Raw genomic sequence first — 249082 nt, forward strand, 5'->3', positions numbered from 1 at the left:
CCATGCAAAGCCCATAGACTAACTGCAATATACATATCCACAGCTAAAAACGACATTGCCCAAAGGCCTCCACCACTTGATCCCTTCATCTCTAGCAGCAAGATATTGGAGTTTCAAAATCTCAAACCAAAAAAAATTTCAGTAGAGGTTATTATTATGCAGTTAAAGGGCAGCAGTAGTGTGCTATGTAGCCATCACAATCATCAATTACTAGGTATTTTTTTTTCTTTTTTAATGAGCTCAGGTGAAATATTGTCTGTTCAAAAATTGTACAAACAAAAAAACTACAGCAGCACACTGCTAGCGCTAAGATAGATGTGTAATATAACACTTTTAAATTTTTTTAGAGAAAAATAGAGTTTCTTAGCTTACCACTTTGTCAAATAGTGTGTACCATCCCACAACGATAAGGTGACTTCAGTTAGGATGGATGTAGACAAGTGAAAAAACAAGGACCCAGCTCCCGGAGAAAAGTAAATATTAAAACTTAACATTTAATTGTGCACATTAAAAATGGTATACCGCCAGTGACACTCAGTAAAACACAAGGAGCGAAACGCCAACGCGTTTCAAGCCTAAGCTCTTGGTCATGGCAATGATACCATCCACACGGGGGGGGGGGGGGGGGTTTAAATACACACTGAACAAATTCCCAGCCCCCACTGTGGATATGCCTACCCGCCTCAGAGAGAAGGAACTGATGTGAAACCTTCAGGACATGCTGTATATTGCTCAGGTGAGGGATAATCACACCACATCTAAACTGGATTAACCACTTCCTAGGCCGATGGTAATTCAACCTGCAACACTGTGGGGGATATTTATCAAAGGATTTAGACTGGTTTTTCCTGTCTAAATTTGTCGCACAGAAAGTCTCAGTCTAAATATGTGCGACTTTTTTGCGACTTTTGCTCTAGAGGATTTTTAGAACATGATGCATGCTAGTCTATTTTAGATGGAAATGCATTGGAAAATGCATTGGTGCTGAATTTATCAAAAGCGACTTTTCAGCGACAAGTCGCATCGGCTTAAAGTACGCTGAAATGTCAGACCATGTTTGGAGCAGGTCTAAATATAGTCCAAAGCATAGATCACGAAGTCTGTGCACAGAATTTATCAAGAGCTGTGCGCCTTTTGATAAATTAGGTGCACAATAGACCGGACTAACCCTCTGTAGTTTGGTCTATATTGATGCGGGACATAGTCAGCATTGATTAATATCCCCCAGTGTATCCATATCTTCATACCTGTTAATGCCGCTCAATGTGACCGGCGGCTTAGCTTCTCATATATTTGTCATATCGTACAGAAAACACACTCGCGACAAAGCAGGTACCTCAATGTTTCACTTTGAATCGGGCATCTGTTTTCAGACAATAAACTTGCTGAATGCCGCAGAGTGTGAACAGCAGCCTACCATGACTAGTAGCCAAACATAATAGTTTGTGCATGTAGTGCACCAACCACAATTCGTGTGCCGTATCATATAATGATGTAATAAAAGTAGGCTGCATGTGTACACTGACCAATGCAAAATATATATTTCAAGTAAATTTTGTATAAACCATGCTCCCTTAGAAACAAACCATGCAGATTTAAACACAAAATGTATTGACATGATGTTGCAGAATTTCTGAAGCACAGTATATACATTGTGCAGTACAAAAAATCATCAAAAGCATGCAAAAATTTAATTAAAGCCGCATATTGAGAATATCCATAGCATAAACCTAAAGCTGTATATTGTGAATAAGCATGTGAATGTAATTTAAAATAAAATGACAGAAGATTAATGTAGGTAGACACAAAGATGCAGCACTATGGTAGGTAAATAAACAATGCTAGGCAAATAAGAAAACATATCATCTTGAAATGGAGAGCAACAGGTATATTTGCCCATATCATGTTACCATAAAAAACATACACAAGGATTACATCACCATGGCACAGGGCATGTCCTGGTAATGATTAAATCTGCTACATGCTAGGTAGAAGCCGTAATCAAAGAATACTTCATGTGTGGTGATATACAGTCATTCCAATTCTGCACAGTGTGAATGGGGGAATACAACACCTACACAAAAAAAAAACTGCAACCACCAGAAAAACCAAAAAAGTAGCAAATGAGAATTGGCCCGGGTGCAAATCAAAATTTCAGGTGGATTCAAATAAAAAATATAAACAATTAAACAAATGCAGGCAATAGACAGATGGTCATTGCGTGCTGGAATATTGTACATGAATATGAAAGGAATATGGATATATATATATATATATATATATATATATATATATATATATATATATATAAAACTCAACGTGTGTATGTATGTTCCAGCATCATGTCCAAACGGCTAAAGATATTAACATGAAACTTGGTACACATGTTACTAATATGTCAACAACAAACATAGGATATGTGATTTAACCCTTACTCACCCCCATTTGCCAGGGGCGGGGTTTTTGTTTAAAGTCCCATACAAATCTATGGGAAATATATGTTATTGCATAACTACCAAACGGCTGGAGATATTTCGATAATACTTGGTCACATGTTACTTATATGTCCACTTAAAATATAGGATACTTAATTTAACCCTTAACTACCCCCATTTGTGAGGGTCAGGATTTTTGTTTAAAGTTTTATGCAAATCAATGGGAAATGTATGTTCCCACATAACTTCCGTACGGCTGGAGATATTTCAATACCTGGTACACATATTACAGGTCGGATAGGAGGTCGGGATAGGAGGTCGGGATAGGAGGATGGGATATCAGGACGGGATACCAGGATGGGATGGGAGGACGGGATAGGAGGACGGGATAGGAGGTCGTGATAGGAGGTCGTGATAGGAGGTCGAGATAGGAGGACGAGATAGGAGGACGAGATAGGAGGTCGGGATAGGAGGTTGGGATAGGAGGTCGAGATAGGAGGACGGGATAGGAGGATGGGATAGGAGGTCAGGATAGGAGGTCGGGATATGAGGACAAGATAGGAGGTCGGGATAAGAGGTTGAGATAGGAGGTCGGGATAGATGGACGGGATAGGAGGTCGGGATAGGAGGTCGAGATAGTAGGTCGAGATTGGAGGACGGGATAGGAGGTCAAGATAGGAGGTCAGGATATGAGGACGGGATAGGAGGTCGGGATAGGAGGTCGGGATAGGAGGTCGAGATAGGAGGAAGGCATAGGAGGTCACGATAGGAGGTCGGAATAGGAGTTGGTGATAGGAGGTCAAGATAGGAGGACGGGATAGGAGGACGGGATAGGAGGTCGAGATAGGAGGTCGAGATTGGAGGACGGGATAGGAGGTCAGGATAGGAGGTCATGATAGGAGGTCGAGATAGGAGGTCGAGATAGGAGGTTGAGATATGAGGACGGGATAGGAGGTTGGGTTAGGAGGTCGAGATAGGAAGACGGGATAGGAGGTCGGGATAGGAGGACGGCTATGAGGATGGGATAGGAGGTCGGGATGTGAGGACAAGATGTGAGGATGGCATATGAGGTCGAGATATGATGACGGGATAGGAGGTCGGAAGAGGAGGACGGGATATGGGGTTGGGATATGACAACAATATATGAGGACGGGATGTGAAGTCAAAAGCTTCCTCCTTTGTTTATTTTCCTCCCCGACAAGGATTAGGAAGGAAAAACCAGGCAACGCCAGGTATTCAGCTAGTACATATATATATATATATATATATATATATATATATATATATATAAGAAGAATTTGAAGAAAATGAATAAAATAGAAGATAATGGGTAATAAGTAATAAAGACAGTGTGGCTAGTAAAAATACATGAGGTCATTTCTGAAATTAGGACCTGATGGTGCTCTGGTTTCCATTCTGAGGATTCAAAACGCCTCCCTGGTATAGAGGGCATGTGCCCAATTTCCTCCACGTTTGGGAGGGGGAACCTTTTCAATGCCCTGTATATGCAAAGTATGACTATTTCCATCAAGTATTTCTACCAAATGCCTGGTAAGCCCAGACATGGATCCACTGGAGAAATCAGTGTGGGTGCACAGATGTTCATGAATGCGCCTTTTTAGTTTATGACCTGTTCACCCTATGTACTGTAGTTTGCATTCCCAGCAGGTCACACAGTAGACAACATGCTCACTGTCATAGTTTATGAAGTTTTTGATTTTATATCCTATTCCTTTGGCAGTCAATGTGACCTGCTGGGAGGACAACATATATTTGCACATGATGCATCGAGGTCGGCCACATTTATGATTCCCAGTAGTGGGAAGCCATGTGGTCATGGGTCTATCAGCTGGAAAATCACTGGGCGATAGCGTGGTGCCCAGGGATTTGGCTTTTTTAGCCACATACCTCACCCCACCTGACAAAAGCTTTGCCAGGGCATCATCCTGTAGTGACACAGGAATGTGTTTTTTTATGATTGTTTTGATTTGGTCGAAGTTTTGACTGAATGGGGTGGTGAAAGTGGGGTCAAAAAATACTGATTGTTTTTAATCACAGAAGAAGTTTTCAGATAATATTCCCTGGATTTGGCATCTGCAATGGACTTTACCCTATTCAAGGTAGCGTTACTGTATCCTTTGTTTTTTAATCTTGTAGTGATATCATTTGGTATGGGAGATATATAGACAAGCTCTTCCTGGTGTGCTAGGGACTGGAGGAAGACAGAGGATTTCCTTTCATTTTGGAATGACAATAATATGATTCTTCACTTTACCATCCATGTTAAAAAACACCATATTGATTTTTTGGATGTCACCCTTACTGGGGATAGCATGACCCATAAAATCAATACTAAGATGTTCTGCAAGCCTACTGCTGGCAATAGCATTCTCCATGCACTTAGTGGTCATCCCAAACATACCACCAAAAACCTCCCAATAGAAGAATACATCAGGGCCAAAAGAGCATCTTCACGAGAGGCCTATTACCAGCAGGCATACATGGACATCACTACGAGATTAAAAAACAAAGGATACAGTAATGCTACCTTATATATCTCCCCTACCAAATGATGTTATGAAGGTATGGATTGATTTCCACATATGGACGCCCCTCCTCCCAGTTTGCCATGTAAAGATTTGCCATGGATGGGGAGAATCTCGCCCCCATGGGACAACCGGTTGTTTGAAAGAAAAAAAGACCATTGAAAGTGAAAAAATTATATCTTAAAAGAAAATTAAGTACATCTAGGATATATTCTTTTAGGCATGCACAGTAATTTGTAAATTTTTCTAGATGGTATCTAATGGCTACCCCTGCCTATACATGCAGTATACAGCTGTATAAAGATCCCACATCACATGATTCCCATGTATACCCTTTATTCCATTTCATAGATGTGACTGCATCCCTGATATGGCATTGGGTCCTGCATACCAGGGGCTACAGCATGTGGTCAAACCAATTGCTCAAGCAGGGAATCAATTCCCCCAACTATAGGGCAGAGGGGGAATGCATTTTTGTGGGTTTTAGGGAGGGCATGAAAGACCAGTATTTTTGGATGTTTTGGACATAAGAATTCTTGTTGTTTTTTGTGATAATATTGAGAGTATAGCTTTCTTCCAAAAGCCGCTCAAGTTTGTTCTTTACGTCCTTAGTAGGATCAGATGGAACTCTTCTATATGTGAGTTGATCGTTTAGCATCTCAATCACTTGTTTTTCATAGAGCATTTTATCAAGAATAACTATTGACCCCCCCTTTTCTGCTTGTCTTATGTAAATATAGGGATTTTGTGCTCCGTTTTGCTGAAGTTACATGGCAAAGTCTGTGTTTTTTTTTTCCAAATTCTTGAGATCCATTTCCACCCTACGTTGGTATCATCCATGGCATCCGTTCTGGAATTTACTGGATAGTATTTGGGATTGGATGTGGGGAACATGTCTTTGGAGGAGGTTCTGTCCTCTTTTCTTTCTATGGACAGATTATGTAATTCAATGAGAGTAAGACATGTCACATGTTCCTCAAAAGCAGTGTGTAATGGCATGACAGTAAGGCCCAGATCATTAATGACATTTGTGCTGGCATCATTGGATTCTTGAAAAACGTCACCTGCAAAATGCTTTTTTACTGTGAGCGCACGAATGAACTTGTTCACGTCCTTGATGGTCTGATACAGGTCAAACGTGAGAAGTGGCACAGAACTTAACCTTCTTTCTAGAACTGATGTTTGAGTGAGTATACATGCTGATAAATGTATCACTGTGAATTGTGCTGATGTGGAAATAGCATCAGATATGATGGTCTCATCATGTTTAACTGTTAGTTTTTCTTGTTTCTGGTCTGCATGCCATCAGTGTTTGCATCCTGCTCTGGGTTTTCTCGATCTGGTTTTGTGTCTCTATTTCTTTCCGGTTGTAGCCATCTCTTTTTTGGCACCACAGTATGGTTAAAAGACCTTTGAGTAAAAATAACAATATAAGCAAATAATATGATTAAGAATTTGCTATATAGTATGAATAAAAAAAACGATGTATGAGCACTTACCTTGGCTGTGGAGCAGCAAGAAAGAGGAATTTGATTACTGGTCTCTCATATTTATAACATGGGACTTATGCTCTGATTGGACAGTTTGGTTATGTTCATTTGTATTTTATCTACTTATGTGAAAATGTTTTTCTTTAATTCTGTATTTAACTCTTTTGCTGCTGGATGCAAGTAAAGAAAGATGATAAGCATAATATGAGTCTCCTGTTGCCATAAAATTGTGATTTATATGGTAAACACCTCTCTCCTTCAATGCAGCATGTACCATATTAGAATAAAAAAAAAACAAAGGCCATCTACACCAACAAACAGGAAAATGAACTTGTGTACTACATATTACTCCAAACAACATATTAATCTGGAGTAATCTGGAGCATATTGCTTTGAGTAATTAGGCTGAATGCCCTAAGGCATATTAGGCTGAATGCCCTAATGCTAACAACGCCATGCAAAGCCCATAAACTAACTGCAATATACATATCCACAGCTAAAAACGACATTGCCCAAAGGCCTCCACCACTTGATCCCTTCATCTCTAGCAGCAAGATATTGGAGTTTCAAAATCTCAAACAAAAAAAAATTTCAGTAGAGGTTATTATTATGCAGTTAAAGGGCAGCAGTAGTGTGCTATGTAGCCAATCACAATCATCAATTACTAGTTTTTTTTTTCTTTTTTAATGAGCTCAGGTGAAATATTGTCTGTTAAAAAATTGTACAAACAAAAAAACTACAGCAGCACACTGCTAGCGCTAAGATAGATGTGTAATATAACACTTTTTAATTTTTTTTGAGAAAAATAGAGTTTCTTAGTTTGCCACTTGGTCAAATAGTGTGTACCATCCCACCACGATAAGATGACCTCAGTTAGGACGGATGTAGGCAAGTGAAAAAACAAGGACCCATCTCCCGGAGAAAAGTAAATATTAAAACTTAACATTTAATTGTGCACATTAAAAATGGTATACCGCCAGTGACACTCAGTAAAACACAAGGAGCGAAATGCCAACGCATTTCAAGCCTAAGCTCTTCCTCATCCACACGGGGGGTTTAAATACACACTGAACAAATTCCCAGCCCCCACTGTGGATATGCCTACCTGCCTCAGAGAGCAGGAACTGATGTGAAACCTTCAAGACATGCTGTGTGTTGCTCAGGTGAGGGATAATCACACCACAATTAAACTGGATTAACCACTTCCTAGGCCGATGGTAATTCAACCTGCAACACTGTGGGGGATATTTATCAAAGGATTTAGACTGGTTTTTCCTGTCTAAATTTGTCGCACAGAAAGTCTCAGTCTAAATATGTGCGACTTTTTTGCGACTTTTGCTCTAGAGGATTTTTAGAACATGATGCATGCTAGTCTATTTTAGATGGAAATGCATTGGAAAATGCATTGGTGCTGAATTTATCAAAAGCGACTTTTCAGCGACAAGTCGCATCGGCTTAAGGTACGCTGAAATGTCAGACCATGTTTGGAGCAGGTCTAAATATAGTCCAAAGCATAGATCACGAAGTCTTTGCACAGAATTTATCAAGAGCCGTGCGACTTTTGATAAATTAGGTGCACAACAGACCGGCCTAACCCTCTGTAGTTTGGGCTATATTGATGCGGGACATAGTCAGCTTTGATTAATATCCCCCAGTGTATCCATATCTTCATACCTGTTAATGCCGCTCAATGTGACCGGCGGCTTAGCTTCTCATATATCTGTCATATAGTACAGAAAACACACTCGCGACAAAGCAGGTACCTCAATGTTTCACTTTGAATCGGGCATCTGTTTTCAGACAATAAACTTGCTGAATGCTGCAGAGTGTGAATAGCAGCCTACCATGACTAGTAGCCAAACATAATAGTTCGTGCATGTAGTGCACCAGCCACAATTCGTGTGCCGTATCATATAATGATGTAATAAAAGCATGTGTACACTGACCAATGATACATTTCAAGTAAATTTTGTATAAACCATGCTCCCTTAGAAACAAACCTTGCAGATTTAAACACAAAATGTATTGACATGATGTTGTAGAATTTCTGAAGCACAGTATATACTTTGTGCAGTACAAAAAATCATCAAAAGCATGGTAAAATTATAAATATCCATAGCATAAACCTAAAGCTGCAGATTGTGAATAAGCATGTGAATGTAATTTAAAATAAAATGCACAGAAGATTAATGTAGGTAGACACAAAGATGCAGCACTATGGTAGGTAAATAAACAATGCTAGGCAAATAAGCAAACATATCATCTTGAAATGGAGAGCAACAGGTATATTCGCCCATATCATGTTACCATAAAAAACATACACAAGGATTACATCACCATGGCACAGGGCATGTCCTGGTAATGATTAAATCTGCTAGACGCTAGGTAGAAGCCGTAATCAAAGAATACTTCATGTGTGGTGATATACAGTCATTCCAATTCTGCACAGTGGCCCTCATTTACTATTCTAAACCCGTCGTCGGGTTTTTTTGGCGCAGCTTTGTCTGCGCCATGTCGCAGACATCGTGCGCCAGTCTGCGACACGATGCAACATTTTTTCCCGACGGACCCGATGTGGATTCTCCCAAACCCGAAAAAGGGGCGTAACCCGACATTTCTGAGCTTTATTAAGGTTTCCAACTCGAATTTGTTGAATTGTTGTGGATTTTTTCCCGACAGCTCAGAAGGAGTTGGAAACCAAAACCAACAAAACCCACGTGCGACAAACAGGATGCGACATAATAATAAATACCAGGGGAAAAAAGCAGTCGGGTAAGAAAGCAAGATAGACTTACAACCCGATTTTCTTAGTAAATGAGGGCCAGTGTGAATGGGGGAATACAACACCTACACAAAAAAAAAAAAAAAAAACTGCAACCACCAGAAAAACCAAAAAAGTAGCAAATGAGAATTGGCCCGGGTGCAAATCAAAAATTCAGGTGGATTCAAATAGAAAATATAAACAATTAAACAAATGCAGTCAATAGACAGATGGTTATTGCGTGCTGGAATATTGTACATAAATATGAAAGGAATATGGATATATATATATACATATATATATATATATATATATATATATATATATATATAACTCAACGTGTGTGTGTGTGTATGTATGTTCCAGCATCATGTCCAAACGGCTAAAGATATTAAAATGAAACTTGGCACACATGTTACTAATATGTCAACAACAAACATAGGATATGTGATTTAACCCTTACTCACCCCCATTTGCCAGGGGCGGGGTTTTTGTTTAAAGTCCCATACAAATCTATGGGAAATATATGTTACTGCATAACTACCAAACGGCTGGAGATATTTCGATAATACTTGGTCACATGTTACTTATATGTCCACTTAAAATATAGGATAGTTAATTTAACCCTTAACTACCCCCATTTGTGAGGGTCAGGATTTTTGTTTAAAGTCTTATGCAAATCAATGGCAAATGTATGTTCCCAAATAACTTCCATACGGCTGGAGATATTTTAATACTTGGTACACATATTACAGGTCTGATAGGAGGTCGAGATAGGAGGACCAGATAGGAGGACGAGATAGGAGGTCGGGATAGGAGGTTGGGATAGGAGGTCGAGATAGGAGGACGGGATAGGAGGACGGGATAGGAGGTCAGGATAGGAGGTCGAGATAGGAGGACAGGATAGGAGGTCGGAATATGAGGACAAGATAGGAGGTCGGGATAAGAGATTGAGATAGGAGGTCGGGATAGATGGACGGGATAGGAGGTCGAGATAGTAGGTCGAGATAGGAGGACGGGATAGGAGGTCGAGATTTGAGGACGGGATAGGAGGTCGGGATAGGAGGTCGAGATAGGAGGAAGGCATAGGAGGTCACAATAGGAGGTTGGGATAGGAGTTGGTGATAGGAGGTCAAGATAGGAGGACGGGATAGGAGGACAGGATAGGAGGTCGAGATAGGAGGTCGAGATTGGAGGACGGGATAGGAGGTCAGGATAGGAGGTCATGATAGGAGGTCGAGATAGGAGGTCGAGATAGGAGGTTGAGATATGAGGACGGGATAGGAGGTTGGGTTAGGAGGTCGAGATAGGAGGACAGGATAGGAGGTCGGGATAGGAGGACGGGCTATGAGGATGGGATAGGAGGTCGGGATGTGAGGACAAGATGTGAGGATGGCATATGAGGTCGAGATATGATGACAGGATAGGAGGTCGGAAGAGGAGGATGGGATATGAGGACGGGATATGGGGTTGGGATATGACAACAATATATGAGGACGGGATGTGAAGTCAAAAGCTTCCTCCTTTGTTTATTTTCCTCCCCGACAAGGATTAGGAAGGAAAAACCGGGCAACGCCAGGTATTCAGCTAGTACATATATATATATATATATATATATATATATATATATATAAATATATATATACTAGAAGAATTTATAGAAAATGAATAAAATAGAAGATAATGGGTAATAAGTAATAAAGACAGTGTGGCTAGTAAAAATACATGAGGTCATTTCTGAAATTAGGACCTGATGGTGCTCTGGTTTCCATTCTGAGGATTCAAAAAGCCTCCCTGGTATAGAGGGCATGTGCCCAATTTCCTCCACGTTTGAGAGGGGGAACCTTTTCAATGCCCTGTATATGCAAAGTATGTGTTACGCCGAGCGCTCCGGGTCCCCGCTCCTCCCCGGAGCGCTCGCTTCACTCTCGCTACCGCAGCGCTCCGGTCAGCTCCACTGACCCGGTGCGCTGCGATACCGTCTCCAGCCGGGATGCGATTCGCGATGCGGGTGGCGCCCGCTCGCGATGCGCACCCCGGCTCCCGTACCTGACTCGCTCTTCGTCTGTCCTGTCCCGGCGCGCGCGGCCCCGCTCCCTAGGGCGCGCGCGCGCCGGGTCTCTGCGATTTAAAGGGCCACTGCGCCGCTGATTGGCGCAGTGGTTCCAATTAGTGTGTTCACCTGTGCACTCCCTATTTATACCTCACTTCCCCTGCACTCCCTCGCCGGATCTTGTTGCCATTGTGCCAGTGAAAGCGTTCCATTGTGTATTCCTAGCCTGTGTTCCAGACCTCCTGCCGTTGCCCCTGACTACGATCCTTGCTGCCTGCCCCGACCTTCTGCTACGTCCGACCTTGCTTCTGTCTACTCCCTTGTACCGCGCCTATCTTCAGCAGCCAGAGAGGTTGAGCCGTTGCTAGTGGATACGACCTGGTCACTACCGCCGCAGCAAGACCATCCCGCTTTGCGGCGGGCTCTGGTGAAAACCAGTAGTGACTTAGAACCGGTCCACTAGCACGGTCCACGCCAATCCCTCTCTGGCACAGAGGATCCACCTCCTGCCAGCCGGCATCGTGACAGTAGATCCGGCCATGGATCCCGCTGAAGTACCTCTGCCAGATGTCGCTGACCTCACTACGGTGGTCGCCCAGCACTCACAACAGATAGCGCAACAAGGCCACGAGCTGTCTCAACTGACCGTGATGCTACAGCAGCTACTACCACAGCTTCAGCAATCATCTCCTCCGCCAGCTCCTGCACCTCCTCCGCAGCGAGTGGCCGCCTCAGGCCTACGACTATCCTTGCCGGATAAATTTGATGGGGACTCTAAGTGTTGCCGTGGCTTTCTTTCACAATGTTCCCTGCACTTGGAGATGATGTCGGACCAGTTTCCTACTGAAAGGTCTAAGGTGGCTTTCGTAGTCAGCCTTCTGTCTGGAAAAGCTCTGTCATGGGCCACACCGCTCTGGGACCGCAATGACCCTGTCACTGCCTCTGTACACTCCTTCTTCTCGGAATTTCGTAGTGTCTTTGAGGAACCTGCCCGAGCCTCTTCTGCTGAGACTGCCCTGTTGAACCTGGTCCAGGGTAATTCTTCCGTTGGCGAGTACGCCGTACAATTCCGTACTCTTGCTTCAGAACTATCCTGGAATAATGAGGCCCTCTGCGCGACCTTTAAAAAAGGCCTATCCAGCAACATTAAAGATGTTCTGGCCGCACGAGAAATCCCTGCTAATCTACATGAACTCATTCATCTTGCCACTCGCATTGACATGCGTTTTTCCGAAAGGCGTCAGGAGCTCCGCCAGGATATGGACTTTGTTCGCACGAGGCGTTTTTTCTCCCCGGCTCCTCTCTCCTCTGGTCCTCTGCAATCCGTTCCTGGGCCTCCCGCTGTGGAGGCTATGCAAGTTGACCGGTCTCGCCTGACACCACAAGAGAGGACACGACGCCGCATGGAGAATCTCTGCCTGTACTGTGCCAGTACCGAACACTTCCTGAAGGATTGTCCTATCCGTCCTCCCCGCCTGGAAAGACGTACGCTGACTCCGCACAAAGGTGAAACAGTCCTTGAAGTCAACTCCGCTTCTCCACGTCTTACTGTGCCTGTGCGGATATCTGCCTCTACCTTCTCCTTCTCCACTAAGGCCTTCTTGGACTCCGGATCTGCAGGAAACTTTATTTTGGCCTCTCTCATCAACAGGTTCAACATCCCAGTGACCAGTCTCGCCAGACCTCTCTACATCAATTGCGTTAACAATGAAAGATTGGACTGTGCCGTGCGTTACCGCACGGAACCCCTCCTAATGTGCATTGGACCTCACCACGAAAAAATTGAGTTTTTGGTCCTCTCCAATTGCACTTCCGAAATTCTCCTTGGACTACCCTGGCTTCAACACCATTCCCCAACCCTGGATTGGTCCACTGGGGAGATCAAGAGTTGGGGCCCCTCTTGTTCCAAGGACTGCCTTAAACCGGTTCCCAGTACTCCCTGCCGTGACCCTGTGGTTCCCCCTGTAACCGGTCTCCCTAAGGCCTATATGGACTTTGCGGATGTTTTTTGCAAAAAACAAGCTGAGACTTTACCTCCTCACAGGCCTTATGACTGTCCTATTGACCTCCTCCCGGGCACTACTCCACCCCGGGGCAGAATTTATTCTCTCTCTGTCCCAGAGACTCTTGCTATGTCTGAGTATATCCAGGAAAATTTAAAGAAGGGCTTTATCCGCAAATCCTCCTCTCCTGCCGGAGCCGGATTTTTCTTTGTGTCCAAAAAAGATGGCTCCCTACGTCCTTGCATTGACTACCGCGGTCTTAATAAAATCACTGTAAAAAACCGCTACCCCCTACCTCTCATCTCTGAACTCTTTGATCGCCTCCAAGGTGCTCACATCTTTACCAAACTGGACTTAAGAGGTGCCTATAATCTCATCCGCATCAGAGAGGGGGATGAATGGAAAACGGCATTTAACACTAGAGATGGACACTTTGAGTATCTGGTCATGCCCTTTGGCCTGTGCAACGCCCCTGCCGTCTTCCAAGACTTTGTTAATGAAATTTTTCGTGATCTCTTATATTCCTGTGTTCTTGTATATCTGGACGATATCCTGATTTTTTCTGCCAACTTAGAAGAACACCGCCAGCATGTCCGCATGGTTCTTCAGAGACTTCGTGACAATCAACTTTATGCCAAAATGGAGAAATGTCTGTTTGAATGTCAATCTCTTCCTTTCCTAGGATACTTGGTCTCTGGCCAGGGACTACAAATGGATCCAGACAAACTCTCTGCCGTCTTAGATTGGCCACGCCCCTCCGGACTCCGTGCTATCCAACGTTTTTTGGGGTTCGCCAATTATTACAGACAATTTATTCCACGTTTTTCCACCATTGTGGCTCCTATTGTGGCTTTAACCAAAAAGAATGCCAATCCTAAGTCATGGCCTCCTCAAGCGGAAGACGCCTTTAAACAGCTCAAGTCTGCCTTTTCTTCGGCTCCCGTGCTCTCCAGACCTGACCCTTCTAAACTCTTCCTATTGGAGGTTGATGCCTCCTCTGTAGGAGCTGGAGCGGTCCTTCTACAAAAAAATTCTTCCGGGCATGCTGTTACTTGTGGTTTTTTTTCTAGGACCTTCTCTCCTGCTGAGAGGAACTACTCCATCGGGGACCGAGAGCTTCTAGCCATTAAATTAGCACTTGAGGAATGGAGGCATCTGTTGGAGGGATCAAGATTTCCCGTTATTATTTACACCGATCACAAGAACCTCTCCTATCTCCAGTCTGCCCAACGGCTGAATCCTCGCCAGGCCAGGTGGTCTCTGTTCTTTGCCCGATTAAATTTTGAGATTCACTTTCGGCCTGCCGATAAGAACATTAGGGCCGATGCTCTCTCTCGTTCCTCGGATGCCTCGGAAGTAGAGCTCTCTCCGCAACACATCATTCCCCCTGACTGCCTGATCTCCACTTCTCCAGCCTCCATCAGGCAAACTCCTCCAGGGAAGACCTTCGTTTCTCCACGCCAAGCCTCGGAATCCTCAAATGGGGTCACTCCTCCCATCTCGCAGGTCATGCGGGTATCAAGAAATCCGTGCAACTCATCTCTCGTTTCTATTGGTGGCCGACTCTGGAGACGGATGTTGTGGATTTTGTGCGAGCCTGCACTGTCTGTGCCCGGGATAAGACTCCTCGCCAGAAGCCCGCTGGCCTTCTTCATCCTCTGCCTGTCCCCGAACAGCCTTGGTCTCTGATTGGTATGGACTTTATTACTGACTTACCTCCATCCCGTGGCAACACTGTTGTTTGGGTGGTCGTTGATCGATTCTCCAAGATGGCACATTTCATTCCTCTTCCTGGTCGTCTCGGATAGAGGCTTCCAATTCGTGTCAAAATTCTGGAGGGCTCTCTGTAAACAACTCAAGATTAAATTAAACTTTTCCTCTGCATATCACCCTCAATCCAATGGGCAAGTGGAAAGAATTAACCAGGTCCTGGGTGATTATTTACGCCATTTTGTTTCCTCCCGCCAGGATGACTGGGCAGATCTTCTACCATGGGCCGAATTCTCGTATAACTTCAGAGTCTCTGAATCTTCCTCCAAATCCCCATTTTTCGTGGTGTACGGCCGTCACCCTCTTCCCCCCCCTCCCTACTCCCTTGTCCTCTGGTTTGCCCGCTGTAGATGAAGTGACTCGTGATCTTTCCACCATATGGAAAGAGACCCAAAATTCTCTTTTACAGGCTTCATCTCGCATGAAAAAGTTTGCCGATAAGAAAAGAAGAGCTCCCCCCATTTTTGCTCCCGGAGACAAGGTATGGCTCTCCGCTAAATATGTCCGCTTTCGTGTCCCCAGTTACAAACTGGGACCACGCTATCTTGGTCCTTTCAAAGTCTTGTGCCAAATTAATCCTGTCTCTTACAAACTTCTTCTTCCTCCTTCTCTTCGTATTCCTAATGCCTTTCATGTCTCTCTTCTTAAACCACTCATCATCAACCGTTTCTCTCCCAAGTTAGTTTCTCCCACTCCTGTCTCCGGTTCTTCTGACGTCTTCTCAGTGAAAGAGATACTGGCCTCCAAGACGGTCAGAGGAAAAAGGTTCTTTTTGGTGGATTGGGAGGGCTGTGGACCTGAAGAGAGATCCTGGGAACCTGAGGACAACATCCTAGACAAAAGTCTGCTCCTCAGGTTCCCAGGCTCTAAGAAGAGGGGGAGACCCAAGGGGGGGGGTACTGTTACGCCGAGCGCTCCGGGTCCCCGCTCCTCCCCGGAGCGCTCGCTTCACTCTCGCTACCGCAGCGCTCCGGTCAGCTCCACTGACCCGGTGCGCTGCGATACCGTCTCCAGCCGGGATGCGATTCGCGATGCGGGTGGCGCCCGCTCGCGATGCGCACCCCGGCTCCCGTACCTGACTCGCTCTCCGTCTGTCCTGTCCCGGCGCGCGCGGCCCCGCTCCCTAGGGCGCGCGCGCGCCGGGTCTCTGCGATTTAAAGGGCCACTGCGCCGCTGATTGGCGCAGTGGTTCCAATTAGTGTGTTCACCTGTGCACTCCCTATTTATACCTCACTTCCCCTGCACTCCCTCGCCGGATCTTGTTGCCATTGTGCCAGTGAAAGCGTTCCATTGTGTATTCCTAGCCTGTGTTCCAGACCTCCTGCCGTTGCCCCTGACTACGATCCTTGCTGCCTGCCCCGACCTTCTGCTACGTCCGACCTTGCTTCTGTCTGCTCCCTTGTACCGCGCCTATCTTCAGCAGCCAGAGAGGTTGAGCCGTTGCTAGTGGATACGACCTGGTCACTACCGCCGCAGCAAGACCATCCCGCTTTGCGGCGGGCTCTGGTGAAAACCAGTAGTGACTTAGAACCGGTCCACTAGCACGGTCCACGCCAATCCCTCTCTGGCACAGAGGATCCACCTCCTGCCAGCCGGCATCGTGACAGTATGACAATTTCCATCATGACTTTCTACCAAATGCCTGGTAAGCCCAGACATGGATCCACTGGAGAAATCAGTGTGGGTGCACAGATGTTCATGAATGCGCCTTTTTAGTTTATGACCTGTTCACCCTATGTACTGTAGTTTGCATTCCCAGCAGGTCACACAGTAGACAACATGCTCACTGTCATAGTTTATGAAGTTTTTGATTTTATATCCTATTCCTTTGGCAGTCAATGTGACCTGCTGGGAGGACAACATATATTTGCACATGATGCATCGAGGTCGGCCACATTTATGATTCCCAGTAGTGGGAAGCCATGTGGTCATGGGTCTATCAGCTGGAAAATCACTGGGCGATAGCGTGGTGCCCAGGGATTTGGCTTTTTTAGCCACATACCTCACCCCACCTGACAAAAGCTTTGCCAGGGCATCATCCTGTAGTGACACAGGAATGTGTTTTTTTATGATTGTTTTGATTTGGTCGAAGTTTTGACTGAATGGGGTGGTGAAAGTGGGGACAAAAAATACTGATTGTTTTTAATAACAGAAGAAGTTTTCAGATAATATTCCCTGGATTTGGCATCTGCAATGGACTTTACCCTATTCAAGGTAGTGTTACTGTATCCTTTGTTTTTTAATCTTGTAGTGATATCATTTGGTATGGGAGATATATAGACAAGCTCTTCCTGGTGTGCTAGGGACTGGAGGAAGACAGAGGATTTCCTTTCATTTTGGAATGACAATAATATGATTCTTCACTTTACCACCTATGTTGAAAAACACCATATAGATTTTTTGGATGTCACCCTTACTGGGGATAGCATGATTCATAAAATCAATACTAAGATGTTCTGCAAGCCTACTGCTGGCAATAGCATTCTCCATGCACGTAGTGGTCATCCCAAGCATACCACCAAAAACCTCCCAATAGAAGAATACATCAGTGCCTAAAGAGCATCTTCACGAGAGGCCTATTACCAGCAGGCATACACGGACATCACTACGAGATTAAAAAACAAAGGATACAGTAATGCTACCTTATATATCTCCCCTACCAAATGATGTTATGAAGGTATGGATTGATTTCCACATATGGACGCCCCTCCTCCCAGTTTGCCATGTAAAGATTTGCCATGGACTGGGAGAATTTCGCCCCCATGGGACAACCGGTTGTTTGAAAGAAAAAAAAACCATTGAAAGTGAAAAAATTATATCTTAAAAGAAAATTAAGTACTTCTAGGATATATTCTTTTAGGCATGCACAGTAATTTGTACATTTTTCTAGATGGTATCTAATGGCTACCCCTGCCTGTACATGCAGTATACAGCTGTATAAAGATCCCACATGACATGATTCCCATGTATACCCTTTATTCCATTTCATAGATGTGACTGCATCCCTGATATGGCATTGGGTCCTGCATACCAGGGGCTACAGCATGTGGTCAAACCAATTGCCCAAGCACTCAAGCAGGGAATCAATTCCCGCAACTATAGGGCAGAGGGGGGAATGCATTTTTGTGGGTTTTAGGGAGGGCATGAAAGACCAGTATTTTTGGATGTTTTGGACATAAGAATTCTTGTTGTTTTCTGTGATAATATTGAGAGTATAGCTTTCTTCCAAAAGCCGCTCAAGTTTGTTCTTTACGTCCTTAGTAGGATCAGATGGAACTCTTCTATATGTGAGTTGATCGTTTAGCATCTCCATCACTTGTTTTTCATAGAGCATTTTATCAAGAATAACTATTGACCCCCCCTTTTCTGCTTGTCTTATGTAAATATAGGGATTTTGTGCTCCGTTTTGCTGAAGTTACATGGCAAAGTCTGTGTTTCTTTTTCCAAATTCTTGAGATCCATTTCCACCCTACGTTGGTATCATCCATGGCATCCATTCTGGAATTTACTGGATAGAATTTGGGATTGGATGTGGGGAACATGTCTTTGGAGGAGGTTCTGTCCTCTTTTCTTTCTATGGACAGATTATGTAATTCAATGAGAGTAAGACATGTCACATGTTCCTCAAAAGCAGTGTGTAATGGCATGACAGTAAGGCCCAGATCATTAATGACATTTGTGCTGGCATCATTGGATTCTTGAAAAACGTCCCCTGCAAAATGCTTTTTTACTGTGAGTGCACGAATGAACTTGTTCACGTCCTTGATGGTCTGATACAGGTCAAACGTGAGACACTTAACCTTCTTTCTAGAACTGATGTTTGAGTGAGTATACATGCTGATAAATGTATCACTGTGAATTGTGCTGATGTGGAAATAGCATCAGATATGATGGTCTCATCATGTTTAACTGTTAGTTTTTCTTGTTTCTGGTCTGCATGCCATCAGTGTTTGCATCCTGCTCTGGGTTTTCTCGATCTGGTTTTGTGTCTCTATTTCATTCCGGTTGTAGCCATCTCTTTTTTGGCACCACAGTATGGTTAGAAGTGCCATGTGTTTTGTTAGAGGTACCTTTATGTGGGGCATTTCCCCTGTGTCTGTGTCCGTTGTTCCCATTTTCCTCATCAGACCCTCTGTGCAATAGTCTGTTGTGTCGTTATCGGATGATGAAAAACTAACATTTTTCTTAGCAGATGATCCTGGATAATTGTTTTGATGTTGGAAGATAGATCTCGGTCTGTTGTTTCTCCTTTGCCACGTTTTGCCACGTATAGACCGTGTTGGTAGAATAGTCATTAATGTCCCTTGTGAACTTAGTCTTTTTTATAGCAACAATGGTTTCCTCCAGTTTGTTAAGGTGGTCTTCCATTTGCAATTGCAGTGTGGTTAATTCTTGTGAACCTGTGTATTTGTCTTGTGAAAGGGTTATCTGGTTGAGGTTTTCCTCTAGTTTAGACACTTTTTGATGTTCCCATTCCACTAGCAGGTTCATTAGTTCTGCAGAGCATTTATCCAAGGCATGATTCCAATGCATTGTAAATGCATCATCAAATACTGTTGAAGAACATTTGCGAATCCTTAGACTCCTTGGAATCATGTTTTTGCTTAAATACTGGGTTAGGGTGGTGGCGTCCCACCACACCTTTAATTGTTGCATTTTTAGATGTTGTAGGTTTTTCATAAGAGTTTTGACATCTGATGTTGATTCCTGTTCGGAGTTGCCTGAAAAAAATATTATGTGTACATCTGTTAGGATCATTGGACAGAGCAAGACTCTGAGAGCTGGTAAGGCTGGTGGGATCAGTCATGTCATCCATAATAGAAGCAGATATATAATAAAACATTGAGTTGTAGTAATATATAAATCCGAAAAAAATGTCTTTAGAGTGCTCTGTGCATTTGTAGATAAGAAATATATTTCCTTTGAAATACAGAAGCACAATCTATACAGCGGCAAGATAACAAGTAGCAAAAGAAAACGATCATAGATCAGCTCCCTGAATCTTCATGAGCATCAGGCACTGGAGATGAAGTCCGGAAGCACGGATGCTGGAAACCGCTTTTCCCTGATGGATGCAGACAAGTGAAAAAACAAGGATCCAGCTCCCGGATAATATTTTTAAAAAAACCTAACATTTAATAGTACACATTAAAAAATGGTATACCGCCGGAGCGGCAAGTGACATGTCACCTAGTAAAACACAAGGAATGAAACACAGATGCGTTTCGAGCCTAAGATCTTAGTCGTGGCATTGATACCATCCACACGGGGGGTTTAAATACACACTGAAGAAATTGCCAGCCCCCACCGTCGATACGCCTACCCGACTCGGAGAGCCGGAACGGGTGTAAAACCTTCAAGACATGCTGTGTGTTGATCAGGTGAGGGATAATCACTCCACAATTAAACTGGATTAACCACTTCCTAGGCCGATGGTAATTCAACATTCAACACTGTGTATCCATATCTTCATACCTGTTAATGCCGCTCAATGTGACCGGCGGCTTAGCTTCTCATATATCTGTCATATAGTACAGAAAACACACTCGCGACAAAGCAGGTACCTCAATGTTTCACTTTGAATCGGGCATCTGTTTTCAGACAATAAACTTGCTGAATGCCGCAGAGTGTGAACAGCAGCCTACCATGACTAGTAGCCAAACATAATAGTTTGTGCATGTAGTGCACCAACCACAATTCGTGTGCCGTATCATATAATGATGTAATAAAAGTAGGCTGCATGTGTACACTGACCAATGGAAAATGTATATTTCGCATACATTTCGCATAAACCATGCTCCCTTAGAAACAAACCATGCAGATTTAAACACAAAATGTATTGACATGATGTTGTAGAATTTCTCAAGTACAGTATATACTTAGTACAGCACAAAAAAAAAATTATGGTATCAAAAGCATGCGAAAATTATAAATATCCATAGCATAATCTTAAAGCCGCATATTGAGAATATCCATAGCATAAACCTAAAGCTGCATATTGTGAATAAGCATGTGAATGTAATTTAAAATAAAATGCACAGAAGATTAATGTAGGTAGACACAAAGATGCAGCACTATGGTAGGTAAATAAACAATGCTAGGCAAATAAGAAAACATATCATCTTGAAATGGAGAGCAACAGGTATATTTGCCCATATCATGTTACCATAAAAAACATACACAAGGATTACATCACCATGGCACAGGGCATGTCCTGGTAATGATTAAATCTGCTACACGCTAAGTAGAAGCCGTAATCAAAGAATACTTCATGTGTGGTGATATACAGTCATTCCAATTCTGCACAGTGTGAATGGGGGAATACAACACCTACACACAAAAAAATGCAAACACCAGAAAAACCAAAAAAATACCAAATGAGAATCGTCCTGGGTGCATATGAAAAATTCAGATGGATTAAAATAGAAAATATAAACAATTAAACAAATGCAGGCAATTGACAGATGGTAATGCGTGCTGGAATATTGCATATAAATATGTATATATATATATATATATATATATATATATATATATATATGTATATATATAAACAAGAAGCATGTGAAGAAAATTAATAAAATAGAAGATTATGGGTAATATGTTAATAAAGACAGTGTAGTTAAGGCTTGGTTCACACCACTTTTTCAGCCATACGGGACCGCATACGGCTGGGGGGAGCTAAAACCGGGCTCTCCAGTATCCCTGCCGTATGCCGCCCGTATGTAATACATTTCAATGATCCGACCGGAGTGAAACGCTGATTCTGGTGGGCTAATTTTTGCCCTGTATGCGGTTTTCCACCGGACTTAAAACCGTGGTCCAATACTCTCTTGGGCTAGCACTAAGCCTACAATTTCTGGGCATGTAAGATCAAGGTATTGCCTACTTTAAAAAAATCCTTGCACCTGTGTACTTGATACAATAGTTTTGTAGGATGTGCTGACCATTTTTTGCTTTTTATGTTAAATGTGTGGAGGGAGTGGCTGACTCCATCTCGGTTCGTGCACTCCACCCATTCCACTAGGTGTTTTCTAGGATCTTACATGCCCAGAAATTGTAGGCTTAGTGCTAGCCCAAGAGAGGCATATCTATAGTGTAGGGTCCGTCCCAACTGAGGTCACCTTATTTGGGTTGGATGGTTCACACTATTTGGCCAAATGATAAGCAAAGATCACATATATCTTAGTGCTAGCAGTGTGCTGCTGTAATTCTTGCACCTATGTACTTGATATATATAATAGTTGTGTAGGATGTGCTGAACATTTTTTGCTTTTTATGTTAAAAAATTGCATTTAACAAAAAACACATTCATAAAAACAAATGTTCAGATGTAGCGCTCCCCAACATAATTGCAACAGCGCTATATTTCCTAAAAATAGTGGGCTGGGGGCTGTGAGGTTGCATACTGAGTGTATCACCCCCAGAAGGGCTGCATCAATACCATAGTGTGCCACTGATACATTTGGTGGTTGCTGCATCAGTAATCAGCTACATGGCACACAACTAAATATGAGCCCAGACATCCTCATTTTTATAATAGGGGGTCTGAACACTATTCTTCTGGTTGTACTGCTAATTAGAAATATATAGTATTTGAGAATGCATGTTTGTTGTCATAGGGTGAAAGGAATAAACACCTGCCATATAACTCTAGCAGTGCTTATCTCTTTATACAGTGGCTCCTCATGTTATGTTGAAACCATTGTATTTGGAGGGTCCTGTACAGTACGTACAGTGTACTAGAGATCTGTGTGGTGACACAGGGGGTGCAAGATACACTTATGAGGTTGTGACACCAGGGCACCGTTAGCCTATACACAGTCTGAGGTGGAAACAGCTTCTTCTGGGCCAGGCACGGGGGCAATAAGCAAGAAGAGGGCAAAAAGCAGGGTCCTCCAGCTGCTCCAAAGCAATCGTAAATAAAAACATCACTTTAATCGATCATGTTAAAAAAGTGCGATATCCAACAAAAAAATGAAAGTAAAAACAAGAGAAACGCCGACACTTTCTTAGTTGTGGCAGGCTTTTTGCCATATGCCCGGGATATGGCCCGCTATTTGCCTGCCTTGCTCTCCGAGGATTGACTCATCTTTCAGACCATGTGCGCATCGGAGTGGTGAGCTGAATTAACACCTTATGAATTAACACCTTATGAATTAACACCTCATTTTTTTCCTCATCACCTTCTAAAAATTATAACGCTTTAAATTTTGCACATAAAATTCCATATTATGGCTTATTTTTTGCACCACCAATCCTACTTTGCAGTGACATTACTCATTTTACCAAAAAATCCACGGCGAAACGGAAAAAAATTAATTGTGCGACAAAATTTTTGAAAAAATGCCATTTTGTAATTTTTGGGGGCTTCCGTTTCTACTCAGTGCATTTTTCGGTAAAAATTACACTTTATCTTTATTCTGTAGGTCCATATGGTTAAAATGATACCCTACTTATATAGGTTTGATTTTGTCGTACTTCTGAAAAAAATCATAACTACATGCTGGAAAATGTATACGTTACAAATTCCCATTTTCTGACCCCTATAACTTTTTTATTTTTCCGCGGCCAGTATGAGGGCTCATTTTTTGCGCCGTGATCTGAAGTTCTTATCGGTGCCATTTTTGTATTGATCGGACTTTTTGATCGCTTTTTATTCATTTTTTCATTATATAAAAAGTGACCAAAAATACGCTATTTTGGACTTTGGAAATTTTTTGCGTGTACGCCATTGACCGTGCGGTTTAATTAACAATATATTTTTATAATTTGGACATTTCCACACACGGTGATACCACATATGTTTATTTTTATTTACACATATTTTTTTATGGGAAAAGGTTCAAAAGATTCAAACTTTTATTAGGGAAGGGGTTAAATGACGTTTATTAACTTTTTTTCAACACTTTTTTTTTGCAGTGTTATAGCTCCCATAGGGGGCTATAACACTGCACACACTGATCTTTTACACTGATCCCTGCAAAGCCATAGCTTTGCATTGATCAGTGTTATAGGCGGTCGATTGCTCAAGCCTGTATCTCAGGCTTGGAGCAATGAATCGCCGATCGGACGCGAAGGAGATAGGTGAGGGGACCTCCGCTCGCGTGCTAGCTGATCGGGGCATCGCGATTTTATAGCGATGGTCCCGATCAACCCGACTGAGCTGCCGTAAAGCTTTCACTTTCATTTTTGATCGCCGCGTCTAAAGAGTTAATAGCGCGCAGCACAACGATCGGTGCCACACGCTATTAGCCCAGGGTCCCGGCTATCATTAGCTGCCGGGACTGACCCGGTATGACGCGGGGTCACAGCGTGACCCAGTTTTATTTACCGGGAACGGGCGCAGGGCGCCCTGTGTTCTTAAGAGGTTAAACATCTAATAATTGTTATCTTTTTTCTTTGATTCACGGGGGCAATAAACACACCAACACCAGGTTATGGATAACTGTCTTTTACTGAGGCAGTAGCAGATGGTACAACACTCACAGTACAGAGCAGAGTAGAAGTGATGCAGTGTAACCCTTTGGAGCCCTGTTGCCTTGCTGGGACTTAAGGTGCATTTCGTCCACTTGAATTAGATAGACTTGAGACTTGGAGATTAAGAGTTATCCCACGCTGACTAGGGTTCTGCTAAGGTCCAATTACTGACACCGTCAGGGTATGACTCACCAACTCCTGGACAGGGAACACTTACAGAATGGCAGGGTTGATTTCATGAAGAGCTTTTTTTAGGCTTCCCTCAGAATCACCTCACACTTCTTCCAACTCCTTTCTACACTGCAGCTCACGTGGAGCTCTGCACAAAGGGCTGGGGCAACCCCTCACCCCCCTACACTATATACAGGACAATTTGGGGGTTCCCATTGGGTAACAGGGGTCATCTGGCCACTCTGCATCTCCTTTTTAAAGGTACAGTACATATATAATACAAGAATACAGTTAATACGGAAAGTGCACACAGTAAACAATAGAACAGTGGGTCCATTACAGGAGCAGCAGGCATGCCCAAGGAGATCCGCAGCCCACAGGACAGTCTTTGGTGCTGGAACACCACACAGTGCCTCTCATGACAGTGCTGGTCATATGGCTGGGAGCCACACAGTATGGCATCTAGGGCCTGATGTGGCCTCCAGGCCAAAGGATGTGCATTTCTGTGATCATAAATATTAGGAATGAGCTAATCAAATCGGACAAATCCGAATTTGTTAAAAATTTCCTGAAAATTTTGATTCGTAACGAATCAGAATATCGCCGCAATTCGATAAAACAAATCGCTTCATTAAACTTCATTTAGTGCCAAGGGATCTAAAAGGGCAGCTACACATGTGAGGATCAGCAGCCAGCAACCCCTGTGATGTCACAGCCCTATATATTCGTCAGCCATTGCTGCAGGCAGGCATTGCTGGGATTTTTTCCTGAGAGAGCAGACAGTGTCTGTGTGTGTTACTGAGAAAAAAGATCTTTACAGCAGCAAATCAATTCACCTGAAGCCCACATCACTGCAGGCAGGCAGATAGGGACAGTAGAGAAAGAGAGAGAGTACACTTTATGTTGCAACTGTACTGGGGTGTATTACTCTAAAGTTAATAGAGGCCAGTTAGTGTGAACACTAAAAGACCTAGTCACCTGCATTTTTAATGCCTAATTCAGGTGTAACAGTACTGGGGCGTATTTTCCTATCATAAGTGTAATATATACGCACTCAGCTGTTGTATGTCAGGCAGAGAGGTGCCAGAACGTGCACAGAGGAGTGGCAGAGGCCTAAATTTTTCGGGCACATGCAGAGGTTGCAGCAGAGTAGGGGCGCATGGCAGCAGGAATTACAGCGAGAGGTCTGAGCTCCCGGTGTCAGCTAGCGGTCGTGTCTTGACCTGCAACCCAGCAGCCATGATTGATTTGTTCACTTCCTCCCAAGTGACATCCGACACCCCCAGTCAACAGTTGGTGGGTTCTTCAGACTCAACCCTCAGTTGGCATGGCCCTCATGCTGCTGCTGCCACCTCCAGGCTCTGTCATTGTGCCGCCTTATGGTCTCCTCATGCTGATCCTGCCACCTCCAGGCTCTCTCATTTTGCCGCGATATGGTCTCCTCATACTGCTGCCACATCCAGGCTCTATCATAGTGCCACCTTATGGTCTCATCATGCTGCTGCCACCTCCAGGCTCTGTAATTGTGCCGCCATGTGTTCTCCTTGGTATATTTCTTTGGTTGTCATACAGTATTTTTTCAAAGTAAACGCTTCGGGCACCCGGGACACTCAATCGAGCATCTGGGGGCACTGAGAGGCAGGGGCTGGAACAGGCAGTAGCTGGCCTCGCAGCGGACCACCAGCTGGATTTTAAGATACAAATACAAGCTTTTTCAATGCAGCAACTTATACACTGCAGCAATTATACACCATTGGAGCTGGAACTCTTTTTATTATAAAAATACAAAAACGTATACAATACAGAATACAAAACAAAAGAAGTGTTACGCCGAGCGCTCCGGGTCCCCGCTCCTCCCCGGAGCGCTCGCAGCGTTCTCTCATTCGCAGCGCCCCGGTCAGACCTGCTGACCGGGTGCGCTGCGATATTACTCCCTGCCGGGATGCGATTCGCGATGCGGGACGCGCCCGCTCGCGATGCGCATCTCGGCTCCCGTACCTGACCCGTTCCCCGTCTGTGTTGTCCCGGCGCGCGTGGCCCCGCTCCTTAGGGTGCGCGCGCGCCGGGTCTCTGCGATTTAAAGGGCCGCTGCGCCACTGATTGGCGCAGCAGGCCTAATCAGTATTCTCACCTGTGCCCTCCCTACTTATACCTCACTTCCCCTGCACTCCCTCGCCAGATCTTGTTGCCATTGTGCCAGTGAAAGCGTTCCCTTGTGTGTTCCTAGCCTGTGTTCCAGACCTCCTGCCGTTGCCCCTGACTACGATCCTTGCTGCCTGCCCTGACCTTCTGCTACGTCCGACCTTGCTCTTGTCTACTCCCTTGTACCGCGCTTATCTTCAGCAGTCAGAGAGGTTGAGCCGTTGCTGGTGGATACGACCTGGTTGCTACCGCCGCTGCAAGACCATCCCGCTTTGCGGTGGGCTCTGGTGAATACCAGTAGCAACTTAGAACCGGTCCACCAACACGGTCCACGCCAATCCCTCTCTGGCACAGAGGATCCACCTCCAGCCAGCCGAATCGTGACAGTAGATCCGGCCATGGATCCCGCTGAAGTCCCGCTGCCAGTTGTCGCCGACCTCACCACGGTGGTCGCCCAGCAGTCGCAACAGATAGCGCAACAAGGCCACCAGCTGTCCCAACTGACCGTGATGCTACAGCAACTATTACCACAGCTCCAGCAACCTTCTCCTCCGCCAGCTCCTGCACCTCCTCCGCAGCGAGTGGCCGCTTCCAGCCTTCGATTATCCTTGCCAGATAAATTTGATGGGGACTCTAAGTTTTGCCGTGGCTTTCTTTCGCAATGTTCCCTGCACTTGGAGATGATGTCGGACCAGTTTCCTACTGAAAGGTCTAAGGTGGCTTTCGTAGTCAGCCTTCTGTCTGGGAAAGCTCTGTCATGGGCCACACCGCTCTGGGACCGCAATGACCCTGTCACTGCCTCTGTACACTCCTTCTTCACGGAGATTCGAAGTGTCTTTGAGGAACCTGCCCGAGCCTCTTCTGCTGAGACTGCCCTGCTGAACCTGGTCCAGGGTAATTCTTCTGTTGGCGAGTACGCCATCCAATTCCGTACTCTTGCCTCCGAATTATCCTGGAATAACGAGGTCCTCTGCGCGACCTTTAAAAAAGGCCTATCCAGTAACATTAAAGGGGTAGTCCAGTGGTGAAAAACGTATCCCCTATCCTAAGGATAGGGGATAAGTTTGAGATCGCGGGGGTCCGACCGCTGGGGCCCCCTGCGATCTCTCTGTACGGGGCCCCGGCTCTCCGCCGAGATAGCGGGTGTCGACCCCCGCACGAGGCGGCGGCCGACACGCCCCCTCAATACATCTCTATGGCAGAGCCGGAGATTGCCGAACGCAGCGCTTCGGCTCTGCCATAGAGTTGTATTGAGGGGGCGTGTCGGCCGCCGCCTCGTGCGGAGGTCGACACGCCCCCTTCCCGTGGGCTGTCAGGGCTCCGTACAGGAGATCGCAGGGGGCCCCAGCGGTCGGACCCCCCGCGATCTGCAACTTATCCCCTATCCTTAGGATAGGGGATAAGTTGCTCACCACTGAATCACCACTGGACTACTCCTTTAAAGATGTGCTGGCCGCACGAGAAATTCCTGCTAACCTGCATGAACTTATTCATCTTGCCACCCGCATTGACTTGCGTTTTTCCGAAAGGCGTCAGGAGCTCCGCCAGGATATGGACTTTGTTCGCACGAGGCGGTTTTTCTCCCCGGCTCCTCTCTCCTCTGGTCCTCTGCAATCCGTTCCTGTGCCTTCCGCCGTGGAGGCTATGCAAGTTGACCGGTCTCGCTTGACACCTCAAGAGAGGACACGACGCCGCATGGAGAATCTTTGCCTGTACTGTGCCGGTACCGAACATTTCTTGAAGGATTGTCCTATCCGTCCACCCCGCCTGGAAAGACGTATGCTGACTCCGCACAAAGATGAGACAGCCCTTGATGTGAACTCTGCTTCTCCACGCCTTACTGTGCCTGTGCGGATATCTTCTTCTACCTTCTCCTTCTCTGCTATGGCCTTCTTGGATTCCGGATCTGCAGGAAATTTTATTTTGGCCTCTCTCATCAACAGGTTCAACATCCCGGTGACCAGTGTCGCCAGACCCCTCTACATCAATTCTGTTAACAATGAAAGATTGGACTGTACCGTGCGTTACCGCACGGAACCTCTCCTAATGTGCATCGGACCCCATCACGAAAAAATTGAATTTTTGGTCCTCTCCAACTGCACTTCAGAAATTCTTCTTGGATTACTGTGGCTTCAACGCCATTCCCCAACCCTTGATTGGTCCACAGGAGAAATCAAGAACTGGGGTACTTCTTGTCACAAGGACTGTCTTAAACCGGTTCCCAGTACTCACAGTCGTGACCCTGTGGTTCCCCCGGTATCTGGTCTTCCTAAGGCTTTTCTGGACTATGCTGATGTTTTTTGCAAAAAGCAAGCAGAGACTTTACCTCCTCACAGGCCTTATGACTGTCCTATTGACCTCCTCCCGGGTACTACTCCATCCCGGGGCAGAATCTATCCTCTGTCTGCTCCAGAGACCCAAGCCATGTCGGAGTACATCCAGGAGAATTTAAAAAAGGGGTTTATCCGCAAGTCCTCCTCTCCTGCCGGAGCTGGATTTTTTTTTGTGTCCAAAAAAGATGGCTCCCTACGCCCTTGCATTGATTACCGCGGACTTAATAAAATCACGGTAAAAAACCGCTACCCCTTACCTCTTATCTCGGAACTCTTTGATCACCTACAAGGCGCCCACATCTTTACCAAACTGGACTTAAGAGGTGCTTATAATCTCATCCGCATCAGGGAGGGGGACGAATGGAAGACTGCATTTAACACCAGAGATGAACACTTTGAGTATCTGGTCATGCCCTTTGGCCTGTGCAACGCCCCTGCCGTCTTCCAAGACTTTGTTAATGAAATTTTTCGTGATCTCCTATATACCTGTGTTGTGGTTTACCTGGACGATATTCAGATTTTTTCTGCCAACTTAGAAGAACACTGCCAGCATGTCCACATGGTTCTTCAGAGACTTCGGGACAATCAACTTTATGCCAAAATGGAGAAATGTCTGTTTGAATGTCAATCTCTTCCTTTCCTAGGATACTTGGTCTCTGGCCAGGGACTACAAATGGACCCAGATAAACTATCTGCCGTGTTAGATTGGCCACGCCCCTCCGGACTCCATGCTATCCAACGTTTTTTGGGCTTCGCCAATTATTACAGACAATTCATTCCACACTTCTCCACTATTGTGGCCCCTATCGTGGCTTTAACCAAGAAAAATGCCAATCCTAAGTCCTGGTCTCCCCAAGCGGAAGACGCATTTAAACATCTCAAGTCTGCCTTTTCTTCTGCTCCCGTGCTCTCCAGACCTGACCCATCTAAACCCTTTCTATTGGAGGTAGATGCCTCCTCTGTGGGAGCTGGAGCTGTCCTTCTGCAAAAAAATTCTTCCGGGCATGCTGTTACTTGTGGTTTTTTTTCTAGGACCTTCTCTCCGGCGGAGAGAAATTACTCCATTGGTGATCGAGAACTACTGGCCATTAAATAGGCGCTTGAGGAATGGAGGCACCTGCTGGAGGGATCAAAATTTCCAGTTATCATATACACTGATCACAAGAATCTCTCCTATCTCCAGTCTGCCCAACGACTGAACCCTCGCCAGGCTAGGTGGTCGTTGTTCTTTGCCCGTTTTAACTTTGAAATCCATTTTCGCCCTGCTGACAAGAACATTAGGGCCGATGCCCTCTCTCATTCTTCTGATGCCTCTGAAGTAGAGGTCTCTCCGCAACACATCATTCCTCCGGACTGTCTGATCTCCACTTCTCCAGCTTCCATCAGGCAAACTCCTCCAGGGAAGACCTTCGTTTCTCCACGCCAGCGTCTCGGGATTCTCAAATGGGGACACTCCTCCCACCTCGCAGGCCATGCGGGCATCAAAAAATCCTTGCAACTCATCTCTCGATTTTATTGGTGGCCGACTCTGGAGACTGATGTTGTTGATTTCGTGCGGGCCTGTACTGTCTGTGCCCGGGATAAGACTCCTCGCCAGAAGCCTGCTGGTCTCCTTCATCCTCTGCCTGTTCCTGAACAGCCTTGGTCGCAGATTGGTATGGACTTTATTACGGACTTGCCCTCATCCCGTGGCAACACAGTTGTTTGGGTGGTCGTTGATCGATTTTCCAAGATGGCACATTTTATTCCTCTTCCTGGTCTTCCTTCAGCGCCTCAGTTGGCAAAGCAATTTTTTGTACACATTTTTCGCCTTCACGGTTTGCCCACGCATATCGTCTCGGATAGAGGCGTCCAATTCGTGTCTAAATTCTGGAGGGCCCTCTGTAAACAGCTCAAGATCAAATTAAACTTCTCTTCTTCTTATCATCCCCAATCCAATGGGCAAGTAGAAAGAGTTAATCAGGTCCTGGGTGACTATTTACGGCATTTTGTTTCCTCCCGCCAGGATGACTGGGCAGATCTTCTACCATGGGCCGAATTCTCATACAACTTCAGAGTCTCCGAATCTTCTGCTAAATCCCCATTTTTCGTGGTGTACGGCCGTCACCCTCTTCCTCCCCTCCCTACTCCCTTGCCCTCTGGTTTGCCCGCTGTGGATGAAGTGACTCGTGATCTTTCCACCATATGGAAAGAAACCCAAAATTCTCTTTTACAGGCTTCATCCCGGATGAAAAGATTTGCTGATAAAAAAAGAAGAACTCCCCCCATTTTTGCTCCCGGAGACAAGGTATGGCTCTCCGCTAAATATGTCCGCTTTTGTGTCCCCAGTTATAAACTGGGACCACGCTATCTTGGTCCTTTCAAAATCAAGTGCCAGATCAACCCTGTCTCTTACAAACTCCTTCTTCCTCCTTCTCTCCGTATTCCCAATGCCTTCCATGTCTCTCTCCTTAAACCACTCATCCTTAACCGCTTCTCTCCCAAAGTTGTTTCTCCCACTCCAGTTTCCGGATCTTCTGACGTCTTTTCTGTGAAGGAGATTCTAGCATCCAAGACGGTCAGAGGTACAAGATTCTTCTTGGTTGACTGGGAGAATTGCGGCCCAGAGGAGAGATCCTAGGAACCTGAGGACAACATCCTGGACAAAAGTCTTATCCTCAGGTTCTCAGGCTCCAAAAAGAGGGGGAGACCCAAGGGGGGGGGGGGGTACTGTTACGCCGAGCGCTCCGGGTCCCCGCTCCTCCCCGGAGCGCTCGCAGCGTTCTCTCATTCGCAGCGCCCCGGTCAGACCTGCTGACCGGGTGCGCTGCGATATTACTCCCTGCCGGGATGCGATTCGCGATGCGATTCACGATGCGGGACGCGCCCGCTCGCGATGCGCATCTCGGCTCCCGTACCTGACCCGTTCCCCGTCTGTGTTGTCCCGGCGCGCGTGGCCCCGCTCCTTAGGGCGCGCGCGCGCCGGGTCTCTGCGATTTAAAGGGCCGCTGCGCCACTGATTGGCGCAGCAGGCCTAATCACTATTCTCACCTGTGCATTCCCTACTTATACCTCACTTCCCCTGCACTCCCTCGCCGGATCTTGTTGCCATTGTGCCAGTGAAAGCGTTCCCTTGTGTGTTCCTAGCCTGTGTTCCAGACCTCCTGCCGTTGCCCCTGACTACGATCCTTGCTGCCTGCCCTGACCTTCTGCTACGTCCGACCATGCTCTTGTCTACTCCCTTGTACCGCGCTTATCTTCAGCAGTCAGAGAGGTTGAGCCGTTGCTGGTGGATACGACCTGGTTGCTACCGCCGCTGCAAGACCATCCCGCTTTGCGGCGGGCTCTGGTGAATACCAGTAGCAACTTAGAACCGGTCCACCAACACGGTCCACGCCAATCCCTCTCTGGCACAGAGGATCCACCTCCAGCCAGCCGAATCGTGACAAGAAGCTTAACCAGCTATAACATAATTACAAGAACAAAAACCCTGCCTAACTGGCCAGCCCAGCTTTACTAAAATACTAAACTATGCCTACTTTCCTAACCAAATTATCAACTTATTATATCAACACACCCAAACATACTGAAAAAGAACATAAAAATAGCACAACTTGGATTATATAAACATAAAAGTCATTTTTTTACATTTATTATTATAATTTTTTTTTTATGTAACTAAAATAAAATTTTTCACTGCCCAGCTATAACTCAAATCATCCATACTTGGAAAAAGGAAAAGAAATAATTAATAAATAAATAAATATATATATATATATATATATATATATATATATATATATAACAACATAAAAAACCACACACACATATCGAAAGTACATTCAAAAACATAACAGATCCTGGACTAACAAAAGTATAACAGATAATCATAAAAATATTTGTGACACCGCACACACACACATATCAACATAACATCTGTCCCGACTGCCTTATCTACTATAATAATTTAATAATGTATAACATACAAAACATAATATACATATGAAACACAATATAACATATAATATAAATATAATAATAAGTACAGCAGAAAACCTACAAAAACAATAGAAAACCATAGAAAAACCCTACACTAAAACTGTCCCCTCACCCACACCTCCCCTCCTGTACATGGGTCAGAGTCCATAGCGTCCATACAGTTCACATAAGTCCAGTCCTTAACTGACCCATGTCAAGTCCACCAAAGAAGCCACCACCACCCACAAATACACCCACCCCACCTAGCACTTCTCCCAACCAACTTATACACAAACTTATACACACAAAAACACAACCCACTTTAGGCCCAAGTTTGGCCACCTGTAAGCCCTTCATACCATGTCAACCTAAAACAAAACAAAAAGCTGGCGTGTGCATGCACTAGCCCACCACCAGGAAGAAGGATGGCAGACTTGATACATCTAATTTAAACTCTTCCCCTAATTTTCCCCTACAATTCTCCCTAATTATATCCCTCAATTAAAACTAACCCTGCTCATACCCTATCTCTATCCCTACAACACTGCCCCTAACCAAAATAAAGGTACCACAAAGACCTGATCTTCCCAAAGTCACCAGTGATGTTCCTACACACCTCCACCTCGGAGAGGACCTTCTGCTGAGTAGACACTAGACACCGTGCATTCCAGGTGTAGTACCTAACCACTAAACTGACTAGAAACAAAGTGCCCTGATCTCGGCCACCCAGGTTTTTTAATGCCCCATAAGCCCACTCGGAATAAGCAAGGCCGGCAAGTTGACTCCACACGATGGAAGCACCCACCCGGTTGTAAACCCCTATATTAAAGGGACAATGAAGCAGGAAGTGGTCCATGCTTTCCAGTGTGTCTTCACACTCTTCTCGGGGACAATCCCGATCATCAGAGTTCCTGTACTTCAAGTTGTCCCTCACATATAGTTTCCCCTGAAAGCAGCACCAGGCCAAGTCCCAAAACTTATGGGGGATCCTTTTCAGGTTTAAAAGATACAACCCCACCTCTAGATCCTGACCTGGGCAGTCCCTGAGCACCAGAGGCTTCTGGAAGTGGGTCAACAGAACTCATTTGTCAAGGAACTGCCTTGACTGAGTCCTGATCTCCCACACTCCCAGACCCCGCCGACGTATCGCCTTCAGAGTCGGGGTAGCATAAGCTGGAAGATGCCCACGCGGCGTACGGAGGTCCTTCATTCGCCCTGCTGTCACCCTCCTGTCTTCACAGGCCGAAACCATTCCCTGCAGGAGAGTACCCATGGAGAAGCCCTCTCAGACCAGAGGTTCGAGATGTTAGCTTTCAAAAAGGTGTTCGTTAAGAGCACCACAGAGTTCACCATAGAGAAACCCCCTAGTCTTCTTGTGCGGTACGTAACCTCCCTCCCCAACTAGGTTCATTCTTTTCCCCCATAACAGTTGGAAAAACAGGCTGCAAATCCTAGTGTAGTAAGCCTCTGGCAAAATACATACGCTGCCCAGATAGATAAACAAAGGGAGCAGGTATGATTTGATCAGGTGTATCCTTTCCCTGAGGGTCAAAGACCAACCCCTCCACTGGTCCACCCTCTGGGCGGCATCCTTAAGCTTACCATCCCAGTTTTTGGAGAAAAAATCATCCTGGCCAAAAGTGATGCCCAGAATTTTTTCCGAGTCCTGGGACTCTGGAAGGGTGTCTGGGAAACGTGGGATCTCCCCCCCTCCCAGCCAGAGACTTTCACACTTATCCCGGTTGATCTTAGACCCGGAAGCCTCCGAGTAGCGCTCCACCTCCGACATCACCACATGGACATCCTCTCTTGAGGACACAAAAATGGTGGCATCATCAGCCTATGCCACTACTCTCTGGGCGACACCCGGCTCCAGCAAACTCATGCCGACTACCGCCAACGGCTCACAATCCATCCTCCAGACGAAGGTATCAATTGCGAACATGTATAAAAGCGGGCTCAAAGGACAACCCTGACAGACTCCGGACCCAACCTCAAAAGAGCGGCCAGACCACTCATTCACAAGCAGGAAACTCTCTACCCCTGCATATAAAGTCACAAGTCAATTCACAAAGGTACCCGGTAAGTCATATCTCCAGCGGTACTCATGGTTCACCCGATCAAATGCTTTGGCCTGATCCAAGGACAGCATGTACCCTTTCCAAAGGCCCGCCATACCCCGCTCCACTGCTTCCCGGACACAGAGAACAGCACTTAAGATGCTACGGCCTGGAACGGAGCAGTGCTGAGCGCCCGGAAGGAGCCGGGGTGCAAACTTGACCAACCGATTAAACAGTATTTTGGCCAGAAGCTTCCTATCCGTATTGAGCAGAGCTATGGGCCTCCAGTTCTCAATACGGCTCGGATCTTTACCCTTTGACAGAAGAATAAGGGCTGACCTCCTCATATATTTTGGCAGAGTAACCGAGGAAGGACACTTATTAAAGACCTTGGTCAAGAGGGGAGCTAAAGACTCCTAAAAGGTCCTGTACCACTCAGATGTTAAGCCATCCGGACCTGGTGACTTCTTAGGGGCAAGCCCCTTGATCGCCAGTCTCACTTCCTCTTCCCTGATTTACTCGGTCAAAACGCCATGAGAGGGGTCTACCCCTGGCTCAGGAACAGTTTCAACCAGGAAAGCCGACATCCTGTCTCGATCTAGATCCTTCCTTCCCAAGAGGTGTGAGTAGAAGGATCTGACAACCTCCAAGATCCCTGATCTGGACCAATTCAGGGATCCTGTACTATCAACCAGTCCTGGAATGAACTACTCACTGATATCTTGCAGTTTCTGTAAGGGTCAGGCGAGCGGTACCTCCCAAAATCCCTCTCAAAAACCAAAGATGTGTGCCTATCGTACTGACACTTCAGCAAGGATTTCACTCTGGAGATATCCTCTCGGCTACCTTCAGTCGAGACAAGGAGCTCGAGTTTCCTCCTCAGACCTCGATACAGGCGATACCTGTTCAGGGAGCTGAGGCTCGAGAGCTGGCGGAAGAATCCCGCAACCCGCTTCTTGAACATCTCCCACCACTCCAGCTTATTACTACAAAAGCCCAGTAAAGGTACCTGACTCTGAAGAAATTCCTCAAAGGACTGTCTTATCTCTGCTTCCTCCAGGAGAGACGAATTAAGCTTCCAGTAACCTTTGCCAATCCGAGGAGTTTCTGAAACATTCAAAGAAAAATAAACCAAACAGTGGTCGGAAAACTCTACCTCAACCGCGGACTCTGCAGAAGTGACAGCTTCCTCCTTTAAATAAAACCTGTCTAGACTAGACCTACAGCTACCTCAATGATAGGTGAAACCCACGTGGCCTGAGGGGTTCTGGATATGGGCATCCTCTAGGCGAGCTTCCCTAACTATGCTATTGAGGGCTATGCTATCATTAGCCAACCGATCATTGGAGCCTCTCCTCTCTTGGGATCTCGTGACATTATTGAAATCCCCTCCAAAAATCACCTGTCAGCTCGTAAAAAGGAAGGGCTTAAAGGGGTTATCCAGGAAAAAAACTTTTTTTATATATATATATCAACTGGCTCCAGAAAGTTAAACAGATTTGTAAATTACTTCTATTAAAAAAACCTTAATCCTTTCAGTACTTATGAGCTGCTGAAGTTGAGTTGTTCTTTTCTGTCTAAGTGCTCTCTGATGACACGTGTCTTAGGAACCACCCAGTTTAGAAGCAAATCCCCATAGCAAACCTCATCTATTCTGTGCAGTTCCCGAGACAAGCAGAGATGTCAGCAAAGAGAACTGTTGCCAGATAGAAAACAACAACTCAACTTCAGCAGCTGATATTTATTGAAAGGATTAAGATATTTTAATAGAAGTAATTTAGAAATCTTTTAAACTTTCTGGAGCCAGTTGATATATAAAAAAAAGTTTTTTCCTGGAAGAATCTTTCGCCCCCACTTTGTCTGCGGGGCGTAGATGTTAATGAGGCGAAGCTCCTGTCCCTTCATGAGGACATCCAAGATCAGGCACCTCCCTATTTCTAACTCAAAAACCCATCAGCATTCAACAGCTGCAGAAAAAAGGACCGCCACCCCACTAAACGGCTCAGCCGCAAGAGACCAATGGGAGGGCCCGCGCCTCCACTCTCTCCTGGCTTTAACCAGGGAGGCAAGATCTGACAACCTGGTCTCCTGTAAAAAGAAAATGTCAGCTTCAACACGGCCGAGAAAATCAAAGGCTGCAAATCTAGCCGTATCAGGCGCAATTAATGGACGCCAGCATCAGTGGGGTGAGTGCCGCCATCATTGGTGATTGAGTTAGATAGCCTTAACCCCCTCATTTTTGCCTTTTCTTGGCCCCTTCATCCCCAGACGAAGAGGCCTCCTTGTCTTTGGCCCTTTTTTTGGATTCCTTTTGATCCATTATCAGGTCCCCATCTATGCCTGGCTCCAGGTTGGCCCCACCCCCAGGGGAAACCTTTCCCACAGGACAGGGCCCATTTCCCCCCAGAGGCTCCCCCACTACAGGCACCCCATCCCTGCCCCCCCCCCCCTTCAAGGAGGGGAGGAGATTTATTTTTAAGGATGGAGTACCGGTTAGATAGGTCAATCAGAGGGGGGGAGGCAGTAGGCTTCCGCTCAGGACCCGGTCCGCAGCACAGGGCTTTACAGAGGACACCGACCTCTTCTTCCCCTTCTTCCCCTTTTTATTGCCCTTCACTTTTGGCCTTTCCTCCCTCTCCTTATCCACACTTTCATAGTGGGAGGAATCAGAAGGAACGGCACCACCACCTTCCTCATTGGACATTCTCCTCATCTCCTCATCCAGAACGTCATCCTCCAGAGCCTCAGCGATTACAGGACTAACCTCGAGAGCAGGACCAGGAGCCACCTCCAGTTCCCCACCCCTTCTACGGCTATCCTCCCGCCTTGGCTTAGCAGGATCTTTCCTCCTCACTGACCCTGTTGTGCCCTTCCCCGCACTCGTGTCCTCCCCAGCTGGGGGGAGGGGGGAATTGAGGCTCTCCCTGGCCGAGGCGACCGTTGCACGGGAAAAGACAATGTCTGACAACGACTGAGCCGGTGCCCACACAGGTGGCACCTGATCTGCCTACAAGATGCGGCAAGATGACCTACCCCACCACACATAGCACAGACCTGTAGAGTACAGGCCGCACTAAAGGGGGTGGGGCTGCCACACCTGTGAAAGACCTTGGGCTCCCCCTGGTAGAAGACCTGGATCCTGTCTCTCCCAAGAAAAGCAGCCGAAAAGATGTGGGCAACAGTGCTCCACGAACGCTTTAATTTGACGGAAAACGTCCAGGCCCCAGACCAGATACCATACTCATCCAAATTCTTTTTAGGCATGTCTGTCACATCGCCGTATCTCCCGAGCCAGGTCATGATATCATAACAAGAAAGCGACTCGTTACGAGTGAAAACAGTCACTTTCTTGACCAGGTTCTGGCACGAAATCGCCTTTACGGCAAAATCACGCCAGCCGGGCTCACTCTTCACCACCTCATAGTTTGACCAGAAGAGCTCCAGCCCCTCCGGCCAAACGAAGCTGATGTCGAACTCGGAGGTACCATAGGGTTGAATCAGGACAAAGATGTCACTTGCCCTGAATTCCATCTTGAGGAAGAGCTCAATCACCTTACCCCTAGGTGGGAACACTTCTTCGCCCCTCCAAACCAAGCGGACCACATTCCTACGACCACTCTCCGGCCCGGATGTCGGGAGGGACCAGACCACCTCCCCATGCTGCTATCGGAAGGCCCCCAACCCGTGTCTCTCTATCCAGAAAGACAGGTCAACCGAACCCCTCCCCTCTACCTGGATTGACATATCTCCCCTACGCAGAGCCTCTAGGAGGTGCTATTGCAACTGACCGTTCCCAGAGCCAGATGAAGACGGGGACCCCCAGATCCCTCGGCAGCGACGTTGGCATAGCTTCTTGGAAAAGCAGACGCCACCGGGGTGGTAGTCGGACCAGACCCCAAACCTGCAAACACATCAAAAGCCTCGCTAACCATTTTCTTGTCGTTGGCATCACAAACACCCCTCTCATTTACTCCACTAACACTCCTCTCATTCGCTCCACTAGCACCCCTCTCATTCACTTCACTAGCACCCCTCTCATTCACTTCACTAGCACCCCTCTCATTCACACCACTTGCACCCCTCTCATTCACGCCACTTGCACCCCTCTCATTCACTCTTCTAGCACCCCTCTCATTCACTCCACCAGCACCCCTCTCATTCACTCCACCAACACCCCTCTCATTCACTCCACCAGCACCCCTCTCATTTGATCCACTAGCACTCCTCTTATCCATACTGCTGGCACCCATCACTTGCAAACTGCAATCACTCCTCCAACTCCCAGCCTCCATTTTCCCTTTATTAGATTCACTGCTCATATTTACACTTTCACATTTGCTAGGTGGGCCGGCCTCTGTCCTCATCTGTTTAGATGCAGCAGGCTTGTTAGTTCTCTCCGACATCACGGGCTCAGGGACATCTTCTGGCATGGGCACAGGTTGCCCCGCCCCCTTTCTTGACATCGCTGCCATCGACCTGGGTGGGAGCTGCCCTTCCGAGCGCACTCCCGCCCCACCTCCTACACCCAAGTGGGGGACACCCGCGACACCGGATCCGTATGATCCCCTCATGCTGCTGGCACATTTAACTTGTTAATCTGTTCAAAATCGTTAATTTAAATAAAAATAAATCTCTTTAATCTTTTCAATTGTGAGGCCCTATGGTCGTCGTCATATATTAGCTCTGGAATTACCACAAGAATGAAAGGAAACAGGTTAGAGCAATAAAAAAAATAAAAAAACATAACTGATTAAATTACACATTCGCAGTTTCATATTACCAGCCATGTTTACTTACACGTGCATGGCTTAAAGACCTAATAGACGATGCTCACCAGACTTACCCTCCAATGGGTCCTCAAAGAAGGACTTTAAAAAATGTAAATAAATCAAAATTAAATCAAAATTAAATAAAAAAAAATCTCTTTAAATGGGCACTGTCACCAACGTTTTATTTTATATGTTGTAGTACTTATGTATATAGATTAATTTTTTTTTCTTTTTAATTAAAATAGTGTATTTTATATTTGAAAACCGGTAACTAGGGGTTTCCCTGCAGCCTGACGTGACATCACGACTGAATTAGGACTGATGCCGGCCAGGAAATCAGTCCTAATTTAGTCAGCCTGTGCTCGCTCCCTGCCTATCAATCAGACAAGCGGGAGCGAGTGCTGTGAATGCCGGGGCTGCGCTCATTGGCTGCCTGCCCCTGCATGTACAGTCTGGAGGCAGCACAGCACTGAATCTCAGTGCTGCACTGATGCTCCAGGACTGTCCATGTCCTGTACAGGTAAGTGAGGTCTTATTTCACTTACCCGTACTTTGTTTCAGTCCCGGGTCTCGGTGGTAGCACAGCAGGTGTGTGATGCTCCTATACTCCTCCTCCTTGGATAACACTACATTGCTACACAGGGAGGAGGAGACCCCGGAGCAGCCTGCCATGCTATTGGCCATTCATCTATGCATGCTCCCGACAGGAGCGCAGCATAGATGAGATGAGGCGGAAGTCAGCGCTCAGCAGGCGTCATTGACGTCACGCCTACTGGGGAAGTCGGCTTCTGGCAGAGCTAGGGAGACGAGCAGAAGATCAGCTCTTTATAAGGTAGCAAAAAAAATTTTAAAGGCAGGGAGGGGGTTAGGGATAGTTTAGCAATAGGTAGGGACAGAAAAAAAATACAGATGGTAGGAACTACTCTTTAATCTCTTCAATTGTGACACCATATGGCCTCCCGACCCTGCTGCCACATCCAGACGCTGTGCGGCAGTGATTCTAATAGCGATGCCTGTAATCTGCATGTCATACTGAATAACAGTATTATTTCATTACCCCAGCACACTCCATATCCATGTTACGGCAAGGCAAAGTGTTCTACACCCTTACTGAGGCTCTCTGTAGCCCAGAAATAGCTGTTTTTAAATAGAAATTCACTGCAAATAAATTCGGATAGAACCAAATTTTTTCGGAGAATTCAGCAAATCGGCTGAATCAAATTTTCAAAAAATTCGCTCAACTTTCCACAACACACTAAAGCTTTCCACAACACACAAACACATTTTACTGTGGAGTCTTGTACTGACAATGTATCAGTTTCTGCAACAAATCCTTAGCCGGATGTTACTCCAGAAGGTAATAATGAAGGTTGCTTTTAATGTCCAGCTAAGCAGAGTAAACGTGCAGAAAAAGGCTGGATTCAGAGAGAAAACACGGCATGTAAGGCAATATAAGCCAAATAAATTATGAAATACAGGAAAATGGAGTGATTATAGTATAGAGCGGCAGTGTAATATTTCAGCTTATGAGGTGACAAACAAACAGAAAGATGAAGAACGACTCAAGTCACAAAATCAATGATCTATAAAAGAAAACTAATAAAAGATGTTATTTCATATTCAGTAGAAATAATTTATATCTGATTTGGTTTTATATATCAATATACAAAGGATTTTACAATGAGATTCCATACAAAAAAGCAACTAACACAACCGTGCTCGTGGGGCCCATCACAAGGCATAATAGTATAATATTGTGTATATGGTCATATAATATATATGCTAGTGTAAATGGGCTAAAGAACTGGGGCACCTACACATTACCCCTCCTGGAGCCTTAGGACCATCCCATTCTTAATCCATAGGCATTAAAGGGGTTATCTAGGGATCAAAAAATAGAGGTAATTTCTTTCAGAGAGCACTCCCCGTCTGTCTCCAGGTTGGGTGGGGTTCTGCAGCTCAGTTCCATTGAAGTCAATGGAGCCAAGTTGTAATACCACATCCAAAGTGGAGACAGACAGGGCACAGTCTTTGAAAGATATTAGGTCCATTTTTTTTATTCCTGGATAACCCCTTTAATATGGAGTTGGTCCCCCATAATAGCTTCAACTTTTTTTAAAAGATTTTGGAGGTGTCTGCAGAATTTCTTAACCCTGGTAGATGCTTGGCATTGAGCTTATTGAGGTAACAAATTCATGCAGTTGCTTGGCCATGGGAATCCACGCCATAAAGCTTTTGGAGGGGTACAGTTATTGAGTCAGCAGAATGTTGGTTACTTTTATGCCCTGTAACACTTGATGGTCTTGATGATTTAACTTTACATGGTCTCCACTTTGTGGCTTAGTTGCTGTGGTTCCTAAACACTTCTACTCACAACAGATGGTGAAAGATATAGAAAGGAACACATTTCCAGAATTGACATGCTGCATTACAGTGCTGCACTGAAATTTTGTTAGGTTCATAGAACAACCCATTTATTTCTTTGGCAGACTGCATTAAGGGGTGCTGGATTTTAAACACCTATAGTAATAGACATTTTTCTCCATATAGTGAACAATATACTATATTTAATGCTCCCTGTACCTGAGTCATGCTCTTCCAGGAGAAATCTTGAAATGCAGAGGCGAAAGCTTCAGGGGTGCAGGAATACAGGCGCTGACCAAGAAGGGGACCAGTGAAGCCAGGTAGATATCAAACAGCTTTAATCCAATGCGACGCGTTTCACCGCGCTTGCGCGGTTTCATCATGCCTGATGAAACCGCGCAAGCGCGGTGAAACGCGTCGCATTGGATTAAAGCTGTTTGATATCTACCTGGCTTCACTGGTCCCCTTCTTGGTCAGCGCCTGTATTCCTGCACCCCTGAAGCTTTCGCCTCTGCATTTCTGTCGATTCCAGGAAGGCTGCAGACCCACTTCACTATACTACAAACGCAGATTCTTGTTGTGTGGGAATTTGCACAACCTGGCAGGGTGAGCATTCATCTTTACCCTCCCTTCTCACGCACCTGTGATCCCGTTGATTCTCCACAAGGGAGCGCCTGTTCTTCTTTTGTTTTACAGGAGAAATCTTGAAGAAGCCTTAACATCAAACAACACTGTTCAACGCATTTGTTTTATACATTTTTTGTCATTTTTTTTTTTGTCACAGCAATTCCAGGAAATAAAAATATGTATGATCAATGTACACATACTGTGCTAAATTGGTGATGATTATTAGCCCTTATAGATAATATGGAGGCATTAACAACCTTTATTTACAATGAGTTGGATAAGTCAAGTCTTCAAAAATTCAAGTTTTGCTCTAAAGATAATAATCACAAGATCCAAAACGGAGCCGAGTCATGTGCACTTACCCTAACGTACATTTCTTTAAAGAGTACTTTGTCAGAGGACGTCCGTAGGGGTAAGTGCACATTGGCCTTGACTCTGCATTTGGCCTATTATTCCATCTTGCTTGTGATATTTGTATTTCTTTCCCTTTTCTATGCATATTCCGGTATGTCCTGTTTTTACAGTGCTGCCTCTTTTTTTTTATTGTCTATCCAGAAAATGCAGTGATTTCCTCTCCATTGTACTTTTTAACATGAGAAGTCAGTGTTTAGTTGTACCTATGTGCATTTTCGATTGATGTGCATAGTGCCTCTATTTTATGGATACTTTGCATTCCTTTTTTGTATGAAGTAATAGAGATTTATTGTTGTTTTTTCATTCAATTGTTGTTTTGCATTTTCTTTGAAGGGTTAATTGTTCCAATGCATGTAAAATTAAAAAAAAATTAAGCAATTTTGTAAAGAGTTTCCAGAATAGATTCATTCACATAAGTGAAACTTTGATTAGAATACGTCCATAAAGATGTAGCAACTGCAAACAAAAGTGGAGCTACCACGTACAACTACAGCATTCCAACGCACTGAGGCTCTCACATTCTACATGGCAAATATAAAGTGAGCAGCAATGCATAGAGTACTGTATGCATCACTGCTCACTTTTATTTCTGGCCCCAGAATTGGTACTGTGACCGACTATAACCACAGTACTTTGTCCATCACCTGTAACTACATTTACCAGGCTTGGTGCTCTCGCACACAGCCCAGTGAATCTACACATCACAGCTGTTGTGTACCCATCGGAGCAGTACTCCTTTTGATAGAAGCCCCTGCTCCTACACATACAATGCATGGCAGCGTGCCACCAATCATGCCGGCACTGCTACATTCATAGGGCTAGTAAAACATGAAGATTGTGTTACATTCACAGAATTTATCTTTAAAGGGATATTCCAGGAATTTTTTATTTTATTTGACTATGCTGCAGAGGCTGTAAAATTAGTGTATTTCATAATATAGTGTCTGTACCTGTGTGTGACGGTGGTCCCGCAATTCTTCTGAGATTTTCACCCCAATATTTAATTTTAAAAGCAAACAAAACTCAGGTTTTCCCAAGTTGCAGTGTGTCAAGACATGACATCACTAGCCAGGTGTGCAAAAGGAGCCTGTCCTGCTTCAATGGGTGGAGCGACTGCTGGGTGGGAGAGAGATCATTTTTCAGCAGCTGTAGGCACCCTGGTTAGAAAACACTGGTCTTTTGAAGGTATTCAATTAATTTGTGTGTCAATGGTGTGGTGGCTGATGTGTGGGACGAAGGAAAGTGACCTCACACTTACAAAAATGGAACTATGGGATGTGTATTTTAAGAGAACGAACTTCAACAGGAAATACCCACAGCGTTATGTTAATCTTACAACATAGCCATTTAGCGCCAAGACAAGCACAGATCCTGCCTAAGCATGTACATTACTGTCTGGCAGGTAAGTACTAAAATCACCTTATGGTGGATAACCCTTTTAAACTCTAGGAAGTTCTGCATCATGAAAATGGATCTCTGACCATCGATTAGATTAGATTGTGACAGAATTTTAAATGTAAGAGTGGCATTATGATCTTGTGGATATTGCCCAGTGTACTTATTGCTGGAGAGAGGTAATGAAACATAAATCATATGTTGTAAACGCTGCAGACCAGTTAGACAGGGAATTTTCTGGAATGAAAATCTTGGGCTTTTAGAAGGAAAGTTCCAGAGGTTTCTATTGTCTATTGGTTGGCCAAGTATTTTCATAAAGGGGTCAGAAAACATAGCTCCTAATACTACTAAACAAGTGTGGGGCTGATAACATTCTTGGCCCATGTCATAGGGCCCTCATGTATGACCATTATGTATATACTGTCATATAAAATCAATTTGTGTGTAACAGTGTTAAACCTGAGTGAAACCTGAATGAGCCCCGCCCCGACCTTTATTGTCGACCTTTGAGACTGGGTGAGTGTAGGCAGTGCTCCTAGTGAGTCGGCACTCCCATGGCCAAGATTGATTCATCAGCTATCCCTATTTCCAACACCCATGAGATTATGGTGGAAGCATGGCTGTTTTATGCTGTCATAACTACCAGGAATGAAGTGGATGCCATGATCAATAGCGATCAATAGCAATAAGGCCACAGCATCTGAGGTTGGCCATTGGCACCCAGTGATGACTGAGGGTTGTCAATGGGTTACTATGGCAGCAAACAAAGACCCCTAAGTCTGCCATCAGTATCTATCTACTAATCAATTAATGACAGAGTATTACTGTCAGGTACCACTGACTGGCAATAATGCTATGGAATACTAGGTTCATGTTCCCTAGTGGGCCAAAAAAGACGTTTCATTATAAAAATCTCCCTACACCAAAAACACAAATTCACCTCTCAAAAAAAAATAAAAATAAAAATAGAGATATACATACACATGATACTGTATGTAATCAAAAATTGGGCTCGTAAAAAACTGCGACTTGCAAAATATAAAGCCCTCATGCAGATAGATTAATGGGAAAAAAAGGGTATGGCTCTCAGAGGTTATTTTTTTTAATTCAAAATAAAACATGGTTTTTGCAATGGCTGTCTGGGCATGCTGGGAGTTGTAGTTTTGCAACAGCTGTAGGCACCCTGGTTCCGAAATACTGCCTTATAGTAAGGTCTTTTCCAGAATAGCACAAGGTATTAGATGATATTGTGGCCAAACTATCCAAGCTTGCAATCAATACCGAGGGTCCCTGTTGTATTGCTAGCCCCTGGGATCAGAAATCAATTCAAACGTCACCGATAAAGATCACAGCCCCCAATTACCTACGAACACCATGTGCAAAAGAGAACATCTCCAATACTACAAGCTCCATGTCAGCCGGAGCCAGGGCTCTGTACAGTTTACATTCAGATTTGATAACCAAAAGGAACCTTCTAAAGGAATTTAGGTAAATATGATCAATCCTAAAACATCCTCTAAAGAGACACTAAGGTATTAGTTGTCACGGAGCCGGCTGGCAGGAGGTGGATCCTCTGTGCCAGAGAGGGATGGCGAGGACCGTGCTAGTGGACCGGTTCTAAGACACTACTGGTTTTCACCAGAGCCCGCCGCAAAGCGGGATGGTCTTGCTGCGGCGGTAGTGACCAGGTCGTATCCACTAGCAACGGCTCACCTCTCTGGCTGCTGAAGATGCTGAAGATAGGCGCGGTACAATGGAGTAGGCAGAAGCAAGGTCGGACGTAGCAGAAGGTCGGGGGCAGGCGGCAAGGATCGTAGTCAGGGGCAACGGCAGGAGGTCAGGAACACGGACTAGGAACAGACACGGGAATGCTTTCACTAGGCACAAGTGCAACAAGATCCGGCCAGGGAGTGCAAGGGAAGTGAGGTAATATAGGGAGTGCACAGGTGATAACTCTAATTGGAACCACTGCGCCAATCAGCGGCGCAGTGGCCCTTTAAATCGCAGAGACCCGGCGCGCGCGCGCCCTAGGGAGCGGGGCCGCGCGCGCCGGGACAGAACAGACGGGGAGCGAGTCAGGTAGGAGAGCCGGGGTGCGCATCGCGAGCGGGCGCTACCCGCATCGCGAATCGCATCCCGGCTAGCAGCAGGATCGCAGCGCCCCGGGTCAGAGGACGTGACCGGGGCGCTGCAGCGGAGGAGGTGAAGCGAGCGCTCCGGGGAGGAGCGGGGACCCGGAGCGCTCGGCGTAACAGTACCCCCCCCCTTGGGTCTCCCCCTCTTCTTGGGGCCAAAGAACCTGAAGAAAAAAAACTCGATTTTTCCGAGATTAGGTCCAATGCAAATTAGGAGGGGTTCTGTGTGGAAATGTACGAGACAGTCCAATCTTTTATTGAAAAAACAATAGATGTAGAGGGGTCTGGCGAGACTGGTCACAGGAACGTAGAACCTGTTGATGAGAGAGGCCAAAAAAAATTTTCCTGCAGATCCGGAATCCAAGAAGAGCATAGTAGAAAAGGAGAAGGTAGAGGCAGATATCCGCACAGGCACAGTAAGGCGTGGAGAAGCAGAGTTGACATCAAGAACTGTGTCACCTTCGTGCGGAGTCAGCGTGCGTCTTTCCAGGCGGGGAGGACGGATAGGACAATCCTTCAGGAAGTGTTCGGTACCGGCATAGTACAGGCAAAGATTCTCCATGCGGCGTCGTGTCCTCTCTTGAGGTGTCAAGCAAGACCGGTCAACATGCATAGCCTCCGCGGCGGGAAGCACAGGAACAGATTGCAGAGGACCAGAGGAGAGAGGAGCCGGAGAGAAAAAACGCTTCGTGCGAACAAAGTCCATATCCAGGCGGAGCTCCAGACGCCATCCGGAAGAACGCATGTCAATGCGAGTGGCTAGATGAATGAGTTCATGTAGGTCAGCAGGAGTCTCACGTGCGGCCAGAACATCTTTAATGTTGCTGGATAGGCCTTTTTTAAAGGTCGCGCAGAGAGTCTCACTATTCCAGGACAACTCGTAAGCAAGAGCACGGAACTGAATGGCGTACTCGCCAACGGAAGAAACACCCTGGGCCAGGTTCAGCAGGGCAATCTCGGCTGAAGAAGCTCGGGCAGGTTCCTCAAAGACACTTCGAATTTCCGAGAAGAAGGAGTGTACAGAGGCAGTGACGGGGTCATTGCGGTCCCAGAGCGGTGCGGCCCATGACAGGGCTTTTCCAGACAGAAGGCAGAACACGAAAGCCACCTTAGACCTTTCAGTAGGAAACTGGTCCGACATCATCTCCAAGTGCTGGGAACATTGCGAAAGAAAGCCACGGCAATACTTAGAGTCCCCATTAAATTTGTCCGGCAAGGACAGGCGGAGGCTAGGAGTGGCCACTCGCTGCGGAAGGGGTGCAGGAGCTGGCGGAGGAGATGATTGCTGAAGAAGTTGCGAATGTTGGCGCGCCATGGTGGACACTTCCGACAGCTGGTGGGTTAGAAGGGCGACCTGTCGGGCGATATCAGAGGCAACTGGCAGGGGATGTTGGTGCAAAATGGTGGACACTTCCGACAGCTGGTGGGTTAGATGGGCGATCTGTCGGGCGATATCAGAGACAACTGGCAGGGGAACCTCAGCGGGATCCATGGCCGGATCTACTGTCACGGAGCCGGCTGGCAGGAGGTGGATCCTCTGTGCCAGAGAGGGATGGCGAGGACCGTGCTAGTGGACCGGTTCTAAGACACTACTGGTTTTCACCAGAGCCCGCCGCAAAGCGGGATGGTCTTGCTGCGGCGGTAGTGACCAGGTCGTATCCACTAGCAACGGCTCACCTCTCTGGCTGCTGAAGATGCTGAAGATAGGCGCGGTACAATGGAGTAGGCAGAAGCAAGGTCGGACGTAGCAGAAGGTCGGGGGCAGGCGGCAAGGATCGTAGTCAGGGGCAACGGCAGGAGGTCAGGAACACGGACTAGGAACAGACACGGGAATGCTTTCACTAGGCACAAGTGCAACAAGATCCGGCCAGGGAGTGCAAGGGAAGTGAGGTAATATAGGGAGTGCACAGGTGATAACTCTAATTGGAACCACTGCGCCAATCAGCGGCGCAGTGGCCCTTTAAATCGCAGAGACCCGGCGCGCGCGCGCCCTAGGGAGCGGGGCCGCGCGCGCCGGGACAGAACAGACGGGGAGCGAGTCAGGTAGGAGAGCCGGGGTGCGCATCGCGAGCGGGCGCTACCCGCATCGCGAATCGCATCCCGGCTAGCAGCAGGATCGCAGCGCCCCGGGTCAGAGGACGTGACCGGGGCGCTGCAGCGGAGGAGGTGAAGCGAGCGCTCCGGGGAGGAGCGGGGACCCGGAGCGCTCGGCGTAACATTAGTTCTGCCAACTAGATCCACCATAAATGTTGATGAGAAAAGGTATGCCATCCTAAAAACTTCTACCAGGACATTAACTGTTAACGGTAATATATGTATCCCCTAAAACAATGTATTCTCTTCTGCCCTGATTCCCCACAGCCGCTGTCCTGAAGAAAATACCTGTTCAGCCAATCACTCTAGGGGAATTTTCTGGTGGAATTTCTCTTTAAAGGGGTATTCCAGTCCGGGCCACAAATGTATATAGTGCTGGAGCTGTGGTGAAACAAACAAACAAAAAAACTATACTTCCCTACAGCTGGTTCTGCTGCAGCTCCTGTTCATCTGCTTCCAGTGTAATGTAGAAAACTGTGTCCCTGTAGCGGAACGTGACCCTTCGCAGAGTGACACCCTTTTCTGCTTTACAGCCGGCTCCCTCTCACTCCCTAATCCCTAACAATAATCCCAACCCATAATCCTATTTCTAACCCCTAATCCTAATCCATAACCCTAACTCCTAATCCTAAACCTGACCCCTAACCCCAACCCCTAAGCCTAACCCTAAATTTAACCCTAATCCTAGCCTCTAATCTTAGCCTCTAATCCTAGCCTCTAATCCTAACCCCTAATCCTAACCCCTAATCCTAATCCCTAACAGCGATTAGTGCTGAGAAGGTCTGTGAGTGCTGAGTCACATTTGGCTACGGGTCACAGTATTTTTCACTTCACCGGTCATATGGAGCTGCAGCTGGAACAGTATAGGACCAAGAGTAGGCAGGTATAGCTATTTTTTGTTTCACTAAAACCCCAGCACTATATATCAATTTTTGGCCCACGCCAGAATACCCCTTTAGGGTATGTTCACATGTACAAGATTGGCTGCATATTTTGTTGCACAGAATTTGATGCGCAGAATTTGATGCATAGGATTTTATTCTGCAGGTTTCAATGTAAACAAATTAACTGAACACGGCTTCAAATCCTGTGCATCAAATACTGCGCATCAAACATGCACAGGATACTGCACGTGTAAATAGACTCTTAAAGTGAACATCCACTCATAAGCCCTATATCTTCATATCGGCCTTTGATGAGAGAGACATCACAATATCTCATATGGAAGTGAGGTGCACATGACCATAAGGCAGGCCAAATTTATGACCGTCCATCCATTATCCAAGCCCAGTGCTACCCCTTTGGCTGTCAATAATGTCAGGGGTAGCAACATAGTGCCTTTACTAATGCAGAATTTGCTAATAGGCTTGAAATTGGTTTTCTGACCCAACCAAAGCCTGTGAAAAATGTTTTAATAATTAGCATGACAATCTGGGTATGATGGGAGGTGACATTCTGGGTATAATAAGTAGTGACAATCTAGGTATTATGAGAGGTAACAGTCTGGGTACAATGGGAGGTGACAATCTGGGTATGGTGAGAGGTGACAGTCTAGTTATGATGAGAGGTGACAGTCTAGGTATGATGAGAGGTGACAGTCTGGTATGATGAGAGGTGACAGTCTGGTTATGATGAGAGGTAACAGTCTGGGTATGATGAGAGGTGACAGTCTAGTTATGATGAGAGGTTAGAGTCTAGTTATGATGAGAGGTGACAGTCTAGTTATGATGAGAGGTGACAGTCTAGTTATGATGAGAGGTGACAGTCTAGTTATGATGACAGGTGACAGTCTGGATATGATGAGTAGTGACAGTCTGGTATGATTAGAGGTAACAGTCTGGTATGATGAGAGTTAAAAGTCTGGGTATGATTAGTGGTGACAACCTTGGTATGATAGGAGGTGACAGTCTGGGTATGATGAGTAGTGACATTCTGGGTATGATGGGAGGTGACAGTCTGGTTATGATGAGAGGTAACAGTCTGGGTATGATGAGAGGTGACAGTCTAGTTATGATGAGAGGTGACAGTCTAGTTATGATGAGAGGTGACAGTCTAGGTATGATGAGAGGTGACAGTCTAGTTATGATGAGAGGTGACAGTCTAGGTATGATGAGAGGTGACAGTCTAGTTATGATGAGAGGTGACAGTCTAGTTATGATGATACATTACAGTCTAGGTATGATGAGAGATTACAGTCTAGGTATGATGAGAGATTACAGTCTAGGTATGATGAGAGGAAACAGTCTGGGTATGATGAGAGGTGACAGTCTAGGTAGAATGAGAGGTCTGGGTATGATGATAGGTGACAGTCTAAGTATGATGGGAGATGACAGTCTAGGTATGATGGGAGATGACAGTCTAGGTATGATGATAGGTGACAGTCTGGGTACGATGAGAGGTGACAGTCTGGGTATGATGAGAGGTGACAGTCTAGGTATGATGGGAGATGACAGTCTAGGTATGATGGGAGATGACAGTCTAGGTATGATGGGAGATGACAGTCTAGGTATGATGGGAGATGACAGTCTGGGTACGATGAGAGGTGACAGTCTGGGTATGATGAGAGGTGACAGTCTAGGTATGATGGGAGGTAACAGTCTAGGTATGATGGGAGGTAACAGTCTAGGTATGATGGGAGATGACAGTCTAGGTATGATGAGAGATGACAGTCTAGGTATGATGGGAGGTGACAGTCTAGGTATAATGGGAGATGACAGTCTGGGTATAATGAGAGGTGACAGTCTAGGTATGATGGGAGATGAAAGTCTGGGTACGATGAGAGGTGACAGTCTGGATATGATGAGAGGTGACAGTCTAGGTATGATGAGAGATTACAGTCTAGGTATGATGGGAGATGACAGTCTGGGTACGATGAGAGGTGACAGTCTGGATATGATGAGAGGTGACAGTCTAGGTATGATGAGAGATTACAGTCTAGGCATGATGGGAGATGACAGTCTAGGTATGATGAGAGATGATAGTCTAGGTAGAATGAGAGGTCTGGGTATGAGAGGTGATGAGAGGTGACAGTCTAGGTATGATGGGAGATGACAGTCTAGGTATGATGGGAGATGACAGTCTAGGTATGATGGGAGGTGACAGTCTAGGTATGATGGGAGATGACAGTCTGGGTACGATGAGAGGTGACAGTCTGGGTATGATGAGAGGTGACAGTCTAGGTATGATGGGAGATGACAGTCTAGGTATGATGAGAGGTGACAGTCTAGGTATGATGGGAGGTGACAGTCTAGGTATGATGGGAGATGACAGTCTAGGTATGATGGGAGATGACAGTCTGGGTACGATGAGAGGTGACAGTCTGGATATGATGAGAGGTGATAGTCTAGGTATGATGGGAGATGACAGTCTAGGTATGATGGGAAGTGACAGTCTAGGTATGATGGGAGATGACAGTCTAGGTATGATGAGAGGTGACAGTCTAGGTATGATGGGAAGTGACAGTCTAGGTATGATGGGAGATGACAGTGTAGGTATCATGAGAGATTACAGTCTAGGTATGATGAGAGGTGACAGTCTGGATATGATGAGAGGTGACAGTCTAGGTATGATGGGAGATTACAGTCTAGGTATGATGAGAGGTGACAGTCTGGATATGATGAGAGGTGACAGTCTAGGTAGGATGGGAGATGACAGTCTAGGTATGATGAGAGGTGACAGTCTAGGTATGATGGGAGATGACAGTCTAGGTATGATGGGAGATGACAGTCTGGATATGATGGGAGATGACAGCCTAGGTATGATGGGAGATGACAGTCTGGATATGATGAGAGGTGACAGTCTGGATATGATAAGAGGTGACAGTCTAGGTATGATGGGAGATTATAGTCTAGGTATGATGAGAGGTGACAGTCTGGATATGATAAGAGGTGACAGTCTAGGTATGATGATCGGTGACAGTCTAGGTATGATGAGAGGTGACAGTCTAGGTATGATGGGAGGTGACAGTCTAGGTATGATGGGAGATGACAGTCTAGGTATGATGAGAGGTGACAGTCTAGGTATGATGGGAGATGACAGTCTAGGTATGATGAGAGGTGACAGTCTAGGTATGATGGGAGATGACAGTCTAGGTATGATGGGAGATGACAGTCTAGGTATGATGGGAGATGGCAGTCTGGATATGATGAGAGGCGACAGTTTGGATATGATAAGAGGTGACAGTCTAGGTATGATGGGAGATTATAGTCTAGGTATGATGAGAGGTGACAGTCTAGGTATGATGAGAGGTGACAGTCTGGATATGATAAGAGGTGACAGTCTAGGTATGATGATCGGTGACAGTCTAGGTATGATGAGAGGTGACAGTCTAGGTATGATGAGAGGTGACAGTCTAGGTATGATGGGAGATGACAGTCTAGGTATGATGGGAGATGACAGTCTAGGTATGATGGGAGATTATAGTCTAGGTATGATGGGAGATTATAGTCTAGGTATGATGAGAGGTGACAGTCTAGGTATGATGGGAGATGACAGTCTAGGTATGATGGGAGATGACAGTCTAGGTATGATGGGAGATTATAGTCTAGGTATGATGAGAGGTGACAGTCTAGGTATGATGAGAGGTGACAGTCTAGGTATGATGGGAGATGACAGTCTAGGTATGATGGGAGATGACAGTCTAGGTATGATGATAGGTGACAGTCTAGGTATGATGGGAGATGACAGTCTAGGTATGATGGGAGATGACAGTCTAGGTATGATGATAGGTGACAGTCTAGGTATGATGGGAGATGACAGTCTAGGTATGATGGGAGATGACAGTCTAGGTATGATGGGAGATGGCAGTCTGGATATGATGAGAGGTGACAGTCTGGATATGATAAGAGGTGACAGTCTAGGTATGATGATCGGTGACAGTCTAGGTATGATGATCGGTGACAGTCTAGGTATGATGAGAGGTGACAGTCTAGGTATGATGAGAGGTGACAGTCTAGGTATGATGATCGGTGACAGTCTAGGTATGATGAGAGGTGACAGTCTAGGTATGATGAGAGGTGACAATCTAGGTATGATGGGAGATGACAGTCTAGGTATGATGGGAGATGACAGTCTAGGTATGATGGGAGATTATAGTCTAGGTATGATGAGAGGTGACAGTCTAGGTATGATGGGAGATGACAGTCTAGGTATGATGATAGCTGACAGTCTAGGTATGATGGGAGATGACAGTCTAGGTATGATGATAGGTGACAGTCTAGGTATGATGGGAGATGACAGTCTAGGTATGATGGGAGATGACAGTCTAGGTATAATGAGAGGTGACGGTCTAGGTATGATGGGAGATGATAGTCTGGGTTTGATGGGAGATGACAGTCTAGGTATGATGGGAGATGACAGTCTGGGTATAATGAGAGGTGACGGTCTAGGTATGATGGGAGATGACAGTCTGGGTATGATGGGAGATGACAGTCTAGGTATGATGGGAGATGACAGTCTAGGTATGATGAGAGGTGACAGTCTGGGTATAATGAGAGGTGACGGTCTAGGTATGATGATCGGTGACAGTCTAGGTATGATGAGAGGTGACAGTCTGGGTATGATGGGAGATGACAGTCTAGGTATCATGAGAGATTACAGTGCATACATAAAAAATTAATCTAATTGTGTATCTGTGTTCCATGATCTCCAGTTATAATTCAGTATTATTAGGCATTTAGTTGGGGGCTCCCAGCAGCCACCAGCAGGTCTAGGATTCCCCAGCAGTCAGCTGCAGAGGGAGCACAGAGGGATGAGTGTCTGCAGCAGAATGATGCATTATACATAGAATACTGAGATCAATACCAGGCATGAATCCTATGGACAGAAAGCTCCAGAACCAGATATAGGGGGCACAGGGAAGGGTGGTCCATCCCATGAGCTCAGTGTCAGCCTAATAATTACAGCAGGCATACATATATATACATATCTGCACCTGCAAGAACAATGTACAGCCCAGGTGTAGCAGAGCTCACGTTGTCTGTACTGCGGCGCTTTATGTGTTAAACTGCAGGTAAAAGCTGTGGAGCAGTGACAGGTCAGACAGCTCTGCTATCACCACTGGCTCAATATGAGCAAAATAACACAATGCAGGATCCTCCAATAACTGTGATGTCAGAGACATGTCTGCTCCAGTATATTGTCCACCCCCAGGCATCATGTACAATGTATAACTCTCATCATCTCAGAAGGTAAAATGTGTTACTCACATCATCCCAGATTGTATACTGCATAACTTTCATCATTCCAGATTGTATAATGTATAACTCCCATCATCTCACATTGTATTATAACTCCCATCCTCTCACAATGTATAATGTATAACCCCCATCATCTCACATTGTATAATGTATAACCCCCATCATCTCACATTGTATTATAACCCCCATCATCTCACATTGTATAATGTATAACTCCCATCATCTCACATTGTATAATGCATAACCCCCATCATCTCACATTGTATAATGTATAACTCCCATCATCTCACATTGTATAATGTATAACCCCCATCATCTCACATTGTATAATGTATAACCCCCATCATCTCACATTGTATAATGTATAACTCCCATCATCTCACATTGTATAATATATAGCTCCCATCATCTCACATTGTATAATGTATAACCCCCATCATCTCACATTGTATAATGTATAACCCCCATCATCTCACATTGTATAATGTATAACTCCCATCATCTCACATTGTATAATGTACACTCTCATCATCTCACATTGTATAATGTATAACTCCCATCATCTCACATTGTATAATGTATAACTCCCATCATCTCACATTGTATAATGTATAACTCCCATCATCTCACATTGTATAATGTATAACTCCCATCATCTCACATTGTATAATGTATAACCCCCATCATCTCACATTGTATAATGTATAACTCCCATCATCTCACATTGTATAATCTATAGCTCCCATCATCTCACATTGTATAATGTATAACCCCCATCATCTCACATTGTATAATGTATACTCCCATCATCTCACATTGTATAATGTATAACTCCCATCATCTCACATTGTATAATGTATAACCCCCATCATCTCACATTGTATAATGTATAACTCCCATGATCTCACATTGTATAATGTATAACCCCCATCATCTCACATTGTATAATGTATAACCCCCATCATCTCACATTGTATAATGTATAACTCCCATAATCTCACATTGTATAATGTATAACTCCCATCATCTCACATTGTATAATGTATAACTCCCATCATCTCACATTGTATAATGTATAACCCCCATCATCTCACATTGTATAATGTATAACTCCCATCATCTCACATTGTATAATGTATAACTCCCATCATCTCACATTGTATAATGTATAACTCCCATCATCTCACAATGTATAATGTATAACTCCCATCATCTCACATTGTATAATGTATAACCCCCATCATCTCACATTGTATAATGTATAACTCTCATCATCTCACATTGTATAATATATAGCTCCCATCATCTCACATTGTATAATGTATAACCCCCATCATCTCACATTGTATAATGTATAACCCCATCATCTCACATTGTATAATGTATAACTCCCATCATCTCACATTGTATAATATATAGCTCCCATCATCTCACATTGTATAATGTATAACCCCCATCATCTCACATTGTATAATGTATAACTCCCATCATCTCACATTGTATAATGTATAACTCCCATCATCTCACATTGTATAATGTATACTCTCATCATCTCACATTGTATAATGTATAACTCCCATCATCTCACATTGTATAATGTATAACTCCCATCATCTCACATTGTATAATGTATAACCCCCATCATCTCACATTGTATAATGTATAACTCCCATCATCTCACATTGTATAATATATAGCTCCCATCATCTCACATTGTATAATGTATAACCCCCATCATCTCACATTGTATAATGTATAACTCCCATCATCTCACATTGTATAATGTATAACTCCCATCATCTCACATTGTATAATGTATAACTCCCATCATCTCACATTGTATAATGTATAACCCCCATCATCTCACATTGTATAATGTATAACTCCCATCATCTCACATTGTATAATGTATAACTCCCATCATCTCACATTGTATAATGTATAACCCCCATCATCTCACATTGTATAATGTATAACTCCCATCATCTCACATTGTATAATGTATAACTCCCATCATCTCACATTGTATAATGTATAACTCCCATCATCTCACATTGTATAATGTATAACTCCCATCATCTCACATTGTATAATGTATAACTCCCATCATCTCACATTGTATAATGTATAACCCCCATCATCTCACATTGTATAATGTATAACTCCCATCATCTCACATTGTATAATGTATAACTCCCATCATCTCACATTGTATAATGTATAACTCCCATCATCTCACATTGTATAATGTATAACTCCCATCATCTCACATTGTATAATGTATAACTCTCATCATCTCACATTGTATAATATATAGCTCCCATCATCTCACATTGTATAATATATAGCTCCCATCATCTCACATTGTATAATATATAACTCCCATCATCTCACATTGTATAATGTATAACTCTCATCCTCTGCCTATTTTCTGTGAATGGATTTAGCCTTTAGACCCCATGGGGAAGCAGCAATGTCTTGTATATCTTGAGCCCTGCTCTGCCCACGTAGGCTATCCTTATAAGGAGCAGGCAGAGAGGGATATCCCCTCGGACCACCCCTTTGGCGACAAGGAATGAGTGCTGCATTAGCCCAGTCTGGTGTACTGGAGCCTCCCTGCACAATGCCCATCACATCCCAGTGCCCAGCCCTGCCATATCCCATCCTGTCCACCCCTTGTGTATCCTATGGAGCCCATAATGATATAGTGCACCTAGGTGTAAAATGCGATGTATTGCAGCAGACGATGACTCCAACCCCCACCAGTCCCCTCCCAGATCCCCCGCCCCATGATAGATGTCTATTAAAAGCTGCTGACGTCAAGAGTGACGGCCATCTTTGATAAGGGCACAGTTCTTTTTTCCATTGAAGAAGAAGACTCGAGGAGGTCAGGAACGGTGGTTCTTGCCTCCCTGCAGCTCCATCCCCTGTAAGGAGACCCCGTCCTGCGACCACCACCAGCCGGATCCGACTACAAGGTAAGGCAGCGCTGCCCCAGGGTAGGACGTCCTGCCGGCTCTATGGAGGAGACGCGTCCGCTGTCCGGGGAGAAGGAATCTCGGCGCCGCAGACAATGTGATGTGAGGGGCAGAGGCCATAGTGATCTGTGCACTGAGCCCAGCCGGGGGCGACTAGTCGTGATATCGGGATGTGATCGGCGATGTGTCTGCAGTGGTGCTGTCGTGATTGATGGTGAGCGGGAGCTGTCTGAGCCGGAGTGCTGCTGGTGGGCGGATCAGCACCAGGGCACGGCGGACAGCTCCTCTGCAGTCATCTCCGCAATGGAACAATGGAGCCTCAGCAAAGAGCTCAGGGATCTCTAGTGCAACCCCAGACTGATCAGATCGATAGGGATCTATATAGGTCTAGTACTGATCTCCCTCTGTAGGAATCTATATAGGGCTATTACTGATCTCCCTCTGTAGACAACTGTAGGTACAGAAGTGATCACCCTCTATAGACAACTGTAGGTACAGGAGTGATCACCCTCTATAGGAATCTATAGGTACAGGAGTGATCACCCTCTATAGACAACTGTAGGTACAGGAATGATCACCCTCTATAGACAACTGTAGGTACAGGAGTGATCACCCTCTATAGACAACTGTAGGTACAGAAGTGATCACCCTCTATAGACAACTGTAGGTACAGGAGTGATCACCCTCTATAGGAATCTATAGGTACAGGAGTGATCACCCTCTATAGACAACTGTAGGTACAGGAATGATCACCCTCTATAGACAACTGTAGGTACAGGAGTGATCACCCTCTATAGGAATCTATATAGGTCTAGTACTGATCTCCCTCTGTAGACAACTGTAGGTACAGGAGTGATCACCCTCTATAAGAATCTATATAGGTCTAGTACTGATCTCCCTCTATAGACAACTGTAGGTACAGGAGTGATCACCCTCTATAGACAACTGTAGGTACAGGAATGATCACCCTCTATAGACAACTGTAGGTACAGGAATGATCACCCTCTGTAGACAACTGTAGGTACAGGAGTGATCACCCTCTATAGGAATCTATATAGGTCTAGTACTGATCTCCCTCTGTAGACAACTGTAGGTACAGGAGTGATCACCCTCTATAGGAATCTATAGGTACAGGAGTGATCTCCCTCTATAGGAATCTATATAGGTCTAGTACTGATCTCCCTCTGTAGACAACTGTAGGTACAGGAGTGATCACCCTCTATAGGAATCTATAGGTACAGGAGTGATCACCCTCTATAGACAACTGTAGGTACAGGAGTGATCACCCTCTATAAGAATCTAAAAGTACAGGAGTGATCACCCTCTATAGACATCTATAGGTACAGGAGTGATCACCCTCTATAGGAATCTATATATGTCTAGTACTGATCTCCCTCTATAGACAACTGTAGGTACAGGAGTGATCACCCTCTATAGGAATCTATAGGTGCAGTAGTCTTTGCTATTAGTCATTCCATTCTATAGTATCTATAGGCACAGTAGTGATCACCCACAATAGGCATCTATAGGTGCAGGAGTGATCACCCTCTATAGGTACAGTAGTGATCACCCTCAATAGGCATCTATAGGCACAGTAGTGATCACCCTCTATAGGCATCTATTGGTGCAGGAATGAGGACCCCCAATAGGTGCAGTAGTCTTTGCTACTAGTGATTTCATTCTATAGTTATCTATAGGCACAGTAGTGATCACCCTCTATAGGCATCTGTAGGGGCAATAGTCTTTGCTATTAGTGATCACATTTTATAGTCATCTATAAGTACAATAGTAATCACTCTCTTTAGGTATCTCTGGGTTCGGTAGTATTTGCTATAAGTGATCAGACTATATGCATCTATAGGCACAGTAGATGTTGATATCACAAATCATCCTCTGTAGGCATCTATAGGCACAGTAGATGTTGATATCACTAATCATCCTCTGTAGGCATCTATAGGCACAGTAGATGTTGATATCACTAATCATCCTCTGTAGGCATCTATAGGCACAGTAGATGTTGATATCACTAATCATCCTCTGTAGGCATCTATAGGCACAGTAGATGTTGATATCACTAATCATCCTCTGTAGGCATCTATAGGCACAGTAGATGTTGATATCACTAATCATCCTCTGTAGGCATCTGTGGGTGCAGTAGTGATCACCTAACCCCCCTCTTTAGGCATCTGTAGGTCTAATAGACTTTGTTATTAGTGATCACATTCTATAGTCATCTATAGGCACAGGAGTGATCACCCTCTATGGGCATACGTCGTTGCAGTAGACGTTGCTATTAGGGATTAGACTCTATAGGCATCTATAGGTGCGGTCGTCTTTGCTTTAGTGACCAGACTCTATATGCATCTGTAGACGCAGAAGATGTTGCCAAAAGCGATCACCCTCTATAGACATCTATAGGTGCAGTAGACTTTGCTGTTAGTGATCACACTTTATACTGTTGTCAATCTCACTCTATATGTATCTATAGCTGCAGTAGTGATCACCCTCTATATACATGTACGGGTTCAATAGACTTTGATCACCCTCTATATACATGTACGGGTTCAATAGACTTTGATCACCCTCTATATACATCTACGGGTTCAATAGACTTTGATCACCCTCTATATACATCTACGGGTTCAATAGACTTTGATCACCCTCTATATACATCTACGGGTTCAATAGACTTTGATCACCCTCTATATACATCTACGGGTTCAATAGACTTTGATCACCCTCTATATACATCTACGGGTTCAATAGACTTTGATCACCCTCTATATACATCTACGGGTTCAATAGACTTTGATCACCCTCTATATACATCTACGGGTTCAATAGACTTTGATCACCCTCTATATACATCTACGGGTTCAATAGACTTTGATCACCCTCTATATACATCTACGGGTTCAATAGACTTTGATCACCCTCTATATACATCTACGGGTTCAATAGACTTTGATCACCCTCTATATACATCTACGGGTTCAATAGACTTTGGTTGGGAAACACTGCTATAGAGGGTGATCAGAGTGCCTCCAGCTGTTGCAAAACTACAACTCCTAGCATGCCCGGACAGCCTTCGGCTGTCCGGGCATGCTAGGAGTTGCAGTTTTGCAACAGCTGGAGGCACCCTGGTTGGAAAACACTACTCTAAAGACATCTATAGGTGCAGTTGACTTTGCTATTAGTGATTATCCTCTATAGATGCATTAGTCTTTGCTGTTAGTGGTCACGCTCTATTGACTCTGCTATTAGGCATCTATAGGTGTGGTGTATATATATATATGCCTGTGCATAGGTTGGAGGGGGGGGGGGGGTTTCCTTGCACGTCCAGACAGTTTCTGCGTAGTTGCGTCAAAAAAGCCGCCTCTGGAGCTGACAGACCTACGTGCCGGGGCATTAGTAATTACTGCTGGTTTTGTTACCCACTAGTGAGAAAGCCAAGGGGAGGGGATCTGCATTACAGCTCAAGTGGGGAGAAGGGGGGGTGCAAGACTAGAGGGAGTGATGGCTGAAATGCAGATTTGTTTCTAATAAAGATCGCTCCTTCCCATGTGAACGGCAGCGAGAACTGTCTATATAGGCTACGAGAAGGTATCGTGCCTTAGTAAGAACAAGAAAGATTGTGCGTTGCACTGGGGGGAAAAAAAACACGTAAAGATCACACGACAGGGCAATGGTTGGAGCGGCGAAGGCTTCTTGTGGCAGATTAGCGATCGTTGGAGAAAACAAACATTAACCTGTAGGTGCCGTATAAACAGAGCCTTGTAATTATACGGGGGAAGGGAAAAAAAACGCTACAATCCTGGCTGTGGGATTTTCTGGGATGTCTATGGAGGACCCCACCCCATCGGCAGTGGAATAAGCTATGATGTAAATGAGGCAGGTTAGGATTGACGTAGACCAGATGGAGTTTTGGTTGGTATTATACTGTCCGACAATTAAGAAAAATCGAAAAGGATTTAGCCACTATATAGGATTGTAGGATTCAACACAGTATTGGTTGGATTTGCCTGTCGATGAATTGTACAGATGCCCCTTATAGGTATATAGAGGGGAAGATGTTGAATACTTTACTTGGAATTAATGTAAATGGGTGACGATGGATGTGACGTCCCAATAGAGGGCATCATGTAGTAGTCCATGTCGTACATGTATATATATATATATATATATATATATATATATATATAGGTAGGCTCTGTATTTGGAACGTAAACTGTGTCACCCATAAAGGTCAGAGGAGATGTGACGCATCGTGAGCGATCGCTATTGTAAGGGATGATTCGAATGCAAATGATTGATCCGGCATTGGATGGTGCTTCATCAGATGGTGCGGTGATAAGTGGATCTTAGGGGCATTGGCGCACGATCAAACACCTGGCACTCATGTACGTGACAGGGAAAAGGGGAAATATGATTCCTTCTTAGAATGGAGAACACGTTGGAGAATTCCTCTAATGCATCATATGGTGCAACGCTGCAGATGTGCAAAGTGTTAAAGAGGCCAGCACACGAGGAAGGAGGAGGATGGACGGGAAATGTCAGAAATCGCCTTCTTCTTGTTGAGATCAATAAGTCATCACACACGGAATGACCGCCACCGGGATGCTCCATGTATTAACGGTGCTCGATGTCAAGGGGGATTAAACACTTCCAGATCAAATGTGAATGTATATGGATGGATGTGATTATGTGTGAGTGTGTGTATACGTATACATGACTGTGTATGTGTGCAGGTACATGTATGTATATATATATATATATATATATATATATATGTTTGTGTGTGTTCACATGACTGTGTATGTGTGCAGGTACATGTATATATATATATATATATATATATATATATATATATATGTGTGTTCACATGACTGTGTATGTGTGCAGGTACATATATATATATATATATATATGTGTTCACATGATTGTGTATGTGGGCAGGTACATGTATATATATATATGTGTGTTCACATGAGTGTGATATAGGTGTGCGCACAAGTGTGAGTATATGTATGTGTGTGTGTAGTGTAGTACATGTGTGTAGTATATGTGTGTGCATGTACATAAGTGTACTGTTTTACATATGTATGTGTGTATAAGTGTGTATATGTGTGTGTTTATGTGTGGACATTCATTTGTGTTTATGTATTAGGGATCGACCGATGTTGATTTTTTAGGACCGATACCGCTAATCTGTGGAGGTTAGGGCCGATAGCCGATAACTTATACCGATATTCTGCTATAAGTTATAGGCTATTTATCCCCCCCCCCCCCCCCCCCCCCCCCCCCGCGACACCACTGCAGATCATTGATTTAAAGCGGGAGCTTTAAATCAATGAACTTCAGCGGCTTTTGCGGTGCCAGAGACCACCGCCGCCAACCGCTTCTCTCCCCCTGCCAGTCCGGGGGTCCTCCTGAGTCCTATCAGCACCACCGCGACCGCCCCCCCCCCCCCCCACCGCCGCGCTGCACCGCGCCGCACCGCCCCAGCCAGAGACCGCCTCCGCCGATGCCCCATTTCCTTCCCCATCCCCCGTTTTATAATTACCTGTTCCCAGGGCCCGGGGTCCACACTACATCTGGCTCCGGTGGCGTCCTCCTGAGCTGTCACTGTGCGCACTGCAGGTGATGTCACTCGTCATTGCGCAGCGCAACACAGGACGCAGCAGGAGCCAGAAGTAGCGTGGACCCCGGGAATAGGTAATTATAAAACCGGGGATGGGGGAGGCAATGGGGCGGCGGCAGTCTCTGGCCAGGGCGGTGGGGTGCGGCACGGTGCGGTGGGGGCAGCTGATTTACAGCTCCCAGCAGAACTTTCTTATTTTTATATATAAGGATTTGCTTTATCTGTATTAGTTATCTACTTATTTTTCTTTGATCCTCACTTTTTCCTATTTTTGGATGACATTTTGGTGGCTTCAGAACCAATTACCAGGTCTCCAGAGAGTTCTGGTCTCAACATACAATGGTTTCAACATACAATGGTCGTCCTGGAACCAGTTAATATTGTAACTTGAGGGACCACTGTATAATGTGTGTGTGGGTACTATATATATATATATTATGCACGTGTACACATTTGCTATATAGCAGATAGAGACTCAGATGCATTAGGTAAATGTAATCAGAGAATATTGTTGTGTAGTCATCTTACAGACAGCGCTTATTAAATGAAGCCAGATGTATTGGCAGAGTCAGCAGATCAATAAACCCTCAATCAGGTTAAACATTTTACCTTCGTATATGTATTACTTTGGTGTAACGGAAGCCAAGAGCAGCCTGGTATCAGTGTCAGTCAGGAATAGCAGATCCAGTCATTATTGCTGATTTACGCAGTTCCAAAATGTCAGCTCGCAACATCGTACATATTTAATAGCAGAGATGAAGGTCAGGATACAGCTGAAAATGGACGGTGGGAAGTGATGAAAATCTGCACTAGGGTTGACTGTGTCGCTCATTTGGTCTGGGTGTAAATGACACAATGTCACTATATATATATATATATATATATATATAACAGCCATGGCCATAAATGTTGGCATCCCTGAAATTTTTCAAGAAAACAAAGTATTTCTCACAGTAAAGGATTGCAGTAACACATGTTTTGCTATACACATGTTTATTCCCTTTGTGTGTATTGGAACTAAACCAAAAAAGGGAGGAAAAAAAAGCTAATTGGACATAATGTCACACCACACTCCAAAAATGGGCTGGACAAAATTATTGGCACCTTTTCAAAATTGTGGATAAATAAGATTGTTTCAAGCATGTGATGCTCCTTTAAACTCACCTGGGGCAAGTATCAGGTTTGGGAAACATAAAAATCACACCTGAAAGCAGATAAAAAGGAGAGAAGTTCACTTAGTCTTTGCATTGTGTGACTGAGTGTGCCACACTAAGCATGGACAACAGAAAGAGGAGAAGAGAACTGTCTGAGAACTTGGGAACCAAAATTGTGGAAAAATATCAACAATCTCAAGGTTACAAGTCCATCTCCAGAGATTTAGATTTGTCCACAGTACGCAGTATTATCAAGAAGTTTACAACCCATGGCACTGTAGATAATCCCCCTGGGCGTGGACAAAAGAGGAAAATTGATGAAAGGTGTCAATGCAGGATAGTCTGGATGGTGGATAAGCAGCCTCAAACAAGTTCCAAACATATTCAAGCTGTAGTCTCAGGGAGCATCAATGTCAGTGTGAACTATCCATCAACATTTAAATGAAATGAAACGCTATGGCAGGAGACCCAGGAGGACCCCACTGCTGACACAGAGACATAAAAATGCAAGACTACATTTTGCCAAAATGAACTTGAGTAAGCCAAAATCCTTCTGGGAAAACGTCTTGTGGACAGATGAGACCAAGAAAGAGCTTTTTGGTAAAGCACATCATTCTACTGTTTACCAAAAATGGAATGAGGCCTACAAAGAAAAGAACACAGTACCTACAATGAAATAAGGTGGAGGTTCAATTATGTTTTGGGTTTGTTTTGCTGCCTCTGGCACTGGGTGCCTTGAATGTGTACAAGGCATCATGAAATCTGAGGATTACCAATGGATTTTGGGTCGCACTGTACAGCCCAGTGTCAGAAAGCTGGGTTTGTGTCTGAGATCTTGGGTCTTCCAGCAGGACAATGACCCCAAACATACATCAAAAAGCACCCAGAAATGGAGGGCAACAAAGCGCTGGAGAGTTCTGAAGTGGCAGCAATGAGTCCAGATCTAAATCCCATTGAACACTTGTGGTGAAATCTTAAAATTGCTGTTGGGAAAAGGCGCCTTCCAATAACAGAGACCAGGAAGAGTGGTCCAACATTCCGGCTGAGAGGTGTAAGAAGCTTATTGGTGGTTATAGGAAGCGAATGATGTCAGTTATTTTTTCCAAAGGGTGTGCAACCAAATATTTGGTTAAAAGGTGCCAATACTTTTCCAGCTCATTTTTGGAGTTGGTGTGACATTATGTCCAATTTGCTTTTTTTCCCTCCCTTTTCTGGTTTTGTTCCAATACACACAAAGGGAATAAACATGTGTATAGCAAAACATGTGTTACTGCAATCCTTTTCTGTGAGAAATACTTAATTTCTAGAAAAATTTCAGGGGTGCCAACATTTACGGCCATGACTGTAAATATATGCATCAATAGCAAATGCTGACCATAGGCCCAATCTTTCACTATGTATACATTGCTGGTTCTAGAATATATGGAAGATGTAGTTCTATAAGACAGAGACATATTTACTTAAACCCTTATAAAAGAGGGGAATTAAAAGGTAAGGAGGCTGCAGCATAGGAAATGAATCTGGGTGTTACCTAATATATAACCAGACAAAGAAAGGAATCAGCACTCGAGAGTCCCAGTGCGTCTGCAAGTGTCCAACCAGTGTGCCACCGCCTGATCAAGAAAATTCCATCCAAAGTGAAGACACAGCAAACTGCAGTGGGATATGGGTGAATAAAGTGGCTAGAAGTTTATTTGCACCAACAAGTACATTTTGGCCTTTCTCAAGCAATGCTTCTAGCCACTTTATTCACCCATATGCCGCTGCAGTTTGCTGTGTCTTCGCTTTGGATGGAATATATAATCAGTACGCACCCTATGATCACTGCTTTGGTATACACTGGGCCCAACAGTTCTTTAATCAACTACTATAAGATCCATTTTCCTGTAGTGTTACCTTTATGTTCCAAACTGTAAAAAGTCATCTATAATATTCTTATTTGTTGCTTCAAAACTGTTCCATTGAATCACACATAAACTGGGGCCCACCATGGATAATGATAAGACCTCATAGTAAATATTGAATTTGGGCTCTCCTTCTTTATGCCAGTACCTGGAAGGTAGAGGTTCTAGGTCAAAGGCATATTACAAGGGAGGATTTAACATGGTTGTTTTATAGACAATCCCTTTAAAGAGAACCTGTCATCACTTTCAGTCTGCCTGAACCATGCATTAGACTCCAGAGCTGTACTCACTATTCTGCTGGTCACTGTGTACATACATTACATTACTTATCCTGTACTGATCCTGAGTTATATCCTGTATTATATTCCAGAGCTGTACTCACTATTCTGTTGGTGGGGTCACTGTGTACATACATTACATTACTTATCCTGTACCGATCCTGAGTTATATCCTGTATTATACTCCAGAGCTGTACTCACTATTCTGCTGATGGGGTCACTGTGTACATATATTATATTACTTATCCTGTACTGATCCTGAGTTATATCCTGTATTATACCCCAGAGCTGTACTCACTATTCTGCTGGTGGGGTCCTGTATACATATATTACATTACTTATCTTGTACTGGTCCCGAGTTACATCCATGTATTATACATAAAAGCTGCATTCACTATTCTGCTGGTGGGGTACTGTATACATTCACTACATTACATATTATGTACTGATCTTGAGTTACATCCTGAATTATGCTGCAGAGCTTCACTCACAATTCTGCTGGTGGAGTCATGGGCCTTTCCCCGATGGCTGCTCCCCACCCCACCAGCCTTGGTTGACAGTTTTCTCCCTGTTAAGGTATAAGATGAGATCTATCAATCAAGGCTGGTGGGGCAGGCAGAAGCCACCGGGGACCACCCCCATTATTCGTGGTTCAGGCAACAATGAAAGTGATGACAGGTTCCCTATAAGAATACATCAGCAGATTGCAGCAGGTCCAGCTCTATCATCCCCTGAGACCGGGTGTTATTGCTAGAGGAAGCAATTCCATGCCGGACATTCAAATAAATGGATGGTGGGGCAGGACACCTTCTGTACTGTCCATATGCTCTAGAGGTCATAAGGACACAGAATGTCTTCATAAGCATATCCCCCTGTTATCCATCATGCTCCACATCTAGGCAGTACAAGAGGTAAAAAAGAGCTCCATGTTCTCCATGTTGCCAGCAGGTCTTCACCCAATTCAATACAATATTTACTACATATCCAGTACACGTCCATTGTTATGATGAAAAGCAACAATATTTATTATAGCATCTTTAAATTATTATAGCAAAAAACATCCTAGGGATACGCTGACGTGTTTCAGACCACAAGGTGCTTCTTAATCATAGCATCGAATGATTAAGAACCATGTTATAGTCTGGAATGTGTAAGCGTATTTCTGGGATATTTTCTTCAAAAATGGTTTCAAAGATTTTAGTTAAAAAAAATGTATACAACAATTTTGAATACAAATTAAGACAGAAAATTAGCTAATTATTCCGATCATATCCCAGTTTTATAACCCATGCTGCAGGCAGAATAGTACGAGTCGTGTCTTACTAAATCGAAGAGGAATTCTGAAAAACTATAATCCGCTGAGGCTTTACTTGTGTCCATATTTTATGTAGTTAGAGCTTATGCCGCCATTTGTTTCCAAGACTAATACGTGTAACGGTGTAGCCACAAAGCATTGCTGACAATAGAAAGACGAAGGAAAAAGGCGGCATTCACCATGCAGGAAAACTTCTTTATTCACTCAGCGGTGACATCAAGCGGGATACAGGCAGGGGAGCAGGGTGGAGGAGGGGGAGTCGGGAGAAGTGCGCAAGGCGCACAAAACAACTTGTCCCGGCTCACCCTCCTCCACCCTGCTCCCCTGCCTGTATCCTGCTTGATGTCACCGCTGAGTGAATAAAGAAGTTTTCCTACATGGTGAGTGCCGCCTTTTTCCTTCGTCTTTTTGCTGATTCGTTGTTGTCCATCTGGCTGAGCACCAACGTTACAGGATTTCATCATCTGGTTCGGTCACGCTACATATCTTCGTTCCTCTATACGGTCTAGTTCCGTCAGTGCCGGCTGCTTTGCCTTTCTAATTGCATTGCTAGCAATGTTCCGTGTCAACTGTTGTTAAAGGGGTACTCCGGCGCTAAGACATCTTATCCCCTATCCAAAGGATAGAGGATAAGATGCCTGATCGCGGGGGTCCCGCTGCTGGGGACCCCCGTGATCTTCCATGCCGCACCCCGTTAGAATCAGTCCCTGGAGCTTGTTCACTCTTGGTCTGATTACTGGCGATCACTGGGACGGAGCATAGTGACATCATGGCTCTGCCCCCGTGTGACGTTACGCTCCACCCCCTCAATGCAAGCCTATGGGAGGGGGCGTGGCAGCTGTCACGCCCCTCCAATAGACTTGCATTGAGGGGGCGGAGCGTGACATCATACGGGTGCGGAGCCGTGACATCACTATGCTCCATCCTCGTGGTTGAGATGGACTCAGCCTGAGGACCGCCAGCAGTTCCGGAAGCCACTAAAGGTGGGTGCTGCATGGTAGATCCCGGGGGTCCCCAGCGTCGGGATGCCCGCGATCTGACATCTTAACCCCTATCCTTTGGATAGGGGATAAGATGTCTAGGGGCGGAGTACCCCTTTAATGAAGGGCAATGGTGGACTTTGACTATCTAGAACCATGTTTCCTAACCAGTGTACTTCCAGCAGTTGGAGAACTACAACTCCCATGTGCCTCCAGCTGTTGCAAAACTACAACTCCTGGAGGCACACTGATTAGGAAAGACTGATCTAGAACCTATAAAAGCACTAGGTTAGTTTAGGCAATCTCATTCTTCATACCTACTGTACTGTCTTACTTCACATAATTTACAACTACAAATAACGTTAGCAAATAACATCATTATGTTAATTTATTAGGAGAAAAGAACCCAAAAATAGCTAATAACCCCTCAAAGGCTTTTCTTGAGTTCTCAGTTTGCATTTACACCTCAGCATGACTCTCTGTGTATTTAGATACGCGCTGCCTTTCATTTGTCATAGTTGTTGACGCACAGCCATGCTGGACAGAGCAGGTACTGTGTACTGAACACAATGTGAATCCCGCTGCCAAAGGAAAAGCAACTTACTAAAAGAAGCCAGACTTTATAAAAGATGTTCCTTCTAAATAGACTGTGCAGCAATATCAATCAATCATTTTTCCCTTATTAAAGAATGATTTTTTTTTTAGAAGTCACTTAATCGCTCACGTGTATGCAGAGGACATGGCATCAGGTCTCTAGATCCTTAGTTAAAGGTGTCAAAATGTTTAAAGGGGTTATCCACCATAAGGTGATTTTAGTACCTACCTGGCAGACAGTAATGGACATGCTTAGGAAGGATCTGCGCTTGTCTTGGGGCTAAATGGCTATGTTGTGAGATTACCATAATACTGTGGCTAGCTTTTTGATAACTGGTATTCCCTGTTTCATTTTTCTTTTTTTGACTACAAATCCCATAATTCCATTTTCCTCCCTCCCACACCTTTTAAAACATAAATAAGCTGCATCCATTGAAAAGACCTGTGGTTTTCAATCAGGGTGCCTACAGCTGTTGCATTCGTTTCAGATTGATTCCTCTCCCACCAAGCGATCGCTCCACCCATTGAAGCAGACCAGGTCCCTGTCATCAGCTGACTAGTGAGTCAGGTCTCGGCCACATTGCAAACTGGGAAAAATCTGAGACAACAGTCATTTTGTATGCTGGTAAAAATAAATATTGGAGTGAAAATCACAGAAGAATTTTGAAAAAAATGTCACACACTGGTACAGACACTATATTAAGAACTACGCTAACTTTACAGCCCCTGTAGCATAGTCAAATAAAAAAAAAATCCTGGAATACCCCTTTAATAAATCAACTTACTAATATAATGTTATTATCCAAAATGCACAGGTTCTCTATTTCAGCTGGGGTTTCATCCTGTAAGCTGAGACGTCATGTCACAGCCTGAGCAGCAGTTCCATCCCACTTTCCCCTAGTGTCAGCCTGTTCTCACAGTAATGTCAATAACTGCCATCAGACAGGGGAGGCATGGACCTGCACTGCTTATAAAAAAGATGACAGCTAAGAAAAGGCATCCCTGCTGTCTTATCTATTAAGCCATGAAGCTAATGAGCAGTAAAACAAGCCTCCTCTTTTACATAACTGCATCCTATGCTGACAATAGAGGCAGGAGGGATGGAGCAGCTGCTCAGGCTGTGACTTGTAGTCACAGCTTACAGGAAGAAACCACAGCTGAAATGGGTAATCTGTTCACTTTGGGTAATAACATTATATTAGTAAATCGCTTTATTATACATTTGGACACCATACACAGGTTATTAATGTCACCAGACAAGCCCGTTAATATCATGGAATGATAATTGTTTAGAACTGGGTCTAAGAAAAGTTTTATAGACGTATCAGTGGCTTTAACCCATTAAGGGAGGTCTCTTTTATTTTTCCATTCACAAGGGCCATATGAGGACTTGTTTTTTGCAGTACCAATTTTACTTTGCAGTGGCACTTTCATTTTCACTTTATTGCAAAAGTTAAAGGGGTTATCCACCATAAGGTGATTTTAGTACGTACCTGGCAGACAGTAATGGACATGCTAAGGAATCATCTGCGCTTGTCTTGGGGCTAAATGGCTATGTCATTAGATTACCATAACACTGTGGCTAGCTTTTTGTGAACTGGTATTTCCTGTTTGACTTTTCTTTTTTTTACTACAAATCCCACAATTCCATTTTTCTCCCTCCCACACATCAGCCACCCCACCCATTGAAACATAAATGAGCTGCTTCCATTCAAAGACCTGTGGTTTTCAATCAGAGTGCCTACAGCTGTTGCATTAGTTGCAGATTGATCTCTCTCCCAGCAAGCGATCCCTCCACCCATTGAAGCAGACAGGCTCCCTGTCATCAGCTGACTAGTGAGTCAGGTCTCGGCCGCATTGCCAGCTGGGAAAAATCTGAGACAACAGTCATTTTGTATGCTGGTAAAAATAAATATTGGAGTGAAAATCACAGAAGAATTGTGAGAAAACCGTCACACACAGGTACAGACACTATATTATGAACTACACTAACTTTACAGCCCCTGTAGCATAGTCAAATAAAAAAAAATTGATTGAATACCCCTTTAACACAAAGCAGGACAAACAGGGACAATGATGACAGGGGAGTATGAAGGTACAATGGGGCTTCACTTATTGCAGATGTCTTTCCTGGTCCCAGCTGTGAATTCCAGTCCTCAGACTTATAGTAGGGCAGAATAGTATTGTAAGCAGTTAGTCACAAGAAAAACATACAATGCAGGTATCAGTGCTGGCAGGAAACAAAAATAAGAATAGCACATCACCATTGGATGACTGGAACTGGAGATGATGGAATGGATGATGACAAATGATCATAATAGCAGTGAGGAGCATGTCCTGCAGCCGTAATGCGCTAAATTCGTATTGGAGCGCCAAAAAGACCTGATTACAGCTCTCCGGCATCATCTGCGCTCCCATAGAAATGAATGGGAGTGTCAAGGTCCCGTCCTGGTGATCGCTGAAGGCCCTAGTGATTGGATCCCCCACAATGAGCTACTTATGCCCTATCCTGTGGATAGAGGATAAGTTATTTTTCGCAGGAGTACTCCTTTAATGCATGTCCTTTAGTTGTCCTGAAAAATAGTTCTCAGTCACTTCTAAATAAGCTGATATTGTTACTGAGCTTTTCTAAAGGCCTCTAATGCATTAGAAGTAGATTTAGTAGTAATAATAGTATTTCTGAACTGATTGTTTATAAAATGGGAACTGGTAGATATCTGAGTCACCTTTATAGGCAAACATAAAGTAACTAAACTAATAACATACAATCCTGTTCATGTCTAATATTAAGAACAATGAGTAAACACCCACAGTGCAGGGAGAAAAACAAAGTCAACCTTTGCGTTGGTGACTTCTTCTTGGTGATGCTGTGATTGGAAAGGTGATTTAAGTTGAGGAAAAGAGATTGGGAGTCTGGTATAAAAAGTCTGGCTATGTACAGATTTGTTAAATTCAAGAAATATTGGTTAGTGCAAACCATATCTTGAGGAAACAACCTGATTCCAACTAAAACATGGGTCTACATCAGTTTAGAGTTACAAATGGTCTACATAAAAAATCCAAGACTGTTGTTATTCTCCCTCACAGTGGGATCACGTCAAATTCACAACAGGCGGTCCTAAGAGTAACAGCAAAATCCAAAAGGGGTTATCCGACCTCCACCATGTCTGACATAAGGCATGTGGTGCACTAATATATACTCACTGTGCCTAGTATAGACTTTTTAATAGATTTTTATGAAGAATCAGGTCTACAATGCCCCCTTGCTCCAACATCATATTGTCATATCCAACTACCAAAAGGAAAGTCCACCCCATATATGAAGAAGGTATAGCAGAGCTGAATTTTAGAGCACATTTAAAGTTTTTGAAGCGCTACGCTCTATCAATAGACAAATTGGCCTCTGCTACATCTACTTCAGGTATGGGCACCTGGGCTGAATTTTCCTTTTCAATAGGCAAAGAAGGAGAAGTCCAGCGCTAGGTGCAGCAAATTCAGGTATTTATTGTAGGATCAAGGATACAAGCAATGCATCAAGATAAGCACCTGACGCGTTTCGGACCTCTAGGGTCCTTAGTCATAACATGCTATGACTAAGGACCCTACAGGTCCGAAACACTTCAGCTGCTTGTCTTGATGCATTGCTTGTATCCTTGATCCTACAATAAATACCTGAATTTGCTGCACCTGGACTTCTCCTTCTTTGCCTATTGATCCGGTCCGGGGATGCTGCCGGCTTGTCCGTGCACAGGTGCTTGATGCTAGCATGGTAGCGAGCTGTCTGCACACAGTGAATTTTCCTTTTGGTCCTTGCCTGAAATCTATTCCAAGTATTAAAAGAAATGTCTCTCACATGTATACAGAAGTCAGCTTCTAAAATGTCACGCTGGTGTGACATCTTCAAGTATGGCTACAGTACAGTACTGTACATCTGCTCTATGCAGATTTCATAGAGTCCCTGCTCCTTACAAACCACACTTAGGGTGCGTTCACACATACGGGATCCTGCACAGATTTGATGCGCAGGATTGGTAACTGCAGATTAGAAGCTGTGCTCCGTTATTTAGTTTACATTGAGATCTGTAGCAGAAAATCCTGCGCATCAAATCCTGCGCATCAAATCTGCATATGTGTGAACGTACCCTTAGGTTGCATTCACACGACGCTTGCAGCCTACGGCCGAGCAGCCGGACTCGCGCAGCTTGTCATTCACAGATAGGGACTCCAGTCGGCTAATTTTTGCCCCATATCCCGTTTTATGACCAGACCTAAAACCATAGTATACTACGCTTTTAGGTCCGGTCACAAAACTGGATACCGGGCAAAAATGAGCTGGTACAGAGTCACTGTCTGACTTCGGTCAACTCATTAAAGTGAATGGGTTTTGGCGCCAGTCCGGGTGGGACACGGGAGCTCCCGGTTATGAAATTTCCCAGCTGGATCCGGTAGCCGTAGGCTGCAAACGTAGTGTGAATGCAATAGATGTAGCGCACCCACTTTACAGTTGGCGCTGGCTACATTTGTATTAAGCAGATGTAGCAAAACTGAATTTGTCAACACAGATGGAGAACAGTGCTTTAAAAATGACAACGCTGTTTGCATATTCAGCTCTACTTACCCTGCTTCTCCATCCAACTGCACCACAAACGTCTGCTGTCCTCTGTTTTGTCCCTTTTGACCCATGTCCCTTGCTCTGACTGTCCCACCTCCTTTGCTTTGGCCCTATCTCACGGTGTCCACTCTTTTTCCCATCTCCCTTCCTATGATTGTCCCCATCTTCCATGCTTAGACTATTCTTGTCTCTCCTGCTATGTGCCAATTTTACCATGTCCCTTGCTCTGACTGCCCCCTTTTCTCCCAATCTGTTCCCTGGCCAGCACCCCCTGACTTTAGCCAGAACAGCCTCCCTGATTTTGGGTCTTTGGCCTGTGGTGCAGGAAGGCAGATTTAAAGGGGTATTCCAGGAAAAAAAAAAAATGTTTAATATATCAACTGGCTCCGGAAAGTTAAACAGATTTGTAAATTACTTCTATTAATAAATCTTAATCCTTTCAATACTTATGAGCTTCTGAAGTTAAGGTTGTTCTTTTCTGTCTAAGTAATCTCTGATGACATGTGTCTCGGGAAACACCCAGTTTAGAAGAGGTTTGCTATGGGGGTTTGCTTCAAAACTGGGCGTTTCCCGAGACACGTGTCATCAGAGAGCACTTAGACAGAAAAGAACAACCTTAATTTCAGAAGCTCATAAGTACTGAAAGGATTAAGATTTTGTTTATAGAAGTAATTTACAAATCTGTTTAACTTTCTGGAGCCAGTTGATATATAAAAAAAAGTATTTTTTTCCTGGATATCCCCTTTAAACATCTAAATCCCCAATTTGGCCAGGGGTGCAAGGAGGCCAGGTTAAGCAAGACTAAGCAGAAAACTAAATCACAAGGAAACAAACAAGATAAACTGAATTTCACAGCAACAACTTCAAAATACAGATATCAGAACTTCACAAATAATAAACTAGAAAGCCTACAGCAGTGGTCTCCAACCTGCGGACCTCCAGATGTTGCAAAACTACAACTCCCATGCTGGGAGTTGTTGTTTTGCAACATCTGGAGGTCCGCAGGTTGAAGACCACTGGCCTAGAGCACACTGGAAACAAACACAAGGCATTCACTATAATCTGTATCATAATGTGTAAACCAGGGGCTAACTAGTCAGCTGATCCAGAGCAATAGATCAGCTGTGAGACAGTTGCAGATCAACTACCACAAACACACTGGTAGACAAAAGTAGTCAGAGACAGATATAGGGCAAAAGCCTTTGGAGGGGCATATATAATAAGGCACACAAGGTTAGAAGCCTCATAACAAATCTCTTATACCTACCCATCTCAACGATGATGAGCAGGAAATGAGTCAGGAAATTAAGGAGTTAAAAATTTATTTTAAATCAACTGGTGCCAGAAAGTAAAACAGATTTGTAAATCACTTCTATTAAAAATCTTAATCCTTCCAGTATTTATTAGCTGCTGAATACTACAGAGGAAATTCTTTTCTTTTTGGAGCACTGTGTTCTCTGCTGACATCACGAGCACAGTGCTGTCTGCTGACATCTCTGTCCATTTTAGGAACTGTCCAGAGCAGCATATGTTTGCTATGGGGATTTTCTCCTACTCTGGTCAGTTCCTAAAATGGACAGAGATGTCAGCAGTGAGCACTGTGCTTGTGATGTCAGCAGAGAGCTCTGTGTTCCAAAAAGAAAATAATTTCTTCTGTAGTATTCAGCAGCTAATAAATACAGAAGAATTAAGATTTTTTTAATAGAAGTAATTTACACATCTATTTAACTTTCTGGCACCAGTTGATTTAAAAAAAAAAAAAAGTTTTCCACCGGAGTAGGAGAAAATCCCCATTGAAAACATATGCTGCTCTGGACAGTTCCTAAAATGGACAGAGATGTCAGCAGAGAGCACTGTGCTCGTGATTCAGCAGAGAGCTCTGTGTCCCAAAAAGAAAATAATTTCTTCTGTAGTATTCAGCAGCTAATAAGTTCTGGAAGGATTAAGATTTTTTTTATAGAAGTGATTTACAAATCTGTTTAACTTTCTGGCACCAGTTGATTTAAACAAAAAAGAGTTTTCCACCGGAGTACCCATAAGATTATTATAAGCTGTCAGGTTTGCACACTTGTAAGAGAGAGAAAAGTTGAGATTTTTTTCTCTCCATCATTCATGGTAATCCCTAGCTATCCCATATCTTGGGACCTTCTCTACCAGTGGAGATAGTCCCTTTAGATGCCGGGCTCCATAGCAGCCTCTATGCCTACACTTTGTAACTTTTATTGCAAATGAGCCAGAAATAAGGCTTATTCTATAGGGAAAAAAGGTGTAAAACACACAACAAAGAGAGGGACCAGAAAGGGAAATGCCATATTCCATTGGGAGGACAAAGACTGATGTAAGGCACCAGCTGGAGAGCAGGTGTAGACAAGTATAAGACACAACAATAGGAGGGTAGAGAGAGATGTAAAACACATATCACTTGGAGGGCATAGAAAGCTCCAGATACCAGAGAGAGCAGTGGTGGATATAATCCAGGAAAAATAGGAATTACCATCAGGCGCTTCTCCTCCTAGGACATACATAGGCAGCAGTCCATGTAGGGTTAACAGAGTATCTTTATTTGCAACTCAAGTTTGGAGCTCGTGCTGAGCTCTTCGTCAGGCATCATACATAACATTGAAAACACAGTGGTTAATAAGCCCCGGGCTTCTTAACCACTGTGTTTTCAATGTTATGTATTTACCTGACGAAGAGCTCAGCACGAGCTCGAAACTTGAGTTGCAAATAAAGATACTCTGTTAACCCTACATGGACTGCTGCCTAAATATGTCCTAGGAGGAGAAGCGCCCGATGGTAATTCCTATTTTTCCTGGATTATATCCACCACTGCTCATCAATTATCCAGCCGACCGAGAGGGACCTGGAAAGGAAACCATGGCTGCTGACCTCCACTTCATTTGCGATTCTATATGCCTGCAGAGGTGTTGTGCTCCAAGCACAACATTATCCGGTAAGCCTCCCATTTTTTGCGCACATTGAAGCCAAAACGATAAAACTGTCTGCACTAGGAGCGCACCTGTTTTTTTGTCTTTCTATATTCAGATACCAGAGAGAGGAAGTATTCAGACACAACATTTATAGAGAGACATATAGGGGCTCAGTCTCATCACTGTCAATATGGGATGACAACATATGTGTCCACAGACAGGCACAGGTCCTATTAACTTAGAATTAATCATAGTCAGCTAGAGGCTGTTGTCGGCTCATTTTCCGTTCACACCGCCCATTTACACCTTCCGTCTTTGACTTTTGAACTTGTAAACGCATGGAAAAGGACCTGAGTAAAGTCACTAGCTAACAGCAATTGACCATTGAAATGAATAGGGCTTGCGCCTGTCCGTGCACGGATACATCTGCATCCTATTTTGACATGTTGAACAAGCCCTAAGATAAATTCCTGTAGAATAGTCAAATACATCAACTATATGTACCCAGGACCTGCAGTGGACATGAACTGCTGGGCTTTAGAACCAGTTTAGGACTGAAAACCCAACTAGTTGCCATAGCGGGGAACATGTTTAGTAGAGGATCCATTCATCTGCAGAAACTACACACGTTGTACCTCTTCGAAACCTCTTCAAAAGACCTTCTCTTTGAGAAGACTACTTTCTTATCCAGATCAGATTTCCTTTGCTAGAATTTCAGTTCCATTCAATTTAATTTCGAGTGGTCACCAAAATCTGGTTTCACTCTATTTACTGCGGATAAAGGGGAACAGATTCAGCCTGAACAGTCTATCAATTTAAAGGGGTGTTCCAGCTTTATTCATTTTATCCCCTTTCCAAAGGATAGGGGATAAGATGTATGATCACAGGGGACCCCCGCTATCTCGGTGCAGCCCCCAGCATTCTGTGCTGAGCGCTGCCTCTGAGACGTGACGTCACGTCTCGGTGGCAGCGCCCGGCACAGAATACCAGTGGCTGCACCGAGATCGCGGGGGTCCCAGTGGCGGGACCCCTGCGATCATACATCTTATCCCCTATCCTTTGGAAAGGGAATAAAATGTATAAAGCTGGAATACCCCTTTAATAGAATATTCTTCTTGTATAGAAATAGAAAAGCTTCTGAGGCCACACTGCATCTGTAAGATATATTTTTGTCGTAACAGTATACAGGAGACCTTACGAACTGAAGAGGACAATTGACTCGTGACTAATGGATCCTGATCATTTCTGGGGGCATGTTTGCCAGGCTTCTATACGTCAAGCTGCCTCCTAATCCGGTTTCTATCTGTCTCTTCATTATGGAGTTGTCATGACAAAGCTAATGCTTATAATGTAGCTGTGGTTGCTCAAGCGTGCATCATACTCTGACTTAGCGAATGTAATTTAAGTAAGAATTTTATTCCTGAAATTTAAGATTTTCCTTGTTTTAATGACGGAAAATATAGATTTTATAAAGACAGGAGGCGAGTATCAAGTGCATTATCCTTCTTTATTCAAGCTCAATAGCAGAAAGAATGCAATGTAAATGTAATAACAAAGAAAAAATGAGGGTGCAGGTCCCCTTAGCAACCATATACACCCCCTTAGAACTCAGGCCAATCCTGTCCCGACTGGCCCCATATTGACTGAAACTGACTCCACCTCCTCCCCTTTCTTTATGCCGTCCTAACACCGGAACCATCTGCACTCCAGGAGAAGGCCATCCGTCAATGAACCCATCAACACGAATCCAACGGCGAGATCCCACCGAGAACGTAACCTCAGAACGTGATCCAACCCAGAAACGAACTGGAAACAGGAACCCATACACGACCTCCAACCACTAGGGAGATCTGTAACTCGAACCACAGACCAACTCAGGGTGCTGCAATCGCCCAGGAGTCATCTTCAATAACCTAGAAAGAAAAAGAACAACCATAACAGGGTGGGAACCAGGGAGGGTTGATACTCACCTCCTGTGTTTATAAAATCTATATTTTCCGTCATTAAAACTAGGAAAATCTTAAATTTTATGACAGACAGGAGTCTCGTATCAAGTGCATGTTCAAAGTACACAATATCAAACAGTACCTAAAAACTACAACACCGTCATGGAGACATGATTCTCTGGTCTAAAGTAAAACGTGCGGAACGTGTTTTCCGAAGACCAATCCGCCGCCTTCATAATGTCGGACAGGGAGCCACCTGCCTGAGCCACCTTGGTAGCCATGGCACCTCTAGAAGAATGAGCCTTAAATACAGAGACATCGATCCCGGCCAACGTCATCGTCTGTCTAACCCAACGTGACAACGTTGGAGAAGACACTGGAAGGTGCGGAGAACAAAACGATATAAGAAGTTGAGAGAAACTCCCAGTACGTAAAGGCGCCGTCTGGAGCTCATAAGCTTTCAGACAGCGAACTACACACAATTTAGGATGCGTCGAAAAACTCAGATAAAACACCGTTTGTAAATCCGTTTTCGTCCGTCGAAACACGGAGAAGATAATACCCTGAGGAGTAAACTGCCTCCGCGACACTTCTAAGGCCCTAACATCCGACACGCGTTTGATGGATATCAAACGTAATAGCATAGTTAACTTGAACAACAGGAGCCTAAGAGGTAAATCCTCATTGTCCTCCCATGAGGAGAACATACGAAAAATTAAAGACACATCCCAGGTGGACTGATACCTAGGGGCAGGAGGATGGTGAAGCCTAATGCCTCTGAGAAGCCGACCAAAGGATGTCGACCCAGCGACACCCCCTCCACCCGGCCATGACAGGCGGAAATGGCAGACCTATAGATGTTAATGGTCCGATAAGCTTTCCCGTCGTCGAAAGACGCCGATAAAATTTTTTATACTCCGGACACAGGGGCCTGAATGGGATCCATCTGCCGTTGTGAGCACCAATGAACCCATAATCTCCAGGCAGATCGGTAAGCCGATCTGGTACCTGGGGCCAATGCATCTCGCATGAGATCTCTGGCTGATTGTGAAATGTCATCACCGTATTCCGACAACCGGAAATCAGCCAGACTACCAACCGTAATTGACCAGACAAGACCAGCGGATGAAACTCCTCCATCGGATTCTTTAGGAGCGATGGGAAGAGGGGACAGATGCGAGGATAATCTATGGTCATCCCCAGAAGTTGGGGAAACCAAGATTGAGTGGGCCACCTGGGGGTGACCAACACCAAAGTGGATGCCTGAGACCCTGTTTGTCACAATACCCTGGGTATCATGGCAAAAGGAGGAAACGCATATAGTGTTCCCGGAGGCCACCGTTGTAGGAATGCATCCACGGCCGATGCCTCCGGGTCCGGTTTCCAACTGAAAAAATGAGGTAGTTTCCGATTGAGTCGGGACACGAACAAGTCCAGAGTCATAGGACCCCAAAGGTCCCAAATAATCTGGAAGACCGATGGATGTAAGGTCCAATCACTGCTGTCCGTCAGATGTTTGGACTTCCAATCTGCAATGGCATTGGAGATTCCCGGAAGATATTCCGCTACCAGAATGATGTTCTTCTGAAGACAGAAGAGCCAGAAATCCTTCGCAATGTCCGCCAACATTCTGGATCTCGTGCCCCCAAAACGGTTGATGTACCGTACGGCGGAGATGTTGTCCATGCGAAGCAGGATACAACAATCCGACCTGTGGGAAGCGAAACTTTTGACCGCAAAGGAGCCCCCCAGAAGTTCCAGGCAGTTGATGTGCACCTGCGACTCCTCCGGAGACCATTTGCCTCCCATGGAAGACGAGCCACACCAGGCTCCCCAACCATGCAGGCTGGCATCCGACTCCACAATCAGATCCGGTGTGGAGTTGAATATGGTTCTGCCATTCCAATTCTGGACATGGCGGAGCCACCACAACAGTTCATCGCGGGCTTCCCGAGACAGGGGAACCTTGTCCGTATATGTCAGACCTTCGGATAGTCCCTCGGTCTTTAGACGTTGAAGCGCCCTGTAGTGCAGAGGCGCCGGTAGAAAGGCCTGAATGGAGGCCGACAACAGGCCCACTATGCGGGCCACCGCCCGCAATGGAACCATATCCCTCCTTAGCAGGGACCTTATTTCCTTGCGAAGCTGTGTAAGCTTCTTGTCCGGAAGGCTCAATGTCGCCATAGAGGTGTTCACCAGGAAACCCAGAAACTCTATTTCTTGTGTGGGCACGAACACGGACCTTTTGTCGTTTATTAAAAATCCCAGATCTGTGAGAAGGGATCTTGTCCACTCCACGTGTAGCCGGACCTGATGAGGTGATTGAGCCATTATCAAAATATCGTCGAGATATATGATAAGTCTCACACCCCGACTCCTGAGAAGAGCCATCACCGGTCTTAAAATTTTTGTGAAGCACCACGGTGCGGATGACCGTCCGAATGGGAGACACGTGAATTCCCACTTTTTGTCGTCCCACAGGAATTGCAGATATTGCTGGGAAGAAGGGTGAATCGGTACCGTGAGATACGCGTCCTTCAAATCGATCTTCGCCAGCCAGTCCCCTTGAAGCAGAAAATCTCTGAGTAAATGTATGCCCTCCATTTTGAAGTGGCGGTACAATACGTACTCGTTCAGATCTTTTAGATTTATGACGGGCCTGTGGCCTTCGTCTTTATTCACCAAGAAGAGGTTGCTGAGGAAACATGGCTTGTCCAAAGGTACCTCGACAATGACGTGTTTCTCCTGGAGATCTGCGATCTCCTTGCAAATCAACTCCTCGTCCTCGTCTGAAAAACGAATATTTATCGGCCACCGGGATTGTTCCGGAGTGGACATAAAGTCAATCATGTACCCTGCGATCGCCTGTAATATCCAAGGGTCTGTAGAAATCAGGGACCAATTGTGGATAAAATATTTCAGTCTGCCCCCCACCGGGGCTGTACAAACCCCTGTGGTGGACCAACCCACCTGTGCCTCTGCCTCATGCGAGACCTCTGGAACTGCCACGTGCCCTCCAAGGCCGTCCTCGGGTTGGGTAGAATGGACTGGGTGCCACGGGTGCAGGGATCGCCTGCAGTTGAGGTCTGTCCTGCACGTACTGAACAGTGTGTCTAACATAGGGTCGAAAATATGTGCCTCTGCCGGAAGGTCGATCCTTACCCATTCCGGCTCTGCCGAAAACCTTAGAAGTTTTCTTTAAAGATGTCTGTGCCTTATCCAGGCTGGAGAATAACCCCACGAACTTATTAATGTTCTTAATCAGGGAATCCCCAAGTAGGCCCTCAGCCGAGGGGCCAGGTTTTTCAGAGGCTAAGTGCATCAACAGGGGGTCAAGGCGCATTAATATAGAGCGCCAGCACTCAGTGGACATAGCGGAGTTTGCGTTGCCCAATAGACATGTGGCCCTTAGGGCCCAACCCCTGAGCACCTCAGGGTCGACAGACCCACCAGTCGCCACCGCCTGCTCAGCCAAGTTGAGGATCTTGGTAAGAGGCCCCAAAATATCCAATAGTTTGTCCTGAACGGCCATGAAGGACCTATCCAGGCCTTTCTTTGGGTTTTTACCCGATTTGAGTAAATACTTGATAAGTATCCGGTCCAACTCAGGTGTGACCACAACCCTGTTAGCCACTGAAGGGCGAAGACATTACGACCTCGATTTGCTGCGATTGCCCCTATCTAGAGGTTTCCGCAGCCAAGCCTCCACATACTTAGCCACTTGCGGCAGCGGGGCCCATTCTCCCGATCTTGGATGTTTTATGGAATCCGGATCGAAAAACGGAACCCCTAGGGAGTCCAGGATGGCATGCGGATTGTCCACCGCAGCAGCAGACCCCGAAGGATCGCACTCTCCATCTCCACCTACCTCCTCTTCTTTGCTGCCGATAGAAGAGGGTATTGAAAAATCGACCTCCGATTCAGAGTCCCCTTCTGACTCGTCAATGTAGGAATCGGGTTTAGTCCGCTTTGCGGAACGGGCTGCCCGGATAGTAGTGCCTTCCTCCCGGGTGGAGGGTCTAATACCCGATTTCGGGTTGGCGCCCGCTTTTGAGGGGCCGCCTTGGATATTTTGGCTATCTCCCACCGTCTGACGCGGTGTGGGAGAGGTCATACCATCTGAGCAGTGGTGGCGTTTTCTCTCAGACTTACTGGATTTCTGATGTTCAGAAACCGGTGTAGGGAAGGTCGCCACTGTTGACGGACCTGCACGGGCCAGTATAGCCTCCTGGTGCGACTGGGAGACCGCAAGCGAAATTGACTTAGAAATAGTGTCGTTCATGGCGGCCATGGCGGACGTGAGCACAGACTGTACAGACCTGTTCACTAACTGCTGTATCTGGTCAGCGGACATAGGGTCAGAGTCATGGGCGTTAGTGGGGCCATCCCCCACCGCAAGCGAAATTGACTTCGAAATAGTGTCGTTCATGGGGGCCATGGCGGACGTGAGCGCAGACTGTACAGACCTGTTCACTAACTGCTGTATCTGGTCAGCGGACATAGGGTCAGAGTCATGGGCGTTAGTGGGGCCATCCCCCAGGGTCATTTCCAATTTACTATCAGAGATAGTGTTAGACACTTAGTGTACTGTATGAGTGTAAGAAAACAAGCACGGGGCTGTGGAAAGAGAGAGAAGGGATAGCCCAATAAATATACAGTCACTTTAATAAATTATGAAATATATGGTAATACTTCAAGAACACTACAGTATTATAAATCACAGGATCCCCGTTGTGCTGCAGCAGAGTATACACAACAGGGATCACGGCAGGAAGGAGGGGGCAGTACCGCCGTCAGGGCAGGAGACAGCAGTAATCTCATGTGAGGTAAGGAGCGACCTTCTGAGCGATGCCGCACACAGCTGTCCACAGGAAAGCTGTGTGACGGCGATCCGACAGGTTCGCAGCACAAAAAAATGTAAATAAAAGCGCACCGAGGGCTTTTATGAACGTCCCGCAGCGCCGCAAGTCCCTCCGTCACCAGGGGCGCCGACGTCCCTGGTTAGCATTGGCACCACGCGATCTCGCGATACCTGAGCGCTCACGTGACACGCAAGCCCAGCGTGTACGAGAAGCACGCAGGGAGCGAGAATTGGGCGGAGATGGCAGCGGAGAAGAAGTGCCGATGTCACAGGAATGGCGGAGAAGCGCCAAAAGCACTGGTAGGACGAGATTACCCGCCGGACCCCAGAAGGGGACCGGAAGGGGGGGGAAGGGTAGGAAAACAGACAGAAAGATAAGAATTACAAGGACACAAAAGCGGGCAAAAGTGAAACAAGTACAAGGAAAGGACTTAAGGAAAGGGTTGGGGTCCGGTGTCTGAAATATCTACACCGGAGGGAAAAACAGAACAAATACAGGGATATAGAGTGGTGGAAGGAAGAATATGAAACCTTCCAGCCGTAAAATATACCCAAAAGAAGAGCAAGTACTTATCTGATGATGCCTCTGCTACTGAGCAGAAAGAAAGAGGAGGCGGTGGAGTCGGTTTCAGTAAATATGGGGCCAGTCGGGACAGGATTGGCTGGAGTTCTAAGGGGGTGTATATGGTGGCTAAGGTGACCTGCACCCTCATTTTTTCTTTGTTATTACATTTACATTGCATTCTTTCTGCTATTGAGCTTGAATAAAGAAGGATAATGCACTTGATACGAGCCTCCTGTCTGTCATAAAATTACTTTTAGAATGGATTTTCATTAAGAATATATTTATGTCATAATCACGTAGATCCTGTGCAATTGTACAAACAACGTCTGCTGGTTCCATTTAGCAATATCTAATGGAGCCCTCATACATTTCCTTTACGTAGCCCGGTGTTATGTTTTCAGGGCCTCTACTGTCTAATGGTCCTGTATTGTCCCTGCTGGGACTGCGCTACTTTTGTATATTAGAACTTAATTATATTGTAAGCAAAAATGCAGAGCTTAGGAAAGCACCCGTTGTATGGAGACTTGCCTAAGGGAAATTGCTTTCAGAGTTATTGCTGTGGAAGCAACTTACATTGTTAATTTTATACGATTATGGCTCACCAAATGTGTCATATGTAATAGAATTTATCAGACAAATAAGTCTTACGTAGGGTTGTTGTTTTTTGTGTGTTACTTGCACTAATGCATTGCTGATCCTGAGAATAACTATATTTCCATTTTAAAGGTTAAAGTTTAGAAGCAAATACCCATAGCAAACCTCTTCTAAACTGGGCAGTTCCCGAGACACGTGTCATCAGAGAGGACTTAGACAGAAAAGAACAACTCAACTTCAGAAGCTCATTAGTACTGAAAGGATTAAGATTTTTTTTTATAGAAGTAATTTACAAATCTGTTTCACTTTCTGGAGCCAATTGATATATAAAAAAAAGTTTTTTCCTGGATAACCCCTTTAACTAGACCTGTCAGCAATCCTAACAACTCTGGAGCATTCCTACTTTATTCTTCCTGGAAATCGATTAATTAATTAACAACTAAGTGTCACCATTCTGCTCGTCATTAGGCTAAGACACCAACTTACCAAACCCCCTTTACAGAACTACAAATAATTTATAAAATTAGTGGATAAGTAAATACAGTAACTACTCAAAAAAACACCAATAAATGAAAAAAAATGACATTATCTTTATTGTAAAAAATTCACAACATACCGTATATACTCGAGTATAAGCCGAGACCCCTAATTTCAACCCAAAATCCCAGGAAAAGTTATTGACTCGAGTATAAGCCTAGGGTGGGAAATACCTCATCCCCCCCTGTCATCATCCAGACCCGTCATTAACATCCTCATCATCATCCCCTTGTCATCATCCCACACATCCCCCCTTCATCATCCCCTTATCATCCCACACATCCCCCCTTCATCATCCCCTTGTCATCATCCCACACATCCCCCCTTCATCATCCCCTTATCATTCCCTTATCATCCCACACATCCCCCCTTCATCATCCCCTTATCATCCCGCACATCCCCCCTTCATCATCCCCTTATCATCCCACACCCCCCCCTTCATCATCCCCACCCCCCTTCATCATCCCCACACCCCCCCTTCATCATCCTCTTCTCATCATTCGCCCTCAGTGGTCTTCAACCTGCGGACCTCCAGAGGTTTCAAAACTACAACTCCCAGCAAGCCCGGGCAGCCATCGGCTGTCCGGGCTTGCTGGGAGTTGTAGTTTTGAAACCTCCGGAGGTCCGCAGGTTGAAGACCACTGCGGCCTTCAACATCATCCAGCCCCCTCTCACCCCCTTTAGTTCTGAGTACTCACCTCCGCTCGGCGCTGGTCCGGTCCTGCAGGGCTGTCCGGTGAGGAGGTGGTCCGGTGAGGAGGTGGTCCGGGCTGCTATCTTCACCGGGGGCGCCTCTTCTCCGCGCTTCCGGCCCGGAATAGAGGCGTTGCCTTGACAATGACGCAGAAGTACGTTGGCAATGAACGCACCTCTGCGTCGTTGTCACGGCAACGTGACTATTCTGAGGCCGGGCCCGAAGCGCTTAGAAGAGGCCTCCCCGGTGAAGATAGCAGCCCGGAACAACTATCCCACCGGACCACCTCCTCACCGGACAGTCCTGCAGGACCGGACCAGCGCCGAGCGGAGGTGAGTACTCAGAACTAAAGGGGGTGAGAGGGGGCTGGATGATGTTGAAGGCCGCAGTGGTCTTCAACCTGCGGACCTCCGGAGGTTTCAAAACTACAACTCCCAGCAAGCCCGGACAGCCGATGGCTGCCCGGGCTTGCTGGGAGTTGTAGTTTTGAAACCTCTGGAGGTCCGCAGGTTGAAGACCACTGCGGGTGGGGGAGTTCACTCGAGTATAAGCCGAGGGGGGTGTTTTCAGCACGAAAAATCATGCTGAAAAACTCGGCTTATACTCGAGTATATACGGTACATGATATAAAATCACATAAAAATGTATGTCCACAAGAAGGAAACACTGAGCAAAAATTGTACAAACACCTAATAAAAATATGTGAGTAGTAACAGAATAAAAAGGAGTCACATCAATTTAATAGGTTAGTTAAAACTGCTAGTTAAGTAATAAATAGCAGTACTTAAAGTTAAAGGGGTACTTCGGTGGAATTTATTTTTATTTATCTTTTTTAAAATCAACTGGTGCCAGAAAGTAAACAGATTTGTAAATGACTTCTATTAAAAAAAATCTTAATCCTTCCAGCACTTAACAGCTGCTGTATAATACAGAGGAAGTTATTTTCTTTTTGAATTTCTTTTCTGTCTGTCCACAGTGCTCTCTGATGACACCTCTGTCCATATCAGGAACTGTCCAGAGCAGGAGAGGTTTGCTATGGGGAATTGTTCCTGCTCTGGACAGTTCCTGGAACATGGAAAGAGGTGTCAGAAGAGAGCACCTTGGAGAAAAGAAATTCAAAAAGAAAAGAATTTCCTCTGTAGTATACAGCAGCTGATAAGTAGTGGAAGGATTAAGATTTTTAAATAGAAGTTTTATTCCAGATTTTTAAATGGAAGTAATTTACAAATCTGTTTAACTTTTTGGTACCAGTTGATTTAAAAAAAAAAAAATGGTTTCCACCGGAGTACCCCTTTAAGTACTTTTTCAGTTATCATGTGGGTAGAGGCTTTAACAAACTGCATTAATATTGCAGTAAAGCAATTGTTCAACAATTAGTTCAAGGACAATAGCAATACGAACATATGTTATTTATATGGAAGTAAATGTTCTGTAGGGTCCATTAAAGGGGTTATCCAGGAAAAAACTTTTTTTTTATATATATCAACTGGCTCCAGAAATTTAAACAGATTTGTAAATGACTTCTATTAAAAAATCTTAATCCTTTCAGTACTTATGAGCTTCTGAAGTTAAGGTTGTACTTTTCTGTCTAAGTGCTCTCTGATGACATGTGTCTCGGGAACCGCCCAGTTTAGAAGAGCTTTGCTATGGGGATTTGCTTCTAAACTGGGCGGTTCCCGAGACACATGTCATCAGAGAGCACTTAGACAGAAAAGAACAACCTTAACTTCAGAAGCTCATAAGTACTGAAAGGATTAAGATTTTTTAATAGAAGTAATTTACAAATCTGTTTAACTTTCTGGAGCCAGTTGATATATAAAAAGAAGTTTTTCCCTGGATAACCCCTTTAAGCCTATAATCATTAAATTTACCAGAGTTTTGGATCATCGAGGGACAGTTAAAGGGGTACTCTGCTGCTCAGCATTTGGAACAAACTGTTCTGAACACTGGAGCTGGCGACGGAAGCTCGTGACGTCTTGGCTCCACCGCCTCAGGATGTCACGCCCCGCCCCCTCAATGCAAGTCTATGGGAAGGGGACTGGAGTCCAAAAGCAAAGTCTGACCCGCCTGCTCCGTATTTCATCAAGTAGCACAACAAGCATTATATGCGTTTGTGACCATATCAAAGAACAGTAAGACCAATAGTAAGGTATGTATAAGTATAGTTGAGTGAAAGGCATTTTATTCAACCGGAAAAAGCTTGGAGTATAGATGTATCAACGGTTGTATCAACATCCGCATAGACGTTGGGATCTTCTTCGTTGTTCTCTGGGTCATCTTCTTCTTCGTGTATATCTTGAGGAGACGGAGTGTGTGTCAGTCTTTGTGTGGGGAAATGTACCACCCAAGAGTGCCAGTGCCTAGAGACCTTCAGTCCTCCACCCGATTGCCATGCATATTCCTGCTCAAACAAATGATGGGTAGAACCCCTGTCTATGATTTCTGTAATAGATGGTATATTAGAGATCTGGTGGCTACACATATATGGGTAATAGGAGTTCTGTTTTCCCCTTTAATTTTATCAATGCCAATGTTGAGTAGAAGAAGTTCAGGGGTAAGTGTAGTAGAGTTGTTTGAAATAAACTCAATTAAAGTTTTGATACCTTGTAACAGGTAGGAACCGATAAAATCAAACAATCCTTTTGGCAATGTCTACCAGCGTTATGTTTATAGTCGAAATAAAGCCTATGAAGAAATGAGCACCCTATGTCCAGGGGAACATGGCGGAGGATACGTAAGGATGTGGGGCTGCTTCAGGGCTGGAGGCCATGAAATGTTACAAGAACAATAAGATCTGAAGAATATCAGAGTATTGTACAGTGAAATATACAGTGGTCCCTCAACATACGATGGTAATCCGTTCCAAACGGACCATCGTTTGTTGAAACCATCGCATGTTGAGGGATCCGTGCAATGTAAAGTATAGGACAGTGGTCTACAACCTGCGGACCTCCAGATGTTGCAAAACTACAACACCCAGCATGCCCGGACAGCCAACGGCTGTCCGGGCATGCTGGGTGTTGTAGTTTTGCAACATCTGGAGGTCCGCAGATTGTAGACCACTTTTAGAGGAAGTTGTACTCACCTGTCCCTGCCGCTCCGGACCGTCACCGCTGCCCGGGATGTCGCCGTCCATCGCTGTCACTGCGTCCCCGAGGTGTCCCCGATGCTCCGGCAAGGCCTCTGCTTCCCCGGCATCCGCGCTCTCCGTCTCCACCATCACGTCGTTACGCACACTGCTACTATTGGATGACGGGACGGCGTGCGCAGTGACGTGATGACGACGATGGAGAGCGCCGACGATGCAGGGGATCCCGAAGAGGATGCGCAGGAGCCCCGAGGACAGGTAAGTGATGGTCAGCGGACCACATGGGGCACCGTAAACGGCTATATGGTGGCAGCTGAAGCAGTCTGCGCTGCCGGATAGCCGTTTATGCGATGGCCCCGACATACAAAAGCATCGTATGTTGATGCTGCCTTCAACATGCGATGGCCTCTGAGACGCCATTGCATGTTGAAATTATCGTATGTCGGGGCCATCGTAGGTCAGGGGGTCACTGTACTTTCAAGTGTATAAGAACACTGAATAACAGCAGGATGTCCACCCAAAGCACACATCCAAAAGTCCTCAAGAATGGTTAAGAAGAAAAGATGCACTGTTTTATACTGGAAGCACTGAGTTCTTATCTCAGTCCAGATGACAATCTATAGAGAGAACTAAAATCTGTTATTGGGAAAATAAACACCGCAAACATCCAACAGCTTGAGAAAACCTACCATCTAACAGGTGCAAAAAGGTCATGGATAGCTACAAAGACCATTTGATATACTCTAGTATACAAATAGAAGTGTTGGCTCTTAACGTACTTTTTGATCAATAAGTGTCCCCCAACCAATACACAGAGGTGACCTTGGATGGGAACCATACGTGCTCACTCCACTCACCTCTGCTGGGCATATATACCGGAGATCAAAACCTGTCCAGAGGAAAAGTAGCAACCAATCAGATCGCTTCTTTCATTTTTGATAAGGCCTCTGCAAAATGAAAGAAGTGATCTGATTGGTTGCTATGGGCAACTGGGCAACTTTTCCTCTATCTTCTTTTTCTCTTTTCCTCTATTCCTCTATTTATCAAAACCAATCAGGTTTTGATAAATCTCCCCCATAGTCTCTGACTGGGTGACATGCAGGACCCACTATAAGTTTATAAACCTCCTGTGGAAAGTGTGCCATATACTATGTATTCTTGATTTCTTTTCAGACCAACTCCGGGCATGCTGGGAGTTGTAGTTTTGCAACAGCTGGAGGCACCCTGGTTGGGAAACACCGTTTTAGACATTAAAGGAGTTATCCGGTATAAAAAAAAAAAACATCCGTTATCCGCGATCTCCCGCCCGGCGCCCTGGCCCTCTGCATGAATGAACTGTGTCAATCACGACACAAAGCTGTGCCTCTTCCATGCATCTCTATGGGACAGCCGGAGACGCAGCGTTTGGGTATTTCTGGTCTTCTCATAGAGATGCATAGGGAGGACGTGTTGGCAACAGCTTCATGGTTGACACAGTTCATTCATGCAGAGAGCCAGGACACCAGGCGGAAGATTGCAGGGGTCCGAGCGGTCAGACAGGTGGACTTTTTATTATTGAATGTATTTGGACGTGCTCATAAAATATCCCATTGACATTGGCATTTTTGGCAAGGAATGTTGGGATGTTGTTGCAGCATGCGCATACTGTAGATTTCTCCCAGCCTCGTTCAGCTGAACTGGAGGGTCAGAAATATTTCTGCAAAAAAAAATCATTAGTTCCCTGTAAATATATCCTAAAGCCGAATGATGTAAGCTGGAAAAAGGAGAATTCTCATATCAGATCATGTCAGCTAATCCTAAAAATAAAACAAAAGCCTGATACTTACAAAACGCAGTATATTTCTGATATTGTACTTTTAGCAGATTTATGTTGTCTAAAACTTGCTGTGAGGAAAAATTAAGCAGTGTTTGACAATAATGAAATGCAAATCTCATGCAAATTGCTTGTCCTGACAACTCTCCTGCATCTATTTATAGATTTAATTATGACACTAAGTAATGGAAATGCAGGCGGCCCAGAAGGAAATTTGGGGGATTAGAGTTTAAACAATTTATACATAGACTATGTGTTCAAAACAGTCTGTACTGGTGCCGATAGATAGATAGATATATGATTGATAGATAGATATGTGATAGATAGATATGAGATAGATAGATACAGTGGGGATCAAAAGTTTGGGCACCCCAGGTAAAAATTTGTATTAATGTGCATAAAGAAGCCAAGGAAAGATGGAAAAATCTCCAAAAAGGCATCAAATTACAGATTAGACATTCTTATAATATGTCAACAAAAGTTAGATAATATTTCCATCGTTTACACTTTCAAAATAACAGAAAACAAAAAAATGGCGTCTGCAAAAGTTTGGGCACCCTGCAGAGTTAATATCTTGTACTGCCCCCTTTGGCAAGTATCACAGCTTGTAAATGCTTTTTGTAGCCAGCCAAGAGTCTTTCAATTCTTGTTTGAGGTATCTTTGCCCATTCTTCCTTACAAAAGTCTTCCAGTTCTTTAAGATTTGTGGGCTGTCTGTCACGCACTGCTCTTTTAAGGTCAGTATGGTATGTTGAGGTCAGGAGATTGTGAAGGCCATGACAAAACCTTCAGTTTACACCTCTTGATGTAATCCCACGTGGATTTTGAGGTGTGTTTAGGATCACTATCCATTTGTAGAAGCCATCCTCTCTTTAACTTCAGCTTTTTCACAGATGGCATCAAGTTAGCATCCAAAATTAGCTGAAATTTTATTGAATCCATTTTTCCTTCTACTCATGAGATGTTCCCTGTGCCACTGGCTGCAATACAACCCCAAAGCATGATTGATCCACCCCCATGCTTAACAGTTGGACAGAGGTTCTTTTCATTAAATTCTGTTCCCCTTCTTCTCCAAACGTACCTTTGCTCATTTTGGCCAAAAAGTAAAATTTTAACCTCATCGGTCCACAGAACTTGTTTCCAAAATGCATCAGGCTTGTCTATATGTACATTTGCAAAGTTCAAAGGCTGATTTTTGTGGTTAGGACGTAAAAGAGGTTTTCATCTGATGACTCTTCCATAAAGACCATATTTGTACAAGTATCTCTTCATAGTGGAATAAAGAAAACGTTTTGCTATCTTCTTATAGCCTTCTCCAGCTTTGTGAGCTTCAACTATTTTAAGTTTTAGATTTCTAGACAACTGCTTAGAAGAACCCATGGTGCTGATTGTTGGGGCAAGGTCAGATGAGTCTGAGCATTTAAAACCTTTGAGATTGACATCACCTGGTCTTCCCAGATGATGATTGAGAACAATCAATGACACTGGCAGGTCTCAGCTTTGCAAAGGGGGCAGTGCATGTTATAAATTCTGCAGGGTGCCCAAACTTTTGCAGATGCCATTTTTTTTTTGTTTTCTGTTATTTTGAAAGTGTAAATGATGGAAATAAAATCTAACTTTTGTTGACATATTATAAGAATGTCTAATCTGTAATTTGATGTCTTTTGGAGATTTTTCCATCTTTCCTTGCCTTCTTCATGCACATTAATACAATTTTTTACCTGGGGTGCCCAAACTTTTGATCCCCACTGTAAAGGTTTAGTGAAGGCTTTAATGGTAAAAGAAGGATCACAAAGGAAAAATCAGTGGCCACAGGAAGTTGGCCCCAAATTAGGCTGGGTTCACACTACGTTTTTCAACTACGGTTCCCGCATACGTTTTCTATCAAAAACCGTATGGGAAAAAAACAGATGGAACAGTATGGGAAAAAGTAAGCCGTATGCGTTTTTAAACAGTATACTGTTTTTAAAAGTGCATACAGTTCCGTCCGTTTTTATAGAAAAAAAAACCCATACGTTTTTGAAAATGTTGTCCATTTTTAATGGGAGGGGTCTTGGGTGGGGACTTTAGGATTCAAATGCGCATGTGCAAAGTAAAAACGTATACGTTTTTCCCGTATGGAACCGTATACATGTGCGTTTCCCATTGATGTCCATGTTAAAAAAAAACGTATGCGGTTGCAGTACGGTTTTTAAACCGGAGTCAAAACCGTGGTTGACCACAATTTTGTCTCCGGTTTAAAAACCGCACTTCAACCGCATATGTTTTTTTTTAACATGGACGTCAATGGCAAACGCACATGTATACGGTTCCATACGGGAAAAAATATACGTTTTTACTTTGCACATGCGCATTTGAATCCTAAAGTCCCCACCCAAGACCCCTCCCATTAAAAATGGACAAAATTTTCAAAAACGTATGGGTTTTTTTCTATAAAAACTGACGGAACTGTATGCACTTTTAAAAACAGTATACTGTTTAAAAACGCATACGGCTTACTTTTTCCCATACTGTTCCATCCGTTTTTTTGCCATACGGTTTTCTTTAGAAAAACGGATTGAAAACAGTATCGCAAAAACGTAGTGTGAACCCAGCCTTAGTGAAGATTGGGAAGAAGTGTTCAATAACATATGTAAATCTTCGGTAAACGTTAACCATAAAATCTCATTAATAAAAATAATACATAGGCTCCCATATACACCAAAATTTTGGAGATTTTTCCATCTTTCCTTGGCTTCTTTAGGCACATTAATACAAACATTTACCTGGGGGACCCAAAATTTTGATCCCCACTGTAGATGATAGATAGATAAATAGATAGATATGTGATAGATAGACATGTGATAGATAGATAGATAGATAGATATGTGATTGATAGATAGATAGATAGATAGGTAGATATGTGATTGATTGATTGTTAGATAGATAGATATGAGATAGATAGATATGTGATTGATAGATAGATATGTGATTGATAGATATGTGATAGATGATAGATAGATGATAGATAGATAGATATTTCTTGAAGGTGAACCGCACTCCACTCTGATGTTTACAGGTGCAAGCTGGTATAGCTGGTATGGTAGGAAATTCAGCAGCACACTGATTTCGATGAATATTGTCAGGCTTTATTCATCAAGTGCATTAGCAACGTTTCAACCGTCTCACACGGACTCAACATATCTAGTTTTCAGAAATGGGCAGCACTGATGGTGTGTAGGATGGTACTTGTGGCGACAACTTGGTCCAAAAGTCCCATAAATCCAATGCAGAAAAGCTGCAGCACTCAATAAGTCCATGAAAAAAATGGGTGGCTTTATTCACCCAACATCAATACAGCGACGTTTCAGCCATCTCGCACGGCCTTTGTCAAGATAGATAGATATAGATAGATAATAAATTAGAGATGGATATATAGATAGTTAGATGACACATAATAAATAGGAGTTTGATGAAATTGAAAACTCTCTTACCTCCTTACCTTTATTTGTGTTTCATTGACATATTTAAACTTAGTTTACTCCTCAGGACCTATTTATATCTGTGTACATTGCCAGTATAGATATATATATATATATATATATATATATATACGGTATATATATATATATGAATTAATAAATATATCTATCTATATATATTGGAATTCCAGCAAAAAGATGTATACGGTGACATACCCACATCGGTCCCACTGATTTAATGAATATAGCCATGTAGCCTACTAGTGACTACATCTTAGCTTTATTCCCCAACTTTATTATTTTAAAGATAAGTTGAAAGTGAAGGAGATGTGTTTTTTTGTTAGTTATTTTTTTTTTCTTTCCCCAGCCGGTGTAGGGAGGGCAAGAGAAAAGAAAGGGGAAATGTGATTGTGATTGTATAATTTTGTATTGAAAAAATGATTCATAAAGTATAAATGAAAAAAATTAAATTAAATACAAAACATAGCCTTAGCGATCTGTAAGTAAGAGGAAGTATTATCATAACCATTGAACTGAACGGGTTCTTAGAGATCAAAAACCAGTGAAAGTCCATGGCCTACATTCTATATTGCAGCTCAACGCTATTCACTTACATGAGGCTACACTGCAATACCAGACACAGCCATGCACAAAAGTGGCGCTGTTTCTGGGGTTGGGGTGGGGGTGGGGGGCTTGGAGCAGACCAGTAACATTTAAACACAGCATTAAATAGAATGATTATGGCCATACTTCTCTTCATATATGTTTCAATAGCTAAAAATGTAATTGAGTCCAAGTAAATAGAATAATTCATTTTTCTTGTTGACGTGATTGAGCTAGAATTTAGCTTCATTATATACCGGAGAAATTAACTGCGACAATAAGCCTGGTAGATTTCTTTTGCCGGCATACATTATATTAGCCCAGAGATGTCACTGCAGATCAGGTGCATAGAGATCAGCGAATGTCTCTAAGGGGTGAAAAGTTTAAAGCTATATCTAATAGACTCCTCACGTACTTGCAAACCTCAGTAAAAAAATAAATAAAAGGCATTTTATCTATTTTCATCCATCCCTGTTTTTGAACGACAAGAAGTCACACATTTTCCTATGTGGTGTTTTCACTTGGTATTTATGTAGTTTTTTTTAGATTGTACCTGAGTGATGGAAAGTTAATATTATATCGCAAATCAGCTATTCATTTAACCCAGTGTTTCCCAACCAGGGTGCCTCCAGATGTTGCAAAACTACAACTCCCAGAATGCCTGGACAGCCTTTGGCTGTCCAGGCATTCTGGGAGTTGTAGTTTTGCAACACCTGGAGGCACCCTGGTTAGGAAACACTGATTTAACCTATAGCTATAGTACTTTACAAGGTACCTTTCATTAAAAAATAAAAACTTTTGATATATTATAGATTAATGTATGCAGAATAACTTTCCAATTGCATGTTATTAAAAAATATGCTTCTTTCTATTTAATGTTCCACTTTGAAAAAATGACCACTAGGGGTCTCCCTACCAGTCCTGGCCACAAGTCCTTTTTATAGATTTCACACTCATGCCGGAGTCCTAAATCTCAGACTGCAGCTGGGACACAGACAAGCTCAGCACTGCTCCCAGCCTGTCAATCAGACAGGCAGGAGCCAGCACTGTGCTCATAGCACAGCAGGGCATACTCCTGACTCTGCCTTACTGCATGCCCTCATTCATTTTACTATCTGAGCTCCCATCTTTCTTCTCTCTGCACATGCAGTTGTAAACAGAAAGGAGAAGATTCAGAGCTGCCAGCTGCTGTGTTCACAGACTCTATGCTGGGCCACGCCCCCTTCCTCCCTCACACTAGGATGCTGAATGAGCAGCAAAGAAGACTATAAATCAGGTAGAAAGAGGGAGAGAGTTTAGATCATGATAGGTACCTTTAACTCCTTGAATTCCCTTGACTAGACTCCCAATCGTCAGGGTTGGCTAACCCACCAGAGAACCAGATCATCCTTTAGTGCAATATTTGCCAACCAGGGTGCCTCCAGCTGTTGCAAAACTACAACTCCTAGCAAGCCCCGCCATGCTGGGATTTGTAGTTTTGCAACAACTGGAGGCACCCTAGTTGGGAAACACTGCTTTAGTAGTGGGTTCAGGTGGTAACACAATAATGGGCCTCAAAGGTCTAGATAAAGACAATCATTTGGAGTTGACTTTAGAGCTAGTCACTGGCTCTAAGGATCTATTTCTTATCATTTGATTCATAATAAGTAAGTTATACCTTATATATGTTATTTCCTATAAGTGCAATAATAATATCAAAAATGACAATGCAAATATAAGCACATATGCACTATATCCTGCAAATCTTGCCAAGAATCAAACGGTAATAAAAATAACATTCCATAAAAATGTTATCCATCACAAAAATTTGTTCAAATATTCAACAAGTACCCCCCCAAAAAAAAAAAAAAAAAAAAAAAAAAAATATATATATATATATATATATATATATATATATATATATATATATGAAAGAACAAAGTCCGGCACTAGGTTGGTTGCAGGTAAAAACTTCTTATTTCTTTATTTGAAGATTCAGCAGTACAAGGTAAGAAGTCTGACGATTAAGCTTTTTAGCGTCACGCGTCAGACTTCCTACCTTCTACTGCTGAATCTTCAAATAAAGAAATAAGAAGTTTTTACATGCAACCAACCTAGTGCCGGACCTTGTTCTTTCCTTTACAAGTGAGTAGCCGGAGGCGGGTACCGGACGGTCTGCGGCACAGGTGGTGAGGTGGGCGTGCATAGGGTGAGCGACTCACAATCCAGCCTTTTGATATATATATATATATATATATATATATATATATAGAGAGAGAGAGAGAGTAGTTAGGATTAGCCGCATTAGTCCAGTGATGCAAAAAGCAAAATCATCTGTTGTTGCAGTATCTTGTAATACCTTTTTTATTGGACCAACAAAATTTTGTAGAGGCAAGCTTTTGGGATTCCTCCCTTTATCAAGTCATAAGAATTTATGAGCTCTCTCTCGCTCTATATATATATATATATATATATATATATATATATATATATAAAAACACAAAGGGAGCCAGCACTGGATGACCACTGGGGATGTGCCCGTAATCCACCCGAACGCCAAAGACGGGTACACTTCACAATCTCTCCATATATATATATATATACATGCATACATAAAATCCATAAAAAATATTGGTGGGGACACAAGATTTAATGAATATCTACACCATGAGAAGTTACTGTACAAATAGCAATTGCCCACTGCCCATACTGTATATAGAAGTCTAGACAGTTGTGCAGACCAAGAGGACTGTTACAGACTTGGTACATGGTAGTAATACTGCTCCAAAAGTGAAAAAGCGTGTCTCCTCCTAGTGAAAGGAAATGCCATACTAAGAAAAATAAGAAAAATACTCCACAGTATGGATTCTAGGTAAGTTATATACACTGGCCCATAGTAAGTAATATATACACATTTATGTATGTATATATATATATATATATATATATATATATTTATTTACATCCTAGGTGGCAAAGATTACGCCACAGTTATAGCAGAATACATGAGGACCTACTGGATGACAGTACAGCAGGTAAAGATCATAAATAGACCTAGCATGAGCTTGTGCCGTTAATGTCCTTGTGTTCCCCACCTAACCCTCCGAAAACACCCAGGCCTTCCCCTCAAAATGGGAACCTTTGGGTGGTGTTTTGTTGTGGTCCGGTTGTCAGCATTGTCCTGCCAAAATTTGAACTGTTAGAAAGCCTGGGGAGAATTGACTGGAGAACACATTAAAAGGGGTACTCCACTGCTCAGCGTTTGGAACAAACTGTTCCCAACGCTACAGGCAGTAACTCATGACATAATAGCCCCGCCCCTTCATGACATCACGCCCTGCCCCCTCAATGCAAGTCTATGGGAGGGGGCGTGACGCAGTCACGCCCCCTCCCATAGACTTGCATTGAGGGGGCGGGACGGAAGCGGTCTATAGGTCTGTTTGGTTTAGCGTTTTCAGGGGTCTGGTAAAGCTTTAGCCTCTCAGGAGTGTAGAAAGCTGGGTAATACTCTCACACTATTACTTTTGAAAGTAAATGAATCTATAAATAGTATAGTAGATTTAGTAAGCCATTGATACCCTTATCCCAATCCTTAGATAGTATACTGTAGGAAATAAGGAGACAGCATGTTGTGAAGATGTATGGGGCATGTGACCGATTCTATTTTTATGAGCAGTGGCCTAGAAATGACAACGACACAGCTTGATAGCGTATCTGCACATTGTCCCCTCTGTCCCCAGTGAGACAGCTTGTAGTCAATAGCTTAATGGTAAGATTAAGGATGTGACATGGTCCTACATGAAATAGAAAATCTTCTAATATCTTTAGGTGGACGCGGCCAAACAGACTGGAATCAATCATGGCACAGGCATAGCTTTAGATTTGTGGCAAGGATTACGGTCCAATGTTAATAAAAAGGATGAGGTGGATTTGTCATCTGTACAATAGGTAAAGAGAGAACAACAAAGGACCTCGAGATTGATAACATGAACGGGAACAATATACCCATCATACATCATCGCCTCCAGCTGTCCATAGTCATTTTTGGGATACCTAAATCTGGTCGTGTCTCCGGTATGTAGACATGAGTTGAGAGAAATGTATTCATGAATGGTTGATGAGGACAAGGGTGGTGTGGGTGGTGTTTTGTTGTGGTCCGGTTGTCAGCATTGTCCTGCCAAAATTTGGACTGTTAGAAAGCCTGGGGAGAATTGACTGGAGAACACATTAAAAGGGGTACTCTGCTGCTCAGCGTTTGAAACAAACTGTTGTGAACGCTGGAGCCGGTAGCTCGTGATGTCATAGCCCCACCCCCTCAATGCAAGTCCATAGACTTGCATTGAGGGGGCGGCGCGTGATGTCATGAAGTGGCGGGGCTATGACGTCACGAGCTGCTGGCTCCAGCATTCTGAACAGTTTGTTCCAAACGCTGAGCAGCAGAGTACCCCTTTAAGACATATACTGAACATTCCTGACATTTCTACGATAAGCAAAGCAGTTTGGCACTACCTGATTTTGGTTTGAGTTTTACCAAAAATTCGGTTTCGTCTGAATCCAATGACATGGTCACATGATCACCACTGAAAACACTCTGGTGCATCTGCCAATAGCATCGGGCACCATGGAAAGTATTACAGGAGCAGAGACTCTTGTCGGGGGTAGGAAGGAGTCCTTGTTCTTGGACACTGGCCCAGACTCAAGCAGCGATGCTCTATGTATTGCTGCTTACACTTATTAGTACATTTGCTAGGTAGGGCGCTCTGTACCCAACTGAGCCAATGTATGGCTGAATCCAATATGGCCATCATATGCCATTTACTTGGCACTAGCGTCCATTTCTTATGGCTTTGATTTATAAATCATCTACTGGGTCTTATTGGTGATATGTCCCAAGTGGCCAATGATAAGAACATTGTCACATAGATGTGGACAGGTTTTGCATAGCTGGTGGCTGGGCCCTCAGAATCATTTCCTCTGGTAGTCCCAAAAGGACCTCAGCCCACTTCTGGTGAGAGGAGTACAGGTACTGATATTACTTATGTTGTATTGTGCAATATATTGTGGAAGCCATCTAAATATCTATTAAAGGGGTAGTCCAGTGGTGAAAAACGTATCCCCTATCCTAAGGATAGGGGATAAGTTTGAGATCGCGGGGGGTCCGACCGCTGGGGCCCCCTGCGATCTCTCTGTACGGGGGCCAGGCTCTCCGGCCAGATAGCGGGTGTCGACCCCCGCACGAAGCGGCGACCGACACGCCCCCTCAATACATCTCAATGGCAGAGCCGGAGATTGCCGAAGGCAGCGCTTCGGCTCTGCCATAGAGTTGTATTGAGGGGGCGTGTCGGCCGCCGCTTCGTGCGGAGGTCGACACGCCCCCTTCCCGCGGGCTGTCGGTGCTCCGTACAGGAGATCGCAGGGGGCCCCAGCGGTCGGACCCCCCGCGATCTCAAACTTATCCCCTATCCTTAGGATAGGGGATAAGTTGTTCACCACTGGGTCACCACTGGACTACTCCTTTAATGTTCTAACATGTAGGCTATACACTCAAATTGGATCACTATTATATTATTCTGTATTACTCTATTCGTACAGATATATATGGGGGATATTTATCAAAACTTGTGCAGAGGAGGAGTGGTGTAGTTGCCCATAGCAACCAATCAGCTTGCTTCTTTCATTTTCAAAGAGTCCTGTGAAAAATGAAAGAAGCAATCTGATTGGTTGCTATTAGCAACCGCACCACTCTTCCTCTACACAGGTTTTTATAAATCTCCCCCATAGACCATAAAAAATAGGGATTGCTGGTATCCTGTTACTTTGTTTTGCGATTCTTCCACCTCTTTATGTTTTTAGAATGTAAAGCACAGCTAGAACATGCCGCATTGTAACTACATAATAGTAGTAATACCCCTGTGGCGGCTGTGTAGGTTGTGTACATGCGATTTATACTTCGCATTACCATTTTATATTCATTTCCATTTCAGCAACATAAAAATCTGTCATTTCAATGGGAATAATTCCAATACAGTTTGGCTTTTGTTTAAAATGAAGAACAGAGAACACAATATGTGCAGCTAAACATTTCAAATGTAAAGGGGTATTCCAGGAAAAAAATTATTTTTATATATCAACTGGCACCAGAAAGTTAAACAGATTCGCAAATTACTTCTCTTAAAAAAATTCTTAATCCTTCTAATAGTTATCAGCTGCTGAAGTTGAGTTGTTCTTTTCTGTCTGACCACAGTGCTCTCTGCTGACATCTCTGCTTGTCTCGGGAACTGCACAGAGTAGAAGAGGTTTTCTATGGGGATTTGCTTCTTCTCTGGACAGTTCCTGAGACACGTGTCATCAGAGAGCACTTAGACAGAAAAGAACAACTCAACTTCAGCAGGTCATAAGTACTGAAAGGATTACGATTTTTATAAAAGTTGTTTTTCCCGAATAACCCCTTTAAGAAAACATTGGAGATGTCTCTGTAATGGACAGATTCTGAAGGCTGTTTTTGCCAACATCCGATGTTAATAAAACGTAAAGAATAATAAAATATCTCAAGTTCTGCATAGAATTCTAAAATTCGTACAGTATGTTGTTGGCATCTAGTGAATACTTATCCTGGGCTACACATATATGTCAAGGGAATAGAGTCCATTTTATATTCAGTTTTCCATATATAGAATAATTTATGCTGACAGATGACACGTCTGTTAGTATCCTTTAGGGCAGTGGTCTTCAACCTGTGGACCTCCAGATGTTGCAAAACTACAACTCCCAGCATGCCCGGACAGCCGTTGGCTGTCCGAGCATGCTGGGAGTTGTAGTTTTGCAACATCTGGAGGTCCTCAGGTTGAAGACCACTGCTTTAGGGTTTTTGGCTGAATGGGAATCCGCCATTGTGTGCTGATAAAATACAATTGCCTTTTAAATGGGCACTGTCACCAACTTTATTTTTTGATATGTTGTAGTACTTATGTACTACAACATATCTCTAATATACTTTTATTTTTTTTTTTTTCATTAAAAAGGTTTAATTTACATATAAAAACCGGCCACTGAAAAAGGACTGATTTTGGAGTGGCAATCAGTCCTTTTTCAGTTAGGCTGCACTCGCTCCCTGCCTGTCAATCAGACAGGCGGGAGCGATCGCATTGGCTCCCCGGCCACTGGCTGGGAGGCCACTCCTCCCGCACATCGCCGCCTCCGCCTCGTTGCCGCCGCTGTCCCTGCACGCCCGCTGCCGGAACGGGGTATGCGGGGCGGGGGGGAGGAGGGAACGGGCTAGTGCCATAGCGGGGGGGGGGGGGGGGGGGGGAGAACGGGCTAGCAAAAAAAATAAATAGGATGGTGGGAGCTACCCTTTAAGTGACAGCTGAATAATACAAACATAAACATCATACAACAGTCTATGAAGATATATATGTATAATACAGTCCTTACTATAGTCTTAGTTTCTGATGATTTGCAGATGTCTGTTCTATCAGAGCAGTACACACCTTCCCTCTTATTCTCTGTTGTGATGATGATGATGATGATGATGGTGACAGCTATTATAGGAAGTAGACCTAAGAGCAGTGCTTCTCATTTTGTGGCTCTCCAGCTGTTGCAAAGCTTAACAAAGCTACAACTCCCATCATGCTCTTTTAATCCCAAACAGAGCCTAATCCCAAGTAGCATGGATTAAGAGAAGAGTTGAGGGGCTACTACCCCATCCTAGCCATGGCTACCTTAAATTAAGTCCCAACCTTTGTCGTGGGCCTCTTACCAGCCAACTATCACCCTGCTCTGTACTAATAAGACCCCTTTCACACTGCCATTGTGCCCCGTTGGAAAGATCCATTTTTTTTTTGTGCCTTTAATGTCCGTTATCCGGACAGAGCACAATGGCAACAACGGGTCCTGACAGATCCCATTTACTATTATGGGATCCGTCGGGCGCCATTGCTTTTTAATGGGAGTAGCGGGGAAAAAAGACGTTGCATGCTTTTCATGTGCTTCACTATATGGCATGCAAAGCACAATTAGGAGCGGCAATAGTTATACTTTCCATAGTGTTGTGTTCTGCTGTTACATGGAACCCATGGGTAACCTAGCCTCTCACTGATAAGGGATTAAGTAAATATGTTTTTTCCAGGACTAGAGACACTTGTATAAGTGAAGGGAATGGAGCGTCAAAAGTTCAAGACTGAAGCTGTAAACCATTGGAAAAACTGCTGCCATTCAGCTAAGGCTATAAAAACTTGTAAACTCCAATTGTTAGCTTAAACTTTAAACATGACTATGGGATTCTACTAGGGAAATCATGTTTTATAATAAATGCCCCTTCCTGGATCCTCCCATTGCCCTATCTTCAGCAGCAGATCAGCACACATAAAGGAGAAGGCAGCAGCTTCTGCCCAACTACCTCTCTCTGCTAGAAGAGCTTAGAAGGACTTGGTGGAACAGCTTCTTGGATTCAATTGTAAGTGTTTAAAAATACTGCGGAGTCGGAGTCGGAACATTTATCTACCGACTCTACAGCCCTGGTCCCAACGGCAGTGTGAAAGAAGCCTAAGGGGCAAGAACCCTGAAACAGCTGTCTACAGATCAGTAACTCTTTCTTCTGAAGAAGACACTGGCCCAGTTTATAATCCCAGTCATGTTTCAAGGTTATTTAACCCCTAGAGGACACAGAATATACCTGTACTACTGGTTGCCTGGTACTTTACCCACCGAGACGTACATGTATGTCTGGAGAGGCATATTGACTATGAAGCGAGCGCTGGAGAGGGTCCCGGCTACTATCAGCAGTTGGGGACCCATGGCTAATGGCAGACGTCAGCAATCATGCAGATGCCCACCATTTACCTTTAAGATACACCATACTGATCACGACATGTGAAGCATTAGTGAGGCTTACAGAGACTCACTGCACCATCTGCAGCATGATCGCGGGGGTCCAATGAGCCAAGATGATGGCCAGAGCTCTGCTTACCAGCCCCACAGCCGTTCTGGGGATGTGCTTGGATGGTCTGCCTATTAGTCTCCACATGCCAGTTTTAAAGAAGGCTTTGGCCCTAACCTAACAGAGGTTTTATATGAAATGTATGTTTCTTTTGGATTTTCTTATTTTCATACTTAACATAATATTCACACGAATTATGCGTACAGCTAGGATAATTCAATTTTTGCAACCCATTCTTATTGCTAATAAAAACTTGTGCTTCTACAGTCACCATAATGCGCGGTTGTCAGACAACTTTAGGTCTATTTTTGTCATTTAACAACTAAAGCGTGCAATTACGATTTATCACCTCCATTGCACATTTATTATACGGAAAATGCCAGCATCTCCTTACTGTGTTATTTTCTGAGAACGGAACTGCTTCACTTCTTACCGACCCAGAGAAGGTGACATGGCATGATTTTCACTGCCTTGTGTTACCTTAAGAGTACGTTCACACGTACGCAGATTTCATGCGCAGGATTTTCTGCTGCAGATTTCCATGCAAACTAAATGACTGAGCACCGCTTCTAATCGGCAGTTACAAAACCTGAGCATCAAATCTGCGCAGGATCCTGTACGTGTGAACGCACCCTAAAAGGGGATTCCAGGACTTTTTTTTCTTCTTTAGCCTTTGAGCCTATGATTCCATGGTATAATATTGTGTAATATTCTTCTATTACCGCCATGCGCCGCTCTGTACCGTTTTCATGCAAAAAACTCTTACCAGGAAGTGATGTATGATGTAGCGCAAGTCTTTATTATCTTCCTTTCTCAGCATTCCATGTGGCCAGAGACAATGGGGGAGATTTATCAAAATTTGTCTAGAGGAAAATTTGCTGAGTTGCCCATAGCAACCAATCAGATCGCTTCTTTCATTTTTCAGAGGCCTTTTTAAAAATGAAAGAAGCAATCTAATTGGTTACTATAGAAACTGGTCAACTTTTCCTCTGGACAGAAGTAATGTTGTCCAACCACACACTGCAGCAATGCCACGCCTGCTAGAGACCATGTGACCTATGACATATTTCCAGATCGCTATATATGAAGTAGGTAGATAGATATGAGATAGATAGAGATAGATAGATAGATATGAGATAGATAGATATGAGATAGATAAATAGATAGATAGATGATAGCTAGATAGATAGATAGATTTGAGATAGATAGATAGATGATAGATATTATAGATAGATAGATAGATAGATATGAGATAGATAGATAGATAGATAGATATGAGGTAGATAGATAGATATGAGCTTTATGAGATAGATAGGAGATAGATGGATAAATAAATAGATAGATAGATAGATAGATACTGATATGAGATAGATATGAGATAGATAGTTAGATATTATAGATACATAAATAGATAGATATAAGATAGATAGATAGATAGAAATGAGATAGATAGATAAATATGAGATAGATAGATATGAGATAGATAGATAGATATGAGATAGATAGATAGATATGAGATAGATAGATAGATAGATATGAGATAGATAGATAAATAAATATGAGATAGATAGATAGATATGAGTTAGATAGATAGATAGATATGAGATAGATAGATAAACATGAGATAGATAGATAGATAGATAGATAAATATCCAGGGTAGTAATCCGCAGCACTCCGGGAGTAGGTGCAAAAAAATAAAGTGCTTTATTCCATACTAATACAGAGCAACGTTTCAGCTGCCATGCAGCCTTTCTCAAGCATCATAGTAGTGACAAACAGGAAGTATATAAAGGTGTACAAGTGATTAAAACATTACATAAATATAAGTGTACAACATCATAAGATACAAGGTAATAATACCACTGTAATTTAAGAGAAGCAGTGAACGGTGTATTAAAAATGCAGGTCAAAGGCTGCAAAGTATTATAAAAATCGCCAAAGTGCATTAACAATCATAATTAATAAACATGTGCATAATTTAAAATAGCGATCAGGTGGGCGGAACATGCCGGCTGCGCTCACCTCTGTATCCATATAAGGGAAACGCCATGATGGCTAATTCATATCCGGGACGTGTGGCGTGTAGGTAGATGGAAACACCCGGTCACATGACCTGTACCTATCTTTATCCACCATTTTTCTATCTTTACTATATCTTTTCTACATTTTACTCTTTCTACTTATTACCAGGTGTTGCTAAGGGTGATGGCCACACAACGTTTGCTGCACCTATCAACAGAGATGTCCCCCTGATCAGCGTGGCTGAGGGGAATTCAGGACGGGAAGATGCGGACGGAGCGAGGCTGAGTCATGTGATCATCACATGATCGGCCTCGCTTTCGGAACCATCGACCTGCCCGACTCCCTGCATGACAACCAGAATTGTTTACTCTAACACCGGACGTGACGTGTGGTGATGAACCAGGTCATGTGACCGGGTGTTTCCATCTACCTACACGCCACACGTAGCCATCATGGCGTTTCCCTTATATGGATACAGAGGTGAGTGGAGCCGGCATGTTCCGCCCACCTGATCGCTATTTTAAATTTTGCACATGTTTATTAATTATGATTGTTAATGCACTTTGGCGATTTTTATAATACTTTGCAGCCTTTGATCTGCATTTTTAATACACCGTTCACTGCTTCTCTTAAATTACAGTGGTATTATTACCTTGTATCTTATGATGTTGTACACTTATATTTATGTAATGTTTTAATCACCTGTACACCTTTATATACTTCCTGTTTGTCACTACTATGATGCTTGAGAAAGGCTGCATGGCAGCTGAAACGTTGCTCTGTATTAGTATGGAATAAAGCACTTTATTTTTGCACCTACCCCTGGAGTGCTGCGGATTACTACCCTGGATGTGTGACTGCCTGGACCGGGCTATATCGCTGCTGGCACCGCTCTTATTTATATACCCCTTTGGATGTGCTGCTCTGTTGGTATTTTGGGAATATAGATAGATAAATAGATATGAGATAGATAGATAGATAGGAGATAGAAAAAAAAGACAGATATGAAAGAGGGAATTACTAAAACTTTGCACCAGGTTTAGGACCATATGACTGGCACTTGATTTTTTGGGCCAGAATCCTATAACAGGCACTTGGCACCACAGACATTGATGTAGAACTGTACTTTGTACTGGCACAGTATCATTGTATTAGTTGGCATTTTGCACCCTCATTTTTTTTGCTTATTTTGCTTGTTCTTATTAGTGATGGCTTTCTCATTGAAACGAAATGTAACTGTTCCTTGATTTAGGTCATGTGAGTATAAAAACAATAATAATTGTACCCATTCTTATAGCTGGATATTCAGCCATGACTTGGCTCATATCATTTGTTTAACCCTTTCATGTACTGCTCATATACAGTTGATGGTTATTGTGCATAGGTAGAAAGGAGACGCAGCTGCAGGTGTACTACTTCACCTGTTCCCAGCAACGTATTTCCAAAAACCTAAGTCTCTTAGTGGGGATCGGCAACTGAGGGTCCGGGATCTAAAATCTAGAAACAGAAAATCCTGAAGCAGCCCAATGTGGCTTATCATACATTGAACACAGTAAAAGTACTTGGAGGAAATGAAATCCCCTCCTGGTAACAAAGATCACAGCCAACATTCTGTGTAGACCAGTATTTCCCAACCAGGGTGCCTCCAGCTGTTGCAAAACTACAACTCCCAGCATGCCCGGACAGCCGAAGGCTGTCCGGGCATGCTGGGAGTTGTAGTTTTGCAACAGCTGGAGGCACCCTGGTTGGAAAACACTGGTGTAGACAATTGGCAGGATCTATAGAAAAATTGACATGAGACCCAGAATAACATCCGGTAGGTGTATGGTTGTTGTGTCAGTATATAGTTTTGTGTATTGCTCATAATCAAAGTATGTATACTTGTATATACTATTTTTTTTACTTTTGTACTGTGGTAAAATTGACTGTGTAGTGCAGCTGGTCTTTGTCCAGCAGAAGACAACCTTGTATGCAGGAAATAACTTTCCACTAGGGTCTATTTTTAATGGACCGAACCACAAATAATTTTATTTTATTGGTATGTCCTTTATGTACAACAGGGGCGTTGCTACTGGCTCTCTGTCTTAAAGGGAACCTTTCATCAAAAAAAAACTTTTGATATATGATATTAATGTATGCAGAATAACTTTCCAATAGCATGTTATTAAAACATATGCTTCTTTCTATTTAATTTTCCACTTTGAAAAAATGACCACTACCAGTCCTGGCTGCAAGCCTTTTTTTTATTTTTATAGATTTCAGACTCATGCTGGAGTCCTAAATCTCAGACTTCAGCCGGGACACAGACAAGCTCAGCACTGCTCCCTGCCTGTCAATCAGTGCTCATAGCATAGCAGGGCATACTCCTGACTCAGCCTTACTGCATGCCCTCATTCATTTTTCTATCTGAGCTCCCATCTTTCTTCTCTCTGCACATGCAGTTGTAAACAGAGAGGAGAAGATTCAGAGCTGCCAGCTGCTGTGTTCACAGCCTCTATGCTGGGCCACGCCCCCTTCCTCCCTCACACTAGGACGGCTGAATGAGCAGCAAAGAAGACTATAAATCAGGTAGAAAGAGGGGGTTTTGAATGAAAAGAAACACAGGGATAGTGTCGGTGAGAGTCAGGGACAGATTGGGGGGGGGGGGGGGGGGGTGAATTAGGGAGAGTTTAGATCATAAGAGGTACTCTTTAAACTTTCCTAATCTGGACGGCTGTCTAGCCAGGACTTGAAACTGTAAAACAGACACAAAAATTTATCAATTTTATGCTACAAGAAGCCATCCTCCTCCTGCCCATACTGCACTGGGGAGGGATAGGGGGGGATGCACTGGGAAGACGGACCAGCTGCAGGCTGAACTCTGACCTGTCATCACTCATTAGGAAGTGACATGAAGGAGTGAGTAAAGAAGACAGGGAGAGAGGGAGGTGCAATACTTTCTCTTTCTCTCACTGCTGTTTTGTAACATGACAGGTGGGATGTGTATGAGATTAGAGATTCGGGGCATTGATCATTTTGTGAGGGGCACTGATCATTTTATGCGAGGCACAGATCATTTTATGCAGGGCACCGGTTCATACTGAATACTGGTGTGTTTTCTGTTTACGATATAAATTTTTCCATATACCGCAATAATGGCCGGGCCCCATCATCCCCCGAATGAATTATCAGCCGCAGCGCTGCTTCTCCTCCTGTGAGCGCTGCACATCCTCCCCACATCTGGAAATTAGTGATTTGTGAGCCGCGGGCGCAGGAGTTCTGTTCTGTTTGGAAAACGGAAGCTTTCACCTCCCCCTGCAAGCGCTGAAAGCCAGTGAGCCTTCAGCGCTTGCAAGTGCAGGGCTTCGGGCTTCTGTTCTGACCAGAAGGGATGGGGATCAGAAGCTCTGCAGTGCCCGCAGCTCAATGGCTTTCAGCGCTTGCAGGGGGAGGTGACAGCTTCCGTTCTCCAAATCATTAATTTTCCGACGTGGGAAGGATGTGCAGCGCTCACAGGAGGAGAAACAGAGCAACGCCTGCGGGTAACATACGATTAGTTGCCCGACAGGGGGAGCAGAGCAGCGCCCGTGGGTCATGTATGGTTAGTTCCCCGGGGGTTGGTCGTGAGTGGAAAAAAAATACTGTTAAATACTGTGAAACCGCCATAATTTGGAAAAATACCATGATATCCATTTTTGTTCATACCGCCCAGCACTAGGATGAATCATTTCTTGTGGTTGGGCCAAAGGAAATCAGCCCAACTTTGGATAGTTCCAATTGAGGCATGGCAGTACATTTACATGAAATTAAAGAAAAGGGCCATACTTACTTGTTCCCAGTAGGGCAGACATGCCACAATTCCGTATGAGGGAGGTCTATCAGATGCAAGATTCTGATGAACAGTCACTTACATGCCTACTATACATGAGTAGGTTGGCGGTGTAGTATTCCAATTACACACTGGTAAGGCTTCTAAAAAGTGCCAGTTACATGTGTACGTGTAGTGCACGTGCTGCATCAAATGGTCATATACTTCTGATGTGTGCCTGGGGTATAAATGAGAAGAAGAGAGTAATTCGCTGCCAGACACCTCTAAGATGGTGCGAGGGCCGTGACACACTAACATATATGACACAAGATATAGTGCCATAACAATATAGATCGCTACATCTGTACTATCACCTCATGGCCCCCATCATCACAAGGCCTATTGGATATTAGTTAATACTCTGGCTAACAAAATGCAGGCTCAAAACTTTCCCCATGGGTTTTACAAGTATGTCCAGGCTCTTTTTACCTACATTACAGATTTTAGAAAAAAGGAAAAAAATACCGTAATCTATATATATAAAACTCATCGTATGTATGTATGTGTGTGTGTATGTATGTTCCAGCATCACGTCCAAACGGGTAAAGATATTAACATGAAACTTGGCACACATGTTACTTATATGTCAACAACAAATATAGGATATGTGATTTAACCCTTACTCACCCCCATTTGCCAGGGGCGGGGTTTATGTTTAAAGTCCCATACAAGTCAATGGGAAATATATGTTACTGTATAACTTCCAAATGGCTGGAGATATTTCGATAATACTTGGTCACATGTTACTTATATATCCACTTAAAAAATAGGATAGTTAATTTAACCCTTAACTATCCCCATTTGTGAGGGTCTGGGTTTTCTTTAAAGTCCCATGCAAATAAATGGGAAATGTGTGTTCCCACATAACTTCCGTACGGCTGGAGATATTTTAATAATAGCTGATACACATATTACGGGTCGGGATAGGAGGAAGGGATAAGAGGACAGGATAGGAGGACCGGGATAGGAGGTCAGCATAGGAGGTTGAGATAGGAGGACGGGATATGAGGACAGGATAGGAGGACGGGATAGATGGACTGGACACGAGGATGAGATAGGAGGTTGGGGTAGGAGGTCGAGATAGGAGGTCGAGATAGGAGGACGGGATAGGAGGTCGGGATAGGAGGTAGGGATAGGAGGACGGGATAGGAGGTCGGGATAGGAGGACGGGATAGGAGGACGGGATAGGAGGTCGGGATAGGAGGTCGAGATAGGAGGACAAGATCGAGATAGGAGGACGGGATAGGCGGTCGAGATAGGAGGTCGACAAAGGAGGACAGGATAGGAGGTCGTGATAGGAGGTCGAGATAGGAGGTCGAGATAGGAGGTTGGGGTAGGAGGTCGAGATAGAAGGACGGGATAGGAGGTCGGGATAGGAGGTCGAGATGGGAGGTCGGGATAGGAGGTCGTGATTGGAGGTCGAGATACGAGGTCGAGATAGGATGACAAGATCAAGATAGGAGGACGGGCTAGGAGGTCGAGATAGGAGGTTGAGAAAGGAGGACGGGATAGGAGGTCGGGATAGGAGGTTGGGATAGGAGGTCGAGATAGGAAGTCGGGATAGGAGGTCGAGATAGGAGGACGGGATAGGAGGACGAGATAGGAGGTCAGGATAGGAGGTCGAGCTAGGAGGTTGGGATGGGAAGTCAAGATAGGAGGTCGAGATAGGAGATCGAGATAGGAGGACGGGACGGGATAGGAGGTCGGGATAGGAGGACAGGATATGGGGTTGGGATATGACAACAATATATGAGGACTGGATATGAAGTCAAAAGCTTCCTCCTTTGTTTATTTTCCTCCCCAACAAGCATTAGGAAGGAAAAACCCGGCAACACCGGGTACTCCGCTAGTATATATACATATATATAAAACTCAATGTGTGTGTATCTATGTGTATGTATGTTCCATCATCACGTCCACACGGCTAAAGATATTAACATGAAACTTGGCACACATGTTACTTATATGTCAACAACAAACATAGGATATGCGAATTAACCCTTACCCACCCGCATTTGCCATGGTCGGGTTTTTATTTAAAGTCCCATACAAGTCTATGGGAAATATATGTTACTGCCAAACAACTGGAGATATTTTGATAATATTTGGTCACATGTTACTTATATGTCCACTTAAAATATAGGATAGTTAATTTAACCCTTAACTAGTTAACGTCAAGATATGAGGTCGAGAAAAAAGGACGGGATAGGAGGTCGAGACAGGAGGACGGGATAGGAGGTCGAGACAGGAGGACGGGATAGGAGGTCGGGATAGGAGGTTGGGATAGGAGGTCGAGATAGGAAGTCGGGATAGGAGGTCGAGATAGGAGGACAGGATAGGAGGACGAGATAGGAGGTCAGGATAGGAGGTCAGGATAGGAGGTCGAGCTAGGAGGTTGGGATAGGAAGTCAAGATAGGAGGTCGAGATAGGAGATCGAGATAGGAGGACGGGATAGGAGGACGGGACGGGATAGGAGGTCGGGATAGGAGGACAGGATATGGGGTTGGGATATGACAACAATATATGAGGACTGGATATGAAGTCAAAAGCTTCCTCCTTTGTTTATTTTCCTCCCCAACAAGCATTAGGAAGGAAAAACCCGGCAACACCGGGTACTCCGCTAGTATATATACATATATATAAAACTCAATGTGTGTGTATCTATGTGTATGTATGTTCCAGCATCACGTCCACACGGCTAAAGATATTAACATGAAACTTGGCACACATGTTACTTATATGTCAACAACAAACATAGGATAGGCGATTTAACCCTCACCCACCCGCATTTGCCAGGGTTGGGTTTTTATTTAAAGTCCCATACAAGTCTATGGGAAATATATGTTACTGCCAAACAACTGGAGATATTTTGATAATATTTGGTCACATGTTACTTATATGTCCACTCAAAATATAGGATAGTTAATTTAACCCTTAACTAGTTAACGTCAAGATATGAGGTCGAGAAAGAAGGACGGGATAGGAGGTCGAGACAGGAGGACGGGATAGGAGGTCGAGACAGGAGGACGGGATAGGAGGACAGGATAGGAGGTCGGGATAGGAGGTCGAGATAGGAGGACGGGATAGGAGGTCGGGATAGGAGGTCGGGATAGGAGGTAAGGATAGGAGGTCTGGATATAGGGTTGGGATATGACAACAATATATGAGGACAGGATATGAAGTCAAAAGATTCCTCTGTTGATTTTCCTCCCCAACAAGGATTAGGAAGGAAAAACCAGGCAACGCTGGGTTCTCAGCTAGTTAAAAATTAAAAAAAAGGCCATACTTTCTGATCCAAGGCCAGGTTAAAATCAAATTCCATGCAGGATGCAGACAGTCTACAATGCAGTTCATTTATGAGAAATACATTTGTCTGGTTGTCTTCTACTTATATTATTTATACTATAAAGCATTATAGTATATTTTCTTTCATTCATTTATCATAGGCTGCATTGTCTACAGAAATATCATTGATAAAAACCCCTAGAAGGTTAAGGTAATGTGACATGGTCTGCTCCATCTGTCACATCATATGGCAGGTTACTGACTTGAATGACAAGATGTGTGAACGCAGTAGGAATCTTCTGTACATGTGTCAGGCCATTACCCAATACTTATAGATTTAAAGGGGTTCTCTGGTGTAAAACATTTTTTTTTAAATCAACTGATTTACAGATTTCTTCATTACTTCTATTTAGAAATCTTAATCTTTCCAGTACTTATCAGCTGCTGTATGTTTCAGAGGAAGTTCTTTTCTTTTTAAATTTATTTTCTGTCTGACCACAGTGCTCTCTGCTGACACCTCTGTCCATGTCAGGAACTGCCCAGAGTAGGAGCAAATCCCCAAAGCAAATCTATCCTGTTCTGGACAGTTCCTGACATGGACAGAGGTGTCAGCAGAGAGCACTGTGGTCAGACAGAAAATAAATCCAAAAAGAAAAGAAATTCCTCTGTAGTATAAAGCAGCTGATAAGTACTGGAAGGCTTAATATTTTTTAACAGAAGTCATTTACAAATCTGTTTAACTTTCTGGCACCAGTTGATTTAAAAAAAAAAAATGTTTTCCAGCTGAGTACCCCATTAAGGTGTCAGTCAAGGCAAGTCAATATAGAGGTGAAGATCGTAGGATGCTGGCAAAGTCGGTATGGTAGACTGGGGGCGGGGGAGTCAGGAAGAAGTGGAGTCAAGTAAAGCGGGCACAGCTCACAAACAAATTATTCGGATCAGGAATAAAGCACCCCTTTACTGTACACAGAATGAAAAACGTTGCTTATGCACCAAATAGCAAGTAAAACTGTCTTAAATAGGTTAGACTGGGCTTCGATAGGAGGGGACAGGAGGGTGTACATGCACCCAATGGGTCAGACCAGCACCTACAGCAGAGGAGAACGCTGCAGCATGGTGACAGCTAGTAGTGGACCAAGATCTGGCCACAGGGCTATGTGACAGGATGCCAACAGGAGCCGACCACCAGCATTACACATGCAGACAAATAGCATTTTGATCCTTAGAATAGTTAGGTCTTTTAAAAAAAGATTCAACTATTCTAAGTGCTGAAACATTACTTGCCTGTATGTACTGCTCGGAGCAAGAAAGAAAATGAAGAGATGGCAACCACAGGATGGGCCATCAATATCTAACCGGTGGGGTGGCGACACCCAGGACCCCCACTAATCAGCTGTACAGCAGGGCCGTGTCTCCATTGTATACACATTGGCCCTCATTTACTAAGAAAATCGGGTTGTAAGTCTATGTTGCTTTCTTACCCGACTGCTTTTTTCCCTGGTATTTATTATTATGTCGCATCCTGTTTGTCGCACGTGGGTTTTGTTGGTTTTGGTTTCCAACTCCTCTGAGCTGTCGGGAAAAAATCCACAACAATTCAACAAATTCGGGTTGTAAACCTTTATAAATACGTGGGAAAGCTCAGAAATGTCGGGTTACGCCCCTTTTTCGGGTTTGGGAGAATCCACATCGGGTCTGTCGGGAAAAAATGTTGCATCGTGTCGCAGACTGGCGCACGATGTCTGCGACATGGCGCAGACAAAGATGCGACAAAAAAAACCGACAAAAGAGGTCGGGTTTAGAATAGTAAATGAGGGCCAATGGGGGAGATTTATCAAAACCTGTGCAGAGGAAGAGTTTTGCAGTTGCCCATAGCAACCAATCAGATTGCTTCTTTCATTTTCCACAGGCCTCTTTAGAGGCCTGTGGAAAATGAAAGAAGCAATCTGATTGGTTGCTATGGGCAACTGCACCACTCTTCCTCTGCACAGGTTTTGATAAATCTCCCCCAATGGCCCTTATTTACTAAGAGTGTTGTGTAGGTTTCTTTGTGGGTTTTAATTCCCTACAATTTATTTCCCACAGTATTTACTAAGGTTTCCCTACACTTTGCTTTTTTTTTACACATGCTCTTATCTGTCTGGTTTTCCTCAGCTTAAATCCACCACATTTTATGTGGAAACTATAGTAAATATGTTTGGTTTTTTTTGAAAATGTCGGGAACACGCCCCTTTTTTGAGATCATGCCCCCTTTTCCCGGCAGCTACACCCCTTTTTCTGGTTTTCTTAGCAAAATGGAGAGTTAGTCAGGGTTTTTTCAATTCTGGCGCAAAATCTGACGCAGACAGAATTTCTGGCGCAATGCAACAGAATCTGCAGCAATGCGACAGAATCTGGCGCACAAACCGACATAACGCGTCGGGTTTGCAATAGTAAACGAGGGCCAATGAACGTCCGGAAGCACTTGGCTTTGTTCATTGTTTAGTGGTGTGCCTCCATACATACTCCTCTGTTGGGTGTATAAGGGCATATTATATAACACCCTAATATTTCCAAGCATAACACTTGAGTAAAAAACATCATGGACAATGAAGTCTTGTATGTTTTTGCACAACAAGGTTTTTTACGGCTGTAGTGTCAATATTCTCCATAGATCCATCTGTCAAGATATGTCAAATTAAAATCTGCTCCAGGAGAGAGATGTTACATAGTTACATAGTTAGTACGGTCGAAAAAAGACATATGTCCATCAAGTTCAACCAGGGAATTAAGGGGTAGGGGTGTGGCGCGATATTGGGGAAGGGATGGGATTTTATATTTCTTCATAAGCATTAATGTTATTTTGTTCCATAAATGTATCTAATCCTGTTTTAAAGCTGTTAATTGTTCCTACTGTGACCAGTTTCTGAGGTAGACCGTTCCATAAATTCACAGTCCTCACGGTAAAGAAGGCGTGTCGCCCCTTGAGACTAAACTTTTTCTTCTCCAGACGGAGGGAGTGTCCCCTCGTCCTTTGCGGGGGTTTAACCTGGAACAGTTTTTCTCCATATTTTTTGTATGGGCCATTAATATACTTATATACGTTTATCATATCCCCCCTTAAACGTCTCTTCTCAAGACTAAACAATTGTAACTCCTTTAATCGCTCCTCATAGCTAAGATGTTCCATGCCCCATATTAGTTTAGTCGCGCGTCTCTGCACCCTTTCCAACTCCGCAGTGTCCCTTTTATGGACAGGTGCCCAAAACTGAACAGCATATTCCAGGTGAGGCCGTACCAATGCTTTATAAAGGGGGAGTATTATGTCCCTGTCCCTTGAGTCCATGCCTCTTTTTATACATGACAATATCCTGCCGGCTTTGGAAGCAGCAGCCTGACATTGCATGCTATTCTGTAGTCTGTGATCTACAAGTACACCCAGATCCTTCTCTACCAGTGACTCTGCCAGTTTAATCCCCCCTAAGACATACGATGCATGCAGGTTATTAGTACCCAGATGCATAACTTTACATTTATCCACATTGAACCTCATTTGCCAAGTGGATGCCCAGACACTAAGTCTATCCAAGTCATCCTGTAACTTAAGCACATCCTCTATAGACTGTACCGTGCTACAAAGCTTGGTGTCATCTGCAAAGATAGAAACAGAGCTGTTAATACCATCCTCTATATCATTGATAAATAAATTAAACAACAGCGGGCCCAGTACTGAACCTTGGGGTACACCACTAATTACCGGGGACCAATCAGAGTACGAATCATTGACCACCACTCTCTGGGTACGATCTATGAGCCAGTGTTCAATCCAGTTACAAACTAAAGTTTCCAAGCCCAAGGACCTTAACTTACCTGTCAGATGTCTGTGAGGGACAGTATCAAATGCTTTGGCAAAATCCAGAAACACTATATCCACAGCCATTCCTCTGTCAAGGCTTCTACTCACCTCTTCATAAAAGCAAATTAGATTGGTTTGACAACTTGTTTGCTTCATTTTCAATCTGAGCCCTTCAGGCTTCTTGTACCCTAGGCAAAAGTCTGTTCTTTCTCATCCTTATTTTACATCATGATAATATCATTACAGTATACCACAACCTGCTTTCATTTGTAAAATACATCCTTTAAGCATTTTTACGGTTACTGAACAAAACCCTCACAATGTCCCCAATTTATTACCAAATATAAATTCATGAGTTGCGCTGTTGAGCTGTTAATTTAGCCATATTTTATTCATATCTATTTCTGGAATAGTTGTTTGACATTTAGTGCAGCCACCAGTGAACGTCACTCAGCTTTTCCAGAGCCCTAAATAGCAAATCTATCAAGATATGATATCTTCAATTCGTTTCTCCGAAAATAAGACTGGGTCTTATATTAATTTTAGTCACCAAAAACACACTAGGGCTTATTTTCAGGGTAGGGCTTATTTATTTACATGTGATGGGCGTAGCTCTGCCCACCAACATCCCCCCCACCCCCCGCCGTTTTATCAGCCCAGCCCTGCACCCCACATCGGGGGGGCTAATCGTACCGTATGCCACCCACGAGCGCAGCTTCTCTCCCCCCCTGCCAAATAATTATCAGCCGCTGCGCTGTACTTGTAAAGTAGCTTGAGCATGAAGGGGCCACATATACACCTGAATGTTTTTTATGTAGCACACACCTCTATACTTCTAAACACTGGCCAATACCTTTGCGCCAAAAGAGCAGTTAAGTATTCCTGTGCCCGGGCTGCAAATATTAAAAAACAAACTTTAACTTACCTTTGTCCTCCGTTCCCCCCGTTGCTAAGGAACCGGCCTCACTGTCCTCCGCTGTTCTTGCTGCTTCCTGGGGATGGGAACGTCACAGAGCTTCCAGCCTATCACCGGCCGCAGCGATGTCCCACCTCGGCCGATGATAGGCTGAGCCCACTTTCATGTAAGAAGCCGGCCGACTCCTTACATGACAATGCGCTCAGCCTATCATCGGCTGAGGCGGGACATCGCTGCGGCCGGTGATAGGCTGAAGGCTCTGAGACGTCACAACAACAGGAAGCAGCAAGAGCAGCGGAGAACAGTGAGGCCGGTTCCTTAGCAACGGGGGAACGGAGGACTAAGGTAAGTTAAAGTTTGCTTTTTAATATTTGCAGCCCAGTCATTGCCTAGATCAGTGGTCTTCAACCTGCGGACCTCCAGCTGTTGCAAAACTACAACTCCTAGCATGCCTGGACAGCCAACGGCTGGGAGTTGTAGTTTTGCAACAGCTGGAGGTCCGCAGATTGAAGACCACTTGCCTAGGTCTTATTTTCGGGGTAGGGCTTATATTGCAGCCCACTCCGATAATCAAGCTAGGGCTTATTTTTGGGGTAGGGTGTATTTTCGGGGAGATCTGCTTTTCAGAAGTATGGGGAAGGGAGCTGACAAACTTAGAGAACTATTATGGACATTTATCAACGGGTTTAGTCAGGTTTTCTTTACTATAATTGCCGCAAAATTGTCGCAACTGCAACTACGCGATTTTACGTGCGACATTTTGACTGGAAAGCAAGAAAAGCAAGTTTTCCAAAAATTAACAATTAGTAATAATTTTAAAATGGACTACGGGTAGTCAGGAATTTATTAACTGCGGCAGTCGCAACTGTGCAAAAAAAGAGTCGCAACAGGGTTAAAAATTGACTAAATTTACTCCAGCTCAAACATGGAGCAGAAAAAGCTACTACCAAAGTAAAAAAGGAAAAATTGCTTACGTGAAAGAAAATTATCAACAGGATGAAACCAGTTGATAAATAAGTCACACATAAGCAAAAAAAAATAAGGAAAACATTACTAAAAAAAAAAATACATAAGCAAAGATTGATAAATGTCCCTCTGTAAGAGTGAATTTACATGTACACATCCAGCACCTTATAAGATGGTTGGGGTGCAGGAACCAACATGGAGGTAGCCACTCTCCCCATATGTATAACACAAAAAAGGATAAATTGGCCAGCACATACTGATACACAACTATTGCATAGACCCGGCATACAGGTGCACGCTGCTAGGCTAAATATACACAAACAGGAGAATAGAGCAGCACACTGCTAGCACAAAGATACAGATAAAACATGAAATGCTATATTGCTACAATGTATCTTTGTGCACCTGTATGCCGGGTCCATGCAATAGTTGTGTATCAGTATGTGCTGGCCAACTTATCCTTTTTTAGGTAGATAGATATGAGATAGATAGACAAGAGATAGGGGGATACAATTTTAGCATTCATGTAGAAATAGGTTCATTTGCAGCAATAATCCATTGTCACTATCATCACTAAGCACCATGAGCCGGAGCCGCTACTTCCTTCAAAGACTGTCAAGCAGAAAGGATTTCACAGCGTTTGCTCCTAATCTGCATAATCTACAGGTCATGTGACTTCCAGAGCGTAATGCTTCTAATATCACCCAGTGGGTCATGTGCAGGAGTCATTTAGCTGATTGGTCGGTATAAAGTCTGCTTCTATATTAGTGTTTGGATAAATCCTCTGCTTCATTCTGTATAATCTTTGCCATGCTTTATAGTACTCTGAACTACACAGCTAAAATAAGGCATGAATGAAAGCTTATCCCTCTAAATCAACTGGGAATTTACCGCTGCCAGGGTTCTCCTTGTGGAAGAAATCACCATTAGGATAGAAAAAATATGTATGAGATTAAAAGAAGCAGTTTATGCAGAAAGAAACATTATATATATATTTTGCATATTTGCATATGCAGAGTTGCTAATTTTTAGTTTGGAGGAGATTCTGGCTTGGCATATAATCCCCAATCATGTTTTAAGGCTTCTTAAGAGTTAGGCATTGATTGCAAGGGAAGCTACCTCCAGTAGGTGGCACTGTAGAGCAAGTTCTTTTCCTTTTGGATAAAAGCTACTTTGCATATTTGTTTCCCATGGAGTATTGCACTACTTGCAAGACTCCATACACTGGTTTGAAAGTCTCCTTAAATGGGCAATGTCAGATACAAAAACTTTTGTTTTTGTAAAGCATTGCAAAACAATATGTTTTGCAATTGCTTTCATCAGAAAATGATGAATTTTTCATGCTGAAAAAAAGCCAGTCCAAAAACTGGCCACTAGGGGTCCCCCTCCCTGCTTGGACACATACCAGTTCGGCCGTGTCCAGCGGTCATCGCCTACGTCATGGACCCAGGTTTGATTGACAGCAGGTGCTAGACACAAAAAAATAGATATACATGGTCGGGATTAGGTACTGAGTAATATATATATATATATTTTTTTTTTGTGGGATCTGACAGGTACGCTTTAAGGAGAAACATTACTCCTCCAGTCCTGTTTTCTGTAGACATAAACCGGTGTTTCCTTGAAGTGACCCCTGCCACTTTGGTCAGGATATCAGTAAAATATTATAAAAAAAAGTACAAATACATGAAAATTGTAATGCCTTCCTGTAAAATGTAAGTCAGTGGTTAATATAATGTTAATTTATGCAAATCTACCTTCAAATATTTCTGCAATTATATTAATTGAATAACGAAAGAAATTGCCTAGAATTTAAAGGCTCCAAATTTTCAAAAGTCTCCTTTAGGTTTAGGTCTGCTCACTAGAGCGTGCCTTCTTCTGTGAACGTTCGTCCATCTTTGGTCTGCTTGTAGCAGCAGTCCGTCACTAGGAGCAGACACACATTGATCTGTAAGATCTGCATGTGCAATGTACTCACAGAAATCACGGCCGCTCTCAGCCTAGAGCAGGGAGAGTGACTGCAATGTCGGGGAGTACACTGTGCATGCGCGGTGACTTGCAGATCACTTTGTTTGTGCTCGTTGTGGCAGATTGGTGCTACGAGCAGACAAAAGCATGACGCACGGGCACAGGAGAAAGCACACTCCAGGAACAGTCAATAGCGCATCCGCAGCACCAAATACGCTGCGGATACGCTACGTGTGACCCTACCTTAAAAGGAATCTGTTGTCACTTTAATGCTGACTCCCTGCCCACGAGATTTGTTTAATACAGTATTTCCCAACCAGAAGGGCCTCCAGCTGTTGCAAAACTGCAACTCCCAGCATGCCCTCCGGGCATGCTGGGAGTTGTAGTTTTGCAACAGCTGGAGGCACACTGGAAAACACTGCTGTAAGAGATCACCTTTCACAAAGTCTCATTCTAAATGTATCGCTGTAGTATTCTTTTGTGTTTCATCACCTGGCAGAGCATGTACCTGCGGTGTTGGGTGCCCATGGGGAAAACCATCGGCCCATTACGCCATAGTATTTAAATACAGGGCTTGAGCACCAAACTTTTTTCCCCTGATTCTGCATTTATCAGTGTAGGCCTATATGAGCTTCTTTGTAAAAGTTTTTTTGAGCACATGTCAAGTGTTACTGTTGTGAAAAGTTTTAATCGGTCAGAGTCGGGGTGTTCAGATCCCTACTGACTGCTAAAATAATCAGGGAGAAGTATGCAGCTGAGTGCTTCTCTCGCCGCCTCGCTGTTCTCCCTATTTTGCGCATTTCCTGCAGTGAGATGGAGAGAGAAGTTCTTACCAGCATGAACCTTCATAGACGGCTAAGGGCTCGTTCACACTGCTGGCATTCTCCGCTGAAAGGAGCTTCATTGCTCTGTCCACGGGAATTGAGCGGAGAAAAAAAAAAAGCACATGTAAAAACACTGTAAAATACTGTATACCCGACGGACCCATTTAAGTCAAAGGGATCCCTTGGGACCCGGTGGTGTAATTTGGGTTATGACCCGTTTAAGGGTCCCTTCCGCTCTTTTTTTATTTATTTTTTCGCTGAATGGACCCTGAGCTGGTTGGAACACAACTGTATTTTACATATGTTTTTTTTTTTCTTTCTGACCCTATACGGGTCAAAGTAAGTCCATGTGAACTTAGCCTTAGCTATAGGTGGTGCAATGGTAACCATATCATATAATACCCAGACTTTGATACCTGCTGGTTTCTAACACAACAGTGAAAAAGAGCAGAGCAGAGTTAAAGGGGTACTCCGTTGCTAGACAACTAGGGGGAGATTCATTAAAACCCGTGCAGAGGAAAAGGTGACCAGTTTCCCATATCAACCAATAAGATCGCTTCTTTCATATTTGAAAAGGCCTCTGAAAAAAAAAAAAAAAAGCGATCTGATAGGTTGGTATGGGCAGCTGGTCACCTTTATCCCCACACTAAGGATAGGGGATGAGAGCGGCCGGACCCCCGTGATCCCAGTGCAAACATGAATGGAGGGGGTGTAGCGTGACATCACGGCCACAGCCTCCTGATTCCGGCGTAATGAGTACACACAAACAAAATATTTTTCTATGGGTTTGCAGCATGCACATTAAAACCATACTTTTCTCATTCACTGACAACAGACAATGATCTGGGATTAACAAAGGGATTAAGGTATATAAAAGGAGTGCAGAAATGTTCATAATGCGATAATTAAAGGAAAAGTATCATGTAAAAAAAAAACAAATTTATAGATTGGGGGGGGGGGGTCCAAGTGATGGGGCCCCCGTGATCTCCTGTTTAGAGCCCCTGCTCTCATATACAGCGGCGCGTCACGACCCCCACCCGAAGCGGGTGACACCACGCCTCCTCTATATAGTCCTATGGGAGAGCCAAATATTGCCGAACGGCTCTCCCATAGAGCCCCAGCGATCGGACCGCCCGTGGTCTAAAACTTATCCAATATCCTTAGGATAGGGGATATTTTTTTTTACATGATACTTGTCCTTTAAGCTTGAATTATCTAAAATCAGCAAACCTTGTGGTTCCTGTTAGTATTGATTCTAAATATGTAATGGTAAGTGAAGCTATTAATACATGAGAGGCTGCATTATTTATAGAGCCCATCGGCCCAACATAAACCCAGCTCTGTGGCCCCAGGGCCTCCTATTAGAAATGCATACATTGTTCCTCCATGTTTACCTGTGCACACCTGTCAGGCACATTGTATTATTTCTTGTTCTCCATGTTTGTATACTTTCCAGTCTGTACTCTAAGTTCTAAGAGAGTATGCAGAGTGTGTGTATGTGAGATGGAGAATTGACCTGCCACTGGGGCATGGACTGATGGGAGGCTGTGTAGACTCTGTACAGTGCCGTGGAATATGTTGGTGCTATAAAATTAGGTTCTCAGCCAGCTTTATAGACAGCAGTAAGGGATATTTGTTCCTTTAAACACTGGTAAGGGCTTGGCTGCTGAGTAAATAGTGTTTTTCTGACACTGGCCCTCATTTACTAAGACCAGAGTGTCGGTTAGGTTTTTTTTTTCAGTGTACTCGTCTTTTTTTTCCTTGTGATTTACTAATCTGTCGCCCAATTTCCCTTTCTTTCTGTCGCAGGTTTTTTTTCTGTCACACAAAATGTATTCTGTGCGACTGAAAAAAGTCTCTGCAAATTCTGACTACATTAGTGCTTGTACTACTTCCCCCATCATGGAACAGGGTCTGTTCCATGTTGGGGGTAGTAGTAGAGGGGCTGAGGGATTGATCGCACTGGGTCTCACTTCTGAGACCCGATCTGATCAAAAGTTATTAAGCAGGGGACCGGGCGGCATGTTCCGATCCCCTGCAATGTACTGTAAACTTTCATTTTTAAATTCCCCACCAGAAGCCCTGAATGGCCGGGACCGAGGAGCCAATCAGGGCTCCTGGCAGGGTTTTAATATACAAGCGCTGTGGTGGGAAAAGATGTATAGAATCGCTGGGGGGGGGTATATATCTGGCCCCTTCAGCATTTCTATATATCTTTCCCCCTGCTGCGCTATATCAAACTTAGTGGCCGCTGCGCTTGAATAAATGTACTGCCCCCCCCAGCGCTATTATATATCTATACTGACCCCCGCTGCGCATATACTGACCCCCGCTGTGCATATTTATATATATATACTGCCCCCCCCCCAAGCTGCGCATATTAATCTTCATCTTTTCCCTCCCCTGGCTGCCAATGAAAGAAAACTTTATTAGCGAGGGAGCGGAGGGCTGTTGCCCACTCTCGCTGCTAAGAGTTTGTCATTCATAACGGTGAGTCGGCATTTGTATATGTATGCTGTGAGGGTCAGATATATATCCATATGTCTGACCCCACAGCATGATATGCAGCTGCTGCCCGCTATGAATGGCAAACTCTTAGCAGCATGAGCGGGCAGCAGCCCTCCGCTCCCCCGCTAATAGAGTTTTCATTCATTGGCAGCCAGGGGAGGGAGAAGATGAAGATTAATATGCGCAGCTGGGGGGGGGGGGGGGCAGTATATATATATATAAATATGCACAGCGGGGGTCTGTATATGCGCAGCGGGGATCAGTATGGATATATAATAGCGCTGGAGGGGGGGCAGTACATTTATTCAAGCACAGCGGGCACTAAGTTTGATATAGTGCAGCAGGGGGAAATATATATAAAAACGCTGGAGGGGCCAGATATATAACCCCCCCAGCGATTCTATACATCTTTGCCCACCACCCACAGCGCTTCTATATTAAAACCCTGCCAGGAGGGCTTCTGGTGGGGAAGCAGGGGATCGGACCATGCCGCCCGCTCCCCTGCTTAATAACTTTTGATCGGATCGGGTCTCAGAAGTGAGACCTGGTGCGATCAATCCCTCAGCCCTTCTACTACTACCTCCAACATGGAACAGACCCTGTTCCATGCTAGGGGTTGCAGGATTCACTCCGTTTTGAGTAATTTCCCGACAGCTCTGAGCTGTCGGTTTTCTGTGAAGCAAAACTCACAGGTTTTCCTGTGAGTTTTCTTCACACTCGGAGGTTTTTTTTCTCTTTTTGTCGGGAAAACGCCCCTTTTGTAGTTTTTTTTTTTTCACTCTGAGTGATTTTGATTTTGTCGGGTTGTGCGCCAGATTCTGGTGCAAATTCTGGCGCAAAACCCGACAAAAAGTGTCGGGTTTCCTGTTAGTAAATGAGGGCCATTGTGCGTATATAAAGCGATTAGCGTTAACATTCGAGTGATATGTTAGCAACTTTGACAAGGGTCTAATCATGCGACAAGAAAGAAGAAAAGAAGATCGGTGCACTCACCATCCAGGTATGAAAGATAAAACTTTATTCCATGTGCTCAGCAGCAATATCCAACTTCACATGGGGCAGAGAATGTGTGCAGGCAGGAGTGTATCACCAGGCAGGCTGTCGCCCAGTAAGACTCTCCTGCCAGACACTCTTTACCCGCCCGGGAAACGCTCCTTTCCCGCCCGGTGAGACGCTCCTTACCCACCCAGTGAGTCGCTCCTGCCTGCACACATTCTCTGCCCCATGTGAAGTTGGATTTTGCTGCTGAGCATATGGAATAAAGTTTCATCTTTCATACCTGGATGGTGAGTGCACCGTTCTTCTATTCTTCTTTTAGTTAATTTTCCAGGCAAAATATCCCTTAAAAAGGCGGTTAGTTGTAGACAAATATGAGAGCACATAACACAAACTGGGTTAATTCATACACACTGGGACTCAGATACGGCTTATATAGATCTAAAGTGTTAGGTGTTAGTTCAGCTAGTTCAGTTAGTTACATAGGAATATGCTGCGCCCATCCATTTAATTCATTTCACTTACAAGCATATGACAAAATGCAAAAGTAAGGTTCTAAAAAATCAGCTCCATAGGCAGTCACCCAGGTATAACTTATTTGGGCGGAGGGTGTTAGTACACTCCGCTTCTCTCTCCACCGCCTTAGGTCTCCAACCTAATGAAGCCTCCCGCTCAGCTTCTCCACCATCAAGTATAAGTCGCAGCATTCACGGGTCCAGGCTTGTGAGCAGTCCCGCTTGTATTTGGGCCTCTCTTCAGGCACCTTCGGGCTTCGCAGGCATGCTGTACTTTCACTGCAGCCTTGTACAGAGCGGGCAGAAGACTACCACGGAGCGGCTATTGCTGCCTCTTACTCCGTAACATCACCGCTGCCCGAACTTTCACTTTCACCTCTAGGAGTCAGCAATCCCCGCAGCTCTCCACGCTACACAGCTCTCCATGCTGCACTCCGGCAGCCGCCGCCCCCTCCATTTCCCTCCAGTAACAGAGCTAGGCAGATTCGCAGGCGGGCGTCTCCACGCTAAAAGCGGGCCCCAGGGATTCCAGGTACAGTGGACATACTCAAGGTGCACAGGGGTGCAGGAGCACAGGGGGGGATGGGCAACCTTAGCTACCACCCTTCATGCTCACTCCACTGGGACACAGAGGTGTTCTTCTTTTCGTCTTGTCGCACGTTTGTGAACTGTATATATCGAGTAGGGTTTAATGCCTAAGGATTTTTATAGCCGCTCAGATATCACCCCGGTTCTGCCAGAGTTTGGGCTGTGCCCGGTAGTCTCTATATCAGTAGTGAAGGGCCAAATTGTTATGGCTAGACTGGGTCAGAGCATCTCCGCAATTGCAGGTATGTTCCAGGTATGCTGTGGTCCCCGAAAAGACAAGCAGTGAACTGCCAACTCTAGTCCCATTGATGATTATGGGGAGCAAAGGCTACCCCTTCTGGCCCAATCTCACATAAAGAGCTACTGTAGCATAAATTGCTGAAAAAAATGGCACCAGGATGCACTATGGGAAAAGAAGAGAAATCTAGCGGAGGCAGTGTGTTGCTCTGGACAAAATTCTGCTAAAAACATTGAAGGGGTTCTCCGCCCCTAGACATCTTATCCACTATACAAAGGATAGGGGATAAGATGTCTGATCGCAGGGGTCCCCGCGATCTTCCTGGCCACGCCCCCTCAATGCAAGTCTATGGGAGGGGTATAACGTCCGTCACGTCCCATTGCCAGTCATCCGGCGTGACGTCTGACGTCCCCTCCCATAGACTTGAATTGCCAGTCATCCGGCACAGAGTGAAGTTTGCTCCATGCACCAAATGTCTGGCGTGCCGCAGCCGAGATCGCGGCGGTCCCCAGTGCGGCAGTCCTATTTGGATAGGGGATAAGATGTCTAGGGACGGAGTAGCCCTTTAAGTCCTGGTGTTCATGTGGATGTTACATTGACACGTACCACCTACCAAAACATTGGACAGACCAATTACACTACTTTAAGGCCGCGGGATCCCCTAATGGCAGTGGCCTCTGTTAGCAGGATATTGCTGCCTGTCACACTGCAAAAATTCTTTACAAACAATGCAACTATTCACAAGGAAAATGCTGCCCAGCTCCCACTTCTTAGATGAAGTTCACTACACCAGTGCATGAATCCTGTGCCTCAGATCCAGGGCATGCTGGGAGTTGCAGTGAAAAAAGTGGGAAAAAAAAGACATTTATAGGATTTTTGTGCACGAAATGATACGTGTTTTTTTTTTTTTTTTTTTTTTTTCCGGTCGTACTTTACTACAATCTGCTGCTCACTTGTAAACATTCACTTGTCTGATCTCCAAATATATCATCATTGTCACTGAGGTTATTAGAGGATGTTTTATCTATTAACCAATTGTATTGTTTTACATTTAAGGTCTGAGGCTGTCCCCCATTTCGATCTCCCTAATCCCAAAGCACACACCAGATCACAATGGCAGAAGACGCTGATATGCGCAATGAGCTGGAGGAGATGCAGAGACGTGCGGACCAGCTGGCCGATGAGGTGAGTGTATCATGATATAGAGGGGAAATAATATATATTGTTTATTATCAGCTGGCACTTCTTATACAGCCAATGGCACTTATACCAATTAAGAAAAAATTATGTAGCAGAATAATGTTAAACTATTACAAACATTTTGTTAAAGGGGTTCTCCGCCCCTAGACATGAGATAAGATGTCTGATCTCAGCTACGGCACTCCAGACATCCGGTGCATGGAGTGAACTTCGCTGCGGGCCAGATGATTGGCGATGCGGGTCGAAGGCTCGTGCCCCCTCAATGCAAGTCTATGGGAGGGGGCGTGACGGCAGTCACGCCCCCTCCCATGGACTTGCATTGAGGGGGCGTCACCGTGACGTCATGAGCCTCCGGCTCTGCACCCAACGCTTTAAATGAACGCCAGGTGCAGCAGGGAGTTCGCGGGGGGCCCCAGCAGTGGGACCCCCACGATCAGACATCTTATCCCCTATCCTTTGGATAGGGGATAAGATGTCTAGGGGCGGAGTACCCCTTTAAACAGATATTCTGTGTATCAAATGTTTATTGCTAGAGATGAGTGACTCTAGAAAATGTGTTCCTCCATCCAAGTGTTCCATTTCCCTGGAGAACTCTGAGGTCTCCTAGGACTGCGTCATGCCAGACATCTCTGGAGAATATGGACACTTGGAAAGCGAAACAACTTTATTTTCAAGGCTAAACAAATTGACGTCCGATTTATTGGATTCAGATTCTGCGAATCTTACTGCATATCTGCACATCTGTTTGTTAACCCTTTAATAATAGAATAGATTTCAACTTTTATTATCATTGTAGGGTATCATTCAAAGCTAGATTATTTACTTAGATTACTTAACGCCCACCTTGGTTTAATATGTAACACTTCTGGCTGCCTGCAGACATAACTAGAGGTGGCATAAAGAGGTTATCTGGTAAAAAAAACTTATCCCCTATCCACAGGATAGGGGATGTATGACTGGTTGTGGGGGTCTAACTACTGGAACCCTGGCGATCTCTAGAACTGGGCCTGTCTCCTACTTCTGTGCACTTCGGCCCCCACCTTCCAAGATCAAGTGGTCTTGGAAGTGACAGCTCTCGGAAGGTGGGGGCCAGAGCGCTCCAAGGTAGGAGACGGACCCTGTTCTGGAGATTGCTGCCCTTCCAGCATCTTTAATTCTATGGATGCTTTAGGCCAGTGTTCCATGATGACCTCAATCGCAACAGTATCACACTATATTTATATCAGCTGCAAAGTGAAATAATTATAACATGGTAAATTGCCATAGAATCCAAGCATTAGGTAGAGAATTCACTTCAGTAATCCCATGCTCACTTTGTGCACAGGAGTAGCTGCACCTGCAGTGTTAAAGGGGTACTCCGTCCCTAGACATCTTATCCCCTATCCAAAGGATAGGGGATAAGATGTCTGATTGCGGGGGGACCCCCGCAATCTCTCATGCAGCATCCACCTGTCCTCAGTGTTGATGACTCACGATACAGGGGCCGGAGTATCATGATGTTACGGCCCCGCCCCCTTGCAGTTGATGAGAAGAGGGTGCTGCAGGAGAGATTGGGGGGTCCCCAGCAGCGGGGCCCCCGTGATCAGACATCTTGTCCTCTATACTTTTGATAGGGAATAAGATGTCTAGGGGCAGAGTACCCCTTTAAGGTAGAAGCCAATTTTACTCATCTTAAAGGGGTACTCCAGGGAACTAAATCCATAGCCCATCCTTTCCCTTCATTGTTTAAATATCATTCATTAGCTATATAGAGCAGTTTCCCCTCTTTGGTTGTCACTTACATGCATGAAGTGAGGGAATTACATCACCTAGTCATCCCCTCTGTCTCTGTCTAGTCCCCTCTCAGACCCAACCCTCATGAGAGACACAGACCACATGGTTTCTGCCCTGCACTAATCAGTCATACTCTCTTTAGTGCTGAGAACTGGGAGATGTGTGCAGCCTTATCCAATCACACACTAAATCTCTCTTTGCTGCTCAGAGCAGGAGGGCGTGGGCTGCATTCAAAAAGTAAGCTGGATGCCAGAGCAGAGCTGCAATGATTGCTGGGAGAGGTAGGCAAGGGGAGAGAAGTATGGCAAAGAACATCAAGCAGCCAGAGAAGACAACAGGAGCCACAGGAGCCATGTATATCAGACAGGACGATTTACAGGGAACATATACAGGAAGTGTGGTGGCTTTGGAGCTTTTATTTATACTTTCCTGGAGTACTCATTTAAGGTCAAAAATTCCTTCCCAACTCCAAATCCTGCAGTAAGAATAAATTCCTCGATCAAGAGTAACTTATTATTACAGCAGAATTGAATTCTGAATAGTTTGCTTGCGCTCCAAAGGGACCACATTTACAGTAATCCCTTGCTCTGACATTTCAGGTATTTCTTTCAGCATTATTCATTAAAAACAGGGACTGATCTTAGAACAAAAATATTTGGACAGCAGCTGTCAGTCATTTCCTTTTGTCCCATGTATTGCCTTACAAAAACTATGGGAAACCCTGGCCTAAGGCTAGAGCTTAAAAGAGGCATTGGGGGAGATTTATCAAAACCTGTCCAGAGAAAAAGTTGCTGAGTTGCCCATAGCAACCAATCAGATCGCTTCTTTCATTTTTGAAAAGGCCTGAAAAATTAAAGAAGCGATCTGATTGGTTGCTATGGGCTACTCAGCAATTTTTCCTTTGGACAGGTTTTGATAAATCTCCCCCTTTATGTTTACAATAGTCGCACAATGTTACAGTCATTCAACTGTTTTTGCGCAGCTGAAGTTTCCATAGCAAAAAATTATAGGGACCTGTCAAGAGATGAATGTTGCCAATCCTAACAGGTTCCCTCATTTCTTATCCTATTATAGTACTATTCTTACTTATATAGTTATAGCGTTTCAGTGTTTTCCTAAAACACTGCAGTCCGTGGGAAGGGGACATGTCGACCATCGCACGAAGCGGCGGCTGACACACCGCCTTAATACAACTCTATGAGAGAGCTGGAGCGCTGCCTTCAGCAATCTCCGGCATTGTATTGAGGGGGTGTGTCGGCTGCCGCTTTGTGCGATGGTCGACATGCGATATCTGGCCAGAGAGCCGGGGCCCCATACAGGAGATAGCGGGGGGTCCCAGCGGTCAGACCCCCCGCAATCTAAAACTTATCCCCTATCCTTAGCATAGGGGATAAGTTTTTCAATCCTGGACTAACCCTTTAAAACCAATCACTTCGCCCCTCTCAACATGTTTCACCACTGGCATGTGGCTTTATCAAGAGGTTTTGGGCATAAAGTACACCCTTTCTGTATTCCGGAATACTAGATTTACACTGGGATTTTAAACTGTAGTTAAGTAAGTGGAGAAATAATAATAAAGATAATAGGAATTTTAGTATATGGTAAATTAAGGGCTTCAGTGGAGCACATTAAGTAATCTATATATACTGGTCTCGCCAAGAGTTACGTTTTCATTTGAATAAGTGACAAAATGTACAATATATTAGCACAGTTAAAAAAAAAAAAAAAAGACCTTTTAGGGAATGTGAAAAAATTGGTAAGCAGAATGCATGCATGAGTCTCCCGAAATGTTCTCTATTGTGCTGGAGGGTAGGCATATGACTTCTTTGCTATAAACAGGATTCCTAGCAGTGAGTTTCAATAGACGTAGAAACACATACCGTATGTACTCGAGTATAAGCCGACCCGAATATAAGCCGAGGCCCCTAATTTCACCCCAAAAACCAAGGAAAAGTTATTGACTTGACTATAAGCCTAGGGTGGGAAATACATCATCCCCCCATGTAATCATCCAGACCCCCATCATCATCCAGACCCCTGTCATCATCACCGCCTGTCAATCCCTTCATCAGTGGTCTTCAACCTGCGGACCTCCAGATGTTGCAAAACTACAACTCCCAGCATGCCCGGACCACTGCGGCCTTCGTCATCATCCAGACCCCCCTTTTGTTTTGTACTCCCCCTCGGCGGGAAGTTAGGGTGAGCTGGTTCGGGCGATCTATGCTGCAGGGACCATCCGGTGGGGATGGTTAGTCGTTGCGGGCTGTCCAATTTTCACCGGGGGGCCCTCTTCTCCGCGCTTCTGGCCTGCCCCGGACTAGTGACGTTGCCTTGAAGACGACACACAGGGACGTTGCGCATGAACGTCCCTGTGCGTCGTCGTCAAGGCAATGTCACTAGTCCGGGGGCGGGCCCGAAGCGCCGAGAAGAGGCCCCCCCCCCCCCGGTGAAAATGGACAGCCCGCAACAACTAACCCTCCCCATAGGACGGGCAGTGCAGCATAGATGGCCTGGACCAGCTCACCCTTCCTTACCGCCGAGGGGAGGTGAGTACAAAACAAAAGGGGGGGGGGGGCTGGATGATGACAAAGGCCGCAGTGGTCTTCAACCTGTGGACCACCATAGGTTTCAAAACTACAACACCCAGCATGCCCGGACAGCCGATGGCTGTCCGGGCATGCTGGGTGTTGTAGTTTTGAAACATCTGGAGGTCCGCAGGTTGAAGACCACTGAGAAGGGACTGACAGGTGGAGAGTTCACTCGAGTATTAGCCAAGGGGGCGTTTTCAGCACGAAAAATCTCGAGTATATACGGTATGTATAACTGTGTATAACTGTGATGTAGCCCAGGTGTTCATTTCAATAGCATCTAAGTTAATAATAAACTAGGCTCTATGTATAATTATGCAGATAACCCAAAGCTTGGTGGAGAATGTGTTGATTTTGTTTTTGTAATTTTTTGTAAACAACTTAAAAAAGTAAACATATAAAAAATATAAAATAAATCCAAAAAATACAAAATGAGCTAACATATCTATTTGTAATAAACATCATAGAATTCATTTTCTTTTAAATGTACATTAAAAATGCAGTAAAAAAAAAATGTAGTAAACAAAACTTGAAATTGTATAATTTTTAGCGGTGATGTTTGTGTGGCTCATAAAATATTTTTCTCTTTTCAGTCACTGGAGAGCACCCGCCGAATGCTTCAGTATGTGGAAGGGGTAAGAATCATTTATCTCCGAGGATTTGTTGTTTATCACTTTTGAATAACTTTCCTACTGTGCATATTATAAAATAAAGTTAGAAATGATTTGACTTTGTAGGGTTTTCCGAAATAAGGAATTTATGGTGTGTACTTGCAGAAAATACCATAAACGTCTTATAGATTATGGGGGAGATTCATCAAAACCAGTGCAGAGGAAAACTTGCCCAGTTGCCCATAGCAACCAATCAGCTTGCTTCTTTCATTTTTATGAAGGCCTGTGAAAAATGAAAGTAGCGATCTGATTGGTTGCTATGGGCAACTGGACAACTTTTCCTCTGCACAGGTTTTGATAAATCTCCCCCTAAGGTCCTAGTTTTCTGACCACCACCTGTCAGAAGAACTGAAGGTGCAAAACCTCTTTAGGGTACGTCCAGACGAGCGGATCCACAGCATATTTTATGCTGCGTATCTGCTGCTGAAGGACCCCTACAGGGTGCCTTTAGATGTGCCTGCTCGGAGCGGCAATACGCCCCTACGAGCAGGCACACATCGCGAGTTGCCACGCATGTGTGGTGTACTCGTACACATCATGGCCGCTCCCCCTGCTCCCTGAGCTAGGCCGAGAGAAGACACAATGTGCGAGTATACTGCGCATGTGCGGGGCGACTAGCACATCACAGTGTGTCTGCTCATAGCGGCGGATTGCCGCTCCGAGCAGACACCTGTTAAGGCAGCATACAGCGGTCCTTCAGCGGCGGATCCGCAGCGTAATACGCGCTGGGGATGCGCATGTGTGAACGTACCCTTAGGCTAGGTTCACGCTGTGGAATTTCTGGGCAGAATTTCTGCCAGAGATCGAGCCAGCAGAACTAGGACACATTGCTGTCCCCATAGATGGCAAAGCATTTCTGAGCAGATCTCCCAAAAGATCCACCCAGAAATGTATTGCAGTCTATGGGGGCAGCAATGCAGTCTGCTCGGTCCTATCGCCACCGGCTCGATCTCAGGCAGAAATTCTGCAGTGTGAACCCAGCCTTAGGGTCTATTCACATGGCAGAATTTCGGCTTGCGGAATCCGGTCTCAAATTAAAGCCCATAGACTTCTATGGGATTCCCCACTCCCATTCACACTTCAGAATTTCCGCTTGCGGAATTCCGCAAGCGGAAATTCAGAAGTGTGAATGGGAGTGCGGAATCCCATAGAAGTCTTCGGGCTTTAATTTGAGGCGGAATTCCGCAAGCGGAAATTCTGCCATGTGAATAGACCCTAAGGCTGGGTTCACACTACTGAAATTCCGCCTGGCTGCTTGCAAAAGTTTGGTAGAGAAATTTCCGCCTCCAAAGCCTATTTTTTGTTGCAGGCGGAATTTTGTTATTTCTGTGAGTATTCCGTCCCTTGGGTGCCCCAAAACAGACAGTTCTTGCTGTGCAGGAATGGCCACGACCCATACCAAGGGATGCAGGGAAATATAGCTTTATGGAAGGAAAGTCCTGGCAGGGCAATACCAAAATATTTCCTTTCAAACCTTTGGAGTGACCTTGTTTTTGCTGTAAAATACCAAAACATTTACCTGAAGTCCTGTCTTAAAGGGGTACTCTGCTGGAAAACATTTTTTTTTTAATCAACTGGTGCCAGAAGTTAAACAGATTCGTAAATGACTTCTGTTTAAAAATCTTAACCCTTCCAGTACTTATCAGCTGCTGTATACTACAGAGTTCTTTTCTTTTTGACTTTTTGACCACAGTGCTCTCTGCTGACACCTCTGTCCTTTTTAGGAACTGTCCAGAGTAGGGGAAAAAATCTCCATATCAAACCTACAGTTCCTAAAATGGACAGAGGTGTCAGCAGAGAGCACTGTGGTCAGACAGAAAGGAAATGAAAAAAGAAAACAACTTCCTTTAGAGCATACAGCAGCTGATAAGTACTGGAAGGGTTACGGTTTTTAAATAGAAGTCATTTACAAATCTGTTAAACTTTCTGGTACCAGGTGATTCATTTTTTATTTTTTCCTGGGGAGTACCCCTTTAAGCAATGTTACTACATCTGTATAGTATGAATACAGTACAGTAAAATGTAGCAGTCATAATATCATATTTGCCCTTTCCCTTTTGTTAGCAAATATGAAAGCCTATAATTGTAGTTTAGACTCTAAGGCCCAGATTTATCAAACTTTGTGCGGGAAAAACCTGGAGTGATTTTTCCCCAGCAACCAATCACAGCTCAGCTGACGAGCTCTGGTAAAGTGAAAGCTGAGCTGTGATTGGCTGCTGGAGAAAAATCACTCCAGGTTTTTCCCTCACCAAGTTTGATAAATCTGGGCCTAAAAGAAAGCACAGAAGCAGCAAACTTTGTGAAAACCGTAATTTGTGTCAGTCTTAAAACTTTTGGCCATGACTGTACTGGGGGGGTTCAACTTAAAGGTGTACTCCGCTGCTCAGCATTTGGAACAAACTGTTCCGAATGCTGGAGCCTGCGCCGAGAGCTCGTGACGTCATAGCCCCGCCCCTTCATGATGTCATGCCCCACCCCCTCAATGCAAGTCTATGGGAGGGGGCGTGACAGCCGTCACGCCCCCTCCCATAGACTTGCATTGAGGGGGTGGGGTGTGACGTCATGAGTGGGCCGGGCTATGACATCTTGAGCTCCCGATGCCGGCTCCAGCATTCGGAACAGTTTGCTCCACATACTGAGCGGCGCAGTACCCCTTTAAAGGGATACTCCGGTGAAAACCTTTTTTCTTTTAAATCAACTGGTGGCAGAAAGTTAAACATATTTGTAAATTACTTCTATTAAAAAATCTTCCTGTACTTATTAGCTGCTCAATACTACAGAGGAAATTCTTTTCTTTTTGGAATGCTCTCTGATGACATCACGAGCACAGTTCTCTCTGCTGACGTTATTATAATAATAATAACGTTTTAGTGGGATTTTAACCCAAGTCCCCAGCACCGCAAGGCAGCAGTGCTAACCACTCAGCCACCATGCTGCCCTTAGCATACATCTGCTATGCATGGTTGCTAAAATGGACAGAGATGTCAGCAGAGAGCACTGTGCTCGTGATGTCATCAGTGTTCCAAAAAGAAAGGAATTTCCTCTGTAGCATTCAGTAGCTAATAAGTACTGGAAGGATTAAGATTTTTTTATAGAAGTAATTTACAAATATGTTTAACTTTCTGCCACCAGTTGATTTAAAAGAAAAAAGTTTTCACCGGAGTATCCCTTAAAATTAGTCCTAATGCTTTCTGTTATGTGTGGCAAACAAGTGAGATGAAATGGGCACACGTGCATGCCATCATCAAAGGCATGGCGGAGGTGTTATGTCATGAGCAAGAATCATCATAGGGGTCCTGGCTTTTTCTTTGGGAATGTTACCCTATCCGTCTGTTGTAGGGATTTTAACCCTTTCCCTCTGTTGTAGGGATTTTAACCCTTTCCCTCTGTTGTAGGGATTTTATCCCCTTCAACTTGTCACCATAATGTATAATGTCATACAGACTCATCTTTATTCCTTTATGACATAACCATAAATGACCTCAATTGGCCAATTGACCTTAAAATGACCCACTCACCCCTTTATGAATACATAATACACCATCGGACTGTAATTTGGCACTGTTGCTTAGCAACCTTTGTTGTTTACATATAATTAACCATCAATTTATTTCAGAACACACTTTAGTCTGTGTATTACATTTGATCTTCATTAGGTCTAAAAATAGTTTCTTTTAAAGAGGACATGAAATTGCCTTACCTGCACAACAAATGATCGTGCCGCCATGCGTCATGCTATTCTATAGGAATAACATTACCTCAGATATTGTGGTGCCCTACATTGCCCTCATAAGCAAATATACCAAACCATCAATGACAAATTAACCCATAGATGACCAGACTTACGATTCTTGCTTTTGATAAGGATTTTACATCTTTGTGTCAATGACTTAAAAGACATAGGGGTAATTTATCATTGTCTTTTTTTTGCTGATATTTAGCGTAGGAAATGTCTCATGTGCGACAAAGCATTAAACATTATTATTATTATTATTTTTTAAATCAACTGGTGCCAGAAAGTTAAACAGATTTGTAAATTACTTCTTTTAAAAAAACTCCTTACTCCTTCCAGTACTTATCAGCTGCTGTTATGATCCACAGGAAGTTCTTTTCTTTTTGAATTTCCTTTCTGCCTGACCACGGTGCTCTCTACTGACAACTCTGTCCATGTCAGGAACTGTCCAGAGTAGGAGCAAATCCCCATAGCAAACCTTTACTGCTCTGGACAGTTCCTAAAATGGACAGAGGTGTCAGTAGAGAGCACCGTGGTCAGGCAGAAAGGAAATTCAAATAGAAAAGAACTTCCTGTGGATCATAACAGCAGCTGATAAGTACTGGAAGGATTAAGATTTTTTTAATAGAAGTAATATACAAATCTGTTTAACTTTCTGGCACCAGTTGATTTAAAAAAAAAATGTTTTCCAGTGAAGTACCCCCTTTTATTGCCCCCTTATGTGTCCATAGATGTACAGTATATTTTTTCTGCCAGCAGTAGTATCCTTAGTCAGATAATGACAGTAAACAGTGGCTCCTGCAGGTACACACTGTATATCCTAACACTGAACCCTCTGCTGATGCTAAAACATACAGCAAATCCCCCCCCCCCCCCCCCCCCCCCCAAATGTTTCTTCATATTCTTATGGCTTCATCAGGGACAAAGGGGCTTCATCGGGGAGGATATATTTTGGTTGTAGTAGTTTTTCTTAGCATAGGCCATCAATATGTCATTGCCTCCTATAATCAGCAGAAGGGGCTGACACCCAGTGCTTTGTCTGTACATTAAACAGTGCCTGGTATTACTGCTTGGCCCCATTCACGTGAACCAGTTCTTCTGTTGATCCGTGATGCCCTACATTAATGGCTTTTCCTAAGGGTTGACCATCAGTGTATGTTTCTGGAAAAACAAAACTTTAATATAATATTTGGTCCCTGTTTTTTGTCCAACAGACTTGAGTGAGCTATGGCAAGGGAATTATAATTCCCCAGAAAGCTGTATGATATGAAATCTTGTATTCGAGCATACTGTCTAGAAATTCTGATGAACAAAAATTGAATTATTGTTTTTTCTTAAAGGGGTACTCTGGTGCCCTAGCGTTCGGAACATTTTGTGGGGGTCGTGACGCCATGGCCACACCCCTTGTGATGTCACGTCACGCCCCCTCAATTCAAGTCTATGGGAGGGGGCGTGGCGGTAGCCACGCCCCCTCCCATAGACTTGCATTGAGGGGGTGTGACGTCACAAGGGGTGTGGCCGTGGTGTCACGACCCCCGCCCGACACTCCAAGCGTTCGGAACAAAATGTTCCGAACACTGGGGCACCAGAGTACCCCTTTAAGAAAAAATAATAATTCAATTTTTGTTCATCAGAATTTCTAGACAGTATGGACTTGCATTGAGGTGGCGTGATGTGACGTCACGACCCCCACCGCCGGCACCAAGCATTCTGAACGATCGCTGGGTGCTGCTCAGAGATCGCGGGGGTCACAGCAGTGGGACCCCCACAATCAGACATCTTATCCCCTATCCTTTGGGTAGGGGATAAGATGCCTAGTGGCGGAGGACCCCTTTACCCTTCTGCTTAATAGTTCCTAATAAAGCTAGACTAATATAAATTTCCTATACAGTATTCAGCAATATGGCTGCAGGAGGTGAAATCTATAATAAGATTATAAAACGAGGCATACCCTGTATATAGTCTTGTATGCTGCAGCATTGTCAATATATTCTCTATCTGTAGCCCTGGCTGGCTGCCATGTTACATTGAAGGGCAGCTGTAGTTACCATTAAAGGGGTAGTCCAGTGGTGAAAAACGTATCCCCTATCCTAAGGATAGGGGATAAGTTTGAGAACGCGGGGGGTCCGACCGCTGGGGCCCCCTGCGATCTCTCTGTATGGGGGCCAGGCTCTCCGGCCAGATAGCAAGTGTCGACCCCCGAACGAAGCGGCGGCCGACACGCCCCCTCAATACATCTCTATGGCAGAGCCGGAGATTGCCGAAGCACTCCGGCTCTGCCATAGAGTTGTATTGAGGGGGCGTGTCGGCCGCCGCTTCGTTCGGGGGTCGACACGCCCGACGCGCGGGCTGTCGGGGCCCCTTACAGGAGATCGCGGGGGGGCAACAGCGGTCGGACCCCCCGCGATCTGCAACTTATCCCCTATCCTTAGGATAGGGGATAAGTTGTTCATCACTTGTTCACTTCTGGACTACTCCTTTAACATTTTCAAATCATAGTTAATAAGATAGATATTAACTGAGTTATAACACTTATGAAGATACTATGGTTTAGGGGGAAAAAATCAATAATAATAATAATAATTAGTGAATTATCTTATTACAAAGCTTATGAATTAAGAAAGAGAATGAATGCAGAGATCTCCTTAATGCACAACTGTCATCAAATCTGGGCCATATAACCTACACACAGCCTCTATACTGTGTGCAGATTGTGTATTAGGTGTTTTTACCTTCTGTCTGCCGTCCTTTATTACCCCAAAAAACTGTTTTGATGGAAGCCGCACACAGTTGGATAGACGTGGAAGGGGTTCGCAATGCCCCGCCGCCGCCGCCACGCCTATCCCCTGCACGTCAACACTGGGACCTCTGTGTGATTGACACACAGGTCCCAGCGCATGCGCCCCTTCGCTTATCCCCCGTGCGCGCCGCGGTGTGTGTCGTCATGCTCTGCTGTTCAAAAAAACTTTATTCAGATGTGTACCCTTATTATTACTGAATATCTAATAGTGCTGGGGCTGGGCGGTATACTGGTTCATACCGAATACCAAAATATGTGTGCTGCACGATATGAATTTTAACCCATACCGCAATACTGGTTCGGCCCCTACCCCTCGGGAATGAATGAATCAGCCCAGCGCTGATCGGGGAACTAATCATATGTGACCCACGAGCGCTGTTCTGCCCCCCCCCCCCCCAAATTAATGATTAGACCTGCGCTGCGCTGTCCCCATCGGGGTACTAATAACATGTCACCCGCAAGCGCTGCCCTCCTGGTCCTGCAGTTTGTTGCGGCCGCCGGCACTGAAACTCTATACCAGTGGTCTTCAACCTCCAGATGTTGCAAAACTACAACTCCCAGCATGCCCGGACAGCCGTTGGCTGTCCGGGCATGCTGGGAGTTGTAGTTTTGCAACATCTGGAGGTCCGCAGGTTGAAGACCACTGCTCTATACTGTATCCCTATGCCCGGGCTGCAAAAGGTAAACAAAATAAACTTTAACTCACCTTCCCCGTCGGTCCGGACCTGCTTCCTGGAGACGGGAACGTGGGACATCCGTCAGCCTATCACCGGCCTTAGCGATGATGATGTTCCGCCTCGGCCGGTGATAGGCTGAGCCCACTGTCATATAAGAACTGGCTTCTTACATGACAGTGGGCTCAGCCTATCACCGGCCGAGGCCGAACATCATCATCGCTAAGGCCGGTGATAGGCTGACGGATGTCCGACGTTCCCGTCTCCAGCGTAAGGCCGACGTGGGAACATGCGTTAAAGTTTTATTTTTGTTTACCTTTTGCAGCCCAGGCATAGGGATACAGTATAGAGCGTCATACAAGGGATAGGGATACAGTATAGAGTGTCATACAAGGGATAGGGATACAGTATAGAGCGTCATACAAGGGATAGGGATACAGTATAGAGTGTCATACAAGGGATAGGGATACAGTATAGAGCGTCATACAAGGGATAGGGATACAGTATAGAGTGTCATACAAGGGATAGAAATACAATATAGAGCATCATACAAGGGATAGGGATACAGTATAGAGTGTCATACAAGGGATAGGGATACAGTATAGAGTGTCATACAAGGGATAGGGATACAGAATAGAGTGTCATACAAGGGATAGGGATACAGTAAAGAGTGTCATACAAGAGATAGGGATACAGTAAAGAGTGTATACAAGGGATAGGGATACAGTATAGAGCGTCATACAAGGGATAGGGATACAGTATAGAGTGTCATACAAGGGATAGGATACAGTATAGAGTGTCATACAAGGGATAGGGATACAGTAAAGAGTGTATACAAGGGATAGGGATACAGTATAGAGCGTCATACAAGGGATAGGGATACAGTATAGAGTGTCATACAAGGGATAGGGATACAGTAAAGAGTGTATACAAGGGATAGGGATACAGTATAGAGCGTCATACAAGGGATAGGGATACAGTATAGAGTGTCATACAAGGGATAGGGATACAGTATAGAGCGTCATACAAGGGATAGGGATACAGTATAGAGTGTCATACAAGGGATAGGGATACAGTATAGAGCGTCATACAAGGGATAGGGATACAGTATAGAGTGTCATACAAGGGATAGAAATACAGTATAGAGCGTCATACAAGGGATAGGGATACAGTATAGAGTGTCATACAAGGGATAGGGATACAGTATAGAGTGTCATACAAGGGATAGGGATACAGAATAGAGTGTCATACAAGGGATAGGGATACAGTAAAGAGTGTATACAAGGGATAGGGATACAGTATACAGTGTCATACAAGGGATAGGGATACAGTAAAGAGTGTATACAAGGGATAGGGATACAGTATATAGTGTCATACAAGGGATAGGGATACAGAATAGAGTGTCATACAAGGGATAGGGATACAGTAAAGAGTGTATACAAGGGATAGGGATACAGTATACAGTGCCATACAAGGGATAGGGATACAGTAAAGAGTGTATACAAGGGATAGGGATACAGTATAGAGCGTCATACAAGGGATAGGGATACAGTATAGAGTGTCATACAAGGGATAGGGATACAGTATAGAGTGTCATACAAGGGATAGGGATACAGTATAGAGCGTCATACAAGGGATAGGGATACAGTATAGAGTGTCATACAAGGGATAGGGATACAGTATAGAGCGTCATACAAGGGATAGGGATACAGTATAGAGTGTCATACAAGGGATAGGGATACAGTATAGAGTGTCATACAAGGGATAGGTACAGTATAGAGTGTCATACAAGGGATAGGGATACAGTATAGAGTGTCATACAAGGGATAGGGATACAGTATAGAGTGTCATACAAGGGATAGGGATACAGTATAGAGTGTCATACAAGGGATAGGGATACAGTAAAGAGTGTCATACAAGGGATAGGGATACAGTATAGAGTGTCATACAAGGGATAGGGATACAGTATAGAGTGTCATACAAGGGATAGGGATACAGTATAGAGTGTCATACAAGGGATAGGGATACAGTATAGAGTGTCATACAAGAGATAGGGATACAGTATAGAGTGTCATACAAGGGATAGGGATACAGTATAGAGTGTCATACAAGGGATAGGGATACAGTATAGAGTGTCATACAAGGGATAGGGATACAGTAAAGAGTGTATACAAGGGATAGGGATACAGTATTCAGTGTCATACAAGGGATAGGGATACAGTAAAGAGTGTATACAAGGGATAGGGATACAGTATAGAGCGTCATACAAGGGATAGGGATACAGTATAGAGTGTCATACAAGGGATAGGGATACAGTATAGAGTGTCATACAAGGGATAGGGATACAGTATAGAGTGTCATACAAGGCATAGGGATACAGTATACAGTGTCATACAAGGGATAGGGATACAGTATAGGGTGTCATACAAGGGATAGGGATACAGTATAGAGTGTCATACAAGGGATAGGGATACAGTATAGAGTGTCATACAAGGGATAGGGATACAGTATAGAGTGTCATACAAGGGATAGGGATACAGTATAGAGTGTCATACAAGGGATAGGGATACAGTATAGCGTGTCATACAAGGGATAGGGATACAGTATAGAGTGTCATACAAGGGATAGGGATACAGTATAGAGTGTCATACAAGGGATAGGGATACAGTATAGAGTGTCATACAAGGGATAGGGATACAGTATAGAGCGTCATACAAGGGATAGGTATACAGTATAGAGTGTCATACAAGGGATAGGGATACAGTATAGAGTGTATACAAGGAATAGGGATACAGTATAGAGTGTCATACAAGGGATAGGGATACAGTATAGAGTGTCATACAAGAGATAGGGGTACAGTATAGAGTGTCATACAAGGGATAGGGATACAGTATAGAGTGTCATACAAGGGATAGGGATACAGTATAGAGTGTCATACAAGGGATAGGGATACAGTATAGAGTGTCATACAAGGGATAGGGATACAGTATAGAGTGTCATACAAGGGATAGGGGTACAGTATAGAGTGTCATACAAGGGATAGGGATACAGTATAGAGTGTCATACAAGGGATAGGGATACAGTATAGAGTGTCATACAAGGGATAGGGATACAGTATAGAGCGTCATACAAGAGATAGGGATACAGTATAGAGTGTCATACAAGGGATAGGGATACAGTATAGAGTGTCATACAAGGGATAGGGATACAGTATAGAGTGTCATACAAGGGACAGGGATACAGTATAGAGCGTCATACAAGAGATAGGGGTACAGTATATAGTGTCATACAAGGGATAGGGATACAGTATAGAGTGTCATACAAGGGATAGGGATACAGTATAGAGCGTCATACAAGAGATAGGGGTACAGTATATAGTGTCATACAAGGGATAGGGGTACAGTATAGAGTGTCATACAAGGGATAGGGATACAGTATAGAGTGTCATACAAGGGATAGGGATACAGTATAGAGTGTCATACAAGAGATAGGGGTACAGTATATAGTGTCATACAAGGGAAAGGGATACAGTATAGAGCGTCATACAAGGGATAGGTATACAGTATAGAGTGTCATACAAGGGATAGGGGTACAGTATAGAGTGTCATACAAGGGATAGGGATACAGTATAGAGTGTCATACAAGGGATAGGGATACAGTATAGAGTGTCATACAAGGGATAGGGATACAGTATAGAGTGTCATACAAGGGATAGGGATACAGTATAGAATGTCATACAAGGGATAGGGATACAGTATAGAGTGTCATACAAGGGATAGGGATACAGTATAGAGTGTCATACAAGGGATAGGAATACAGTATAGAGTGTCATACAAGGGATAGGGATACAGTATAGAGTGTCATACAAGGGATAGGGATACAGTATAGAGTGTCATACAAGGGATAGGGATACAGTATAGAGTGTCATACAAGAGATAGGGGTACAGTATAGAGTGTCATATAAGGGATAGGGATACAGTATAGAGTGTCATACAAGGGATAGGTACAGTATAGAGTGTCATACAAGGGATAGGGATACAGTATAGAATGTCATACAAGGGATAGGGATACAGTATAGAGTGTCATACAAGGGATAGGGATACAGTATAGAGTGTCATACAAGGGATAGGAATACAGTATAGAGTGTCATACAAGGGATAGGGATACAGTATAGAGTGTCATACAAGGGATAGGGATACAGTATAGAGTGTCATACAAGGGATAGGGATACAGTATAGAATGTCATACAAGGGATAGGGATACAGTATAGAGTGTCATACAAGGGATAGGGATACAGTATAGAGTGTAATACAAGGGATAGGGATACAGTATACAGTGTCATACAAGGGATAGGTACAGTATAGAGTGTCATACAAGGGATAGGGATACAGTATAGAGTGTCATACAAGGGATAGGGATACAGTATAGAGTGTCATACAAGAGATAGGGGTACAGTATAGAGTGTCATACAAGGGATAGGTACAGTATAGAGTGTCATACAAGGGATAGGGATACAGTATACAGTGTCATACAAGGGATAGGGATACAGTATAGAGTGTCATACAAGGGATAGGGATACAGTATAGAGTGTCATACAAGGGATAGGAATACAGTATAGAGTGTCATACAAGGGATAGGGATACAGTATAGAGTGTCATACAAGGGATAGGGATACAGTATAGAGTGTCATACAAGGGATAGGGATACAGTATAGAATGTCATACAAGGGATAGGGATACAGTATAGAGTGTCATACAAGGGATAGGGATACAGTATAGAGTGTAATACAAGGGATAGGGATACAGTATACAGTGTCATACAAGGGATAGGTACAGTATAGAGTGTCATACAAGGGATAGGGATACAGTATAGAGTGTCATACAAGGGATAGGGATACAGTATAGAGTGTCATACAAGAGATAGGGGTACAGTATAGAGTGTCATACAAGGGATAGGTACAGTATAGAGTGTCATACAAGGGATAGGGATACAGTATACAGTGTCATACAAGGGATAGGGATACAGTATAGAGTGTCATTCAAGGGATAGGGATACAGTATAGAGTGTCATACAAGGGATAGGGATGCAGTATAGAGTGTCATACAAGGGATAGGGATACAGTATAGAGTGTCATACAAGGGATAGGTACAGTATAGAGTGTCATACAAGGGATAGGTACAGTATAGAGTGTCATACAAGGGATAGGGGTACAGTATAGAGTGTCATACAAGGGATAGGGGTACAGTATAGAGTGTCATACAAGGGATAGGGGTACAGTATAGAGTGTCATACAAGGGATAGGGATACAGTATAGAGTGTCATACAAGGGATAGGGATGCAGTATAGAGTGTCATACAAGGGATAGGGATACAGTATAGAGTGTCATACAAGGGATAGGTACAGTATAGAGTGTCATACAAGGGATAGGGATACAGTATAGAGCGTCATACAAGGGATAGGGATACAGTATAGAGTGTCATACAAGGGATAGGGATACAGTATACAGTGTCATACAAGGGATAGGGATACAGTATAGAGTGTCATACAAGGGATAGGGATACAGTATAGAGTGTCATACAAGGGATAGGGATACAGTATAGAGTGTCATACAAGGCATAGGGATACAGTATACAGTGTCATACAAGGGATAGGGATACAGTATAGAGTGTCATACAAGGGATAGGGATACAGTATAGAGTGTCATACAAGGGATAGGGATACAGTATAGAGTGTCATACAAGGGATAGGGATACAGTATAGAGTGTCATACAAGGGATAGGGATACAGTATAGAGTGTTATACAAGGGATAGGGATACAGTATAGAGCGTCATACAAGAGATAGGGGTACAGTATAGAGTCTCATACAAGGGATAGGGATACAGTATAGAGTGTCATACAAGAGATAGGGGTACAGTATAGAGTGTCATACAAGGGATAGGGGTGCAGTATAGAGTGTCATACAAGGGATAGGGATACAGTATAGAGTGTCATACAAGGGATAGGGGTGCAGTATAGAGTGTCATACAAGGGATAGGGATACAGTATAGAGTGTCATACAAGGGATAGGGATACAGTATAGAGTGTTATACAAGGGATAGGGATACAGTATAGAGCGTCATACAAGAGATAGGGGTACAGTATATAGTGTCATACAAGGGATAGGGATACAGTATAGAGTGTCATACAAGGGATAGGGATACAGTATAGAGCGTCATACAAGAGATAGGGGTACAGTATATAGTGTCATACAAGGGATAGGGGTACAGTATAGAGTGTCATACAAGGGATAGGGATACAGTATAGAGTGTCATACAAGGGATAGGGATACAGTATAGAGTGTCATACAAGAGATAGGGGTACAGTATATAGTGTCATACAAGGGATAGGGATACAGTATAGAGCGTCATACAAGGGATAGGTATACAGTATAGAGTGTCATACAAGGGATAGGGATACAGTATAGAGTGTCATACAAGAGATAGGGGTACAGTATAGAGTGTCATATAAGGGATAGGGATACAGTATAGAGTGTCATACAAGGAATAGGGATACAGTATAGAGTGTCATACAAGGGATAGGGGTACAGTATAGAGCGTCATACAAGGGATAGGGATACAGTATAGAGTGTCATACAAGGGATAGGTACAGTATAGAGTGTCATACAAGGGATAGGGATACAGTATACAGTGTCATACAAGGGATAGGGATACAGTATACAGTGTCATACAAGGGATAGGGATACAGTATAGAGTGCCATACAAGGGATAGGAATACAGTATAGAGTGTCATACAAGGGATAGGGATACAGTATAGAGTGTCATACAAGGGATAGGGATACAGTATAGAGTGTCATACAAGGGATAGGGATACAGTATAGAGTGTCATACAAGGGATAGGGATACAGTATAGAGTGTCATACAAGGGATAGGGATACAGTATAGAGTGTCATACAAGGGATAGGGATACAGTATAGAGTGTCATACAAGGGATAGGGATACAGTATAGAGTGGCATACAAGGGATAGGGATACAGTATACAGTGTCATACAAGGGATAGGTACAGTATAGTGTCATACAAGGGATAGGGATACAGTATAGAGTGTCATACAAGGGATAGGGATACAGTATAGAGTGTCATACAAGAGATAGGGGTACAGTATAGAGTGTCATACAAGGGATAGGTACAGTATAGAGTGTCATACAAGGGATAGGGATACAGTATAGAGTGTCATACAAGGGATAGGTACAGTATAGAGTGTCATACAAGGGATAGGGATACAGTATACAGTGTCATACAAGGGATAGGGATACAGTATACAGTGTCATACAAGGGATAGGGATACAGTATAGAGTGTCATACAAGGGATAGGGATACAGTATAGAGTGTCATACAAGGGATAGGGATACAGTATAGAGTGTCATACAAGGGATAGGGATACAGTATAGAGTGTCATACAAGGGATAGGGATACAGTATAGAGTGTCATACAAGGGATAGGGATACAGTATAGAGTGTCATACAAGGGATAGGGATACAGTATAGAGTGTCATACAAGGGATAGGGATACAGTATAGAGTGTCATACAAGGGATAGGGATACAGTATAGAGTGTCATACAAGGGATAGGGATACAGTATAGAGTGTCATACAAGGGATAGGGATACATTATAGAGTGTCATACAAGGGATAGGTACAGTATAGAGTGTCATACAAGGGATAGGGATACAGTATAGAGTGTCATACAAGGGATAGGGATACAGTATAGAGTGTCATACAAGGGATAGGGATACAGTATAGAGTGTCATACAAGGGATAGGGATACAGTATAGAGTGTCATACAAGGGATAGGGATACAGTATAGAGTGTCATACAAGGGATAGGGGTGCAGTATAGAGTGTCATACAAGGGATAGGGATACAGTATAGAGTGTAATACAAGGGATAGGGATACAGTATACAGTGTCATACAAGGGATAGGTACAGTATAGAGTGTCATACAAGGGATAGGGATACAGTATAGAGTGTCATACAAGGGATAGGGATACAGTATAGAGTGTCATACAAGAGATAGGGGTACAGTATAGAGTGTCATACAAGGGATAGGTACAGTATAGAGTGTCATACAAGGGATAGGGATACAGTATACAGTGTCATACAAGGGATAGGGATACAGTATAGAGTGTCATTCAAGGGATAGGGATACAGTATAGAGTGTCATACAAGGGATAGGGATGCAGTATAGAGTGTCATACAAGGGATAGGGATACAGTATAGAGTGTCATACAAGGGATAGGTACAGTATAGAGTGTCATACAAGGGATAGGGGTACAGTATAGAGTGTCATACAAGGGATAGGGGTACAGTATAGAGTGTCATACAAGGGATAGGGGTACAGTATAGAGTGTCATACAAGGGATAGGGATACAGTATAGAGTGTCATACAAGGGATAGGGATGCAGTATAGAGTGTCATACAAGGGATAGGGATACAGTATAGAGTGTCATACAAGGGATAGGTACAGTATAGAGTGTCATACAAGGGATAGGGATACAGTATAGAGCGTCATACAAGGGATAGGGATACAGTATAGAGTGTCATACAAGGGATAGGGATACAGTATACAGTGTCATACAAGGGATAGGGATACAGTATAGAGTGTCATACAAGGGATAGGGATACAGTATAGAGTGTCATACAAGGGATAGGGATACAGTATAGAGTGTCATACAAGGCATAGGGATACAGTATACAGTGTCATACAAGGGATAGGGATACAGTATACAGTGTCATACAAGGGATAGGGATACAGTATAGAGTGTCATACAAGGAATAGGGATACAGTATAGAGTGTCATACAAGGGATAGGTACAGTATAGAGTGTCATACAAGGGATAGGGATACAGTATACAGTGTCATACAAGGGATAGGGATACAGTATACAGTGTCATACAAGGGATAGGGATACAGTATAGAGTGCCATACAAGGGATAGGAATACAGTATAGAGTGTCATACAAGGGATAGGGATACAGTATAGAGTGTCATACAAGGGATAGGGATACAGTATAGAGTGTCATACAAGGGATAGGGATACAGTATAGAGTGTCATACAAGGGATAGGGATACAGTATAGAGTGTCATACAAGGGATAGGGATACAGTATAGAGTGTCATACAAGGGATAGGGATACAGTATAGAGTGTCATACAAGGGATAGGGATACAGTATAGAGTGTCATACAAGGGATAGGGATACAGTATACAGTGTCATACAAGGGATAGGTACAGTATAGAGTGTCATACAAGGGATAGGGATACAGTATAGAGTGTCATACAAGGGATAGGGATACAGTATAGAGTGTCATACAAGAGATAGGGGTACAGTATAGAGTGTCATACAAGGGATAGGTACAGTATAGAGTGTCATACAAGGGATAGGGATACAGTATAGAGTGTCATACAAGGGATAGGTACAGTATAGAGTGTCATACAAGGGATAGGGATACAGTATACAGTGTCATACAAGGGATAGGGATACAGTATACAGTGTCATACAAGGGATAGGGATACAGTATAGAGTGTCATACAAGGGATAGGGATACAGTATAGAGTGTCATACAAGGGATAGGGATACAGTATAGAGTGTCATACAAGGGATAGGAATACAGTATAGAGTGTCATACAAGGGATAGGGATACAGTATAGAGTGTCATACAAGGGATAGGGATACAGTATAGAGTGTCATACAAGGGATAGGGATACAGTATAGAGTGTCATACAAGGGATAGGGATACAGTATAGAGTGTCATACAAGGGATAGGGATACAGTATAGAGTGTCATACAAGGGATAGGGATACAGTATAGAGTGTCATACAAGGGATAGGGATACAGTATAGAGTGTCATACAAGGGATAGGGATACAGTATAGAGTGTCATACAAGGGATAGGGATACATTATAGAGTGTCATACAAGGGATAGGTACAGTATAGAGTGTCATACAAGGGATAGGGATACAGTATAGAGTGTCATACAAGGGATAGGGATACAGTATAGAGTGTCATACAAGGGATAGGGATACAGTATAGAGTGTCATACAAGGGATAGGGATACAGTATAGAGTGTCATACAAGGGATAGGGATACAGTATAGAGTGTCATACAAGGGATAGGGGTGCAGTATAGAGTGTCATACAAGGGATAGGGATACAGTATAGAGTGTAATACAAGGGATAGGGATACAGTATACAGTGTCATACAAGGGATAGGTACAGTATAGAGTGTCATACAAGGGATAGGGATACAGTATAGAGTGTCATACAAGGGATAGGGATACAGTATAGAGTGTCATACAAGAGATAGGGGTACAGTATAGAGTGTCATACAAGGGATAGGTACAGTATAGAGTGTCATACAAGGGATAGGGGTACAGTATAGAGTGTCATACAAGGGATAGGGATACAGTATAGAGTGTCATACAAGGGATAGGTACAGTATAGAGTGTCATACAAGGGATAGGGGTACAGTATAGAGTGTCATACAAGGGATAGGGGTACAGTATAGAGTGTCATACAAGGGATAGGGGTACAGTATAGAGTGTCATACAAGGGATAGGGATACAGTATAGAGTGTCATACAAGGGATAGGGATGCAGTATAGAGTGTCATACAAGGGATAGGGATACAGTATAGAGTGTCATACAAGGGATAGGTACAGTATAGAGTGTCATACAAGGGATAGGGATACAGTATAGAGCGTCATACAAGGGATAGGGATACAGTATAGAGTGTCATACAAGGGATAGGGATACAGTATACAGTGTCATACAAGGGATAGGGATACAGTATAGAGTGTCATACAAGGGATAGGGATACAGTATAGAGTGTCATACAAGGGATAGGGATACAGTATAGAGTGTCATACAAGGCATAGGGATACAGTATACAGTGTCATACAAGGGATAGGGATACAGTATACAGTGTCATACAAGGGATAGGGATACAGTATACAGTGTCATACAAGGGATAGGGATACAGTATAGAGTGTCATACAAGGGATAGGGATACAGTATAGAGTGTCATACAAGGGATAGGGATACAGTATAGAGTGTCATACAAGGGATAGGGATACAGTATAGAGCGTCATACAAGGGATAGGTATACAGTATAGAGTGTCATACAAGGGATAGGGATACAGTATAGAGTGTATACAAGGGATAGGGATACAGTATAGAGTGTCATACAAGGGATAGGGATACAGTATAGAGTGTCATACAAGAGATAGGGGTACAGTATAGAGTCTCATACAAGGGATAGGGATACAGTATAGAGTGTCATACAAGATATAGGGGTACAGTATAGAGTGTCATACAAGGGATAGGGGTGCAGTATAGAGTGTCATACAAGGGATAGGGATACAGTATAGAGTGTCATACAAGGGATAGGGGTGCAGTATAGAGTGTCATACAAGGGATAGGGATACAGTATAGAGTGTCATACAAGGGATAGGGATACAGTATAGAGTGTTATACAAGGGATAGGGATACAGTATAGAGCGTCATACAAGAGATAGGGGTACAGTATATAGTGTCATACAAGGGATAGGGATACAGTATAGAGTGTCATACAAGGGATAGGGATACAGTATAGAGCGTCATACAAGAGATAGGGGTACAGTATATAGTGTCATACAAGGGATAGGGGTACAGTATAGAGTGTCATACAAGGGATAGGGATACAGTATAGAGTGTCATACAAGGGATAGGGATACAGTATAGAGTGTCATACAAGAGATAGGGGTACAGTATATAGTGTCATACAAGGGATAGGGATACAGTATAGAGCGTCATACAAGGGATAGGTATACAGTATAGAGTGTCATACAAGGGATAGGGATACAGTATAGAGTGTCATACAAGAGATAGGGGTACAGTATAGAGTGTCATATAAGGGATAGGGATACAGTATAGAGTGTCATACAAGGGATAGGGATACAGTATAGAGTGTCATACAAGGGATAGGGATACAGTATAGAGTGTCATACAAGGAATAGGGATACAGTATAGAGTGTCATACAAGGGATAGGGGTACAGTATAGAGCGTCATACAAGGGATAGGGATACAGTATAGAGTGTCATACAAGGGATAGGTACAGTATAGAGTGTCATACAAGGGATAGGGATACAGTATACAGTGTCATACAAGGGATAGGGATACAGTATACAGTGTCATACAAGGGATAGGGATACAGTATAGAGTGCCATACAAGGGATAGGAATACAGTATAGAGTGTCATACAAGGGATAGGGATACAGTATAGAGTGTCATACAAGGGATAGGGATACAGTATAGAGTGTCATACAAGGGATAGGGATACAGTATAGAGTGTCATACAAGGGATAGGGATACAGTATAGAGTGTCATACAAGGGATAGGGATACAGTATAGAGTGTCATACAAGGGATAGGGATACAGTATAGAGTGTCATACAAGGGATAGGGATACAGTATAGAGTGTCATACAAGGGATAGGGATACAGTATACAGTGTCATACAAGGGATAGGTACAGTATAGAGTGTCATACAAGGGATAGGGATACAGTATAGAGTGTCATACAAGGGATAGGGATACAGTATAGAGTGTCATACAAGAGATAGGGGTACAGTATAGAGTGTCATACAAGGGATAGGTACAGTATAGAGTGTCATACAAGGGATAGGGATACAGTATAGAGTGTCATACAAGGGATAGGTACAGTATAGAGTGTCATACAAGGGATAGGGATACAGTATAGAGTGTCATACAAGGGATAGGGATACAGTATACAGTGTCATACAAGGGATAGGGATACAGTATAGAGTGTCATACAAGGGATAGGGATACAGTATAGAGTGTCATACAAGGGATAGGGATACAGTATAGAGTGTCATACAAGGGATAGGGATACAGTATAGAGTGTCATACAAGGGATAGGGATACAGTATAGAGTGTCATACAAGGGATAGGGATACAGTATAGAGTGTCATACAAGGGATAGGGATACAGTATAGAGTGTCATACAAGGGATAGGGATACAGTATAGAGTGTCTTACAAGGGATAGGGATACAGTATAGAGTGTCATACAAGGGATAGGGGTACAGTATAGAGTGTCATACAAGGCATAGGGATACAGTATAGAGTGTCATACAAGGGATAGGGATACAGTATAGAGTGTCATACAAGGGATAGGGATACAGTATAGAGTGTCATACAAGGGATAGGTACAGTATAGAATGTCATACAAGGGATAGGGATACAGTATACAGTGTCATACAAGGGATAGGGATACAGTATAGAGTGTCATACAAGGGATAGGGATACAGTATAGAGTGTCATACAAGGGATAGGGATACAGTATAGAGTGTCATACAAGGGATAGGGATACAGTATAGAGCGTCATACAAGAGATAGGGATACAGTATAGAGTGTCATACAAGGGATAGGGATACAGTATAGAGTGTCATACAAGGGATAGGGATACAGTATAGAGTGTCATACAAGGAATAGGGATACAGTATAGAGCGTCATACAAGAGATAGGGATACAGTATATAGTGTCATACAAGGGATAGGGATACAGTATAGAGTGTCATACAAGGGATAGGGATACAGTATAGAGTGTCATACAAGGGATAGGGATACAGTATAGAGTGTCATACAAGGGATAGGGATACAGTATAGAGTGTCATACAAGGGATAGGGATACAGTATAGAGTGTCATACAAGGGATAGGGATACAGTATAGAGTGTATACAAAATACTGCGATACACATATTTGGTCATACCGCCCAGCCCTAGTGCCCACTATCCTCTTCTTTCTTCTTGCTGTGCCGGTGACCGGAGACACTCTCTCTGTTGCTTCTATTCCCAGTGCCTAGAGGCAGAGAGGAAGTGCAGTCCCTGTCTCTAGCACTGGGCATGTGCACTGAGAAGGTAGGCGGCGGGAGTGAGCACTCGCTGGGGGAGCGAGCGCTTGCCATGACAACACACGCCGCGGCGCACACGGGGGATAAGCGAAGGGGCGCATGCACTGGGACCTGTGTGTCAATCACACAGTGGTCCCAGTGCCAAGCCTATCCGACTGTGTGGGGCTTCCATCAAAACTGTTTTTTGGGGTAATAAAGGACGGCAGACGGAAGTAAAAACACCTAATACACAATCTGCACACAGTACAGAGGCTGTGTGTAGGTTATATGGCCCAGATTTGATGACAGTTGCGCTTTAATATAGATGTTCTTTCATTTCGGAGCCATATGGGTGGAGTATGTATCAAACCTTTTACTCCATTATTTTGGCTGTAGTTTGTCTCTATTTTTGGTGCACTTGCTTTTTAGAGACATATAATTGCGACCAACCAAATAGAACTTTTTTTTTCAAAGTGATGTTGGAAGTCGTGATATCACTTGCAATCATGCAGTGGTCAGGAATTTATGATTTGCGTCTTTTCAGTTTGTCGCATATTTTGGCGCAACTACGCTTATTGGGTCACAATTCTACACCAGTCCTGACATGCTTTAGAAACTGACTGTGGACAGCATTATTAAAAAGTCGGACATTTTGTCGCATGGGTTAAAAGTCGCAAACAAAGTCGCTGAGATATTAGATCAGCACCAGATTTATCTCGTGCCCTGCGCCATGTAATGCATTTGGTGCAGGACACAGTTTTCAACACGTGAATTAATGGAGTGAAAAGTCGTGCATCTCCTCCTCTTTTCATGAATACCCCCCATTATCTGTAAAGTAAGTGCCAAGCTAGAGAAAGGGGCACGGGCCATTATATGTGCGGGCTGAAAGACTTTTAACAGCCTCTTTTTTTAATACTGAATTGATCCAGTCCTAGACGTCAGTTCTTGAGCAGACTGTTCTGTTATCCAAAATGTTCAAATAATTGGTGCAATGAGGCTCGTGACACTTTCATCTTTTCAGACTGGGATATAATGCAGCCCAGCTGCTTAATAATACATTAGAGAAGGATTAAAGTCATATCATCTTAAATGTTACATAAGCCTAACAAAAAAACATGGAAATAGTCCTTTTGTGTTACTTTTAATTCATACAGAGCAGTAAATGTGTAGACTCTGACCAGCTGACCATTACAAGAAATGGGGATTCTGTAATCCATGGGGGGAGATTATACTGAAATAGAAGAGCAAGCCCTAAGGGCCCAACAGATTTATGGCTCTGTCTTGTACAAAGCTATAATAGAGCTTCTTTTAGTCTGACTGTTTCTTCTTGTGGTCTGTCAGATAGACATGCTAAAGTGCTTAAAGGGGGGGAAAAAAAATTCAAATCAACTGGTGCCAGAAAGTTTTACAGATTTGTAAATTACTTCTATTAAAAAATCTTAATCCTTCCAGTACTTATAAGCTGCTGTATACTTTCTGTCTGACCACAGTGCTCTCTGCTGACACCTCTGTCCATGTCAGGAACTGTCCGGAGCAGGAAAGGTTGGCTATGGGGATTTGCTCCTGCTCTGGACAGTTCCTGACATGGACAGAGGAGTCCAAAGGATAAGGGATAAGGTCTGATTGTGGGGTTCTGCCACTGGGAACCCCTGTGATTTCTCCTGCAGCACCCCTGTCATCTGGTGCACGGAGTGAGCTTCGCTCTGTGCCTGATGACTGGTGATGCAGGGGCCGGAGGTTTGTGACATCACTGCCCCCCCCCCCCCCCTTGTGACATCACACCCCGCCCCCTTAATGCAAGTCTATGAGAGGGGGCGTGATGGCCACCACACCCCTTCCCATAGACTTGCATTGAGGGGATGGGATGTGATGTCTCAAGGGGGCGGGGCTGTGATATTGCGATCCTCAGGCCCCTGCATCGCCAGTCATCAGGCACAGAGCGAAGCTCACTCCGTGCACCAGATGACAGGGGTGCTGCAGGAGAAATCACAGGGGTTCCCTTCAATCAGACCTTATCCCTTATCCTTTAAATGTACCACTTTAAGATTTTTTTTATAGAAGTAATTTACAAATCTGTTTAACTTTCTGGAGCCAGTTGATATGAAAAAAATTGTTTTCCAATTTCCAAACAAAATTGTTTGTTTAAAGCCCAAGTTCTGTTTAGATCCTATGCATGTATATAAAAAAGGAAGCCATGTACTGATGCTTCCTTTCTTTGATATACAGTTTATATGGCATATTTTAGCAATGATAGCTATCCCTTCAGCAAACATGGCAGTGTGGAGCATGGATTGTGCCAGGGCCTAACATAGAAAGAATTGTTGAAAGAGTTTAATTATTTAAATAATCCTTTTTGACAAAATATCTCAGAGGTTTCCTTTCCATGTACTACAGACCCCTTTTGACACTATTAGGTTATGATGAGTGTTCACATCTAATGACTGTCTACAAAACCTGTCTGCATAATATCGAAGCATCTCTAGGCACTTGACAACTCTCCTTAGCGTCTTGTTTGACTGGAGGACGTGTCATTGTGCCATAACACATCTTTATGTGTGTCATTTATTCCTCTCGCCTTGGCTAGAATCTTTAATAATATTCCAAAGCACATAAAATGGCTAGAAGAAATATTACTTTCATAAAAAAGTTATTTATCTGTTTATTTAATTGAAGAAATTTACTAACTAGGAAACAAATGGAATAATGTTAGAAACAGCTATTTTTAAAATTTAAGAGACGTGTAAACTAAAAACTAGCCATTAAAGGGGCTTTGCCTCAAAGGGCACCTATTCTTTATCCATAGGATAGGGGATGTTATTTTGTGGGGGGCCTGACATTAGGATTGATCTTGACAACATTCTATGGAAATCTCTATTGACTGAAATGACCATGTCTTGCTAAATAAGTTTGGTGCTGCTGACAGATTCGATCATACACACAATGAGGGATCCTTCTGTATGGGTCATTGGAAAAGCTGTAAAGGAGGTCATGGCTGGAGTCTGGCTGTGCCAATTGGTTTCCAGTCTCTTTGTTAAGGGAACAACCAATGAATAATAAGAGATCGGTAACAGGTTTAGTAGGCTTTGATGGCCGCAGTGATGTCCTGTCTCAGACAGTGATTGGCTGAGCCAGCAGGCCCTGCTCTTCTTGGAAGCAATCATAAGACAAGAGGATCAGGGGACCATAAGGAGCTTAATGGAAGCTGCTAGAATACTCCAAGCTATAGTAAATTCTACCATTTGTGTTTTAACTTGTAATTTCAAGACCAATGGTTACTGTCTCATAAAATGTAACTTAAATGGATACTCCATGGAAACATCTTATCCCCTATCCAAAGGATAGGGGATAAGATGTTAGATTGCGGGGGTCCCGCCACTGGGGACCCCCTCGAACTCTGGGCTTGTAGCTTCCGTGTTCGTGATGTCATGCCACGCCCCCTCCATTCATGTCTATGGGAGGAGGCATGGCGGCTAGTACATAACCATCACATCTACTCCTATAGAAGTGAAAGGAGGGGGCATGGTGACTTGCATCATGAGTCATCGGGCACGGAGCGGAGTTCCCCTCCCATAGGCTTGTATTAAGGGGGCGGGGTGTGATGTCATGAGGAGGCGGAGCCATGACATCACAATACTCTGTCCCCTGTATCGCCCCTCATCAGCCACGGAGCTCCCTGCAGCTGAAGAACTGGGGGTGCTGAAGAGTGGTGGGACCCCTGGGATCAGACATCTTATCCCCTATCCTTTGGATAGGGGATAAGATGTCTAGGGGCAGAGTACACCTTTAAGTGCAACAAATATTCAATAGGGGATACATATTCAGGGTACTGTAACTATATCAGGTCCTTCAGTATCAAGGGCTCAATTCATACCTTGAGCCATGACAGCTATGATGGATCTGTTTTTGAAAGTATCCTAAAGAATCCATATAGATCCCATTGACTTGTGATGGTGGTCATCAGGTTTCCATTTATGTTCCATTCTGTCTGTCTCTGTCCTGCTCCAGTACACTGAAGGTCTCTGTCAAATGTACCAGTATAAAACAGTAATCAAGTGGTGTTTTAGAAATTCTTCTGGATTGACAGTAATGTCAGGAATCAGGATTTTCTTCTGTCTGTTTTTGACTTTTCCTGTTATCTCCATCTCGGTTGCACTGTCACTGACTATTCTTTCTGTCTCTCTTTTGCTTTGCTTTATCTTTGGAATGTAGAGCAAAGATGCTGGAATCAGGACCTTGGTTATGTTGGATGAGCAAGGAGGTAAGCTACTTTAAGAAAGCTCTAATATTTCTAAAAGTGACTTAACATGTAATGTCCTATTATGGTAAGAAACAAAATAAAGATCAATCCTGCCTAGTACCAGACTATAGTGTTCATTTCTCCAAGTGATGGTTCAGACTAAACTAATATACATATATCTTGGCTTTAAGAATGGAAAGCATGTCTATGGATTTTTTTTATTGTAGTGTTGAACAAAGCAGGGAATTGTTATTATGCACAACATATACAAGTGTCACTTATATAACATATAATAGAGTGGTACTTATCCTATTAGGATAGTGGGCAGAGATACAGATGTATTAAATTACAAAATCTCCAATCATACTTGACTTGAAGGAAACAAAACTAGCAAGAATGGAGCGCTAGTGCCAGACAGCTATTGACTATTGTAGTAAACAGAATACTCTGGGTTATTCGTAATGCAGGACCCAAATAGATGGTGGACACAGGTTTCAATTTTACTGTAAAAGTTGCTTTAAATGGGTTGAAAACAACCCTTGTCCTATGGGTATTGTACAGGGTGACCCTCTGCTCGCCATGGATGCCTGCGACAAAATCAGCTTTTTGGCAGGACAATCCCATTTACTAATAGTCACTGGTAGCTAGTAGACAGTAACCAAGTAACATCTAAATTGCAGATGACATGTGACTATTAAGACATTATGAAATGCACATATATCAAATTTAGGCCTGTTACTATGTAACTCTATAGTCCACACAATAAGAATCTTTGGAAAGCATGAATTATCCTGGGCTCTAGTCTTTAAGACATATTTCTTGTCTATAAAACATTATAAAATTCCATAAGACAATATGTATTCCAAATACACAGGTTCTTAATCACAGCATATCATGTCAGACGTCACCACAAAGATCAGCTATAGAAGAGTCCAGAACACGTGTATCTTATAGTATATTGATCGATCATGCAGTCATGACTTCTACATATTTCATGTTGCCCTCTCTTATATCATATGTGTAGCCTGAAGTGATATTGTAAATCTAAATGTGAAATTAATATGTTGCCTTGAGGATTTTATGCTTGAATAAAGGATGATCTGTACCAGTGTTACCTGGTCTTTCTACCTAAACCTTGTTAGTAAGGGAAAGAAACAATGATGCTTTCGTCCTCATTTTCCGACCTCATATCCTGTTCTCATATCCTGACCTTATATCCTCTTCTAATATCCTGACCTCATATCCGGCCTCATATACCATCCTCAAATCTAGTCCTAATATCCTGACCTTATATCTCGTCCTCATATCCTGACCTCATATCCTGTTCTCATATCCTGACCTCATATCCGTCCTTATATCCGGTAACTCATAGACGATCCTCAAATCTAGTCCTAATTTCCTGACCTTATATGCTGTCCTTATATCTCGTCCTCATATCCTGATCTCATATCCCGTCATCATATCCCGTCCTCATGTACCTCAGCTGGGGTTGAGCCGTTATGAAGAGCTTGTAGGCTGAAAATAGAAGGGGTGTGGTTATTCAAGGCCTGGCTATTTGAGAGGGGCGGGGCTTGTAAGCCGGACTGCCACACAAAAGGGTCATAAAATAGAAGGACCGTGGCTTTGCAGAGGGATGTAGCCTGCAAGTTGGACCTACACACAATAAAGGGCCAAAAATAAAAGGGGACATGGCTTGCGAGAAGGATGAGGCTTGTAAGCTGGGCTGACACATTCACACCGAGATGCAGGATGGGGATGTGTTAGGGTTAATTTACCAAAACTGGGGGGAAAAAGTCGGTGCGTCTTATACGGCGAATACACCCCTATCGCGGCGGTCCCTGCGGCCATCAACGGCCTAGACACGCGGCTAATACAGGACATCACCGATCGCGGTGATGCCCTGTATTAACCCTTCAGACGCGGCGATCAAAGCTGACCGCCGCGTCTGAAGGGAAAGTAACACTAACCCGGCTGTTCAGTCGGGCTGTTCGGGACCGCCGCGGCGGTCGCGAACAGCCCGACTGAATAGCCGGGTTAGTGCTTACAGGACACCAGGGGGGACCTTACCTGCCTCCTTGGTGTCTTCTCCGTTCAGGGATCCGCTGTATGGCCGGCGCTCTCCTTCCTCGTCATCACGTCGTCGCGTACGTGCGTCGGCGTGCGTAACGACGTGATGGCGGCGACGGAGAGCGCGGATACCCGGCCGGCAGCAGAGACGTTCCGGAGCGACGGGGACACGGCGACAGCGATGGAGCGACATCCAGGGCAGCGGTGACGGGTCCGGAGCGGCGGGGACACGTGAGTATTACCATCTCCTGCAGTGGTCTTCAATCTGCGGACCTCCAGATGTTGCAAAACTACAACTCCCAGCCGTTGGCTGTCCGGGCATGCTGGGAGTTGTAGTTTTGCAACATCTGGAGGTCCGCAGGTTGAAGACCACTATTGGGTTCAAAATCTTTATTTTTTTTGATTTTGCCCCTAAAAATTGGGTGCGTCTTATACGACGGTGCGTCCTATAGGACGAAAAATACGGTATATTTTTGGTTGTCCTTTAAAGGGATACTGAAACTTTTTTTTAAATATATTAATGAAATTGTTATATAAAATAAGTTTAGTTCATTTGTGTGTTTGTTTGGTGTGTATTTGCATAGGGGGCTGCCATTACCATGAGCATCTGTGGTGACGTCACTTAACGACACCATCACAGATGATTTACGGCATTCACTGGCCATAAGAACGTTAAGACGCATTAGGGACTAGAATGCTGTGTTGTGCGCATGTCTGTCATGCGCAGAACACAGCTACAAAAGAGGAGCCAGCGCCATGTTGGCAAAGTCCGGAAGCCTCCGCTATAGAGCACCAGCGGCTGCTTCTGGAACTATTGTCATTTTCCCCTGCTGGCTCTCCTATATACCGTCTGAGCTCCGACCATCCATTGTCCCGATAGTACTGGCAGCCTCCCTGCTTCGGGACCTAGACTCTGCGCCTCTCTCTGGCTTTCAGTCTGGGGGAGTGTGGAGGATCAGCTGAGAAGGGGGAGTTCGGGTTGGCCCCGAGTTCGGGTTGGCCACGCAGCTGGTGTCTGCAGCCCAGCACTTCCCTGACTATCTGCATGACGAGTACCAGATCACATGGCAGGCCTGAACTGCCGCTGTGAGAAGGGACAATGAATGTGGTATGAGGTCGGACCCTGTACTGAAGGAAGATTTACACCAGGGATGGCTGCAGGTCTGAGAAGGTGTCAAAGCTGTATGTGACATTCAGACTGTCTAATGACTCATAGCTCTGTATTGATTACAGGGTCTGACTGTCACACACAGCTTTCCAAGGCTTCTGAATGGCAAGCAATGTGTCAGTGCTAGTCTGATCATGTGCCATTCAGAAGCTATGAAAAGCTGTGTGTGACATTCAAACTCTGTCTAATGACTCATGACCCTGTAATAATTACAGAGTCTGACTGTCAGACACAGCTTTCCCATGCTTCAAAATGGCACACGATCTGTTCTATAATGTTTTATCCTCCAGTCACCTCCAAACCTGCAGTCAGTATGCTAATGTTACATCACATCTTATCCTCTGGTCACCTTTAAAGCTGTACTCACTATTCTGCTGTTATATATCATCTTATCCGCCAGTCACCTACAAGCCTGTACTTATTACTTTGCTGTCATTTGAACTTGTTCTTTCTTTCTGCGGAATCCACACAGAATGCAAAACAGTTTATGAGACAGCGTATTCCTGTGCAGTTTGAGGGATGCCGGCACAGAGAGTCTCTTTGCGGACATTCCGTAGTGTGAACATATCCTTAGTCTGCAATGACCTAGCTCTGGAGGTTACATCCAGTTGTTTGTTCTTTACCACTCTTTAGACTCCAACAAAATGGTGCACACAGTGGAACGGAAAAGACTACAAAAACCTCTCATGCACAGGCAAAAGGAAAGGTAGACGAGCGAGACCAGATTTTCAGCAGTGTATTCACAAGTTGCTTGCCTTCCCCAGATTTCTCATATTAGCTCCCTCTGCGGGTCAACAGTGGGAAATATGACAAGTTATTATTTAATTTTTCATATTTTCTGACAAGTAAAAAAAAAATTTCAATATTTCCAAAAATATTTTAAAAATAGGAAAACACAATTTAACCTCTAAAAAAAATTATAACATTTGGTGACACATTCCCCTTAAGTAACATGTATACCAAGTTTAATTGAAATATCTCCAACCATTTGTAAGTGATGCTGGAACATGCATACATTTTCGGAGACAAGCCTCTTTTTCCTGGTCCATTGGGTTTTGTATATATATATATATATATATATATATATATATATATATAATCAAAAAAAGGAGAAATCCGCAGCACACAAAATAAAGTGAAAAAATCTTGTGGTTTATTCCATATCAAAAAGTGTTTTCACAGCAAGTGACGCTTCGACTAGGCTCCCCCAGTCTTTTTGAAGCAGTGCTTGAAAAAGACTGGGGGAGCCTAGTCAAAACGTCGCTTGCTGTGAAAACACTTTTTGATATGGCATAAACCACAAGATTTTTTCACTTTATTTTGTGTGCTGCGGATTTCTCCTTTTTTTGATTGTATCAACGGTGAGCTCCTGACCAAGGCTCCAATATCTGCGTGCACCACCAGCATTTTTTTTACCATTTTGGATGTGCTGTTCATTTTCTTATTAGTATATATATATGTCCAAAAATCACCGCACAAGCAGGTCTTGGATCAATAAAAGTTAGTTTTCTTTATTCCCAAAATAAAGTGCAATGTTTCGGCTACAGTAGCCTTTATCAAGCATATATATGTATATATATATATATATATATATATATATATATATATATATATATGGTAGCTGGGTGTGATGAGGGCAGATGTTGTTACCCTAGGGGCAGATGGCATTAATCCCTTGTATTTGTGATGCCAGGACGTGGTTTAGCCTAAAACCACTCATAGGTATACCGCTGGATCCTGGGCTAGGCACGGGGGCAATAAAGACTCCAACAACAAGTTACGGACAACGGTCGCTGAGGGTAAAGTCTGTCTATACAGTTCAGCCAGGGCCCAAGGAGGTGACCAGTGACACAGAGACCTTAAGGGCTTGATGGGACTTGTAGTAGGACTGGACAATTGAATGCAGACCACGCTGACTTCACAGATGACAGGGACTGACTTGACTCATAAAGCTGTGACTTTAGCTTACTTGACTTGACTGTAGCTGCAGGACTGGACTTTGAGGTCTCCAACACTCTGGACACACACACTAGGCACGACTGCACTGGACCTCAGCTTAGCACAGTGCTTCTCAATTTCTGTCATGCCCCCCCTAGGAAGAAGAAAACATTTTGCACCCCCCGCGCGACTGTAAATAGTATCATTTGTCTATAAAATTGTTATAAATACACCTCTGCATAACACTGTATCCCTATTAACGTATATGAGGCTCTGTACACTGACAACAAGCAGGGCTCTGTACACTGACAACAAGCAGGGCTCTGTACACTGACAACAAGCAGGGCTCTGTACACTGACAACAAGCAGGGCTCTACACTGACAACAAGCAGGGCTCTGTACACTGACAACAAGCAGGGCTCTGTACACTGACAACAAGCGGGGCTCTGTACACTGACAACAAGCAGGGCTCTGTACACTGACAACAAGCAGGGCTCTGTACACTGACAACAAGCGGGGCTCTGTACACTGACAACAAGCAGGGCTCTGTACACTGGCAACAAGCGGGGCTCTGTACACTGACAACAAGCAGGGCTCTGTACACTGGCAACAAGCAGGGCTCTGTACACTGGCAACAAGCGGGGCTCTGTACACTGACAACAAGCAGGGCTCTGTACACTGACAACAAGCAGGGCTCTGTACACTGACAACAAGCGGGGCTCTGTACACTGACAACAAGCGGGGCTCTGTACACTGACAACAAGCGGGGCTCTGTACACTGACAACAAGCGGGGCTCTGTACACTGACAACAAGCGGGGCTCTGTACACTGACAACAAGCTGGGCTCTGTACACTGACAACAAGCGGGGCTCTGTACACTGACAACAAGCGGGGCTCTGTACACTGACAACAAGCGGGGCTCTGTACACTGACAACAAGCAGGGCTCTGTACACTGGCAACAAGGGGGGCTCTGTACACTGACAACAAGCAGGGCTCTGTACACTGACAACAAGCGGGGCTCTGTACACTGACAACAAGCAGGGCTCTGTACACTGACAACAAGCGGGGCTCTGTACACTGACAACAAGCAGGGCTCTGTACACTGACAACAAGCAGGGCTCTTTACATACTGCTCGGTGGCACAGTGAACTCCGACATGGTGGGCTGCTGCGCTTAGACGTGAGGTCACGTCACCCTGGTGACGTGACCTCACGTCTTAACGTAGCAGCGCGCCACGCCGGAGTTCAAAGCGCCTCTCCCAGGCAGCCACACTGACAACCCAGGGCCGTAAGATCCAGCCGTAGAGTTGCTAGGCAACCGACGCTGTGTGGGACGCCGCTTGCGAGTGAGTCGGATAATCCGATCTAGACATCCAATATGACACTATTTGCCAAGGTCAAACGAGCCCCCCCTTTACGGAGCCTCGCCCCCCCACCACCACCACCACCATTTGAGAAGCACTGGCTTAGCAGAAGAGCAGAGCTCAAAAAGAGAGAAGCTAGCTCCACCCAGGACTTATATGGGGGAGACTAGCATGAAGCCCATAGATCACTCTTGGGATCACCTGGTCACTGGTACCTCCTGGGTAACAATCACATGACATATCACATGGTATAACTCTTAAAGCAACATTACATTTTATAACACTTTACATGGTAAAACATATTTACAATGGGGAAACAAGTGCAGGGGGCCTTGGGGACACTGAAGGAGGCTGCCTGACAGGACAGCAGGAGCACGGGGCAACACCTCCCGTACTGGGCCACCATACATATATATATATATATATATATATATTTGATTTGGAAGGCTTCTGAGTAAGAAACAGAGAAGTTCCTGACAGGAGAGTCAGTAAGGAGTCTTTTCGAGATTTCCTCTGCTTTTAACTCAGAAACCCTTCTCCAAATCGTATATATTTATGTCACAGAGCTCAGCTTCTTTTCCTCTTTCCTTAGGTACGGCACCATAAACCACTCCACAGGTTTGCTTGATGTCTCCACAGAAAGAAATGTACATAAATATACAGAAGACCCCTTTTCCAATTGGGGCCCTAGCAGAATTCGAGTTTGTTTCATGCTTAGAATGTAATTCGTATGTAACTTTAAACGTTATCAGTCATCCCGACTAAATCTTTAAATAAGAGGAATCTGATGTTCCTGGCCTTGTGGTTTAAAAGTTCATCTGTCTCTTTAGATTTCTCGGGAGCGCATGAAAAAACTGATTTACTTCTTTTTAGCATTCCCAGCCCTATTGAGGGAGTTCTGCAGTGTGGAAAAATGTATCTCCTATGCAAAGGATGTATCTCCGGATCTCTCAGATGAGATGAATGGAGGGCGCGTACCGACCATGCAGGAGATCGCTGGGGGATTCCAGCAGTTAGACCCCCCGCGATCAAACACTTATCCCCTATCCTTTGAATAGGGGATACATTTTCCTACACTGCAGCACCCCTTTATAATCACAAGTCTTCAATGAACAGTGATGGCACGTCCTTTGCATAATTATTTTACTGTCAGTCTCCAATGTCGAATAACTATACAAGGGTCAATATAAACGTGTTCCATTCTCCTGTAAATTACACAGGTGCCCAATAAGGGAACTACACTCTATGCCTTTATATCTATCATAAATTATTATGCTCTGTTTCACTGCCATGCCTAACCATACTTTCTCTAACTTTCTCTATTTCCTTATGATATTGTGTTCTTCGGCTACAAGTGTTACCACGTTCACAAAGACCAATGGGTCTCCAAACTGTGGCCTTCCGGATGTTGGCTGTCCGGGCACGCTGAGAGTTGTCATTTTGGAACATCTGAAAGGCCACAGTTTTCAGACCACAGACATAGACAATAGTTTTATTACATTTATGAAACCCAGCTGACTGTCCCACATCAGGGCCATCAACCGGATTCTTTCCTTTTCTTTTTTTTCTTGACAACTTATCAAAAATTATCTAAAATGTTATGTTGACTGATTGAAAAACCATACTAAATCACAAAGGTTATATATGGACATTTATCAACAGGTTTAGTCAGGTTTTCTTTACTATTATTGTCGCAAAATTGTCGCAACTGCGACTACACGCTTTTTCGTGCGACATTTTGACTGGAAAGCGAGAAAAGCAAGTTTTCCTAAAATTTACTATGTAGTAATAATTTTAAAATGGACTACGGGTAGTCAGGTATTTATTAACTGCGACAGTCGCAACTGCGCAAAAAAAAGTCGCAACAGCGTTAAAAATTGACTAAATTTACTCCAGCTCAAACATGGAGCAGAAAAAGCTACTACCAAAGTAAAAAAGGAAAAATTGCTTACGTGAAAGAAAATTATCAACAGGCTGAAACCAGTTGATAAATAAGTCACACATAAGCAAAAAAAAGGTAAGGAAAAAATTACTAAAAAAAGGAATACATAAGCAAACATTGATAAATGTCCCTCATTGTGATCAGGAGCATAACGGTAGGGGGTGCTGAGGTAGCTGTCACGTTGGGACCCTGGTGCCTAAAGAGGCACCAAGGCACATCTGCCACATAAGAGACCAGAATTAAAAATAACACATTGGGCCCTGTTGCAGATTTTACATTGGGGCCCAGAAGCCACAAGTTATGCCTCTGTAAGTGATATATACATCTATAGCTCAGTATACTGAGATTCACTATGACCTGTAATATGTTAATACTTACTATCACAATAACCTGCACAAACTCCAACAGCCTAAATAAAATTATGGTTGCATCCATTTTTTTCACAACACAAGTCACCCATTTTTTTCACACTTTTTACACCAACACAAAAGTCACCTATTTTTACACACTTTTTACACAATTTTTTTCAGAACCTTGTCCTACATATATATACATACACTAGTTGTTAATGGGGTTAGCCCAAGATTTAAGGAGGTTGTCCCGCAAATAAAAATTATCCCCTATTCAGAGAATAGGGGATAAGTGTCTAATCATGGGACCCCCCACGATCTTCAGAAAAGGGTCCATTTCCTACTGTGAAGTGCTCCGGCCCCCATCTTCCAAGACAAACTGGTCTCTGGAGTGATGGCCTGCCAATTAGATACATACTTATTCCCTAACCTGTGAATGACCCTTGTATTATCTTTTAACTTGAGGACATTTCTTTGGAATAAATAATTTATGGAGTCATTTCCACCATGCTGAGTCAACTGATTTAAAGGGGTACTCTGACAAAAAAACATCTTATCCCCTATCCAAAGGATGTCTGATTGTGGGGTTCCCGCCACTGGGGACCCCCACGATCTTTGGCGCAGAACCCCAGTCATCCGTGCACGGAGCGAACTCCGCTCCGTGCCGGATGATTGGCGACTACAGCCGTCTCGCCCCCTCCATTCATGTCTATGGAAGGAGGCGTGGCGGTTATGTACTAGCCCCCATGCCCCCTCCCATAGACATGAATGGAGGGGGCATGGCTAGTGGATAAGATGTTTTTTGGTGGAGTACCCCTTTAATCTTGGCCCCTTCCAAAAGCCCAGTAGGTCATGTGGCTTCATAATGCTGCCCGCTTTTAGAAACTGGTTAGGACAAACATTGGCTGTCGTAGGACCCCATGATGAGAGCCGTTCAGATTATTATAGCCAGCTAAGTTTTGTAGTAGCCATACGGATTTAACATGTGTCCAATATTATGACCTTAGAGTCATCAATCATACAGACCTGCCCCGACTAGTATGCCGTTAGAGATTCATAGTGTAACATAAGGTGAAGCCTATCATTGTTTTAGAGTGCTTCATGAAGCAGAGAGTTTATTAGGATCTTATTAAATAAATAAGTAAAACTCATCAGCCTAAAACATAGTAATAATCCCATTTCTAATATTATATTGCTTCATTTGCTTTTCCTTTGCTCCAATAGCCGCCTCTCTAATTTATCGTTTTCATTATCTTACCATCCGCACAACATTGTCATACAGCAGATGGAAATATATTAAAACGGCAAGCAAAGGTTTATTAGAAAAAAGGGGAAACATAAAACAAAGAATATTGATTTCAAAGTTGTTTAGGTCTCAAGAAATGTTGAATTGCTATGGAAAATGAAATCACAAAATGTAGTGGGAGATCCACCAAAGGTGTGTGACAGCTGAGCAAGACACACAGAACAAGACAGGAATATATTTATAATATATGTAGAACAAGACAGGAATATATTTATAATATATGTAGAACAAGACAGGAATATATTTATAATATATGTAGAACAAGACAGGAATATATTGCAAATGAAATTTCCCTGCCTCCAACTCAGAGGCAATGGTTTTCATCAGAGATGGATCCGGTTCTATGAAAACTCCTTGCTAAAAGTGTACGTAGGTCATGGAGAGTTGTGTCTTTATATGGAAGGAGGCAAACCTGGAATAACAAATAAAAAAAAGGCTGCAAGTTAAAAATACATAAAATATTATATTACAAAAGTTATAAATCCTACCCCATAGAGCTAAAAAAAAATCTTCACTGAAACTGTGTCCCTGTCTTGGTCATTTTCAATTAAATAAAAAGCTGCAGTCATTGCCTGCAATGAATTATCCTAAGAGTGTGGTTGAGGCCTATAGATGGTAGAGATGGGATGTCCAATTATCTTCTGTCTATCATATATTGTAGCGTTCGTTCGAGCTGACCTTTAATATTCTGTTAGTTTACAATTTGTAATACTATCTATTTTACAACTAATATAATAATGATTGTCAATGACTGTACTTTAGGCTATAATAACTATGCCAATGTCAGTCTGTCAAATACCCACTTATAATACTGGGAGGAACATATGGCAACCAACCAGAGGTGTAACTTGTGGTATCAAGGGAGACCCCAAACTTTAAGGGTATGAGAGCTGGTGTAAAAAAGTTGCAAATGTGTGCGCAACCCTTTAAGTTTTTGGATAAGACATAGTAAAAGCTGCTTGAGTAGATAAGTAATTACTCAAAACTGTGTAACAATTTTTCACCAAACCTACACCCTTGATAAATTCCCCCTATTGTATTTGCACATTAGTTTCTTACATATCAAAACAATATCCCCTATTATTGACAATATGAGGCCATATATTATCTATCTTACTACAGTTTAGTATATTCAGAAACCAAGAAGTAATTGATGGAACCAACATGCACAGCCATTAGTCTTTAGCATCCAACAGTAATCTGAATTATTTATAAGTAAATAAAATCAGCTGTAATGTTCAAAAAAATCTTACATCTCCTGAATGGAGCCATGACCCTTAGCTCATATCATCAATAAATAATATATCTCGTAACAAAGTCCTACAGATAATTGTTACAAGTCCCCAGGATTATCCAGGGATTGGTAAAATATTACAGCCTCTGAGTTTAATTGAGGGTTGATCAATACAAGTAAAAGCCCATTATGTGGCTTCCTTTCGAATGAATTATTCACCGTTCCAGGGAGCTTGTACATATCAGTGTATTGGAGAGATAACAGGTTTTGGCTATAGGTTTCAGGTAGCCATGTGCATATACCGTGAATACTATTTTAGAAGAACATACAAAATTGCAATGAACAGTGGTCTTCAATGAGGGGGTTCTTACTAAAGTAAATGGCCACTATGCAAAATCTAAGCTGGACTGAAAATCCAAAACACATAATCGAGCTTGGATAAGGGGACTGTCTTCTCAAAGAGGTGGTCTTTTGGAGAGATTTAATTGTGTCAAAATAAAAATGATCACTAAATCTGTATAACTAACAAATATAGAGGAGCCAGCATGTAACTATAAGCCCTGACCACCGGGTACTTGACGCACCAGAATGTGTATAAATGTCATGAGTTTTATCCAGACTATGAAGCAAGCACAGGAACTGAGCCTGCTTCATAGACCGCAGGTACCGGCTGGTACCGGCTGGGGACCTGTTGCTAATGGCAGATATCAGAGATCATACTGATCATGGCATATGAAGTATTAGGGGGGCTTTTAGAGACTCATTGGACCACTCACAGCGCAATAAGTCAAGATGGCGGCTGGAGCTCCGCACACCTGCTCCAGGGCTGCTCCAGGAATTTTCTTCTATGATCAGCCTTCTGGTAGACCATACCAAGTAGATCGTCAATATCACTGATCAGTGTTATGCCTATGCATAGCACTGAACAGTAATAGCAATAGGGGACATAAAAAATTTGAAAACAATTTTTTTTCATAAATGTGAAAGATCCCCTCCCCCCAATAATTTTATGAATAAAAAAAAAAAATGAAATAAATAAACATATTTGGTATCACTGCATGCAGAAATGTCCAAACTATAAAAAAATATAACATTAATGACACAGTACAGTAAACGGTGTAAATGTAAAAACATCAAAATTACAACCTCTGTCAATATAAATTAAAATATTTCATCCTACTCCGGTGCATCAAGTTTAAAACTTTGGTTTGCTATTGTCATGATCTCTAGCAGGATATCATGAATAATAAATGACACAATATGCAAACAACCTCGTCCTCAGAGGTGAAAGCAATAAAACATCAGCCACAAATAGAGTTGTCACAGATGTCACTTAGGGAGGACATTTTAAATGAAATGTCTTTGCTGCTATTGCTTTATAAAATCCAAGAAATCTCCAAATCTGCCAATGGGTCTATATCAACAGGAGCAATCTGTTCTTTCATACTTGCATGGACATGTGCCCCTAATGCTCCTTACCTCTAACTGAACGCACTTATATAGTCTCTAAAAAACACGTTGAAGGGAAGGGCTTGTTCCTAAATCTGAGATAGTGAAATAGATAGCAATCAAAAATTAGAGTACCGATTGGCTTTACATGCAATCGGAACTTGTCAATAGGTGACATGGTTATTTTTCTTTGTAAGCCAAATTTTTTAGACAAAACCTAGTTCTCCAACACTGATTGATGGGCTGCAGTGTATCTGCAAACATAGTATTCATCAGGCGGTGTTAATAGGGGTTGTGGGAGGTAAGGAGAGGCTAGGGGGGCATTTATATTCCATCAGTCCACTGTATACTTTCACCGTTCTTATCAGCCTATTTGCACAATATTTTTTGCCGTTTTGGCTAAAGAAGAAACTCGCTACATGATATTTTGGAGTATATTTAGGTGACAAATTACTTTAGTTAAAAATTGGAAAATAAAAACTACTGAGAGTCATATCTGAGTGACCAACATTTGTGTACAGTCATATAAAGAAAAAGAAAAAAAAGGGGGGGAGTGCGGAGCGCCCCATAGGGTAATAACGTTGAATGTAACCAATGAAGTTCAAAAGGTAGTAGAGAAACTGCTCACCTGGTGGGGTTGTGGAGCAGCCTCAACCCTGTAGTAGGCAAATCAATCCCTCTTCGGGAAGATGAAATAGTACAAATAGGTACTCTGCAGCACCGAGTCTCACCAGTAGGACCTTACCAACATGGGGAGGTCAATTAGTGCACATTTGAAACAGGAGAAAAAAGGATTGGTGGTATCTCAAGGAGTGCAAATGAGTACTTGAATTCCAAAAATATGCAAAGGAATGCTTTATTTTGTCTATCATAAACGCATTTTCAAAGGTATAGTCCTCCTTCCTCAGTTGACCAGACATCTGAGGAAGGAGGACTATACCTCAAAAAACGCATTTATGATAGACATTATAAAGCATTCCTTTGCATATTTTTGGAATCCAAGTACTCATTTGCACTCCTTGAGATACCACCAATCCCTTTTTCTCCTGTTTCAAGATTGTGTATAATAGTGTACATATTTAATAAAAAAGTAGAATAAAAATAATCTCCAAATATTTAAGAGTTGGTAAATCAATTCACTTTGTTATGCTAAATGGGTGTTCATAATATTACTTTGTTATGTTGTAGCATTCTGATTGTTGGAGAGTGCCCCTGCCCGTTCTTAGGCATAAGCCATAACTTGGACTTAATGAACATGGAAAGCAACAAAGCAGCCCAATGATAGAAGTTGGATTACATATTTTCGATTTTAAAGTGTCACTGTCATTTATAAAACTTTAGACATGTCATAGAGACAAGTCAAGAGTTTTGATTGGTTGGGGTCTGGAGACCCCAACCGATCAGTAGAACGAGTGGAAAGAAGCGCTCAGGTAAAGATGTCCACACACCTTATATTAAAGTCAACTAGACTGTCTATAGTGCATGGTGGCCTCTCAAGTGACTTGAATGAAAATCCATTCCACCCAACTCTTCACTCCACCAACATTATGTGTCAGTGGTAAGAAAGATCAGATATGTGATACATTTTCATTGCCCATCACCCCTCCCCTTCCCATTGAGAAAACATGAACATTTGGCCATGTCAAACATTCATTTGTTGGGGCAGTCGGTAGAGATAACTGTTCTGCAAACAGTCATTAAAAATGTATGGGCACCTTACGCGCTTCTCTCCCCTCTCCTTTCCTCACTGCATTCTATAGAATCTGTCTCCTGCAGGAAGAGACTTAGCCCGGCACTTCTCCCAGAACATTTTAGCAATCGGTGGTGGTCTCGGCACCCAGATTCCAACCAATCAAAATTTTTACAAATTTCAACCATATGGACCATATGTATATTGCTGTCCAGTTTGCTCAGTTAGGCAGCTTTTAGACAGCTTTTTATATGGCAAGATTTGAATGATCATTTAGGTGAGTGTTTCCTCACAGCATTTTATAGCCCATTCAATCGAGGTATTATCCATAAGGACTAATAAAATAGAATCAATGAGGTGTCAAACAAATATAAAGCTGTCACTACGGAGTTCTAGGTTTGATAACATCTAGACAATCCTGTTAAATGCACTCTTTTTTTCTCCTTCAGTACAGCTTTCTGGAGCCTAAGTTATATACTATATGACTTACAAGGAAGTATTGACCAGAGGGCATAGGTGTGCACATGGTATACAAATTTTACTTAGGTATACCCAAATGTTGCACATTTATTACACACAAATTTATATATATATATATATATATATATATATATACATACATATATGTGTGTGTATATATATATATATATATATATATATATATATATATATATAATAAAGTAGTATTAGTTACCGTAAGTTAAAAAAAAGTCCACATCCATCTTGGAATTCCCAGTTTGTAAACAAAATAAAATCCTGGACAGATACCTTCGGATATTGTTATGTGCACACCTATGCCTGAGTGGTAGCTTTATGTCAAGTTTTACTTGGCACTGTATATATGTTGTCTACACATACGGCTATAACAATCCGGCTGTTCACATGGCTATGAAAAGTCTACAGAATCTCTCTAAAGTTCTCTACAGTATAGTCAACAACATCTATCACCTACAACTCATTTTACTGTCCCAAAACACAAGTTGAGCACTTGCTTGTCCATATATGTGCATTATCAGGTACATTCTTACATTTCATATGGAACATATCATACTCCATTTATGTCTAGGTCTAGTCAAGTTCATTGTTCGCTATGCAATTTATGCCAACTGGATACCTTCTAAGACAGAGGAAAAGACATATAAAGTAAAATAAAACATTAAAAAAAATCATATTCTGACATCCCACCATGACAAATTATTTTGCAATTATATTACCTTATGAAACCCTAAAATGGCGCTATAGGCCTATTTGTTTACAACAAAGACTAGTACAAGATATTGCTGGAGATACAAGTTATTTCCATCTACAAATTACATATCTATTCCTAGAAACTTTTGTTCATTATAATTAATAAAGGAATAACATGGCGGCCATGACGTGATTTTGTACCTCTGTCTCCGGTGCTAAAATGTTCAGTCCTGTCACTGCTTATATCATCTGATCATAAATGCAGTCAAAACATTTCTTAAAATGTACTTAGTTCCAAGTCTGTATACTTCATGTAGAGAATATTAGGTTTACACATCTTAAAGGGGTTATCCAGGAATAGAAAACAAGCTACTTAATTTTTTTATCAAAAACTGCTCCCTGTCTGTCTCCAGGTTGGGTGTGGTTCTGCAGCTCAGTTCCATTGAAGTGAATGGAGCCAAGTTGCAATACCACACCCAACCTGGAGACAGATGTGGAGCTGTTTTTGAAAGAAATTAGCTGTGTTTAAAAAAAAAAATTGTGTGTTTTCTAGTTTTTTAAATCAACTGGTGCCAGAAAGTTAAACAGATTTGTAAATTACTTCTATTAAAAAATCTTAATCCTTCCTGTACTTATTAGCTGCTGAATACTACAGTGGAAATTATTTTCAGTTTGAAACACAGAGCTGTCTGCTGACATCATGAGCACAGCGCTCTTTGCTGACATGTCTGTCCATTTTAGGAACTGTTAGGAGTAAAAGGAAACCCCCATAGCAAACATATGCTGTTCTGGGCAGTTCCTAAAATGGACAGAGATTTCAGCAAAGAGCACTGTACTCATGATGTCAGCAGAGAGCTCTGTGTTTCAAAAAGAAAAGAATTCCCGCTGTAGTATTCAGCAGCTAATAAGTACAGGAAGGATTAAGATTTTTTTAGTAAGTAATTTACAAATCTGTTTAACTTTCTGGCACCAGTTGATTTAAAAAAAATAAGTTTTTCACCGGAGTATCCCTTTAAGAGCATAAAATACACACAATGCATTTGGAAAGTCTCCAGACCCTTTGACTTTTTTCGCATTTAGTTATGTTGCGCATTGCGCTAAAATAAAATAAAAGTCACATTTTCTCCATCATTCTGCGCTCACTAAACCATAATGAATTATAAATTATAAACAGAACATTTGCCAATGTATTGAAAAGGAAAAACTAACATCTTTCACTGACATAAGTATTCAGACCCCAAGTAAAAACAATAGGTTTCTCTATTATAAAATGTATAGTATAATATTATTAAATACATTTTAACATGGGCGACCGCTTCACAGAAGGTGCCACATAAAAGATTGAGAATTCTGAGATCAAGAAGTTAGGACTACAGATACACAGTACAGTTGAGTAAAGAAATATGTCTGTCAAGGTCAGACCCCTTACTGATTCATTAGTTATACCCTATCCTGTGGATAGTAGATAACATTTTATGATGAGAATACCCCCCCCCCCCCTAAACATTCATTCTGAGATTAAAAAAATAATAATCAGATTCAAGAAATCAAAACTAACTAATATAAAGTTAAAGGGGTACTCCGCACCCCTAGACATCTTATCCCCTATCCAAAGGATAGGGGATAATATGTCAGATCGCCGGGTCCCGCTGCTGGGGACCCCCGGGATCTCGGCTGCAGCACCCACCTGTACGGCTTCCACCTCACACCGGCAACGCTGGAGCTTCGGATCCCGACCACAATGGTGGAAGAGTGAGTGTGACGTCACGCCGCGCCCCCTCAATGCAAGTCTATGGGAGGGGGCGTGATGGACCTCCCATAGACTTGCATTGAGGGGGAGGGGCGTGACATCACACGGGGCGGAGTCGTGACGTCACACTCTTCCGCCATTGTGGTCGGGATCTGAAGCCTCCAGCGTTGCCGGTGTGAGGTGGAAGGATAGGGGATAAGATGTCTAGGGGTGCGGAGTACCCCTTTAAAGGGGTACTCCGCTGCTCATCGTTTGGAACAAACTGTTGCGGACGCTGGAGCCGGGAGCTTGTGACATCATAGCCCCTCCCCCTCATGACATCACACCCCACCCCCTCAATACAAGTCTATGGGAGGGGGCGTGACAGCCGCCACGCCCCCTCCCATAGACTTGCATTGGGGCGTGATGTCATGAGGGGGCAGGGCTATGACGTTACGAGCTCCCGGCTCCAGCGTTCTGAACCGTTTGTTCCAAATGCTGAGCAGCAGAGTAGCCCTTTAATAAAATGAGGATTTAGACATTTAATTTCAAAAGTTTAAACCTTCAGTTCAGAATTCCAACCTTCTCAGAAATGTGTTACTATTTTGACATGGCCCCTGTATATATGGGCCAAAACCAGAATTGGATCCCAACAGAGATAGACGTTTCCTTTGGTTACGTTCAGAGGCACCGCTTATAATACTGTCATCTATGTGTAACTGTTGGGACTGTGATACACATGCAATCAATGCTTAATGCGTAACTCCATCTAATGTCTAAGTGTATTATCCGGCTTCAAGGCTATGATCTTTGTAGGCGTTTATGTAGCTTATCATGTATCTGTGCTTAAAAATATGCAAATATATGTACATATGAACTTGTGTTTCCATTTTGCTAGCGCGGTTCGTGATAATAAAGGATGGTCTGTAATTGTTGCCTGACTACGCTAACGCCTTTCTTTTTTTAGAAGCTCTCTGTGCATTGGCTTGTGTCATAACAATGATCTGTGATAATGTAACAATGATTTGCTGACCTGGATGTTGCACAAAGTCTTTTGTCAATAGAAAATGTCTTGAGCCTTCACAAACCGTATACCAGGTGTCCCGTGCCATTACATAATTGTCCCGTAAAGTAAAATTGGATCACGTGTTCATTTTATTGTTACTTTATTCCATTCTCGAATGTGGTTAACACCGCTCACCACCACTCGGAGCAGCCGCAACACCTGTGCACGGGCGTGCCGATTCCGCCCTCGGCCAAACAGGAACACAGAAGAATCAAGGATCGACCAGCTCTAGGAGTTGCGGAAAAACTCTATGTTTTATTTAGAAATCCTCAGACAGTCATTACGACAGAGAAAGTCGTCTGGCGCGTTTCGCCCTTGCGTGCTTAATTGTAGACTCAGGTCTATGATTAAGCACGCAAGTGCGAAACGCGTCAGATGACTAGCTCTGTCGTGATGACTGTCTGAGAATTTCTAAATAAAGCATAAAGTTTTACTGTAACTCCTAGAGCTGGACGATCCTTCATTCTTCTTTATTCCATTCTAGACCAAAAAAAAAAAGACAAAAATCCAAATTCTCATTTCTCATTAAAAGCCCCCGATAACCAACATCCACTCAATGCATCCCGTCATGCATTGGAATACCTTCACAGATCCGTTTTCATAGTCCTTTATCATGTTCTGTTTAAGACAAATAAAATTTCATTCCACACTGTCATCCCTTTGTCCTGACCAGAACAACTTGACCGTGTTGAAGATGGCATGAACCATATCAACCAAGACATGAAGGAGGCCGAGAAAAATTTAAAAGATTTAGGGAAATGCTGTGGCCTTTTCATATGTCCTTGTAACAAGTAGGTACTGGGTACCGACTATGCTCTGTGGTGTCCGGTTTTTGTCACAGTGAATGTCTGAAGTTTTGTCTTTCTTCTTTGTCCTTTTCCATCTGCTTCATTCTGTGGGGATATAATGCTTGTATTTAATCAGAACAACTGGAACGCATCGAGGAAGGGATGGAGCAAATCAATAAGGACATGAAAGAAGCAGAAAAGAATTTGACGGACCTAGGAAAATTCTGTGGTCTTTGTGTCTGTCCATGTAACAAGTAGGTTCTGCCTGCCTGCCTGAGTCTTTGAGCACCCAAGGCTGATACTTTGAGCCTTGCCGAGATCATCGCTGCTAGACACATGGGCAGGAAAAAGCATGTGGCATGCAGAGAGATCAGTATCCATCTCATAGAATAGACAGTGGGAAGTAGACATATTAAAATCAGGCATTCTGCAGTGAAGATTGCACTGCGTTCTCTTCTCAGAAATATATGGAAATACTTCAACACTTCTGTCTAATAAAGAAATAAAATAATTAGAAATGTCGCCAGTGATACCTGACATCTTATTATGTAAATATTATGATTTCTATACTAAATAGATGGATTTAAATGTAAATCAAAGAAAAGATGTCAGTAAGTAAAAAAGTAACACATAAACTATAATATAAAAACTGGCAATCATTTTTTTTTCTCAATGCCGACGGAAATGTTGAAATCTGCATGTAGATAATTCCTAGAAGCTTGTGGGGCCTCTTGTCAATCTTCTGGATGGTTCGCGCATCAGTTCTTATCCAGTAGTGATAAGGCATTAGAAATTGGTCTTTTCCCAGACTCAGAATAGACTATGTTGTAATGCACACATATTTTGGAAATTCATCACATATAATGTTGTCTAGAACTCAAAAACTAAATAGTGTGTCTGGGTCCTTTTTGTACATTGACCTTAAAGGGGTACTCCGGGTGAAAATTATTATTTTTATTTATTTTTCAATCAACTGGTGCTAGAAAGTTAAACAGATTTGTAAATTACTTCTATTTAAAAATCTTAATCCTTTCAGTACTTATCAGCTGCAGTATACTACAGAGGAAGGTCTTTTCTTTTTGAATTTCTTTTCTGTCTGACCACAGTGCTCTCTGCTGACACCTCTGTCCATGTCAGAAACTGCCCAGAGCAGGAACAAATCCCCATAGCAAACCTCTCCTGCTCTGGACAGTTCCTAAAATGGACAGAGGTGTCAGCAGAGAGCACTGTGGTCAGACAGAAAAGAAATTCAAAAAGAAAATAACTTCCTCTGTAGTATACAGCAGCTGATAAGTACTGGGAGGATTAAGATTTTAAAATTGAAGTAATTTACAAATCTGTTTAACTTCCTGACACCAGTTGATTAAAAAAAAAAAAAATTCCACCGAAGTACCCCTTTAAGTATTTGACCTGAGTAACATTTGCATGCATGTTGGTAAATGAGAAATAACTGTAATTATTGAAGCCAATATGAAAATAAAGATATAAGATAAACACTGCATGAATGTGCATTATAAATAGTCTATTTTAGTCTGGACTACAGTAGAGAATGGATTCAGCATGTATTGATAAGTTACATTCCATGAGTAAGTTATGTGCAGCATAGTGGGGAGTGACCTCGCCTAATGTAGGACCCCTACCTGATTTTGGTTATGATCACAGGTCACTCTTAATAGTGTAGCTGACCCTGTAGTCTTATACTAAAGTACCTGTCGCCTCCTAACCAGACTATGTGTCTGTCATCAGTCAAAGGTAATCTTAAAGGGGTACTCCGCTGCTCAGCCTAAGGAAAAAACTGTTCCGAACGCTGGAGCCAGCTCCCGGCACCGGCTCCAGTGTTTGGAACAATTTGTTCCAAACGCTGAGCAGCGGAGTACCACTTTAAATAGGATCACTTTTTTTGCTAATATTTTACATTGACAACGTTTTTAGGCAGACAGGTAAAACTCGCCCCAGGACCCATCAGTCAACTAGATTATTACTATTAATTGACATTACTACTAGTGTTTTTAGGGATCGACCGATATCGATTTTTTAGGGCCGATACCGATAATCTGTGACCTTTCAGGCCGATAACTTGTACCGATATTCCGGTATAAGTCATCGGCTATTTCTCTCCCCCCCCCCCCGGCCCCAAAGAAGCCGCTGCAGATCATTGATTTAAAGCGGGCGATTTAAATCAATGAACTGCAGCGACTTTTGCTGGGCAAGAGACCGCCGCCGCCACCCGTTTCTCTCCCCCTGCCTGTCCTGGGGTTCTCCTGAGTCCAACCCCCCCTGCCTATCCTCTGGCCAGAGACCGCCGCCGCCCACTTCTCTCCCCCTCCCGGTCCTTAGTCCAACCACCCCCGCTGCTCCATTGCCTCCCCTATCCCCGGTTTCTAATTACCTTTTCCCGGGTTCCGCGCTACTTCTGGCTCCAACGGCGTCCTGAGCTGTCACTGTACACACTGAAGGTGACGTCGCGTTGAGGACGTCACTCGTCATTGCACAGCGTAATGCAGGATGCCGCAGGAGCCAGAAGTAGCGCGGACCCCGGGAACAGGTAATTATGAAACCCTTGGATGGGGGAGGCAATGGGGCAGCGGCAGTCTCTGGGCGGTGCAATGGGGGGGCGGGGCACTATCAGATTATCGGCAAGGTAATTGCCGATAATGTCCAAAATCGTGAATATCGGCCGATAATATTGGCCAAACCGATAATTGGTCGATCTCTAATTGTTATCTATTTATTTTCTACATATTGTTTTTGTAAAAGTCCCAACTAGGATGATATCACATAAAGGATCCTGTCCCATTAGCAGATAGGTTTACATTCTGCTCATAGAGTTATAGGTCACCACAACCTTCTTTTTCATGTAGTAAAGAAAATGACTAGAAAGAGAATCCCAGGTGATGCTGCACATATTAACATCTGCCACTGCAGGCATGCCTAGATTTTAATGGTTCTAGCTATGGCGACCCAGTCAAAAATGGTTTCGTAAGACCACACTAAATTAGTTACTTAATGAAAAGAGTTCTCCACCTTCAGGTAACTTTAAAGGGGTTATCCAGGAAAAAACTTTTTATATATATATATATATATATATATATATATATATCAACTGGCTTAGTTAAACAGATTTGTAAATTACTTCTATTAAAAAATCTTAATCATTTCAGGACTTATGAGCTGCTGAAGTTGAGTTCTTTTCTGTCTTAGTGCTCTCTGATGACACGTGTCTCAGGAATTGTCCAGTTTAGAAGCAAATCCCCATAGCAAACCTCTGTCTACTTGCCAGACAGAAAACAACAACTTAACTTCAGCAGCTGATAATTATTCAAAGGATTAAGATTTTTTAATAGAAGTAATTGAAAAATCTGAATAACTTTCTGGAGCCAGTTGATATATAAAAAAAAAAGTTTTTTTCCTGGAATACCCCTTTAATGTAATGGCTTGTACATGCCCTACTGTAACTTTAACTAAATACATTGCTTTTATTTCTACATTAGTGTCTGTAATTTTTATGGATGGTATTTTATAAATACAAAAATATGTAGATTTCTCTTCTGTTGAAATAAACCACACAAAATTGATGATAATTCAATCTTGACACCAACCTCAAGCACAGCAGCTATTGTTGTGGTGGAGCTAGGGGGGATATTTTTGCATGTCTACTGATGCAGACAATCCATAGGGAGCTACAGATATATCTCCACCATGTGCATATTCAAACAAGGCTTCCCATCCCTTACAGCCAGGGCTATGTTGAGAAGATTGAGCACATAATGGGTCTCATATATAAAAAGAAAGTTTCAGATTTGCCTAGGCAACCAAGATGGCTGGAATATATTTGGTTACTTTAGATAACATTAAAGGGGTTATCCAGGAAAAACTTTATTTTATATATATATCAACTGGCTCCAGAAAGTTAAACAGATTTGTAAACTACTTCTATAAAAAAAAATCTAAATCCTTTCAGTACTTATAAGCTGCTGAAGTTGAGTTGTTCTTTTCTGTCTAAGTGCTCTCTGATGACACTTGTCTCGAGAACTGTCCAGAGTAGAAGCAAATCCCCATAGCAAACCTCTTCTACTCTGTGCAGTTCCCGAGACAAGCAGAGATGTCAGCAGAGAGCACTGTTGCCAGACAGAAAAGAATAACTCAACTTCAGCAGCTGATAATTATTGGAAGGATTAAGATTTTCTTCCCTGGAATACCCCTTTAAATTGTTGTTAGACCAGTTTTTAAACATGAGCATCAATGTGTTCTATTACATGAAGACAGATTTAGAGATAGAAAGCAATGTATTAAAGGCTACAAGAGGGCATATACAAATGAATACAGGTAGGTGATAAACGTGAAGAAAACTATTTTAGATTGATTTCACATACATCATTTTTTGGTAAAAGGCCATTGCAGTTTTTGATGCAGTGTTTTGTTTGTTTGTTTTTTTTCCGCCAAAGCCAGGATAGGATTCAGTATGAATAGGAAATCTAAGGGAGTCTGTCAGCTCTATATCATATTTCTATATACAACAAACAAATAATACATGTCGGCTAGCTGATGGCTGTATGCAAAGTCATAAAATCACATTTTCCTTCTAAGCTCGAATTGCAGAGGCTGTGCTGAGCTGCAGAATTTAAATTTTTTTCGCTTACCCACCCCTCCCTGCTTGGCTTCCAGCACTGAGCCTTGTACATCAGTCATCTGGGAGGGGAGGATAAGAGAGGAAGGAGTTATACATGCTGCAGCTTAGCGGGCCCTTTGAGCTTAGAAGGAAGACGTGATTTAATAACTTTGCCAACAGCCATCAGCTAAGAGACAGGTATCAATTGTTTTATATCCCTAACAGCTATCTGCCCATGTCTGCAGCTCTAAACATGACATAGAGCTAAAAGATTTCCCTAATCTTTTTGGTGAATCCACTTATAGCTTTGGCTTCAAAAATCTGCATCACAAAGGTACAGTGGTGTTTTTCTTTTTTCCAAAAATATTGATTGTGATACTACTTCTAAACATATTTTTCCCTAAAATATCTATTTTGTTTGTTTTGTTTTAGTTACCGTATTTATTTTTTGCATTTAATTCTTTTTCTCAGGGAATTCTCCATTTTTGACTGGTTTTGGCCCCGTAACAGCTGTTACTAATGGTGCATTAAAGCAATAGTGAACCACTGGAGCAGTTGTGCTTAGTGAAAAGTGTTTCACCTCCTATTCATGCCACCAGCTTGTGCATGAACAAGGTGTATTGGGCATTTATGCTATAATGCTTGTTTTGTTCGCTGCTGCATTCATCCCATTTTTAGCTTGTTTTACTTTTTTTTTTTTTGTTGTCTTTGTTGACGAAGGTTTGTACATCAACTCTCGATGTATGGTAACTGTTTACAAGTACCGATATATTATCTTTAAAAAAAGCACAAAAAAAAAAAGAAGTCTTATAGTAGTTGTTTTTACAAGTCCCAAAATACTTTAGAAAAACTGACACTATGCAACCTAACCGTTGCATAGTATTGTTACCACAAATTTATGTCAATTAGAGGGCATGTCCATGTGATGTGATGTACACACTATACTTGGCAGTTATGTTCTGTGTACTGTATGTCTGCCAATATGTCTTTATGTGTGTGTTTTATGTCAACTATAAGATTCAATGGTTTCCACTTTACCAGATGAAAATATTTAAAATAAAAATGTGTTTATCCAAAGTGATGAACGTCTGAGTAGTAATTCAATCTCAGGATTGTACAGCTGATGAATGTCAGCACTAGATAATTGGGTTTATGATATATATCGGTATAAGGTGATGCCTCTGTCAAATGCTCATCTGCCTGAATCAGCTCTAATATGTCGCATCATGAAGAGTGTGACCTTTTTTTTTTTATTATTCCTGATAGCTGTGCTTTTATAGGTCAGTAACAATATGCTTTCTGTAGGCTTAAATCAAGCGATGCTTATAAAAAAGCCTGGGGCAATAACCAAGATGGAGTTGTTGCAAGTCAGCCTGCGCGTGTCGTGGATGAGCGTGAACAGATGGCCATTAGTGGTGGCTTTGTCCGTAGGTAAGTCTTGTATTTTCAAAACAGGCCATCACAATATTGACAATTGGAATTTTCTTCCCATAAGTCTAATGGTACCCGTACACATGGGATGGGCCAAAGCTATTTTTTTTCTAATCTTACCATCCTGACAAGCCTTTATGTGTTCTAAATGGAGTGATGAGGGGTATCTCCCTAAGAACAAAAGGATCGGGCAATTGAAATCCGATATGTCCAGTCCTTCTCTTTCTCTACATCATCTGTCAGCAGAGAGTCAGAAGACCCCCATACACATCAGAAAGTTAGCAAGTCCCACCCAAATTAACTAGTTTGTATGAATTTTTCTAATGAGTATAGGGAATTTAAAGAAGATCATTGGCCTACCTAAAAAAAATGTTAATTTTACTATCATTAAATATTTTCAAGTGCCCCGATCACACATCATTTTACAGTTTGTTTCTGAGATATGTAGATTTATGATTTGTTTGACAATTCAGGGGTCCAAAGTCTTCCAAGCACTGTGCTGTACTTAGATATCTCCAACAGAGCTACAGAAAGAGAATAAAGTGGTATTGTAAAACCCCATTCTCAAGATTGCTGGGAGTTACAGTGGTTGAACAACCATTGCTTATACACCTATTTCTTATCCCAATGGATAGGTGATAAGTGTGGTTAGCAAGAAAACACTTTAATCTTGTACAACTCATTGCATGAAAGAAATTCAAATGAATAACTAAGAATCGAACTCTTGGAACAGAACAGAATTAACTCTGCTGACCACATTGGCAGGGGTCCACCCTATTGACTAGATGGCCAAGCTTACTGCATAGATATTATGAAGAAATATATACATTGTCAAAAGAGTTGATATGTAGAGGAAGGCAGCTTATTGGCGAGGTTTATTTGTGAAGTCTACTGACTTAGATTGGAAACATTAATACGTTAAAATTGTAGTGTTTTGAATATTTTGTTCTTTTCCTTGCAGAGTAACAAATGATGCTCGAGAAAATGAAATGGATGAGAACCTTGAGCAAGTCAGTGGCATTATTGGAAACCTACGTCACATGGCTCTTGATATGGGTAATGAGATTGACACACAAAATCGCCAGATCGACAGGATCATGGAGAAGGTCAGTAGGAAATTATTTGAAGAAAAAAAGCGTTACTTTCGTTTTTTTCCATATTCATCCAAAAATAGCTGACATATTCAGTACAGTTGTGCTCAATGTTTGCATACCCTTAAAGGAGATCTGTAGTACTCTGAACTTTATCCCCTAGGGATAGGGAATAAGTTTTAGATCGCGGGGATCCGAGCACTGGGGCCCCCCGTGATCTCCTGTACGGGGCCGCGGCAATGTACAGGGAAGGGGGGGGGCATTCCGTCCACGCTTGACACGGCAGCCAACATGCCCCTCCATGAACCCCATAGAGATACATGGAGGAGTGTGTCGGCTGCCCCGTACAGGAGATCCTGGGGGGCCCCAGCGCTCGGACCCACCCCCCCCCCCCCCCCCCCCGCAATCTAAAACTTATTCCCTGTCCTTCGGATAGGGGATATATGAAAAAAACATGAGTGAGCAGGCAAAACACATTTCTTTTATGTGTTATGGGATTCATATTTAATTGTAGGCTATAAAACAAATCATAAAACAAAACATGGCAACAAATAAAAAAAAAATTAAATGACTGAAATTACCCCTGTTTAAAAGTCTGCATGCCCTTAGTTCTTAATACTGTGTATTGATGGCCACTCCAGAACTTCACCTTGTTATGCTGTAACCACTGGATTGTCAACTTGGCCTTGTGCTTATGGCCATTGTCGTTTTGAAGTCTAAGAGCGGCCCATGTGCAGCTGTCGTTCAGAACAATGCAAATTGTCTACCAGTATTTTCTGATAATATGCTGCATTCATCTTCTATCAATTTTCACAAGATTCCTTTGGCCTTTAAAGTTACACACCCCCCAAAACATCAGTGAGCCACCAAAATGATTCACAGTGGGGATGTATTCTTTGCGCTATAGGCCTTGTTGACCATTCTTTAAACAGAGCGCTTATGATTGTGACCATAAAGTTCTATTTTGGTCTTGTCACTCCAAATTAAAGCAGACCACACTTTTTAGTCACATTAAGTAAACATATACATGCAGAAAATGGACACTAGCCCTTGAGGCCCGGAAGAGGCACCTAGTGCGTTACCCTAAAAAAGGAGGAGGAGGGGGAGAGGGAAATGGACCCCACTGTTAAGTGGGGAAAGTCAAAGACCCTATAAAATGGCCGCTCACCTTGAGCATATGTCAAATACGCATATAACCTCACAAAGAGGGTACAATGGAAGTGGATCCTGTGCAAGCCCAGAGGTCCCAGGAAGTATCCAATGGAAATCCTGTAGTGCAGCTCAATAGACAATGAAGAAAATGACCTTTGGAATAGGCGCCCAGGTGTCCAAGGAATTCTAACAACCAAGTCAGGGATGTGAAATAAAAGTAGCTTGTTTATTATATAAGTAAAACAATAACATGTTTCTGGGTGTAGCAACCCCTTCTTCAGATTGGTTAAGGTCATAATTTTACCATTCTGAAGAAGGGGTTGCTACACCACGAAACACGTTATTGTTTTATTTATTTAATAAACAAACTACTTTAATTTCACATCCCTGACTTGGTTGTTAGAATTCCTTGGACACCTGGACCCCTATCCCAAAGGTAATTTTCTTCACTGTCTATTGACTATGTTTAGGCCACTAAAGTAAATGGGGGCATTGCCACTACACGGCAGTATATCTCTGTTTGACAGAATATATACCCAAAGTGAAAGGTTAAATCATGATGTGAATATATAGGACAGTATTTCCCAACCAGGGTGTCTCCAGGTGTTGCAAAACTACAATTCCCAGAATGCCTGGACAGTCAAAGGCTGTTGTAGTTTTGCAACATCTCGAAGCACCCTAGTTGGGAAACACTGATATAGGACCATATAGAGTAGCCAGAGAAGGAGAGAACAGAGGTAACTACTGCCCCTTACCTCCACTTCTACAAATATTCCCACATATGGTGACCATATAATGGTAGATATCAGCTGCACACAGGCTCTGGAGACCATATAAGCGATTACATACAGTTGCATGAGGTGCCTCGCACGTGACATCTTCTCTGATCAGAGTCGGTTACTTTCCTTTTTCTTCTCCATCTGGCCCAGGATATCATGGCGATTAATTCCAGACACAACTCGTCTCCACAGAAGCTACAAGACAAACATTTTAGGCTCTGCACTTTTCCTATAGTGCCCCAAACAGTAATAATGCCCCCTGTTGAGATTACCAGCCCTCCTGTATTGCAGTAGGCCCCGACCAAAGTTAGTTACCATCACAGTCCGACTCCACAGTAGTGGCTGTTCTGCTCCTCATTGGTGGGCAGCGGCTCAGTGTCTCAGAACGTCTACTCCCAGCAGCCATTGCCCTGTTAAAGTGGTAGAGGGCGGCTGCATTCCTAATGTGGTCGTGACGGCCCTGGGTGACTGTCACTCAAGAATATACACTGTAATAAATTACCTTTCTGATAACAAACTGTAACAAATCCTTCATAGAATTAAGGGCACAGCCCATTTTGGCCTTGAAGAAACAGAAAGTTTACTTTTTTTGCGTTTTGATTTTTTCCTCCTCGCTTTCTAAGGGTATGTTCACACTGAGGAATTGGAGAGGAATTTCCACGAGTAATTCTGCTCGCTTTTTCCTCTCCAAATCATTCAGCAGTGAAATCCCCATAGAGTTGTACAGAATTTCTGCCCCTCAGTTCACACTGAGGAATTTCCTCAAGCAGAATTCTGACGAGGAAGTCTGTTCCACTTGAAGAAAGAACATGTTCTTTCTTTCAGGTGGAATCAGCGTCTTACTCCCATAGAGATCAATGTTCATTTTTTTTTTCAGTCAGAATCATTTCCGTGCGGAATTGGCGGAATTTCCGCATGAAAAAAAAAAAGAGGATAATATATATATATTATACTCTTCTCCTCCTCCGCTTGAAATTTTCATTTCCGCGTGTGGAATTCCGCTCGAATTCCGCGTGAAATTCCGCGCAAAATCTCTGTGAGTTCTTGTGGAAAAGTAAGAATATTTTGAGGCAGAAAATTTCTGCTTGATTTCCGCCCCAATTCCTCTGTGTGAACATACCCTAAGAGTTATAACTCATTTCCACAGACCCGTATGAGGCTTGTTTTTGCAAGACCAATTGTACATTTTAATGACATTACAAATTTTACTATAAAATCTATGGCGCAACCAAAAAAATATATAATTTTTAAGGGAAATTGAAGTACATTTGGTGAATTGTAGTGTATTTGGAGTGCACTTTATGGTAAAAATGATATACCATCTTTATTCTGTGGGTCAATATGATTAAAATGATACCCATGCTTACATGCTTTTTAAATTTTCCCTATACAGCCGCTCGGCAATGTGTCGGGATGCCTGCTGAATGATTTCAGCAGGCATCCCAGTCCGGTCCCCAACCGGCTAGCGGCGGGGACTGGAATTCCCACTGGTGTATGCATACGCCCCACATCCTTAAGGACCCGGGATGCAGGGTGTATGCATACGCCCGGCGTCCTGAAGAGGTTAAATCTTTATTAGGGGAGGGGCTTATGTGTAATTCCCCCCCCCCAAAAAAAAAACAATTTTTTTTATTAGTTTATAGCGCATCTACATACATATGCCACCGCAGCGCTATGTGAAAAGCATTCTAGCAGCAGCATCGGCCGGCCTGATGCTGCTGATAGAAATACTTTTTATTCATAGAGCTGCAGGGGTATATGTATATAGATGTGCTGTGGGGGGGCAGATAATGCTATATGTCTGCCCCCCCCCCCCCAGCGCATCTATATACATATACCCCTGCAGCGCTATGATTGAAAAGTATTTCTATTAGCAGCGCATAGTGCCAGCAGCCGGCGGCAACGGTATATGTATATAGATGCTCTGGGGCAGACGTATAGCGTTATCTGCCCCCCCAGCGCATCTATATACATATACCCCAAAGGATAGGGGATAAGATGCCTGTGATCTTTCACCCAGCACCCCGTTACCATCAGCCCCCGGAGCATGTTCGCTCCGGAACTGATGACTGCCGATCACAGGTTTTGAGTATTTTGACCTCACGGCTCCGCCCCCATGTGACGTCACACTCCGCCCCCTCAATGCAAGCCTATGGGAGGGGACGTGATAGGTGATAAGATGTCTTAGCGCCGGAGTACCCCTTTAAGTCAGAATGGTGGTGGTCCAATACATCATCTCTAAAGTGGCATGAAATCATATTCTTCATTTTCAATACAAAGTTGTGTAATCTGCCATTCTTTATTAAGAGAGAGAATTATGGAAATAAATAAAATCAGTTTATTATGAGTTTTATACATTTAGACATAACATTTGGGGATATGAATAAACATTGTGGTTTAGCACGGCTCACTTTTCAAGTGGTTTTTCGCTTTGGATAATTTCTGGTTTACAGCTTTAGCAAAGCCATACTTTGACCATACCTTAGAAAAACATGCAGCTACACGTGGCTTTACTCCTGTTTATGCTAAATTTTTGTTGGAAAGTTCTTTTAGTCACGTTATCCAATAAGGCTGCTTTTACATTGCCTTTTGTCAGTTTGCAATATGCACCAAGTAAGCCACATAAGTCAAATGTATACATAGGGTCCCCTTAACCTGACAGAGAGCAGAAGAGTGTCCTTTTGTCTCCAGCGGTCTGCTGTGTATCTATATAACTTTTTTCTGCTGTATAGAACAGCAAAGTCTGCTACGCAATTCCATGACAAAGCATTCAGCAGCAAAACTTTTACCACACAGTACTTTCTTAACATAGGAGCCTCAGGCTGATGGATGTCAATGTATACCTATACAGTGGCATTCATCGAAAACATCCATCAGAGATATATGTCAGGAAATACTACAAATTTATACCTCCCACGCTGCACCTAAATGATAATCTGTTGGATGGTTTAACATAGTATAATCATAGCACTAGGAAGGGGTTAAAGGGAATCTGTCCGCTTTACATGATGATTAGAGCTCAAGTGTCAAGGAGGCTTTGTGTAGCTGTAGCATGCAGGCCTTCTCCCTCCCCCACCCCTTCCTACCTTGACAGATTGACGTACAGGGCTCAGCTTCAAACACTGTCCTGTAGGTCAATTAGTCATGGCAGATAGTGGTGGGGGAGGGAGGAGATGTGCATGCTGCAGCTTGACACTTGAGGTATGAGCATGATGTGAGGCTGAAAGGTCCCCTTTAAAGCACCGAAACAGGCATAGCTTTAGATTTATAAACTTCTGCAAGCAATTAGCATAGTTTTACATATGCACATGAGCAGCAAGTGCCCAGCATTTCCATCCACTATAGCTGCCCAACCCCTTCTCCTGCACTAAGCAGCCTGTGTGCTTTAGGGTATGGAAATAATTGGGGATCGGCTGCACTCTGTGGGCACTTGCTGCTAATTTGCATATATGAAAAAAATACAAGTTGCTCATCTCACAAGCAGAAGTTCTGTAATCTATAGGTATAGCCTCCAAAAAATGTAAATGTCAGCTCACCTGTTTCTTTTCTAGTGTATGGCAGTAGTTCCTCTCAGTATAGTAAAACCATGAAAAAGGACCGTTAGGTCTGTTCAGTTGTTAGCATTTTTCACCTGTATAATTACAAATTGTTTGGCGACTTGTGTCAAGTTTCTGAATATTTCATGAAGAATGTATAAAGTATACATTCATGGCCGTAAATGTTGGCACCCCTGAAAATTTTCTAGAAAATGAAGTATTTCTCACAGTAAAGGATTGCTGCAACACATGTTTTGCTATACACATGTTTATTCCCTTTGTGTGTATTGGAACTAAACCAAAAAAGGGAGGAAAAGAAGCAAATAGGACATAATGTCACCAAACTCCAAAAATGGGCTGGACAATATTATTGACACCCTTTCAAAATTGTGGAAAAATAAGATTGTTTCAAGCATGTGATGCGCCTTTAAACTCGCCTGGGGCAAGTATCAGGTGTGGGCAATATAAAAATTACCCCTAAAAGCATATAAAAAGGAGAGACGTTCACTCAGTCTTTGCATTGTTTGTCTGTGTGTGCCACACTAAGCATGGACAACAAAAAGAGTAGAAGAGAACTGTCTGAGGACTTGAGAACCAAAATTGTGGAAAACAAATCAACAATATCTAGGTTACAAGTCCATCTCCAGAGATTTAGATTTGCCTTTGTCCACAGTGAGCAGCATTATCAAGAATTTTGCAACCCATGGCACTGTAGCTAATCTCCCTGGGCATGGACAGAAGAGAAAAATTGATGAAAGGTGTCAACGCAGGATAGTCCGGTTGGTGGATAAGCAGCCTCAAACAAGTTCCAAAGATAATCAAGCTGTCCTGCAGGCTCAGTGAGCATTAGTGTTAGGGCAAACTATCCATCAACATTTAAATAAAATGAAAAGATATGGCAGGAGACCCAGGAGGACCCCACTGCTGACACAGAGACATAAAAAAGCAAGACTACATTTTGCCAAAATGAACTTGAGTAAGCCAAAATCCTTCTGGGAAAACGTCTTGTGGACAGATGAGACCAAGATAGAGCTTTTTGGTAAAGTACATCATTGTATTGTTTACCAAAAACGGAATGAGGCCTACAAAGAAAAGAACACAGTACCTACAGTGAGGTACATTGATGTTTTGGGGTTGTCTTGCTGCCTCTGACACTGGGTGCCTTGAATGTGTACAAGGCATCATGAAATCTGAGGATTACCAATGGATTTTGGGTTGCACTGTACAGCCCAGTGTCAGAAAGCTGGGTTTTCGTCCGAGATCTTGGGTCTTCCAGCAGGACAATGACCCCAAAGATACGTCAAAAAGCACCCAGAAATGGATGGCAACAAAGCGCTGGAGAGTTCTGAAGTGGCAGCAATGAGTCCAGATCTAAATCCCACTGAACACCTGTGCAGAGATCTTAAAATTGCTGTTGAGAAAACGTGCCCTTCCAATAATAGAGACCTGGAGCAGTTTGCAAAGGAAGAGTGGTCCAACATTCCGGCTGAGAGGTGTAAGAAGCTTATTGATGGTTATAGGAAGCAACTGATTTCAGTTTATTTTTTCCAAAGGCTGTGCAACCAACTATTAAGTTAATGGTGCCAACAATTTTGTCCAGACCATTTTTGGAGTTTAGTGTGACATTATGTCCAATTTGCTTTTTTTCCTCCCTTTTTTGATTTAGTTCCAATACACACAAAGGGAATAAACATGTGTATAGCAAAACATGTGTTACTGCAGTCCTTTTCTGTGAGAAATACTTCATTTTCTTGAAAAATTTCAGGGGTGCCAACATGTACAGCCATGAATGTATATACTTTTAACTATGTGCTGGCTACCTGGTCATGTTACTAGTCTATAGGTGTTCCTGTGAAGATGCTTTTAACCCATACCTGGTGCGATGATTAGTTACATTACGTGAAACCATCCTACATATACCCACCCTACATCAGAGATTGCAGCCAAAAGCTTAATATAATGCAGTCTGATAGCTAAGGTAGATGGGAATAATGAGCTGGGGATTCAGACTAGAGAGCTTCCTATCCAGGCCAGCATTTTCTACATTTTCTGGAGAAAGCTAGCCCATATGGCATCTTAGGGCCTAAGAAGTCAACTGAATGTAATCCTGTCCGTCAAGAGATTTGACTGCTATTTAAAGTGTGCACGTTAGATAAAGCGGTAAAATGACACCAGAGCAGATCTTTATAAACCCCTACAGTCAGCATGCAAAGTGTATACAAGTATTAGCCGCAGTAATAATTATTCATGACATTACTTGATAATTTGTTAAGCTTTGTTCATGCAGATTATGTTTGTTTTTTAATTAGGTAAGTGAGTCTGTGCCGCATTCTGATGCATTTTGCACAATTCTGACAAAAAAAAAATAAAAAATATGGCGTGTCCCATTACACGCTATACTGCTTCTAGGGGGGAATAATACCCAGAGAGATTTTCCCACAGCAACCAATCATAGCTCAGCTTTCACTTTACCAGAGCTCACTAGCTGTGATCTGGGCCTATAATTATTATCCTAGTCAAAATGGTTGTGGGAATCAGATCAGTGCAGTAAAGGGAACCTGTACCATGAACATGTACTCTGATCTTCTGGCATCATATTATAGAACAGGGGAAATATATATTGTTTGGTTGGAAAACATTAGGTCAGAGGCGGCTCTAGCATTAAGCCACTAAGGCCACCGCCTAAGGCCTCGCACTGATGGGGCCTCGTTCTGGCCCCGACCGCCGCAAGTTTTACATCAACAGCACACAATGTTGAGAAATGCTCCCCCTCTGCCACTTTAAGAAAAGTTGTTGCTGGGGCTGGTCATGTGCCGTGCACAGGGTGTCTGTTACATACCTGCCCGGCCCTTCCCCCCGGCTGCTCACTGAAGTCTCTGCCTCTTCTCCTCCTGTGAGCTGCTGCCGTAAGTGCTCTGTGTTTGCTGCCCTACTACTGTACTACTACCCACCCTAGCCCTACTACTATACTTCTACCCACCCTAGCCCTTCTACTGTACTACTACCCACCCTAGCCCTTCTACTATACTACTACCCACCCTAGCCCTACTACTATACTTCTACCCACCCTAGCCCTTCTACTATACTACTACCCACCCTAGCCCTACTACTATACTTCTACCCACCCTAGCCCTTCTACTATACTACTACCCACCCTAGCCCTACTACTATACTTCTACCCACCCTAGCCCTTCTACTGTACTACTACCCACCCTAGCCCTGCTACTGTACTACTACCCACCCTAGCCCTACTACTGTACTACTACCCACCCTAGCCCTACTACTGTACTACTACCCACCCTAGCCCTACTACTATACTTCTACCCACCCTAGCCCTTCTACTGTACTACTACCCACCCTAGCCCTGCTACTGTACTACTACCCACCCTAGCCCTACTACTGTACTACTACCCACCCTAGCCCTACTACTGTACTACTACCCACCCTAGCCTTACTACTGTACTACTACCCACCCTAGCCCTACTACTGTACTACTACCCACCCTAGCCCTACTACTATACTTCTACCCACCCTAGCCCTTCTACTGTACTACTACCCACCCTAGCCCTGCTACTGTACTACTACCCACCCTAGCCCTGCTACTGTACTACTACCCACCCTAGCCCTACTACTGTACTACTACCCACCCTAGCCTTACTACTGTACTACTACCCACCCTAGCCCTACTACTGTACTACTACCCACCCTAGCCCTACTACTGTACTTCTACCCACCCTAGCCCTACTACTGTACTACTACCCGCCCTAGCCCCTCTACTGTACTACTACCCACCCTAGCCCTACTACTGTACTACTACCCACCCTAGCCCTACTACTGTACTACTACCCACCCTAGCCTTACTACTGTACTACTACGCACACCACGTGTGCACAGTTGTACATTCTGTAGACTCTGTGACATCACTGTGCTTCAACCTGTAATTTGATGTCACTGTGTATTATAACCCTGTAGTGACATCACAGTATATTATTCTTGTACGGCGACATCACTGTGGATATTTTCGCGGTATGGTGACATCTTTGTGTAGTAACCCTCTACTGTGACAACCCTGTGTTTATTAACCCTGTAGTGGCAAAACTGTTTAGCGTCCCTGTACTGAGACATTACTGTGTATAATATCCCTGTACCGTTATTAACCCTGTATTGTCACTCACAGTACAAGGTAAATATGTACTGTGACATTAGGGTACAGGGTTAATATATACAGTGATGTCACAGTACAGGGATAATACAAACAGTGACATCACGGTACAGGGTTAATATATACAGTGATGTCACAGTGCAGTGAAAGTACCCACAGTGATGTCGCAGTATAGGGATCGTGCAGGGATAATACACACAATGATGTCACAGTACAGGGTAAAACACAAAGTGATGTCACAGTACAGGGATAATACACACAGTGATGTCATCGTACAGGGATAATACACTCAGTGATGTCACAGTACAGGGATAATACACACAGTGATGTCACAGTAAAGGGATAATACACACAGGGATGTTACAGTACAGGGATAATACACACAGTGATGTCACAGTGATGTGTGAGCTGGTATCTACCACTATATTGTCAGTGTATGTGGGAATATTGGTCTTTGTATAGTGAATTTTATACAGTAACAATTGGTGTTAGTCATGAGTCACAATGGTAGTCGTGGTCATGGTGTGGCAGTATTATTTGTTTCTTGCTGATAAAACACACACCTAACAGTGAGCTCCTGTGCTTCATTTTGTCTGGGGATGCTGACCATTTTTATTTTTTTGTACTGGTATTATCAGTAATATTTGTCTCAGTATACAGAATTTGGTCAGTAACAGTATAATGATAATATGTATGGTGATAATATCTTTCCTTGTATACTGGTATTATTGGTAATATTGGCCTCAGTATACAGGTTTTGATCAGTAATAGTATGATGGTAATATGTATGGTGATAATATTCCTACTTTTATACTGGTAATATTAGTGACTGTAGTCTCTGTGTACTAAACAGAATTTGCCATGGGGTCCATTAGACATTGGTAACGCCCCTGATCTTATATCTGCCCCGTCGACACTTGAGATTTGTGCTGCGGCGACAGCACAGCAATCTCATAGCCGATTGGATCACCATGGGGGACATTTATCAATACCTGCCCATAGCAACCAATCAGATTGCTTCTTTCATTTTAAATAAGGCCTCTGCAAAATGAAAGAAGTGATATGGTTGGTTGCTATGGGCAACTGGTCAACTTTAACTTTGCACAGGTTTTGATAATTTTTCCCCCATGGGTCTTCAGCCTCATGTTTGAGTTTGACCTAAGGCCTCACAAAATCTAGAGCCACCTCGGCATTCAGTATAACCTGAATTTTATTTATTAAAATCTCTGCTCAGTCTGGGGTGCCCCTAAAAACTTAAATATATTAGAATTGGGGAAACAAAAAAAGGGAAAGGGAAGGCAATGCACATGGCAAGGTTTGGGGACCTTTCTAACCTTTGCTATGCTGTAGAAAGATGCTGCAGCTGTCCCTTTCCCCTGCTGGCATGGCTCTTCGAAAAATTGGGACAGTCCTGGCAAATTTGGGACAAGTGGTAAGTTTGCCAAGTCCCCACTTTCTCATCGTTGTTAAAGCCGCTGCATATTCTGCCTCTATGGTATGGAATATGGCTCTCAACTTTTATTATTCCACTAAAATCACCAAGACAAAATTGGCCTAACAACTCTAAAATAGAAACCCAATATCAAAATATGGCTGATCCTGTGACCAATATCCCGATCAGTATATGATAAACAGTCAAAGTACAAAAAATCATTGCTTGCTCCTATGATATAAAGTTCCAGATAAGTAAAAATACTAAAGGAAAGGAAGTAAGAACAGAGGGGTGTATATAGGGGAGGACCTAGGGATGAGGGGAGGGCCTGGTTGCAGCGGCCCCTACCTACAGTCCCTAATTCTGATGCAATCAATCATAGATGTGCAACCATTACTTATCCGGCATTGATGGACAAAAGTTACCAGTAAACAATAATTGATAGCAAATGAGAAGAAAAAAAAAGGTTATACCCATAAGCATACACTAGCATTGTTGACAGCTGCACATTAGTTAAAAACTAGTACTTATCTAAAAGTAAAGAAGTAGTGTCCCGCCGCATTTCTTGCCCCACTCTTCAGGGGACGATAGGGGGCATCCAATAATACTCATGTACTTGTGCGCGAGTGTAATGGCCAGTACACCGTGTAAATCCCACCAGAGATGGCAGCCATGGTGTTACACCCTTGCTTACACCACACAATGAAATAGGTAATAGGGTGCATGTGGTGAAAGACCCAGAATACAGTCATTGATTATATATTAGGTGACTAGTTATCTGCCATAAGCTCGACACACATGTAGTTAAAGGGGTACTCCCGTGGAAAACTTTTTTTTTTAATCAGCTGGTGCCAGAAAGTTAAACAGATTTGCAAATCACTTCTATTAAAAAATCTTAATCCTTCCAGTACTTTTTAGGGGCTGTATACTAAAGAGAAATCCAAAAAAGAAATGCATTTCCTCTGATGTCATGACCACAGTGCTCTCTGCTGACCTCTGCTGTCCATTTTAGGAACTGTCAGGAGCAGGAGAAAATCCCCATAGCAAAAATATGCTGCCCTGGACAGTTCCTAAAATGGACAGCTGAGGTCAGCAGAGAGCACTGTGGTCATGACATCAGAGGAAATGCATTTCTTTTTTGGATTTCTCTTTAGTATACAGCCCCTAAAAAGTACTGGAAGGATTAAGATTTTTTTAATAGAAGTGATTTACAAATCTTTTTAACTTTCTGGCACCAGTTGATTTAAAAAAATAAAAAAAGTTTTCCACAGGAGTACCCCTTTAAAGCCGCAAAAAAAAAAAACCTGGCAGTAGAGATGAGTGAGCCTTCTGAAATAAGTTTTGGTGACAAAAAAATGATAAGAAGTGCCTAAAACTTACTTTTTATGATTTCATTTAAAAATAACACGACAAAAGAAAAAGTGATCCCTCATGTGCAATAATTATTTTACAATAGTAGGAACCGTACTGCTCTTAAAGAAGGTAGCAGGTCCGCCGTAAACGGCGGACCTACTACCTTCTTTAAGAGCAGTACGGTTAGTAATATCGTAATGCTGCCATTAATTCATACAAAACAAATCTCAAATTTTGCAGAATAACCAAATTTTTGGGACAAATTCGAAACAAATTCTATTTGTACAGAATTGATTTACTCTTCTCTAGCATACAGCCGCCGGCCCATTTGCCATCATAAACGATCAGTTGACCATCCTCAAAGTATTGTCCTTCAAAAAATTCAAACTCTTTAGATAGAATACGTTATAAAGTTCCTACAGACTGGACAACGCCATATGACTATTACGTCAACCTTGATGTAACTGAAGTGTTTATGGAAATATTTTGTTGAAAGCTATTCACACAATGTTTTTTCCTTTGTTTTACCTAGGCCGACTCCAACAAAGCCAGGATCGACGAGGCCAACACACGTGCCACAAAGATGCTGGGCAGTGGCTAGAGGACACAAACCTTTATTTTCTGCTCCCAACTGTCCTGCTAGACAGTACTTTTATGCTTTTATCATGGTATTTACATACTAGGTTTGCACACATGCACATATCACCCTCCCTTCTACCCTATTGTAAATGTCGTCCTGTGTAGTACGTCAGCTTTCCAAAAATATACTTGTAATTATGATTTTTTTTTTCTAAGTGTATTCCTTTCCAAAGGTTGTATATAGTGATCTACGCTGGCTCACTATAATGTTTTATTCAATTATTATAATTTTTTTTTTTTTTGTTTTATAATTTTTTTTACGATGTTTGCTGAATGACAACAGTGTAGGAATGTTTAACGTGCTGTTATCCTTACTCTATACAGTATTGTTCTTGTAAATCTGTGACATTCCACAGAGCTACTGCCTATATCCTTTTTTGGTGTCATGATACTTAAGCTGTGGGACTGTCCTGGGTTTCAATGTTGCTTCCATCTGTTATAATTTCATGACTAGAACGTGAAACTATATTACTATACTAAGCATTGCACTAACAAGTGGTGTGAGTTATGCATTTATGCATGAAAATAAATAGACATTTTAGATGCCTACATACAAAGACCTTTCCCGTGGCAGTAGCACATTCAATAAAAGCATGCTGAGTATTTGGACACTGTTGGGACTATGTTATACCAGCAAGTTTGCAGTAGTGCCACTTTTTTCTGTCAATATATTGTTCTATTTAATCATTATCATGCTTTTTTATTTCAAAAGGACAGACTTGGCACACATATCCAGCGAGGAGGAAAATGCTAATTTTTCTCTGCTGGCAATATATATAATACAAAAAAAATATATATAAATATAAAGGTTGTAATATAGGGTTTGGGTACTGTTTATGAGGATCCTCTTTTGGAGGAAATGACTACAGTCTAAAATGGTACAAAGATATGTAATTTTTATAAGGCTGAGTCTTGTTAGCCACTTACCCCCACGTGGATTTTCTTTTTTTCTTCTTTAGGTTTTGTTGCTTACCTAGAGCTATGCACTCCAAATCGCTGAGATGTTTAAGTAGATTTAAATTAAGACAATAATCTAAATGAATGAACTCTAGATAAACTGTGATATCAAAATCATTGCAGCATGTACTATTCAATTCCTTCTGTCTCCTGTCAGTTTGTGACGTGATTGACATTTTGTAGCTAGTTTAAAACAATTAAAAACTGTAAATCTGACCGCCTCTGTTTGTTTGGTTTTCTTGGACGCGTGTCATTTTCTTTACACCCACATTCAGGAGCAAAGTGTTTTTTTCCTCTTTCGTTGCAACCAACAGATTGTCAAATGTTCCTCCAGCTCCTAGAACGCCTTTGGGTTGTGAACAACATGAAATGACTCATAGGCTCTTAAGTCCAGAGGAAAGGACTCAAATCCAATAAGGGACGTTACAATATGTCATAGCAATATATGAGAGACGTGACCAATATACAATGTACCGTGCTGTAGATCACAACCAATGGCATATGCCAGACTCCAGTGGCGACCGATGGACCCTGTTGACCTCTAATGGGATCCGTTGGGTTTCCAGCATGGTGTCTAACATTTCACCAGACAAAGTACTGCAGCGTGGTGTTCTGTTTTATCCAGTATTTAGGACAAAGCCTGCAACAGAGGCATCCAACAGGGTCTCCAATGCAGGTGTGAACTCAACAATCATGCAGCATTAATATTTCTTGTCTACAAATATTGGTAGAGCATTCTTATGGGCCTCTTCAAGGTTTAAAGATAGGGTGCAGTTGCTTATGTCAAGGCCTATGACAGTCCACCATGGAAAAAACACATTATATTGAATTGAATTGCTAAAACTGGGGGTTGTGTGCCCCCCCCCCCCCCCCCCCCCCCGATAGAATGGTGTGGCAGTCAGGCATACACGCTTTTACTCCATTTATAGTTTATAGGATAGGACTGCCAAAGAGAAGCCAAGTATATCACTCGGCTATTGCAGTAAAGCAGTAGTGCCAATGCTCCAATGGTCGTCATCGATCTAGCAGTTATCCCCTTTATGCCATCTCATTCTTAAAGATACACTCCGTTCTTAGAATAAATATATAACGTGGTGTTGAGGGCATGTGCCTATGGCAGCAGGAAGGAGGGTCCAGCATTTCGCTACATAATTCATATTCAGGAGCACTTGCTGCCAAGGCATATGGTTCTGGGCCAAAAACCACATGGGTTTTGCACATGTGAACATACCCTTAGTCTCACACACTTCTTGTGGCAGTCTTTCATGCAGTGTTTACTAAGCCAAAGTAAGAAATGGATCCAGTAGCAAAGATAAATAAAGTCCTTCATTTATATTTTCTATTCCTTTTAAAAATCACAATGGAATAGCTTAAAGGGGTACTCTGTTGCTCAGTGGTGTATCCCTTTAAGTGTTCAGCTCAATGGTAACAGGCAGGAAAATTCATACATTTAGTGCAACATTGTGTAGACCTAGTCTTAGGCTAGATTCACAATGTGTTTATGCCATCTGTCACAGGTATTCATGGGTATCCTGCAAAAATTGGATACAGACATATAGTGTGGCATGTGGCATATAGTGGTAGGTCCCATTGATTTCAATAATCCAAATGTTGTCACTTTGTGACTATGTTTGGGTCACTTTCTGCTGGTATATGCTAATGGAATGGGTCTCTAAAGTGCATTAAATAAAGTCTCATTAAGTGTATACCAATGGAAACCGGCCCAAACATACTAACTGGATGACTACGTTCAGTCCATTAAAATGAATAGGACCTGCCACTGTACACCACAGTGTAGGTTGGCAACCTTTTTATTATGGGTTGCCAATGGATACTTGTGATGTATGGCATGAACCTAGCCTTTTACAGCACAAGTTGTAGACTACTTTTTTGCCTCTCCGTGTATATAATAGAGTATATAAGCATTTATTTTGGCAAAAAGTGTACACCCTTCCTCAATGACACTCTAAACATCTGCCTACTGAACCTACCTCTCATTTGGGCCTTAATGGGATCTATTTAAACTCGGTACCTATGACAGCACAAGCTGTAATACAGCCCTGGTTGTGTTGGGAGATATACTGTATTACTCCTTTGGGACTGCACTGCAGTAATGTTTCCATATCAGGTTCATTTGACAGTAATGGCCTACGTCATAAACTATCCCACTATTCATCATATATTATGGCTTACGAGTACATTAGATTTGCTGATCTTACAAACCAATATCAATGGCCCCAAACAATATTAGATGGATATACTGCATGGTTTATGTAATTCATACATGTTACATGTATACATTATATACAGGTTACAGTTCTGTATTGGTCTCTTCCTTTGGTATAGAGTAGACAAACAATTCTATTTTACATTAGTGCACAGTGTGATTTTTTCCGTGTTGTATACTTATTGCATTGTGCTGTCCCATTACATCATACAAAGGCTTAAAGAGCGATCCAAATTATCTTTATACACTTCTCTCTTGTTCTTCATATCTTCTCTGATCTCAACTATCTAGTTAAATAAAAAAAAGAAAGTAGATCTTAGGAAAAGGGTAAAGATGAACGATAAAGAGAATGAGAGGTCTAACTATACCAGGCTAAGCAACTTTCGGTTCGGTTTTCAACAACATCTCCTATGATGCCCCTACAGCCAAAATGCTGTCAAAGCATCATGGGACATCTGCAGTGCCAAAGGTTGCCTATTCCTGAACTATAGCAAAATACTTTTATTCTAACACAGATATAGATATATATACATATAAGGTAGTGGGTCCCAAAGGAAGATGAAGATGAGTCCTTATTATGAACAGAAAGCCCTGGTGCTTGTTACTTTTTCCATGTTTTTTCCATTACTTATGGGCCAGTCCCCAACCCTTTCTCTTTTAGTATTGTAGTTTTCTCGAAGAAGAAAGTGTGAAGAAGAAGTAAAAAGGTTGGGGCGCTCTCTCGTGGATGATGGGGGCGTGATGAATTTGTCAAGAACCACTACACTCTGGGTGGTGTGATGTCCCGCCGAGGTTATCAACAGGGACAGCACCTCACCAGGCGAGTGTAAATTGGAGAATAATACAGTTGTGCTGCTTGAGATCCCCTGTCCGTGACCGCGAGGGTGTACGGAAATATTATAACCAGAAAGAGGAGAGTAGAAAATGGGGATACTGGATGAGCGCTACTGCTGAAATAAAAGGATGCGGAACGCCAATAAAGCACAGGACAGTTTATTGTGGTTTAGAACAAACGGACAACGCGTTTCGGCACCAGCATGTGCCTTCTTCAGGTCCATAAAATAAATAATTTCGGCGTCCTGAAGCCTATGGTGTGCTGTGGTGGCGTGGCCTGTATCAGTCAGGCTAGGTTTTTACACTGGCTTTTTCTGATGTTTTTTGGAAAACTGCCACTACAGTTTTTGAGCCAAAGGCAGAAGTGGATCCAGTAGGAAGGAGAAGTATAAATCCTTCCTTTAAATTTCCCATTCCTTTTGAATACACTTCTGGTTTTGTCTCAAAACCTGCAGAGGCAGTAATGGCAGGAAAAAACCTGTGGAAACCTTTAACTACATTCACCACGGAACTCCATGCGCCCACCGCATAGTAACACACAGTGGCCCTTATTTACTAAGAGCGGAGTGTAGTTTTCTTTGTTTCCAACAGGTATTTTTCCACTGTATTTACTATTGTATCTTGTATTTGGCGACTTTTCCCTACATTTTGCTATTTTTACATATGCTCTGAGCTGTCGGGTTTTCCAGAGCTCAAATCCTTTACATTTTATGTGGAAAGACACAACGCTTTCCCCTAATGACCACGCCCCTTTGTAGGGTTTTTTGCGTAAAGAGGAGAGTTAGTAGGGTTTTTGGCATCTTTTGTCGGAAAATCTGTTGCCCCACACATGCAACACAAAAAACCCTGCAAAATCTACCCTAAAAAGCCTTAGTAAATGGGGCCCAGTGTGTACATAGCCTAATAGGTTTCTCAGCAGCTCTATGTAAAACTGCAAAAAACTACAATACTGAGAACACAGCACAATTCAGTGTTTGCAATTAATTAAAATACTGGACTGTTGGTGTGCCTTGAGGACTGGGTTGGGAAACACTGTTCTAGACAGCACAATGGTGAGTTCCTAAAACAATAGCTAAGCCTATACCTAATGCACGAAGACATATAAGAAAGGAGGATTCACCTCTCCCTGAAATAAAATAGAAATAAGTAGGTGAGTAACAGCACAAACCTAATATATAAACCTGGTATCACATGACAGAGGGGGTAGAGAAATGCTTGTGTTAGCAGAATACTGTCCCATAGCTTCTTTTATACGCAGATGGATTTAGTACTTGCTGACTATTCATAAGAGTTGCAAAGTATCACTGTAACTATGGCCACAATTACCAATCCAATTTAGCCCAGCTAAGCACTTCTAATAAGAATGTGAGCGTAATAATGTAATAGAGTAGGCTTTTACTTGCACATGTATTGATTTGTAGCTTTCTTGGAGCGGTTCATTTGTGAGACACTCTGAAAATGGATGTATCGTGTTTTATGATCAGTGTCCTACTGTAAATGTCTGAAATGAACCCATGCCAAGTCTCCGGGATGGACTTAAAATGCTACATCTCTACTGCTGTCTCAGGTTCAGGTGTGTGGACACTTTTTACTATCTCCAATGCTAGCAAGTGTTTGTCAGCATCATTAAAAGGGTACTCCGCCCCTCCAAAGGATAGGGGATAACATGTCTGATCGCGGGGGTCCTGCCACTGGGACCCCTGCATTCTCTGCTGTGGCACCGCAGTCATCAGGTGCACAGAGCGAACTTTGGTCCATGCCTGATGACTAGTGATGGCGCGCTGATGTCACGGCCATGGCCCCTCGTGATGTCACGACCACACCCCCTCAATGCAAGTCTGTTGGAGGGGGCGTGCATTGAGGGGGCGTGGCCATGACATCACGAGGGGCCGTGGCCATGATGTTACGAGCCTCCGGTGCAGCAGTTGGCATTCTAAATGAACGCCAGGTGCTGCAGGGACATCGCGAGGGTTATCAGTGCTGGCTCCCCCTGATCAGACATCTTATCCTCTATCCTTTGGATAGGGGATAAGATGTCTAAAATATAAGATAATAATATAAGATAATAAAGTGACATGTTTCAAATCAATATGTATTAAATAATTTTTGGTGACATTTTTTTTTCTGCGTAAAAATATACATTTATACATACATATTTGCATACATATATTTTGTACACTGGATATCAGTGCATACACATACTGTATTCCTTGCTTGAAATCATTTTTGATGTAAAGTGTTACTATAATTATACAAAACTTTTGACATGTCGCAAGAATATGTCAAACATTTTGATCAAGTCCCAAGGCTTAGACCTCCACCAACCATAAGACATAGCCTACTATAGTCTACAGAACCCATAACCTGTAATCTGATGGGATGTGTGCTGAGCCCACCGATCTCTGAACATAGCCTATTATAGTCTATGGAGCCCATCACCTGCAATCTGATGGGCTGAGTGCTGAGCTGATTCACCCGGCTATATCTCACAATTAGTGTGGGTGTCAGCACTGAGGGCTCGACCAATCAAAGCTTTGACAAGTCCCTGCAAGCAAGGGTATAGGGTAAAGTTTGGTATAATAATAGCAATACATTAAATAGGCACTACACTTTCAACAAAACTTCATAAATCAACAAACAATATATTAGGCTAAGTTCCTTACTTCCTAAAATCCCCATTCTCTCTGAAAATACTGCCCAAATACATTTAAAGAAAGAACATTTCAGTTAAGTATGAGGTTACAACTGTCCATAGTAGTCTATAAGAGGGGAGAGGAAGTGGCTTAAAGGGGTTGTGCGCTGCCCTGCAGTTCGGAGCTTCCCTCACAGCGTCCGGAAGTTCATTACTCCAAACGCTGTGTGCGGGCTTCTGTGTTCGCGGCCACCGGGCGTGACGTCACGCCCGGCCCCTTCGTGACGTCTCGCCCGCCCCCTCGTGACATCCCGCCCGCCCGCTCTACCAAAGTCTACGGGAAGGGGGCGTGACAGCGGTCGCGCCCCCCTTCCCATAGACTTTCGTTGAGGGGGCGGGCGAGACGTCACGAAGAGGCCGGGCGTGACGTCACGTCCGGCGGCTGCGAACACGGAAGCCCGCACACAGCGTTTGGAGTAATGAACTTTCGGACGCTGTGAGCGGAGCTCCGAACTGCAGGGCAACGCATAACCCCTTTAAGAGACAAAGAGGCAGAGAGAGAGCTTAACGACGCAGGACGTATATTTACGTCCTGCGCCGGCTCCCGCGATATGAAGCGGGATCGCGCCGCGATCCCGCATCATATCGCGTCGGTCCCGGCGCTCATCAACGGCCGGGACACGCGGCTAATACCACACATCGCCGATCACGGCGATGTGCGGTATTAACCATTTAGAAGCGGCGGTCAAAGCTGACCACCGCTTCGAAAGTGAAAGTGACCCGGCTGCTCAGTCGGGCTGTTTGGGACCGCCACGGTGAAATTGCAGCATCCCAAACAGCTGACCGGACACCGGGAGGGCCCTTACCTGCCTCCCCGTTGTCCGATCAGCGAATGACTGCTCCGTGCCTGAGATCCAGGCAGGAGCAGTCAAGCGCCGATAACACTGATCACAGGCTTGTTAATACACGCCTGTGATCTGTGTAAAAGATCAGTGTGTGCAGTGTTATAGGTCCCTATGGGACCTATAACACTGCAAAAAAAAAGTAAAAAAAAGTGTTAATAAAGGTAATTTAACCCCTTCCCTAATAAAAGTTTGAATCACCCCCCTTTTCCCATAAAAAAAATAAAACAGTGTAAAAAAATTAATAAATAAACATATGTGGTATCGCCGCGTGCGTAAATGTCCGAACTATAAAAATATATCATTAATTAAACCGCACGGTCAATGGCGTACGCGCAAAAAAATTCCAAAGTCCAAAAAAGCGTATTTTGGTCACTTTTTATACCATTAAAAAATGAATAAAAAGTGATCAAAAAGTCCGATCAAAACAAAAATCATACTGATAAAAACTTCAGATCACTGCGCAAAAAATAAGTCCTCATACCGCCCTGTACGTGGAAAAATAAAAAAGTTATAGGGGTCAGAAGATGACATTTTTAAACGTATAAATTTTCCTGCATGTAGTTATGATTTTTTCCAGAAGTCCGACAAAATCAAACCTATATAAGTAGGGTATCATTTTAACCGTATGGACCTACAGAATAATGATAAGGTGTAATTTTTACCGAAATATGCACTGCGTAGAAACGGAAGCCCCCAAAAGTTACAAAATGGCGTTTTTTTTTTCGATTTTGTCGCACAATGATTTTTTTTTCCGTTTCGCCGTGCATTTTTGGGTAAAATGACTAATGTCACTGCAAAGTAGAATTGGCGACGCAAAAAATAAGCCATAATATGGATTTTTAGGTGGAAAATTGAAAGGGTTATGATTTTTAAAAGGTAAGGAGGAAAAAACGAAAGTGCAAAAACGGAAAAACCCTGAGTCCTTAAGGGGTTAAAGTGAGTGTTATTTCTCACCCAAGCTTATACTGCTCAGTACTGCTCTTTAATGTCTTTTATGTTTTTGATGCTGCTTTTGATGGTGTGCTACAGAGATATAGGAGAGCAGAATCTCATCTCCTGTGTGTGTGTCAGAAGACATCATAGAAGCTAAACTCTTTCCACTACTTTAGGGACTTAAAATAAGAAATAGAGGCTGGTGAAAAATGTCATATACAGGTAATACTGTATATGTCACGTATGGGCAGGGAAGGAGTGCAGTACTGATCTCACCCACTCCCTCTATCCCTGCCTACTTGCCCATCCGCCCTAAATACCGGATCGACAACAACGGTCCCTCCCTAAATATGTGATGGAAGTCACTGCCAACAAAATAAATCTACAATACAGACACAGGTCAGGATACAGTAAGGGAGAACACAGACTAAAAGAAATAATATCTAACACACACACACATTGAGTCAATGTCTACTAGCCGAGTCAATACCAGGAGTCACAAATACCGGAAGATCAGGAATACAGATAGACGCTAGTTACTTGAGCGAGCTCTTTCACAGGCAAGACCTAAAAGCATATGTACACCAAGGGAATACCAAAGTATTCATGATAACCACTTCATAAAAATTATTAAATCATTATTAGTAAAAATATTAAAAAAACAGACAATATATAGAACAAGGTGTAAATAAGAGATGAACTCCGGACTGCCGCAGAGAAATTATGATGAAATAATAAATTAATATTGCCAAAACTGGCTTGCATCAAAATTCAATTCTCAGACTAGATGCACTGGGTGCACAGCATAAGTCTTCACATTCCCAGTGCACCTGTATGACGTGCTCTAGTAAAGCATAAGCAGGTAAACAAGTGTGCTTACCCATGATCGCAATATTCTCTGCGCCCCAACCGGCTAACCGGATATACAGACATCACGTGATTCGTTCTGTTTTGGCGCAGGCACAGTGCTCCCACCCACCACTCACTGCCCACTTTTTCGGTGCTTCGGCCGCAACGTGCACACTCCGACCTAAATACAGATTGCGCACGTCATGGAGCCCAGCACCGGGCAAGGCAGGGCTGTAAGGAGGAGACCCCGCGCCTTCTCACTAGGACAAATAGTAGACTTAGGTGATTATTGGGCAAAGGTTTATAATTATAACAAGATAGAATGGGAGTTACAATATATATATCTGTTTAGACAAATCCACTATACCTCCACTTATTATGGTACCAGTTTGATGCATACCAGTTTGAATATACAGATCAAAGAAATGTATTACTAACAAACAAACAAATATACTGTGATATTATTATTACGATTAGCACTCTATATTGTATTGCCATAAAAACTATATATTTGCTAAAATACATTCCCCCACATAAAAGTGCATGAGTGCAATATGAATAAGACTACCCCACTTATATTAGTGCTATAATTGTGACACACATTATTTACGTGCTAAAGTACATAAATACCAAACTAATACATCATGATGTATTATAAATTATTAATGCTTCAATATATTCTCCAACATTAAAGGGACTATGTGCAATGTGTTACACAACCCCATAAATGTATAACCACACACATATGTTTAATTACAAACCCACTTCCCTATTATAATCAATATTAATGTATAAAATTAATAATAAACAACAATAAATACAGGAAAACAGTTTTCCTATATTTATTGTTGGTTATCCTTTTGGTACATTGGGTTTATGTGCAACACAGTATCCTCGGCTTGGTAATTCATGTTTTATGTTGAGCTCCCATTTATTTTTTAGAATTTTTTCAAAATTAACAATATTCAAAACCAACATATTATACGCATACATTTCTACAAATACACCCGTGATTTATTATAAATAAATATAGTGAATACTAATAGAAAAACACACACACAAAAAATGGGTGGGATGGGGACTCAATTAGATATAATAAAAAAGAGGAGTGATTTTTAAAACCGACGTCTCAATTTTATTGTTTTTCCTCCACGCCTTTCTCTATTCATCACTGAAATTTTCTTGCCACTGATTTTGCCGGATATATTCGTGTTTCGTGTTCATCAAAGAAATCATAGTTGTTGTGGTTTAAAAACTACAAATAAAAGAATAAGACACGTAGTTATGGACATGACATTTATAGAAACGCAGCAAATGATAACTGTTCATTTAGGCCTCTAGGTGTCATTGTGCCCAGTTGTACTATCCAGCGACATTCTTTTTGTGCCAACACTTTTTTTTGTAATTTCCTTCTCTAATACCCAGGTTTACTTTTTCAATTCCCCTCACTTGTAAACTCGAGGGATCACAATTATGTTCCAATCTAAAATGCCTGGGTAGAGTTTTTAATGTTGCAAAATCGTGAGCATTCTTCGCCGCCAATATATCTTGCACATGCTCCTGGGTGCGTATCTTTAGCTGCCTAGATGTCAAACCGATGTAAATGTTTGAGCACCCACAAGTTGCATAATAAATTACATTTTGGGTATTGCACGAAACATATTGGCGGATCGAATATTCCCTTGTTCCATCCGCTCATGTGAAAGTTTTAGTTCTCATAATGTTGGCACGTGCTACCGAAGCCCTGCATGGATAAGATCCAACACGGGGATTACTCATACCAAAAGGTTGTAGAATTTTTGCCACATAGTGGCTTCTCATAAGTTTATCTTTAAGTTTCATACCCCTCTTTGCCGTGAAAGACACCCCATCTGGGATCAATGATGCCAAAACTGGGTCTGTTTTTAAATTCCCCAGTGTTTTTCCACTGCTTTTTGCATTATATTCCATTGGCAATTAAATGTGGAGATAAATCTCACTACATTATCGGTTTAGTTTTTTTGTCTCCTCCTATTTTCAACAAATCATTTCTTTATTGCTTCTTTGTTCTCTAGTACCCTTGTTTTATCATTCTCTTGCCATAACCTCTAAATTCAAATCTTTCTTTTAAATCCTCACTTTGCTTTTCAAAAAGAACATCAGAGGAAGATATCCTCTGCATTTTAATGAACTGTCCCACTAGTATAGGCCTCACGGTAGATAATTTTATATATATATATATATATATATATATATATATATATATATATATATATCTTTTTTTTTTTTTTTTTTTTTATTGACTTTTAAAAATATAAATACAAACATAACTTGTCACATGAATAAAAAAAATTAAATAAATAAATATCCACCCTAACTGGTCCACCATATAGATTCCTTTTTTTTCCCAATTGCTGTAATCCGATATTTTATTAAATTCTGGGAGATTTTCATAATGCCATATTGGGGTACACCAAATGCTTCCCATGATTCCTATTATTTGCTTCACTTTCTCCCACACCTGGGTCAATAAAGCAGCTACTGTTATCTTACCTTGTGCCCACCTCTTTAACCTCCCACTTTCTAACAACTCCCAAATGATCCTACATTTTCCCCTTCCTTAGCAAAAAAATCCATCAAAGCTTGCTGTTCCTAAATAATAAAAATTAACTGTACTGCAATAAAATCATTAAAAAAATTTGGAATACTTAGGCCACCTCTTTCCAACGGTTGTACCAAGTAATGCATCTTAATTCTCACCCTCTTCCGTCCCCAAATCAGCTCATTTAGTTTTCTTTCCAAACTTTTAAAAAAGCAATTTTTAACCCATATAGGTGAGGCACTCAAGTAATGTAAAGTCATAGGGAGTATCACCAATTTAACTAAGCCTATCCTATCGGCCATACTCAATCCCAACTTAGTCCAAATATTTATTTTTGCCCCTAATCTATTAATCAAGGGCTCCAAATTTAACCTCTCGAATTCAGACGTCTGGTTTGCTATCTTGATATCCAGATATTCTAAGCAATCACTGTTTTTTAATACTTTAACAGAACCAATGGGGAAATCTATCTCTTCTTCCAATTTTGAGCAATCCTGATTTCTGCCAGTTTATTTTCATCCCTGAGAATGCCCCAAAATCTTCTACCAATTGAATCACCATTGGAACCTTCTCTACTGGATTTCTAATAAACAGAATCATGTCATCCACATACATCAGTATCTTTTCCTTGTCACCTTGAACCCCAAACTCTTGAAAACTGTTGTTCCTGATCATTACCGCTAGTGGTTCTATAAATAACGTAAATAATAATGGTGATAAAGGGCATCCTTGCCTTGACCCTCTTTTAAGTTGAATATTATTCAACAAATTCCCATTAATATAAATTCTTGCCGTGGGTGCAAAATATGTAGTTTTAATCGCCTGCAAAAATAGTGACCCTAAATTAAACATTTCCACCACCTTAAAAAGAAATCCTCACCACTCCACCCTGTCAAACTCTTATTAGCATCCAAAGACAGGATGGAGCGGGGATCCCCACCCAGTGTCTGAATATTGAGAAAAGCCCTATGTATGTTCCGAAACATATTCCTCCCCGTTAGAAAACCTCTCTTTTAGTCTACCTTTTTCAGTCTACCTGACCAAATCTTTGCAAATAATTTATAATCCGTGTTTAGTAGGGATATTCGGCGGAAATTCTCAATGTTTTCCTTGTTGCCCCCTTTCTTGGGGATTAAAATTATCACTGCTTCAGACATTCGTTAAATATCTCCAACAAACAGGGCATCAATGCTTTTTGAAACTTCCTATATATCTCAATTGGGAATCTGTCTGATCCGGGGGCAGAATTCCCAGCGCAGGAACTAACAGCTTCTTGAATGTCACTCAGGCTGATCCCTTTATTCAGCTTTCCCCTATCCTCATCTTTCAGTTTTGGTAAAGTAAGTTTCAACAGAAATTCACCTATTTCTCTTTCAGATTTTTTATTCTCTGCCTCATATAATTTTTTTAAATAATCTACCACCCCCTGAGTTATATCTTCTAACTCTCTCATCAAATTCCCCTCACTTTTCTTCAGATTATTAATTTCACTGTTGTCCCTTTGATTCTTAATGATGCCGGCCAGTCACTTGTTAGATTTCCCCCCTTCTGTAAATTTCCTCTGCCCCCAGAAAAACATCCTATGTTGTGCTTTTTCCAGATTAAATTCCTTATATTCCTTTTGAGCATGCTCTAATGTTTCCCAAACCCTCTCTTCTGGGCTTTTTGTATACTCCTCTTCTATACATTTAATCTGTTTCACCAACCTCTCCTCCCTATTCTTTACCTGTTTCTTAAAGTAGGAGATATTTTTAACCAGAATCCCCCTCAAATATGCTTTCAAAACGTCCCATACCTTGAATTAATCTGTAGAGTCTTTCTTGGCATTCCTGAACCATTTAATATCCTCTTCTATTCCACTTGTTACCTCCCTTACCTCCAACCAATGTGGATTGATGTTCAGACTTTTATTTTGGGAGAAACATTGGTTCTCATATGCCAAACTACATATCATCATAGCATGGCCACTATCATTGGCCAGCATCATATCAGTTCGCGAGGCAGTTTTATGACTCATATTGTAGCATGAAAATACTTCTTTTTTCGGGTACAGATTTCTCCACACATCCCTCCAACCTAATTCTTCACATAGGTCTGCTAATCTAGTTTTAACTTCCCTTACAAAACCACCCCTGCGATCTCTTTTGTTGTCCATTACGGAATTAAAATCCCCCATAATGAACAGATCCTTATAGTACTTCCCATTCGGAAATTCCATTAATATTTTCAATACCTCTGGTGTATATGGTGGCGGTATGTACACAAATGCAAGGCCCACATATACCCTTTTCCATTCTACATATAAAAAAAATCTCCCCTTTTTATCACTTTGCGCCATTTTCACCTTAATATTGAGTTTCTCATGTATTAGAACGGTAACTCCGACTGCGTAATTAGACCCAAATGCATGGAATTCCTGATTAGCCCAATTCTTTTTAACTAGATGTACCATTTACTTAGGTGGGTTTCAAGTAGACATACGATTGCTGGGAGTTAATTCTCACCTCTATCAATAATCGCAACTCTTTTCCGCCTTTCTTTAATACCCCTAATATTCCAGACTAATACTTTAACTCCTTGTCTATCTTGGGCCCCCATCATTTAAATCTTCTCTCCTCCTACCTTTGTGCCAGGCTGACTTCCCACCTCTAACCCTTCCTCTCCCCCTCCCCCCCTAATAGTCCGCTTCTAATGGACCCCTCCACTTTCCATCTAACTCCATCGCTCCCTCTCTCCCTTCCTTATTCCTCTCCTTATTTATTTTATCCTTATAGACCTTGCACTTCCATCCATTTTCCAATCTCTCCTGGGGATTGGAAAATTAATGCTTTGCCATTAAACACAACCCATAGCTGAGCCAGGAATAAAAGCGAGAAAGAAATGTTCTGGTTATACAGTCTTTTCTTTATGTCTCTGTACTCCATCCTCTTTCTTTGCGTCTCTCTTGAAAAGTCTGGGTATATATAGATATTTGTCCTCCCCAGTTCGATCTTCCTTTTTTCCCTTGCTATTTTCAAGAGGATATTTCGATCTCTGGCACACATAAATTTCAGCAGTAAAGTCCGTAGTGGGGCTCCTGGACTTGGTTTTGTGAACGGGACCCTGTGCACGCTCTCTATAGCAAACCAGGGCGAGAAAATCTGTTTTCCAAACGTATCAGTTATCCATTTAGTGCAAAATGATATTGGGTCTGTCCCTTCCTCTCCCTCCGGTAAGCCGATAATTCTTACATTCGCCCACCTTGATCTGTCTTCTAGATATTCCACTTTTCCTTTCAAATATTTAATCTCCTTAGATATTTCTTCCTGTGCTTTCCCCATGTCACCAATTTTTCCATCTAATTGTTGGATCAATTTCTCTATTTTTCCCACTCTTTCTTTAACCTTTTCCATATCTTCCCGGATCTGCCCCACCTCTGAACTGAGACTGCCCACTTGCAGAGTTAGCTCTTCCAATGATTTATTACTTTTTTTCCACTCCATTTAGAATAGAGCTCAGCATTTGATTACTGAGCTTTCCACTCTCTCCCTCCTCCATAACTCCTTCGTGCTGTAGGACCATATATCTTGAGCCGTTCATATTCTCTCCGTACCTTTGGGTCCTTGTTTTGATAGCATCTTTGGGAGATTTTAAAAATGTATAAATTTTTCCTATATTTATAGCTTCTCCAGCGGAATTGCCGCCCGATCTCCTCGGTTGTAATTTTTGTGGACCATTATCTTTTCTAAGACTTTAATCACACTTGCTAAGTGGTATTCCCTTTTACTCAGGGTAGTCCCGGGGTATACGCCTATGGGGAAACAAAGGCCATAACAATCTTACCAGTCCATGAAGCCCCATGTTCTTCCTATTATTCCTTTCCCGCAATCCAAATTTTCCCATCAAGGTTAATGTTACGCCGAGCGCTCCGGGTCCCCGCTCCTCCCCGGAGCGCTCGCTACACTCTCTCCGCTGCAGCGCTCCGGTCAGATCCACTGACCCGGGGCGCTGCGATTCTGCTTCCAGCCGGGATGCGATTCGCGATGCGGGTAGCGCCCGCTCGCGATGCGCACCCCGGCTCCCGTACCTGACTCGCTCTCCCTCGGTCCTGTCCCGGCGCGCGCGGCCCCGCTCCCTAGGGCGCGCGCGCGCCGGGTCTTTGCGATTTAAAGGGCCACTGCGCCGCTGATTGGCGCAGTGATTCCAATTAGTGTCTTCACCTGTGCACTTCCCTATATCACCTCACTTCCCCTGCACTTCCCTGCCGGATCTTGTTGCCATTGTGCCAGTGAAAGCGTTCCTTGTATGTTCCTAGCCTGTGTTCCAGACCTCCTGCCGTTGCCCCTGACTACGATCCTTGCTGCCTGCCCCGACCTTCTGCTACGTCCGACCTTGCTTCTGTCTACTCCCTTGTACCGCGCCTATCTTCAGCAGCCAGAGAGGTTGAGCCGTTGCTAGTGGATACGACCTGGTCACTACCGCCGCAGCAAGACCATCCCGCTTTGCGGCGGGCTCTGGTGAAAACCAGTAGTGACTTAGAACCGATCCACTAGCACGGTCCACGCCAATCCCTCTCTGGCACAGAGGATCCACTACCCGCCAGCCGGCATCGTGACAGTAGATCCGGCCATGGATCCCGCTGAAGTTCCTCTGCCAGTTGTCGCTGACCTCACCACGGTGGTCGCCCAGCAGTCACAACAGATAGCGCAACAAGGCCAACAGCTGTCTCAACTGACCGTTATGCTACAACAGTTACTACCACAGCTTCAGCAGTCATCTCCTCCGCCAGCTCCTGCACCTCCTCCGCAGCGAGTGGCCGCTCCTGGGCTACGCCTATCCTTGCCGGATAAATTTGATGGGGACTCTAAGTTTTGCCGTGGCTTTCTTTCCCAATGTTCCCTGCATCTGGAGATGATGTCGGACCTGTTTCCCACTGAAAGGTCTAAGGTGGCTTTCGTAGTCAGCCTTCTGTCCGGAAAAGCCCTGTCATGGGCCACACCGCTCTGGGACCGCAATGACCCCGTCACTGCCTCTGTACACTCCTTCTTCTCGGAAATCCGAAGTGTCTTTGAGGAACCTGCCCGAGCCTCTTCTGCTGAGACTGCCCTGTTGAACCTGGTCCAGGGTAATTCTTCCGTTGGCGAGTATGCCGTACAATTCCGTACTCTTGCTTCAGAATTGTCCTGGAATAATGAGGCCCTCTGCGCGACCTTTAAAAAAGGCCTATCCAGCAACATTAAAGATGTTCTGGCCGCACGAGAAATTCCTGCTAATCTACATGAACTTATTCACCTAGCCACTCGCATTGACATGCGTTTTTCCGAAAGGCGTCAGGAGCTCCGCCAAGATATGGACTCTGTTCGCACGAGGCGTTTCTTCTCCTCGGCTCCTCTCTCCTCTGGTCCCCTGCAATCTGTTCCTGTGCCTCCTGCCGTGGAGGCTATGCAGGTCGACCGGTCTCGCCTGACACCTCAAGAGAGGACACGACGCCGCATGGAGAACCTCTGCCTGTACTGTGCTAGTACCGAACACTTCCTGAGGGATTGTCCTATCCGTCCTCCCCGCCTGGAAAGACGTACGCTGACTCCGCACAAAGGTGAGACAGTCCTTGATGTCTACTCTGCTTCTCCACGTCTTACTGTGCCTGTGCGGATGTCTGCCTCTGCCTTCTCCTTCTCTACCGTGGCCTTCTTGGACTCTGGATCTGCAGGAAATTTTATTTTGGCCTCTCTCGTCAACAGGTTCAACATCCCAGTGACCAGTCTCGCCAGACCCCTTTACATCAATTGTGTAAACAATGAAAGATTGGACTGTACCATACGCTTCCGCACGGAGCCCCTTCTAATGAGCATCGGATCTCATCACGAGAGGATTGAACTTTTGGTCCTCCCCAATTGCACCTCGGAAATTCTCCTTGGACTTCCCTGGCTTCAACTTCATTCCCCAACCCTGGATTGGTCCACTGGGGAGATCAAGAGTTGGGGGCCCTCTTGTTCCAAGGACTGTCTAAGACCGGTTCCCAGTAACCCTTGCCGTGACTCTGTGGTTCCCTCAGTAACCGGTCTCCCTAAGGCCTATATGGACTTCGCGGATGTTTTCTGCAAAAAACAAGCTGAGACTCTACCTCCTCACAGGCCTTATGATTGCCCTATCGACCTCCTCCCGGGTACTACTCCACCCCGGGGCAGAATTTATCCTCTCTCTGCCCCAGAGACTCTTGCCATGTCTGAGTATGTCCAGGAAAATTTAAAAAAGGGCTTTATCCGTAAATCCTCCTCTCCTGCCGGAGCTGGATTTTTCTTTGTGTCCAAAAAAGATGGCTCCCTACGTCCTTGCATTGACTACCGCGGTCTTAATAAAATCACGGTTAAGAACCGCTACCCCCTACCCCTCATCTCTGAACTCTTTGATCGCCTCCAAGGTGCCCACATCTTTACTAAATTGGACTTAAGAGGCGCCTATAACCTCATCCGCATCAGAGAGGGGGATGAGTGGAAAACGGCGTTTAATACCAGAGATGGACACTTTGAGTATCTGGTCATGCCCTTTGGCCTGTGCAACGCCCCTGCTGTCTTCCAAGACTTTGTCAATGAAATTTTTCGTGATCTGCTATACTCCTGTGTTGTTGTATATCTGGACGATATCCTTATTTTCTCTGCCAATCTAGAAGAACACCGCCAGCATGTCCGTATGGTTCTTCAGAGACTTCGTGACAATCAACTCTATGCCAAAATTGAGAAATGTCTGTTTGAATGCCAATCTCTTCCTTTTCTAGGATATTTGGTCTCTGGCCAGGGACTACAAATGGATCCAGACAAACTCTCTGCCGTCTTAGATTGGCCACGCCCCTCCGGACTCCGTGCTATCCAACGCTTTTTGGGGTTCGCCAATTATTACAGGCAATTTATTCCACATTTTTCTACCGTTGTGGCTCCTATCGTGGCTTTAACCAAAAAAAATGCCGATCCCAAGTCGTGGCCTCCTCAAGCGGAAGACGCCTTTAAACGACTCAAGTCTGCCTTTTCTTCGGCTCCCGTGCTCTCCAGACCTGACCCTTCCAAACCCTTCCTATTGGAGGTTGATGCCTCCTCAGTGGGAGCTGGAGCTGTTCTTTTACAAAAAAATTCTTCCGGGCATGCTGTCACTTGTGGTTTTTTTTCTAGGACCTTCTCTCCGGCGGAGAGGAACTACTCCATCGGGGATCGAGAGCTTCTAGCCATTAAATTAGCACTTGAGGAATGGAGGCATCTGCTGGAGGGATCAAGATTTCCAGTTATTATTTACACCGACCACAAGAACCTCTCCTACCTCCAGTCTGCCCAACGGCTGAATCCTCGCCAGGCCCGGTGGTCTCTGTTCTTTGCCCGATTTAATTTTGAGATTCACTTTCGTCCTGCCGATAAGAACATTAGGGCCGATGCTCTCTCTCGTTCCTCGGATGCCTCAGAAGTTGAACTCTCTCCGCAACACATCATTCCACCTGACTGCCTGATCTCCACTTCTCCAGCCTCCATCAGGCAAACTCCTCCAGGAAAGACCTTTGTTTCTCCACGCCAACGCCTCGGAATCCTCAAATGGGGTCACTCCTCCCATCTCGCTGGTCATGTGGGCATCAAGAAATCTGTGCAACTCATCTCCCGCTTCTATTGGTGGCCGACTCTGGAGACGGATGTGGTGGACTTTGTGCGAGCCTGCACTATCTGTGCCCGGGATAAGACTCCTCGCCAGAAGCCCGCTGGTTTTCTTCATCCCCTGCCTGTCCCCGAACAGCCTTGGTCTCTGATTGGTATGGATTTTATTACTGATTTACCCCCTTCCCGTGGCAACACTGTTATTTGGGTGGTCGTTGATCGATTCTCCAAAATGGCACATTTCATCCCTCTTCCTGGTCTTCCTTCAGCGCCTCAGTTGGCTAAACAATTTTTTGTACACATTTTTCGTCTTCACTGATTGCCTACGCAGATCGTCTCGGATAGAGGCGTCCAATTCGTGTCTAAATTCTGGAGGGCTCTCTGTAAACAACTCAAGATTAAATTAAATTTTTCTTCTGCATATCATCCCCAGTCCAATGGACAAGTAGAAAGAATTAACCAAGTCTTGGGTGATTATTTGCGACATTTTGTTTCCTCCCGCCAGGATGACTGGGCAGATCTCCTTCCATGGGCCGAATTCTCGTATAACTTCAGAGTCTCTGAATCTTCCTCCAAATCCCCATTTTTCGTGGTGTACGGCCGTCACCCTCTTCCCCCCCTCCCTACCCCCTTGCCCTCTGGTCTGCCCGCTGTGGATGAAATTTCTCGTGACCTTTCCATTATATGGAGAGAGACCCAAAATTCTCTCCTACAGGCTTCATCACGCATGAAGAGGTTCGCGGATAAGAAAAGAAGAGCTCCTCCCGTTTTTTCCCCTGGAGACAAGGTATGGCTCTCCGCTAAATATGTCCGCTTCCGTGTCCCTAGCTACAAGTTGGGACCACGCTATCTTGGTCCTTTCAAAATTTTGTGTCAAATTAATCCTGTCTCTTACAAACTTCTTCTTCCTCCTTCTCTTCGTATCCCTAATGCCTTTCACGTCTCTCTTCTTAAACCACTCATCCTCAACCGTTTTTCTCCCAAATCTGTTCCTCCCACTCCTGTTTCCGGCTCCTCGGACATCTTCTCTGTCAAAGAGATCTTAGCCTCTAAAAAGGTCAGAGGGAAAACTTTTTTTCTAGTGGACTGGGAGGGTTGTGGTCCTGAAGAGAGATCCTGGGAACCTGAGGACAACATCCTAGATAAAAGTCTGCTCCTCAGGTTCTCAGGCCCTAAAAAGAGGGGGAGACCCAAGGGGGGGGGTACTGTTACGCCGAGCGCTCCGGGTCCCCGCTCCTCCCCGGAGCGCTCGCTACACTCTCTCCGCTGCAGCGCTCCGGTCAGATCCACTGACCCGGGGCGCTGCGATTCTGCTTCCAGCCGGGATGCGATTCGCGATGCGGGTAGCGCCCGCTCGCGATGCGCACCCCGGCTCCCGTACCTGACTCGCTCTCCCTCGGTCCTGTCCCGGCGCGCGCGGCCCTGCTCCCTAGGGCGCGCGCGCGCCGGGTCTTTGCGATTTAAAGGGCCACTGCGCCGCTGATTGGCGCAGTGATTCCAATTAGTGTCTTCACCTGTGCACTTCCCTATATCACCTCACTTCCCCTGCACTTCCCTGCCGGATCTTGTTGCCATTGTGCCAGTGAAAGCGTTCCTTGTATGTTCCTAGCCTGTGTTCCAGACCTCCTGCCGTTGCCCCTGACTACGATCCTTGCTGCCTGCCCCGACCTTCTGCTACGTCCGACCTTGCTTCTGTCTACTCCCTTGTACCGCGCCTATCTTCAGCAGCCAGAGAGGTTGAGCCGTTGCTAGTGGATACGACCTGGTCACTACCGCCGCAGCAAGACCATCCCGCTTTGCGGCGGGCTCTGGTGAAAACCAGTAGTGACTTAGAACTGATCCACTAGCACGGTCCACGCCAATCCCTCTCTGGCACAGAGGATCCACTACCCGCCAGCCGGCATCGTGACAGTTAACTTACAGTTCTGAAGATAAATTTCTTGCACATTCTATTGCACCGCTTGCAGTTTGGATTAGAGTAGCATCCTATAAAATCATTCATAAGTACTGTATTAAAAGGGGCACAAACCAGAAAACATCTTTCCTTCCACTTTGCTTCCTGCCCCTCATCTCTATTTCGCCATTACCGCATTGTGTATCCAGCCGCCAAAGTCTTCCTTATTTAAGGCATCTCTTTTTTTTTTCTTTTTTTTCTTCTTTATTTTATTTATTCCTACTGTTAGTTCCTTTTTCAGTACTGTTATTTCATCTCCAGTACTTTAAAAGCTGCGGAAAGCAACCAATGCTTGTACACTGGCACCAGTTAAGATATGTTAGTAAGAAAACACTGCATTCATTTGCCAGGGTGTTACTGGCGATACTGTGCATATATTAGGGGGACAAAACCGACTCGTTGCAAATAAACCCCTATTGTCCATAAACAGGTACTTTGGTTCTCCTCCGCAACTCCATTAATATCTTCCCATTCATTTTCCCATAGTCTACTTAAAACATATAGATGAGCATAATGGGCGCAAGTCTGTATTTCTGTGTCACCGGTTCCTCGGTGTGTATTTAGTTCGAGTCTCTCTACTCCCACCAGGGGACCTGAATGCCTCCTCCGCTCCGTGCTGCCGGTGTGTTGTCTTCTGGCTCTTACTACAGTGCCGCGGGCGTGCCCGCGTGACCTATGACCACGGCCGCTCACCTGACTGGTCACATGACTGCACCTCCCGCATGGCTCTCTATTCTTACCCCCGGTGGCCATATCTGCCTCCATACCTCCACAGCCGCACAATAGGCCTATGCAATGTCCCGATCCACACATCTCATCAGAGGAAAGCGCCCCAAGCTCCACCGAGCCACCAATTCATCCTCTCCAGCTCGGTCCCCAGAAATCACCCGGTAGGAGGGAGAGAGTACATGGAGCGAGCAGAGCCGACGAGCTCACATCCTCTCATCACATGGCCATGCCACTGTAGATTTATTATGGTTCAAAGCTTCATGCAGTATTGAATTCGTAGATGTTTTCTTTCTGAAAACATCAGTTGCAAGACTCCCATTTTGTTCTTTCATTATTTTAAAATCTGAAAAATCTATCTAGTGATGGCTATATATATATGTCAGTTTAATATTGACATCTTTAGAAGTCAGGGTTTGCATGAACAATTCCAAGTCTGACACGGACCACTGCCATATTAACAAAATATCATCTATATAGCGCAGCCAGCACTGCACATGGCTCATGAACTGTACCCCGCCACACTACAAGCTCCCGCTTCCAGGCTCCTAGGAACAGGTTTGTGTACGACGGGGCACAGGCCGCGCCCATGGCAGTGCCGCGCTTCTGTAAATAAAAACCGTCTTTGAAAGTAAAAAAAATTGTGGCTTAATATAAAATGTAACAATTCCAACAAAAAATGGCAGAGGTCCCTGTCCAAATTGCTTGTTTCAAGAAAGAACTTAGTCACATTTAATCTATCTACATGTTTTATACACGTGTACACAACTCAACGTCTGCTGTGACTAGGAGCATATCCTCCTCCCAAAAAATCCCATCAAGCCTCCCAAGCACATCTGTAGTGTCCTTAACATATGAGGGTAATGTTTCCACCAAAGATTTTAAGTCTATTTCAATGTATTTACAAACAGCATCACATACTCCGTCTATACCAGACACTATAGGATGGCCGGGAGGGTCGAGGGGGTACTTGTGCACTTTTAGGATTAAATAGAATGTTGGGATCTATAACATAGGGGACTATAACATGCAATACCTTGATTGCAGACACTGATCTATGCAAAGTCTATCCAACCACATGGCTAACGTCATTGCTTGGTCAAGGGTGTCAGGTGAGGGATAAGTCACTAACATGTCCTTTAGGGTTTCAGATAACCCCAGTCTGAACTGACCAACAAAAGCTGGTGTGCTCCACTTGAAGGCCACACACTACTTTCTGAATTCAGCACAGTATTCCTCCACTGGTCTGCGTCCCTGTTTAAGTCCCAAACCAGCAAATAGTCAGTCCACAGAGGACAACTCAGGGGCATTTGGATTAAGGGAAAATACCCATTTGTTGGGACCCCCTTGCAGAAGGGACATAATTCCCACTCTCTGGGCCTCAGTGCCAGAAAAGTAAGGTCTCAGACGAGAGTATAACTTCCAATTTTCACAGAAGGTTTTAAACATTTTCCGGTTACCCAAAAAACGATAAGGGAGACTAACTAATGCTGACTGTGACACAGAAGACTCACACTGCTGAAGCCTTTCAGACAAATCCTGAATCAGCTGATTCAAGCCCTGCATTTGTTCTACCAAAGCAGACATAGCTTCCATAATGCAGGAGCAAGAAAATGCAGGTATGTGGGCCTGTGAAAATGTCATGTATGGGCAGGAAGGGAGTGCAGTACTGATCTCACCCACTCCTTCTATCCCTGACTACTTGCTATCTGCCCTAAATAGCAGATTGACAACCACGGTAACAGACCCTCCATAAATATGTGATGGAAGTCACTGTCAACAAAATAAACTCACAATAAAGAGACAGGTCAAGATACAGTAAGGGAGCACACAGACTAACAGAAATAATACCTAACATACACACACAATAAGTCAATGTCCATTAGCCAAGTCAATACTAGGAGTTGTCAAAGGTGCCAAGTCGCAAATACAGAGAAGAGTCAGGAAGCCAAGCCAAAAAGTCACAAATACTTGAAGATCAGGAATACAGATAATAAACGCTAGTTACTTGAGTGAGCTCTTTCACAGAAAAGGCCTGAAAGCAGACTACAGGTTTATGTAGGCAACACACAGGTGAACTTTCAAGGTCAGTTGACCAGCCCAAAGCTAGGTGTAGCCACAGCACCCAGATAAACAAACACTTTCAGGGATGTTTAACCCTTCAGGTTCTTACAGTATAATAGCACACATGATCACATGGATGAACATTTCTACAGATGTTTGTTCCTGATAATTGCTTGGTCTAATGACACCAGCAAATGCCATTTTTATTGACTGACAGCATGTTTTATGAAAAAAATAATAATAATAGTTTTTCAGCAGCACATTTCCCATGTGAACATAGAATGTGCTTCTGACAAACAATGGTTGCCTGTGAGTGTAGGGGTTTGAATGAACAATCGAAAGAATGATTATTCAACCCTCTCCTAATAGTTGACATGTGTAAATGAAAGAACATAAGCACCAAGTAACTTTTAGATCATTGATCAACACTGATTATGTGCTGGTTATCTACCTGTGTACTAAAACACTAAAGAACGCTTATACCCAAGTTCATTTCTGACATGCAACCATATAGACCCACGAATCTTACGTTCTACCACATCCTAATTGAGCTCTATTGGATTAAAATCTGGTGACTGTGGAGATTTTTGGAGTACATTAAATTTATTGTCATATTCAAGAAAACAGATGATGTGAGCTTTGTGACATTGTGCATTATTCTGCAGGAAGTAGCCATCAGAAAATGGGTCCACTGTGGTCATAAAGGGATGGACATGGTCAGCAACAATACTCAGGTAGGCTGTCACATTTATACTATGCTCAACTGGTACTATGGGGCCCAAAGTGTGCCAAGACAATGGGGGAGATTTATCAAAACCTGTGGAGAGATCGCTTCTTTCCTTTTTCAGAGGCCTTCTTAAGAATCTAAGAAGCAAGCTGATTGGTTGCTATGGGCAACTTTGCATCTCCACAGGTTTTGATAAATTTCCCCCAATGTCCCCCACACCATTACACCATCACCACCAGCCTGAACCATTGATACAAGGCAGGATGGATCCATGCTTTCATGTTGTTTATTCCAAATTCTGACCCTGCCATCGAAATGTCACATCTGGAATGAAGACACAGCTAATCAGACCAGGCAATGTCCTTTCAGTCTTCCATCGTCGAATTTTGGTGCATGTGTGAATTGTAGCCTTAGTTTCCTGTTCTTAGCTGACAGGAGTTGTCTTGCTCATGTGATTGGCTGATTAGCTATGTTAACAAGCAATTGGACAGGTGTACCTAATAAAGTGGAGTGTGGAGGAAGGGGGGCTGTGGGAGGATGGGGGGCTGTAGCAGTGTGGAGGATGGGGGGCTCTAGCAGTGTGGAGTATACTACGGCTTTAGGTCCGGTTACAAAACCGCATACGGGTCAAAACTGAGCCGATTGGAGTCACTGTTTGACTCCGGTCGGCTCATTAAAGTGAATGGAGTCACAAGCTGATCCGGCTGGGGTACAGGAGCACCAGGTTTGCCCCTCCCCCCGCCAGATCCGGCACCCGTATGTAAAAAACGAGGTGTGAATGCACCCTAAGATAAGTTTGTGAGCTTAAACTAATTTTCTTCAGGACTAAAAAGCATGACCTAACACCATTTAGAATCTTATAAACAACATAATGACATCATAGCAGTGCAGAAAAATGTAAGCAATACATTTTACCCTGATACCTTTCCCACCCTATCCCGTGATTTCTCCCCAACAGACAACATACACTCTAGTACTAAGAATGGAGATACCGTATTTTTCACCATATAAGACGCTCCGGCATATAAGATGCACCCAATTTAAAAGGAGGAAAATCTAGAAAAAAAAGATTCTGAACCAAATACAATGTAAAGTATAGGACAGTGATCTTCAACCTGTGTACCTCCAGATGTTACAAAACTACAACTCCCAGCATGCCAGGACATGCTGGGAGTTGTAGTTTTGCAACATCTGGAGGTCCGCAGGTGGAAGACCACTGGTATAGGAGGTAATACTCACCTGTCCCCGCCGCTCCGGACCCATCATCGCTCGTCACCGCTGCCCTTTGGATAGGGGATAAGATGCCAGGGGCGGAGTACCCCTTTAAATTTCTGTAACAGAACAGCCAGGTGTGAATGAATATAACTTAAAATTTTGCTTTTTTTTTTGATTATATTTTACCTAGATCTTTTGCAGTTGAAGTTATTACTTTCTGAATGCCTTTCACTTGTCATTTGTGTTCTGCTATCAATCCTGCAGTGACCTCTCTAAACAACTAGATCCCCTTGATATCCTATTCATACAGTGCTCAATAGGAAAATGACTGTCTCAGTTCAGTTGCCAATTACCAGAGCTACAAACTACAAATAGAAATGGTTTCCTTGATGTAGACGATCTGCGTTGTCCTTGAGTTTTCAGAGAGCCTGATCAGAAGACCCTCAATCCCATCTATATAAATATATATGTACATCGTTTTTTTTATTAGTCTTTGTAAATCCTAATTAGTTACATTATGGGGGCAAATACGTTCCAGTTAGAAAAATAACTGGAATAACACATTTTTATTTTTTGTATCTTTTTTTAGGACTTGTTCACATTGATGTTGTCCCCTGTTAAAATGAGCCCATTTACAACCCGTTTGAGAATTTTTCAAATGGGTTACAAACGGCTGTATAAGAATCCTATTGATGTCAATGTTTTTTTTTTTTTTTTTTTTTACAATCCTTTATCACCCTTTTGCACCCATTTGCATGCAGTATTTTTTTCTCCAGTCAAAAATAATGGAATAGAACAGATATTCTAAATTTATCATTGAAGTCTATGGGTAACGGATTCAAAACAGATTAGCCTTTAATGTCTCCGTCTGCACTTGTTTTTTCAAATCTGTTTTGGATCCGTTATTACTTCTGAGCATGCTCAGAAGAGGTGTGAGGAATCAGGAAGTAGCCAGACAATAATAAAAACGGAAAATAAATGGATTAAAAACTGATCCAACAGAATGCCACTTAATGGCATCCTTTTGCATCAGTTTGCATCCGTTTGTTAGTGTGGTCCGTTTAGCAGCAATGACGGGAGAATAGCGGGACAAGAGAGAACGGCGGTGTGAACCTAGCCTTACTTGTGTCTTACCTTTTTCTGTATTTAGAAAAACAGACAGGGAGAGTCGTAAATCCAGCATTAGGTATAGATTAAGATATAAGACTAAGTCTATGTTGCCATACAGTTTTTGGGCTGCATTTCTGGCTAAGGGCTCGTTCACAGGGACTCATCCGCAGCGTAAAATACACTGCGGATCCACTGACGATGGACCCTACAGTGTTGCCTATTTCTGTGTCTGCTCATAGTGGCAATCGCTGCTATGAGCAGACACGCTGCGATGTGCGAGTCGCCGCGCGCACACGCAGAATACTCACACACATAATACTATAATCATTAGGAGGTTTGTTCAATAAAATTTTAATTGTGCTCTTAATAGTTGATAACATGAGAATTATGCTGACTGTTATTTACATCAATTATTTAGATAAATGAGAAAAATATAATTTGCATAATAATTTGGAACAGGGTGTAAATGACTGCATTTGTGAAAAAATGTATAACTATGCTCTCACTTCGGGGAAAAACTGAAAATGACAGATCGATTGGAAAAGTAGGTAAACGTTGGTGCATGTTTGGTGCACGGTATTTATAAATGAGAATTAAATGCATTTTTCCATGTTCTTCTACATATGTCTTCTTGTATGTCTTCTTGTATTGTACAACTATGAAAACATTACATGATGTCATGTAAGCTTGTTTAATAAACTTTGATTAAATGGGCACTGTCAGAATTAAAAACATTTCGTATGTTGTACATTTCGGCAAACATTATCCTTTCTAATATACCTCATCTCCTTTTTATAGAAATTATAGCTTAAAGTGTACCTGTAGTTTTTCCATAATGTAGATAATACAATTATATGTATATTTGCAATATACATTGGTTAAAAATATGCATGTTTTGGGTGAAAAAACTATGTCCCTGTGGCAAATTGCCTGTGTGTCTCTGTGAGGAGCCAAATACAGCAATTAAGGGCAGGACAAGTGCACAGAGCCCTGCTTGTCTGCACTGCACAGTGCCCTACTTGTCCTCAGTGCATAGGGCCCTGCTTGTCCTCAGTGTACAGAGCCCTGCTTGTCCTCAGTGTACAGATCCCTGCTTGTCCTCAGTGTACAGAGCCCTGCTTGTCCTCAGTGTACAGAGCCCTTTCTTGTCCTCAGTGTACAGAGCCCTGCTTGTCCTCAGTGTACAGAGTCCTACTTGTCCTCAGTGCATAGAGCCCTGCTTGTCCTCAGTGTACAGAGCCCTGCTTGTCCTCAGTGTACAGAGCCCTGCTTGTCCTCAGTGTACAAAGCCCTACATGTCCTCAGTGTACAGAGCCCTGCTTGTCCTCAGTGTACAAAGCCATTCTTGTCCTCAGTGTACAGAGCCCTGCTTGTCCTCAGTATACAGAGCCCTGCTTGTCCTCAGTGTACAGAACCCTGCTTGTCCTCAGTGTACAGAGCCCTGCTTGTTCTCATGTGTACAGATCCCTGCTTTTCCTCAGTGTACAGAGCCCTGCTTGTCCTCAGTGTGCAGAGCCCTGTTTGTTCTCAGTGTACAGAGCCCTGCTTGTCTGCACTGCACAGTGCCCTACTTGTCCTCAGTGCATAGAGCCCTGCTTGTCCTCAGTGTACAGAGCCCTGCTTGTCCTCAGTGTACAGATCCCTGCTTGTCCTCAGTGTACAGAGCCCTGCTTGTCCTCAGTGTACAGAGCCATTGCTTGTCCTCAGTGTACAGAGCCCTGCTTGTCCTCAGTGTACAGAGTCCTACTTGTCCTCAGTGCATAGAGCCCTGCTTGTCCTCAGTGTACAGAGCCCTGCTTGTCCTCAGTGTACAGAGCCCTGCTTGTCCTCAGTGTACAAAGCCCTACATGTCCTCAGTGTACAGAGCCCTGCTTGTCCTCAGTGTACAAAGCCATTCTTGTCCTCAGTGTACAGAGCCCTGCTTGTCCTCAGTATACAGAGCCCTGCTTGTCCTCAGTGTACAGAACCCTGCTTGTCCTCAGTGTACAGAGCCCTGCTTGTTCTCATGTGTACAGATCCCTGCTTGTCCTCAGTGTACAGAGCCCTGCTTGTCCTCAGTGTACAGAGCCCTTCTTGTTAAGCACTGCGGAATCAGTAGGCGCTATATAAATAAATTATTATTATTGTTCTCATGTGTACAGATCCCTGCTTGTCCTCAGTGTTCAGAGTCCTGCTTGTCCTCAGTGTACAGAGCCCTTTCATGTTCTCATGTGTACAGATCCCTGCTTGTCCTCAGTGTACAGATCCCTATTGTCCTCAGTGTACAGAGCCCTATTGTCCTCAGTGTACAGATCCCTGCTTGTCCTCAGTGTACAGAACCCTGCTTGTCCTCAGTGCAAAGAGCCCTGCTTGTCCTCAGTGCACAGAGCCCTGTTGTCCTCAGTGTACAGAGCCTTGCTTGTCCTCAGTGCAAAGAGCCCTGCTTGTCCTCAGTGCACAGAGCCCTGCTTGTCCTCAGTGTACACAGTCCTGCTTGTCCTCAGTGTACAGAGCCCTGCTTGTCCTCTGTGTACAGAGCCCTGCTTGTCCTCATTGTACAGATCCCTGCTTGTCCTCAGTGCAAAGAGCCTTGCTTGTCCTCTGTGTACAGAGCCCTGCTTGTCCTCAGTGCAAAGAGCCTTGCTTGTCCTCAGTGCACAAAGCCCTGCTTGTCCTCATTGTACAGAGCCCTGCTTGTCCTTAAGGTACAGAGCCCCAGACCCCTACTTGTCCTGAGTGCACAGAGCCCTGCTTGTCCTCAGTGTACAGAGCCCTGCTTGTTCTCAGTGCACAGAGCCCTGCTTGTCCTGAGTGTACAGAGCCCTGCTTGTCCTCAGTGTACAGAGCCCTGCTTGTCCTCAGTGTACAGAGCCCTGCTTGTCCTCAGTGTACAGAGCTCTGCTTGTCCTCAGTGTACAGAGCCCTGCTTGTCCTCAGTGCACAGAGTCCCAGAGCCCTACTTGTCCTCACTGCACAGAGCCCTGCTTGTCCTCAGTGCACAGAGTCCTGCTTGTCCTCAGTGTACAGAGCCCTGCTTGTCCTCAGTGCACAGAGCCCCAGAGCCCTACTTGTCCCCAGTACACAGAGCCCTGCTTGTCCTCACTGCACAGAGCCCTGCTTGTCCTCAGTGCACAGATCTTTGCTTGTCTTCAGTACACAGAGCCCTGCTTGTCCTCAGTGTACAGAGCCCTGCTTGTCCTCCCTCATTGTACAGAGACCTGCTTGTCCTCAGTGCACAAAGCCCTGCTTGTCCTCATTGTACAGAGCCCTGCTTGTCCTCAGTGTACAGAGCCCTGCTTGTCCTCAGTGTACAGAGCCCTGCTTGTCCTCGGTGTACAGAGCCCTTCTTGTCCTTACTGCGCAGAGCCCTGCTTGTCCTGAGTGTATAGAGCCCTGCTTGTCCTCAGTGTCCTCAGTGTCCTCAGTGTACAGAGCCCTGCTTGTCCTCGGTGTACAGAGCCCTTCTTGTCCTTACTGCGCAGAGCCCTGCTTGTCCTGAGTGTATAGAGCCCTGCTTGTCCTCAGTGTACAGAGCCCCAGACCCCTACTTGTCCTCAGTGCACAGAGCCCTGCTTGTCCTCAGTGTACAGAGCCCTGCTTGTTCTCAGTGCACAGAGCCCTGCTTGTCCTGAGTGTATAGAGCCCTGCTTGCCCTCAGTGTACAGAGCCCTGCTTGTCCTCAGTGTACAGAGCCCCAGAGCCCTACTTGTCCTCAGTGCACAGAGCCCTGCTTGTCCTCAGTGCACAGATCTTTGCTTGTCTTCAGTACACAGAGCCCTGATTGTCCTCAGTGTACAGAGCCCTGCTTGTCCTCAGTGCACAGAGCCCTGCTTGTCCTCAGTGTACAGAGCCCTGCTTGTCCTCAGTGCACAGATCCCTGCTTGTCTTCAGTACATAGAGCCCTGCTTGTCCTCGGTATACAGAGCCCTGCTTGTCCTCGGTGTACAGAGCCCTTCTTGTCCTTACTGCACAGAGCCCTGCTTGTCCTCAGTGTACAGAGCCCTGCTTGTCCTCACTGCATAGAGTCCTGCTTGTCCTCAGTGTATAGAGCCCTGCTTGTCCTCACTGCACAGAGCCCTGCTTCTCCTCACTTCACAGAGCCCTGTTTGTCCGGTCGGCTCATTAAAGTGAATGGGTTTCGGTGCTGGTCCGGTTGGGATACGGGAGAGCCTGGTTTTGAAATTTCCCAGCCAGACCCAGCAGCCGTAGTGCCTAAACATGATGTAAAGGCAGCCTTACAGAGCAGCTTGCAGTGATTGGATGGAGAGACCCAGCACAGCACTGCAGATTTAGGGAGGAAGTGAATGCATGGTGAGTAAAGGAGGGGTCAGTGCTTACCATGAATATGTCCCTGGATGTCAGAATGAGTGCAGAGCAGAGGGATTTGTGAGCCAAATACAGAAGCTAGACATGTAGAAAAGACATGTAAAGCATCTTCATGACCTAGTGAGTAACCTATGGCAGCATTATTATTTTCTGTGATATGCAGGTACACAACGGTGATGGTATAATCCTGGGATAACCCCTTTAATAATATTTTTCGTGTGATTATCCTTTTAAAGTGTAGCTGTCATTAGCAAAGATGATTTATATAATGTAGAAAATTAAAAAAATTAATCAATGTACACTGCTCAAACAGAGAACACTAAGATAACGCATCCTAGATCTGAATGAATACTACTTTCGTCTTTACATAGTTGAATGTGCTGACAACAAAATCCCACAAAAATTATCAATGGAAATCAAATTTATCAACCCATGGAGGTCTGGATATGGACTCAAAATCAAAGTGGAAAACCACATTACAGGCTGATCCAACTTTGATGTAATGTCCTTAGAACAAGCCAAAATGAGTCTCAGTAGTGTGTGTGGCCTCCAAGTGCCCATATGACCTCCCTACAATGCCTGGGCATGCTCCTGATGAGGTGGCCTCCTGAGGGTTGTCCTCCCAGACCTGGACTAAAGCATCCGCCAACTCCTGGACAGTCTGTGGTGCAACGTGGCGTTGGTGGGTGGAGCGAGACATGATGTCCCAGATGTACTCAATCGGATTAAGGTCTGGGGAACGGGCGGGCCAGTCCATAGCATCAATGCCTTCCTCTTGCAGGACTGCTGACACACTCCAGCCACATGAGGTCTAGCATTGTTTTGCATTAGGAGGAACCCAGGGCCAATCGCATATGGTCTCACAAGGGGTCTGAGGATCTCATCTCGGTACCTAATGGCAGTCAGGCTACCTCTGGCAAGCACATGGAGGGCTGTGTAGCCCCCCAAAGAAATGCCACCCGACACCATTACTGACCCACCACCAAACTGGTCATGCTGGAGGATGTTGCAGGCAGCAGAACGTTCTCCACAGCGTCTCCAGATTAAGTCACGTCTGTTACATGTGCTCAGTGTGAACCTGCACAGGGCACCAGTAGCGAATTTGCCAATCTTGGTGTTCTCTGGCAAATGTCAAATGTCCTGCACAGTGTTAGGTTGTAAGCACAACCCCCACCTGTGGACGTCGTGCCCTCATACCACCCTCATGGAGTCTGTTTCTGACCGTTTGAGTGGACACATGCACATTTGTGGCCTGCTGGAGGTCATTTTGCAGGGCTCCTGCACAAAGGTGGAGATAGCGGTCCTGCTGCTGGGTTTTTGCCCTCCTATGGCCTCCTCCACGTCTCCTGGTAGCGCCTCCATGCTCTGGACACTACGCTGACAGACACAGCAAATCTTCTTGTTACAGCTCGCATTGATGTGCCATCCTGGATGAGCTGCACTACCTGAGCCACTTGTGTGGGTTGTAGTCTCCGTCTCATGCCACCACTAGAGTGAAAGCACCACCAGCATTCAAAAGTGACCAAAACATCAGCCAGGAAGCATAGGAACTGAGAAGTGGTCTGTGGTCACCACCTGCAGAACTACTCCTTTATTGGGTGTGTCTTGCTAATTGCCTATGATTTCCGCCTGTTGTCTGTTCCATTTGCACAACAGCATGTGAAATTGATTGTCAATCAGTGTTGCTTCCTGAGTGGACAGTGTCATTTCACAGAAGTGTGAATATATAAAAAGTTTTTGCACACCACAGGTACACTTTAAATATCTCAATTATATGAGATCGTTTAATAAAATTTGGAAGTAAATTCCCCTTTAATTTACATGGGTCAGAAAGGTTTATCGATTGTTTCCCAGTCTTGTGACGTCCGGTTATTATTTACTGTAATATTCTGGGAGGTTTAGCTGCCCTGAAACTCAAGGTCAAGCAAGCGCATGAATCATCATTTGTCAAGTGATAGAACTCATGGCTGCTGAGCTATTCCCCAGTTACTGCAGGGAAACTCAGCAGCATGTAAGATTGCTTTTTCTAGAACATTTACCTACCTCAGCACTGGAACTGCAATGAGGAACATTTCCACACTTTTATTATTCCATGCTGTTGTTTTACCTCATCTGCATAGTCTACAGCACATGACCGAAAAAGAAGCCTATTTATATCTCTTGCCTATGTTCTCCGGTATTGCAGCATAATGTGCTTTCAAATTGTTATCTACAATATGTTGCAATTTGGTCCCAGATTGGTGACCTCTATGTCGCACCGTACGCATGTTCCTATGGCAGACATATGGATGCATTAGAATGGCTAATCTTGATACGCACATGTTGTTCATATACTGCACGCCGATACTGTATATGTAAATGAACATTGTTCTCCGCGTTGCGATTCTTGAGATCAATCTTCAGTTTTAGGATTCAGGACATTAGACATTCATAAGAGACTTTGAGCTTTTATTTTAAATGCTCTGAACTTTTTAGTCTAATGAAAATGTACAAGTACTATTGAATATTTTTTTCATTTAAAGTTGTTATCAGTTGTTATGGGTAACTGGTCACCTGTTCTCTGCACAGATTTTGATAAATCTCCCCCCGTCGTTTTTATTTTGTTTAATTTCCGTATTTTTCGCCGTATAAGATGCACTTTTTCTTCCCCAAAAATGGGGGGAAAAAGTTGGTGCGTCTCATACGGCGAATACACACCTATCACGGCGGTCCCTGCGGCCATCAACGGCTGGGACCCGCGGCTAATACAGGACATCACCGATCGCGGTGATGCCCTGTATTAACCCTTCAGACGTGGCGATCAAAGCTGACCGCCACGTCTGAAGGGAAAGTGACACTAACCCGGCTGCTCAGTCGGGCTGTTTGGGACCGCCACGGTGAAATCGCGGCGTCCCGAACAGCTTACAGAACACCAGGAGGGACCTTACATGCCTCCTCGATGTCTGCTCCGTGCCGGGATCCCCTGCCTGGCCGGCGCTCTCCTTCAACGTCATCACTTCGTCGCGCACGCCGTCCCGTCATCCAATAGGAGCGGCGTGCGTAGCGACGTGATGACGGTGATGGAGAGCGTGGATCCCTGGGAAGAAGACGTCCGGAGCGTCGGGGACACCACGGCGACGCGGCCGCAGCAATGGAACGACATCCAGGGCAGCGGTGACGAGCGGTGACGGGTCCGAAGCGGCGGGGACACGTGAGTATAACCTCCAATACCAGTGGTCTTCAACCTGCGGACCTCCCGATGTTGCAAAACTACAACTCCCAGCATGCCCGGACAGCCAATTGCTGTCCGGGCATGCTGGGAGTTGTAGTTTTGCAACATCTGGAGGTCCGCAGGTTGCAGATCACTGTTGGGTTCAGAATCTTTTTTTTTTTAGATTTTGCACCTTTAAAATTGGGTGCGTCTTATATGCCGGTGCGTCCTATAGGGTGAAAAATACGGTAGTATGCTTAAAATTGCCCTCTTCTTACCCCTATAACTTTTTTACTTTTCCGTATACCCCTGTATGAGGCCTAATTTTTTTTCACCATGATCTATAGTTTTGATTGCTATCATTTTTGATCATCTTTTATTCCATTTTTTTCAGATGAGATGTGATCCCAAAAACAGTCTGCCATTTTTTTTCCATTTACGTCATTTATTATGTAGGAGGAAGAAAAATGTTAATAGAACTCATCGATTTGCTCCTTTCTGACATATGTGGCTAGTGCATATACTCAAGGGGCATTATCAGAGTTTTAGTAGCGATCTCCTACAGTGTGTAATACAAATCAGTGGTGCTGCAGACCACTGGTTGTTCATTGCTACTTACTTGTAAAGCGAATTGCTATCAGTGACCTATTTAATACATAATACACCAGTAACACCAGGAGGTTGTGGTTTTAACAAGTGGGAGAACAAGAATGACATGGGAAAGGATTTAGGAGTCGTAGTTAATAGTAAACTTAGCTGTAGTGACCAGTGTCAGGCAGCTGCTGCCAAGGCAAATAAAATCATGGGGTGCATCAATAGGGGCATAGATGCCCATGACAAGGAAATAATTCTACCGCTGTATAAATCACTAGTCAGACCACATATAGAATACTGTGTACAGTACTGGGCACCAGTGTACAAGAAAGATATAGGGGAGCTGGAAAGGGTTCAAAGACGGGCAACCAGAGTAATACGGGGAATGGGAGGACTACAGTATCCAGAAAGATTATCAGAATTAGGGTTATTTAGTTTAGAAAAAAGAAGGCTTAGGGGAAACCTAATAACTATGTATAAATATATCAGGGGACAGTACAGAGATCTCTCCCATGATCTATTTATACCCAGGACTGTATCTATAACAAGGGGGCATCCTCTATGTCTTGAGAAAAGAAGGTTTCTACACCAGCACAGACGGGGGTTCTTTACTGTAAGAGCAGTGAGACTGTGGAATTCTCTGCCTGAGGAGGTGGTCATGGTGAACTCTGTAAAATAATTCAAAAGGGGTCTCGATGCATTTTTGGAGAGTAATAACATAGCTGGTTATGAATACTAGATATATAGGGACAGAACGTTGATCCAGGGATTTATTCTGATGCCATATTTGGAGTCGGGAAGGAATTTTTACCTCTAGTATGAGGGTTTTTTGCCTTCCTCTGGATTAACTCAGTAGGGACTCATTAGGGTTATAGGATGAACTTGATGGACTTTGGTCTTTTTTCAACCTTATGAACTATGTTATTGTTACTTCTCATTAAACATTTTATGGATGCTTAATAAAGCTAAGTTTTAGGGGGTGGGAACACATAAGGGTATTAGTGACCCAGGGCTTGTCCCTTGGTCAAAGGTGAGTTGATAATATTTACCCTGACCCATCTTGGGGTATTGTTTGTAATTGATTGACAAGGTAAGGTACAGGTATAGGAGTAAGACCGTCACTCACTCAATTGTATCCTACGAATGTTCCTTTAAGGTTCTTGATAAAGGATATGTCATGTCTTTTGTGACCTACACTTCCAGAGTTCTAAACCAAATGTCCTTCAGATTCAAAGTGTCCCAATCTATTCCATGTCATATCACTGATGACCGATCCTGCATATCTCATATCATCTTGACGTCCTGCTTCTCACATTGCAGTATTTCAATCTTCAGAATCGTTCTACAGCTTGCTTCCTGCAAAACAGCTTCTGCAGCAATTGGGACCACATGTATACTATGGGACCACATGTATACAGCACAACGCCCTTCCTTACATGAGTGGCTCATTCTCCAGTACTGCATTGAAATGTCTATTCTGGTGTATGTCCATTCCAATAGAAAGGGAAAGAACTGGGTTGTAAGGCCTTTCTTATGAGTGCCTTACTTAGTCTGGCCTCTCCCCTTTGACCTGTCTGGCATTGGTATTAGCTCCAGGCAGTTTAGCCCATAGGATCCACGCAAGCTCCCTCACCATGTCAAGGTGAAGGCACCAAGAGGGAGCCCCCCCATCCATTATACCCCCCTCAACTTTCCTCACCATTCTCTTCCCTAATACAAACTTCTAACCTTTACCTTTCCTAAAGACTTTTTCACCTACCCAAACTGTACAATTCCCTTTCCTAATACACACCTCACATACCCCCCCCCCCCCCCCACGCGCATATGTAAAGGCGAAATCAGACATGAAGACATAAGATTTGTTAATATAAAAACAACTAGCTTGAAGATCTTGGATCCCAATGTGTTTCTTACACATTATGGACACATTAAAGGGGTACTCCGGTGGAAAACTTTTTTTTTTTTATCAACTGGTGCCAGAAAGTTAAACAGATTTGTAAATTACTTCTATTATAAAATCTTAATCTGTCCAGTACTTATTAGCTGCTGAATACTACAGAGGAAATTCTTATCTTTTTGGAACACAGAGCTCTCTGCTGACATCATGACCGCAGTGCTCTCTGCTGACATCTCTGTCCATTTTAGGAACTGTCCAGAGTAGGAGAAAATCCCCATAGCAAACATATTTTCCTAAAATTCCTAATTCCTAAAATGGACAGAGATGTCAGCAGAGAGCACTGTGGTCATGATGTCAGCAGAGAGCTCTGTGTTCCAAAAAGAAAATAATTTCCTCTGTAGTATTCAGCAGCTAATAAGTACTGGAAGGATTAAGATTTTTTAATAGAAGTAATTTACAAATCTGTTCAATTTTCTGGCTCCAGTTGATTTAAAAAAAAAAAGTTTTCCACCGGAGTACCCCTTTAAGGGTTCACGTTCTTTAACCCCTTAACGACAATGGACGTAAATGTACGTCATGGTAACTTGGCACTTAGCGCACCATGACATACATGTACGCGCCGACATGATCCAGTGCTCGCGTCATGCCCGGCAGGTCCCGGCTGATATCAGCAGCCAGGGACCCTCCGGTAATGGCGGACATCCGCGATTGCGCGGATGTCCGCTATTAACCCCTCCGATGCCGTGATCAATACAGATCACGGCATCTGCGGCATTGCGGTAGTTTCAATGGACGATCGGATTGCCCGCAGTTCTGCTGCGGAGATCCGATCATCCAGCATGGCGACCGGAGGTCCCCTCACCTTGCTCCGGCCGTCTCCCGGGGTCTTCTGCTCTGGTCTGAGATTGAGCAGACCAGAGCAGAAGATCACCAATAATACTGAGCAGTGCTATGTCCTATACATAGCACTGCACAGTATTAGCAATCAACTGATTGCAATGAATAGTCCCTATGGGGACATAAAAAGTGTAAAAAAAAAAAAAAAGTTAAAAAATGTAAAATAAAAAAGTTAAAAAATGTGAAAAATCCCCTCCCCTAATAAAAAGTAAAATGTCCGTTTTCCCCATTTTACCCCCCAAAAAGCATAAAAAAATAATTAATACACATATTTGGTATTGCCGCATGCGTAAAAGTCTGAACTATTAAAATATATTGTTAATTATCCCGTACGGTGAACGGCGTAAACTTAAAACATTTTTAAAAAGTCCAAAATTGCTGCTTTTTTGTCACATTTTATTTTTAAAAAAATTAATAAAAATGAATAAAAAGTAAAACCTAAGCAAAAGTGGTACTGATAAAAACTACAGATCATGGGGCAAAAAATGAGCCCTCATATCGCCCTATATACGGAAAAATGAGAAAGTTATAGGTGGTCAAAATAGGGCAATTTCAAACATACTGTCACGATGCCGGCTGGCAGGTAGTGGACCCTCTGTGCCAGAGAGGGATTGGCGTGGACCGTGCTAGTGGACCGGTTCTAAGCCACTACTGGTTTTCACCAGAGCCCGCCGCAAAGCGGGATGGTCTTGCTGCGGCGGTAGTGACCAGGTCGTATCCACTAGCAACGGCTCACCTCTCTGGCTGCTGAAGATAGGCGCGGTACAAGGGAGTAGGCAGAAGCAAGGTCGGACGTAGCAGAAGGTCGGGGCAGGCAGCAAGGATCGTAGTCAGGGGCAACGGCAGAAGGTCTGGAAACACTGGCAAGGAACACACAAGGAACGCTTTCACTGGCACTAAGGCAACAAGATCCGGCAAGGGAGTGCAAGGGAAGTGAGGTAATATAGGGAAGTGCACAGGTGAAAACCCTAATTGGAACCACTGCGCCAATCAGCGGCGCAGTGGCCCTTTAAATCGCAGAGACCCGGCGCGCGCGCGCCCTAGGGAGCGGGGCCGCGCGCGCCGGGACAGAACAGACGGGGAGCGAGTCAGGTAGGGGAGCCGGGGTGCGCATCGCGGGCGGGCGCTACCCGCATCGCGAATCGCATCCCGGCTGGCAGCAGGATCGCAGCGCCCCGGGTCAGAGGACGTGACCGGAGCGCTGCAGCGGAGGGAGTGAAGCGAGCGCTCCGGGGAGGAGCGGGGACCCGGAGCGCTCGGCGTAACAGTACCCCCCCCCTTGGGTCTCCCCCTCTTCTTGGAGCCTGAGAACCTGAGGAGCAGACTTTTGTCAAGGATGTTGTCCTCAGGTTCCCAGGATCTCTCTTCAGGACCACAACCCTCCCAGTCTACTAAAAAAAAATTTTTCCCTCTGACCTTTTTGGCAGCCAAAATTTCCTTGACCGAGAAGACGTCCGAGGAGCCGGAAACAGGAGTGGGAGGAACAGATTTGGGAGAAAAACGGTTGAGGATGAGTGGTTTGAGAAGAGAGACGTGAAAGGCATTAGGGATACGAAGAGAAGGAGGAAGAAGAAGTTTATAAGAGACAGGATTAATTTGACACAAAATTTTGAAAGGACCAAGATAGCGTGGTCCCAACTTGTAGCTAGGGACACGGAAGCGGACATATTTAGCGGAGAGCCATACCTTGTCTCCAGGGGAAAAAACGGGGGGAGCTCTTCTTTTCTTATCCGCGAACCTCTTCATGCGTGAAGAAGCCTGTAAGAGAGAATTTTGGGTCTCTCTCCATATAATGGAAAGGTCACGAGAAATTTCATCCACAGCGGGCAGACCAGAGGGCAAGGGGGTAGGGAGGGGGGGAAGAGGGTGACGGCCGTACACCACGAAAAATGGGGATTTGGAGGAAGATTCAGAGACCCTGAAGTTATACGAGAATTCGGCCCATGGAAGGAGATCTGCCCAGTCATCCTGGCGGGAGGAAACAAAATGTCGCAAATAATCACCCAGGATCTGGTTAATTCTTTCTACTTGTCCATTGGACTGGGGATGATATGCAGAGGAAAAATTTAATTTAATCTTGAGTTGTTTACAGAGAGCTCTCCAGAATTTAGACACGAATTGGACCCCTCTATCCGAGACAATCTGCGTAGGCAACCCGTGAAGACGAAAAATGTGTACAAAAAATTGTTTAGCCAACTGAGGCGCAGAAGGAAGACCAGGAAGAGGGATGAAATGTGCCATTTTGGAGAATCGATCAACGACCACCCAAATAACGGTGTTGCCACGGGAAGGGGGTAAATCAGTAATAAAATCCATACCAATCAGAGACCAAGGCTGTTCGGGGACAGGCAGAGGATGAAGAAAACCAGCGGGCTTCTGGCGAGGAGTCTTATCCCGGGCACAGATAGTGCAGGCTCGCACAAAGTCCCCAACATCCGTCTCCAGAGTCGGCCACCAATAGAAGCGGGAGATGAGTTGCACAGATTTCTTGATGCCCGCATGACCTGCGAGATGGGAGGAGTGACCCCATTTGAGGATTCCGAGGCGTTGGCGTGGAGAAACAAAGGTCTTTCCTGGAGGAGTCTGCCTGATGGAGGCAGGAGAAGTGGAGATCAGGCAGTCAGGTGGAATGATGTGTTGCGGAGGGAGATCAACTTCTGAGGCATCCGAGGAACGAGAGAGAGCATCGGCCCTAATGTTCTTATCGGCAGGACGAAAGTGAATCTCAAAATTAAATCGGGCAAAGAACAGAGACCACCGGGCCTGGCGAGGATTCAGCCGTTGGGCCGACTGGAGGTAGGAGAGGTTCTTGTGGTCGGTGTAGATAATAACAGGAAATCTTGATCCCTCCAGCAGATGCCTCCATTCCTCAAGTGCTAATTTAATGGCTAGAAGCTCTCGATCCCCGATGGAGTAGTTCCTCTCCGCTGGAGAGAAGGTCCTAGAGAAAAAACCACAAGTGACAGCATGCCCGGAAGAATTTTTTTGTAGAAGAACAGCTCCAGCTCCTACTGAGGAGGCATCAACCTCCAATAGGAAGGGTTTGGAAGGGTCAGGTCTGGAGAGCACGGGAGCCGAAGAAAAGGCAGACTTGAGTCGTTTAAAGGAGTCTTCTGCTTGAGGAGGCCAGGACTTGGGATCAGCATTTTTTTTGGTTAAAGCCACGATAGGAGCCACAATGGTAGAAAAATGTGGAATAAATTGCCTGTAATAATTGGCGAACCCCAAAAAGCGTTGGATAGCACGGAGTCCGGAGGGGCGTGGCCAATTTAAGACGGCAGAGAGTTTGTCTGGATCCATCTGTAGTCCCTGGCCAGAGACCAAATATCCTAGAAAAGGAAGAGATTGGCATTCAAACAGACATTTCTCAATTTTGGCATAGAGTTGGTTGTCACGAAGTCTCTGAAGAACCATACGGACATGCTGGCGGTGTTCTTCTAGATTGGCAGAAAAAATTAGGATATCGTCCAGATATACCACAACACAGGAGTATAACAGATCACGAAAAATTTCATTGACAAAGTCTTGGAAGACGGCAGGGGCATTGCACAGTCCAAAGGGCATGACCAGATACTCAAAGTGTCCATCTCTGGTGTTAAATGCCGTTTTCCACTCGTCCCCCTCTCTGATGCGGATGAGGTTATAGGCGCCTCTTAAGTCCAATTTAGTGAAGATGTGGGCACCTTGGAGGCGATCAAAGAGTTCAGAGATGAGGGGTAAGGGGTAGCGGTTCTTAACCGTGATTTTATTAAGACCGCGGTAGTCAATGCAAGGACGTAGGGAGCCATCTTTTTTGGACACAAAGAAAAATCCGGCTCCGGCAGGAGAGGAGGATTTACGGATAAAGCCCTTTTTTAGATTCTCCTGGACGTATTCGGACATGGCAAGAGTCTCTGGGGCAGAGAGAGGATAAATTCTGCCCCGGGGTGGAGTAGTACCCGGGAGGAGGTCGATAGGGCAATCATAAGGCCTGTGAGGAGGTAGAGTCTCAGCTTGTTTTTTGCAGAAAACATCCGCGAAGTCCATATAGGCCTTAGGGAGACCGGTTACTGGAGGAACCACAGAGTTACGGCAAGGGTTACTGGGAACCGGTTTTAGACAGTTCTTGGAACAAGAGGACCCCCAACTCTTGATCTCCCCAGTGGACCAATCCAGGGTTGGGGAATGAAGTTGAAGCCAGGGAAGTCCAAGGAGAATCTCCGAGGTGCAATTGGGAAGGACCAAAAGTTCAATCCTCTCATGATGAGATCCGATGCTCATAAGAAGGGGCTCCGTGCGGAAACGTATGGTACAGTCCAATCTTTCATTATTTACACAATTGATGTAGAGGGGTCTGGCGAGACTGGTCACTGGGATGTTGGACCTGTTGACGAGAGAGGCCAAAATAAAATTTCCTGCAGATCCAGAGTCCAAGAAGGCCACTGTAGAGAAGGAGAAGGCAGAGGCAGACATCCGCACAGGCACAGTAAGACGTGGAGAAGCAGAGTAGACATCAAGGACTGTCTCACCTTTGTGCGGAGTCAGCGTACGTCTTTCCAGGCGGGGAGGACGGATAGGACAATCCCTCAGGAAGTGTTCGGTACTAGCACAGTACAGGCAGAGGTTCTCCATACGGCGTCGTGTCCTCTCTTGAGGTGTCAGGCGAGACCGGTCGACCTGCATAGCCTCCACGGCGGGAGGCACAGGAACAGATTGCAGGGGACCAGAGGAGAGAGGAGCCGAGGAGACGAAACGCCTCGTGCGAACAGAGTCCATATCTTGGCGGAGTTCCTGACGCCTTTCAGAAAAACGCATGTCAATGCGAGTGGCTAGGTGAATAAGTTCATGTAGATTAGCAGGAATTTCTCGTGCGGCCAGAACATCTTTAATGTTGCTGGATAGGCCTTTTTTGAAGGTCGCGCAGAGGGCCTCATTATTCCAGGACAATTCTGAAGCAAGTGTACGGAATTGTACGGCATACTCGCCAACGGAAGAATTACCCTGGACCAGGTTCAACAGGGCAGTCTCAGCAGAAGAGGCTCGGGCAGGTTCCTCAAAGACACTTCGGATTTCCGAGAAGAAGGAGTGTACAGAGGCAGTGACGGGGTCATTGCGGTCCCAGAGCGGTGTGGCCCATGACAGGGCTTTTCCGGACAGAAGACTGACTACGAAAGCCACCTTAGACCTTTCAGTGGGAAACAGGTCCGACATCATCTCCAGATGCAGGGAACATTGGGAAAGAAAGCCACGGCAAAACTTAGAGTCCCCATCAAATTTATCCGGCAAGGATAAGCGTATCCCAGGAGCGGCCACTCGCTGCGGAGGAGGTGCAGGAGCTGGCGGAGGAGATGACTGCTGAAGCTGTGGTAGCAACTGTTGTAGCATAACGGTCAGTTGAGACAGCTGTTGGCCTTGTTGCGCTATCTGTTGTGACTGCTGGGCGACCACCGTGGTGAGGTCAGCGACAACTGGCAGAGGAACTTCAGCGGGATCCATGGCCGGATCTACTGTCACGATGCCGGCTGGCAGGTAGTGGACCCTCTGTGCCAGAGAGGGATTGGCGTGGACCGTGCTAGTGGACCGGTTCTAAGCCACTACTGGTTTTCACCAGAGCCCGCCGCAAAGCGGGATGGTCTTGCTGCGGCGGTAGTGACCAGGTCGTATCCACTAGCAACGGCTCACCTCTCTGGCTGCTGAAGATAGGCGCGGTACAAGGGAGTAGGCAGAAGCAAGGTCGGACGTAGCAGAAGGTCGGGGCAGGCAGCAAGGATCGTAGTCAGGGGCAACGGCAGAAGGTCTGGAAACACTGGCAAGGAACACACAAGGAACGCTTTCACTGGCACTAAGGCAACAAGATCCGGCAAGGGAGTGCAAGGGAAGTGAGGTAATATAGGGAAGTGCACAGGTGAAAACCCTAATTGGAACCACTGCGCCAATCAGCGGCGCAGTGGCCCTTTAAATCGCAGAGACCCGGCGCGCGCGCGCCCTAGGGAGCGGGGCCGCGCGCGCCGGGACAGAACAGACGGGGAGCGAGTCAGGTAGGGGAGCCGGGGTGCGCATCGCGGGCGGGCGCTACCCGCATCGCGAATCGCATCCCGGCTGGCAGCAGGATCGCAGCGCCCCGGGTCAGAGGACGTGACCGGAGCGCTGCAGCGGAGGGAGTGAAGCGAGCGCTCCGGGGAGGAGCGGGGACCCGGAGCGCTCGGCGTAACACATACTAATTTTGTTAAAATGGTTTGAGATTTTTTTTAAGCGGTACAATTATAGAAAAGCATATAACATGGGTATCATTTTAATCGTATTGACCCACAGAATAAAGAAAACATGTAATTTTTACCAGAAAGTGTACAGCGTGAAAACAAAGCCTTCCAAAATTTGCTAAATTGCGGTTTTCTTTTCAATTTTCCCACATAAATAATATTTGTTTGGTTTATGGTAAAATAAGTGATGTCATTACAAAGTACAATTGGTGACGCAAAAAACAAGCCCTCATATGGGTCTGTGGATAGAAATATAAGAGAGTTATGATTTTTAGAAGGCGAGGAGGAAAAAAAGAAAATGCAAAAATAAAATTGGTCTGGTCCTTAAGGCCAAAATCGGCCTGGTCCTTAAGGGGTTAATACGACGCCTTTCCAAACTGTGTATCTACAGCCAAAGGCTGTCTGGGCATGCTGGGAGTTGTCGTTTTGCAACACTGTTTTACCCAACAGATTAGCACAATCTGTCACTCATATCACTTTACAGGCCAGATTAGGGTGCCCATATAATACTACAATTTAATAACTGCTGTTTCTGGGATGAAACTTTTTTGTTTTTCATTTAAGATTACTGCCATTACAAATGTCATGTGCAGATTGGTCTCATACATGGCCCCTAACATGAACAGCGCCCCCTTATCTGTCCTACACTGTACAATGTGAATACTTTCTCCCGTGTGTAATGTGGAAGGAGTAGCACTCACCAGTAGATAATCTTGGAAGCTCAGGAGATCTGTGCCGACCAACAGGCCTCTGTAAAAGGCAAAAATGCTCCGAAAACTGCTTCTCAGACATCACCAGACGTTGCCAGGTTGGTTACAATGATCATGGTGGTTGGTTTGTGACCTCAACGGCCGTAACAAAGAAAGCACTGACCAATCAGGAATGGAGGCACCAGTCACATGACCTCTTTACTGCAGCCAGTCGGCTTTCAGGGATTATGTTTACAGCTAGACAAATATAGTTATCAATTAAAGGCCTCTAAAAACTAAAAGAAGTGATCTGATTGGCTGCTATGAGCAACTGCACCACTTTTCCTCTGCACAGGTTTTAATAAATCTACCCCCTTTTCCTGAACACTGAAATCATGGAAACACAATGAAAGGCGAAACTGGGTGTGGGACAGGAAACTGAATCTTATTTCTACTGATGTAAACCAGAGACTGGTATATCCGGAGGAAGACCTGCAACGTATACACCATATCAGCCATAACAATAACCATTCAATTAGGATTAGAAAAGTGGAGGGAACCCCATAGATGGACTGTAAAGATACTGTATTGCATGTATTGGATAATGCAGTACTATATGTGAATTCACCTTTGTGATTGGCCTGAACTCCTAGAGCAGTGTTTCCCAACCCCCGGGCCGGTACCGGTCCATAGATCAAACGGTATCGGGCCGCCCGAGGAACTTTAAATAATTTCACTTTGGCGGCCGAGCCCGTCCATTGTATGACAATAGCGAATGAAAATTCAGTATTGTTACACTGATCCTCCTCCTGGCCAATCGATACCATGTCAGATACCTGCAGTGCTGCTCTCCTGTTCTCCCGATCGCATCATTGCGTCCTATGGAGGAGCATGTGACACACACGTCACTCCTCCTCCCCTGCGCCCAGCGTAATGTTGCGGAGGAAGCAGAGTGACGTGTATGTCACATGCTCCTCCATAGGACGCCATGATGGGGACAGGAGAACGGGGCAGTGGAGCGGCAGTACCCGAGGACAACCGCAGGTGGTGAGCTGTTTACAAGAGGGGGGTGGGGGCCTGCTGTCTATAAACTGTGGACCTCCAGATGCTGCAAAACTACAACTCCCAGCATGCTGGGAGTTGTAGTTTTGCAACAGCTGGAGGTCCACAGTGTGGAGACCACTGATCTAGCAGCAGAGTGAGTGCTGTCTATAAGGGGGCCCTGCTGTCTATATAAGTGGAGGGGGGGGGGCTGCTGTCTATATAAGTGGGGGGGGGCTGCTGTCTATATAAGGGGGCCTGCTGTCTATATAATAGGGGGGCCTGCTGTCTATAAGGGGGGGGCTGCTGTCTATAAGAGGGGAGCCTGCTGTCTATAAGGGGGGGCCTGCTGTCTATAAGAGGGGGGCCTGCTGTCTATAAGAGGGGGACCTGCTGTCTATAAGAGGGGGACCTGCAGTCTATAAGAGGGGAACCTGCTGTCTATAAGGGGGGGGCTGCTGTCTATAAGAGGGGGGCCTGCTGTCTATAAGAGGGGGACCTGCTGTCTATAAGAGGGGGACCTGCAGTCTATAAGAGGGGAACCTGCTGTCTATAAGAGGGGGACCTAATGTCTATATAAGTGGGGGGGGGGGCAGCTGTCTATAAGAGGGGGACCTGCTGTCTATAACAGGGGGCCTGCTGTCTATATAAGTGGGGGGGGGGCAGCTGTCTATAAGAGGGGAGCCTGCTGTCTATAAGAGGGGGACCTGCTGTCTATAAGAGGGGGACCTGCTGTCTATAAGAGGGGGGCCTGCTGTCTATAAGAGGGGGACCTGCTGTCTATAAGAGGGGGACCTGCTGTCTATAAGAGGGGGGCCTGCTGTCTATATAAGTGGGGGGGGGGCAGCTGTCTATAAGAGGGGAGCCTGCTGTCTATAAGGGGGGGGGGCCTGCTGTCTATAAGAGGGGAGCCTGCTGTCTATAAGAGGGGGGCCTGCTGTCTATAAGAGGGGAGCCTGCTGTCTATAAGAGGGGGACCTGCTGTCTATAAGAGGGGGACCTGCTGTCTATAAGAGGGGGGCCTGCTGTCTATATAAGTGGGGGGGGGGGGGGGCAGCTGTCTATAAGAGGGGAGCCTGCTGTCTATAAGGGGGGGGGGCTGCTGTCTATAAGAGGGGGGCTTGCTGTCTATAAGAGGGGAGCCTGCTGTCTATAAGGAGGGGCCTGCTGTCTATAAGGGGGGGCCTGCTGTCTATAAGAGGGGGACCTGCAGTCTATAAGAGGGGGACCTGCTGTCTATAAGAGGGGGCCTGCTGTCTATATAAGTGGGGGGGGGCAGCTGTCTATAAGAGGGGAGCCTGCTGTCTATAAGAGGGGGACCTGCTGTCTATAAGAGGGGGACCTGCTGTCTATAAGAGGGGGACCTGCTGTCTATAAGAGGGGGGCCTGCTGTCTATATAAGTGGGGGGGAAGCTGTCTATAAGAGGGGAGCCTGCTGTCTATAAGGGGGGGGCCTGCTGTCTATAAGAGGGGAGCCTGCTGTCTATAAGAGGGGGGCCTGCTGTCTATATAAGTGGGGGGGGGGGAAGCTGTCTATAAGAGGGGAGCCTGATGTCTATAAGGGGGGGGGGGCCTGCTGTCTATAAGAGGGGAGCCTGCTGTCTATAAGAGGGGAGCCTGCTGTCTATAAGGGGGGGCCTGCTGTCTATAAGAGGGGGACCTGCTGTCTATAAGGGGGGGCCTGCTGTCTATAAGAGGGGACCTGCTGTCTATAAGAGGGGGACCTGCTGTCTATATAAGTGGGGGGGGGCAGCTGTCTATAAGAGGGGAGCCTGCTGTCTATAAGGGGGGGCCTGCTTCTGTAAGAGGGGGGCCTGCTGTCTATATAAGTGGGGGGGCTGCTGTCTATATAAGTGGGGGGGCTGCTGTCTATATAAGTGGGGGGGGGGCTGCTGTCTATATAAGGGGGGGCTGCTGTCTATATAAGGGGGGGCTGCTGTCTATATAAGGGGGGCTGCGGTCTATATAAGTGGGGGGCTGCTCTCTATATAAGGTGGGGCTGCTGTCTATATAAGGGGGGCTGCGGTCTATATAAGTGGGGGGCTGCTCTCTATATAAGGGGTGGCTGCGGTCTATATAAAACAAGCGGGCCACGGAAAAATTATGAAACGTTTGCCGGTCCGCGGCGATAAAAAGGTTGGGGAGCAGTGTCCTAGAGCCTTGCCAGAAGCAATGAATATGTAAATGCAGGCTTTCTGCATGGAGATACTTTGCTAAATGTCTGCTGTTAAATGAGAAGGTGCAGAGGGTTATATATAGTCATATTTCTCCATAACTACACCAAAACCATTTCTAATGCTAAAACATCTAAAGTCCGGTGCTGTGGCCGCATTCAACTGTTTTTCAGACTCACATACATCTGAAAGATGTTTCGGAGCTAGAAGCCATTGGTTACTGCTCGCAAGCTGCTTTGTGTGGCCTACAAAATACCCCCTGTCCAGAAGAATTTCCCTAGAAGTCCTGAGATTTTAACTGGGGCCTTTACAAAGGCAACCAGGTAGCTCTTTCTATGTCCCAAAAACTGGACAACACTCAGCAGCTACTTATATAGGAAAAAAAACAGTAGGGCAGTGGTCTTCAACCTGCGGACCTCCAGATGTTGCAAAACTACAACTCCCAGCATGCCCGGACAGCCGTTGGCTGTCCGGGCACGCTGGGAGTTGTAGTTTTGCAACATCTGGAGGTCCGCAGGTTGAAGACCACCGCAGTAGGGGGTCTCCATAGAACACAATAACAACTTCCCTGGTGCCATCTTGTCTTTCTGGGACAGATAACTTCATAAAGCCCAGACAGCTCAGCGCCTAAGATAAAAATATTAAATTCAAATAAAAGCAGGTAAAGCATACAATTCCCTATATGCCGTCTACATAAATTAGGTATCGATTAGGCATTTGTGCCCCTGGGATGATGTCCTGAAAAAGCATTATTCTAGCTACTCGTGAAACAAAGTTACCAGCCCTGAACTTGAGGGTGGAAACAGTGGTGCTAGGACATGCTAGGAGAGTACAGGGCCAGTTGTGCAGGATTCCATCACAATGTGATTTTATAACCATCGGCTTCAGGAAAGGTGCAGTTTGCTTTTAGACCCTAACAGCTATCCAATGATGTATACAGCTCTTAACAACAAATGCAGCCAACAGATTCCCTTTAAATGAGAGCTGTTAGATTTAATTTCAATGTCAGATAATCTTAATATACTTCATAAAAAATGTATTTCCTTTTTAGAAATCATGATTTATAAAAAAAAAAAATAAAAAAAAAAAAAAAGACCACTTGGGGTCCCCATATCATCCAGAACTTGGCCCTGTCCAACTGCAGCATCATCTTTGTCCAAGCTAAAGCACAGACAGGGACAAAGTCCATTAAAGTAAGGGTGATACTAGCACTCCTCTGTGCTCGCCCCTGTCCTATCAGACTGCATCATGTAAACAAAGAGGAGGGGGTTACAGAGCAGTCTGCAGTGATTGGATGAAGCGACAAAGCACAGCAGGCTCAGGGAGGAAGTAAATGCATGGCGAGTGAGGGCAGGTTCAGTGTTTGCCTCGGACTAGCTTCCTTCCTAAGCAGTGGATGTCAGAATGAGTGAGCAGGATTTGTGAGCCAAATACAAAAGTTAAACACATAAAAAGACGTAAAGCATCTGCATGACCTGGTAAGAATATAAGCATTATTCTTTCTGTGATATGTGACAAGTGCACTTTAAAGGGGTACTTCGCCCCTAGACATCTTATCCCCAATCCAAAGGATAGGGCATAAGATGTCAGATCGCCGCGGTCCCACTGCTGGGGAGCCCCGGGATCGTCGCTGCGGCACTGCGCTGTCATTACTGCACAGAGCGAGGTCGCTCTGCACGTAATGACGGGCGATACAGGGGCCGGAGCAGCGTGACGTCACGGCTCCGCCCCTCGTGATGTCATGGCCTGCCCCCCTCAATACAAGTCTATGGGAGGGGGCGTGGCGGTTGTCACGCCCCCTGCCATAGACTTGCATTAAGGGAACGGGCCGTGATGTCACGAGGGGCGAAGCCATGACGTCACGCTGCTCCGGCCCCTGTATCACCCGTCATTACATGCAGAGCGACCTTGCTCTGTGCAGTAATGATAGCGCAGTGCCGCAGCGGCGATCCCGAGGCTCCCCAATAGCGGGACCGTGAAGATCTGACATCTTATTCCCTATCCTTTGGATAGGGGATAAGATGTCTAGGGGCGTAGTACCCCTTTAACCTACAATCATGTGTCTGATATCACAGCCTGGCCAGTAATATTTGCTCTCTTTCTGACTGACTGAGGTATAAGTCACTTTATAACATATTTCCTGCCTACAGATTAGTTTCGGTTGATTGGTATTCAGTGCATTCTCTGCTAGAAGGGAATTCTGTCAAGGATTTCAGGCAATGAAAAATATCTTCATGACCCAGTTACACCTTCTAAGGCTCAGAAATATTAGTGTTTCATTTCATACAATCCAATGCAGATTTACTCATTTGTCTTTGTTCTGTCAAATGCCAATGAATAATAGAACATAGAAGCAACGCAGAGTGTGTGATATACTCGCAGAACCCAAGCCAGCGCCCCAATCGGTTTCACAACATCTGAAATTGCTTTTTTCTGTCCTTTGGAGGGAATCACAACTCCTTCTTGTTTCTGTCTACTATTACTTTA

At 43.9% G+C, this 249082-nt stretch overlaps 1 protein-coding gene and 1 long non-coding RNA gene across 4 annotated transcripts; one reads left to right on the forward strand and one right to left on the reverse strand.

Annotated features, from left to right (window-relative positions):
• The first annotated feature begins 58015 nt into the window (after positions 1-58015).
• Positions 58016-199418, forward strand: SNAP25 (synaptosome associated protein 25). Of its 2 annotated transcripts, none has more exons than XM_056567862.1 (8): positions 58016-58174; positions 128228-128356; positions 133326-133367; positions 158755-158803; positions 177947-178064; positions 183976-184101; positions 185063-185207; positions 198139-199418. In XM_056567862.1, exons 2-8 carry the CDS (start codon positions 128285-128287, stop codon positions 198205-198207), a joined length of 621 nt encoding a protein of 206 aa, XP_056423837.1. In that variant the 5' UTR covers positions 58016-58174; positions 128228-128284; the 3' UTR covers positions 198208-199418. The 2 variants fall into 2 exon arrangements, with proteins under 2 accessions (XP_056423837.1, XP_056423836.1); XM_056567861.1 differs by lacking the exon at positions 177947-178064 and adding an exon at positions 178198-178315.
• On the reverse strand, positions 164857-243573 carry LOC130362813 (uncharacterized). 2 transcript variants are annotated; one of them, XR_008891581.1, is made up of 4 exons: positions 243393-243573; positions 224484-224575; positions 201609-201716; positions 164857-169329 (listed from the first exon to the last, which is right to left on the reverse strand). It is a non-coding gene; the product is annotated as an uncharacterized LOC130362813 (long non-coding RNA). The 2 variants fall into 2 exon arrangements; XR_008891580.1 differs by lacking the exon at positions 164857-169329 and having other exon boundaries at positions 201357-201716; positions 243393-243569.
• Positions 243574-249082: the final 5509 nt, after the last annotated feature.

Source organism: Hyla sarda, chromosome 3 (genome assembly GCF_029499605.1).
Source record: "Hyla sarda isolate aHylSar1 chromosome 3, aHylSar1.hap1, whole genome shotgun sequence".
Taxonomy (NCBI): domain Eukaryota; kingdom Metazoa; phylum Chordata; class Amphibia; order Anura; family Hylidae; genus Hyla; species Hyla sarda.

What these genes read in the sequence shown, in the direction of transcription:
- SNAP25 (XM_056567862.1), top strand. Translation starts at nt 128,285, where the DNA reads ATGGCAGAAGACGCTGATATGCGCAATGAGCTGGAGGAGATGCAGAGA. An exon ending in TATGTTGGATGAGCAAGGAG is followed by an intron (nt 158,804 to 177,946) that starts GTAAGCTACTTT and finishes TGTCCTGACCAG; the next exon opens with AACAACTTGACCGTGTTGAA. An exon ending in TTCATATGTCCTTGTAACAA is followed by an intron (nt 178,065 to 183,975) that starts GTAGGTACTGGG and finishes TGCTTTCTGTAG; the next exon opens with GCTTAAATCAAGCGATGCTT.